General features: G+C 41.8%; 18 protein-coding genes and 1 long non-coding RNA gene across 47 annotated transcripts; 14 read left to right on the top strand and 5 right to left on the bottom strand.

Moving 5' to 3' along the window:
- Positions 1–1,686: 1,686 nt before the first annotated feature.
- Positions 1,687–7,487, bottom strand: LOC147208508 (uncharacterized). 2 transcript variants are annotated; one of them, XM_086136490.1, is made up of 6 exons: positions 6,735–7,487; positions 6,548–6,672; positions 4,610–5,027; positions 4,119–4,236; positions 3,847–4,028; positions 1,687–2,652 (listed from the first exon to the last, which is right to left on the bottom strand). In XM_086136490.1, the coding sequence occupies exons 1-6, from the start codon at positions 7,485–7,487 to the stop codon at positions 2,392–2,394; spliced, it is 1,857 nt and encodes a 618-aa protein (XP_085992616.1). In that variant the 3' UTR covers positions 1,687–2,391. The 2 variants fall into 2 exon arrangements, with proteins under 2 accessions (XP_085992616.1, XP_085992607.1); XM_086136481.1 differs by having other exon boundaries at positions 3,847–4,031.
- Positions 5,025–16,546, top strand: rad9a (RAD9 checkpoint clamp component A). Of its 7 annotated transcripts, XM_086136504.1 has the most exons (14): positions 5,025–5,374; positions 7,940–8,056; positions 8,907–8,992; positions 9,091–9,164; positions 9,250–9,323; positions 9,417–9,465; positions 10,404–10,518; positions 10,653–10,752; positions 12,173–12,279; positions 12,411–12,517; positions 12,610–12,674; positions 12,778–12,867; positions 15,531–15,747; positions 16,148–16,546. In XM_086136504.1, the coding sequence occupies exons 3-14, from the start codon at positions 8,959–8,961 to the stop codon at positions 16,262–16,264; spliced, it is 1,149 nt and encodes a 382-aa protein (XP_085992630.1). In that variant the 5' UTR covers positions 5,025–5,374; positions 7,940–8,056; positions 8,907–8,958; the 3' UTR covers positions 16,265–16,546. The 7 variants fall into 7 exon arrangements, with proteins under 7 accessions (XP_085992630.1, XP_085992672.1, XP_085992636.1 ...); XM_086136510.1 differs by lacking the exons at positions 5,025–5,374; positions 7,940–8,056 and adding an exon at positions 8,158–8,175; XM_086136546.1 differs by lacking the exons at positions 8,907–8,992; positions 9,091–9,164; positions 9,250–9,323.
- On the bottom strand, positions 16,544–25,363 carry tbc1d10c (TBC1 domain family, member 10C). 2 transcript variants are annotated; one of them, XM_086136470.1, is made up of 10 exons: positions 25,130–25,363; positions 24,817–24,998; positions 20,945–21,044; positions 20,695–20,802; positions 19,707–19,813; positions 19,512–19,626; positions 19,360–19,425; positions 18,939–19,050; positions 18,345–18,502; positions 16,544–18,051 (listed from the first exon to the last, which is right to left on the bottom strand). In XM_086136470.1, exons 2-10 carry the CDS (start codon positions 24,954–24,956, stop codon positions 16,642–16,644), a joined length of 2,316 nt encoding a protein of 771 aa, XP_085992596.1. In that variant the 5' UTR covers positions 24,957–24,998; positions 25,130–25,363; the 3' UTR covers positions 16,544–16,641. The 2 variants fall into 2 exon arrangements, with proteins under 2 accessions (XP_085992596.1, XP_085992587.1); XM_086136461.1 differs by having other exon boundaries at positions 18,939–19,128.
- On the top strand, positions 17,891–20,705 carry LOC147208511 (uncharacterized). Its single transcript, XR_015103697.1, has 5 exons — positions 17,891–18,031; positions 18,322–19,096; positions 19,244–19,382; positions 19,520–19,833; positions 20,402–20,705. It is a non-coding gene; the product is annotated as an uncharacterized LOC147208511 (long non-coding RNA).
- A 540-nt stretch (positions 25,364–25,903) lies between the features above and the next one.
- On the top strand, positions 25,904–28,823 carry LOC147208512 (NADH dehydrogenase [ubiquinone] iron-sulfur protein 8, mitochondrial-like). The gene is made up of 7 exons (XM_086136586.1): positions 25,904–25,970; positions 26,739–26,787; positions 26,871–26,930; positions 27,016–27,105; positions 27,539–27,711; positions 27,814–27,942; positions 28,423–28,823. Exons 2-7 carry the CDS (start codon positions 26,739–26,741, stop codon positions 28,552–28,554), a joined length of 633 nt encoding a protein of 210 aa, XP_085992712.1. The 5' UTR covers positions 25,904–25,970; the 3' UTR covers positions 28,555–28,823.
- Positions 28,824–29,956: 1,133 nt separating this feature from the next.
- Positions 29,957–33,561, top strand: ran (RAN, member RAS oncogene family). The gene is made up of 7 exons (XM_086136605.1): positions 29,957–30,070; positions 30,865–30,911; positions 31,000–31,084; positions 32,470–32,595; positions 32,675–32,862; positions 32,943–33,113; positions 33,181–33,561. Exons 2-7 carry the CDS (start codon positions 30,876–30,878, stop codon positions 33,223–33,225), a joined length of 651 nt encoding a protein of 216 aa, XP_085992731.1. The 5' UTR covers positions 29,957–30,070; positions 30,865–30,875; the 3' UTR covers positions 33,226–33,561.
- A 1,376-nt stretch (positions 33,562–34,937) lies between these two features.
- Positions 34,938–54,862, top strand: stx3b (syntaxin 3b). 10 transcript variants are annotated; one of them, XR_015103704.1, is made up of 11 exons: positions 34,938–35,324; positions 44,683–44,757; positions 44,832–44,931; positions 45,507–45,581; positions 45,789–45,859; positions 45,939–46,047; positions 46,137–46,210; positions 47,661–47,795; positions 48,009–48,230; positions 49,212–49,322; positions 49,541–49,651. XR_015103704.1 is itself a non-coding variant. In XM_086136635.1 (11 exons), the coding sequence occupies exons 1-10, from the start codon at positions 35,295–35,297 to the stop codon at positions 54,266–54,268; spliced, it is 858 nt and encodes a 285-aa protein (XP_085992761.1). In that variant the 5' UTR covers positions 34,938–35,294; the 3' UTR covers positions 54,269–54,272; positions 54,360–54,862. The 10 variants fall into 10 exon arrangements, 6 of the variants coding, with proteins under 6 accessions (XP_085992761.1, XP_085992801.1, XP_085992770.1 ...); XR_015103705.1 differs by having other exon boundaries at positions 49,212–49,300; XM_086136635.1 differs by lacking the exons at positions 48,009–48,230; positions 49,212–49,322 and adding exons at positions 54,191–54,272; positions 54,360–54,862.
- Positions 54,863–57,230: 2,368 nt separating this feature from the next.
- kdm2ab (lysine (K)-specific demethylase 2Ab) lies at positions 57,231–73,039 on the top strand. Of its 2 annotated transcripts, none has more exons than XM_086136697.1 (23): positions 57,231–57,448; positions 57,809–57,865; positions 60,730–60,868; positions 61,650–61,728; positions 61,815–61,861; positions 61,985–62,163; positions 62,272–62,378; positions 62,481–62,574; positions 63,698–63,851; positions 64,518–64,633; positions 64,960–65,086; positions 65,173–65,447; positions 65,567–65,644; positions 65,861–66,121; positions 66,248–66,376; positions 66,485–66,571; positions 66,646–66,882; positions 67,021–67,050; positions 67,129–68,111; positions 68,238–68,401; positions 70,877–71,023; positions 71,587–71,802; positions 71,891–73,039. In XM_086136697.1, the coding sequence occupies exons 2-23, from the start codon at positions 57,830–57,832 to the stop codon at positions 72,070–72,072; spliced, it is 3,867 nt and encodes a 1,288-aa protein (XP_085992823.1). In that variant the 5' UTR covers positions 57,231–57,448; positions 57,809–57,829; the 3' UTR covers positions 72,073–73,039. The 2 variants fall into 2 exon arrangements, with proteins under 2 accessions (XP_085992823.1, XP_085992814.1); XM_086136688.1 differs by having other exon boundaries at positions 57,825–57,865.
- A 191-nt stretch (positions 73,040–73,230) lies between these two features.
- ankrd13d (ankyrin repeat domain 13 family, member D) lies at positions 73,231–84,295 on the top strand. Of its 2 annotated transcripts, none has more exons than XM_086136710.1 (16): positions 73,231–74,059; positions 74,141–74,276; positions 74,362–74,486; positions 74,889–74,934; positions 75,350–75,493; positions 75,583–75,772; positions 77,676–77,742; positions 77,964–78,045; positions 78,165–78,226; positions 78,574–78,704; positions 78,782–78,939; positions 79,019–79,132; positions 81,943–82,115; positions 82,443–82,522; positions 82,780–83,016; positions 83,799–84,295. In XM_086136710.1, the coding sequence occupies exons 1-16, from the start codon at positions 73,976–73,978 to the stop codon at positions 83,860–83,862; spliced, it is 1,893 nt and encodes a 630-aa protein (XP_085992836.1). In that variant the 5' UTR covers positions 73,231–73,975; the 3' UTR covers positions 83,863–84,295. The 2 variants fall into 2 exon arrangements, with proteins under 2 accessions (XP_085992836.1, XP_085992843.1); XM_086136717.1 differs by having other exon boundaries at positions 74,144–74,276.
- On the bottom strand, positions 82,871–88,331 carry LOC147208517 (signal-transducing adaptor protein 1-like). Of its 6 annotated transcripts, none has more exons than XR_015103727.1 (9): positions 88,012–88,330; positions 87,856–87,927; positions 87,535–87,651; positions 87,336–87,392; positions 86,377–86,745; positions 85,996–86,065; positions 85,447–85,549; positions 84,827–84,952; positions 82,871–84,745 (listed from the first exon to the last, which is right to left on the bottom strand). XR_015103727.1 is itself a non-coding variant. In XM_086136751.1 (9 exons), exons 1-8 carry the CDS (start codon positions 88,111–88,113, stop codon positions 84,847–84,849), a joined length of 966 nt encoding a protein of 321 aa, XP_085992877.1. In that variant the 5' UTR covers positions 88,114–88,331; the 3' UTR covers positions 82,871–84,740; positions 84,827–84,846. The 6 variants fall into 6 exon arrangements, 4 of the variants coding, with proteins under 4 accessions (XP_085992877.1, XP_085992872.1, XP_085992865.1 ...); XM_086136751.1 differs by having other exon boundaries at positions 82,871–84,740; positions 84,827–84,911; positions 86,366–86,745; positions 88,012–88,331; XM_086136746.1 differs by having other exon boundaries at positions 84,827–84,911; positions 86,366–86,745; positions 88,012–88,331.
- A 1,203-nt stretch (positions 88,332–89,534) lies between these two features.
- Positions 89,535–102,067, top strand: LOC147208518 (E3 ubiquitin-protein ligase RNF38-like). Of its 2 annotated transcripts, XM_086136773.1 has the most exons (13): positions 89,558–89,625; positions 90,529–90,704; positions 95,241–95,293; positions 95,616–95,797; positions 96,288–96,714; positions 96,907–97,047; positions 97,169–97,360; positions 97,654–97,815; positions 97,891–97,994; positions 98,172–98,253; positions 98,332–98,453; positions 98,624–98,723; positions 101,189–102,067. In XM_086136773.1, the coding sequence occupies exons 2-13, from the start codon at positions 90,530–90,532 to the stop codon at positions 101,249–101,251; spliced, it is 1,803 nt and encodes a 600-aa protein (XP_085992899.1). In that variant the 5' UTR covers positions 89,558–89,625; position 90,529; the 3' UTR covers positions 101,252–102,067. The 2 variants fall into 2 exon arrangements, with proteins under 2 accessions (XP_085992890.1, XP_085992899.1); XM_086136764.1 differs by having other exon boundaries at positions 89,535–90,704.
- A 7,838-nt stretch (positions 102,068–109,905) lies between these two features.
- Positions 109,906–134,404, top strand: LOC147208519 (neuronal acetylcholine receptor subunit beta-2-like). Its single transcript, XM_086136783.1, has 6 exons — positions 109,906–110,745; positions 127,108–127,253; positions 127,384–127,428; positions 128,141–128,250; positions 130,901–131,885; positions 132,321–134,404. Exons 1-6 carry the CDS (start codon positions 110,691–110,693, stop codon positions 132,474–132,476), a joined length of 1,497 nt encoding a protein of 498 aa, XP_085992909.1. The 5' UTR covers positions 109,906–110,690; the 3' UTR covers positions 132,477–134,404.
- An 11,290-nt stretch (positions 134,405–145,694) lies between these two features.
- LOC147208520 (neuronal acetylcholine receptor subunit alpha-3-like) lies at positions 145,695–163,087 on the top strand. The gene is made up of 7 exons (XM_086136796.1): positions 145,695–145,902; positions 157,418–157,557; positions 157,642–157,686; positions 157,792–157,901; positions 158,382–158,589; positions 158,700–159,698; positions 161,462–163,087. The coding sequence occupies exons 1-7, from the start codon at positions 145,845–145,847 to the stop codon at positions 161,585–161,587; spliced, it is 1,686 nt and encodes a 561-aa protein (XP_085992922.1). The 5' UTR covers positions 145,695–145,844; the 3' UTR covers positions 161,588–163,087.
- Positions 163,088–176,353: 13,266 nt separating this feature from the next.
- Positions 176,354–185,035, top strand: LOC147208521 (neuronal acetylcholine receptor subunit non-alpha-2-like). Of its 2 annotated transcripts, XM_086136818.1 has the most exons (7): positions 176,354–176,504; positions 176,724–176,920; positions 178,435–178,586; positions 180,402–180,446; positions 180,779–180,888; positions 181,767–182,673; positions 184,107–185,035. In XM_086136818.1, the coding sequence occupies exons 2-7, from the start codon at positions 176,860–176,862 to the stop codon at positions 184,278–184,280; spliced, it is 1,449 nt and encodes a 482-aa protein (XP_085992944.1). In that variant the 5' UTR covers positions 176,354–176,504; positions 176,724–176,859; the 3' UTR covers positions 184,281–185,035. The 2 variants fall into 2 exon arrangements, with proteins under 2 accessions (XP_085992944.1, XP_085992934.1); XM_086136808.1 differs by lacking the exon at positions 176,354–176,504 and having other exon boundaries at positions 176,667–176,920.
- Positions 185,036–185,284: 249 nt separating this feature from the next.
- Positions 185,285–187,331, bottom strand: LOC147208522 (uncharacterized protein C3orf85-like). The gene is made up of 5 exons (XM_086136829.1): positions 187,243–187,331; positions 187,076–187,111; positions 186,473–186,597; positions 186,225–186,310; positions 185,285–185,515 (listed from the first exon to the last, which is right to left on the bottom strand). The coding sequence occupies exons 2-5, from the start codon at positions 187,107–187,109 to the stop codon at positions 185,437–185,439; spliced, it is 324 nt and encodes a 107-aa protein (XP_085992955.1). The 5' UTR covers positions 187,110–187,111; positions 187,243–187,331; the 3' UTR covers positions 185,285–185,436.
- A 6,012-nt stretch (positions 187,332–193,343) lies between these two features.
- On the top strand, positions 193,344–221,234 carry LOC147208523 (neuronal acetylcholine receptor subunit alpha-7-like). Its single transcript, XM_086136841.1, has 10 exons — positions 193,344–193,480; positions 203,467–203,606; positions 205,964–206,008; positions 207,327–207,436; positions 213,477–213,724; positions 215,390–215,584; positions 216,539–216,625; positions 217,735–217,840; positions 218,063–218,066; positions 219,574–221,234. The coding sequence occupies exons 1-10, from the start codon at positions 193,411–193,413 to the stop codon at positions 220,180–220,182; spliced, it is 1,614 nt and encodes a 537-aa protein (XP_085992967.1). The 5' UTR covers positions 193,344–193,410; the 3' UTR covers positions 220,183–221,234.
- Positions 221,235–227,079: 5,845 nt separating this feature from the next.
- On the bottom strand, positions 227,080–231,363 carry LOC147208524 (uncharacterized). Of its 2 annotated transcripts, XR_015103738.1 has the most exons (6): positions 231,090–231,363; positions 230,842–231,012; positions 230,679–230,778; positions 229,928–230,058; positions 228,581–229,560; positions 227,080–228,261 (listed from the first exon to the last, which is right to left on the bottom strand). XR_015103738.1 is itself a non-coding variant. In XM_086136853.1 (5 exons), the coding sequence occupies exons 1-5, from the start codon at positions 231,135–231,137 to the stop codon at positions 229,276–229,278; spliced, it is 735 nt and encodes a 244-aa protein (XP_085992979.1). In that variant the 5' UTR covers positions 231,138–231,363; the 3' UTR covers positions 227,080–229,275. The 2 variants fall into 2 exon arrangements, 1 of the variants encoding a protein (XP_085992979.1); XM_086136853.1 differs by having other exon boundaries at positions 227,080–229,560.
- A 1,665-nt stretch (positions 231,364–233,028) lies between these two features.
- Positions 233,029–241,734, top strand: polr2g (RNA polymerase II subunit G). Of its 2 annotated transcripts, XR_015103747.1 has the most exons (9): positions 233,029–233,301; positions 233,495–233,604; positions 236,657–236,816; positions 238,477–238,527; positions 238,612–238,677; positions 240,010–240,101; positions 240,982–241,053; positions 241,168–241,201; positions 241,324–241,734. XR_015103747.1 is itself a non-coding variant. In XM_086136878.1 (8 exons), exons 1-8 carry the CDS (start codon positions 233,290–233,292, stop codon positions 241,335–241,337), a joined length of 519 nt encoding a protein of 172 aa, XP_085993004.1. In that variant the 5' UTR covers positions 233,046–233,289; the 3' UTR covers positions 241,338–241,734. The 2 variants fall into 2 exon arrangements, 1 of the variants encoding a protein (XP_085993004.1); XM_086136878.1 differs by lacking the exon at positions 240,010–240,101 and having other exon boundaries at positions 233,046–233,301.
- Positions 241,735–242,774: 1,040 nt separating this feature from the next.
- Positions 242,775–254,839, top strand: eef1g (eukaryotic translation elongation factor 1 gamma). The gene is made up of 10 exons (XM_086136867.1): positions 242,775–242,888; positions 243,644–243,802; positions 243,942–244,005; positions 246,733–246,875; positions 247,796–247,939; positions 248,046–248,175; positions 250,010–250,211; positions 251,794–251,966; positions 252,929–253,053; positions 254,506–254,839. Exons 1-10 carry the CDS (start codon positions 242,877–242,879, stop codon positions 254,662–254,664), a joined length of 1,311 nt encoding a protein of 436 aa, XP_085992993.1. The 5' UTR covers positions 242,775–242,876; the 3' UTR covers positions 254,665–254,839.
- Positions 254,840–259,625: the final 4,786 nt, after the last annotated feature.

The following is a 259,625-nucleotide window of genomic DNA, read 5'->3' on the forward strand; positions in this document are numbered from 1 at the left end:
GACACTTTCAAAGCTAATTGGAGCTTTTAAACAGTGAGTCCTCATGTAAAGTAAACACTGATATAGCAAATATTATTCAGGATACTTGAGTTCTGAGATTTCAGTATAAATCCCTGTAATAATGACAAATCCCCATGTTACTGCATAAACAATATGTCACATATTCAAGTGCCATTTTCGGTTGAGGCATCCTGGTGAACAATACTATTAAAGCCAGTAATAGTGATTCCAGTATTTTGAGGAAACTTGAATAGTATATACTACTTCATTTCCTACAACTGCCTGATGTGGTTGAATACAAGACCCTTGAGATATGATTAAAGTAAATATTGGCCCCGCTTGTTTTACTAAGTATTAGAAATGTCTCTCAGTATGATGTGGTGCACCACTCTCCACCACTGCAAACTACAAATATTGTTTATTGATAATACTGGAGGGCGGCCCGGTAGTCCAGTGGTTAGCACGTCGGCTTCACAGTGCAGAGGTACCGGGTTCGATTCCATCTCCGGCCTCCCTGTGTGGAGTTTGCATGTTCTCCCCGGGCCTGCGTGGGTTTTCTCCGGGTGCTCCGGTTTTCTCCCACATTCCAAAAACATGTATGGCAGGCTGATTGGGCGCTCTAAATTGTCCCTCGGTGTGAGTGTGGGCGTGGATGGTTGTTCGTCTCTGTGTGCCCTGCGATTGGCTGGCAACTGATTCAGGGTGTCCCCCGCCTACTGCCCGAAGACGGCTGGGATAGGCTCCAGCACCCCCCGCGACCCTAGTGAGGATCAAGCGGTTCGGAAAATGGATGGATGGATGGATGATAATACTGGCATAATCAATCCAAACTGTGCAGTTTCATCAGAAAGACCATGACATTGTGAGATGTGTACATGAAGTGGTGAGAGCGTGTTTTGTGCATCAACCAATTACAACAGGAACATTATGACCACTTGCACAATATAATGACATGAAACAAAGATCTGTACCAAAAATTCTGCCTTTACAAAGACAATGTTTGGTTTTGATTGACACGGATAGAGAGGTGTCAAAGTACGGGTACCTGTAAAGTGAAAATAAATGTATTGTAAATTTGACACAGGATGGAGAGGACTATTATTAACAAAGCGACCAAATTTGAATGATTTAAAAAAAAAAGGACAAATCTATAAACTGAGGCTTTAAAATGGTGGATGTGTCCGTTGATTGAGCAAAATCATGCCTAGGTGAAAATTGGATGGTACTTTGTCTAGCAACTTTCTTATGGCTGCATATCTCTGCATATTTTAGCCACAAAAACAAATGCGATTAATATATCACTAGAATTTATCCTGCCGGCTCGTCACGGGATGCTTCACACCACGATAAGAGGCGCGAGCCACCAGCTAGCTCCAGAGCAAACAAACTTCTGCGGCTTATATTAGACAGATTTGTCCGTCCACTGCACCACCGCTCGCTTGGGGATTCATGAGTTGTTCTGTAAATCGTGGCATTTTGGGAAGATGTATTTTCAGGTTGGAGGCAAGCTAGCTAAATAGATAACTGAATCCTGTACTGTATTTGTAGAAATGGGCCTTGGAATTGTAAGTAACTCACAATTGTGCCAGATAACCACTGATGCAAAGCAAGTTTTTTATATGTTGGGGGAGTTGGGTGACGGGCTTGCCGGACTCCATGCCCCCAAAAAAATCAGGAAAACTGAAATGGTGAAAAACAATTTAATAATATATCTCTGCAGTTCAGTACTACATAGTTCTCAGTCTTTGCAAATGTTTTCAGAAATGATCTTCAAATACATGTACCGTGTATTTACTTTGTATAAACCAATCCATGATTTCAGTTTAAATGTTTGTTAACTGATCAGTGTTAATTAAGGCCATCATAGTTCGCAGTGGTGTAGAAATGTACTGTACTGCACCATTTAGCTAGCTAGCCAGCTAGATAGATAGATAGATAGATAGATATAGAGAGAGAGATAGATAGATAGATAGATAGATAGATAGATAGATAGATAGATAGATAGATAGATAGATAGATAGATAGATAGATAGATAGATAGATAGATAGATAGATAGATAGATAGATAGATAGATAGATAGATAGATAGATAGATACATTATTCACCCACAAGGGAAATTCACTAATGTAACACTTCAGTAACTGCATGAGGTAACCAAAATACTGCACAGCTCTCAATATGATGCAGTACAATTCTACACCACTGTAAACAACCATAATAATAAACATTGTTTTGCTAATACCTTTTTGTGTCTATCAAAATTGTGCATTATTATCTTTGTGAAGGCACAATTTTTGATGCATACTGTATATTGTATGGGTTCCCACAGACAAGTGTGTTTAAATAGTGTAAAAAAAGTGAGCAAAAGACAGGTTTCACTGGCATAATTACTAACTGTGCTTCCTGCCAGTGTTCTTTCTCTTCAGGGCCCGTATCCAAGCAGGAAGAGCAGGTCGGCGTGCCGGCACCTCCTTCTGTTCCCCTGTTGCCATGCGCTCCTCCTTCTCCTCCTCCTCCTCTTCCTCTGATCCAATCCCCAGTTCTGTTCCAGATTCCTCCTCAGAATCCCAAGTATCCAGAACTACTTCAATCGGTGGTATCTCCTGAACTGTCTCTGCAAAATGCACCCGCCTCTTGGGCTCCACTCGTCTCTGAAGAAAGAGGCATTTGGGTCAAAAAGTAAAGCTTCACTCACATAGATGAGCATAACAAAATGAAGCCAGAACCTTAGTAAGACTGGACCTACAGCACATAATACAGTGTACGCCTCGACACAAGCAGTCCAATCAACCATCACCATGATCCTCATTATCTTTTTAATTGTATCAGTAACCATACACTTGGTGATTGTACGCTAATGTGCTATTGTGGCATGTCAAGTCAAGTCAACAGTATTTATAGAGCACTTTCAAACAGCCATCGCTGCATACAAAGTGCTGTACATGGAGCAATTTAACATGCACAATAAACAGTAAGACAAATCGGTAATAAAGGCGGTAGAAAGCACCAAACAGTAAAACCAAGAACAAATCGAAGTCATGCTGAGTCGAATGCCAAAGAATACAAGTGAGTTTTGAGGAGGGTTTTGAAGATGGGCAGCGAGGAGGCTTGCCAAATGTTCAGTGGGAGGTCATTCTAGAGAGAGGGACCAGCAACAGAAAAGGCTCGATCCCCTCTGAGCCTCAGTTTAGTTCTTGGTACTTCTAATAATGTCTGGTCCACAGACCTGAGGCGTGTACACAGGTGTGTAGGGGCGGATGAGCTCAGAGAGGTAAGGTGGCGCGAGATTATTCAGAGATTTGAAACAAATAAGAGGATCTTGAAAATAACTCTAAAATGTATGGGGAGCCAGTAAAGGGATGCCAGAGTAGGAGTTATGTGCTCCCTCTTACGAGTACCAGTCAACAGGCGATCTATTCATGTGAAGAATAGATCAGACTGTGGGCAAACACTGGTCTACAGAGTTGAAGAAGAGTTTTTTTTTTAACAGTTACTTGTATTTTAAGACATCTTCATTGAAATGCTGCAGACATTTTGGGGATTTTTTTTCAAACCTCAAGAGATCTAAAATCCAGAACCAAGAGCTCTCATCAAAGCAGTCAGACTACATGTCCAAATATATTGTGAGAAGATATGGATCTCCTTGTTTCCTTTATGTGATCATTGACTTGGAAATTTCTTGCTTCAAGTCAGTTTTTATTGTTATTATGATTTTTTAAAATACTGTAAACACAAACTCCAAATCTGAAATTGACTCTGAGTTGTGTGACGAGTGCCTTCAGAAGTGGAATTGTCTGGAATGAGACTTGCATGGGCCACTCGCCTCACAATTCCACACTACTTACCCTTTTGCTTCCCCATAAGGAATCGAAATTCCGCGATGTGGAGTGTCTGAGGACACCCCGGGGCACAGAACCACGAGGAGAAAAATGGGAGGGAACAGGAGGTGCTGAAGATCCATTCGGGCCAAAGAAGGCTGGGGTGTTATTCTCCTCTGCGCTGTCCGTCTTATTGCTGTTTGGCAACTCTTCTGAAACCAAAGAAAGAATTAGTTGCTTGCAGCTTATACACCATATTTGTATTTGTTTTTTATTTGTGATCATTTTTTAGAGCTGACCTCCTTGTCTTTGTTGTCCCTCTCCTCCCCAGCCCGTTTGAGACGTCTCAGCTGAGTGGTGTTGTCGCTTCCTGTTGACTCTGCTGGTCGGCGGTGAGTCATCCAAAATGTCTGCTCGCTGCAAGACAAGAATAAAGGATGCAAAGTATTATTCTTGCCTTTTGGTTTGTCAATGCAGTGATTCCCAACCAATGTGCCACAAGCCATGAGCATCCTGTGAGAGATCATCAGGGGTGTGGTGAGAAATTATCTGACTTCATTGAATTTACTTGCAAAATTATGACTCATTTACTGCATAAAATCTTTTTGTTGGTGTGCCTCTGCCAGCACCGCGTAGTGAGAGGCAGAACAAATGAATGCTGGCGGTAGAAGGTACACTGTAAAGTATGTGCCGTGGCTCAGTAAAGGTTGGGAAACACGTTAATATACCTTTATGTAAACATCATTCATTCTTTTTGGGCTGTGCCATTAACACTTAAGTGGTGTCTAACCTCCACATAGGAAGTTTTTGGTTGTGTGAGTCCACTCTGCTTCAGTTGCACATATGATTGACTTTGACCTTGTTCCATTGGCTCCGATTGATCAGCCTCCCTGTGTGCTGTGCTGTTCTGTGCAGGCTCGTCCGGGAAGTTTGCATTGACAGGATCATTATGAACCGGCGGCGGCTCACTGGCCTTGAAGCTCCACTGTTTGTTCCGACCTCCTGTTTGGTGGGTAGCAAAATTGGATGGACCATTATGACTTGGTTTAGGTGTGACATCCGGCCTGCTCAGTGTCTTCTCTGGTGTTTTCTGGTTGGTTGAGGAGTCTGACGAGGCAGTGTTCAGGAACTTGGCCCATTCTTGGCCCGAGACAATCTCCTCCAACAAGCTGACTGAGCTGAAGCTAAACTGAAAGTCATCGCTTGATCTGAAAGAAAAGGAAATCAAAATGGAGGTCACCTTGGTCGCAAATAGATGACATGGCCATTTTCCCACACAGCTTAAGAGACCTAAATGATATGCCTTGTGATTCTAAGCATTAAAAACAAAGCCAAACCGGAAACCCAACTAGTTATTGAGTGATTCCATGCCCTTAGTAAGTTAGTTAATTGCCCTGCAAAATTATTATCCATCCATTCATCCATCTGTTTTCTCTGTGTTTTCCTGAGTGACTGGTGAGCTCCCAGCCGATCCTGACTTTGGGTGAGAAGCCGGGGACACTGGTGTGGTCCGAGTGTAGACAAAGCACCATTCACACTCACATTCACACCTATGGCAAGTTTACGGTTTTCATATTTTGAAACATGCATATTTTTGGAATGTAGGAGGAAGTTGGTATACCCAAATAACTGAAGAAAGACCACGCGGGAATGGAGAGAAAATGTTAACTACCCATGGAAGGGCCTTAGCCAAGAACCTCTCGAATGTGAAGTCGTCTTGCTAACCACTAAATCCACTGTAGTGCCCACGAAGGTAGTATTTAGCAGAATTATTTGTGTAGTGTCTACTTGTTTTTAATTAAAACTAAATGTAAAAGACAGTTTTTCTAAACATAAATTACATTTGTAAGTCACATCCAAAATAAAGGAAGTTAGTTTCCTTGACATATTCAGTTATTCATGTTATAATTGTAATACCCTACACTTAAAACATACATGGATTGTGAATATAATGATTGCATTTGGGGATCTCCTGCACTCACAAACTGCTGTGACTTTCTCTTTACGCCTGAATGAATATTATGGTGCAGTGCGATCCAAGTATTTTGGAGGAACGTAGTGTTAATGAAGCTACAAAACCTCTTTAGGCAGCACAGAGTCTGCACTAAGCCTTAATATTTGGGTTTTTAGCTGACACCAACTTCAAATAGTGACTGTGCTTCCAGCTTGAAAACACCAATCTCTCTGAAGCCTTCCTCCATTGCTTTTTATGGGCATGTCAGTCATGCTCTGAAAACGACAATGTCACTCCCTCTGACAGTAATGTCAATTTGAATCCTCCCACAATGCCTTTCACCATCTTCAAGCTGTAAATACCAGAGTTTTACTTTCTTACGTGTTCTATAATGTAGAGCTACGGTATTTGTTTTGTAACTTTAGTAAGCACTGTGCTATTAGGAATTCGGTGTCCTCCTGCATTTTATTATTCATTAATTCATTTTACATTCATCACTACGTATGAGTGATGAATGACAGACTTTTAAAAGCTGATTTTTGTTTGACATATGGCTGATTAAGAGACTGTAAGTGTCAAGGGTGTGGTACTCATCAAACAGTAGTGGAAGAAAATAGCCCAACTTCAGTCAAAGTGATTATTTGGAAACATCTCAGAAGCATCTTACACATTTCACATTAGAGGTTCAATATCTGTAAGAACTTTTAGCCAGTCTTCTGCATACTCCTGCAATAGTTTCAAGTCAGTGCAAGCACAATATTGCAGATTAATGACCTGATAAATGCGTCTGTCGTGTCGTCCTCGGATTGTGCTGTCGGGTTCTCACTGCTGCCTTGCGATGGGACGGTCATTTCTGCGTTTTGATATGTTGTGTTGATAAGATGGCTTTGTGCTGAACTCTGGAATCATAGAGAGGATTTTAATCTTATGGGTGGAAATGAATTCACTTTGTAAAACTCACCGTGTTTGTCTCATCCTCCTTGGACTCATCTTTTCCTTTCCTTTCCAGCCATCTCTCCTTGAGTTTGTGAGTCCATCTCTTTCCTTTGTTTTCAAATGATCGTTGCTTTCTCTTGGTCATGCTGCCTTTTTGAGAGATCATTTGCATGTCTTTCCATTTAGACAAATCTCCGAGTCCTCCATTTTCCGCCTGAAACGCTTTATTCCCTTGATTGTCCGCTGTAAAATCAGTGCTTCCCCATGACCAGTCATGGACATTGTGTTTAAAGCCATGGTCCAGGTCTTTATTTCCAGATATGTTATCCTGTTGGACCCCAGAATCAGTTCTCCCTAAGGAAGGAAGAGCTTTTGCCGAAAAGTGTTGCCCCGTTGACGCATTGGAGAGCTGAGGGGAATTGACATTCCCCGACACCATGTTAACCACCATGGGGCTGTTGTCTCTCTGGGGCGGGAAGAAAAAGTGACCTCTGTACTTTTCAAAGCCACGAACTGGCTGAAGTCTCTCTTCATCTTTCGGGCTAAAACTGTTATCCACAGAAGACCCCTCAGATCTTTTTGCAGGAACACCAAGCACATAACCATTCGTAGCATCTTCTCTTTCTTTCACTCCATCTGCCCCACATGTGGGGACAGGGGGGAGCGGTTCATCCGAATGTTCACGTGCGTGCCTCTCTCTTCCAGGCTGGAGTTTCAGTCTCTCCAACATAGACTGCAGTAACGCCTGACCGTCTGGTTGATTACTCGACTGAGACATCTAATTATAAAGTTGTAAGACTTTTAAGTCCAAGAGTTAGGATCGAGTACATTGGACAAAAGGCATTTACACAGTTCTTTAAGGAAAGTGGTTGAAAACAGAGTCCATTGTATTAAAACGGATCGCTGAAGGGTTGTCATCCACTTTGGACATGTTCCAGTTGGTTTCCATGATTTCTTTACCTTTTTCTCACCTCATGTTAAGATAGCACACGGCACATTTGACATTAAAGTTGTATCCAATCCAATTTCTTCAGCTAGAATGGCTAAGTCCGCATTTCCACAAGTGAATGCTTCTTGTCAAACTTGATCTCATCCGGTGCATATTTTTTTCCAGATTCTTAGCATTTCTTGAAGAAATATCAGCTGAGACAAGCTCCAGTTTCTCTAGATTCCTTGCTTTGTTGCCTGTTCTTCTCCTTCAAACTGTCCGTCTTTCTGCATAACGTCCAGTGGCTCCACTCCAGTCAAGCAGTCGTTTATGTCAGCAGTGATGGGTGGCGAAACAGTGCACAACGTTCCTGATGCTTGGTGGAACGCCGAAGTCGCCTGACAAGAAAGACCAGTGAGGTGAGATAATTGTGCCTTGACTGCAATTTCCAAGCTCTCTCACTTTATTTTCTTTATAGTTGTAACCATGGTTCTTTCCACTTGAATGTTGGAGAGAGCATCTGCTACCTATTTGCCTTGTGAGTTATTTATTTTACAGTATGAACAAAATGCCAAGATTGGAGTACGTATTAAAGGCACTGCTGTTTTGAGAAACCATAGTATAAATAGCCCCTTGATGGACTTTATTGTTGATTATGATGGTTAAGCCAGCCTGTATTGGCTATTTCTTCAGAGTGCACTGATGGAAACCTTACTAACTGATTCATTTTGCTACCTTATGTTTTCCATTTACAACAGAAAACAAGAAGATGCATTTAGCGTCTAAAAGTTATTTACACTTGTTACAACCGTTAGCCGTTAATATGCTTCAATTTTGTATTAGGAAAGCAGCATAGCAAGTTTTCAGTGTACTGTATTACACAAATTTGCGGATTCGTGCCTACATGTAAAACCAAAATAGAAAAGGACGAATAATGTTCATTGCATTTAGTATCATCCACTTTTTATTTTTCAGAAATATAATCCGGTTTCTGTTTTAAATGAAAGTTCTCATTATGATCGAATTTTAACGTGATTTTTAAAAATGCGCATGCGTGTAGTAAAACACGCCTCTCTTCGATATTCTCTTGTTTCGATTGGTCCACAGTGCGGAAAGGATTTGTGGCGGCGTAAACAATGATGTACAGTGTAATTCTTCCGTACGGGTCATTCTTCAATTAACAAAACTAAATATTTCCCCAAACGGACTGTGATTACGGCATATGGAATACACGCTCATGCTGTGCAAAACTCCCCTGTTCCCTATTAGCGGATAGCTGCTCGTTTAGTTGCTAGTAAAAGTACTAACTGCAGGTGCAGAAATGGACTGCGTTGTGACGGGTGGAAACGTGAAAGGTAGACTATCCCACCCCACCTCCTTTCATTCATTTCATGTCTTGCTGTTGTTGTTTTGCAAGCGATAAGTATATCCTATGTCCGTGTGTACGGTGCAGTTTTGGCCAAAGCCATCCACTCCTTGTCCCGAATCGGCGATGAGCTGTACATCGAACCTCAGAAGGATCCTGGGGTAAATTTCTCAGTGATGACACTTCCCGAAGAGGGGCACTGCCAATTTATTATGAGTGTTGTTCTTGTTGTCCCCCCTGTTGTAGCTAGCCCTGCGGTGTGTGAACTCTTCTCGGTCAGCTTATGGTTGCTTCCTGTTTTCGCCTCTCTTCTTCAGCAGGTGCTGACTGTGTGTGCAGGGTGTACTGTGGGCATATGTCCGGATTTGCGTAGGATATTTTACGTAGGGCCCATCTCTCTGTGTTTTATGCAGGTTCATTGTCCCCAATGGGTATGCCTTCCGCTGCAGGATGTCAATAAAGGTGTGTTAAGAAATGAGAATTGCATCTATCATTTGGTCCCAGCACAGTGGCCTAATGCAGTGTTTCCCAACATTTATTGAGCCCAGGTACATGTTTAACATCAGAAAAAAATCTCACTGCACACCCCTTAGCGAAGCGATGCACAAAAACGGTTTATACACAGGTTAACTGAGTCCTGAACCTTCTGTCATCCAGTGGAAGAGCATTTTATTGTTCTTCCTGTCATTATTGTTGTTGGCATATAAAAACAGGTGCTGATTTGTTTAGAGCATAAGCTGTGTTCAGAAATTAATGGGAGGGGAGCACGCTCTGCCTCTCTGAACACACACACTCTCACACACCCCATATTGATGGCAGTGAACGCGTTCCAGTTGGATAAAACTTCGGCTCCTAACCAAGGAAAAGTTTTTCTCTTTAGTTTAAAATGGCTTACCTTAACTATATTACTGCATCACATTGTGGCCAAAGATAGAATCCTGGTCAGTTATTGGGCCTTTTGGTGCTGTAAATACTTTTTGTTGCGTCAAGGAAGCCTTATACTGAACTAGTGATATGTCACACATTAGTTACCATGCCTACTGGTACTACTTCTTCTACTTTCTTTTGGCAGTTGGAAAATACTTCATTTACCTTCATACCGTTTCATAAAATACTTGAGTTTGAGATATGATTGGCCCAAAGATCTAAATGAAGGCACCGGAGAAGCTGTGCAACAGAATAGATTGTTGGAAAAAATTAATTCAAATTAAACTTTCATTGAACAAAAATTTGAATTTGTGTTGTGAAGATAAATCAGTGCTTCTGATAATGTTTAATTAAACTAGCAGGTCATTGACTGAATGACGATCCTTATGTGGCAGTCCACAGTTACTTAACCCGAATGTCCTTTTGCGTGTGTCTGGGTGCATGTGTGTGTATTTTCATATGCAAATATCCAGAATGTGCAGGCAGTGTTTAGGTCCCTGGCATCTCTGGAGAAGACGGTGGAAAAGTGTCACATTCATCTGGACAAGCAAAATGATCGCCTCATCTTCACGCTGCATTGCAAATATGGTATGGCCACGTCACCTCCTCCGACACGTCGGCTGACATTACGTTACATGAGGGATTCTAAACATGTCTAATCTCATTTCGCACGGACACAGTATTTGTTTATTGACATCCCATCACTGTTTTGTTCGCTGCAGGCCTCTTGAGGACTCATAACCTGTCTTTCCAGGACAGTGAGACCTTACAGGCCGTGTTTGATAAGAACAGCTGCAAAAACGTATTTCGAGCCAATCCAAGGTTTGTTACCGATACCACTTTATCACTTTTCTAGACCGACTACAAGAACTTACTGTACATTTGAGTACCCACCGATACATCTTGCAATTTTGATGAAAATATATTTGATATTCATCAGATTTTTTACAAAAAAACACAACCTTTAATTGAACATGGCATAGCTTTCACTCACGCTTATGCATTATTATACAAACATTGTTAAACAGACTTATTGAACATGAAATACCTTTCACTCAAAAAGAACACTTCTCATACACACGGAATAATCCTATTCCACATTGCCTTTGAGGTATATGGATGGGTGGGCATTTACACTTGTCGTCACCTGCCCGTCAGTACCGACGGGCACGTTATGAGTCCGGCAGTGACGGACTGGTGGGCTGACGACTGGCGGTAACTTTGAAACACTGACGGAATAAGTGCTGACGGAAGCGATTTTCGGCCGTCCCCCAGAACCCCATGAACCGGAAAAGCAAAGATGAGGGGCAGTTTGGGGATGAGAAGCAGGAGGAGGAGTGGTAACAGCGTAAGAGATTTTTCTGGGTGTGTAAAATGGTCCAAACTGTTTGTAAATTAGGTAATAAAATTGCGTGCTGTTACCCTTGTCCAATTTTTATTGTCAGTCCCAAAACAGCGATGACAAAATTTAATTTAGCGATGAGGGAGGCGCGTTCGAAATCACGATGATAGACTGGACCACCCTGAAATAATGACGGACTTGAATGACTGGCGAATGACGGAAGTTCACTAACACTCCCACCACTGGGTATAATGCATGTTGTTTCTTCACCTCCAAGGAGGCGGTGTTGTACACACAGCAGAAAACACACTTTTAATAAAATGATACAGAGATGTTGATCATAACTAAACTGGAGTAACATAACTTGGGAAGTCTAAATTATATACCTTTTTATTGTTGTCGCGTCTTTCTGTACAGTACTGTATGTTGCTGCATTATGTGGGTTTGATTATTCGTTATTAAAAGGTTTATATTGCAAAATCAATGCTATTTGTGAGCCCATCTATTGTGTTTTGCATTGTGATAGCATTAGGCTAGTGGATGTTTGCAAAGTTTTGTTTTTGCTTAAACGTGTTATTTTCGTAATGTTAGGTTTGTTTTTTTAACAGCTTGAAGTAAGCACACATTGACTCTTTTTAAAGAACTGTTTGATAGTAGTATAGTAATGCTAACGTAAAGGGTAGGCTGGTATTGAGGGTAGTGGTATTGGAGCTTTTTTACGACTAGGAGTACAGTAGAGCTTTGGCATCCCTATTGTATAACACCTGTTGGGTTTCCTGTGGAGCATTTTCATGTTTCAATTGTCAAGAAACGATACGTGGTACATTAACATTTTTAAAAGAATCAACAAAGCATACAAAATGAAATTCATGAACTGCTGATATGCCGTGTCTTTCTGAGGTTGCTGGTGGACACAGTGGCACATTTCCCACCATCTATGGAGGAAGTCACACTTTCAGTCAGCGATGAACGAATGTGGCTCAGGAATCATGTGGATGAGGAATTAGGTGATTCCTGAGTGCTGTTTTATTGATTGCCGTAATTGTTCTTTAAGTGAAGCTCTTGTCCAAAAAAGTATGTCAAAATGGATCTCTGTTCACTTCAATTTGATGTGATGTTTTTTTTCCCCCCATCTCAGTGCAGTCCAAGGCCATGCTGACTGAACTGTTTCTGGTCTCCGACGAGTTTGACCATTTTGCTGTCCAAGCTCACATCAGCATTACCTTTTGCCTAAAGGAGCTGCGGGTGAGAAGAGAACGAAAGAGTCTTTTTTAAAGGAGGCTCATCTGGAGGAGAACTCCCGATTGCTGAGTTGATTTCTGTCATATCTCCTCCAGGGTTTGCTATTTTTTGCTGAGAATACAGGTCTACCTATTTCAATGTACTTTGATGAGCCGGGCAGGTATGCATGCATGTTCACTCAAGAAGCAACGTTCAGTGCATGGACATCACAGCCATTCATTGACCCGCATCTGTGTGTTTATTTGTGCATGTGTATTTTTCAGCCCTCTTGTGCTCTCGGTATCAGACAGCATCCTGGAAGGCGACTTTGTGCTGGCCACACTTTCAGATAATACCAGAAACGACACACGAAGGTAACAAACCATAATCATGCATGGTAGATATGTTCTTAGGCAATCTGGTTTTTTGGTTAGGTATATTTCCAACTTTGTGGGTACTCAGTGGGGTTGTTTATTTTTTGCTCCAGCATGACTTGGCCAAGCGCACACAGCGAGGTCCTTTTCGGCATGATTAGATGGATTTTGTGAGGAAGAACTGGACCTAACAGCCCCAGCTAACATCAATTGGATGAACTAGAGCAGCATTTATGGGCCAGACCCTCTCAACACTCTTGTAGACATCCAATGACATCTGCTTCCTTCCTCTTTAAAATAATGAACTCATTTCCAAAGCTGTCAAATATTACTGATCGTATTTTGTTGCGGAGATCACCAAAGGCAAGCTCGTTAGGCCATAGATTGTTCCAGATATTTACCCCCCAAAAATATATAATAATAATAATGGGTCAAATGGCTCAAACATGTTAAAAGCGAGCAAAAATAGTTAAGAATTGCAACAGGCTATATGTTTGGTGACACGCCAAACGGACACGGAGCGTTGTTGTGAACGGCGTTCTCGCACAGTTCATTTTCATTCAGAGTTGTCACTGCTACCGTGGGGTGTAGTTGTCATTCCGCTTTGTAAAATGCTTGAATTCAGCAGTGAGTGAGGACTCTCGAGGAGAGCTTCCCCAGCTGCAGGGAGCAGAGCAGCCATCAAACCCTTCATAATGAATTAGGTCAGACAAACTCCGAAGCTGGGGGAGCCAGTCTTTGCGTAGCCAGCTGCGTGGACCTGCTTAACATCTACGGATTGATGGTCAGTGCGTCCTGTAATTCACATTAGTTCTTGCAGCTGCTAGATGCCTTTTTCATCAATGCACAAGCCCCACACTTGGGCTGTCAGACCAGCGGGCGATCTCACTTGCTCAGCTCAGGGCCGTAGCTACTCATTTGGGGGCCCGTGGCCAAGACTGCTGTAGGTTGGCAGCTCTAAACTTGGGCACTAGGCCTGGTTCACGCCTGATTGCAAAGGTCAAAATGGGCATATCGATTGAAAGGAGGAAAGAGAGAAAAAAGAATGTGAAGGTTTCTCAAAAAAGTAAGTCTTCATCACTGTTGGTAACAAATTGTTAGGTCCTGCCTAACAGCAGGGTGCTGTGCTTCTACTAACAAGCTTGTCACACCTCTTTTCCACCCCCAAAAACTTGGTGCTCGTTCGGTGCCAGGGCCAGTGCTGTGCTTAGTTGGTGCTGAACAAGTTCTTATGTAGAACGTGTTTGGTTTTCCACCGGCAAAGAGCCAAGTAGGAGCTATGTCATTACTGTACATCATTATAGAGCGTCCAAACGTCACTGCTTACGTCGATGTTTACCCAATAGTTCCTGCGCTATTAATAATGATAATAATAATGTGCTGTTGGCATCTGCTAGGCAACTTAGCATAGCATCGATTATACTTGTATGTAGTATATAACAGTCAGGGACATGCAATCAGCAAACGCTTCTATCTTTCTTAGTCATTGTAGATGATCACAAGGCTGGCTGCGAAAACGGAGATCACATGTTATCTGGGCACATCCGCGGTCGTTCTTCTGGTGGGACACAATTCACCACTCAACAGTTTGTGCAAATCTTCCGTGTGTCCGGGGAGTCATTCCTCTACATCGGCGATCGTCATGATAATCCAACCTGCCGTAGTTGGTGCCAGAGTCTGTCCCAACAAATAATTGGGGCCAGCTTAAGCACCAGTTTGAAGCACTAGAGCTAGAGCCAATTTCGGTGGTGGAAAAAGAAAGAACTGGTGCTAACCTGGGCACTGGCCCGGAACTAGCATGAGCACAAGCGCATGATTAGAAATTAGATAGAGCCAAGAGACACCTCTAAGGCAAATGAATGAATCCTGTCCCAGATATTTTCAAGACCACTACTTGAATAAGTCATAGAAGTAAAGCATTTCAGAGCAAACAGTGCGTCGCACGCAGGAATCCAAAGTCATGTCATTAGCCTTCATGTGCTGAGTCACAACATAGTAATAGAATGATTTGCCACAAAAGCCGACGTCATTCTTTGATGCTTCCACCCGCCCAGTACCGGTAGCTGACAATTACAGCTGTTAATTCAATTTTCAATACATTATAAGCGGTTCGGATAATGGATGGATAATAACTCCTCAAAGGGAAATGCTTCTCTGTCATAGTTTGTGACAACACAGTGACCCTTTTTGCATACAGTTTTGCATGCATTGTAAAGTGTACACCTTATTCTTTTTTTTTGTTGTTGTTTTTGTTTAATGCTGCACACATTCTTCCTGTGTTTGTGAACTGTACAGAAATTGACTGAAATAGCACTACAAATATATTGTTGACTTTTATACAGTATTATCAATCTTTGTTAGCTGCCTCTGAAATTTTTTGCTCACGTGCTGCATTTGTTCGCATCCTGTGCGTTCCCTGTCACACCTCTGGTCTCCTGATAAGTCCATGATACTTGTCCTCTGCAGACTTGTATATAATCACCCCTGGATTCACATATTCATGGTTTAAAAAAAAAAAAAGAAAGAAATGATAAATGTTTATTTGTTTCTTTCTTATTTTGGGGTCTTTTGGATCACTCTTTCTATCACTCTCAATATTGCCAACCAAAACCATTTTTCAAATGTACTCATTTTTATCAACTTTCCAAACGTTGCTCCTCCAGAGGGGACACCCCCCCAGCGCGGCCTCCCGACGACTTGATGAATGACGACATGGACTCTTACCTCATCGCCATGGATACCAGTATTGTGCCGGGTCCATCCACAGCGGATTCCACAAGTTCAAAGCAGCAGGTGGTGGCGAATCACAGGACGAGGCTGCACAGTGAAGAAGAGGAGGAAGCGGAAACTGCAGAAAAAGATGGGCCGCCAAATAAGAAGGTTCATTTTTTCCCCTTTCCATAAAAACAAATGCTGCCTTGAGATACGAGTTTCATTTATTCTGCGTCTTCAGTTATATTATAACCACGCCACACAGATGCTGTTCCTTAGCCTGTATACGATTAAGAATGTTTGTTAGCATTAGCAGACTTTCCTAAGGCAAAGGTTTGTTTTTGTTTTACATAAACAACGTGTAACTTGTGGTTTTTTGTTTACTTTGACAGTAAACATCAACGGGGTGTGGCATTAAACATCCTCTTTTTTTAAGAATTATTTGCTATATCTCAAGGAACCAGTTTAGTTGAAAAATAACATTGAATAGTTCGAAAATTACATTTATCTCCAACAAAGTCGACTGAAATTCTGACAGTGGCTCTTTTCCTGTTGTGTACTGTCACAGTTCTGCTCCTTGTTGTTTGGATCGGTGCTTCCGCTGTCGTCTCAGATGAGCACTCAGCCGGTGAGCAACCAGGAAGTTCTGGCCAGTGACAGTGATGACGACACACAAATAGACTGACTGACCAATGGTGGAAAAAAAGACATGTTCATTTTGCCCTTCTTGAGTGATGGACTGAGATTTTCTTCTCTTTTCTCTGAGAAGATAATGCAGAGGACACTGTCCTGCATCTGCTGTCCGACAGCACCTGCCAGTGTAAAATATCAACTTATTTTTTTATCATTAATATTATTATTGGGTTACATTGTGAACTTTGGTAATCATGTTGAAGCATGAAGCACTTGCCGTTTGTTTTGTATACAAGAAGCATATTTCTTCCCCTGAATAAACCAAACAAAATGAAGAAAACATGGTTCTGTTTATTTACAATAGATGACTCAGAGCATTTGAATGCATCAACCCCAATGGAACATAAAGCAAAGAGAGGATGTACCGTATTAAAAGTAAGCTTCAGCATAAGAAGGAGAACATTTAATTTTGTCTCTTTGCACCTGGAAACTTTTTCCTCTCGTTTGTGGTTTCCTCCTCTCTCTTTCCTTTTCCTTCTTTACCTCTTTCTCTCTCTTCTTCCTCAACTTTCCTTCCTTTTCCTCCCTCCGTTCTCGCTCACACCGCCGCCACCACCTCCTCTCCCTGGAGTTCGATTCCTCCTCCTCCTCCTTCACAACCAGTTTTTCCATCCCATCACTAAAATCCTGGATCAAGATAGTGGGCACTTGGATTTTGGCCGTGCCCCTCTCTGTGTACTTTTTCGGCTGCCTGCCGAAAAGACCGAAATGTTTAGCAGTCTCGAGAGGTTCGGTCTGATGATCGGTCTGCTTTGGAGGTTCGGCATCGCTAATGCTTTGACCGGGGTCGGTGAAGAGCTCTTCCGACAGATGTCGCGTTAACTTTGAGCCGCGGGTGGTGGAGGACTTACGGATGCAAACGTCACCAGACAAGTGGGGAGTCCCATTTACAGAGGCTTGTTTCAGGCTGGGAATTATTTTCCTACGTGCTTGTTTTTGTTCAGTTGTGTTGTTACTTTCTGTCTGACAGCAAAGAGAAGCGCTTCCCTGTGACAAGCTCCTGTCAGTCACCGTAACAGCATTCAGCTGCCTGTTGACAGCTTCAATAGACTTGTCCTGATCCAATTCTGGTTGGAGCTTAGACGTTGCAATTTCATCAACTGTGTCTATCTTAGTCACGCTTTTCACTTCTGACTCTGGCTTTGTGGCATTTATGTTTAAGGTTACCTCTTCTGGAGGTTCCGACTCCATCTGACTTTGTGTCTCATCTATTGAGTCTTCACACTCATTGTCTATGTGGTCATTGAAAAGCTCATCTTCCGGGACTTGGTGAGAGGCGTGCTCAGCAGCCGAAGGAATATTTTGAGCAACTGTACCGTGGGACATTTCTCTCATCGCACCTGTCATCTTGACAGTCTGCTTCTTTGCATCTGAGGCTGCTTTTAGTTTTTTGACACCTTTGTCCTCCGTTGTCATGTGCAAATTCACCTCATTGCAGCTTCTGCAATCATTTGCTCCTAGTGAGCGATGCCTCGAAACTCCACCTACGGCTTTCTGTACTCTGTCGTTCTCCCCTCTCCTCCACCTCTTGTGAAGCAGCGAAGGCGACAGCGACAGGCAGGATGCCGAGCGGGCTAGAGGCACAGACAAGTTTCCCGTCACTCTCTCTTCCCTGTCCAGCTCCGCCCGATTGAGTTGAACCCTCTCCCACGCCACGCGGTATCCATGGCAGCGACGTCGTGGGTCAAAGGTGGACGAGGGTCTGTCTTTTCTCCACTTTAGCAGCTCCTTCTCTGTATGTTTCTCCAGATCACTGGAGGTAAGTGGCACAGCACATACCTGCAATATAAACATATTTATATCTCATTTATAAGGGTAAAAATGTTTGTTGATGGCTAGTTCAATTGTACATTACATTAACTCCTCTCTTTAGCGGCACGCTAATGAGATGAAGAGTCAGATTTAGTTTTGACAAACACAGCCAGAGAGATATTAATTTACACCAACATTGTGCCCGAGGGCACCAGGTAGCCCTCAAGGACCATACGAGTAGCCCACAGGCCTCATCTAAAAATCATTCACCAACGATGGGACACTGTGACTTTCTAGGAATGACCGTGTATTGGCCATACCTCTGCTATGAAGGCGTCATCCTCTTTTTGGACCTCACACCTGACATCCCTCAGCCTCTGCAGAGTCTCCATCTGGCCCTGACACCGCTTCCTCTGCTCTGCCCGACCCAACACGCGACGCACCAGCACCACCGCCACCTGCAGTAGCACTCTCACCCCTTGTGGGTGTGATGGGTGGCCACAGAAAGTCATCTTAAGTGTCTTATTTCAAAAGAAAATCTAGTCATAACACAAATGAGATTATGCATTTATTTCACATTGTTAAAGAGATAACGTTTCAAAAACATATCTTTGACATTATTTTGATAAAACAACTCAAACATCAAGAATTAAGCTTTCTCTAAAGGCCAAAGCAAAAAGAGTGTTGCTTGTGGCATCCTGGTGCCATGGAACTATGTTGGAGTGAGTTGTACTTTACCGCCGGCTTGTGGCATCTATAGTCAATTATAAACCTTTTTGGCCAACGGGAGGGGTTCACTGGATTAAAATTGAGTCCAGAGACCCAATTGCTTGTATAAAAGTCAATAAAAAAATTCAGCGAGTGTTTCGGTGTTCACCTTTTTTTGTTTATGTCAGTGTGAGACAAGGATTTACCATTGCAGAAAAACAAGTCCCACACTCGGAGGAGAGCGTTGAAGGGCAGGTGTCGCGTGAACAAACACATCAACCAATCGGTGGCGAACATGAGGGGCTCCACGGCGTGGCGCTGCAGGTGTTTGTACGCAGATGGACACGTCTTTTTCAACACCCAGGTCAGCACGCTCGCGTCAAACAAGACTCCCTCCTGCATCACACTTGCAGTTCATATCAAATGTCCAAATTGGTCTGACAAGTATGATTTGTGTACTACAAATAATGTACTGTATATTTGCTCCTGTATCTTTTCCAACAACATATAGTCAGAGGCCGAACACTTGGATACACTTCCATCACCACCACACATCACCGTGATTTCAGCAGTATGTGTTTTAGCTCACGACAGATTGGGAAAGACTGCTAAACAGAGCACACTCACCAATAGAGGACTGTAGTAGCCAGGTAGGTAGTACTCGCTAATCTGGACCAGACACCAAAAGGCCTCCTGCCAAGGTTAGCTTCCATAAGATGACATCAAAAATACATTTGACCATTTTTGTGTAAATTAGATCAAATCATAATTGCGATTACTTCTGCAGGCATGTTCATCAGGAGAACAGCAGCCACTGGCCCTTGCGCCTGGCAGTAGCCTTCCTCTGGTTGGTACTGAGTGTATGCCTTGAGCACCTGGAACAGACCTTGCTGCCTAAACACACATCAGACATGATTATGGTCTAATAAAAGTGCCTTTGACAGCCTTCATGCATTAATGTCTTTCCTCCATACCCATGTCCATCCTTGGAGAGGAACATCTCGTGGAAAGGAAACTGTCGGTCCAAATCCTTGTCGATAATATCCACCCACTTCTGCAGAGCGGCCTGTGAATCCAGAGACTGACCACAAACCAAAAAAGGCAAGTAAAATCAACTGAATAATAGCATGATCAACTAACAGATAAATTAATGAGTGATTAAGTACAGTATGTGACTTGCAATGTTAAGGGAATTTAAGTGGGTTTTTAGATCTAATACATGTTCGCAGGGCCAAGCACCAGGTTTAATGTTTCCCTAAGCGTGGAATATGGTGAACTAAGGGTTAAACGACGAACGATTTTGGGGCGATCGAGTATAATCTGTTGAACACTGAGTCAAAAGTTGGTTAAGCAGTGATGTCATTGACATTTTTTCAGCACAATACAGCCCCCAAACTTTTGTGCTCCAGTCACATTTTATGTAAAGACATATTTTGAGATACATTTTTAAAAAAACGAGTCATAAGTCATTTGTAATTTAGCCAATTGACAAGATGCCAAGAAACGTGATTCACAATTAATCGATTTCAAGCTTTTAACGACAATAGGGAGTAGTAAAGTCGACTCCTACACGAATGGGTTCAACCCCCATGGGAAGCATTTTAGGGGTCCCAAACTCAGACAGCCATCTCCTGCAGGAAACTTGAAATGAAAATGTCTCTCGCAACAGGTCTCAAGGACCCATGCCCGAAATTGATCAGTAAGTCTACCATCTTGGGCTGAAGCAGCAATTTTGGGTGGAACCATGCAGGTTTCGAAGCTTGACAAACCTTCCAAGGGAAATTGAGCCCCAATCAGAGGCAGGTATCCCCGACAAATGGGCGACGCACCATCACCAAGCTAATGTGGGTGGAGCATGGCAACATGGCTAAGTTTCATCATCGTTTTTAGGATTTGCAATGAAAATTGTTCATTGCTGCATGTTGCACAAACTTTTGTCTGTTTACATTTTTTATTAAATACCTGGAAAAGTTGTTTGTTGTGGTTCATCCTATTGGTGGCACCACACAGCAGAGGCCAACACCTGGCTCGGAGAGAACTCGGGATGCCTTTTTGACACTGCACTTTGACCTGCAGAGAGGTTGTATGTGTTTTGATAGACAATAATCTTTGACGGCCACAGTATTGTTGACATTTTAACTTTCTACAAGAGCAAAGATAAGCATGACTGCTTCATCCTGATGATTTGGAGAATTTCATCACACCAACACACCATGTTAGTCTTCTTTAACAAGATGGTCTGCCATTGGTCCATGATGTTGATCCACTTGGCTTCCCTCTGCCTCACTAGTTGAGGATGTGGGCCCACCATCCTGATGAAAAACAAGCAAGTGGAAATTTCACTTCCCTCTGCAATAGCATAAAATGCCAACTTGTTAACAATCAACACATAATCAGCAAATATTACAGAAAAATGACACATTCTGGCATCTTTGGACTTTTAGGATCCAGTAATGTTTAAGTTCATTGTTGTTGCTACGAGCGCTAAATGGCCGCCACATCCCACAATGCAGTGCAGCTTTTGCATCGTGTTGCATTGTGGGATGTGGTGGCCAATTAAGACAAAAACAAAAATACAACACTTGAAGAATGGAGCCAATATATATTGTATGAGGCGCAAAAAAAGCACAAAGTTCTGAGCCTTCCAATGCCGTGCGGAAGACTGTTTGTAAACCAAAAATAGTGTGTACCAATCCTGAGATAATTTTTCTTTTAAAAAAATACTCATAAAACAGGTCATTCTTATACTGATATTCCACTGTCTATTGATTCCACTGTTTTGTGGACAATGCACTACTTTCTATATCTTGAAATCTGTATGCTGACTTAATATTGACCTATGTCACGACACCACTGTTGTGCCTGCCCTCGATGACACCAGCCTAGAAGAAGACCCCAATTTTTACCACGACCATGAATGGTTGATTTCAAATGTTTTCTGTTGTTATGGCACTTAGCACCTTCTTATATAAGCTGTGGTTGCAATATTTTTTATTATCAGAAAAAAACATTTTGCTGATTTCTACGGTTGAATATAGATAATGCCATCCCATTAAAGCAGTGATTCCCAACCTTTACTGAGCCAGGGCATGTATTTCACATGAGAAAAAAATCCTATGTACGTCACAAAAAGAAAAAAGAAAAAGTCACAAAAAGTGGATATGCTGCGGGATAATTGCCATCTGGTAGAAGAGATTTAACCGGTCTGCCTGTCACTATACGTCACTGGCATGGATAAATGAACAAGTCAAGTCAAGTCAACAGTATTTATAGAGCACTTTCAAACAGCCATCGCTGCATACAAAGTGCTGTACATGGAGCAATTTAACATGCACAATAAACAGTAAGACAAATCGGTAATAAAGGCGGTAGAAAGCACCAAACAGTAAAACCAAGAACAAATCGAAGTCATGCTGAGTCGAATGCCAAAGAATACAAGTGAGTTTTGAGGAGGGTTTTGAAGATGGGCAGCGAGGAGGCTTGCCAAATGTTCAGTGGGAGGTCATTCTAGAGAGAGGGACCAGCAACAGAAAAGGCTCGATCCCCTCTGAGCCTCAGTTTAGTTCTTGGTACTTCTAATAAAGTCTGGTCCACAGACCTGAGGCGCCGGGCAGGTGTGTAGGGGCGGATGAGCTCAGAGAGGTAAGGTGGCGCGAGATTATTCAGAGATTTGAAAACAAATAAGAGGATCTTGAAAATAACTCTAAAATGAATGGGGAGCCAGTGAAGGGATGCCAGAGGAGGAGTTATGTGCTCCCTCTTACGAGTACCAGTCAAGAGGCGAGCAGCGGCATTCTGGACCAGCTGAAGGCGCTTAATGGAGGACTGGCGGACTCCAAAGTAAAGGGCATTGCAGTAATCGAGCCGGGATGTGACAAAGGCATGAATTACTGTCTCAAAGTGTTCATGTGAGAGGAGAGGTTTTATTTTGGCCAGCTGTCTAAGGTGAAAGAAGCTGGATTTAACAACGGCACCAATTTGCCGATCGAGTTTGAAATCACTGTCCAGTTTAAGGCCCAAGTTTGAGACTGTTGACTTAAGATAAGGAGACAGGGGGCCCAAGTCTACAGGATGGAATGTACAAGGGCCACTGGGACCAAACAATATCACCTCTGTCTTCTTTTCATTGAATCTCAAGAAATGTTGTGCCATCCAGGTTTTGATTTCTTCCAGACAGGATAGGAGTGGCCTTAATGAGAAGGCGTCTTTCTTGCTCAGTGGGACATAGATCTGGCAGTCATCTGCCAGATCTGTACAAGGGTACAATATTTGCATAAAATAAATAACTTTCTGACCAATTAAGTGAGATTGGACAATTTGCCGCTGTACTTTATGATATCTTATGACCCACTAGTGTCCAAGTCACACTAGTTGAGAATCACGGTATTAAACTAAGGAAGCATGGTACACAATGTTAGTAATTAAACAGTTGTGCAGAGTTGCTGCAGGCAGTACTCGTGCGCTATCTACGCTTTCAGTATTGAGCGTTCCAAAGCAGGACAGGAAACAGGAAAACCACACGGCAGTGGTGTTTTGGCTCCATGGTAACAGGTTACGGTGTCGTCAGTGAGGAGTATGAAAACAAATACAAAATATTTCTAGTATATAGACTGCATTCAAGTTCAACTTCAGTTCCACATCTAGACCTTTAATTTTGTAGCTCACCTCCATGAAATGCATATTTTATTGTTAAACGTTTATAATGTTAATTGCCTTTTGTTGTCAATAGCGGTTTGCGTATGTAGCTAATTAAAATGTAAAGTAAAAATGATGGTAAGAGGACAACGTGAATTTCAAAGTCAATCCACCAACCTAAAAAACTGCTTGTCAGGTCAAGGGTGAACTGGAGCCTCATCCTGCTGACTTTGTGCCCTTTGATTTATTTTCAATATCCCCCAAAAAATTATTTGTGGGGCGAGAGGGGAAGGGGTGTAATCATATTTCCTCTACTACAGTTGGCCCCCAAATACTTGCGGTTCAGCACCGGCAAATTCACTTATTCGCTGTTTTAGTTTCTTGGTTTGTTTGTTTTGGGGGTTTATATATACATTGTGTATGTGTTTGTATATATACAGTATACATATACTGTATATATAATTTATACGCAGTTTTGTATTTTTTTTTCAATGCAATAAAAACGGGAGTGAATTACACCCTGGCCTGATTTCTATTCCCCGTGAATCCAGGGGTTCTATGATATAGTCTTAAGTTGTAATATCACTATCGACCACTAGATGGTAGACATAGATAGGTTGCACTTGCACAGGTCTTATTTATTTCTGTAGTCCCTGACACGACAAAGTGAGTAGGCCTAATCATTTGGCAGATTTGACATACAGGATAAATATTAACATTTTGAGTGAGGTTTTTTTTTTGTTCAAAAATGCACAAAATGAAATTTTGCATTTAACGCTGGTTTCTTGTTCATCAGTTTTTTGTGCCGTCCTCAATTGTAATTTTTTTGCAAGAAAATCTTTTGCAGTAGAGAAAAAAAAAACAAAGTGTGTAGGCACTTCTTTGTTTGCTTTAAACCCTTTGTTGTTGAATAGTGAATCTTTTATACATACATTGAGAAATGTATTGGGGAAAAAGTAAATCTATTAAGAACACATACAGTATTTTAACGTACTTTGTCCGTATTTAAAGTGGTATTTTTTTCATACATCTGTTTAGGAAGTACGTGGTCCTATGTGCCCCCCCCCCCCACACTCGCGGTACCACTGATAAAAAAAATCCCCCTACAGGATTTAAGTTGCCCATCCCTGATCTAGGCAGACAACCATTCACACTTACAGTCACACCTAAGGACAATTTAGGGTCTTCAGTGGACTGAACATACATGTTTTTGGATTGTGGACGAAAGCTCGAGTACCCAAAGAAACAAACACAAACACATGGAGAAGATAGGTGGTAAGATTTTCACCTCAAACCTCTCTACTGTGAGGGAGACGTGTTCACCACTAGATCACTGTGCTACCCTCAATTTCAATGTTTCACAATGAAAATCATAACCATCAATCAATATCTAATGAACGGTGAATCAGAGGTGAAGCTACTCACAATCACAAAGTGGAAACTGCTTACCGGGTTTCAGATCCATTTGACACTATGAAGCCAAAGCGGTCTGTCTGAAGTTCAGGACTGACCTCTGACCCCACGTTCGATCCAAAAGTGTCCTCATCATTGGACATCTTTGGATCTGCACGACTTGATGTCCTCAGCATTTTAATGGAAGGTGAGATGAGAGATGATAAAACTGATTTCAGCTGCATTTAAACAAAATAAAATAAAAATTAAGATTTAACTTTAGACATGTAACGTTAGATTACTTCTCACCTTCTAACTAAACAACATCTGGTTGAAGAGGTTTGTTTGACATACATTTAAATGGAATTACCTTCTCGCATATCCGTCCTGTTTCATCACCGCCTTCGAACTGAACATGTGTGACTTTCTGTCGTGGTGGAAAATGAACAACTTCCTCTTCTCTCTGCTGCCATCTCCCAATGTTACTGACTCATGGCGTTGCCTCAAATCTACTTCTCTGTAACTAAACCACGTAGGCTTTTATGGAAAATAAACTTGGCTGAGGCATACTTATTGCTGGAAGATGACACATTCATCATGACATCAGTGTGAGTAACAATGCCCCCCCCCCCGTCCCCTTTTAGATAATGCTAATTTTGCACACAATAATTACAGTACCTCTCAGGAAGAATCCAACCTGAACCAGGATGCCTTAAGAAAGTGTGATTCATGTACAGTATTTTTTATTAGTGCTAGTCCCAGGCGGCACGGTGGTTGACTGGTTACCACGTCCGATTCACAGTGCAGAAATCATGGGATCATGGCCCCTGTGTGGAGTTTGCATGTTCTCCCCATGTCTACCTGGGTTTTCTGTGGGTACTCCGGTTTTTTCCCAGATTCCAAAAACATTTACCGTAGGTTAATTGAACACTGTAAATGTCCCGAGGTGTGACTGTGAGCGCGACTTGTTCTCTATGTGTGTCCTGCGATTGACTGACAACCACTTCAGAGTGTACCGGCCTGCTGCCCGAAAACAGATGGGATGTGCTCGAGAACGTCCGTGACCCTCGTGAGGATCAAGCGGTTGAGAAAATGGATATTGCGAGTCTCAAATAAAGTACAAATTACCGAGGGCCATGAAATGCATCTTAGCCTGCAGTGCGCATGACAGTTAACGTTGTCTTCCGGTAGGAGCTCAACAGACAGCAGAGGTAAGCTTCTTCAAAGGTCAACATACGCAACATATGAGTTAGCGCTTGTTCATTCGGAGAAAGTCATCAGCTGTCGAGGGACTAATAACCACTCTTTTGAGCTACAAGAACAAATGAGACGTCCAGTGCTTTTTGAGCTTGTCCTCTAGTTTGCTAAATTAGCTGTTATGTTAGCTTGTCAGATAAATAGGTGAATGATGTCTGCAAGTGTTAATCAAACGTCAGATGCGCAATCGTACAAGTAAACCACTCTCCTTTTTCTGAAACGTGCCCTAATTATTATTTTTGTTCAACAAGAATGAGCTCAATGTGCGCATGATTACTTAACTTGCAAGTGCGTTCATATAATTGAGCTGATCCGACATTTTAGATTATACTTCGGTGGCTTTAGCCTTGCCATGGTGGAGCACATTTAGCGAGTTAAAGACTGGGCACAGTGATTAGTCCAATGTTGTGGCCGAGGCTCTAGAAATAATACGTGAATGCTTCCAATACGTTTACCACTATTCTTCGGACGTACCTTAAACGCGGCACCATTTTGGCGTAGAATCAGGGATTGCCTTCAGGTGGCGCTGCCACAACAGTGCGAGTTGTGTCAGGAAAGTAATTAATAAGTAATTAATAGTGCACCCGAGTAGTGTTCCAAAAGTATTTATTTACTTGGCTAATGAGTGAAGTATATACTGTATATAAATCCCAATATAATGAGGAGGGAGTGACTGAATGATTCCAAACGCAGCCAAGGTGTTATTTAAAACTGCTTTTCAGATGTCTGCTTCCCTGGGGCTACGTCTTCTCTATTGCTACTCCAAGACAGGTACTGCCTATTCAACTGTTACATTCTTAAGTACAAATAAAGACATAATTAATTTGACTCAGAAACCATTTTTTGTGTTTGAGGCACGTTGGGATGCACCAGTGTACGTCCCTTCAGCGTCGGTGTGCAACGCAGTGGCTTCAGTAAGTCCTTCAACCAGCTAACAGATTCATGTGCAGTATTGCATCTGTATCACACCATGTTTTAAATGCCTTTCACTAATTACAGAGTATGTTAATGCTGTGGAGCAGCCGACAGACCTCAAGTCCATCACTGACCGTGCTGCAACGACTCTACTATGGACTGAACTCTTCAGAGGTTTCATATCCCAATATGCTAACTTGATTCCCCCATTAAAAAATAAAACAAACCTTTTGAATTGTATTTAGAAAGATTAAAAACGGGAAAGGAAATTTTTCCTCAGTCTGTCTGTGGAGCAGGGCAGCGATAGCAGGATGTCGCTGAAGCTGCTCCTTTGGATATGGTGCTGTGCAGTGGATGTTTTCTGTTGTCCATGAACAAGCTAACAAAATATTTACCTGGTTGTTCACTTGCTGGGTGAACAGGCACTGCAGAGACCCAGCTATTTGTCTACAAGCAATTGAAAAGTAACTTTTACATAACATGGCCTATTTAATTCAAACTATTTGGGCTCAGAGACAGCATTTCTTTGCAAATTCTAAAGGACTCTCCACTCTTGATGGTATAATACCCTGACTGCTATGTTGCTGGGTGACCCTTGTTCCCTCAGGATTGGGTATGACCATGAGTTACCTCTTCCGTGAACCAGCGACCATCAACTATCCCTTTGAGAAAGGTCCGCTCTCACCTCGCTTCCGTGGGGAGCACGCCCTCCGTCGCTACCCCAGCGGGGAGGAGCGCTGCATTGCTTGCAAGCTTTGTGAGGCCATCTGCCCCGCTCAGGTGAACATGATCATACACAGTTTTGTACCCGTAGTGTTTCCTTATAATTTGAATTCAGAAATTCATGAATGACATCAACATTTTTTTTCCTTTTCTAAAAAGGCCATCACCATTGAGGCTGAGACTCGAGCTGACGGCAGCAGAAGGACTACACGCTACGACATTGATATGACCAAGTGCATCTACTGTGGTTTCTGCCAGGAAGCCTGCCCTGTGGATGCCATTGTTGAGGTGGGAACTTTACAGCTTATATGAAATATGATGAGGTACATTTGCAAAATCGAGCAAGTTTTAGTACCAAAGTCGAGTCAAACTGTAAAAATAAGAGATGCTCAGTTTGGGTAGGGAATACAGGGTCGTCGATTATGACTATTCATTTCTAGTTGTTGTGGCAGTCATATTGTAAGGTGTTTTAGATAGTTGGTCCATCTGTGTTAGAAACAGCAGTGTGATGTGTGTGATGTAGCGCTGAACTGCTGCCGTTAATCCTGAATGTCTTTGACTTTGTCAATCAAAAATGAGAGTTGTATTTTCTCAGGTAGAATTTGATGTTGCCCTTGAATTTGATCGGTCGATAGTGAAAATTGGCTATTATTAGACAAGGAAATTATGTAAACGCAGGCATTGACATTAGCATATTTGCGTGTTAAATCTTCTAGTCCATACATGGAAAGCAGTTGAAGACTTACAGCTGTTCTGTTCTTCCCCAAGGGTCCGAATTTTGAGTTTTCAACAGAAACACACGAGGAGCTGTTGTACAACAAGGAGAAGCTGCTTAACAATGGAGACAAATGGGAGGCTGAGATTGCAGCCAATATCCAAGCTGATTACCTGTACAGATAGACTGCTCGGGTGTAGCTGCCTGGCCAAGCTCTCTGTGTGTGTCCACCATGAAAATATCATTTATCCTGCAGTGCATCAGCAACTGTTGCATCACAAACATTTTCACCTAAGTCCAGCTATAGCCTGTCGTATCTGCACGTGTTTCCAGCTACAAGAATAAATAACATTTATTTTGTTTGTTTTACAGCCACGACTTGGAGGCACCATTATGTTTGTATTTTTCCCGATGCCATGAAAATCTTGAAATAAAGTAGGTTTTCAAAATTTGACTGCAGTATTTATTTTACTGTTTGTTTATTAGTGATCTGCAGTTAGCTTAATTAAAAAGAAAAATATTTATTCATATTATGCTTTATGGACAGTGACTGCCAATGGATCATATTAATTAATTTTGAAATATTGTTAAATTAAGGCTATATGATTGTTTTAGAAGTTCAGAAGAGGTTGATGGTGGAAAAAAAATTACACATTTTGAAAAATTTATACCTTGTAGTTTTATAGGGTTACATTTTTAAACAAATACTACCCTACTGAGGATAAGATGTACAGTACACTACATATAATGGATGAATAAAGATACATTGGAAAATGTACTTCAATAAAATCTAATGGCCAAACTAAATTTATGTGAAAAAGGTGCGACACAACAAGGTAATGTGTGTCATTATATATTATGAACATTTTGTAGGTTCTATGATTTACTTTATTTTTTATGGGCTCACCAGATCATATGTTATTGCATTGTCAACTTTGTTCTTAGGTGAAACAAAAATAAGTACAGGTATATTTTCTCTGATGTATTTGTAGAGACATATCATCCATTCACAATTCATTATTTTTTACCGGCCCCCAAAAGAGCATGTAACATCACATGAAACGGCAAAAAAAAGTTTGTCTTTGGAAGGATATTTTGCTTCTGTGATGTGTGAATGGTTAAGAGTACTGTATTGCCACATGTTAACTCTGCACCAGAATTATTATTTCTGATACTTTTTCGCCTTGCTTCTCCTTCCATCGTTCTTGAACAATTCAAACTTCAAAAAGATTCATAAAATTATCAAGACATCTTGGGAGCCATTTTCCACATTGCCCCCCCCCCACACACACACTATAGATAGATGGATATAAATAGATATACTGTATATATAAATACAGTACTGTATAGAGATACAGATGTGTGTGCGTGTGTATGTGCGCGTGTGTGTGATTTGAAATATTCTGAAGGGCCCTACCAACGTTGCCCTGTTTTTTTAAATTCCCTAAACACCCCCCCCCCCCAACAAAAAAAATAAAAAAATACGTCCAAGCGTCACATGCAACGGCGTCTACTTAATTTTCAAGTCATAAACGAAGTGGACGAAAGGACAATGACGTCACAACAACCTTCGTTGCTGCCTTTGGAGGGAGTTTTGCCGCTGTGTTGGTCACGTGATAAGGGCGGAAACTGACTCATAGTCCACGCTGAATCTCCCGCGTACGCAGCCATTTACTCTTTCCTTGCTTCGCAGCTCCACTGGTAAGTCTGCCTTCTCGTTCCCTAGCGGGCCTCTCCACGTTTGAGGTGTTCACAGAAATCTCTGACGTATGTTTTAACCGGCCGCTAAATATAAATGTGCGCGCTCAGGGTCTGTGTGGCGTTGTCGGTCGTTCTTCGTGCTGCTAATGGAATATTTTTCAGTTGGCCGTTTGTGTAAATGCTAGCCGGGTTAGCATGTTAGCATGGCGTTAAAATAATGGCGCCCATGCTGCGTGCTAAGGGACTAGCAACCGAATTTGAATGTTTTATCGTTGCTTTGTTCGCTTAAACATCATGAGGATAAAAAAGACGTGTGCTAAGATCCAATCATCCCCCTTCGATATTAAGGGGTGAGCCTTTTGTTGTCCTACTTCTGCTACGGCCTGAAATTTCGTAGTCTCTTCCACTTCGATTGTTCGGCAAAAGTGGACTTGCGCGTTGGAATGGCTCACAGAAAAGACACGCGCGTCAGCCGGATAACTCGATTGTGGTCGTTTTTAATTCTTCCACGTTTTCATAGCGTAATCTTTAATTGGCTAAAGTGCATAAGTCGAAAGTTGAGCTAGGCTACGATGGAACATACTAGAACCGGGCGCTGTAACGTGATCGGGCGTCATCTAGAAAATAGCTCCATAAAAGAAAATATATATATTCGTTTTTTATGGCGGGGGAGCGGGGTGTGCATTTTGTCTCGAGTCCATTGTTGTTGGCGCAACGCATTCTTTCCTGGCGATCTCAGCATGAAGCTGAGGATGGGGTACAAACGTGCAAATAATCCCGCCTTGTTTTCCTAGTTTTCGCAGACATGTCCCTGGATGAATCTGCAGCGGCCGTATTTAAGGTACGTGTATTAGCCATTTCACATCTTTATCGTACATGGGGTGTAAAGATGAATTAATTCAGTTACAACTGCTTTGTCTCTTTGATAGCTTGTTCTGGTGGGTGATGGAGGCACCGGTAAAACAACTTTTGTGAAGCGACATCTTACAGGAGAGTTTGAAAAGAAATATGTTGGTGAGTGCTTTTGAAAAGAAAACCACCCAACTACATGACGCAAACAACCCGTGTAAACAGTTATATTTTTTCCATTGTCTGTTTGCAATCTAAATACAAAATGAGGGCCACTTTAGCTTTTTTTTTTATCTAACACTGAAAAAGATAAAATCGTTATTGTGTTTAAGTGAACGCCATAGTCAACCAAAACAAACACACACAAACAGTTGTATATAACTAAAATACAATGTACACTACTCACAAAAAAGTTAGGGATATTTGGCTTTGAAATTTATGGAAAATGTAGTTATTGTCTGCTGAGGCATGGCATCCCACTCTTCTTGAAGAGCAGCTCTCAGCTCAGTTAAATTCAGGGGTGCAGAGGTTCAGGGCTCTACACGGCGACTCGGCTGATCCCGCAGATTTTCAGTAGGATGCAGGTTTGGAAAAAGTGCAGGCCGTTCCATTTGAGAAGCTCTCACATCGAGTTCACCTGCAAAAGGTTGAATGCATTTCAGGCTTGTCCTGAAATTTCACCCAAAAGTCAAATATCAGTAACCTTTTTTGAGTTTGTGTGTGTAACGTTTCAGAATTTTTTGTATTCAATTATTTAGGTATAGATTGTGTAATGTACTTTAATACAAAAATTACTTGAATACAGATTTTAATTTTTGAAATATTTAATGAGTTTTCCCTCAATTCTCAAACTGTGCATAATGTTCCAGTGGCTAACAAAGACCTCTCCCTCGTTTTGGTTTACTTGTGGTGCTACTATACTGCTGCATTGCAATGTTGGTCATAGCTTTGATAGTCAAGTCATTTTTAAGGTGGTACTTGGTGTAAACGGTTTGGACCCACTGCTTGAAACCAATGATTACCAACCAGTGTGCAGTGGTAAATGGTCCAGCTTAGTGCATTTACGCGGGGAAGTATTTGCTGGATGGTATGCATTTGTGGGCAGAATATATGAAATGGGATCAAAATGTCATTCTCCAGGGTCCACAGTCTCAAAAACATTACATAAAACAAGAATAACAACACAATCATAAGCACCATCTCCGTTCTTATTTGCATGCAGCTATAAATGGAGGTTAGAACCCTCCTTTCACTGCTGAAGATGTCAAGCATGCATGACATCACGCATTTGGCATACATGCCAAGTTTGAAAGTAGAGCAGGACTATTAAATGCTCTTCCACTAGGTGGCAGGCGGTACATCATTAACCCATGTAACCTTTGTTTTGGTGATGTGTCTAGTCTCAAAATAGGTGGGGAAACGCTTCTCCGAAAGGTCCAGAATAGTCCATGTTACAATATGGCTGCAGAATTGTGGTCGGAAATTGAAAAAACTGATTAGTGGTCATGATGACTATGTGTATATATCTGTATTCTCTCTTGTACATGTAGCTACCCTGGGGGTGGAGGTGCACCCGCTGACTTTTCACACCAATAGAGGCGCCATCAGGTTTAATGTGTGGGACACAGCTGGACAAGAGAAGTTTGGAGGCCTGAGAGATGGCTACTACATTCAAGGTGACTGGCGTTAAAATGAATTAAAAACAAAAGTAGACTTGCTTTCAAGCAAACCTAAACAAACGGTTCTCTCCCACAGCCCAGTGTGCAATCATCATGTTTGACGTCACTTCACGAGTCACCTACAAGAACGTGCCCAATTGGCATCGTGACCTGGTGCGTGTCTGTGAAAACATTCCCATTGTGCTCTGTGGCAATAAGGTTGACATCAAAGATAGGAAAGTCAAAGCCAAAAGTATTGTGTTTCACCGCAAGAAGAACCTGCAGGTAATATTTTCAAATATCTTCACGTCATATGTAAGCCATGTGGATCCTGAATTATATATATTTGACAACTATCTTTACAGTACTACGACATTTCTGCGAAGAGTAACTACAACTTTGAGAAGCCTTTCCTTTGGCTCGCAAAGAAATTAGCCGGAGATCCCAACATGGAGTTTGTGGCAATGCCTGCTCTCGCTCCCCCAGAAGTTGCAATGGACCCAGCCATGGCTGCCAAGTACGAGGAGGAGCTTCAAGTAAGTTAGATATGGATGATTTCTACTGTCAACCTCAGAAGATCGTTCATCTAATTGTTTTGTCCAGGTTGCATCAAGAACAGCGCTCCCAGATGAAGATGATGACCTCTAACATGTTCCAGAGTCTACTAGTCTCCTCTCCCTCCACTCTGTGGAAGTCAAGTTGTTGGAATTTTGCCCCCATAACTGTAAAAACCCTTAAGAATTTTTTTTATTTTTATTTTTCCTTTGCTTTATTTTAAAACTCGGTTTGGAAAAGAAAATCCTGGTGGGAATAAGTTGCTGTTCAATTTCACTGTATAGACACCAACCACCTTAGTGTTATTAGCATGACAACATGCTTCTCTTCGTTGGGCACCATCCACTGCACTTAGATAGCTTGCAATGCTGTTGTACGGTGTGTTGGAGGCACTAAGGGAGGAAAGTTTGAATAAAGATGTTCTCAAGACATGCTCAGATTTTTTTGTTTCTTTTGACCGTTGTCACCGTAGGGTTTCAATGCTTTGAAGAAGCCCAGGATTGCCACAGATGAATTTGGTGAAAATAATTTCAATACTCACTGTGGTAAATTAAAGCAGAAGAATGAAGGGTTACTGTTAACACCAGCCTGGCTCTTGCCTTTTTGCCTTCCCTCTGCTTCATTCATCTTCCGAACTGCTTGATCCTCAATAGGGTCGCGGGGGGTGCTGGAGCCTATCCCAGCCGTCTTCGGGCAGTAGGCGGGGGACACCCTGAACCGGTTGCCAGCCAATCGCAGGGCACACAGACAAACAACCATGCACGCCCACACTCACACCCAGGGACAATTTAGAGTGTCCAATTAGCCTGCCAAGCATGTTTTTGGAATGTGGGAGGAAACCCACGCAGGCCCGGGTGAGAACATGCAAACTCCACACAGGGAGGCCGGAACTGGAATCGAACCCAGTACCTCTGTACTGTGAAGCCGACGTGCTAACCACTGGACTACCCGGTTGCCCCCCTCTGCTTCCCAAAAAAATTTTTTTTCCATAGTGTATTTATTCGCAAGACCACCAGGGGTCAGTGATGTTTAGAGTCCAGCTGTCTACAATATTTCTGGATTTTGTTACGTAATAATCTTGTCCCCACTGACACCAAGATACTGCAACCCTGATCAGGATTTACGAATGCAATTTGCATGACCGCTCAAAGTACATTGAGCTATGTTATATAGTCTTTATGGGCTGCCGAATATTACTTTGCATCACGCATCACCAGCTGCACACATCTTTTACTGTAGTCTGTGAAGATCCAAAAATGCAACCCTCATAGTCCACCGTTTACAAAGAATGCAATATTTCTTTGAAGTGTCATAGCACAGAACTGCTTTATTGTCCATAAAGGGCAAAAAATCCCAAGGAATTAATATAAACTATATATGTATGGATAGCACAGATCCCGCTGAACATTTTGAGTGTTTGAAAAAAAGAAAAGAATGTTTGTATAACACAACATACATCATTTACAAAATTGTAAAACGCGTAGGTTCGGTATAAGCTTTTTTCGAAGGGCATAAGGGTTTTAATCAATCTAACAATTTGAAGCTAGTTGTGTTGCCCATTCAACATTTTTGAATTTTCATTCATTCTCTGGATACCAAAGATTGATTAAACCATTCGATAATTTGGTGGAACTGAAAAAGATTTTGTCTATCGTTTTTATTTGAATTTGTGTCATACCGGGAGCGCATTAGAATGTCCTTCATCCCACGACACCTAAATGCACCGGCGGCGCAGGTGGCTGTGGGCGTGGCTTCATCCTAGTGCTTTGGCATTTGTCTGCGCATGCCTGAGTGTGAAAACTGCGTTGAGAATGATTACCGGCGGAGGCCAGTGGAGACAGATTATACGGCTCCACGGAACTGTTGTTTTAATCCCCTGAGCGAGGAGATTTGCACAGGAGAAAACACTGGCTTCGAACCCAGCAGCCATATTGTATGGAAAAACGAAGAGAGGACTCTGGTTTTCAGAAACAAAAGTTGAGTCTTTGGTCCAACAACCCTGACAAGACTTTTGACTTTAATTTCTTCAAGGCCACTGGCGGTGGGTTTCATGTCGAACAGCTAGCTTCGACAGCTGGCTGAGGAGGAGACCGAAGCGAGCATTCTCAAATTATTTGAGCCCAATTATTTGTGTTCGAGGCGTTTATTGAACACGTTGAAATATGAAGGACCGATTGGAGCAACTAAGAGCGGTGAGTCCTAAGAATGCAGCGTTTTATCTCCTTTATCACTATAACTACACATCACTTCTGACCGACGTTATTTAAATGATCATCACTTGGGGTTCCGAACATGTTTTAAATATTAAACGAGCCTTCGGGTAACACTTGGATTTAGAAACTAACGGCTGCGGTGACTTAAAATGCTCTATAGTGCCATGTGTCAAGCAGACACGATACAATTCAAATATCGTACTGATTCGAAGTGCTGTCATCAATTTGCATGTTACGTGATCTATATGGTATATCCCTTAATCTTCTTTTGAGGTCGTGATATCAGATTACCTCGTGTCTATAGTGAGTAATCAAATTAAATAAACTTAGTTAACAACTGGCCAGATACGTAATGCTTTACAGCCATTTCGGCTCTTGGAATCAATTAAGGAGGTCACTTGGTATGCTCCTTCCGGGTAGTGACTTAATTTCAAGTCAGGAAGCAGAGACTGAGTATTATGACAGCACCTGCTAAGAGAGAATGCTAAATATATGGTTACACACCAAAGGTGGATTGAATACAGATCTATATTGCCTTTCTTTAGCATTCACATCACTAAAACTATCATTGACAGAATCATATGAGACAATATAACATGGGGTGAGGCCAAACGTTATTGTGTCATGTACCAATTCGGGATGTGTTACCATGGCTCCATTCAAGTCATGGCCAAATATTTGTTGTGTTTGAAGTTGTTCAACTGTGGTATCACCCCGGGCTTCTGTGTCTCCCACAGCTGGCCTGTTTTTCAGGGAAATGAAGAACAAATAGCAGCTGAGGCATGTTGGGAAGTTAATAGGTTTGAACCTACTGGAGCACATATATATCTCTATTCTCTTTTTCCAACCCCTGAACTCGGCTCATGGTTTTATTACCAGGGCAATGTATCTTAATATATTTACTTTCTGGCTGTGTATCTCTCATGTGATACGCTTTCTGAGGTCACCTGACATTTACCTGTTCACATCTTTTCCACGACTTGCCCATAAAGCTTTTCCAGTCTTCAAACCATGTACAACTACCTGGTTCAAGCGATAGCAGTGACATAAAACTACTTGTCACTCATTGGTAGAGCATGTTTGTCATCATTGTTGCAACGCTTCTTAGCAAAATGTTCATGGAAAGGCATGCAAGACATTGGAGATGTAACATCCTGCATATAAAGTGGACGCCAATTATTCGAGGGGCAGGATTGAGACATTACTAAAAGTTTAAGTTTGTAATTATAATTGCCTATTTAAATAGTTTAAACCATAGACATATGATAAAGTGGGGCGGTCCAGTGGATAGCACGTCGACCTCACAGTGCAGAGGTACCGGGTTCAATTCCAGATCCGGCCTCCCTGTGTGGGGTTTGCATGTTCTCCCCGGGCCTGCGTGGGTTTTCTCCGGGTACTCCGGTTTTCTCCCACATTCTGAGAACATGCATGGTAGGCTGATTGAGCATTCAAACTTGTCCCTAGGTGTGAGTGTGAGCGCGCATGGTTGTTCGCCTCTGTTTGCCCTGCGATGGGCTGGCAAACGGTTCAAGGTGTCCCCCGCCCACTGCCCGAAGACAGCTGCGGTAGGCTTCAGCACCCCCCGTGACCCATTTGAGGAAAAGCGGATTGGAAAACGGAAATATGATAAAGTATGATCCTAAAACACATCACCACCACTTCAGATGCTTATAAACGCCTTTTAAATGTTGCTTTACCTTAAAAAACAACAAAACAAAACAAAACCGTAAACAACTTAGAGCTAGGAATGGAGATACAAGATGTTAAGTATTAATCCATACATGTCAACAATTCTGATGACAGTGAAGAAAAATTGCTGTAATGGTGTAGTAGTGCGGTGTAAAACAATGAATATTGGGCTGCACAATGAAGGGCAGGAGTTAGACGAATGGCAATCTGTGCTGGTATGAAAGTTCACCGCTTCTTTGCCTGCTTGGCCAACGTAGTAATGAGAGCATCGCTGGTGACTGACCTGAAACTGCTGCATTCATCGAGCGGATAACTAGTTTGATGTTTTTGGGGAGTGGTAATGGTTGACAGTAACTATTCATTTTCGCATACTAAAGCGATGCTACAATACAATAAATATTCTACATACTGTAAAAACTATTATGAAATTGCCATGGGAAAAAATATACAAATATGACTTGGAGATGGTTGCTTGTGTCGTGTTTCTCTCTGCTGTTGAATTTGTAATTGTATTTGACCATGGAAGAAAAAAATGCAAAAAGGCTCAATTTGCAAATGCTGAACTGCAAATATAATTTCTTTTTGGTTTTTTTTCAATATAAAATGTAAAGACTATTTGCCTTGTTATACAATTGCACGACAGTTGAAAATATTAATACTGTACATTACTTGAATTGCCTGTCCAATGAATAAAAGTAACTGTGGAACTGATTCAAAGTACTGCAGAATGGCTTCTCAATTATCCGGGCATTTCAAATCCTGCTCAGATTGTGCTCCTACATTAACGCATCTCAGACTTTACGCCGTGGTGGCATTCTTGTTCCTGATGTGTCTTGTGACCTATGTGACTTCCTGTTGTGTCATTCATGTGCTTTCCACGATTTATGGAAACAAATTCTGACAGTTCAGCATTTTAAAGAGTTTTAGAGATGGTAAACGAAAGGACTGGATTGGTTAACTGGATTCCAGTGGAAGGGATGTTCTCATATCCGTTATCAGTGAAAGGCCTCAGCTCAGCTGTGGCTGTAATAAAGACAAAAAGTATAGCAAATGATGAGATGGACGACTGATAGGTGGATGGAATTTTTTTAAGGGGGCAAGAGTTGTCTCAATTGAGTCCTGACATGAGCAAGGCTTCTTAGTTGTATCTATCCACCACTAAGTTACATTTGTTGTGTACTGTACATCATCAGCTTCCTGACTTCAATTTGCTGAGTGAATGGTAGTGGAAGGAAGTTAGCGAATTCTCTTATCAAGTTCATTCACGCTTCGGACTGATATCCTTTGGGTTTCATATTCTGGGAATGAGTTGCTGAGGCATCAAGAAAAGAAAAACTTGTAACTAGTGTCTGCAGTTGGGCCAAAGTCAAATATCGAAAGCAGCAATTGTCAATCCAAATTAGAGGTCATATGCTGAATGTGAAAGGTGTAAAAATAGAAACATCTGATAAAGATAAACATTTTATGTACTTGTACATGGAATACATCTGTGTAGTGTCACCCATGTGCACAAAACACGCCTTAACATAGTGCAGCTTTGATGCATGTAAATATAAGATAAGAAAAGATAAGAAAATCTTTATTCGTCTCACAATGGAGAAATTCCCACTTCACAGCAGCAAAAATCAATGAAAGGGAGAAGTAGAAGAGCAAAAAGGTCAAGGTCATCTTTATTGTCAAATATATAAATATAAGCATATTAAAATAGGTGAGTGGGGGGTGACATCAGGTTTTCAGGTCTGTCTATTCAATAGCCTGAAAGCAGTCGGTAGGAATGAGCGGCGATGCCGCTCCTTCTTGCAGCGCGGGTGCATCAGTCTCTGGCTGAAGGAGTTGCCCAGTGCTGTCAGGGCGGCCCGGAGGGGGTGGGAGGTTCTGTCCATTATAGCTTTTAGCTTGGCTAGTATCCTCCTGTTGCCCACCTCCTCCAGAGTGTCCAGGGAGACCCCATTGTGCGTGCTCACCTCATTTCTCTATTCGCAACTTCGTAAATCCTCATTCCTTGCTCTTCCATGTCAGCGCCTCTCACTAGAAATCCTATCAAGGCGACATGGCGATTAACAGAAGAGCTAGGTGGTAGGAGGGACAAATGTTTGAGAAAATGAGATGCTTCTTCCAAGTTGACGTCATTTGCCAGAGACTGCATGCAACTTGACCGATGTCTTGAATCAGCCATCCCCGCAGCTGAAATATTCCCATCATCCTCTTTATGCCTTTAGTTTCAAGTGGGATAAAAAGTCAAATATGATCAACACTGTTATGCCTCATAACGTTGCAGATGCAAACACGATCATGTGTGGTCTGTCCTAACCCATCTCGCCCTGCCTCCCACTCGTCTTGCGCCCAGCGCATTTTTGGAGTCAGTCATAAAATGTATAAAGTGTTGAGAAATTTATGTTACATTGAATGCAAAAACAGTTTGGTCACATCAAAACCTTTCATTTTCTACATGTGGCCAAATAATGGCAGCATAATTGCAACCAACCATAGAAATAGGTGGTTGGTTAGGCATGGTAAGCATGACTCAGTGTAATTAGGTCATTTAGGAATCAAATACTGCCCAAAATAGACACTTGGCTAAAGATGTGTATTCAAACTAAAATAATTAAGGCATGACAGAAAGAGAGGATTAATTTATTTTATTTTGAAGTCCTGCGTCATTTGTGCCCCTGCTCAGAGAGTGAGCCCGCGCGGTGATGTGAGGGAGGAGAAGAGATGCATCAGTAAAACACACCAAAATCTCAGTCAGGTGGCGAGGCAAAGCAAGGAACTACAGTATTTGCATATTATCCATCCATTTTCCAATTTGCTTATCCTCATGAGTCCTAACTTAGTGCTGGAACCATTTCCTAACAAATATATTATGTTTCACTTTATATTATCACGTAAATTGTATCGACAATGCTGTACTTATATATATATATATATATATAATTACTGTTTAAATGCACTCTGATTGCACACAAGGTTGTGATCAATATATTTGACCACGGCTGTGTTGCAGCATGACAAATTAAGCCAAATGTTTGTAATTATAAAGTGTAAAACCTTTTTATACATATTGGTAAATTGCATGCACAGTCAAAACATCATTTGAATATGTATACATCATTATTTATCTGATTACTCCTTTACATTTTGTCATAGATTTTACACCCTGTTAGGTTCATGTTTCACTCTGTTATGTTTGTCTGCCTTAGGGTGGAACGTAACGGGGTGGAATTTTTGTTTTGTTTTGTTTTAACTAAATTAGCCATAGCTCTGTGATGCAGCCCATCTCTACCTAGCCCACTCTGCACACCAATTGTACTTTAATATAGGTATCAAATGTGTTTGAAATTATTTAAAACATATTTCTTACTCTCTTCACAATTCAGCATAACATGACATCACAAAGACGGAGAGGAGTTTGTTCTTTGAAATGCCTGCCAAAAGTGTGATTGCAAACACTGATTGTGGCATTATGGAAGCTGTCGGCTTTTTAGTTAGAAGGGGAAAAACACTGGTGGAACACCACTTTGAAGACACTCAATAAATTGTTCTATGCAGAATGCTTAGAGATTTTAGTAGGATTTATACAATAATGAAGTTACATTTGTATCTCTTTTTATATGAATAATTATATGCCTCATTTAAACTAAAAAATTGCTTTGGGGACACTAAAAAAGAGCACGTTCCAAAAATAGTTATTTAATAGTACAGTAAACAAGAGTTTGCATTTTGTGTTAATCCTACAAAGGTATTTGTTATAAAAGCAGTTTATCATAGACATTTAATTTATTTCAAATAAAATTTTAACATATGCAGTACATTCTGGGGACAGAAAAGTCGTCAAGAGCCAGGAATGACCCATTCACACTTGCGGGAATAGTCTTGAAATGCACGGTTTTGGAAGCCAGAATAGCTAGACAGAGCGTACGTGAATATTACACTCCAAAGTTTTTGAAAACAGTGTGTGTTTCCAGGTGTTTGGTGAATTACTCATGTGTTTAATTGATGTCATGTAGGAAATCATATTCTACTCAACAGTATCAGCATCTCATATACACCAACATAATTTTGGTACATGGGGAAGACGCGTGAGTCGACACCAACTTGCATTCATTAAACCCTCTGGCAGTGTTTGACTTTTTGTTAAAATGGGTTGAGCCTTGCCCCTTTTGCCATGCAATTCATCAACCTTGCAGAAAGCTGTGTGTGCAAGCTGCTGCACCATCTGGATTTGCTGACCTTGTGACTTTTTTGAAGCGCGCAAAACGTTGGGTGTGATCAGGGTCAGACTAGTGTATCTGCCGCAAAGCTGCTAATGAGGTGGCAACGCCTTCCGTATTGCTTCAGCAAAGTAATGTTTTGCTTTGTGTACGGCTGCAACTAAATATTATTTTAACAATCGATAAATCGTATGATTGTATTTTCAATCAATTTTGCGGCATGAAAAAATACAGGACCGATATGTCTGATATTTAAAAAAAAAATTTTTTTTTTACAATTTATAATTGCTTTTAGCGGACGTTGTATCGGTCTGTCGTGGTGAAGAAGGAGCTGAGCCAAAGGGCGAAGCTCTCAATTTACCGGTCGATCTACGTTCCAACCCTCATCTATGGTCACGAGCTATGGGTCGTGACCGAAAGAACGAGATCCCGGATACAAGCGGCAGAAATGAGTTTTCTCCGCAGGGTGTCCGGGCTCTCCCTTAGAGATAAGGTGAGAAGCTCGGTCATCCGGGAGGGGCTCAGAGTCGAGCCGCTTCTCCTCCACATCGAGAGGAGCCAGATGAGGTGGCTTGGGCATCTGATTCGGATGCCTCCTGAACGCCTCCCTGGTGAGGTGTTCCGGGCATGTCCCACCGGGAGGAGACCCCGAGGAAGACCCAGGACACGCTGGAGTGACTATGTCACCCAGCTGGCCTGGGAACGCCTCGGGATCCCCCGGGGAGAGCTGGAAGAAGTAGCTAGGGAGAGGGAAGTCTGGGCTTCCCTGCTAAAGCTGTTGCCCCCGCGACCCGGCCCCGGATAAGCGGTAGAAGATGGATGGATGGATGGATGGATGGATGGATAATTGCTTTTATACATATTTTAACATAACATTGATTTGTATCTCTATAATTACTTTAAGTGCATCAAGTAATGCAAAACATGTTGTAGAGCGCTCAAATTTGTCCCTTCCGGAATTTCATAGTGGCCCACCCTCTCACTCCCATACTATGTAGACACACATTTGTTGTACAGCATTATGTTGTTTCACGTTTCTTCAATAATAGTTATTATACCAGATTAAGTCTGAGCTGTAAGCATGGGGAAAGTTGCTGTTGCCGGTGAGGCTACTCAATTTGCCTCCTGGCTGGCATAGGGGAAGACTAAGTGTCTCGAGGTTGGTACACCAGTCTGGCTTCCCTCTCTGGTGTGCAGTTGGTGACCCATACCTGCCCTCTGGCTGTGGGGTCTTCTCCTCCAAAGGGGTCGGCAGGTATGTGCCCAGGCCCTGGTTGCCCCTTGATGACCCGTCATATGCGCCACCTCTTCTTGATCCCCAACACACCTATGTTGACATTCCTCCCCTCAAGGTGTCAGAGTCATATGGAATGCCACTGCTCACAGTGACTGTTCTTAGCCATTGGTCTTCAATGCGATGCGGCCTTGCGTCGGCAGTGGAATCACCAAGGGGGAGCGGAGCGCTGATGTGCATCCTTCCACACGGTGACCTGCTGACACGAGAAAATTCTCAATCTTAAATGTGATGCTTGCTTTTTGCTCTTTCATATGAAATGTTCCTTTAATTTGTTGCTTTGCTGTTCTATTTCTTTATCTCTGAGGACATCACGGTTACATTCTCACGGGCTGGGAGTTCAAATCGTTTAACCGCTAAGTCAACAAAAATTGGTTGACGCAACAGTCAGCACATTTAACAGCTTTGGTTGCGTATGGGGCCAATAATCAGAACACAGCTCTCCACATCAAGCAAGAATGGGGGGTGGGGGGGGGGGGATCCACCCACATAGCTTCTCCATTTAGTGTTCTCAGTTCCTCTTCATCCACATGCAGGGTTCCCACGGGTCCTTTCAGTTCATAAAAATCCATAAAAAAATAAGTTGTAAAATTATTATATATAATATATATTATATATTATAATGAAAACTGTCCTTAATTTGCAGGGAAGCTTCTAAAATCAATAAAAATCCATAAAAAATTATTTTTATTGAAAAATAAATTCTTAGTGTACTTTATTTGAGAATGAATTCAAGTTTTTTTCATTTTTCTACCTGTAGGAATATGAAAATTTGACATCCAGTGTGTCAAATACAGTAAAATGTTAGCGGATTGCCCCTAAAAATAAAGATGTGCCCTTCTTTGGCAGCAATGATTTGAACACCAGCTCAGTGATACGTGGCTTTCTGTTCAGCCCGCATATTGCTGAGCGGGCATTAAATCCACTGTGAATCCCTTGCTGAATGGAGAAAAAGTCCTTAAAAATGGCTAAATTAGCCCTCAAAGGTCCTTAAAAGGTCCATAAATAAAAAGCAAGTGGAAGACTGGGAACCCTGACATGGCACAACTTCTGCCACGTTCTCCGCTCCTTCTCTGCCATTTTATGGCGGCAGGTGACTAACGTAATAAAGACTTGACACATAACCAATTCGCAGCCCTTATTGAGCAAGTCATACAGCACAAAGGAACACCAATACTATACTTAGATGCCCGTCCATTTTTTTGTTAATCAGACTGTTAATAAAGGGAGGAAAATTGTTTTAATTGACTGACATCATTCTGTGAAGAGAGTGCGGCTAGTGGAGTCGCAAGAAAATTGTAGCATTCAAACTATATTTCAAGACTACTTGGGAATATTTTTTCCCTACAGTTTTTGTATGCCCAAACAAGAGTACTGTACACTATACATACAGTGTGAACTGGTTTAATCACCTTACATTTTTAAGAAAGGTTTGCATCTTGTATTAGATGAAATTACTTTTCAAAAACATTTTGGATTTAAAAAAAAAATAGACAGACAGAAACTATCCAAGCTGCTGTTAAACAGTAGCTAACACAGATAGCATCTGATAAATGTAACAGACAGTATTGTTAGTTTATAGTGACAAGGGGAAGAGAACATGAAATTGTAGCATTCAAACTATATTTCAAGACTACTTGGGAATATTTTTTCCCTACAGTTTTTGTATGCCCAAACAAGAGTACTGTACACTATACATACAGTGTGAACTGGTTTAATCACCTTACATTTTTAAGAAAGGTTTGCATCTTGTATTAGATGAAATTACTTTTCAAAAACATTTTGGATTTAAAAAAAAATAGACACTATCCAAGCTGCTGTTAAACAGTAGCTAACACAGATAGCATCTGATAAATGTAACGGACAGTATTGTTAGTTTATGGTGACAAGGGGAAGAGAGCATGAGTGTCACTGTGTTCATTGCACCACACAGTGTAATTTGGTGGTTTGGTGATAAAATGCCACTTCCATGAGTAAAAATACAACAAGCGCTTTTACTGGTCTCTATATGGATGGAAACTTGGGAGCTGCGATCATTTCTTGGAATAACTGCATAGAATGTCTCATTTAGTTGGTGAAGTAATGGCCACACACTTGCTTTGACTTTGAAATGCTGACACTTGTTCTGCTTTTGCGGATTCAGACATGTAATCAGGACGACGATGAAGTGGAGATTGCTATGGACAACGCAGCCTTTATGGATGAGTTCTTCTCCCAGGTGAGCTTTTGAAAATTTTAAGATCACTGGATTTCAGACATTTGCGTACAGCTAACTTGCCTTGTGTGTTTCAGATTGAGGACATCAGGAACAGCATCGATAAAATTGACGACAATGTGGCTGAGGTCAAAAAGCTTTTCTCGGTCATTCTGTCTGCTCCCACGTCAGATCAAAGTGAGACTTCTCAGTACCGCAATTTCATGTTAAGACCCTTTTTGTATTTGCCTAGCTTTCCTACTTAAGCATGGTTAAATGTTTTTTTTTTTAAATGTTTTTGCCACTACACACACACACACACACACACACACACACACAATGTGAATGATGTTAATATCGTTGAAATGTGTCTTGTATATATGTGTATTTATGTCCAACTCATTTAGCTAAATAAAAAATGGTTTCCGTACTGTATACAATAATGCAGTGTATTTCAAATGCACTAAACTGAGCTATTAAACTCATTTTAATAGCTCAGTTACAAAGGAGAGTGTTTTTCTTCAGGAAGCCTGAATTTTTGAGACAGGTTTTGTATTGGATTGTATTAGACCTTGCGGGGATAACTAATGTTATGTCTGGTGAGTGCTGTGCACTACCTTGAGAGTGCCGCAGGTTTTCCATACCCACACGGAAACACACATTTGTTAATTGAATATTACCATGATCATAAATGTAGGGTGGCTTGAAAACGGGTTGTTTTAAAGGTAAATAAATTTGAATTTATTTGTAAGAAACATGTCTGTTCCTTTCAGAAACACAGGATGACTTGGAAGCAATCACCAATGACATCAAGAAAATGGCAAACAACGCCAGAAATAAACTCAAGAGTGAGCCTCGACCCTTCAATGCACACACACACATGTTCATTGGCATTAGAGTGACTTAGTTTGAGGTTTTGTGCGTACTCTTTATATAGTCATAACTGGATTTAATTAATTTTTTGTTTGTTTTTAATTAATTGGAATTTTTAATTAATGCCACATTTGAATGCTTTTAAGTCCCAACTTGTTTGAGTAATCTGAATTTCTCTGCAGCCATCGAGAGGAATTTGGAGTCAGAAGAACAGGAGAGGGTGTCAGCTGACATGCGGATACGTAAATCACAGGTTAAAAACATGATTTGACATTGGATTATGAATCGCAACCCCCTTGCCCCCCCAATCATTTTATGTTACTGTTTCTCAGCATGCAGTGTTGTCTAGGAAGTTCGTGGAGGTCATGACAAAGTATAATGAAGCTCAGGTGGATTTCAGGGAGAGGAGTAAAGGACGTATTCAGCGACAGCTAGAGATCAGTGAGTGATGCCTCTCAACAAAGAATTCAGGCAGAAGTGTGACAGGCATATGGTTTCATCTCCAACAATTGATTTGCTGTGTATTCCAGCCGGAAAGGCGACAACGGATGAAGAACTTGAGGAGATGTTGGAGAGCGGCAATGCTGCCGTGTTTACTGCAGGGGTGAGTGTGGTACCGTTTTGTTGCATTTTGCCTTCCTCATTAACAGACTTGAATCCAGGCTGCCTGTGTCTCATTAAAACACAAAACAACTGGTTAATGTTTAGCTTTGGATTTAGTCTAGGGAGCTCAAAGGTCACTTGCCATTGTTCAGCCTCAAATCTAGCCTGGAAAAAAAAACCTTCGAGAAATGTCACTGTTAGTTTTACTGCACAAATGGCACCGGTGAGCATTATCATTGCCCTCCACTGATGATGTATTGATCTCAATATAGGAAGAAAACATTTTTAATAGTTGTCACAGCTGACTGCTGCTTTGAAATATGTTTCCTGTGTTGTCTAACACCATTTGAGGCTGACACAGAGAAGGGATCAGAATAAATCAAGCATGTCCAAGCTCAGGTTGCCCAACGGCCGCTGTCTTCCGTGACTTATAACAAATCCTGATCATTTGAATCAGGTGTGTAGGAGTAGGGAGACATAAAACACGCAGGACAGCATCCCTCGGACGCTGGTTTAGACACCTCTGCAATAAATTAATGCTTTTGGACAAATGTGTGGCTTTTCCTCCTTTTCTTCAGTTTTCTATTCAATGCAATTCTTTCGATGTACATGCTTGTACAGTTGTGTGCGTGCATTTTCTAAAAGACAAGGAGAAAAGAGAAAACAAGGGTCAGTAGGCAAGTGCACACAACATAAGATAAAAAGGTACACTTGACGAAGCAGATTTATCCAAATACTGTTAAGTTTGTAATGTTTAAGCAGCCAGCACATCACTTCCCTTTGACACACCCATCTGATGCGCTACCTGTTAGGCTGACGCTAACTTACTAATCACAACACGCGTTCACTAATGAACCTCATATCACATCACGCCAGTAAAACAGACCAGGACTAATCATGACAATAGGTTTGCATGCACGTGCACTTTAATGATACCACTGACGAGTCATCGAAGCGCACTACTGACACGATACTGTGCACCAGTTATGCTCAGACTTTACATTACCAACTTTATTAAAATGCATGCTAACTTAAAGTGGAAGCCAAAAATGTTACGTGAAAGCAGACCCCACTTTTCGACTGGCTTAAAAGTTAACTCAAATTTTCTTTACGAAAATACGTTCAATGTCCCCCCCAGTAGTCAAAACACTGGCAATCCGATTAATATTGCGTTTGTGGAATATTAATTTAGCAGTGAATTTCACCTGTACTTCTCTATCTCAGTTAGCAGGCATTGTTGCCACTTTCTGTCAAATGAAAATGACATCACAGTTGCTCAAGGCTCAGGTAGCGACCAATCGCAACTCACCTGTTTTTTCTGAGTTTGGTCTCGTGACATTTGCAAGCTGATATGTGACAGCGTTTATGACCTGAGACTTATTATTTTTCTTAGGGACGTTGGGGGGCTAAAAAGGAGAGTGTGTGTTAAAATGTTTGCACCAACTCTGCAGATTGTGGACTCTGGCATTTCCAAACAAGCCTTGAGTGAGATTGAAGCCCGACACAAAGACATTGTTCGTCTGGAAAGTAGCATCAAGGAGCTGCACGACATGTTTGTTGACATCGCCATGCTGGTGGAGAACCAGGTACGCCCATTCCCCAATCCACTTGTTCATCATGTCTCCCAATCATAAACCAGTTAGTCACTTTCATCTTTACGCTTTGGACTTCACACTTGGCATTCATTGACTTCTTTCCCTCTTATTTGTGTGCATCCTGACCGCATTCGGCTCCTTTCTGATCTTCATGTGCTGCCTGTGTTGATCTCTGACGGTCCGTCTTCCTTCTGTCTTTTCCAGCGCCATGAAAATTTCACTTTTCCCAATACTCTCCTATACCACCTCCAGCTCATCGTCACTCATCATTTATGGGTCAACATGAAAGCATTTTATAAGACTCAAAGCATCAGAATTGCTCTCATAGTTAGCTTTTGCAGCCATGATTTTTTTTGCATATAAATATCTGGTATAATAGCTTATATTTGCTTGCATCATGCTTTCTGAGTGGAAGTCTTGATTGAGGTAAGGGACACTTGTTTCTAATTGCACTGTTTCTGTTCAAACTCTTTTCTGTCTCTCTAATTTCAACTTTGATACAAGTGCATTTAACAAAACACAAACAAATACTATTTGCATTTAACCCCTCAAGTACAATACAGTGGTGCCTTGAGATGCGAATTACCCGACTTCTGGTTTTTTTGTAGTTATGAACCATTGCTATGAGAATTTTATTTATTTTTTTGTTTCCACTTCCAAGCATAAATTTGAGACATGAGCGCTGTTATGGTGGCTCAATTCACTTCAGTGGCAGATGATGAACAATACCTCAAAAATGGGGGTTCAAGGAATTTTATTGCCATACCAACACACAATTACCGGTACACGATATGGCACAAAATTCAAAACAAGAGGTCTCAATTAGACCAATAAGTCACGGCATGCGGGGCTGGGGTACAAAGGTGCGGCGGTCCTCAGCATCCAACTTTGGGAGCCATCGAAAGAAACCAGCCTCCCCGGCACCTGACCGTATTAGAAAAATACAACAAAGCTCATTGATTCAAGGTTTTAATGGTTTTTACATTGTGTGTAATGGTCCTTATATATTGTTTGACTTGGTCTCAAAAATGCAAATGAGTGATTTTCGATTATGTGGTTCAGAAATAATCTTAATAAACATCTTCCCATTATTTGTTAAACATGGGCAACAACAATTAGTATCTTCATGTATCATATTTTGAATGATTGTTGTTACGAACGTCACATGACCAAACGCAGAAAACAGCTGAGCCCTGATTGGTTGTTAGCTGAGCCCTTCGGCACTGTGATGCCATTTTCAGTTGACGGCAAGTGGCAAAATGGCCGGCCCCCTAGGGTAAGATAATTTGAAATATGAGTGTTTTAAATTAAGAACATGCTCACTAACTGAATTTAACTCATATCTTAAGTTATTTGTTTTTCTCGTGAATGGTCCTTTATTCAATTGGCCTACTTATATTTTTACAGGGTGACATAGTAGACAACATAGAGCAGAATGTTTCCAAGTCAGTGGACCACATCATGGTTGCTAAAGAGCAGACCAAAAAGGCTCTAAGGTACCAGACCAAAGCACGCAAGGTAATGTTATGCGGTCAACTGATAGTCACTTCGACCTCCTATTTTTTTTTCTCACTTATTCTGACTGCCCACTCTTTGTGGCCCTACACACACGCACACACCTAACCACACACACAGCAACTACAATTCGTTCATCTCAACATGCCCCCTCTTATGTGATGTATTTTGTTATGTATTCATTAATTCAAAACTGCTCTGGACATCATGCACCACAAAAGGGGGGAATGATTGACAGGATTGAGAGCAACATGGACCAATCGGTGGGCTTCGTTGAGCGAGCAGTTGCAGACACTAAGAAAGCCGCAAAGTTTCAGCAAGAGGCCCGACGTGTGAGTTACTACCGTGGAAATCAGTGGTTCTGTTTCCCAAAAGCATGCAAATCATTTTATTTTGTCTCCTCAAACTGCAACAATGCAAGGCCTGAGCGTTTCAGCGCTGTTTTTCTGTAGTTGGCCGATAACGATGATAAAATGAAAGCGGCCATATGCTTCAGCGTAACAATAAGACATATGTAGCAAATGTGATCAAGCATTAGCATGGTATCCAGAACACTGTGTTATTTGAGTTGAGACTAATTGAAGACTAATTATCAAGAAGGATTCAGCTCAACTCATCCCAGTGAGATCTCATACAAGAGCTGTATGACAAATTCTGACTTAACAATGAGATTGTTAAATTTTAATGGATTCCGTTTTTTTCTGGCATGTAACTCCATTACAAGCTAATATTTCGTTTCTAATATTTTTTACTGTAACTGTCAGGGGTGAAAAATGTAGGCAGGATGACCAAAAGAAGATGACTGACTCCACTAAACTCGGTCACAGGTCCAGGAACACACTGCACTTTTACAACGTGGTAACCACCAAATTTCATTTGCTTTTCTTTTCCCTAGTGGCAATGGGTCATTAATTAGATGTAATCTTTTGTAGCACTACAGTATAAAATGCATAACAGTCACTATCAAGTGGATGCCTACTATTCGTGGGGGAGAGGCACTGGGCAGGTCAGCAAATAGTGCAAATCTGTAATCATTGATAGCCATTAAAATGAAACCAAAAAAATGCTGATGAAAAAAAAAGCTGATGAACATCCAAAATGCAAAAAATAAATAAACAAAATAATTCAAAACAAATCGGTGAATATGCGACTCCGAGGCTGCCAAACAAGTATGCGTGTTTCCACTGTATCTCTGTTTCTTTCAAAAATATCCTGTAAATACAGGAAAGTGCACAGAGAACAAATTCCTCTTGAAGTATGCTTTTGGGAGATCAGTACCCATCCCCGGACCCTCACTGTAATCCTGTCTGTTCCTCTGTGATTCCACCACCCCAACCACAATAAAATTAAACCACACTCCTCTATTCCACATATATGAACGTGTACAGACAAACATACTCCTTTCTATACTTTTGATTCTCTCTGTGTTTGTCAGTTTGTGTGTTTTAAGAATATGTATTGACCTGCCAAGGTAAGTCAACATTGGTGACAATATTGATTGATTGCTTTGGTCAACATTAGTAATGTTTATTTTAATGTTGATTTTGACAGCACGTGTAATGTAACTGGTATTGATGTCACAAGCAAGCTCTGATGGGAGTTTTGATATGGACTGTGTAGTTCTGTAAGAAGGAACAGCAACAAAGTCCAAGTTCATCTTGTGGAACTGGCCCACTTCCTTCTATTGACTTCAATTTATGAGTACAGTCACTATCATTGATTCAATGAGTTTTTGTTGAATCTTTGTTGCATTTCCTCAAATTGTTGCCGTCTATTTCCTCAATGGCAGAAAAGATCAGGACATATTTTGCTTCCAAAGGATTATATAATAATGATGGGTAGGTAGATATTTGCAAAGCTGTAATATTCACACTTATACACTCTCATTAATAAGATAGACACAACCAAAAAGTAAGACAGCATTGAGAATGAATTTGAAAACTGTAATTGCACTTAAGCAAGACGAGGAAAACGGACTAAGGTGTTGGCATGTTGTAAGTAGGCATGAGCAGGTATCGGTTGCCTAAGGTTTGTTAACCGCGAGCAAAAATATTGCGCTTTCACAGTATCGCGGTATTGCAATTACCAGTACAAAGTACAACTCTTAAATGTCTTATTTGTCCATGTTTGGGTCAATAACTTTATTTCATTGAACTTCTTATGTAAATTGATAAGAGTAAAAAGGAACAAATAAATTTAATTGTGCATAATAAAATCAAAATACACTGAATTGTCCCTAGGTGTAGTGTGAGTGCACATGGTTGTTTGTCTCTGTGTGCCCTGCGATTGGCTGGCAACCAGTGCAGGGTGTCCCCCGCCTACTGCCCGAAGACGGCTGGGATTGGCTCCAGCACCCCCCGCGACCCTAGTGAGGATCAAGCGGTTCGGAAAATGGATGGATGGATTTAGTAAAACAGTAAGAGTACTTAATATGTTGAAAATGGATAAACTCCGTCTTGTTTAGTAATGCCAGAACGGAAACGAGCGTGTTAGCATGGCAATTATCTGTCTCGGTAGCGAGTCAATATTATTTATTTCAGCAATTGTAGACAGGCTGACTTTCGCAGGTGGTTGCAAGCCCTCATTTCAAGACTGCATTTTAGTAATATACTGTATTGACGTTAGCCTGAATTCTTCGAGAATGATGAGTGAATTACAACTTCCCTGTAGAATCTCCGAAAATGAGTCATGTATTTGTTTACTTGTTCAAGTGGATTACACACCCATCAATTTAATTGGGACACGCCATCTGTTATAATGGAGGCCACACTTTGAGGAAATACGGTATGTCTACTGCTGCACTGCGCAATCGCCCAAAAACTTAGATTGTGACGTACACAAATAAGAGTCATGCAGGATGGCACGGGATTGGCGGAAAGTTCTCTTGAAGGGTCCCATCTGTACTTCCCAACAGAGATGGGTGCAAGTAGTGCTGATTGTTCTGGTCTTGCTGGCCGTGCTAGCTCTCATAATCGGGTTGTCAGTGGGCCTGACGCGCAGCTGACGAGATGTTTGAGTAAGACGGTTGCTAAGGGTGAGTAACTCAGGAGCAAATAACCTCTCACAAAGGGTGGAGGTGTTCGGGCTTCTTTTAAAAAGGGTTTGCATGGCTTTGCTGTCCCACCAAGGCTTTGTGTGTAAATGACTTGCTGTATGTGTTTGTGGTGTGACGCTTGGGACGGGTGGGTGTTTTCTCTCACTTAGTCGAGCAAACGAACAAAGCGGTGCTAGTAGCAACCGTGTTTCCTCTCCAATGCAAATAGAGACTTTGATCTTGCACTAATTATTGTTCTCCCTCTTTGTAGAAGATGATCATTATCGGTGTCATCTGTGCAGTGGTCATTATCATTCTCCTCGCCATCATCCTCTCACAGACTCTATAGCAGGACCTCGGTTATCATGATCATCTTCACTCCATTCATCACCCATGTGCAAACCAAAGAACAGACTTTGACAGCACTGTCGCTTGGGTAACTCTAATTCATTATCTAGTTGAACATCTGGAGGAATGGCTTGTGACATAGACTCAGAATGAGAAGACTCAGAAGAAGAAGCAAGACTGACGATGGGCCACAATGTAGCGCCACTCCAAGTGGTGGAAAATGACTTAATCCGCAACAGGTTAAGGACCTGACTGTCTGCTCGAAGCACATCACCTCCTTCCTTATTTTTACAATTTGCCTTATATGAGCCTTGGACACATTTCACAATGAACTGGGAATTGCAAGGTTCTTGGGAGTATTGTCACGTTCACATTGTTGAGTTTTCTCTTTGTCGCCAACCTCAAGCCTTAAATATGCCAGTTTAGCTGAAAAGTGCACATGTGAAGTCCTTGCTCTTCATTGCAAGTGTATGAGCAAACAAGCATTCCATAATAAAAAAGATTTTTAATGAAAGATTTTAATGCCAAGGGCTAAAAAGCCCTCGGGTAGTACCACGAGTAACAATGATACACAAAATGTTTGTGATTTTTTTTTTTTTTTACTTAATGATGGATGTGTCTTGCTAATAAAGTTGCACCAACACAATGGACATCATACAAAACTCGCCTGGCTGGTGGGTTTTTCCCACACCCAACAGTGCTGTTTTATTCAAATGAGTTCATGAATTTACGCAAATAAAATACCATATCAAATAAACATCAAAGTGTTTGTTTTCTGAAAAGTGATTTGTTCCTCCCATATATAATGTTGTGGAAGTAATGTGAGGCAGCACACTTGGAATAAATAATTCTCGTATAGTTTTTTTTGTTTGGTTTTGTTTTGTTTTTCCGGAGGGCAGCAAAAATAATCTAATGAATTCTAATGGTTTATATTTCCGAGTCTCACAGATGGGTTTCTCTGCATTGAGCCTGCTCAGTGACTGCAATCGATGAGTAGAACAATTGCAGTGTGTTCAAGAGGCACTGCCATTCAAATACAGACACGTTTCAATGTAGACTGTGGCCTTTTAAAGGATGCCTTCATGTGTTTTTAAAAAAAAAAAAAAAAAAGCAAAACGGCAGGAAACAAGGGGACAAAATTATTTGATTGTACCGTTTTATGTTGACAAGTCAATTATTTAAATGCAAATGAAAGACATTTTCTGCGAATGGCCGGCTGAGTCCCCATTCCCTTGCAATCTGATGCCATCTGGTTCATTTGTTGATAAATATGAAGCACCTTTCAAAAGTGATAGAAATGTCCACAGAGAGGTTAATTCTTTTTTTCCTTCTTTCGATAATCCAGTACTCTTTTACACACACACACACACACACACACACACACACACACACACACTTTCCCCTGGTTTTCCTTATCCCCAGTGACTGTGCCCCCATGTTTTTGGAGTTTAAAATGCTGGAATAATTATTTTACGTCCCGTGTCTACAGAAAAAAATGATGATAACTCTGTGCTGCGCCATCATTGGAATCGTGGTGTTCTCCTATCTCTACAGCTTCTTCTCATAGAAAGGTATCATTCATCAAAACATGAAAGTATTAAAGAAAAAGAAAGTCAAGTCTAAATATACAATGTTTTTGTCTTGTGCTTGCTTCAAAGAGGATATCACGAAGTAAAACAAACGTCTCCTTACCCTGATTGTATTGAGTGAATGTAATTGAAGTGTCCCTGTTTGATTCTGTACTTCCCCCTTGACATATTGTTTGATTCTAACCGTTTTATTGCCACAAGAATCGTGTTTTTGGCACGCTGTACCACACCACCCCCTGGTGGTAATGTAAAAAGATAGTATGAAATATTTTCCAAGCGTAAAACTGTTGAGGGAGATTAAGTTATCCTCTGTAGGATTTAAAATGCAGATTACACGAGTTCAAATGACTACTCGGGTAGGAGTATTATTTTAAGACTTGATGTCACGATAGTCATGATGTGTGTGCACCCGTGTGTGTGTGCGCGCGCGCGTGTGTTTGTGATCGTGTTGTGCGTGGCGTGCTCTCAAAATGCGCGTTATTGTTTTTTCGCCTCGAGTTGTCACTCAGTCCCTGGCAGCCTGTCAACCCAGAAAAGCGTGTTATGCAATAAACGATGGCTGTGCGTTGTAACAGCTGGTGTGCGTGTCGTTTCTTCGCGAACGCTTTTTCACTGTACTCTTTATACCTCACGACAATTTCTAAACATTATTCTCTTGTTTTCCCGACTCCCAAAATATGTCGTGCTCTTTATCAATACTTGAAAATACCATCACTGTCTTTTTATCCCTCATCCTCTGAGTTGAAAGAAGAGAACAACCCTGCCCCGTCATCATAGAGGGGCGGGGTTCAGAGAATGGTGCGCTCGATTTTTTTCACCTGGTGGGAGCCGATGTACAATTTTTCAAGCACGGTGTCACTCATTTTCGTCGCTGTTGTTTCACTTGGAGGGCCTCTATGACTTTGAAAACCATCCAAATTCCTTCATCATAAAAGGCATACACAATATACCGCTTTTTTTTATTACATATATTACATATCGTTGTTGTTATGTAATTCCTAAAAATTATTTGCTTTGCTACCCTTTATTTGCTTTGCCTGATCTGGACCTCAGCCTTGAGTTTTGACACTGATTACATTAGAATCTTTCAATAATTGTTCAATTAATTGAGCCAATTATTTTTGATCAACTCAAATTATGATCTCATCTCATTAAAGAATCGGTTAGTTGAGTGTTTTTAAAGTGTAGTACCATCAGTGGTATGAGAAAGAATCACTGAAATATACAAAACTGCATGAAGAAACCCAGTATAGTACATTTGTTAAGTACAGTTCAATTGTATCTAACTTTTAGGGAGAATACACTTAATTTATTTATTGAATTTTTTTTATTAATATTGTTTTTATATGTAACCTTTATGTGCTGTGAATTTAAATTGAATAATTTAGTGCAGTTTATTTCTCGCTTTTTTGGGGGGTTTTTTTGAATGAACAGTGGGGCCTATTCCGCAACTGTATTTTAATGGTGGACATGATGGTGGTACTTGATTTTATGTCCTGTTTTTATATAATATCTCGTTTACTAATTTTTACATTGTATTTTCTTATTGTCTGTACAGTGTCCTTGGGTGGCATGAAAGGCGCTTTTAAATAAAATGCATTATTATTATTATTATTATTATTATTATTATTACTTGGGATGTGGGGCATTAAGCATTTTCTGAGGTGGTTAATCAGTGTGAAAAGTTTGAGAACCACTGGGTTCGTTGATAAAACAAAATACTGTATTTACCAAAGAATGACCCAGGATACGCTGGAGAAACAGTGTCTCCTGGCTGGCCTGCAAACATCTAGGATACCCTCGGGAGAGCGAAGACTATGTGACTGTGAAAGGCGTTGCCCACGCGACCAGACCCCAGATCAGCGGACGAAAATGGATGGATGGAAAGTAATATATTAGTAAAAATAATATTTGGATGTACATTGGATGTGTGCCTAATACTGGATTGATGTAAGGAGCGGCGATGCGGATGTGGAAGTGGGAGTCGCGGCTTGGAATTGAAGTGGATTTACATGGGACAGGAGATGTGAGCCAATCTCTTTTTCGTCAATGAACACTACAGCTTCGTGTTTGTATGTACTGTATGTACTTTTTTTATGCCATCGCTTTTTGCAAGCACATCAGGCTTTTGAGTTGTTTTTGAAATATAACCCTTCAAAGCCAGCGCAATACACACTTTACCACCCCATCCATCCATCCATTATCTGACCACGCTGGAGCCTATCCCACATGTCTTTGGGCAGTAGGCAGTATACACCCTGAACTGGTTGCCAGCCCATCGCAGGGCACACGAAGACAAAAAATATTCACACTCATAATCACACCAAGCGACAATTTAGAGCATAAACTCCACCCAGGAAGGCTGGGGCCGGAATCAAAGCCATGACCTGTGCACTGTGAGGCGGACATGCTAACCAATGCCCCCCACAGATTTTGCCATGTGGTGTAATTTGTACCAATGATGTTTCAGAAAAAAACACCTGTTCCTGAACCAAAATCTTAATTCACAAATATCATTAAATACTGTATATAGTTCTATATTATTGTTGTTGTTGTTGTTGTTAACAAAATATTCTTTTGAAAGCATGATGAGCTAGAGAGCAGATTGGAATCAGAAAATCATCTACAAAAGTTAACTTGCATCTCTCATTAAAATATTTATTAAAATGTGTTGACCAGTCCAAATAATTACACTTAGAAACGCTACTGTATGGTGCAAACCGATGTACAAATCAAACGCGGCAATATGTTAACGTATTCTAATCTTGCTACAATAGTACAGGCCACGTCCAATGGGAGGGCTTCTATGCAAATATATCCGAGTTGTGTTGTCAGTAGGGGGTGTCGTAAATGTGTTTCTCCGATCTCTCTCTCTCTCTCTCTCTCTCTCTCTCTCTCTCTCTCTCTCTCTCTCCCCCCCCCCTTCCCCCGCCCGCCCTCTCTCTTGTAGGTTCGTGAATATGTGTGTTGTTTGACCAGCTGAAAATGGCGGCTCGGATCGTCGACTCCGTCTAACTTTATGGCATAATAACAAACATAAAGATACATCAGTGCTTCGACCTCGTAACATGGGGACGAACTCATTTGAGAAGCTTCCCTCGCTCATCTTGTGAAACGTCACTTGGGCTGCTGCGACTAATCGGCATCCCTACGTAGAGGTAAATGCTTGGAAAGCTCACAACTGCCGATGCTAACATCGGCTAGCGCCAGTTATCGAAGACATTGGAACTGGGCTAGCCTACAGCGCCGTGTAATTAATTATAAACACTTAAACACCATCGCTTGTTATCATTTTAAGTACTTCCATTTAGTCGACACTCGTCGATAGTAATAGACGCGACTTAATTGTTTTTTTAAATCCTTTTTTGGGTCGAAAATCTAGCCATAGCTTCCTGTCATCACTGTTAGCTAATGCTGAGATGTTTAGCTAGCTTTACCACCGAGAAGAAATCGTGTCAAAAAAGAGCTACAACATTGGAGTGCAATGGACTTTTTTTTTCTTTTACGCTTCTCATGAGACTGCCTGTCGTTTAGAGACCATGGAGGATCCTCATACGCGATACAGCAAACGCCTGGTAAGTAAACTCCTTCCTGACTGACTTATATCGCCAAAAGCAGCCTATCGTGATTCGTGATACATTTGAACAAGTTTAGGATCGCTTACAAAGTAGGATTAATGTAATTCGTTTGATTCGTGGGCCACTTGATGCTGCGGCTCTGGTCGAGCTCTTGTTTGTTCGGGTGTGCGTTGTAAAACGGGAGCACTGAGTGTGTCTGAACGACTCCAGGTTCAAAAGAGGGTCAAGTTCATTGTCTTGACCTGACAGTGTTGGGAAGAGTTGCTTCACTATCCGCTTCTTTTCTGATGTCCGAGCTGTTATTTATTGTTTGATTGTATTAAATTATCATTTGGATAAAGGGACCCCATTTGGGAGAATTTATGTCTGGAGAAGTCATTTTTAAACCTAACAGCATTTGTTGATAACACTCTCCAATATTAGCACTGAATGCCCACTGCATTTTCTGGGGGGAAGAATGTAAATAAACACGTACCATATTATTGCGCCATTGTATAAACAATAACGCACTTTTATTTGTGTACAGCTTTGAAGCCCTCAGTTTAAATTAATAGCAGTACAGTTTACTTCCATACAGAGAGGAATGGGGGTGGGGATATCTGATCGCGTTTTTTAGAGCCTGATCCATCTGTCTACCCAACCAGTGTTGCATGTGGTGAGTGGCAAGGGGTGGTGTGGGGGGGGGGGGGGGATTCAAGGGGGACAATGTGTGGAAGATTAACCCCTGCTCTATTGTGGTGCTGTTCTTTGCTCTATTGTGGTGCTGTATTGTTTGGGACCCTCATGAACTGGAATGGTGTGCTAATTCAATTTATCCTTTCTGTTTCTGGCACTATATTATTAAGACATTGTTTTATTAGATTGTAGCAATTGTCTCAGGTATCAGTTCTGGCAGGCAGGTGTCGTTGTGAATCAAGAAGTGTTTTAAGATATTAAGATATCCTTTATTTGTCCCACACTGGGGAAATTTACAGCCTCCAGCAGCAAGAATGTAGGCAGAAAGAAGAAAGAAGAAAAAACAAACAAACACCGTTCAATTAAGTGCAATATAAATACAAAATGGATAAATCGCTTTCTTTTTCTTTGTGAAAACAGTAAAAATAAAAAAAATCTTAACTCTCAAGCACATCATCAAGACAATTTGTAGGTTTAAGGCTGCCCACGTGTCTGCCCATCTTTGTCGTAATACCAAAATATCTTCAGTAATTTAAAGTGAAGGTTAAGCGAGCTATATTACAAACAGAAATTCTGTCGTCACTCTCTAGGGATATGATAGTAATGGATTTTTAATTGTTGTGATTTTTCTTTTTTTTTTTAAGAAAATGCTACCCTTTTTTCAGTAGTTTGTTTAAATATTGGATATTTATCTGGCCCAATTTTCTTTAAACATCACGGTTTGTATTGTGTTACAACAAAACTGCTTTGGGGTACCCTTGAATGCAAATAAGCATGTGCAATGCACTGCACATTACACTCTACACAAAAACAGTTACCAGTAATTGTTTTAAAAAAAAATATATATATTAAATAGGTCTATAAAAATGTCAATATTGACTGATATGAAATACCTAATACGCACATTATGTTTAAAAAGTTGTTTATTTAATCCGTAATTTGACCAGTTTACAGTAATTACTTATTTATCGTGGGGGTTATGCTCCAAAAAGAACCAGTGATAAGTGAAATCCGTGAAATAGTCACCTTCATTTTTTACAATTTCTTCATATAAGATACAATATTGTATTAAATGAAACCAAGAATTAACCCTTTTTCAACGAGATTGGGAATGTTTTCAACGATATTGTGGGTTTTGTCATGGAGAAAATTTGGCAAGCTGTACAGCAATGAGGCGCGGTGACTATTGACATTCGTCTACAGTCCCTAAGGCAATCAGGGTGGAGAACACAACACACTGTAAAAAAAGAAAACAGAAAACTGCACGAAAAAAAAAATCATTGAATCAGCATCAGCAGCTGTGAAAGATGAACTGTGTTATAGCGAGGGATTACTGTATTAGATTTTTTTTCTTCATTGAGTTGACTTTTAAAATAAAATTACCTAAATTCAGACTTTTTTGGGGGTCATTATTTTCAATAGTTTAAAAAAAATCAATAAGTATTGATATCCACCAATATGAAATCCTTGTATTGTGATATACTTTTCAGTCATATCACATACTCCTAACTGAGTGAAAATCGGAACCTTTACACAAGTCCATTTACAATGTGCACGTGCACCCCTAAATTTTCTTCTTGCACCTCTAAAATTTCAGGACAGGAGTCACTTTGCTTCTATTTATTTAAAAAAAAACACTTAGCTTGGAACCCTGATTAAAAAATGTTTGAACTTCCAAACAGCAGATGAACAACCGTGAGCCAAGCAAAAACAGTCTGCATGCTCTGAAACCTCTTGTATGAAATTAATTGATAGATGAAAATGGACGGCATTTTCACAATAATTATATTTAGTTTTATAAACATCGAATGCACTTTTAATTTGGAAAAACACTAGTTCTTATTTTATTTTGTAGATCAGCTGAAAACAGAGCTTGGAGCCACTGAAACATCAAACTTTATGGCATAATAATAAACTCAACTGCACATTATTGCATCGACCACGTAACATGGGAAACAAACTTATCTGAAAAGCTTCCGACACTCATCTTGTGAAACGTCACTCTGGCTGCTGCGACTCAATGGCATCTCAGTCTGGCGTCAATTTTAGTTGTCGCTATTTCATTAGTTTTCGCTAACTATAATACCGTTGCTCTCTATCGTGTTTTTTATTTTTTTTATTTTTTATTTTATTTTTTTTAAATGGGGACTCAAATGCTGAGATTGATTTTCCTTCTCTGTCACCAGCGTACTGGTACGCGTCGGCGGTACCAGGATGACGGAATCTCTGATGATGAAATCGAAGGTAGACGCATGTTTGACCTAGATGAGAAATTGCAGTGCAGCAGGTTTGGATCTCAATTGGTCAAACACATGGAAGGAAAAGGTGAGCTCTCAACGTTTACATCTATGGACAAGTTAGGCTAGAAAAGATTATTTGCATTTGTGTTCTGAACTTTACATCATATTGCACAAATGCACACTCTATTAGCAGCATTCCACCAAGAACCGTTGGTCAACCTATGAGTTGTATTTTGACTCCTAACATATGTAGAAATGCTAATTGCCTCGGTCGCGCAATGTTAATATTAAAAACACAAGTTATCAAAATTAGTTTTAAAACCCCCCAGATGTACAGTATTTGGAAAGTTTCTTTGCAATGGTAGAAGAGCTAAGTGATGCTTCAACACAAACGCCGATGCCCAAGAAGAAAAAGAAAGATGCATTTCACAGACGATACAAGAAGATCTACTTGAAATAGGAATTGATTGCAACAAGATATTTTCATGACAATCAGGAACTACTCGAATAAAATTTGGGTTTTTAGTGTACGTACTTATTTGACTAGTTTTTAGCTGGGCAACTGTAGAGAAAAGTGAGCACAGTTTAATATCTGGCAGACTCTTGGCCATTTTTGGAGCTATAACTTATGAGCAAACAGGCAAGCCCTCATAAAGAGCAGTCACACCGAAAGGCTCCACAACAGATGGCATACAATGCACACACTCTTGGTTGGTGTGAGTTTACAAGCAATTCAATCATGTTTGCAAAAATCTATGATTTATTGTTGCCTATACATGTCAGACAGGACACTCCATATACACTTGCTATCTTGTTCAAAGGTGGTTAAGACTAATTTGTTGTTTTTTGTTGATATTTTTCCAAAGATTTCACATTTGAATACATCCAACGAGGAGGGTTGAGGGATCCCATCATCTTTGAGAAAGATGAAGGCCTTGGGATACAGTTAGTCTCTTCATTACATCACATTTAAGCACATGTTAATCATTTACATGTGAAATTAAAACTTCATTTTACACTTACTCTTGCAGAATGCCAGACTCTGATTTCAGCGTGAGTGATGTGAAGGTGTTTGTTGGTAAGATTCTGTTCATTCTCCATCACTAAACACCCTCTGCTGAATATTAAGCTCAAGAAATATACAGTACACATAATCTAACTTGTCTCCTTACTAACTGAACTGCTGTTTATTTTATCACAGGCAGTCGCCGCATCGTTGATGTGATGGATGTGAACACCCAGAAGGGAATCGAGATGTCAATGGCACAGTGGCGGCGCTACTATGAGACACCTCCTTCCGAAAGAGAGAAACTTTACAATGTTATCAGCTTGGAGTTTAGCCACACCAGATTGGAGAACCTGGTCCAACGACCGGCTTCAGTAAGAACACACTGACTTTTTTGCCGTATGGTTTTACATTACATACAGGAAGCACCCTTCGAGAGAAAAGTATTTTATACTGATGGTACTTGCTATTGCTTATTTCAGGTGGATCTAATTGACTGGGTGGACAACATGTGGCCTCGCCACCTCAAGGAGAGGCAGAGGGACTCTACAAATGCCATCATTGACATGCAATATCCCAAAGTACAGAAGTAAGTTGATCCAAATCGTCAGGGGAAAAAAACGTAGTTGCAACAACATTTGCAATTAACCCCCTTTTTAAAAATGTTTTATCCGGATCTCACTTGTTACAGGTACTGTCTGATGAGTGTGCAGGGCTGCTTCACAGATTTCCATATTGACTTTGGAGGCACTTCAGTCTGGTACCATATACTCCGAGGCGGAAAGGTTAGTGCCGGGCTGAAACCATGAATCGAATAACTGTATTACAAAAAAAATTTGAAGCAATCCAATAACACGATTACAAAAAAAGTTGAAGCAAAATGTCTGCCTCAAATCTTCACAGGTAATATTTGTCTACAAAAGACGAGAGACTATCCAAAGTTTGCCGATCATATCACACTTAGAAAAAAAAAAGATAAAATGTAATATGTCTACTGCCAAGCACTGCAAGCATGTCTACGATTGCCAACACAAGTCACTGTATCACTGCTAGTTAGAATGTGTTGAAATGCTCCAGCAATGATAGTCAGACAGAGCTCTCAGTGAGCTTTCAATGGCTCTGAATAAAGAGAATAAATTAAAGAAACGCTTCACATTCAGATGCAAGCTTCTGTGACCGCAACTGACACTCAGGCACTCAATGCGCAAACCAGAGCTGACTGCATGCTGACACGCATGTCACTCACCTTTCGACGCCTCGCCTTTTATAGCCCCACACATTCAAAGTCAGATAATATGCTGTAGAACGTGAAGATGGTGACCCCAAGTGCACAAAAATAATACAGAGAGTCCAACATTGAGACTTTTTGAGTAGCAGGCCATCATAAGTGATCTTGTGCTGGCCCTGCCAGAACTGGCACCGGCGCTGTTCATTTATGTTGTAAGAAAATAAGACTCAATGATTATTTCGTATTTAGCATCTTAATCCTATATTATAGAAGCATTTAAGAAAATATGTGTGTATGTGTCATTTTCTCACCTCCTTCACCCTCGGTAAGAAATCTAACAGAATATTTAACATTTGACATGTTCTGGCCTAACTTGTTCAGGCCATTCCTTTTGGAAGGATTTAACCCGACTTGCAATGTCAGTGTAGCATAAGTGAACACTGAGGCCCCGGGCCACTGAGGAACTCTGAATACCAGCACCTTATGTGTCATGTAAATATTACGTTGGTATTGTTTAATTCTGCAAAATCACCTTTTCTCTCATTCATCAGTGGAGCAAATAGTATAATACTCGATTTCTAAAAATATTCGATTTCTGCTGCCCTACTAGTGGGTGTCTTTTTGTCGTGCCGGTGTTTTATACTGTCCTGTTGTGACGCGTTTACACATGTCTTCTGCAGGTGTTCTGGTTGATTCCACCCACCCCTCAGAACCTGGAGATGTATGAGAACTGGGTTTTATCTGGAAAACAGGGAGATATCTTCCTGGGCGACAAGTGTCACGACTGCCAGAGGATAGAGCTCAAGCAGGGCAACACCTTCATGATTCCCTCAGGTCTGTCACCAATAAATACACTGACTCTGCAGTACAGTGTAAAGCAGGGGTGCCCAACCTTTTTTGATCAATGATCTACTTTTCAAGCAACCAACCTCCCACATTCGACCCCTTACCGCACACGCACACTCCACGATGACTATCGGCCATTATGGGCCCAAACATGAACGAAACTGAAAAATAGAGTCGATACAAGAGTTTGTGAAAAGAAAAGCACTGACTACCTTATTAGAGACTTGACGCGGAGGCATGAGACGCACTTTTGTAACAGCTTAAGTGCAGGAACATCACGGTCGTACTTCACGTGCACTGTTTTAATAATGCCGATTTGTAACAACGAAGTACCTTTACTTTACCTGTTACAAGAACTTAATTTGAGCCTGAGAGGGTCTCCTGGCACTCCAGATTCCCATTCTTTGCCAGTGCCATTGGTGAATTGCAGATCAAACAAGTGAAACTGACAGTGCACACTGCACCATAAGCATCCTAACACAAAAATATGTAATATTAACACACACACACACACAGATACCCCCCTCTCCCCCCAAATTTCAGTCTTTCACCCCTCGCAATCAACTCTGGTTCAGTTCGCGGGCAACTGGTCAATCGCGATCAACTGGTTGGGCGTAAAGAATGTATATTACCATCATGTATGGGTTATTGCAGGTTGGATCCATGCGGTGTACACACCTGAGGACACCCTGGTGTTTGGGGGGAATTTCCTTCACAGCTTTAATATTCCCATGCAGCTCAACATCTACAGCATTGAAGATCGCACTCGGGTGAGCAACGTGATCTATAACTCTGCAACACATCGTCACACAGCTTTATTTGGCGGCAGGAAGTTGTGAACATGTTCAAAATTGGCTCGCAACAAGAAAAACGGTTTGCTGTCATTAAAAACTTATCCAACCTTTTACATTTAATGAACCCTAGCGAAAAAAAACATTCTCTACACCCGCAAACACTTCTACATTCACTGCTCTCGGACCTTTATGCTCCTGCTGCTCCTCCATACCTGCCCCACCCCCTCCTCCAATATTGTGGTGGATCTTTTAATCCCGGAAATTTGGTATTTTTCTCATGTAGTTTGGTCTGTTCTTTTTAGGTCCCAGCCAAGTTTCGCTATCCATTTTACTATGAGATGTGCTGGTATGTTCTGGAGAGATACCTGTACTGCCTGACAAACATCTCCCACCTTACCCCTGAGTTCCAAAAATACTCCCTTGGAATAGGTTGGGACTCTTAACACAAGCCTTGAATGTTGCTCCTGCAAGATCTTGTCTATTTGATACTTAGAGTAAGCTCTGTCTCTTTAAAGGCCTGACTCGGGCGGACCTTGGAACCGATGACAACATGGGCAATGGTACCTCCAATGTCGTCAACAGAGATGTTGAAGTAAAGTCGAAGGAATCTGAAGATGAAGATGTCCAAACAGAAGAGAACAACAAAGTTATCAGACCACAGCACATATTGACACCCTTTGAGCTTGAAGGGTTGTGGAATCTTGTGGGGAAGTTGGAGGAATTGCCTGCGAACAAAAAGTGCGTCCCTTCAGGGATCGAGAATGCTGCAGCTTTATTAGAAGACATGAGGGTGGGTATTTAGCTTAGGTCACCCGATAACGACATACAAAACTGAATTTACAAGAGTTTCAATAGCTTCATCCAAGCCACATCAGAGTGACAGTTTCCTTCACTCTTGTTCGTGTGTAGGCTGTTCTGAAAGAGCATGCTACGGATATCCCTAAGCTGTCCTATACTGGAGAACCCATTGTCAAGTGGCCCAAAAGAGTAAGTAGAATGATTTCCAAGTTATACAAAAGCAATCCACAATTCTATCTTGAAAATATGATGCATAAGGTACTAAAATACAATAATCTGCCTAAAATTGTAATTGCACCAACCTCAATTCAACTCCGTATGTGTGCTTGCGTGTGTGTGTACACACACGCACATATTTGCCCCCAAAAAATTCAGTTGACGGTTCTTTCGCTTTCTTTTATTTAGCCATCATGGTACCGACCCCCATCACCTCCACCAGCGCCACTTCACCGTCCCCGCTTGGCCCCTCCCCTACACAAACCACTGGGCCAGAGATCCCACAAACGTTCACGGCTCTCTGCTTTGAGGCGTCGGCGAGTGCGGTGCAAGACTTGTGCTGGCTGCTGTAGGAAAGAGTGCGGTGACTGCCAGTTCTGTCTGGACATGAGGAAGTTTGGCGGGCCTGGAAGAATGAAGAAGGGCTGCATCATGAGACAGTGTCTCATGGTGAGTTTGTCTCTGTGAAGGGCCTGTTATATATATTTTTTATTGGAATAAAAAATGTCTTTTTTGGAGGTGTTTGGTGTGTCAAAATGCGCATGTGCTCAAACGAAACATTTCTTATCTCTGTAGCCTGCTTTGCCTAATACCGCCCGATGTGCCATCTGTGAAGAAGGGGAAGCAGAAGAATCTGATCCAAGCACTCACACACTCATGGAGTGCTCTGTTTGTTCACGAATCACCCATCGGCGTTGCATGAAGGTGAGTGCTTTAAACAAAGTAAATAATTTTCCAATGGTTAATCTTTTTTTATATATACCTTACCCTACCCCCGGTGGATGCTTGAACCTCTCAATGGCTTTTTCTAAGGATCCTGGCGAGGGGAAAATTAATACAGATTTGCCGAGCCTTTGGGAATGTCCCAGGTGTTATCACAGCAAAGGTTCGGAGTCAGAGGTATGCGTTCATATTTTTCTTCCTAACCAATAACTCTCTTTACAATACCATGATCAATCTTTTCCTGACGCAAGTCTTCCAGTGAAGGGGAAAGTGACGAGTCAGAGAGCTCAACGTCCTTCCCTCCGTCCAAATTTGGCCATCGGGAAGGTGTCGGCATAGGTGAAGGTGTGATGCGGGGCCGACGTGGCAGACCCACATTAAGACCCACAGCTCGACCCACAGCCCCACCACCCTCTCAGAAATTGCTACTGCAACATCGGCAGAACCGCAAAAGAGCGAGTCTACTGGAGCTTCGACTTAAGAAAAGGGTAAGCAATTGTTACACCTGCAAAAATATGTTGCTGCCTTTGTATGCAATTACTGCAACGTGGCAGTAATGTAATCATATATTTTATGTAATGTGTGAATAATGCTGTCTTATTTTTGTTCCTTTTTTTTAATGGTAGATAAAACTAGAACGCAGCAGAATTCTTGCAGTAAGTTCAACTCTTATGTGTGCAATAAACTTGTATGTAAAGTCATTTGTGTTGAAACGTATTTATTTTCATTTGTAGCAAAGGCAAGCAATGGAGCGCGCCAGGTTACAGTCCCGCCTGCGCTCTCCAGTGAGCACACTATCTCAGGGAAGAGGTCGGGGCACCTCCTGCCCAAGTGGCACCCTTCATGGCACCTCTTCTAGGGTCACTGGGTCACTCCAGCAACAGTCTTCTTCCAGTTTTACCTTTCAACCCAAGGGAGAGCCCCGCAGAGGGCATGGGAGAGGGGTGAGGCTGCGTGGAGGAGGTGCGGGTAGAGGAATGACAGGTAGTAGGTACCATCAGGGGTTAGAAGTCGAGTGTGAAGACAGTAGCAGTAGCAGCGCTCACAGCAGCAGCTCTGATGATGAAGAAGTGGAGAGGGCACAAAATGGCAGGCTGGTCGGCAATAAAGAGAACCGGCCAGAGTCGAGGCAAGGTGGACAAGCAGCCAAAGACAGAGGCGAGGAAGAGCGGCGAGACGCCAACCAAAATGGTGGAGAAGATGATGGCGATGAGATGGAGCGGCGCACTGATGGTTCATTTGTTAAAGTGACACTCCAAAGGCCAACCAATGACAAGCAGGAGCCTTCAGCAATTGTTCCCAAACTAGAGGCAATCACCCCTCAATTTGCTGCTCCGGCAAAACACAACCACAACAAAACCCTCATCAGACCCCCTATCAGAAATCCAAATAAACATTCCAACAGTAATGTGCCAGCAATCACCCGCAGTGGACCCACGTGCACATCCCACCACATGGAGGGACACAATGTCGCCAAAAGAAAAAAGTCAAGCGGTGGGGCAAAGCTGAGCAACGGTGCCTCCTCGTCTTGCTCCTCTGAGCTTCCACACCATCGCGTCCCTTTGTCTGCCCTGCAGGAGGAAGGCAGTGAAGCTGACAGGGAGGGCAGTGGGAGTGGGCCGGACTGCGAGAGGGAAGTGTGGGTGTCTGTCTTCCGATACTTAAGTCGAGCAGATCTCTGTGTATGTATGGTAGTCTGCAAGAACTGGTACAAATGGTAAGTGTTTGACATTTTATTTCACTGTAAGAGTAATATTCACCCTCTGCTGTTAGGTGTAGCATACAATGTTGCTTGTTGCTCATAAATAATAATACTCTCTGGTTTATGTTTGCTCATGTGCAGGTGCCTCGACAAGCGGCTTTGGGCGCAGATCGACCTGAGCATCAAACGCATCGTAACGCCTCAAGCGCTAACTGGCATCATAAAGAGACAACCTGCTTCGCTTGATCTTTCCTGGACCAACATCTCCAAAAGACAACTCAGCTGGCTTGTTGGCCGCCTCCCAGGTAATCACTTTTACATAACCAACAGGGACAGGCTCATATAGCAAGGTTTACGCTCCCCGTTCGCTATGTCACCAGTGACGAGTTGAAATGGAGAATGACGTGGTAAATATTTCCCATATTCACCACTATGGCAAAGGCCCAGTTTGTCCATCAAAATTGTCCTGGCAAAACCCATGTCAAAAGCCATTGCTGCAGTACAAAATGCAAATGTCCATATGCAAATAATCCTCAAAATTTCTTCGCTACCAGTTACACATTTCAGTAATAACTCTAAGACAACATTGCTGGTTCAACAAAGTTTCAACAAAAACACACACACACACACACACACACATGCACACACCACTTGTCAATCCGATGATGCAATGTATACATATGCCAGCGGCAGAGTGGCATTAGCAAGATATCCAGCCCGTTTGCTAGAACCCTGAATCGAAGAAAGCCCAAACCAACATCATTGCTCTCCAGTCGGGCAAACCACCTTTGAATCCCCCCGTCCTGTGTTGGGAAAAAGAAACGAAGCAGGATGAGCGACTGTGACACATTGAAACGACCATTTAGTTGGGAGACAAGGCATCAAATCAAGTTTGACTGTTTATGTAAATTCCCCTGGCTTCGACACTTTGAAGACAGTATGTTTTTCTGTTAAGTGCGTAAAAAAGAGCTTTCATGAGAGCAAAGTTGGACAGTGTCGCTGAGGGACGATGTTCCAAAACACAAAAAATACTGAACAACACAGGTTTATGTGTTTTCTACCCAGTTTACTTTTATTTCTTGTGTTGTCCTCACACATTTCCCCCATATAAAATGCCCTGATGTACATAAACTAATCTTGTAATGCACACTTATTGACGTCTTTTTGGTAGTAGATGATGTATGGCATACTGTATATTATATAATAATATTGCATGTGGCAAATGTAAGAGTTTATGATTACCTGTATAGAGATATTATATTGCACCGTTACAAAGTACAGTATGTGTGTTACAATAATAGCATACATTTGAAACATAAATAACTAATTCATAGCACACCTGCTTCACAGTGCCATGGCCATGGGCTGAATTCCAGCTCCCAGCCTTTCTGTGTGGAGTTTGCATGTTCTCACCATGCCTGGTGCCTGCGTTTGTTTTCTCTGAGTACTCCGTTTTCCTCCCACATTCCAAAAACATGCAGGGTAGGTTAATGGTACACTCTAAATTGTCCTTAGGTGTGACTGTGAGTGTGAATGGTTGTTTGTCTGTGTGTGCCCTGCGATTGGCTGGGAACCAGTTCAGAATGTACCCCGTCTACTGCCCATAGACGCCTGTCCAAAGCTGTTTTTGGCAGTAGGTGGGGTGCAATTTAGAGTATTCAATTAAACTACCATGGATGTTTTTGGAATGTGGGAGAAAACCGGAAGACTCGGAAAAAACCCACGCAGGCGCGGGAAGAACATGCAAACTCCACACAGGAAGGCCCGGAGCCCCGATTTGAAGCCTGGACCTCTGTGCTGTGCTAACCAGTTAGCCACCGTGCCGCATGACTCAAACTTTCAATAAATAAACAAAATAACGCACCGTGTACGCCTTGTAAACCAGTAGTAGATACATCGAAGTGAATAAAAGTCCATCCGACGCTATTACGCACTTTCTCTGCAGTGTTTTCTCTCTGTTCGACTCTCTCACCATCAAGTGTACTTGACCCAAACAGGGAAGTAATTGTTCACAAAATATTTTCGAAATAAATCATTTTGCCAGTCTTTAACAAAAAATTAAAAATAAAACATAACCATAAAGGTTTATATGCAAATAAATACATATACATAAAATATTAGACTCATACAAAGATTCTCGATTTCCATTAAAAAAAACAGACACATGGAATCACTAGAATGGAGTGCTTTTTTTTTTTTTTTTTTTTAATGTTGGAGGACAGGGAGCTCCTTTTCCGCTCTGCTAGAAACAGCCCGGTGTATTCACACCCCATGAATACCCACATGCAAGACACGCATCACGTGTTTCCATATGTCGTGGCGATTCCAGTGACTGATGAAAACCCATTTCAATTGATTGGTCAGTTTGTTTTTAAAATTATCCCGCCATTCACCAGCAAACCGGGTGTCCCCTCCGTCAGTACTGACTGAATGCCCACCTCTGAAAATCCTACTACCTCAAAAGGCGGCCCCAGTCATCTCATTTGAGAGCAGTGACAAACAAAAGCATTAAAACAGCCAACTTTTATGAAAACCTTACTAAAGGAAGAAACAAGCGCCATGCCTCCAGAATTGCCCATTTAATCGTTAGAATGAGGTTGTTTTACTAGTTTTCTTATCTATTTTTATGTGTTCTTTTTTATGTTTTATTGTAAATGTTGTGTAAAGCGCTTTGTTACAACTGCATCTGTTGTGAAAGCTCTATATAAATAAAGATGTATTTACATTCGGGTGTTCTTGTTAAAGTGAAATCAGCAAAGCGCTAATCTTTTGTTTTTCAGGTCTGAAGGATCTGATGTTGGCAGGTTGTTCCTGGACTTCCATTTCAGCACTCTGTTCCTCTGCTTGCCCTCTCCTCCGCACTCTGGATGTACGATATGCAGACGGGGTCAAGGATGCTCAGATCAGGGACTTGGTCACTCCTCCAGGTGCCTGTTTTTCTGCTTTAATTCAATAGTACCTTGAGTTCTGAATGGGCCAATTTATGGGTTTTTTTAAGTCATGAGCCCTTGCTTGGTCAATAATTTTGATTTATATTTATTTTATTGCTTCTTGTTGCGAGCCCAAATTTGAATTAGAGCAAGATTCAGATTTGCTGCCACTTGAGTGATTGGAAAACAAAAAGGAGAGCAACAGTTGCCGACTTTGCTGTTTATTGAACAGATACAGTTGATAACTACAAAAAGTAAACATTTGCAAGGAGCACAAACAACATGCTAACACTAAACAAACCACGTGTTCGGGTAAATGGTCAACTGGAGCTAGAGTCAAAACTCTGGAGAGCACTCACTAGGCCACACCTCCTGAAGACACATGAACATAATGTGACAGTTGTTTTTGTGTACTCATATTTTGCAATGATTTTTCTTGACTAAAAATGTAATAGAAAAACACTTCATCTCTCACTTTATGAGATAGTATATTTATTCTTAACTAGACATTTTGTGATTCTTGAAGCAACTGACGGATTTCCTTCTTGGTGGTGTTCTAGGCTGTGACAACCGCAGTCAGTTGAGGACCATGCAGTGCTTGCGACTTGCTGGCTTGGACATTAGTGACTCTACCCTGCGCCTGGTGATTCGCCACATGCCCCACTTGACAAAACTGGACCTTTCTCACTGCAACAGCCTTACAGACCACTCCATCAATCTGCTGACTGCGGTGGGTTCGTCCACCCGGAACACACTAACAGAACTCAACCTAGGAGGTGAGAGACAGATGGTTTAAAATGCAGAGCAAAGATTCTTAAACTCTTATTTGACCAGTTCTAATGATGATTTGTGTTTCTGTTTCAGGGAGCAGTAAACTCACAGACACATGTCTGATGTATCTCCGCCGCCTGTCCTGCATATCACTACTCGACCTGCGAGGCTGTAAAGGCGTCTCCCGCAAAGCGTGCGAGTCCTTTATCTCAGAGCTATCAGTCAACACGCTCTACTGCCTGTCGGACGAAAAACTGATTCAGAGAATATCCTAAAGCCGGATTCAAAAGTGATGCGGCAAAGCGAGGACATTCATGTAGACCTGTACCGCAGTGGCGCAGGAGTGAGGACCTCATCAAGAGTGCTTGCTCACTCCTCTGCTATTTACAATTTACCTAAAAAGAGACTCAGGAGTCCTTTTTTGTTGTTTTTGTCTTAACTTTTGAGCAGTGGGGAGAAAATGGTCATTAATTCACTGTTGTTAGACTACATAATCCCCAATAAATTTCAGCACCTTCAAGTTGAATCAGTCACTTTTTGCTTCCATTTTGGTGATGCCTTTTTGCTTCACTCGCAGCAGCTGTGGGTTGATATTCTTTTAAACTAAAGTCAAATTCTTACATACGATCTGAACCTCAATGTCTCCAATTGTAAATTTGTTTACTTTGCAAGTATGCACGAACATAAGAACGATGAGTCTAATCAATACGGCAACTAGATCTTGCCCATTGAGGAGGGCAGCAGTGTTCCCCAAGAGCAGAGTAACAAGCCAAGGAGCAGGTGTCATCAATGGTGCATTTTAGACCACCATTAGACATCAGGTGCTATTATTTCCAAACTCTTCTTTGGTTTTGTACAGAGAAATGTTAGGTAAACCCTTTCTCCCCAACTCTGATATATTTTTCTGGGATGACATTTTTTCACCGATATGACGCACTTCATTGTAGAAATATATAATTTGTTTATTTGAGGGAAGGGGCATAAATGGGGATAGGATGTCTGTTTCTTTGCACCCAAGTTACTTTTCCCTGATACAAACTCCTCGCAGAGACTGCTCTTGTGGCCTCATGTCTACAAATGAATATAGATATATAGATATATATATATATATATATGTATACAATACTTTTGTGTAAATGTTTTCCTCTTTTAGGTGTTCAAAAACGGGGATCCTTGTAGCATAATTATTTGTTTTTTTTTTACTTTATGTATTTTTCAACAAAAATAAAAAAAAACAATGAATCTCACTGAGTACTGATGTTTTCCCCCATGTACCTGTATTCCATTTCGTAAATAAATGCATTAACCAAAACTAATTACCCCATGCCAAAATAACTACATTAGTTGAATTTCCAATGAAAACGATACACGATCGTTATCAATAACCGAGTGACCTGTAGCCAGTCAGCTGATGAGCGGCTCCACCCTCCACAACCAGGAAGAGAAGCGACGCCTACCTCTACGGATAAATAAACTAGCATCTGCCGTCCTATTGCGTGTCAGCCACAGATGTCATCACACAAATTCCACAGACAAGTGATGGCGCTTAGATTTCAAGTGGACAAGAGTTGAGCGTGGGGGGCAGCAGCTGTAATCAACACCGGACGCCGGAGGACTCGTGGATGTCCAACTCGAGGAAAGGCCATATATTTGAACAAAGTCCTGCGAATACACCAGGGATGTGGGTGGCGAGCTTTCACATCGGTCGGATTCCACTCTCTTAAGGAACGATAATGTACGGACGTGGATGTAAGGTGTTCACCACCTTGGTGTTTTTCCTTCATAATGGAAGGGTGGAGCTAGAAACACAGTTGTTATACAGTACTGTAAGTCCAGTTATACATGTTAGCCTAGCTCACTAGCCCATAGTTCTTAACCGTTACATCAAATTAGTGGGCTGAGTTCGCCAGGCAACTCAGCCCACTAATTTAAAAAGGTACACACGACATTCAGGTTCGTTGACTTCCTCGCGTTAGCAACGCGGATATATTTGTTCCGTGACAGGTTTTTACCAGCGCAGCAACCCCCTTTCCTCCCCTTTCGTCATTGGATTATGTATTTTGCTGTTGCTTTGTCAGAGCTAGCCTGTTAGCTAACCAACTAGCTAGACACAAGAAGTCGCTAAATCCCATCGCAAAGAGCTTAGAAAAAAATTAGACTGTTAAGCGAGCGACAAACATGGCCCAAGAAGAGTTTCCTTTGCATTTCCTGGTGTGGAACAATCAGTATCAGGAGCTCGACCAGGAGATGCAAAAGGCAGAGGTAGGTTTGTTTGACATCTTTATGTCTAAAGTGTCGTACTGCATTGCGCTGAAGATGCTTGTTGCGTGTGTGCCACCGCAGCAGGACCTGGAGCGAGCGGATCCAAGGGGGCGCACCCCTTTGGAGCTCGCAGTGTCCCTGGGCCACCTGGAGTCCACCCGAGTGCTGCTCAGATACACGGCAGACCCAACACACTGCAACGCACAAGGCTGGACGAGTGGGTTCTCCGTTGTGGCCTCCTGTTTTCTCTTGCCGGGGTAAACAAAGCATCACTGATGAACAGTCGTGTGTTTGGGTTTCAGTCTTGCAGGAGGCAGTGAGCACTGGGGATCCTGAGCTGGTTCAACTGGTGCTTCAGTACAGAGACTTCAAACGGGCAACTGAGCGGCTGGCAGGCATCCCAGAGCTGCTGAGCAAACTAAGACAGGTAAAAAAAAAAGTACAAAAACAACTCAAAATGCTTCACCTCTCTGAAGCTGCATTTTCATATTTCTTTTCACAATTGACTCAAGCATGGTGTCTAACATTACACATTATTTATCTCAGTGATTCCGTGCAAAGGTCAATTATTATTTTAATTATTTTATTGACTACAAATGATGTATCTTCATTCATCTATTTATGCCAGTGAAGTATAGAGACAGGCAGAACAATTCTTTGCTCTTCCAATAAATGGCAATTAACTCGTGTGTGTGTGTGCTCTTTTTGTAACATGTTTGCATGCTTTGAGATTTTATTTTTTGATGCAAAATGTGTGCAGGAGGGTCAATTGAATGTGGTGAAACACTAAGTTGTCTGATCTTTCTGCTTTCATCTCTGTGTGTTCCAGGCGCGAGACTTCTATGTGGAGATGAAATGGGAGTTCACCAGTTGGGGTGACTGTTTTTATTAATCAGCACTGAGGCTTCAATGAAGCCAGCTAACCCTCATCATTACTGGAACCTCAAAGTTCGAACCAAATAACCTTCTGATTCAGTTGGATTGCAAAAAAATTACCCACAGGCAATAATGGAAATAGAAATAATAAATTTCAGGTGCAATCATCTAACATTTTTAATTGATGTAGAGTGAATGTTGCATTGTAAAAAAGTAAATTAAACACGGCCTTAACTCTAACAGCAAATGCTTTTAAAACATTACTCTTCTCCTCGTGTGGATTCTGTATTTTACCTCATGAGACAGTGTAGAATCTACAGTACACTGTAGATGATCGGAGTCCTATGGCTGTAATGTCAGCATCAAACCTCCTGTCTTCGTTGTTCAAAAATGCTTCTACCAATCCTCCCTCAGTGCCTTTGGTGTCCAAGGTGTGCCCAAGTGATGTGTACCGGGTGTGGAAGAGTGGCTCGTGTCTCCGCGTAGACACAACCCTCCTGGGTTTTGAACACATGACCTGGCTGAAAGGGCGGCGGAGCTACATCTTTAAGGGTGGAGGTTTGTGTGCAAAAGTCTGACCGTGACCTCTATAACTTTCCCTGCCAAGCTCGTTGTACTCCAATGTCATCCCTCCCTCCTCTTTGTAGACAATGGAGCCATGGTCATGGAGGTGGACCATGAGAAGCAGGTGGTGTACACGGAGCCACTTGTCTTGTCTCCACGTGATGCGCCGTCCCTGCTCGCCGCCATGCAGCCTTCGCAAGAGAACACTGCCCAAAGACTCACATCGCCGATCGTCTCCACACACCTCAACACACGCAACATTGCCTTTGAGCGGTAAGGCACGTGTACTGTCTTAAATAACCCCCTTTTTAGTGCTGTGAGATCCACCAGAGGATCTTATGTTAGTGAGGAAATGCTTTTGACTTTCTTTAATATTAGACCGGTGATCCTTTAGTCTCTGTCCCAAGTGAAATAATGAAAGGTTGCAAGCTTAAAGAGTGGGTCAAAGTTGCATTAAAATACAGTGGAACCTCAATTGATAACATTAATTGGTTCCGTGAACCTGTTTGTTACCTGAAACGGTCATAAATCAGGGGAATGTTTCTCATTGAAATAAATGCAAATGCAATTTACCCACTCCAGCCCCCAGACTAAGTTATACATTTTTAAATTGGTGTGCAGTTTAAAAATAAATACATAGCAATATAGAAATAAGTGAAAACACACTATTACGAAGACATGAAACAACTCTTGCTCATTAACTTAACTGAAGTAGGGGGGAAAGGGGAGGATAGCCCCATCTTCTTCCCTAATAACCTGGGGAAATTCTGATTCAAGTTTTTCTTTTTCTTCAATCCGTTTCGTTTCTAATTTATTGTTTGACTTTGTCATGCCGAACCAGGGAGACTTGTCTTTTTCTTTGTACCCCAAAAAACAATTCGGATGTCGCATTGTATTTGGTTGTTTTTATGTCCATCCATCCATTTTTCATTTTGTTTATCCACAGACCTGTAGACAAAAAATAATTCATGCTCTTAAAGGCATTCTTGGTCTCTTTATAACCACACGGGCTAAACCCCGGTGGGACGAAAGAAGACGTGGACAGGACAGCTGTTGTTGGTAGAAAAATATATATATTTGGACAGAAAGAAAAAAGGAGAGACACATACAAATGACTGGAGAGCGTGTCCGTCCGACCTCGAGCATGGTGTCGTCTCACCTCACTAGCTGAGCTGTTGTTGTGGCTAGTCGAGCTTAGCTGTTGAAAGAGATCAAAACTCTTTGATGTGTAACGTCCATTGCGTCAGCACTGATTGGTTGAAGCCAAAAGACGTGCGTGCGTACACGTCCGCGCGAATGCACGCACAGCGGAGCGCAGCGGACTATCGACTGCTGAGTCGCGCTTCACTCGAGTGGCATCGCAACACTCTCAATCACAACAAAGGACAATTTCGAGTGTCCCATTAACATTGTGCCATCCCCTGCCATGCATGTTTTTGGAATGTGGGAGGACACCGGAGTACCTCGAGAAAACCCAAGTAGGCACGGGGAGAACATGCAAACTCCACACAGTCAGTCTTGGCCCAGGAATCGACCGCTGCACCTCTGCCCTGTGAGGCGGATGTGCTAAAGAGCTGACTACAGTGCCGCCCTTGTTTTTTTTTTTTTTTTTTTAATAATATTTGTCAAATATATTTATAATTTTCAATTGTCTTGCTCACACTATCACCAGGGAGCATGTTTTATTTACAGAGGGCAGTGCTTCTTTGGAATGGACACTGCCGCTTCTGGCATCTGTAATTGTGTGAATGTGTCAAATTTAGGTGGAACTTCTGCTTTGCAACATGCGTGGACAGCTATTTTGACGTGATTACACTGACAGTCATTGCTCAATTAAAGAGACTGAAATAAAATGATTTGGGGACTTAACTTTGGCTACCACGTCAATCATTTGTGACTGGAATATTGAGGATGCAGACGGGGAACTTCTGCCTACACTGGACTTCCCTATCTACAGAGGGATACAACTGTTTCTCAGTACTTCACAACAATGCGTGATGCACATTGTCAATGAGGTTATGCAGCCCGAGAAGAAGCACAAAATAGATCCATCCGCTAGTCCATGACAAGACTGTTTGTATGTCGAAAATATGTGCCCATGTGCATAGGGCACTCGAATTGTTCATAAACTGGGATGTTCATAGGTCGAGGTTCCACGATGTACTTTTGTTTTTAGGAACAAGTCTGGGATTTGGGGCTGGCGTTCTGAGAAGAGTGAAATGGTCAGTGGATATGAAGCCAAGGTGAGACTTATGACTCCATTTTTAATCAGTAACTCAGAGAAGTAACTGGACATTCATTTACTGTCGTGTATTTTTTAATCCAAAATATGACAGACTGAAGGCATTTTGTCTTGTTGGTGTCCCAAATGTACACGATAAATGTACTATGTCAAGTTGGACTATCTAGCATCTACCGTAAATGTTTTTTTATGGAGATGAAACGCTTTGTGTCGGTGTTCAAGGTTTACAGTGCGACCAATGTGGAGCTGGTAACTCGGTCAAGAACGGAGCATCTGTCAGACCAGGATAAATCCCGGAGCAAAGGTGAGGTCACAGAGCAATTTCATGTCAGACCAAACCCCAAATAACTTTGTACATTCTTAAACCCTTAAACTCTAGAGCACATTATGTCCATTACACTTTATGCCATATGTCCCATTCAGGGTCCAAAACTCCTCTGCAGTCCTTCTTGGGAATAGCTGAACAGCACACAGCTTACAATGGGGTAAGCACCACTGAATCACATGATCCCACCTACAGCACATACCACCTCCTTGAAGAGAATAACACTTTTATTTGTCACTGAGAGGGACTGAAAAAATGCTTTTACTCTCTATTTTATTGAACATGTTGAATGTGCACACAATCCAGTATAGCCCTTGGATTCACACCTATGGACAGATTTCGAGTTTTAGATTAAGCTAAAATCCGTTTTTGACTGCAGCATAAAATCAACACTGGGACAGAGATAACATGGCACCTTGCTATGAGGAGACAGTGCTATCTACAGTGCTTCCTAGTTTTTACTGTTGCATTAATTGACATTTCAGTGTCTGTCTTACGGTCATGTAGAGTAACGTGTCCCAGTGCGCCAGTCCACACAACCCCACGGCCATCACGGCTGAAGAATACTTCAATCCAGAGTTCAACCTCAACGGCCGAGACATTGGACGTCCCATCGAGCTCACCAGCAAAGTACAGAGGTATGACTGAGCTGCGAAAACGTGACATGACCATGCAGGAGTGAACTCAACATTTGTTCTGTCTGCGTCATCTCCAGGTTCAAGGCAAATCTGTGGTTGAGTGAGACTCATCCTTTGTCGCTGGCCGAACAGGTGACACCCATCATCGATCTCATGGCCATCTCCAACGCTCACTTTGCTAAGTTGCGTGACTTCATCACCTTACGCTTGCCTCCAGGTTTTCCAGTCAAAATCGGTGAGAGCAAAGTCCTATTTGGGGGCTGATCATCACTTAACTCGTTTGCTTTTCTGATTGAATTGCCTCTGCTCCTCAGAGATTCCGCTGTTTCACGTGCTGAATGCCAGAGTGACCTTCAGTAACTTGTGCGGCTGTGACGAGCCAGTGAGCTCAGTGACGGTTCACAAACCAGAGAGCTCGGAAGAAACAGGTAACTATTAATTCACACTCCCAAAATTGGTCTGCATCACTCAACTGGGCAAGCCCATCATCATTTCCAGTTCAAGTTAATGGTAGTCAATCACTGTGTATTGATGCATATTGTTTACAAACATAAAAAGGTCTATTCCGTTATTTCAAACTTGAGGTTGATAGAAGATGGAGTGAGTTAATAAAAGAATTACACATCTCATACATTTATAGCGTAAAATACCACCTCATGAGTTATACAACTAGTGCATCGCGCTGCACACCAAGCGACGAAACCGTACGCCACTGGCCCAGTGTGCAGGGTTTAGCACCTAGTTTTTTTCCATGAGTGACTACTACTTGGCAACTAGTTTTGCGGTCATTTAGAATTTGAATCACAGGTGAACGAAAATGCATGGTTGCAGATGTAACAGGCTTTCCAAAATGTGATGTTCTATTCTATCACATGATCTTTCACAACAACAATTATATTTCCAGGTACCAAGCGAGATCCAGCCAAGCCGTACTAATTTGGTATATATCGGAGGCCACCAAGCTTTTTGAAATTCAGAGCCACTTCTTTGGCACTGATGAATGTGAAGGGCTACCACTTTGATATATACCTCTGGAATTACAAATTTGCTCAAATTTCCGTTAATCGTGTTCTGTTATCATGATATTCATTTGTGTGAAAACACTGATCACGTTCATGATTTCTGACAACAATTGAGAAACTCATACATATCACACATGCAATCTATTTATACACATATAAATTCAGCTTTTTTCCTCCAGGTCCCGATGAGTAAAAAATAAATCATGTAAAAAAATATGTCATCTTCACTTGAATGTGAACGCTTCACTCTAGGACTCTAATAATAATAATAATAATAATACATTTTATTTGAAAGCGCTTTTCATCACACTCAAAGACACTTTTCAAGAGCTTAAAACACAGGATAAAAATGTGCACTTAAAACAAGCATACATAATTTACAAAAGTACATTTAGATGAACAAAAAGCAAAAATGGGTAAAAGAGATTAAAAGGTGTTAAAAGCATTGCGGAACAGATGAGTTTTGAGAGATGATTTGAAGGATTGGAGGTCAGTACAGTTGCGGATGTGTTGTGGTAAAGCGTTCCAGAGGGTGGGGGCGGCGACAGAGAAGGCTCGGCCCCACCATGGTTTTGAGCTTGGTCACAGGGATGGCGAGGAGGTTTGTGTTTGAGGAGCGGAGATTGCGGGAAGGAGTGTATTGGTAAAGAAGGTCGGAAAGGTAGGAGGGGGCCTGATTGTGAAGGGCTTTATAGGTGAGTAGGAGCAGTTTAAATTGAATACGCTGGGGAACGGGGAGCCAGTGGAGGTTTGTAACTCATTCAGTACCAGACAATTCTGGACCAAGCCTGAAAAGACGTTTAAAAACGTCTTTGGGAGTGAATGAGTTAAGTACGGGGTGATGTGATCACAGGTGTGGGTGAGTAGGCGGGCGGCGGCATTCTGGATGTACTGTAGTTTATTGAGGAGTTTGGAGGTTGTACCGTAGCGAATGCTATTACAATAGTCAAGGCGGAGGTGATGAAGGCGTGGATGAGGGTTTGAGCAGCGTTGAAAGAAAGTGAAAGGCGGAGACGAGAAATGTTTTTGAGGTGGAAGAAAGCAGTTTTGGTGATTTGGGTGATGTGTTGGTCGAAAGAGAGGTTATTATCAAAAAGGACACAGAGGTTGCGACAGTGAGAGGAGGGGGACAGGGTGCAGTTGTCAATAGTGAGGTTAAAGTTGGAGGTTGTTTGGGTGAGGGACCAAGGACCAATTATAAGCAGTAGAGATTTAGTACAGTTAGGAGTGTGAAAGTTTGTTTGCATCCAGGATTTGATATCCTAAAGACAGTTAGACAGGGTGGAGTGGGTTGCTGGGGTAAATGGTGGATATGTACAATTGGACGTCATCAGCGTAGCAGTGGAACTGGAGACCATGATGACGAATGATTTGGCCGAGGGGTAGAAAGTAGAGAATGAAGAGAAGAGGACCAAGCACAGAACCCTGGGGGACACTTTGGGACAGTGGGGCAGTGTAGGAAGAGCAGTTGTTGATGTCTATGAATTGTTTCCTGTCTGTGAGATATGAGTGAAGCCAGGTGAGGACTTTGTCGGTGATGTTTAGGGATTGCAGGTGAGAGAGTAGGATGGAATGGTTGATGGTGTCAAAGGCAGCTGTAAGGTCAAGAAGGATGAGGATGGAGAGTAGGCCGGAGTCAGAGGCGAGGAGGAGGTCATTGGTGATTTTAAGGAGGGCTGTTTCAGTGCTGTGTTGTGTGCGGAATCCAGATTGAAATTGTCCAAAAAGTTGGTTATTGTCGAGGTAGGTTTTAATTTGAGATGCGACGGCACGTTCTATGACTTTGGACAGAAAGGGGAGGTTGGAGACCTAGGACTAGGACAGTATGTGACATAAAAATCAATCACATACTGTATATGGAAACTGTTCCAAAAAGATTCCAATTAGGCTGGGAAAAAAACAATCGCACTTTTCGCTAAAATTTCACAAAAACTTAAAACATCAAAGAAATACACACATCATACTGTCGCTACAATAGCTTGGCAAGTGAAAAAGTTGCCTACAATTCAGTCAAAGTTGAAAGTGGCTGTTGATGACATTTCAGGTGGTCAGAAAGGAATTTTCCAAAATCAGCTTCTGTGGCATTGTTCAAAGTTTTATGTGGTTCAGTCGTGTGCCTTGTTGGCCAAATCACATATATTTACGAAACCCTGAGCCATAAAACGCGCATGGAGTAGTCATCTCCATTTCCATTTTGTGGTAAACTGTCTCCTCAGGGCAGTCGGCCGCTCCCTTCCACTGCGAGGTGAACCCTTCGGTGTTTGAGCCCCCAGCAGACTACACCACGCTTGGACCAGGGCGCAGTGAGCCAATGAGAGATGAGGATGATAACCTGCTGCAGTTTGCCATCCAGCAGAGCCTTTTGGACGCTGGCACAGAGAGTGACCAGGTTAACGATGCAACCTCAGTCACCGCTTCAACTAATCGGCACTTTCATTCTCACAATGTCATTCTTCTACAGTAAACTCAGAATTTTGAAAAGTTGAAGACCATGAACAATCATTGTACCAAACCAAAATAGTTTGGGTTTGTTGTTTGTCCACTGCAAAGACTTTTAGTGGTTGGATCTAATACGAGCATATGATCACTCATACTTTTGTATGAAATCCTGGTAAATTCTTGCGGTATCTGCTGACACGGTCATTGGCCAAAGCAATGAAGCATGTTGGATTGTCACAGATACATTCTTACTTTTTATCGTCTTAATTTTTTTTAGGTGACCATCTGGGAGGCCCTGACCAACAGTCGTCCAGGACCTCAGTCGCCTCTCTATGAGGAAGATCCTCAGCTTGAGAGGTGAACCGACCCCCCCCCCCCCACCCCCCAATGTTGTCAATGTGGAAGTCAGTTCTCTAAAAACATGATGGTCCCTGCCTAATTTGTTGAAAGAAAGGAATTAAGGAATGTAATTAAGCATCTGTGAATAGAACTCTGTCATTAGGGCTTCCTTTCGACGCACTCGGGAAGCAGCTACTACTCCCAATCATCCTGTACTGAGGCCCAGCAGTGATGTCTTTCTCTCTTTCCTCACTATTTGTGCCTCTTTTAAACAGGGCCATTCAGGAGTCTTTGTGCATCTCGTTGGCTAGCAGAGGAGGGGGAGTTGACGCACAGGACCCCAGCCAGCCCCCACCAGACTCCCCGTTGAACCCCACCACCAATTATCCTCTCTCTTACGACACAGTGACCGAGCCGCCGTTATCAGGACACTTTGGTGGGGCGAGCAGCTTCGATGAGCAGCTGCGCATGGCCATGGAGCTGTCATGCCGTGAGCAGGAGGAGATCGACAGGTGAGGGTGTCCTCTCGGAAGAGTTTATTAGCTTTTAGATTTTATTTGCTTTTTAGACAGTTATCAGTACCGCCAATTTCATTAGTTTCCCTTTACCGACACAGTACACATAGTTACAGAGAGCCCATTGTTTTTTTTCTGTGAAATTTTCAACTCTCTGCTGAAAGAACTCACTTTCCCACTTTTTTGTGCTCGTTCTATCATGCTCTAAAATGCCAGAAGATGGTGCCAAAGCCCCGGCTAATCGGAAAGATGAAATACAGTGGCCTTGAGTTTAGTTTGTTCCTTCACCACACTCGGCGCTCAAAACACTTGTATCTCATATACTCTTTTCCTCTTGAAATGAATAGCAATGCCAATCATCCGTTCCGCTAAAGACACCAAAATAACTTTTTAATTAAAAAAATAATACACCTCTCTAATATTGTACTACAGTAATGACATACAGTACTTAATAGAATGTGAAGAGGCAGTACTTTTTTTTGCTTCAATTCAATGGGCATATTGTGCTGCATCTTCTGGTGTGCACATCTTGGCCACCTAGGAGCTTTATAGAACAGATGTACATGGAGACAGTCACAGCTCCTCAGTAAACTGCGATGATAGTCTTACTTTGCAGAGGATACAGTATAAGGCTGTGAACCCTGCACACAACTGGGGTTTACCGTAATCTGGTTCTAGAATTGTGATCAACACTTTAGACTGCCGCCATCGACACATCTTTGTAGATCAATATTGAGTTGACATTTTATTGAATCTGATGATTTGCTAACATTTCACAGGAAGCGTAAAGAGGAAGAGGAGGAGCTCGAGAGGATCCTGCAACTATCACTCACCGAGAAGTAATGTCACTTGAATGGACAAGTGGGTCTTCATTGGGGGACACAAACTCCTAATTTATTCTGTTTTTCTTTTTATTTTGGAACCCCCAGATGCGAAGTTATTAGAGACGTTTTATTTATTTCTTCATCTGATTAGCCTCCCTAAAAAGTATGACGAAAAAGAATGCATGACAAAATGTGCAGACTAGCACTGATTCACATGACAATGAAGGAAGAGATAAAAGGGATTTTTTAAATTATATATTTTGCTGAGTCTTGGTGTCTTTAAAGAGTGATGGACGGTCTACATTCTTTAAACCTATAACATGATCCATGGAACCGATGAAGAGACCCATAATAAAACGTATACAAATATTAGAACATTTGAAACATTTGACTTGCTTGTGTTTGTGTGAAAATTAAATTATGAAATAATATAAAAAATGATCATCTTGGAACCTTTTTTTTTTTCTCCAGTTCTTATCAGAATTAACATTAGTCATTTATTCTGGCAAACACCCAATACTAATAAACTGTATGTAACTACAGTACTGTAACGTTAAAAGAGTCCACTTTATCTTATTTCATCTTCATGAAGTGACAAATTGGTAGTAAACTGTTGTATTTAAAAGTCCATAAACCAAAAAGATCGAATATAGTTGGAATCATAGACAAATTGGATTACCGTACATTGCAGTTACCTTCTGTAGTCCTCAAACAAATAGCTCCAGGCAAGACATTCTCAAGGAAAAGATATACAGTATTCTCTCACTTACAAAATAAATGAAAAAAATGTAAATGTCACACGGACGTACTTGGCATGTGAAATGATGCTGTGCCAGTGAGGGTTTTCTGATTGTAGTTCCTACGCAGTCATACAACTTGCCACAGTTCTTCATCCAGCTGAACTATTCGAAAATATTTTAGACTGTCAGTTCATTTGAACACAGAACAGTTATGGTGATACTTCGGCACGTTTTTATTTGCACCTTTATTCAAGATGTGATCATCAGGGCGCACATATTCTCCTTCCCCAGGCTTGGTCTGTGAAGGCATCATGGGTGCCACTTGTGCCTTGGGTACATTTTTTTGTGTTGAGCGAGGAGGTGTCACCTCTGTAAGTATGACCCCTCACACTTACTGAAATGCTCTCACATTCGCAAGAAAATTAATATTTTACTCATATTCGCCAGTGAAATGCTCTCACATACGTACGATTGAACGATTGGGTTGCGCATGCATGACTCAGAAAAAGGGGTTTGGGGGGTATCACTTTGCCAACATTAAACCAATACATGAAAAAAAAAGAGTGAACATTGTTCATTCATAATTTGATGGTTGTATTTTGTCTGCAATGCATGATTTACGTTTGTCATTGTTATCCCAAAATGCCACGGGGTTGAGCATGTGGAAGTTAAAAGCCCGTGGCATTGTTGCATTTGGCCTATACGTACGTTTGAACGTATTTGCCAGTCTAAATAATTTTACTGCAAATTGACAGCTCCACACTTGCGTACTCATTTAATACATATTTTCAAATATTATATGAGCACATTTCAGTCGTTGGAACAATCGTTTTAGGCTGTCACTGAGCCCATGCTGTGCTCACCGATACGAGTGTCATAGATGTCACCCGGCATGTAAGGATGAAGGCTGTATTCTGTCTTCTCGAGAAAATATTCCAGTACCTCCTGCAGGGAGGAGACTGTCACCTGAAGTGAAACAGACTGTGAGTCAGACCTAAATCATAATTAACCACGGTGTCCTCTACAATGTCAAAGCATATTTATGACATTATTGTTCTCAAATTATTTGTTACTGTGGTTGAAGTTTGTAGTGCTGCAGAATTGCACGTCATTCGCAGAGCTGTTTGTGATACTTTTTGAGGGAAAAAATACTACTACTACTAGTGTAGTCACAAAAACAATTACAGTATCAACTTTTGTATTTGAATTTGATTATCTTTGGGTAAAGGCAAAATTTCTCATACAGCTCTTGGATGTGACTCTTGGGTTGTGCAAGTGTGTACCTAATAAAGTGCTCCCTCAGAATTTCTGCTAAATCCATTGAAGTGGATGTTTACACCATTCAAGCTGTGGTTGAATTTGTATTATTTCTAATACATTAGGCTAATAATGTGAAAGCTCTAAGAACATACTGCTGTTTCCAATTGAATGATAAATCCTGACTTGGTGCAGATCAGCCTGTAGTTCTTCATGACAGGCCCCCTAAAACACAAGTTATTATTACTGCAATGCCTATTCAAACTTGTTCACTAAAAAGATGCATACATTAAAACTCATAACATTAGAATTGTTTATATACAGTATATATTTTTTACTTGTCCCTTGTCAAGTTAGTGCCTTAAATGCTAATACTGTCGAACATTGCCTGTTTTTTTTTTGTTTTTTTCAATCTGATAATTATTATGATACTCTAAGCATGTAGGATACTCTTAGAATACTCTTAGCAATTCCGGGTCTTGTATCTGACACTAAAGTACTTGTTAATAAGACTCCGTCATCTACTTGGCTGTGACTTGTCTGAGAGTGAGGGCATAATTGTTGGCCATGGTGGATGGGCGGAGGATGATGCCTCCATATTCCGGGTTCTGCCTCAACATCTGCTCGGCTTCCTGTCGAGTCACATTGAAGAAACACCTGAAAGATTCAGAGTCAAAATTTAATGGCTGGACAAAAAAAAAAAAAAAACATAACATCTCTGGATTGCTGTGGTCAGACGTGTCCTTATGTGGAGGGACGGATGCAGCGGCTCCAAGAAGGTGGGCCGGTCGAGGAGGAAGTGGGGGTTTCTTTACTTGGGACCTTCTCATTTTCTCCTGAGCCAGAGCATCTTCAAGCAGCAACCTTTGGCCTGGCAGGAGCTGTATCTGACTGGGAATCTCTTTCTATGGGATGACATGGATTTACTTTACATCTAACGGTATAAACATGGATGATTGATGAATAGAAGGAAGGAAGGAAACTACTACTACCCATCCTTCATTATGTTTGATCCAAAGTGAGTGCTTACATGCCTTACAAGACACTATTGTCTCATTGAAACCGAAACCGTGCACAAAATAAAACAAAAACTCAAAGGAAGTTTGTGTTTAAATGGGTTAGTTAATTGTTGACCAGATGTACAAATGGTCCTTGGTTTGGGAGCACTGTGTGTTCTTCCCCTGCATACTGGCAGTGATTATGTCAATCGAAAGGAACTCCAAAATCCCCATCCATCCAATCCTGCTATCCATCTGCTCATCCACACTACTCCTGTTCCCCCAAGTGCCCATGACGTGATATTTTGAACAATGGTTTTATGACTGCATCATATGCATTCTCAAAATACAATAGAGTTACCTGTTTTTGTTGTTGGTTTTTTTTTAACAGAGTAATTTTCAAAGATGATCAAACATTGCCATACATTGCATATGGCTTGCTGAGTTCTAGACAATTTTCCAGGTATTAGAGTGTCTAAAAGTGTTAGTTTACTCACTTTGACAATGGTCATGATGTAACTCCGCCACTCTTCTCCTGTATCAGGGTTTTCTATCTGTTCAGCCCCCAAAAAATAAAGGAATAAAAGAATGTGTGTGTGTGTGTGTGTCTCTCTCTCTCGCTCCCCCCCCCCCCCCCACACACACAAATAAATTGCAGTTATCGCATGATAGCCTCGTTTTTCAACTGCATAACACCTTCAAGTGGATCTCATCTGTGTGCATCATCAGGGTGAAGATTGTGGACATCTTCCTTTGATATGCAGATGCTAACTGCATGGAGCTCAGCTGCAGCAGATTCAGCTTCTCTGTGTACTGATGGAGGGAGGACTTCATTAAAATCACTTCACTGAATCTACAAGTAGACATCATGTCAAAGTATTCATCCATCCATCCATTTTTTTAAACTATAAATCTTTTTCAGGGTCATGGGTGAGCTGGAGGCTATCGCAGCTGACTTTGAGCAGGAGGGGTACAAATCAGTAATCACTATAATGGGATTGCAAAAGTTGGCCTCACTGTATCCTGCTTTTCATCTTTGTACAGAAATAAGGTGTCTCCACGTAGCTCTGCGAAGTACTTCTTGAAATCCTGAAGATGATAGATGTCATTAGGTTAACTAAGCTGCACAGTGCATTCCTTTTTCCCAAGTCAGTTCTCATCATTTGCCCTTACCGTCTCATAGGAGTGTTTCTTGAGCAGGTGCCCTGAGTAGTAGAGAGGCAGAGCTGTGATATGGGCCCGCCGCTTGTAGACCACTCTGGGGGGCACAGACATAATTCTGAATTCTAGGCGTTCTTGGAGCTTCTGCAATCCCGGTTTAATCCAAATTGACCTTAATTCACTTCGAAGCAGTCCAGAAACTCCTCAGAGCATCTGCATAGCTGCTTTCCTTGTGGTGTTCCTGAAAATAGTGACGGATTCAAGCTTATTCACCCCCCTTTTCATTCGGTCATCATGTGGTCAGGTTGGTGAGAATGAGGAAGCACTTGGGTGATATATAAATGAGGAAGTAGTCAATATAATTTAACACCTCCCAAAAAGAAAAACCCTCTTACCTCATACACCACACTATCAGAATCCGTGTGAAGCCTTCAAATATAAGCCAGGTTAATTATTGAACAAGTGTTTGTTTTTCAATGCAGGCATGTACTTGTGAGATTTCTCACCAATACTTGCAAACGCATGAATATTAAAACACAAACCTGTGTAAACTGGATGATAAAATTTGGAACAATCAGGGGCGTACTTATACCTCAGGGAATCACAGGCAATTGCCAGAGACCCCAAGATTTCCATGGGCTCCCACTCCATTCATCCATCCATTTTCTGATCCGCTTATCCTCCCAAGGGTCGTGGGGCGTGCTGGAGCCGATCCCAGCTGTCCTGGCAGGCAATAAGTGGGGTACACCCTGAACTGGTTGCCAGCCAATCGCAGTGTACACATTGACGAACAACCACACCTCACACCTAAGCACAATTTAGAGTGTTCCATTAACCTGCCACACATGTTTTTGGAATGTGGGAATACCCCGAGAAAACCCACACAGGCACGGGGTGAACATACAAACTCCACTCAGGAAGGGCGTACACCTCTGCACTGTGAGGCCGGAGCGCTAACCAGTCAACCACCTGGCCGCACAGTATAATAAACACATCCATGGGTATAATAAACCCATGTAAAATTAAACATTCCATTGGAAACAATGTTTCCTCCAAATCAGCGAAAATAGTTATATACTGCTTGTTGGGAATTTTATGATAGAAAGAGCCTCCTAAATTGGTGCTTCAGTTTGGAATTGTAAACAGATGATGGCTCTTAGGTGCCATAATAAAATGTATGGTTAATTTTTCTTGCTACTCAAAATGACAACACGAAACCCAACGTGTTCGTATCGTTTACTTGTACGGTTAGTACTGTAGTATTTCTGGTTTGAAGCTGTTGAATTATTAACGAACTGAGGGACTGCCTGCAAGAGTCTTGCTAGGCATTACTAATCGAATCCTCAAACAACATTGCGGTTGCATTCAATCATTGTATTATTTTGTCGCATTTATTGTATTTTCGTACGGACTTGAATGATCTTAATTCTACGTAGACACTATATGTGGGGGATTTGCCCCCAAGACAAGGCAGGTAGGCGCTGTATCGTTTTTCTGTGATCTGTTGAGAGTGACTGGACATAGTATGAACTTCCCATTGAGTGATCTCCACTACACTCCCTGCTGACCGGAGAAAACATTTGATATCGAACGCAAGAAGGGGATTTAATTGACGCGAAAAAAACGGTAATATTTTCAACATATGGTTTCCGGGGAAGACGCCGCACGTCTGTGAAACACCGTTTGCCGGTCTTACGTCGCCATAACACGACGTTTTGTCCCCGCTAAACGTCGCCACGGTTTGACTTGTTTTTCCTGCCGGAGCAAGCTTCCTGCTAGCTTGTGCTAGCTCCGACATTATGCCGATGAACGTTCAATTATAGCCTGCCGTCGCCGCGGGTGGAACTTTACCACTTGCGGGTAGGTTTCTTAGTTCGTGTAATTTAAAATCGAAAAGTTAAGGCGGCAATAGTGTCACAGTCCGCACTCGTTGGTTCTCTTGTTCGTCGCTAACGCCCGGTAGCTTAGCCATGTTGCTGCTGTGAGGGCTTTAACTCGTCCAGTAAATCTCGCTGGTACATGCGCGAACAATTTAGCTTGTATCGAACAGAAGTCAATTTGTATTAAACCGAATGTGTTGACTTTTGTGTGAAAATTTCAGTGGCCATAGTCGACTTCAGTGCTCACCCTGTGAAGAAAAAAAAAGACTAGTGTCAACCTCTTTTTGTTTGGTCTTTTTTGGGTGGGTGGGGGGGATTATCACTTTTTGGTTGTAAAAGTGTCAACTGTCTTGTCAAAACCACACATTTCAAATGCATTAGATAGCACTATCGGATTAAGAACGTGTTCCGAGCTAACTCGCTTAAAGCGAGACTGGGAAGCTGTCCGACGGAGGAGGTTCCTCTCTTTTGAGTCTCGAGCCGACTTTTCCACCACCACCACCACCGCCGCCGCCGCTCTCCGCGTCCGCCGTAGTCAACCAATGGACCCCCCGAGGACACGCTCTCGGTCCCGGTCCGGCTTCTATCATTTCGCCGTGAGCAATCCTCCAGGAGGTAACAGCGGCGGTAATGTGCTCGGTAACGGAAGCATGATGAGCGCTGGCGTAGGAGGAGGAGGAGGAGGAGGAGGGATGAGCTTCCCGCAGCAGAGCAACGCCGTCTGGGCGCCGCACCGCGGCTTCCCGGAGAGCCAGTCGCAACAACCAGGCACATACCTGGCCGCAGGGACGCAGCGCCACGGAGCTCACCGCCACCCTGGAAACGGTAAGTAGCGTGCTCCTTTACATTTGTATGCGATAGCTCACGGGAAGACAACTGTCAGGCAGCCTCTGGGCAACCCATTGTGTTGTAGTGGAGGATAACGTTTGTCCAATGTTTGAACGTTCCTCCACAGCACAAATTCTGTTCTTTCAACGATAATGTTGAATTGTTTTGATTGGTTGAGGTATTTATTTGACAGGATACGCGGTTCAGATAATGGATGTTTGCTGCACCACATCAAACGTGAGGTATTTGCTCCTCTCAGCTGATTAGTTCAACATTAGAAACAGCTCTCATCATGTGTTGGTGCAAGTTTTGCAGGGTTTTTACACTGCTTGTGCACCAGTTGTTGACGATTAATGTCTTCAATCAGATCAGGTCAAAACAAATTGCGTTTGGAATGACATTGACGGTAAGAAAACAATTACAATTGAGGGAAAAAAGAGATAAACGTTTTGAGCTAGGGCTGGGCGATATGGTTGAAAAGTGTGTCACAATCTAAATATTTCATATCTGTGTGTGTGTGTGTGTGTGTGTGTGTGTGTGTGCCTATTCAAAATATGTAAACAAACCAATTAAAGATACAATCTATTAAACATATTGGCTAAATAAAACACAACTATCGAGAGGAAAAATACCATTCAAAATATCTGGGAGTCAAGCATGCTTGTGTGCTCCAAATTTTCTCTTAAGTCACGGTAATTGTGGCAGAAATCTAACGTCAGACTGTAGCTTCTGCCTACGGCATGCACCATTGATGGGATCGAGGTTTGCCTCCTGATATTTTTATTTATTTGTTTACAGTCAGTATTGAGTGCAATTTCTATCGATATTGATCATGTCTATCATGATCCATCCATTATCTGAGTTCTTATCATCACAAGGGTTGCAGGCATGCCGGAGCCTGTCACAATTGTCAACGGGCAGTAAGCGGGCTAAACCCTGAAGTGGTTGCCAGCCAATCACTCATCGACAAACAACCATTCACAACCACACTTAGGGACGAGTTAGAGTGTTTCATTAACCTCCCATGCATATTTTGGGAATGTGGGAGGAAACCGGAGTACCTGGAGAAAACCCACGCAGGCACAGGAGGACCTGCAAACTCCACACAGGAAGGCCGAGGCCGGAATCAAACTCTGGACCTCTGTACTGTGAGGTGGACGTGCTAACTACTAGATCACTATTCCGCCTGCCTTTCATGAATCAATTATTGCCCATGCCTAATTTGAGCCTGTGTTAAGCCATGCATGTGATACATTTAATACATCTCTGACAATATCAGTTTAGAAAACCCATATCTTTTTGAATGCAAATGTATGCAATTGTTGAATTGGATGTACAGTGATCCCTTGAGATACAAATACAGTAAACCTACTTATGGGGTTTATTTATTGGCAGTAGGCGGGGGGAGGGGGGGTATGCCCGGAACTGGTTGCCAGCCAATCGCAGGGCACACACACAGTTGAGGTTTTTCTGCCAAATTAAGGAAAGATTTGCGTACTATTTATTTAAAATACAGTGACCGCATCACTTTGCCATGAAGAGAATTACAAATGTAAAATGACAATGTTGTCATAGAGGCAGCTAGCTAAATGCTTCATAACAGATCAATGGAAACACCATTGACAGGCTATTGAATAGCAGTGTGTCACAGTGATATAACCCTTTTAAGCAATGGATATTTGATTACTAATGGTGGAACAGCGCATGTAGAAATATATACACATTGCTCATGTACACTAATTATGTATGCACTAAAACAAAAGGTGCAATCTCAATGCTTGGGAGTCTGCAAGGTCTCTGCACTGATTACATTTAAGCTTTAAGCTTTTGGTTTTCTGTGATTTGAATATTGCAATTTTAGATCGTGAGCCCATGTTCCACAGTCCGAGGCGTGACATGTCACTTAATAGTGTTGGTGTGCGTTATTCCAACTGTCCCTATTTCACACACATTTGCTGCTGCGGGCTTAGCTGCACCCTGTTCAGTTTTTTGTCTTTTTGTTTGCATTTCATTAACATCGCAAGACAATGTTTAAGTAGCTATCATTGTCAATTAAAACTGTTTTACCATCTCATTGCAGCTCAAAACCCTCTCAACCCTAATCCTAGGTACTGGGATCAAACAAAGGACCCTTTGTTCATGGGTTGCATTGTTCGCCAACCATGCACCGCAGAACTATTTTATTGAGACAAGCTTGTTTCCGAATGATTAAGTTGCAGAATACTTCAATTTTTGAGAGTATGAGGCATCTAATGGCAATCTCATTCTGTGTGGTTTGCCATAACAACTACATGATGTTAAATAGGTACATTCGATTCATACATCGTCGTTCTTGCATGTCAAACACACTAGATTTTGTTTTAGCAGGAGGTCAAAACTGTGCACTGGTTTAAGGCAAAGTTTAGTAATTCTAATACTAAGGAAAATAATGGTTTCAATGGTGTTATGCTTCAACAACACCACTATTCTGAGGAAATAAGATTGTTTTCTCTCCAACAGAGCGCCATCAGTCTGCCTCAATGTGCCCTCTTTTGACCCTCCAGGCTGACAAGATCTAGTTCTCAACAAAACACACGAGGGAAAAGGACCCAGTGAGGTCTCAAAGTTGACGGAGAAAGATATAAGGCAGCGTTTTGCCTCCAGTGTCAGCTGGTCAGTCAGCCGTCTTGGCATCTGTTCTTCACAGTTGCAAGCGGGGCGTCTTTGAGCCGTTACTATCGCAGACTTCACATGGCCCCAGAGTGGCTCTGCAAAGGACAACAAAGGGGTGGGATTTGCTTTCAGATCTGTTGTTTTTGAGGTGACTCACTGGATGAGGGAGACATGGAATGGAGGGCGTAGAGGCGGGGGAAAAATATACAGTTTATTATATATATATATATATATATATATATACGTATCTCTCTCTCTCTCTCTCTCTCTCTCTCTCTCTCTCTATATATATATATATATATATATATATATATACACAGTATATATATATAATTTTTTTTGTGATGACATATTTTTGTGCCCTGCAATAAGCTAAATTCTTGTCACTGAAGGACATTTTTCTTTTTGCATAAAACTATGTGTGCATATTCTGCATCCAGATTGGACATGTGCCCTGTCAGATAAGCAGCCGGCCTCCTATTGTTTTTCTCCACTGCATATTTATTACATTACTGGGCTGTTTGTTGATTATTACCCCCTCCAAAGAGGTTTCTTTGCTGTTTGTCTGATTAACAGGATTCTGCAAAATTTATATTTGATTTTGATGTGTTCTTTTCGAGAGTGGGCACGGACAAAAAAAAGAGTTGGAAATGGAAATAAATATGCTTTTGGAGTCTTAAAAAAAACTGCAAAAATATTTAAAAACAACATCACTATGGCGGAAAAATATTATGGAGGAAATGGAAAATGTGGTTGCGTGCGTGGTCAGTATGGGAAAGCCAATCAAACGTTGATAGAGAAACGAGTGTAGTTTTTGTTTCCGCGGCGCTTTTCCAGCATTGTCTAGTGGAATCACATTATTTTAATAAACGTAAATATTTGAGCTTTTTTTGAACACTTCTGTTGAGGTTTCGTGTTTTCAGAATTGCAAGGATACAATACAATACATGCTGATTTATATAGCGCTTTCACAACAGCGACAGCTGTAACAAAGCGCTTCACAAAACAGTTAACATAAAGTAAAATAATAAACACAATACATAACATAAAACACGGACAGTCGTGCAGTCCTAACCACTTTTCCGTCACACGCTTTGTTGTTTGAAGCAGTTTCAGATGAAAGAGGAGAGAATCAAATGGCCACCTCTAAAACCTGAGCGTGTGGTTGTCCTTCGAAACACCCCCAAAATAAATCGAGATCAGGAGAATTTGTGAATAATTGTTGAATCTTAATGACATAATTCGGTCATGAATCTGAGCAGTTTGGTGTCCAACCAAGTTCGATCTGTCTGCACTCTATGCCATTTTTGCGAGTAGCATTCGTATTATATAAAGATATATCTAGAACTTGTTGGGAATTAACTCCATGTACTGTATAAATGCCACAGCTGTTTGAGGGTGGGTTAAGCCTGCATGTCACTTTGTTGTGACACATTTTTCATTGGTTTGTCAATTTATACACATAACTGAGTCAAATCGATAGCATGTGACTGCCCAGTGATGAGTTGAGAGTACCTTGAACAAGGAAAAGCATGCAGTGGCAACTGTTTTTTGGTACAAATGAGGCAAAGATCCAGTGTGGCTTTTTCCACTGAGAGCCTCTTCTGCTTTGGTTTAAGCAACTATTGGAAAAGCCTGTCAGACCAAAGAAGCGCAACACTGATTGATTAGGTCAACGTCTGACGTCCATTTGTATTTAGGAAAACAGACCGATCACTGTTTCATATCCTTTGTGATCCTCTACAGGAAAATCAAATTGAGGCAACCGGTTTGTCGTGCTGGCTTAGGCGTGTATGCCTGTGTCTTGTGATGATGTTTTTCTCAGCACCGTCTTATCTAATTATGTTCCCCTATTCCCCTCCCGTTTTCTTTTGCCTGCAGGAGGAGTGCTACACTTTCACCCAGATAATATGTTCAGTGAGGATCGAGACAAAGTAAGCCATGGGATATGATCTATGCATTTGGCTTCATGTCATGTTATGTCATTTTGGACACTTCTTATCCTGTACAGCAGGGGTGCCCAATATGTCGTTTGCGATTGACCGGTACATCGAGAACTGATCCCAATTCGATTGCGAGGGGTGTAGAGGAAAATGGGGGGGGGGGGGGGGGGTGTGTCTTTGTGCACGTTAATTTATTACATTTAAAAAATAACAATTTGTCATTTAGCTTTGTAATGATTTGTTCCATGTATGTAATGTATGTTTGTCTGAACAACCACTCAAGCACTACTCCTTCTTTGTCCACGGTTTATAGATAGAAGACAGCCCAAGCCCAAAAAGGCAGCGTCTTTCCCAGCAGTCCATTTTAGATCTAAGCTCCGCCCGCCCTCCGACCCCTTCCTCTCCCATTCGTCCCTGGGAGCTTCCCCCGGGTCGCAGGCCACATGCCCACTACGCACCTGAGAGATGTCACACACCTGTCCGAAATAGAAGAAGGTACGTGCATGCACACTCGCATGCATTTTTTTGCAGTTGTAATTAACAGATAGATTGACTTTATTAACCCCTTACAAGAAATCAAGTTACGATTAAATTGTAATGATGTAAAGGACTTTTTACACTGCACTGAGTACAGTACAATGAAGTGTGCAGATCACCCCATTCATGATGTGCTGCCATCTCACAATGGCATGATGCTGTGCTGCAGAGGCTGGCGGCGCATGTGTGCACCTGCCACCACGGCACATGCAATTGCGATGATCTGGTATGCAAGATGGTGAGGGAGTGATTTTAGAGCTGCACTGACACGAGTTGATTTTGAAAAATAAAATCAAAGTTGACTCATTCGTGCATGAAAGACTCAATCAACAATGTCTAGCTCTGTCATAAAGTTAGTTAAAGAAACCTTTATTGGTTAATTTAGTGCTCCATATTTATGAAGTGCAACATACAGTAGTTCATACCGCAACCTCTTCTCCCTTCTCAGCCCTCCAATGCGACGCCCGCGTGGGCGCAGAGACCGCCTGACGCGTCATCATCACACACACAATCACCACCACCATTACAACAGCAACAGCCACCATCACCACCCCAACACTCACCCTCACCACCATCACCACCACCACCACCCTCACCACCTGCACTCCCACCACGGGTTGTCACCGGGCCACCAAGATGAGAATTACCGTCACTCAGTCCCCACTCAGGGCTACCCTCCGTATGGCCAGCAGCCCCCTCGAGGGCTGGGGCCCGGGTTGGAAGAGCGCCAAGTTTACCATCCCCCGAATCCCTCCCCAAGGCCCCTTCATCCGTCGTCAAACCTGTCTCCACGACTGCTGCACCCTGCGACACATCCGCAGCACCCACACCCATTGCAACAACAGAGCAGTGGGGTGTTGGACCTCCACGAACAGGTGAGTTTAAGTGAGGGCTTGAATTTGTATCTGTTCATGGGTTCGTTTCCAAATGATTGGTTTGTCTAAAATGGAATTGAGCTGCAATACAGAACACCTTTCATGGAAGTACAAATATATAGATCCGTTATTCCTGTCCACTTTAAAATGGCCGATTGAATATTGGTCACTATCCTTGTTCTCTGTGTTTAGGGTTCAGCTCCAGTATCGTATACGGTGTCCCCCCCGGGTGCTCCACCTGGTCTGCCGCCTCGTTCAGGCCCGCAGCAAATCCCAGCATGCTCGGTAGTCTTCAGTGGACAGCACTATCCCGTCTGCAGCGTTGCTCCTCCTGTGGGTTTTATTGTTTTGCAGCTAAGTTTATACTACCCAGTCTCCATCTAGGTGTTCTTCACGTTTTGTTTGATATTTCTGCTCAGGCATTTATATTCTGAACTCTCATCATTCTTCTCAGGTCCTGCAGACTTGTTCTGTGCAGCACCTCCCCATGCCCTACCCATTCCCGTCTCTGCTGTCCAGTGACCCAGCCTTTCTCCTCCCTCCACCCCCTCACCTCCCACATCCTCCCACACACCTTTCCCACCATCCAGCTCAGCTGCCACAGCCTGGGCAGTTTGGACCCTACACCACACAGCAGGCGCGTTCAGTAAGTAGAAAGGACACGTTATTTGGGGCCATAAGATTTTGATAGTCGTCCCCTGTTTGAACTTGAAGAAAATCAGGAAAATGTTCGTTGGTTCACTTAATTTCTAGTCTTTGGTGCTTACATGCACCTGCAAAATGGAATGCATGAGAAAATCCAGATGTCTGGCAGTAGTCTGTGACCATTCGTTTTTCTGAAAACCACATGCAATTATAATGTTGCACCAATTTAAGTAGGTAAAATAAAAAATCCGAAATGTATGAACATGCAATTTTTCTTTTTACCTCTTGCTGCAGCCTTTACAAAGGATAGAGAATGACGTAGAGCTGTTGGGAGAGCATCTATCTTTGGGTGCGGGACTCCACTACCCCCCTGCCACCCACCCAGCCCTCACCCCACACTCCACACAGCTCCACTTCCTCTCCCATGAGCCTCTACCCCAGGAGTTCTTTGGAGTGGTGAGTGCCAAGACCAGTTACACTTTGCTGATGAAATGCCGTCAAGTTGACACGCATATGTCAATTGTCTCCTAGTCCTACCCGAACTTCATCCCCCGCCGCCTTGCGAGCCGGAGGTACCGCTCGCAACAGCCTCTACCGCCTTCGCCTTATCACCCCAGCCTCCTGCCTTACTTTCTGTAAGTTAAACTCCATTTTCGTTTGGAAGAACATCATCCCATTTTGAGAAAGTACACCCATTTTCCCACTTTGTCAAGTGCCCCCTACCCCAGAATTGCAAGCTAATTTACCTCAAGGACTGTTTTTCAATTGAAACGAATTCATGACGTGAACAATTCAAGTTTTTCTGTTTGTAGGTCGATGCTGCCGGTCCAGCCGACTGGTCCTGCAATCAGTCTTGAGCTGGATGTTGATGATGGAGAAGTGGAAAATTACGAGGTTTTGTTGATTTGACAGTTTAAAAAATGCACCCCATTTAGTGAATTACACCCAGATAGTAATTCATTTCTGTTGCAGGCCCTCCTCAATCTTGCTGAACGTCTTGGGGAGGCCAAACTCAGAGGACTTACCAAGGGAGACATTGAGCAGCTTCCTTCCTATCGCTTCAACCCAAATAACCACCAGTCTGAACAAACACTGTAAGTGCAGTCGCCAGACCATCCCACCTTTTTAAAGAACTCATTGAAAGCACATTCTTTCAGTGACCACTCATTCAAAGTATTTCCATAAGCAGACATCTTCCATAGAAGCTCTTTCCAAACTCCCTTGGTCACACCAAGTTTGTTGTGCTTTTGTTGTCATCTCGCAGGTGTGTGGTGTGTATGAGTGATTTTGAGTCTCGACAACTGCTGCGAGTTTTGCCCTGCAGCCACGAATTCCACGGCAAATGTGTCGACAAGTGGCTGAAGGTAGGTACCCACCCTGTGGAGCTGGCTGACTCGCAGTGTTTGGAACTCAACACACTACTCGTTAAAATAACATCCTCCCGCCTATCTGTGGATTATATTGTACTGTACCCGAAACAATCCATTATGTATAGCAGCGAAAAGGAAAAAATGCACAGAGCCTGTTTGTATATGAATCGAATCTTATCCTCATGCATTTTTCCTCACAATTTTAAATAAGTCCCAGTGTCTGACATGACATTCTTCAGTTAAAATACACAAATGCTGAAGACACATTTACAGCACAGTATTATCTACTTATCACAAATCACGGGCCAGTTCTCTTTTATGCAAATCCGGAGGAAGGCTTCTGTTAATATGACAACTGAGGAAGTGGCAAACGACAATGCAAGTGGCTTCCCAGTCTTGCCAACTGAGCGACTTTTTAAGATAAGAAAAGATGAGAAAACCTTTATTAGTCTCGCAATGGAGAAATTCCCGATTCACAGCAGCAAAGTTATGGAAGGAAGAAGTAGAACAACAAAATATAGGAGCTGCTGGAAAGGCAGCCACTCACGCGGCGCCATTTTGAAGTCAAAATAACAAAAATAACACAACACAATACATAGGACACAGACAGTCGTGCAATCTTCACCACTTTTCTGCATACACTTTGTTGTCTGAAGCAGTTATAGATGAAAGAGGAGAGGATCAAAGTGTCCTTTCACCAGTGGATCAGAGACATCATGCTGAAAATGTGCACACGTCTGCTACAAGCTAAGTTTTGAAAGCAAACACGAAGCTGTAGCGTCCATTGACGAAAAAGAGATTGGCTCACATCTCCTGTCCCATGTAAATCCACTTCAATTCGAAGCCGCGACTCCCAGTTCCACATCCTCATTGGCGCTGCGTGCTAACGCTTCCTTCTCGTCGTCGGCTCCTCAAGCCTCACATCCATCCAGCCGCAGACCGTTCAACAGCACCGATCTCTCCGCTGAACAAAGTGGGGCTGTGAAAAATGCTGCCCATAACAGGCGCAAGACACAAGCGCCCCGGGACTGTCCAGCAACGACAGTCAAATGGCGCCGACATTCCTCCCAGGCAAAAACAGTGCTGGTATACCAGCCGCCGAGAAGGCACAACCACCAAGCACAGTTTCCTCCTTGATGAATGTCGTGGCCAAAAAATGCTGAAAAAAGTCCACATCAGGTCCACACGACGTAACAACAAACACAAAGTGACAAAACAAACCAAAAAACAACAAAAAAAGCAAGGCTCATGAGAGCACTTGCCGACGGCTGCCTACTCGGGCGCCATCTTGACTTCAAAATTGTGAAGTTTTGACCCCTCTTTCAACTATTAGAAACAAACAAACAAAAAAAAAACCAAGCAACAAAACTCGTGACTTTTTGTGGTGCTATTAGAGACTATTTGAGTCGCTGATGCCCCTTTTAGAGATGTTCACACCACTGGCGCTCGTACAACACCACGACTGGCTATTTAAACGTGTTGTAGCAATTCAAAACGGCTCACTCACGGACATATTTTCAGAATCGGGCAGTCTCTGGGTTGCTTGATTTCAAAATGGACAAGTGATCCAGAGACTCGGCTGTTTCTTTGTAAACAATAAATAGTCCGTTTTCCTTTACAGTAAGTGAACCAGCATTTATTTCAGGGCATATGTTCCAGACCCAACTGCAATAGGTGAAAATCCATGATATAAAACAGGGGTGTCAGCCGGAACCGGCCCCCAAGGAGGTTTGATCAGGCCCGTGGGATCATTTAAAAGTGGAAAAATGCATAAAAGACACGGAATGAATATTTTTAATAAGGTGCAACTCATGGAGTATCCGCTAGGGACACACTGTTTTGATCAGAGAAGAAGACAACAGCAGTATAAACCTATCACTGAGACAGACTCAACACAGCAGACGCTACATGTGAATACTTTCTTTACACATTTAATAGCACTCTCCTTAGTTTGTAAGGTGTAGGCAGGGATTACATTTCAATTTTATATGCACATGTGTAAATGGTTTAAAAATTCCTTTCTTTAGAAATCTCGTTTAATCTTAAAATGCATTCCTATATTTTTCAATACCAATTACTTGTTAAAGTTTTGTGCCTTTGTACAATCAGTGGGATCTGTTGCAATGCATATGTGAACGATAAAAGTAAATGGCACATTTGTCGAAGGATATCTGAGGAGCTTCATGTTTTGTAAAAGATATGCTCATTAAATTTCAACATTTTCCTAATGTTCTTGTTCTTCTTTAGACCAAAACAAAGGAAAGACATATTATTTTGGTTATTTATAGCAGAGTGTGGTATAATTTTAATGGTCTGGCCCACTTGACATCTACTGAGGCCATATGTGGCCCACAATGTGAAATGAGTTTGACACCCCTGATATAGAAGGACTACATACCATTTTTGAAATAGTTTTGTGCGGTTTTGTCATGAATTAAAATCGTCCTTTCTTTCCATAGGCCAATCGGACATGTCCCATTTGCAGGGCCGACGCCTCCGAGGTCCAGAGAGACTCTGAGTGATCACATGATGCGCTTCAATATAAATGTCTTAGACATTATCAGCACTGCCTGCTCTGCCTCTTTCACATCTTCTACGTACATGTACATGATTGTATACACACAGTAAAACAGGCACACAGTTTCCCTCTTTATTTCTATTTAATTGTGTGTGTCCCTGCTTTTTTTTCAAGGGCACAACCTTCCTACTTTCCATACTTAATTACTGTGTGTGTTGGTGTGCCCACCATAAGAATTAACATGGATTTTGGTCAGCTTTACTGTGCAAGCCTCGAAAAGAAAGGGTGTTGTGTGTGTGTGTGTGTGTGTGTGTGTGTGTGTGTGTGTGTGTGTGTGTGTGTGTGTGTGTGTGTGTGTGTGTGTGTGATTTTTACTATACATTTGAGCGCGTGTGTCTCAGAGTAAAGACATGGCAACTTCTCATGAGTGATTGGCGCCACTCCATTTGTACGTTCCTGCACTGTGTTCTGTACAGTCTAACAACGTGTATTACGAGATTCCATTTTCTCTAGTTTGACTTCAAGGGTCCATGGTGCCACTCTATTATTGTGTTTCTTTGTGTTAAGTTGACACTTCATCTTAAACTAGTAATTCTTTTAGCCATGAGTAACTGTCCTGCCTGGCATTTACCTTATTCCTGTCTCCACTTACATTACAAGCGCTTCACAGCACTAAAGCAAGCACATTATGCATTTTTTTCTTTGTTTGAATGATTGTGACTTTGCAGTGGCACATGTTATATAGATAGCTCACTATATCAATATGTATACTGTATAAATGTATGAATATCTGTATACCAAATAAAAGGCTTGATATGAACTTTTTAAAGTTGGACATTTTTATTAGCCCCCATCCCTGTCCTCTTTCATTTTAGGAACGTTGGCTCAGGGATGATTTAAAGAACCGACCTTTTGCATTAAGGTGGTGCAGTGTTCGAGGCTGCCTGTGCCAAAAATAATACAGCAAGGAAAATGCTTGTTAACATTTGAAGTGTATATTTTTCATCCGGTGTTCATTTTGTTTACATTGCTATTTTTCCAATGGATTTTTTTTTTTGGGGGGGGGGCACCCATAACTTGTGTAGTGCTTTTGCCTGTTTTATTTTCTAAGTGGTGCGCTTAATTGAAGCTACCTCAAGATGGTGCTGACGTTTTTTTGGACTACCATCTGTCAACAACTGCCGGATTTTGAGCTCTCTTATTTTCACTTGTCAGAAAACTATTCCTTCGAAGGTTTATCCACATTACATATTCAGCCTAGAATTACTGTACATTATGCTCCAGGGCACATTAAGTCCCTGTGAATATCATGCGCAAGTACTGAACACAGATGTTTGGCTGGCAGTCCACACCTGTAGTCCTGGCTTGACATAACACAGGACACACGCAGCATCGTACTGCACAATCCAGTAGTGTGCAGTAAGCCTATATTATTGGGTATCTTGTAGGTCAAACAGCAGATGTAAGCTTCAAGGTATTTTTCCACAAGGGGGAAATGTACAAATCCCAATGCGCCAACAAAGAAACTATTAGTCACACAAACATGGAACCTTCAGGGCTTCACATGGCTGGTTTATAACTTAATGGATTGCAGGTTAGGCAGTAGACTATCGGTAATATGTAAGGTTTTTAACATTTAGGCCAGCTAAAATCAGGTCTAAGTTGTGGTGTAGGACAGTGTTTTAAATGGAAAAAAAAAATAAGCGCTGGTACAGTGGTTCTTAATCTGGGCTCAATCGAACCCTCGGGGTTCGGTGAATCAGTCTCAGGTTCGACGGAGCCTCTGCCACGGAGGTTAAGATCACTGGACTCAACATGTCAATTACTGGTAGTTATGACACATTATCAACTATGACGTGGGTGGGCAATTAATTTTGAAAAACTGGAACGTGCTAATACAATGTATTGAGAAAAGGACATTGTCTTGTTTCAATAAAATGCTACATATATTATATATACACGGCATACTGTAGGTTAGTAAGGTTAATAAATTGCCATCACCGGGGACACAAGTCATAGCCCTTGTTTGCTACAGTGCTTGTCCCACCTATGTGCGCATAAAACAAAAACACAATATTCAAAATATAAACACTGCATAATTTACATTTTATTTTGACTTCATGGTCTCTGTGAGTGCCACTCAGAGACTGTGGGTGGGCCAGTTGTGGGCCCCGGGCTGTACTTTGCCCAGTTCTACACTCTGATTTTGTGCTTCTGTCCTGCACAGTTTAACATGCAAGACTGTGTGTGCGCGCGCGCTGTCCCAAGCTGACAGGTTACATGGAATATCCATTGTGCTCTTGTGTAGATATATAAAAAGAAAGTGAGGGCACGAAGCTCTGCCTGCTTTATTTAGGGTCACGCTGACACTTGCAAGCACTCTCTGTCTCCCTCTCTTCCATCACAATGCATACACCTGCCCTCAGCAGTGTGAGGGTTAAATATGCACGCATCAGTTAGCCAAGTTGGTTTTTTTTAATGAAAAGTGTGTGCGTGTGAGAGAGAGAGAGTGTGCCACAGAGAGAGAAACGTTTATTTGAAGGGGATTTCCCATGTCGCATGGCGAGCTGCCCTAGCTGTCAGAATCTATCACTGTCATGGCGTCACACACTTGTGTGCGAAAGCGAGCCGAGGAGGAGGAGGACACGTATGCACAATCAAAACTGACAGACAGACAGACCGTCGTGGAAAGTGAACACTAATATGGATATAGACGTTGGGAAGGTCTCAGTGGGAGAGGTACCGCCAGGTGAAGACTTTTATCCAAAGAGGAGAAGACGAGCTTGGTGGCAGAGTGCAGCGTGCTTGTTTATGACATGTACATTGTTTAACAAACACTATGAACTAAACTGGGACATGCTCGGCATGGACAACACAATCCTTCAGTCGTCTCCATAGTCTCCAGGGAGTTAAGGAAAAAAATATCACCTTAGCTTTTGTACTTTTTGTAAAATAATCCCAATCTTTTATCCATGAATCCATAGTTTGGGTTAGTTTTGATGCGGGCCATCATGATAACATCTGTATCAAATTGTGAAATATTCATGTTTTCTCATTGTAACTGATAAAAGGATGATTAATTGTAAGCCAATGTTTCAGAGAAAAGGGAATGGAAGTTTTTCATGTTTATAAAAATGGATTATCATATTTCTTTTTATGACAAAAAAAATCTAATATTTTTCCAGCAGATCTCCAGCCGTGTGTTTCACCATGTCGACAGCCTTTGCTGTCAAAAGTCCTTTTTTTTTTTTTTTGTACCATAGTTGCTAAAGCTATCACTTATGACATGAGAGTAATACAGGAGGAAAATGGTTTGTGGAAAAAAAAAACCCAAACAAGCTGCCTTCTCTGGCTCTTGTGCCTTGTACCTTGTGCCTCTAAACTTAATTTTTACAAAACCACCTGTCTCATGGAAGAACAACCAATTCGAGACTAAAAGTGTGACTGACGAAGAGCTGGAAGTTTTAACATCACAGACGCCCCCTTTCATCAACTAATTTTCTTCTTTTTCACTGTTCTGCTGTATGGAATGTTTTCTCATATTTGGATGAACTTACGCCCTTATACAAATTGGAGCATCTCACTTTTTCACTGTCAGAACTTTCATATGTGTGTGAGAAGAAGTTTGAAACCATATTTAATTTTAAAATGATCAATTGTGTACTCACTATTTACTGATGATGCATGACAGAGGTGAGGGTCTTTACATTATCATAGTTGATATCGACATCTTTGTTTTGGTCAAGTACTGAATAGCACAACATAAGAGTCGTTCATGAGGAGGTTCTTATTCATCTTATTCATGGGGAGCTTCCTTGGCGGAGGTCTGACGAGGCTTTTTCAATAACCCACACATTGGATATGAGCCTGACTGTGACATCGGAACATGGTTTATGGTGTAAATGTCACATTTATTCCCCACTACACGTGTTTGGTATCCAAGGCTGTCAGTGCTGCTATCTTTGGATTCTGCTGCAGTGTTCTGAGTGTTTCTTCTCCCTCAAGTGAAGATCACGTGAGAAGCTTTTTGTGTCAGAGGGCTGCCTTGGAGACAGCGCTGTCCCATGAATCCTTCAGGAAAATGTGTTTGTAGGTACAATTATGTATGTTACAGCCATGTTGATTTTTTTTTTCAGTTATACAGTTTTCTCTGTTGGAAACTCAGTCAGACGAAATACTTGAGAGCTAATTTTACAAACTGGAGCATGGACACATAAGTAGATGGGACACAAACTTCACCAATAGCCAAAATAAAAATCGAATCAAACATGAGGAGGAAGTCTAAGGAGTATGAAAGACAAAGAAAAATAGACTATGAGGTGCAGTTCTTGCCACGTCATTCTGATTGAGTCCACTGGATCAGAACGATGACTTGTCATGACAAGCTACCAGTCTTGCAGTCATTCCAAGAGACGCATGTCTGCATTGGTGGGCAAAAAGGGACTTTTCCTCCTCTGGATGACTGTACAGCTGGGAGCAACAGGGACGTACTTTGTACTACAGCTACAGCCCCTGCAAGTTACTATACATGTATATTGATGATTGTAGTGCTGACTTGGAGAGAGGTATTATTAGTATTTATTTAGGTAGCCTTTTCATTAGTGGCACAAAGTCTTGAAGTGTAAATACTTTGTCATTGTACTTCAGCAGGTTTTTATATTATTTGTACCTAAGAGTACTTGAGTATTTATTTTCCTGATGACGTTTTACAATTACTCCCCACATTTGAAAGTGGATGTGTACTCTTCTCCTTACATCAAATTTGGCTCGTAACATTTTTCAACCCGCTTCGCCGAAGATTTCACAGTGTAACACAGCCATAAAAAGAGAGAGGTAACGCAAATAAACTCAACTCCACTCAACTTTATTTCTGGAGCACTTTACAACCACGGCTGAAATAAAGTGCTGTCCATAAAAATAAATGTAAATAAATTGGTCTGAAGGTGTATGAGGTTGTCGACGTACTTCCCAGAGAAGTGAGACAAGAATTATGCTCTCTGCATTGGCATACAGGAGGTCCAGAGTCATATTTTCTCAGATTTCACAGTCTCCAAGTTTTGTCTGTTGAATGTTCGTAGATGAGAGGAATGTGACCGAAGTCTTCACTGACCAGGCTGGAATTGTAATCTCGCAATCATGACATCACATGCGTTGACTGCAGCATCCGAAGGCTGAATGTAAACCAACAACTGCAGTTAGTCGTGAGTCCGTCTGTTGGTGAGTAACCCACTCATGTTCTCCATAATGAGCAATGGAAGGTAAAGATTTAATTCTCATGTCCCATTCACTTCTCTCATACTTGACTTTTCATATCTCCTACGGGATTTAGAATGTGAGTACTTTTGTCACCTCTGACTAATTGGTTGATTTTATTTGCCCTCATTAGATTCAGGTGTACCCATTGTTGTGGCCAATGAGTGTAGTCGGGAATGTTTACTATCAGTAACGTTATTAAAAGAATTCACATACAAATTGACACGTTATATGAGAAAATTCCGTGACGTGGTTCGATAATGCGGAGCGCAACGGTGACCGTGCAGCTGGTCATTTTCGGGCGCGTCGCGGTTACCCTATCCCCCCCCCCCTTATACATGTTATGTCTTGTGACTTGTTGTAACTGTCTAATGCTTATTCATGTGCTAGGGTCTTTTTTATCCTGGACTTAAATTATCCTCGGAAGAGGATAGTTCGAGCGTGGTTTTTTTTTCCCTCTCCCTACCCAGCGTTTTTCCTTTCTGAATTCTGATTGTAATTTCCCCATTGCGGGACAAATAAAGGATATCTTAAAATAACCACGCTACAATTATATTATGTGTACCAAGTTCAAATAGTTTGCTCTGGAAACGGGTCTTGGTGTGAGATGGCCCCGTTCTGACAAACATGATCACGCTCGTAGCTGCTTGTTTGTCTTATGTGTTGTGTGTGCCGCGGTGCTGTTGAGACCTAACAATGAGCTTTTAGTGAGTGATTGCGTTTGGCCTCCCTCTGTTCCCCTGGGTTGCTTTTAGGCTGCATAGATGATGATCATTAGATGAAACAGGGAGGGGATTGCAGGAGAGTGTCTCTGATGGAAGGAGATGGTAGCTTAATACAATTGGCTTGCTTGTGACGGGCTTCATTTTGTGTTGTGTGCATGAATGCGTCAGCCATGAAATCACTTGGTTGCGTGGTGATGATGTGAACCTGAGTTCAGATGAGACGTGTTGTTACATATGCTCTCATGACTCCATTTGTCATCATGGGCAGTCTGCTGCGCAAGCAAACAATTAACTTGGACACTTATACAGCCTAAATCTGCATTTATAAAGATAATGACGCTCGGTGATATTCATTTAATAATATATTTATTATTGAGGGTGTACTGCTGAGAGAGGTTGGGAATATTTTACCTCGTTACTGTCAAACTAGACATTCTCTCTCCGTCTGTCTCTCTCTCTCTGTTTGATAGATAGATCAAACAACATGCATGGCAGCTTAATGGAATGCACTAAATTGTCCCTCGGTGTGAGTGTGAGTGGGAACGGTTGTTTCTCTACGTGTGCCCTACAATTGACTTGCAACCAGTTCAGGGTAGGGAAAATTGATAGCATGCATTTGGAATGTGGGAGGACACCGGAGTACCCGGAGAAATCCCATGCAGGCATGAGGAGAACATGCGAACTCCATACAGGAAGGCCGGAGCCCGGAATGGAGCCCCACACCTCTGTACTGTGAGGTAGAACTGCAAACCATCAACTTCCCTCTCCCCAGTCACTTTTTCCAGCTCTTTCGAAGGGGATCCCAAGGTGTTCCCAGGCCAGCCAGGAGACAGTCTCTCCAGTGTGTTCTGGGTCATCCCCGGGGCTTCCTGCCAGTGGGACATGCCTGGAACAACTCACCAGGGAGGCGATCAGGAGGCATCCTAATCAGATGTCTGAGTTACCTCAATTGGCAACTCTCCACGTGAGGGAGCAGCGGCTTGACACTGAGTCCCTCCCAGATCACCAAGCTTCACACTCTAGCTCCAACCGATAGCCCAGACACTCATTTCAAACTCTGGTATGCGGGATTTTTTTCGTTCGGTCACACCCCACAGCTCGTGACTATAGGTAAGGGTAGGAACGTAGATTGACTGGCAAATTGATAGATTCCCCTTTCAGATCAGCTCCTTCTTCACCACAATAGACTCATACAGAGTCAATATCTCATGTGGACGCTGCATCGATCTCATGCTCCATCCTGACCTCACTTGTAAACAAGACACCAAAATATTGAAACTTCTTCATTTGGGGCAGAATCTCATCTCTCATCCCTTACCTGTAGAGATCACCATCCTCCCACTGAGGACCATGGTCTCAGATTTGGATGTACTGACGTTCATCCCAAGCGCTTCACAATCGGATGTGAACCGCTCCAGCGCAAGTTGGAGATCACGGCTCCCCCCCACCCAGAGAACTCCCCAAGGGACATGCTCAAATGTCTTCTCCAAGTCCACAAAATATATGTAGCCAGGTAGCGCAAATTCCCATGCACCCTCGGGGACATGGCAGAGGGTGTAGACCTGGTCCACTGTTCCACGGCCGGGACGAAAACCACATTGCTCCTCCTGAATTTGAAAATTGACTTCCAAGCTTTTAAAATGACTGACTTATTATTCTCGGTTATACCGTCACCCTTGCTTTCTCTTGCACTTTCCCCCACCATCTCAAATCCCTGTTCCAACCTCAGCTGACCCTTGATTTTTATTTTTTTTACTTTTCCTCTGCTTCTGCGTGTACACTTTGAGTGACACACATTCATTTCCGTGTATAGACTCCCCTCACCACCACAGGGGCCTTCAGGGGAGGCCAAGAAATGTGCAGACTGAGGGCGCCTTGAGATTTTTCACTCATGCAAAGACTGTCACACCCCTCCAAAAAAACCCTTCAGACCTCTGACCCACCAGCTGCGACTGCATCACCATGACATGAAGGTGCAATAAAAATGATGGCCGTCATTCCTGATTCATTTACTCAGTGGCACGGTAGTTATCCATTAATTTGTTGTGTACTGTACATGTAATAATATAAGGACATGATGAAACATTTCTATGGTTCCACAGACAATGGAAACGACATGGGAACTACAACGTGGCCCGTAACAAAAAACGAGTTTCACACCCGACTCTACAGGGTCTTCAAACGTTGTTTTAAAGCTTTTTTAACAGCTCTCAAAATGTTTTCTTTTAGCAGTTTGATTTTCTTGGCCTGACCATTAAACCTATTCATTGTTCAACCAGCAGCTTCTTTCTATGTTCTTCTTCTGTTTGTGCAATGGCTCTTCATTTTCTGCATCGGAATTACTTGCACGAATAGCTTTTTGGTTTTCTCGTTGATTACTTCTCCAAATGTTAATGTTTGCTGCACTGGTAAAACCTCCTCTCTAAGAGGTGTTAACGCAATTTAGAAAACTGGATTTGATAGTTAAAACTCCACTCTGAGTCCAATTTAGGAATAATTAGATTTTGGTAAGCCATGCAGCATCACTTTTTGCAGATCTCAGCTCTCTTATGACCACATTGTTCTGACAAAGTGTTCATGCTCGCTGGATCCACCTAATCTCTGACCTCCCTGGCGTGGGGAGGTGTAATACCTCCCTATGCTTCTAGATGATCACTTTCACTTGTTCATGTTTGCCAGCCATGTTGAGACCTATATAGGATTTTATGCTTCTCATACCGGACTTCATGTCAGAGCTTCCTCACCAGAGCCAGCCTCTCTGACGGAATGTCTTGATACCAACCTTCTTGTTGCTGATAATTATGATGATGATGATTATTATTTAGTAACGCAAAGAGCGAAACTAATTTCTTCAGGCTCTATTCAAAAACATTCAATTAACTTAATGAATAATCCCAACATTCTTCTTTTCACGAAGCTGGTTAGGTGGTTTTTAAATGCTCATCTCTGAGACATTATCTAAGGTCTAGTTTCTTCTCACAGATGTCCTCTGTTCATTTGGACCGAGTTGGCGTGCAAGTGGAGGCCGGCTGGGGAGTGCACTGGGCGCGCGGCGGAGCCATGTGAAGACCGGGGAGCCTGAATCTTTTATCGGAGGAATGACCACCTTGCAGACAGCACGATTATGACACTGCTGTTTTCTCCTGCATGGCCGCACATTTCTCCACTCGGCTTCCCGTTTGCATCGGGCAAGAGGACGTAAAACTAAGGGGGACACTGTGCTCTTTCGAGCCGGGAGCCGCTGCGCACAATCGGTGCGCTCCTGCAGACTGACTGCGCCCAGAAAGCGGTCAGTGGAGCGCTCCATGCCTCCGAGCCTCAGATAGACACTTTACCCCGGCGGGATTCAACGCACCGACGCCCTTTATACTACATTATTGTTCCACTCCAAGTCTGCTGCGGAAGAAGAGCACAAAAAGAGGGGGGCATCTGCAAGTTTACGCGCGTTTGCGCAGGTTCCGGACGATGGCGTTCCTGGCGAAAGCTGCGCTGCTTCTCCTGGCTGCCACAGTGCCACAAAGTGAGTAATCTCCTTTTTGAAAATCCTTCCATATTGGGACCGAGGGACTTGTACTTTGGAGCGTCAGTCAAAGAGGATCAAACATGTTTTGGCTGTTCCATCACCAAATCGTCACTTGTCACATGCGCGGCGCCGCGTTGACGCTTTCGGGGAAGCTTCATCTTCTTTACCTGTGTGAAATCTACAATATAACGTATTTGAAAAAACACAGAAACGAATGTCACGGTGGTTGTGAGCAAAGCGTTGCACATCTCACTTCCTAAAGTACTACTTTCTACGACAGTAAATGTGTTCGTCACTTCATTAGGTTCGCTCTGCATTCGAATATCAATAAAGAGCAGGATCAAACACATGGTTACTAAATTATCGATGATCAATCTCTCTCTATCTAGTTGCAGATTAAGTCTTCGTGGAGAGAGCTTTCTCATGTTACCTTGTTTAGCTACTTTCAGGAGTACAGTGTGTCATTGTTTATTGTGGTTGTGGTCTGCAGTGGCATAGAACTGCACAGCATCATACTGAGGGGTGTTCCTAATCATTTGACCACCTCTCGAACTGAGGTAACAAGACAAAATATTTCTATATGCCCTGAAAAGTACAATCAATAATTGTGTGTGTGTGTGTGTATATATATATATATATATATATATATATATAGTAGATATATAAATATGCAGTTAAATTGTGGAAAATGTGCAATAACACAAAATGCATACATTTTACATAGTTACACAAGGTGGTCGAATTACTTCACAAAGTACAGTATGTAGTAGATCAGGTATGGCAAACACACACACACACACACACACACACGCGCACACAAACACACACACACTGACCCCAAAAAGCAGGGAGGCAGGGAGGAGCAGGTGGACTGACCAAAATGTATATAACAAAAAGGCAAACAGGAATACACTGGAGAAACTAACTCAAAAACTCACTCAAATAAAGTCCAGCAAACAATCAACGTTGCAAAAACCTAAGACAAAACATGACACGTGCAAACAGCAACAATGACCCGACAGCGAGTGGTCGTGCCGGGAGTCCTTTTAAACAAACGAAATAATGACACAATGACCAACAGGTGTGCAGCTGCAGGCGGACTCCTACAGTACCACCTGTTGGCCACAGACAGAACCATGACATCAACAAGACCAAACCAAAACTTTGTCTTAAAGGTTTAAATGCAAATTCAAAGCTTGGGTGAGTTGAATGAGTACAAAGTATATTTGTAACTGCAGAAAAACAAAACACGTTTTATAAGTTCAGGTTGTGGCAATTACAAATGCCATACAGGAAAATATCAAAACAGATAAAATGTCAATGTGATTCAGTGGCTTGATCCAGAATGCTGGATACACTCTGTCAATCAATCCATCCATCCATCCATCTGCATCCATCCATCCATTGTCTGAGCTGCTTATCCTGACAAGGGTCGCGGGCTTGCTGGAGCCCAGCTGTCAGTAGGCAGGAACATGTGTGTGTGCGTGTGTGTGTGTGTGTGTATATATATATACTGTGTATATGTAATTATATATATATATATATACAGTATATATATATATATATATATATATATATATACTGTGTAGGGGCGGCCCGGTAGTCCAGTGGTTAGCACGTCGGCTTCACAGTGCAGAGGTACCGGGTTCAATTCCAGCTCCGGCCTCCCTGTGTGGAGTTTGCATGTTCTCCCCGGGCCTGCGTGGGTTTTCTCCGGGTGCTCCGGTTTCCTCCCACATTCCAAAAACATGCATGGCAGGCTGATTGGACGCTCTAAATTGTCCCTAGGTGTGAGTGTGGGCGTGAATGGTTGTTCGTCTCTGTGTGCCCTGCGATTGGCTGGCAACTGATTCAGGGTGTCCCCGCCTACTGCCCGAAGACGGCTGGGATAGGCTCCAGCACCCCCCGCGACCCTAGTGAGGATCAAGCGGTTCGGAAAATGGATGGATGGATATACTGTGTATATGTATATATATATATAAAGTAATCCCTCATTTATCATGGTTTGGTTAATGGGGACCGAAAACCTCCCTCGATAGACGAAAATCCGCAAAGTAGTGAACCCCACCGTGTAGGTATATGTACATGTGTATGAGTATAAATAATATTTATCAGGCAAAATTTAATGGTATACATGCATGTTTGTAGTAATTAACATTACTTAATGTTATATACTAATACATTTAAACATGCATAAGTTAGGTTAGGTTAATGTATGAATAACTAAATACAGTAAACACATACTGTACATGTAGTACTGTATATGTTGCTCTATATGACTCGCTGTTGTTTTGCTGACTTTCACTGGCTTACGCGGATCTTTTGTGAACTTTTTGCAGCATTTTTACTTTTTTTTTCATGAATATGTTTGTAAAAATCCGCGATGCACCGAGGCCGCGATAAACGAACCACGAAATAGCGAGGGATCACTGTATCTATCTATCTATCTATCTATCTATCTATCTATCTATCTATCTATCTATCTATCTATCTATCTATCTATCTATCTATCTATCTATCTATCTATCTATCTATCTATCTATCTATCTATCTATCTATAAAGAGCGAGAGAGAGAAAGAGAGAGCCTTCAAATTGTTGTGTGTGGTACCCTGGTCCTACCGCATAATATGTGGATCGGCAGCAATATGGAGGTTTCATCCCAGTGTTTTTTCTCAGGCCAACAACTGTTGCTTGACATGTTGCAAATGAGCTCTCTGGCAAGAGTTGACGAAGATGAGTCACTATGTTGGCACCTATTTGTATGTTGTTGCTCTCTGAGTACCACATCTCCTCTTGCTGCTGCATGCTCAGTGTTGAAAAGTTGAAGGAGGGATGAGTAGGATGAGGCTTGCAGCTTGCTTGCAATGGAGGTTCTCAAACTTTTCAGGTCCAGGGATCCCTGACAGAACCACAATTAATCATGACTACCATGTGTACCCTTAAATGCCGTCAAATAAAATGCCCATTTTAAGGAAAGGAATTGTAATGCTACAATAACAAAATCCGATAAAAAAAAGGCAGGAGAATAAAGTTGCATTTTTTTAAGGAACAATAATAATTTTAGAACAAAGATCTATGGTGGATGTAAAACACTCCTTGTTCAAATGCCAATTCTTCATGATACAAAAAAAAAAAATCAAAAAAAAGACAAAGATAAATCATCTGCATTTGGCTGGCAACCAACTGAGATAAGCTCAGGCATACCGGCAACTCTAGTGAGGCGAAGCATTTCAGAGAAAGTCTGGATGGATGGATGGATGGATGGGCTGAATAAATCATTTCAAAACTTTTTTGGAACGTTAACGGGACCTATAACTCGGACAACTCATTTTATTTTGCTTTTAACCTTTTTGAGAGGGGAAATAAATACAAACAATGAAAAAATGTTTTTCCACGTGTTTGTTGCGGTTCACTGAAATCAAGGTTGAACTTTTCAGACATAATTCCCAAAGGTACCGTATAGCGAAAAAAAAAATCCCAAACAATACTGCTTATCACCAAAAGACCACCATCCCTCCAATGAAGCAAGATGGCGAGAACATCACACAATTAGGGTGTTTTTCTTCAGGTGGAGGGGAATTGTGTAAAAAGACTTTATTCATGATTTATGTGTAAATACGTCACAATTACTGTATATGAGGGCTTTAATTGGCCCAAAGTCAAGGTAAGGAGTTGTTTGAATTGTTTGAGTTTGTTGGTTTTACTGGCTCACCTGCATCAATATGTAGTTATGCACATTTTAAAAATAACATGATGTTTTTTTGAAAATGAAAATAGTGGCCCCCGCAAACTACGGCTCCCATACCCCCAGAAGTCCTGAGAACCATTGCTCTAAAAGCTCGGTACTTTTCAAAAGGAGAAATATCACCATACGGTTGATAAGGTGAACACAGCCCTTAAAGTAGCATTGACGTTTTTACACCAACACATATTCACATCTTTTGTCGCCACAAAAAACAAAACAAAACAAGAAAACGTGACCTATAACCCAGACTGAAAATGAAATGAATGAGTGAGGGGGCAATAACCAATGAGGGTTAGATCTTAGCTTGTTCACTACCCTAAAAAGTAACCCGACAGGAAGCAAACATTGGGAAAGCAGCAGCCTCTTTATCCATTTTCAAATATGATGAGCTTTAGTTAAGCACAAATTGATTTGGTGCGAGTGTTTTGGTGAATAACCTTTGATTGTGTTGCAGTCTTAGCGCCTGTGAGATGATGGCATTCTTATTTTTAGAGGCAATAAATTATTGAGGTGTGGGGAGTGCAGCAAGGCAGACACTCGTGGATGTGTGTGTCTGCATCCATGTGTGATGAGACCTCCCGGTATTCTCCGCAAAGTCTCCCCAACCTCGTATGTGTCCCCTCCACTCGTTTTGGCGTTATTTTGACAGCTCAAGACTTCTCTACATACGTTTCAAACTGAGCCCCACCTTCCTTCGGTAGTTAAAGTAAAGTCATTGTGACGTGTCAGAATGGAATCATTGTTGAACCGTCTCCCCTTCTGAGGAGGATTTTCTTGGGCACTGTTGTCGGCTAAGAACTGAAAGTCTCAGTCAGAAAGTGCGTTCATGTAGTGTCAGAGATTTTCTCGGACAAAGTTAAAGAAATGACTCGGCACACGGGAAAATTGTTTTCAATATCGGCGGGAGTGGATCTCTGAGAGCGAACGGTGGTTTAGTTGCTCCGCGATCACACACTCGAACTCCCTTCTCGCCAATTCAGACTTTTATTGTAACATACAAGGAAAACACTGCCCCCGATATTTGCATACCGCACCCACGGTCCGGCCCCTCGGTAGTGATTGGTTACCTGTTTTTAAACATTGAACCACCAGTACGTTGGCGCCTTTTCTGTCTGGTCTACATCGACTTTGCGAATGGCCAATGTCGCCTGGGCGCGACGGGTGTTCTCAACTCGTCTTTTGTTGTTCAACCGCTGTTCCCGAATGATTCATTCCCCTTTTGTGACCGAGTTTCGCCCTCTCCCCCGTGATCGCCCACCTGCATTGACGTGCTAATTGTGGACTTCAACAGCCCTCCGGCCAGGTGGCCGGCGCCTTTGTGCACAGGCATTTGGGGGTGCTGGATACGCACCCAAACATTTAGATGTGCCCGGATTAAATGAAACTTTAAAGATGATACAATTTCGCTCATAGATTCCTCTAACATGTAGTCAAATAATGATACCAGTCCTTGGTCAGATTTACGATTTACTGTCCAAGACGTATTAATTATCATATAAAGGATGAAAAATATCACAGGGGTATGAGAAAAAGGGAAAAATAACAGTCTCAAGAATGTAGTGTGCGCATTCCTCCTCACATCTGTGACTCCATCTCAGCACTGACCCTATTGCCGATAAACAACCCTATTGAAGGATGGTTGAACATTTTAATCCAGTCAAGGAGCACACAATGTGTGCTCAGTCTATGTAAGAATCAGAAACATTTTTGCGTTTTTTCAGTCATCGCTTTTTGAAAGTGTAGTACTTTCATAAAAAGGTCACTGTAATAAAATATACATTTAAGACATGTACCAAAAATGCACAAACTAAAGAGAGTCATTAAGTGTGTCATCAATCAGTGTGCAATTGTGCAAATGGTGCTTGACTGACAAAGCTACAGCAACGAATACCGTAGCAAAGGGTCTGCAAATTGACAAACGTGTCAACTGCTCTTGGAATGTCTAATGTTTTTGGTGAGCATGCTTCAATGGAGCATAGCAGAGGGCAGAGCTGGAAAAATGGGATTAAGTCCAAGAGAATTATGCCATCCCGGAGACCTGTACATGTGTAAAAACGTAATAGTCTGAAGACTTACATCCACACCAGTTGCTTTGAATTAAAGCTCAACAAACTCAAGCGGCTTTTATTGTAAACAAATGATTGATTTTGCGCCTGGCTCGGATCCTGGCGGGATAAAATATGACATTGTTACTGTAGTCTAATCTCTCGAAAGCAACATGGTTCAAATTAATTTTCTCGTGTGATTCTATTAACTTGACAGTGCGCTTTTACTGCGGGGACTTCTTCCTCAGAATCAGAATCAGAATCAGAATCATCTTTATTGGCCAAGTATGTAGAACACACAAGGAATTTGTCTCCGGTATAACACGCTGCATTAGTATCATCGTAAACAACAAATCATTGAACCATTTTAGAGTAACCAGTAGCAGTATTTGTAGTACAAGAAGAGTGACTACGTCAGTGACTGTTTAAGGAGTTAATGGCTAGAGGGAAGAAGCTGTTTAAGTGTCTACTGGATTTGGTGCGCATGGATCTGTAGCGTCTGCCTGAGGGGAGTAGCTGGAAAAGGTGGTGGGCAGGGTGCGGGGATCCAGGAGGATTTTCCGTGCCCTTGTCTTGATTCTTGCAGTGTGCAAGTCCTCAAGAGTGGGTAGGGCGGTGCCAACGATTTTTTCCGCCGTCCTAACTGTCCGTTGAAGTCGGATTTTGTCCTTTTTTGTGGCGGCCCCAAACCAAACCGTGATGGAAGAACACAGGATTGATTCGATGACTGCCGTGTAGAACTGTATCGTTTGAACAGACGACTTGTTGTCTCTGGAGATTTGAAAGCTTGTCATTCATTGACTGTCCAGATGCTCCAACGCCCAGCGCTCGTCCTCCTCGCTCAGATATCTGCGATAGTGGAATGTGGAGTGCTGTGTGTACAATGCACCTCTGCTTTCTGGCGGAGCACCTCTTCTTTGTGGTCATCCTCACGTCCCGTTGCGTGCGTGACAAATGTGACAGCGTGGACGCAAATACAAAACCTTGTGTTTCTGTCATCCAAAGTTGCCAACTCACACACTTTGAGATGTCAGGAGACGTGTATCTTGCTGATGTCAGATCACCAGTGTTTGCACTACTGGTTCAGTCTGAATGCTGAACCACGCGCATATTCCTCCGTTGATTTTTGGCCTGAGTGACGTCGACGTGGAATCCGGCCATGCAGCTGTCATCTTTGGGTTTGCTGCTCTGTCTAACGCGACAGCTCAAAGACGACCGAAGGCCGTCGAGCAAGCAAAACAGCGAAGCAGTGTGTTTTTTCACCTAAACATGTCAAATGGCAGCTATCATTCAACCAAATGATGTTTCATGTCTTTGCTTGAAGGGATGACAAATTGTGCAATAACTCAGATTCTGTTAAAATAACATGGCACTACCATGCAGGGAAATGATGCTGCCAAATAATTAAACGTTGATTATGAGATGATGTGGAGGGTTTTATGACTTTGAATGCGTGTCATGCACAAAACGCTTCAGAAAAAGCAGAACTCACACACTTTGAAGTGAGGATTTGTGGTTTGCGCTGATGTCGCTACACAACATGATATCAACTGGACATAAAACGTCTCCATCCCCCTGTTGACCGGTTATTGTCTCTGAAAAAAATGAGTTGGTGAACTAACCAACGTGGACTGAAATTTGCTAGTCAACTCGACACCAATCGCAGTTGAAGTTTGTCAACTAATCGGATCAGATGTAAATTGCAGTATATCGTACCAGCAAGCAGCTGTTTTATACCATCCTTAGTTTACATCCTAAATTCTTTAACATATGTACAAATGACAAAATAAAGACAATTAAGATGATAGTACATTCAAATTTGATACAATCTAGCAGCTTCTACCAGCATTACAGACATGTTTATCAACGATTGTGTAACTTATATTGAAGGCGATATTGCACCCTTGATATATTTAGCTGTAAAGGTTTAGTGTATTTTTATTGTCTTTTTATAAAAAAGAAACAAAAACTATACACGATGCACACTGGCACTAAAAACACTTTAAAAGTCTGTATAAATACAAACATATTTCACTCTATTCAGGAAACAACCTTGTTTTATTAAATGTACAAAGGAGAAAACAGTGAAATCAGATGAGTAAAATGCACTGTGCAAAAGAAAACAAAAATACATTTGGAGTTTTTATCTTTTTATGTACCCTTTATATATCCAGAATGTGTTGCTCTGCTTCACAATGTGACGAGATGCCGGCCATCCCGCCCGCTGCTCAGTGGGACTTGGGAATTCCTCAGTTCAGTTTGCCTCCGGGGCGACTTCCTGAACTGGGAAAGCAAAAATTAAGCGCCATGAGCGGCCAGTTTGACCGAGGCACGCAACCCTAGATGGAGTTCCGTGAGACTTTGTCATTTACTCACATATGCCTCCAAGGCGACTCCCCAAGCTAGATAACCGAAAAACAAGCACCTTGCCCAACCACGCAACCCCACCACCGCAATGGATACCAGGGAACCATAGGGAGCTATAACCCGCCATCTGAAGCACCGCACCCGTGGGCCTCGGGTGGACACTCCTCTGGCCAGCGGGCCGCTCTACATACGGCCCGTAACCTAAACCTATAGCATTCCAAGCCTTTGTATGACCACCAGGATCACCACTGCAGTTCTTCCCATCTCCCATCATGACAGATGCAAAAACAAGCACTCCTGGTGCTAGTTAGGGATCATCCAACCTGTCCAGCTTGCACATGTATCTCATGGTGTCCTTTTCATCAAAGTGAGATGTGGATTCACTTGGACGGAACATTGGCTGATAAACGCAAATGTTATCACTGCTCTCTATTGTCAATCCTTCAGCTGCGATTCTGTCAGCATGGCAGTGGATCAGTCACGTGATGTCCAGAGCTTTATTGGTGGCATGGAGGATGCAACAATTTCACTTTTTTTTTTGAAAGAGGTGGGGATCCATGGGGGGGGGGGGGGGGGCGTTAATTCTCAACACACTTTTTTTTACATACTCTGGTGCCCATATAAAGAACATTTATAATATTTAAAATCTAGTATTCATAGATTCATCGCCAAAGGGGGTGGCAAAGGGTTTGGTAGAGACGGCAGCTGCCATACCTTGCCACCCTGTCAAAGCGCCTCTAATATACTGTAAGAGGTGTCCGGACTGGTCCACTAATATTACAATGTAGGTGATGTGATATCCCCATGGCAATGCTTTCAGAAAAAATCCACAATGAAGCAGTTCATTTTAGGTTGAAATTACGACACATTTGCAAAGGGAATGCTTGATTGTCTCCTATTCATTTTCCCAAATGAATGCTGTCTTGAAATGTGTTAGGAGCTTCATTTAGATGAAAGAAGTGCTTTGGTGCCAAGGAACTACTGTATGTGAATGTGAGTTGAGGGGTTTAATTTAGGTGAAACAAGTAGTGCTTTGGCACCATCTTGTGGCATCTCTATGCAATTATAAACCTCGTTGAGGGGCCTTTGATTACTTGCGGACTTTTGCTTTTCACGGCAGGGACTGGGGGCAAAACTATCTAGTAAAGCCAGCTATATTGATTAATTCACTTAACTTTGGTGCAAGCAACAAAGGTTCACTTCAAAAGTTCAACGATGCTGTGAGTGTGAGCGTGAATGGTTTTCTGTCTGCATTGGTGAAAAATGTATTTATAGAGCACATTTCATACACAAGGCAACTCAATGTGCTTCATACATCCATAAACATCACGCCTGAAAGCATTTACAAACTGAAGAGCTGACGACATTTCAAGGCAAAGCAAAGAGAACAAAAGTAGCTTTTTAAAATTCCTAAAAGAAGATACATTGACATCTTTGAAATGCCTTTACAGGTAAAAAAAAAATGAAAGACTGACCGACCGATCTGAAAAGATATTGGAAGGATGACTCACAGACTTTCGTGCCCACCTCATCTTATTCCTTTTATGTGCAGCATAACAGCTAAATGGGGCTTCGCCATGTTTGCTTTGAAACCGAGGCTCCACTAATTGACCCGAGTTTGCAGACTTCAGAGCCCCAATGGGTTTGTGTTGGGTTTCTAGTGTTGTGTAGTCTGTTTTATGCCCGAAGTCAGCTGGGATTGGGTCCAGCTCACAAGCTCACATCCCTGAACAGGACGGATGGCTTCTTCTGTGCTCCCCCTACAGTTATGATTCAGAAACTACCGATAAGACACCGGCACTGAACTTGTTTCATTTCCTGTACTCATACAAAACACGCTAATTAAATACATTGAGCTTATGAATATGAAATGAATCATCTCTGAGCAGTCTTCTGAACTGCTCAGACGTTTGCATGTTTACAGAGCTCTCCAGACACATCTACAATTCTAAAGTGCAAAAGCAGAATGTGATCCTTGAGTTGACTCGGAGATACATTTGGAGTGAATACTTTTGTTTTGAATCGAAATTGTTGGGTGTTGCTGATTGTGATAGTTCTGCATTTATGGACTCGGTTGTGCTTCACTGCCTCTGTACACGTGTCCGTGTCACTGCGAAATGAAGAATTAATCAATTTCCCCTAGTGCTTGTCCTCATCGGGGTCACATGTGGGCTGGAGCGTCTTCCAACTGACTTAAGGCGAGAGGCACGGTACACGCTGGACTGCTCGGCAGTCAATGGCAAGGCACGCATTGACAAAAATACTATTCAAACTCACATTCACAACTATGGTCAATGTAGTTTGTGTTATCATGTTTTTTTGGAACATGGAAGACGGATTACCCGGAGAAAAAGCCACGCAAGTACGGAGCGAGCATATAGACTCCACACCGTATGGGCTTTGAGCTGAGATTCAAACCCAGAATATCTCGTGTGTGGCAGACACACTACGGACTGATATGAATAACTCAATTCATTTTGAACAGTATTTTAGACAAGATGTTAGAGGCAGCTGAGGTCACCAGTATTCATATTTTCACATGGACTGATTGCCTCGCAGAGCTTCAAAGTCGTGACTACTCAAATAAAAGCAAAGCTAATTCTTGCTACTACTTAAAGATCAGCAAGTAACATATCAGGCAACATATTTTGTATTATTCTAGGCATAAGCGGTTGTCCCTTTTGGCTGTAAAAACAACCATTGACATCTTGTCCCAGCTACATTTGCTTTGTTCAGTTTTTGCCCCGCGGTTTCGGCTGTCCTGTCAAGCAAACACGATTCATGAATAGCAAACCAGGCTGTCACAAAGGCCAGAAATAACACAGTAACCAATAGACGAATAGAATGGAAAAGCAACACGAGGTTAGCAAATGTTTGGACATTTTCAACATTTCTCAGGAAGTTGCAGCGCAGCTGTACATCACTGCAAACTACAACTCGAATAAGCATTGTACAATTAATACCTCTCTGTTCAAGTCGATCAAAAAGGAGCATACAGTACTATGAGTTTTGCAAAGACAGACGTGTTGCGCAGCAATAATATATTGAATCCCATTAGATTGTGCTGGTGTACCCCAAGTGTTGAGAATGACGAAAACAGGTAAATGTCTATCTTGTAAACATAAAAATTATCCACATGCATAGGAAGCAGATGATCACCACAATGGTGCTTGTGTAGAAGCAACCTACATGTGCATCTAAAGGAAAGGGGCTCAGGAGTTTTCATGGAACCCCCCCCCCCCCCCCCCCGAAAAAAAACCTTTGGCAGCGTGTTTGAAACCAGCAACTGTCACTGAAGCTCTGTGACCCAGTCAGACTGTGTGCTGTGTTGATTACATGGATGAAAACAGCCCTACGGTGACTATGTGTTCGTGTTCGTGTGTGTGTTTGTGTGTGTGTATGTGTGTCAAATCTTGCTCTTGTTGTACGAGCTGCATATCACGCGCATTGCTGACATGCAACATACCGTATGTGTAATAAATAGACATGGTATATATTGATGCTCCTTAATTTTTGCAAGAGAGGTAGTCAGTATGGACAAATACATCTGTTTATGAGCTCACGCACACACACACACACACACACACGCACACACACATGCAAGAACACTCGCAATTCTTTCATTACCCTTTCAATCGAGCAGCATGCCATTTTGCTCAAGCACCAAATTAGTCAGACCTTGCAGCACGACATTTAAACATCACTTCACCAACTATTGCCGTGGGCATGTGCGTGAGTGAATGTGCGTTTCTCATCTTATACGATCCTTTCAATCTACGCTGGTCATTGAGAAGAGATCAGCAAATACCAGGAAGAATACTTTGAATCTCTGGTTTATTTTGAATCATTGTCAAGAAATCTCTCAAATTGGGTGGCATTTTGGGCATTCACTTTGTAAGAAGATTCTAGTAGGTCAGAATGTCCTGCTTCCATGAAATTCATGTGGAGGCCAATAATATGACATGGGCGGTAAAAACTTTTCAAAATACTAATTTGCGACGACAAAAAAAAAATCCATTTATAATCACAAAAGAAGTTGTTTCCACGAAATAGGCACGACACGTGTAAGGAATAGTAATCTGTTTTCACAAATTAATTTATGGCCATACGATGCAAGTTTTTGTCCACCAAATAAGCATAACGTGAACAAAATACTAATTTGTGTCGCAAAATAAGTTTAATATGCACACCAATACCTCATTTATGGCCTCAAGATTTGAGTCCCTAAAATAGGTATAATGCAGGAAAGAAATAGTAATTTTTGGGCAAGAAGTACTCATTTGTATCCACAAAGCAGCTGTGGCTCCATATTGGACAGTCGGCTCATCAATGGAGTGCACCTTCCCGAAAACCGTCAGAGGTCGACGACAGGGATAAAGACAAGGAACAGCAACAGTATTGAATTTTATTGTCGACTGGCTATGACATTCGGAAAAACCTGCTATTGCAGGCTATTGACAAGAACAGAGTAAGAGGAAAAGGCACTTAACGAACATCGGGTATTGTAGTTTCTCTGAAAGGTGGCACACCTTTTGCCTCAGTCCAGCGTGTACACATGATATGTATTTTGTGGCAACAGCTTCGGTTATTTTGTCCGGATTCCAATGATTTCCCATCCATGCAATGTGTGGGGCTTTCTATATCCACAGAAAGACGCACCTTTTCCGACAACTGCTCGTGTTTATGATGTCACTTCAACCTGTTTCTGTTCACCCATTAAAGCCAAACAATGGCATCTTATCAGAGGAAGCGCAAACATCTACCTGTGCGCGGCGGCAGGATGAAACCAAACGCGTTTACAAGTGGCCCCGGGGAACCAGTCAGCATAGCTAATCACTTCAGACACACACATTATGCAACATGAGGCCCCCTCGACACCCCACGTTAGCCTGATTTGAATGCATCGTCCTGATAAGCACTCGGCTGAGATGATGAAATTAGGGAAGTCAAAATCAGAGAAGTGGAATGTGTATTTAGAGGCAATTGCACTCTGTGCTTTGACATTTTTGGCAAGGCGTCCAATGAAATAAGATTGCACAACAGCCAGAAGATATTTTGGTGTTAGGGAATAACATTTGTTGAGATGCTTGCATTTGTTCTTCCAAGAATTTACCAGTACAATTTCATTGTAAGCATATAAAGAAGACAGAAGCGCCTGTGTTACCTACGCAGGTAATGTGTTAAGTAACTCTTTTTAAAATTCATTTATTGATATGGTGTAAAACCAACACATTTCAAACTTGACTCTTGAGCACAATGCCTGGAGCAGGGGTGCCCATTAGGTCGATCGCGATCTACCGGTAGATCGTGAACTGGTCACAAGTCGATCGCGGGGGTGTAGAGGAGAAAAAAAACCAAACAACCATTTGTTGAACCACCAGTTCTGTGTGCTAACTTTTTACAAGACACGATTTTTCTTTTTATTTGAATGCCTAAAGTGATGATGCCTTTTGTTGTGCAATCTGAGGCCGCGCTGCGTTCGCCGCCGTTAACGTGAAGTTGTCGATCCATCTGGAAAAGGATTTTCCATGTGCATAACATTTTTTTGTGTTAATGTACACTGCACCCTCATGATCCTGTTAGTCTCATTTTCACAAAAAGTATTTAAAAAATAAAATAAAATAAAGCAGGTACAGTAAATCTTTAACTTACGGTGGCGCGTGACCTGCGTCATCGCAAGTTGTGAGCGCTCAGCAGTCTCCTAATGCAGCTTGTGATCAGAGCTGTTGCGCTATATCTTTTATCGCTGTCATTATTCTCATTCAGAGTTTGTTTTGTGTACAATTCACCGAGGGCACGGGCAAAGAATAGGAATCTAGAGGGGCGAGGGAAGCATTTTAAAACGGTACGCGTGAGCTACGATTGTTAACAGGCTGCAAAAGTGTGTCGCATGCCTCTGTGTCGGGCTGTTGCTCATTATGGCGTGCGTGTATATGTGCGTGCACGTGCTTATCTCCCTTAAATTTAATTGTGTAATTATTGACACCGGAGTTGTTACCCTATACAGTAATATTGATAATCATTGTGATTCACCCTTTGCCATGAAAGTCAATAAAGGCCAGATTACAGGAGTCTAAGAGATTGTCCTCTGGTGTGCGGTGTTTTCAAACTCTTTTTTTTTTTTTCCATCTTCTGCTTGGAAAATTTGAGGGGCTGACAGCTGTAAAGACGTTAAACCTTGTGGAGTCAATACAAGAAGACGTTGGCACATCCCTCCGTAATTGTGAGGTGAAACATAACGATAGTCAATTAGGAAGCGACCTGAAGCTCGTGCTGTTGCTGGACACAAGGAGATACTACGGTGCTCTATTCTTTCTACTTTTTTGTGTTTTCCAACAGTCTAGATCCCCTTTGGCACCATACTGCCTCTCACAGGTCAGTCCTGGTGCTACAGCAGACATTTGGTTTACAGATGGAGTTCTCGGATTGTTGATTTTTTGGGGGGTTATTTATTTATTTTTTGACTGCTGTCCCAAGTGCCAGGCTACCGAAATGTCCTCAACTCTCGATTTACAAATGCACACATATTTTACAGACATACGTGTAATGCCAAATTACACAATGCCACATAAAAAAATGTATTTATGCACGCAAACACCAATGTATTTGTCGATGGTAAACCTGCATACTTAACATTATTTTCAGTAAGGCTGTTGCATAGAAGACTGGCCATCAGTCAAACGAAAATCACATCACTGTTTTTACTTTATTTTATTTCTAAAGCCTTCGTGATAAGCAACTCAACATTAGTATTTCGCCATTCAAAAATATCTACTTTTGTTTTTAGAAATCCATGCTTCAAATGGCGTGGGCACAATCATCTTGGTGGGCGGGCACGTCCCCGAATCACCCGCCCGTGGTGATGGGTCTGATGGGCAAGTGCACCCTCGGCACCTCAGCACGAGTCAACCGAGTCGCCTGTTGGCGGCTCGCAGCTGAAATGTCTCAAAAATATGATGTTTCAGCTTCACGGGGCACTGGACTTGATTTCCCACTACAGTGTATATTCTTATGAGAACGTGTTTTGCATCTGGCTTTATTTTACGCAAATTAGGTTTTGGCCATTGAGTTACAAAAAGAAAATACGCTGACTGAAAAAGTATGTTTGGATGCACACATATTTAGCGTGTCAGTGCTATCAGATCCAATTATCTTGCCCGAATGTAACCATTGAGCCAGATTAAAGCTTTGCTTTCCTAAATTGTTTTGAAGCATTTGAACCATGTTGTCACATGTGGATAAGTGTTGCTCAACACAAAATGAGCAGTTAGAGACATTTATATGCAGCCGTGTGTAATTCCATTGCGTGCACTAATGTATGTTCATCATGGCTATTTAGGTTGATGCTCGATGTTTTAAATTCCCCCTCTGGCTGGCATTTGGATCTGCAAGTTGTTGTCGCAAACAGTTGCATTTTTGCATTAAACACAAATGATATACAGGAATCTTCTTTTTTTTTGGTTGTTTTTTTTGTGTGTAAAATCATTGTTTTGTCAAGCATGAATCTTTATCTTCGATTTGAAATTAAGCCATTTTGGGGTTTCATTTAACATTGGGACATTTTTGTTGATCTTTGTTTTTGAACACAATGCGAAAAAGAAAAGTTATACTTTGCCCACATGATGCTGATTAGATGAAAAACAAAAAATAGCCATGTATACAGTATAGATGGGCCATTACAAGGTTATTTCTAATTTGCTGCATTATACTGAAAGATGCATCCATCCATTTATTGCCATTTTCCTCATTATGATAACTTGAGCCTGACTTTGAGGAAAATGCAGAATACTGGTTTGCGAGCTAGTCTCAAACTGTCGACAACAACCAGTCACACTCACGTTCATACAATACTTGCGGCAAATTTGGACTAGTCTTCAATAAACCTAGCTACCTAATCTGAATGTTTTAGAATGCCAGTATAAACTAGAGGGCACAGCGAAAACACACGGAAATATATCGATTTCTTTTGCCATTACCTGTGTACCTCTTATTTGCTTTGTAGCTGTGAAAAATAAAATAAGATATAAACATCTTTTCCCCACCATTTCCACAATTTAAAATGACATGATCGGATCGGTGCATTCCTAATATCTTTATTTATGTGTATGCCAGTGAATGCACGGTACCTTAACCACAGTACTGAATAGCACAATTTGTTGGTGTGTGTGTGTGTGTGTGTGTGTGTTTGTGTGTGCCTGCAGCTGCGTTGTGTGCAGAGGTGGAGGAACGTCTGGTGGGTCACCTGTTGTCTGCAGATCGCTACAACAAACTGATCAGACCGGCCGTCAACAACAGCCAGCAAGTCACCATTTACATCCAAGTGTCACTGGCACAGCTCATCAATGTGGTGAGGAAGATCAGCCGTGCTACTTCTTAAAATGCGATCATGAGGATGAGTGATGAGTATGATGATGACAAAGAAGATTCCTTTTAAGAGGCATCAGGATGTGCGTCAGCCTTCAATTTGTGTTTTTCAGAACGAGAGGGAACAGATCATGACCACCAACTGTTGGCTCTCTCAGGTTTGTCTTCTCTTGGTCTCTTGTCTTACCTCACGCTGTAAGACTATAGTCAGACTAACTCACAAACAAAAAGTCACGACATGGCAGCCAGCATGCGGATAGAAGCTTCATGCTGATGTCGCGGCTTTAGCGCGCCTCGTTGTCACGGCACGGAATAATCCCTGCAATGAGGAATTTCAGCCTTTGGAGGCTTTAAGTGGATGTGCTGTTTTCGAATGGCTCTAACATGCATTGAAATAGCTAAAAATAGATTCAACAAATGCTCGACAAATCAACATCAGGTTTTTCTGGTTGTCCTAGTGATTGACATATGATTGTTGATCGTGGAGAAGGGCGTGGTTTCAGGCAATCAGCGGACACGCCCACGGCATTTGAGAGGTTATTCTGAAGCCTCATTTTTATATACTTGACCATTTTTTTAATCGTTTCAATTTCACAGGGTAGTTACCACTGTTTTCTGTGGCGTATCAAATTTCAAGACATTTTCATGAAAATGTATTCATGTTCAAATATTCCGAAAACATTTTGTAAAGACACACATTTGAAGGTATTCCAATTTATTGATCAGCTTCCAAGTCTTTCAATGAGTGTCATTACCACCCCATGACCGTACATATTTTATTGCTTGACAATCTCTGATTGTGTGTTTCAGAATGAAAATACATGAGGTTTTTGTTTTCTCACTGTCTTTATTTTTCTAAACAATCATCAGGTGTGGAACGACTACAGATTAATGTGGGACCCCGATGAGTATGATGGCATCAAGAAAATCCGCCTCCCGACACAACACATTTGGCTGCCAGACATCGTCCTTTACAACAAGTAGAGTTGCAACAAATGAAACAACAGACGCATGGGGTTACACACACCATCATCATTGTTTCAATGGCAAATCATTTTTCGATAACGTTTTTCATATCCACTTCGTTCATACACGTACCATCTTACTGTCGCACACCTCTTTTCGGATATTGCACATATGGCAACATTTCAGAATGGAAACAGTATTTCAAGGAATGAGAGATTATCAAGCCTTTGGCACAGTTTAAATCCGAACGGTCATTCAGAGTATTTTGTTAAGATACGACTCATTTCCTGACCCAAAATCTCAATCTTTTGCTTTGTGTTGGAGTTGCGTCCGCATGTCATACTTTACGGATGGCAATAACTCTTTACATTGGTTGTTGTAATCACTGCTTGTTTGTTGTATCAACATGCATTTTATTGAGAGTGTATTTGAGCTTTGGGATATTTTTGGTGGCGAAAAAGTGGTCACAATTTTATTTATTTATTTTCTGTGGTCAAAATTGAATTATTAAATAAATAATGACAATAGAATATAAATCGAATGGAAAATAAATGATAAATATGACTTATGATTATATTATACAAATTATCATTATATCAACTAATTTGAAATTGAAGAATTGATTGTGTATCATTTAACTACTTGGGACATGCCATACATCCAATGGAATAGGTGTCATATAATGAAGGGAACATTGTTTAAGAGACTTATCATTGTGCCGGTGTGCGTGCAAATGTTTGGCCACTTGACCTGAACGTCTTCTTATTCCACTACACTTTCATGATGACTGAGTGTATTTGATGAGGATACAAAAGGCACTTTATGTTGACATTGACCCCGACTGGGAAAGTAGTCCGACACTCTGTGGGAAGGGGATGCAAAGAGGAGTAGAAAAGACAGGACAGGACGGGTGTAGTGAACAAGGCAGTGTTACCATTATGTGGTGGGAGGGGCTATGCAGAGTCAAACTCCGCTGTAAAAAATCTGATCGTAAATGAGAGGACACCCCAGAAAAATAACATAAACATCAATCAAGGGTCCTGTAAAGCAATTCAAGAGTGGTCCCCCACCAAGCGACTAAATCCAATAGGGGTGTGCATCATACCTGTGAACTTGTACGTTTTCACCGTATTTTATAAGTTTTTTAAAAAATCATTTCAAATCATGTACGGCGTATTACAACTTTTATACGGGGGGGGGGGCAATTGTGAACTGAACTCACAAAGACCATTTTGGCTCAAATCCAGATCGTCTCACCTGCTGGTAGCCAACGACAATGCCGTCATCGATCGCTACTATTGTCACGGCAAACCAGCAAAAGTAATCCTCAATCGTATATATTTTTTCATCGTTGCGTACAGTCGGATTAATAAATCATGATGTGCGCATGCGCGGTCAACCCTTGTACGGGTTTTTGTTGCTTTTTAAGGGGAATCGTAATCATTTATAAGGGCAGCTATGAGCCGAGGTCGACAGGTATGGTGCATGCTCGTGAATCAACACCACCACACACGGATGTGAGAATCAGTGATGTAGGCAATTATAAAACCACTACTCTCCTACCTCTTGGGAATGTTTATAAACAATGATGAGAAATCAATCATCTCTATATGTGAGATGGTTGCAGCTCATCTGGTTGTTTGGATATGCTTCATGTGTGTTGTGGTCAGTAGTGGCGCACCGCTGTTTATACTTGCCTCGTAGCCATGACACTCATAAAGACAGATTGCCGGTCAACGTTATGACCGCGCAACCGGCAAAATGGATCCCGAGGCCAAATGATAAAAGATGATGGGGGGTAGAGGTTACAGAATGAAGAAGTAGAAAGTGCCCGGTTTTAGTGTTGTCGACATGTCCTCTCTATGCCTCTTTTCCTCGCAATAGAAAGTGAACGCATTGCCGGACTCCTGACCTACTTTATAATTGATAGTCTATGTATCTATAATGCATCGCCTGTAGCTTGGGTGAGATCAAGTCCAAAGGCACATCTCAGCACATTGGAGAAAGGTGAGGGGGCGACTGTTGACATCCTGCCGCAGTTTGTTCTGATATGGGTTTTCCCCAAGGATGATAACATGTAACACTGAACTTGCTAAAAGGAGCCATTTAACAACTTTGTAATCTTCACAGAAGCAGTCCTGAAAACTGTTAAACAGACCAAAATCCAGATGTCAGCTGGTGAGACAGGGCGAGAGGCTGTCGATGCATATTTGGTGTGATTTTGAACAAAGGCGAGAGTGTGGAAAGAAGTCCTTCGTTGAGATTTAAACATTTCGAACGAAATGCCCATTCTAATTTCCACGGGAAGGTGCATTCCAGGGTACTGGAGCCCGAATAGATAACGCAGTAGAACATGCTTTTGCTGCCTTTTAACTCCCAGAGTCACAGAAAGAACAGAATTTTGTGAGAGCAAGGCCCTGGACGAAACATCAAGCACCACTAAGTCAGAAAGACATATTTTTACGAGTACGGTCACATCTCAGTGCAAGCTGATTCCCTTTCAACTTTTATACATTGTAGAACAAGAACTTTACAAGTTTCATGAGAGAGACAATCAAAGATACCGGGTGTTGTATACACAATGATCCAGGCTGGACTGTCGTGATATTTTTTTCGATGCGTTTTTGACTCCTTCGTCTTCATCTTTCCCTGTCCGTCCCTCAGTGCTGACGGCACCTACGAAGTCTCCTTCTACTCCAACGCGGTGGTCTCCAACAACGGCGAGGTGGCTTGGCTCCCTCCCGCCATCTACAAGTCGGCCTGCAAGATCGAAGTCCGCGACTTTCCGTTCGACCAGCAGAACTGCACCCTGAAGTTTCGCTCATGGACGTACGACCACACCGAGATCGACCTCATCCTGCTGAGTGACTTTGCCAGCCGCGACGATTTTAAACCCAGCGGCGAGTGGGATATTGTTTCGCTGCCGGGACGCAAGAACGAAGACCCGGATGACATCAGGTACCTGGACATCACTTACGACTTCATCATTAAGAGAAAACCTCTCTTCTACACCATCAACCTGATCATCCCTTGCATCCTGATCACATCTTTGGCCATTCTGGTCTTCTACCTGCCATCAGACTGCGGTGAGAAGATGACGCTGTGCATCTCTGTGCTCCTGGCCCTCACTGTGTTTTTACTCCTTATCTCAAAGATTGTACCGCCCACGTCTTTAGCCGTGCCTCTCATCGGCAAGTACCTGATGTTCACCATGGTGCTGGTCACCTTTTCCATCGTCACCAGTGTTTGCGTGCTCAACGTGCACCATCGCTCCCCTAGTACGCACACCATGCCTCCTTGGGTCAAACGTGTCTTCATGTACCGACTTCCCTCCTACCTTTTCATGCGGAGACCAGGCAGATCCAACATACGTGAAAGGTTCCGCAAAAAACACCAACAGCGATCGTACTCCGAGAAGAAAGCGGGAGCAGATGCGGGGACAGCTTCTCTGGGACTGGCGGACTCCTCGTCGTCCTTCTATGTCAACGAGGAATCGGCCAAACGCTACGGCTGGACGTTCAGCGACTTTGCCGACAACACAGAGTTCAGGAGGAGGGCGACACTGAAAAGCAGCATCGATGTGGAGGATGCCGTGGACGGTGTGCGCTACATTGCGGACAAGATGAAGAGTGAGGACGACGATGAAGGGGTAGGCTTTTGGAAGGAAGTGCCTCAATGTGTGTGTGTGTGTGTGTGTGTGATGTGCAAATACGCCAAATTTTTGTCAACTCCTTCGATTTTGCCTGTTTGTCTCAAAGTCTTCAAATGAATGAATATCATCCATTTTTTATCTTAACATCATGAAAAAGATATGATTAAAGGCAATTTGAGCACATTTTCTGTTTCAAAACTGTGTATCAAACTGGTAGTCCTTTGCATGAATCAGTAGCCAAAGAGTCATTTTCACTTTCAAAAAGGTTGGTGACCCCTTGGCCGATCGTGTTTGTCTCAATTAATGGCCGCATTAGGATAGAATTTTTTTTTTCTATACTAAATTAACTCAAGAAAATGAAGCCTGACTGACATAAAGGAGCTTTGAAATTGGTAAATATATTTTTTAACACTCACCTCTGTCTTGTTACAGATCATTGAGGATTGGAAGTACGTGGCAATGGTGATCGACCGCCTCTTCCTGTGGATCTTTGTATTTGTATGTGTGGTGGGAACTGTGGGCCTCTTCATGCAGCCTCTGTTCCAGAGTTACAACACCCCCATTGTTGAAGAAATGGACCAGAACTGATGGATGACATCTGTACATTAAAAAAAAAAAAAAAAAATCAACCTTAATTCCGACTCCACTCTGCAAAGCGCCAAGCCACTCCTTTTATCACGTTACAGTTTGTCCACCTCACCTGCCACTCATTTTAGCCCTCTTCCTTAACACCTGCTCCTGAACTCACGCCCCAGCCTTTTTATCCTCCACGTGTCCTGCCTTCTGATCAAGCAGCAGAACTGAGATTTATCTGATTTCGATGACGAGACTGCTGCTCTTGTTGCTTTCATTGAATCCAAGTCACTAAGAGTGAGCCTCACTGAATAGGATATTGCTCAGATCTGGGACCATGTTTACAGTGTTGGGTCCAAATTGATCTTTCTTGTATGACCCTCCCTGATTTCAATGATACTTTATATTGACCCTGGAGTAACTACTTCTACTAGTTCACCCTAAAGTTGTTTGATGGCATTTAGGTCAAGTTCTTCGGCACTAAACTCATTCAAGCTTCCACTGATGGACCTTGATTTATGCAATGGGGCACAGCCATGCCGAAACAGAAAAGTGGTTTCCACAAACTCACTGATGCCCAGAACATTCTGTTAGGATGAATAATTAACATTTAAAGGGAATTCAAGGGAGGAAAAGTATGCTCCAAGACTTTATTCCATCTTTTGTAGTGTATTGTAGATTTTCTCGGTGTCAGCAACTATTTTGAATTTGTCATCCTGACTTGCCAATCCAGTAGTGGAGATAAATATAAATTCAAAATGCTAAGTGACGTTTCAACAACGTCTTGTTGATCTGCACAAATCAATAGTCCTGAAAAATGAGTGAGGCCTGTTCTTCAATTGCAAAAAAACCCCAAAAATGTATCTGTATGTCCTTTTGCAGCATTGCACCAGTAAGCTGAGTTATGTTTTTATTTCTTCAGAAAAGTCTTCAAAAGCAGACAAAAGCTCCCAGCAACTCCTAGCAAGCATTAATTAGGAGATAAATCGAATTGCCTTCTAGAGTGCATCATGAGTTTTCCTTGTGCACTGGATATCACATAATAAACCCTGATGGCATGTTAATGACATGTTAATCGGCTCAAACCGAACTAAGACTTTGTTCTCCTTTGACCTCTTTTGGAGGGTTTTTTTCTACTCTCCTGGCTCCACATGCATGAAGCAAAATCCTCATTTATTTTCCCAAGAGCCCAAAGACAACAACAAAAAAACAAACAAACAGAGAAAGACTTTAAAAAGCAAATTCAATGTGCCAATAAGGAAACTAACAATGATGTGGATGCACAGAAGAACATCCCCTCCATGTGTCCTCTCCCAGTAGCACACATGCTCTAATATTCCTGAGCTGCGCAAACACTGAAGAGCAGTTTGGAACATTTCACCCTCACACACACACACACACACACACACACACACACACACACACACACACACACACACACACACACACACACACACACACACACACACACACACACACACACACACACACACACACACACACACATTTTAACATGCTGGTTCGTGGACTCAGACTGGGAAACAAGACGCTGTGGGACTGCTTGTGTGACTGTAAAACCACAAAATTGATGACCTTTATCTTATAAAAGGTACTAACGAGGAATTAATTTTATATGACCATCACCAAGGAAATTACAGCAAGAACATTTTATCCTGACAGGAACAAAGAAGCCAAACAGCCGCTCCTCTTTCTAGTTTTTCCTGTTTAAAATTCTTATCTGTTTTCAGAGATGCATTCAAGTACCTATTATTTCTATCAAGTATAAGTTACTGTCATAACATCTGTCACGAAGGCCAATGTGCGTTAAAAAAAAGGTGTCCTGCATCTTTTGTTTTGAAGTCATTTATCTTGTCTTGTGGATGGATGTGAAGAAACATGAGTCACTGTCAGCTAACTGGATCAATAAAGGAGAGTGAACGCAACACGCTGATCTGATGAAACATGAATTGTTCATTCGCTTCTGCTTTGCCTGACTCAGCAATATGAAGAGAGGCATCACACCATTTAACTCGGCTAACGGCTTCGTGTCGTGGCATGACGGATTCTTGTCCACAGATTTCAATTTTCCATCAATCTTCATCAAACTACCTTGTACTATTAACTTGTATCCAGCCATCCATTTTATGTACCATTTTTTTATTAGGGTCACAGGTGAACTGGAGCCCATCTTAGCTGACTTTGGGAAAGACCCTAGCTAGTCACCCACAGTATTATCTGGTATCTCAGAAATGATTCAGCTACTTTTGAATGGCCTCTGACACAAGAGACAGGTCCGGTGTAGCTAAAGATTTTTGTCTGGTGTTCTACGCGAGACAACTACAGTACTGATTTTGAATGGAGGATAACATTAATTCCCCAAACAGCTCCAGTTGGTTCAAAATGCTTCTGCTCACCTCTATCTTGTTGCTTGAAGAAGCTTCCCACGATTAGTTTGAATGCAATTTTCTGTAAATTGCCAGCCAAGATGGTTTTGCAGACCTCAGAATTCATTCTACTGCAGCCATCATGAGTTACATCACCACTAAAGACTAGTGAGCCAGTTCCAGAAGCCGCCATGCAAGCCCAAGCCATGACATTACCTCCACCATGCCGCACTAATGAGCTTGTGTGTTCTGGATCATAAGCAGATTATTTCCACCACCATACTTAGGCCTTTCCATCACTTTCGTAGATTTTAACGGTCTCATCAGTCCAAAAAAACTGAGTTCCAAAATTTGTGGCTCATCTCAAAATTTTATCTGGCCTTCTGATTCTTTCTGCTGAAGAATCTTGTGGGATGGCCTATATGTTTCTTTTCTCAAAGTCTTCTTCGAACAGTGGCTTGTGATGCATTCACTCCTGCCCAGTGTAGGTTGGCAGTGATGTCACTGCCTGTGGTGGACCAGCTGGCTCAAGTAAAACCTCTCCTTTCTCATGAGCACTTTGAAACAGTAATTCATGCTTTCGTCACATCACGGCTGGATTACTGTAATGCACCATATTTTGGAGTCGGCCAGTTGGTCCAGAATGCCACTGCTCGCCTCTTGACTGGTACTCGTAAGAGGGAGCACATAACTCCTACTCTGGCATCCTTCACTGGCTCCCTATATAATTTAGAGTTCTTTTTAAGATCTTATTATTTGTTTTCAAATCTTTAAATGGCCACGTGCCACCTTACCTCTCTGAGCTCCTCCACCCCTACACACCTGCCTCAGGTCTGCGGACCAGACATTATTAGAGGGACCAAGAACTAAGCGCAGGCTCAGAGTGGATCGGACCTTTGCCGTTGCCTGTCCCTCTCGTTGGAGTGACTTCCGCACACACACACGCACGCCATAATGAGAAACAGCCTGAAACTGAGGCATGCGACGCACTTTTGCAGCCTGTTAACTATCGTAGCTCACACGTACCGTTTTAAAGTGCTTCCCTGGGCCCTCCTAGATGTTGTGAAAGCGCTATATAAATCAGCATGTATTGTATTGTATTGTATTCCTATTCTTTGCCCTCGGTAAATTGTACACGAAGCAAACTCTGAATGAGAATAATGACGATAAAAGATAGAGCGCAACAGTTCTGATCACAAGCTGCAATTGCAGACTGCTGAGAGCTAACAACTTCCGGTGACGTAATCACGCGCCACCGTAAATTCAAGATTTACCTGCTTTATTTTATTTTTTCAATATTTTTTGGGTGAAAATGAGACAGATAAGATGATTAGGATGCATTGTACATTAACACAAAAAATATATTACTAACATGTACAAAGACACACACATACCCGTCAACTTTTCGTAGCGCCAACCTGTATAAACTACCAAAAAAAATCCTTATAAAGAGCAAAAAATCCTTATAACATACCAAAGCATTTTATATGTCAAAATAACGGCAAAAAACCCCCCACAACATTTTCAATGATATTTATTGTAGATCTCCATAATACAATGTCTGGTTAATGTCTAATCATCATTCTACTTAGTGGCATTTCTGTGTTCAGAGTTGTATTCCTGCGTTACTTTTTTCACCGACTCCAAATATTGAAAACACAGGAAAGTTACCGGAAATGAAAGCATTCGAGTAGACTAGCACCATTCTGGGCAAATGCAAACAGAACTACCCGTTAGGGGGGGCGGAAATTTTCAGAATCCGTATGATTTGTGCGATACGGCCATATACGTAAGATTCACCACAAAATCCGTATGAACTACGGCTAAACCGTATGAGTTGACAGGTATGCACACAAATGGTTGTTTTTTTTTTTTCTCCTCGACACTCCTCGGATCTACTTGGGACCTGTCTTAGATCTACCGGTAGATCAGGATCGACCTAATGGGCACCCCTGCTCTAAATGATCTCCACATGACTTGACTCCCTGAGCTGCTCTATCCTGACTGTTCTGCCCAGTGCCTCAGGTCGGCTGATCTTTTTTTCTGTTTGTTTTTTTGCGTGTGTTTTGTTTTTTTAGTTGAACAGTTTGTTCAAGGGTAAGTACTCTTGACCTGACATTTAACAACTCCTCTCAGTCAACCCAAAAAAAAGTCCTCATGTGTATACGCTCTGTGCTTTGTGCACTTTAAATTGGTCAGCTAACAAAAGACTTCATGAGACAATTCTGCAACCGCAGGGTGTTTAACTTCACCTTCTGTTAACTTATGTAAACAAGTATGCAATGCTGACAACACACACATGCACACCATTATAAGTCAGGAAAATCTTGTGTTCTCTTGCTCTTGTTATCAGATTGAAGACGATTCCTAAAACTGTGACGGCAAACCGAAAATGGAGCCCGAAGGCACCATACAAATCTGGGTATTTGTTGGCATCACGCCACAGCTAATCACGTCACGTTTACACAGTTCCTTGAGCTGATGCTAATCCGTGTCAGTGATGGGCCCACAACATCATTAAAGTAAATGCGCACACACATGTGTGGCAAACGGCGACATAATCCCACAGACGTTGTGACAGCTGTGAAATTGGAGTCAGATTCAGCAATTATTGTGCAAAGTTGTACTTGCACATTTCCCTGTGCCACATGACTCACAAATAAGACTCTTATCTGCATTAATTTCCATGAAAGCAACAACTGAATGACGATTGAGAGGTGACAATTGCCTCAAGGCATTCATAATATTATATTTTATGGAGCATGTGTATCCGTGAGGGTTTTTTTTCATTTTACTATACTACAGTATATGTCAAGATCCACCGTGGTCGACTTGTTAGGTAGCACATCTGCCTGGCCTCCCCGAGTGCAGTTTGCATGTTCTCGCCTTGCCTGCGTGGGTTTTCTCTGGGTACTCCGGTTTCCAACACATTCCAAAAACATGCATGGCAGGCTAATGGAACACTGAACATTCTGAATAGGCGTGAATATGACGATGAATGGTTGTTCGTCTGTGTGCGCCCTGTGATTCGCTGGCACCCAGTTCAGGGTGTCCCCCCACCTACTGCCCGAAGACAGCTGGGATAGGCCCCAGCACCCCCCTGCGACCCTTGTGAGGATAGAAGCGGATCGAAAATTGGATGGGTGGATGGAAGACAGAACAAACCAGATAGATATACACTGTAGTGATATTTAATATATGTTTTACATTATATAGTGTATTGAAGTAAAAACTAATAAAGTTAGATCAGGCTACTTTAATATTACGGTGCTTGGATTACATTTCATACTAATTACTTCACAGGTAACTGTATCGGAATACATTTTTAAAGTAACCCTCCCAGCCCGGCATATTCTTTTGGTTGTGGTGCAGTGGATGGAAAAAATGACACTGGGTTAGTTGAGCTTGAGCAAAGGAGGGATGATGAAGCCCGGTCACAAATATGGAGGCCTGGATTTCTTGCAGTCAACATTAAGGACCTCTTCGTGTTCTCCTGACAAATCAATAAGCACTTACCCTCTGTGCGGGCGGCAGTGCGTACGGTACATGTACAGTATGTGTTTGCATTCTATCCTACTGCCATCTCAACTCTCATCTGTGGACCCCACTCAGCAAATACGAGGAGCATATGCACGCATACATTCACATGTGTGCATCCCCTGAGCCTGTGATGCAGTCGAGTGAGTGTCAGCAGTTAAATATAAATATGACAAGGGGGGATAAACACGCATGCAGTACATACATTCATGCCTGCGTATACTCGGACACTGTGATGCACCCTGGCGAGTGTCAGCAGTTTGAAGTCTTTCCTGTTGTCCACCCATGCCGTCCATCTTACCCATTATCTTCTGCAGGACCGTTACGATTTATCCCTGCCATTTCAGCACCCCGGTCAATATCTATGCACTATGTAACTGCATTAGAGAATGTGAGGTGGGCGCACATCTGCATCAGGGGCTCATTCATCCTGCAGGGCCAGACGTTGAGTACAGGGGGTAGACCAAGGATGGTGAAAACCTTATTGCAGTTTCAAAATGGCCCCAGAGGCAACTCCGTAATGTTTCTTATTGAGCCATATATTTTCCCTCAAGTCGTTTTCCCTCAGGGGTTTAAATTCGTGATGCTGCTCGCTAGTGGTTGTTGGAGTCATTGCATCTTTGTCTTTTATGTCAGAAGACCTGGCAAAACTATAATTGGAGGCGGCACAAGTTATCACACTGTATCGAAGTAGAAGTACAAATATAAAAGACTCTTATAAGTAATGATTTGCTGATTCAGCTCTTGTACTTCAATAAAAAGAAAAAAAGTAGGCATTATTTAATGTACTTACTGTATGTACAAAAGTAAAAATGCATTTTACCAGTTAAGGACGGCTGGGATCGGCTCCATCACACCCGCGAGCCTCGTGAATAGAAGTGGATCAGATAATGGATGGATGGATCTACAATACAGTGGGGTCTTGAGAAACGTGTTTCATTCCATGCCTTTCTTCCACTACTACTATAAGTGACTCCGTAAGATGCTCTAAATATGAGTTTCTGTAGAGCAGGGGTGTCAAACTCAGGTCCTGGAGGGCCGCTATCCTGCATGTTTTCCAAGTCTCCCTGTTGCAACACACCTGATTCAAATGATCAGATCATCAGCAAGCTCTGCGGAAGTCTGACATTGAACCTGTTCATTTGAATCATGTGTGTTGCAACAGGGAGACTTGGAAAACATGCAGGACAGCGGCCCTCCAGGACATGAGTTTGACACCTATGCTGTAGAGGATAAAGATGATATGCTTATGAGTATTTTTATATGATCTCTTTACATGTGTTGCTCCACCGTTTGTCCGTCTGCCTGTCCACTAACGACATCATAGAATTTGTATTTAGAGTATGTAAAGACTTTATTTTTTCAATGCCTATAAGGAACTAATTCTGCAACTTCTATATTGTTTCAAATGGCATAGTTGGAAGTTCAGTGTCGTATTTATTATCCAGTAAGTGTTGGTTGCTGCATTGCATTGAATATCAACAAAGCAAAGCTTTCTTTGCTCTTTTAAAGTGAAATGAGTGTTGTTCAAGAGTGTCAAACTCTGACATTAGAAACATCACCAAATGTGTGCTTCCGAAAGCCTTGTGGGAACCAACATGATTTAATTAAGAGCTTTGCCATTCAAGCAGGTGTAAGTATCCGCCACTAGTGGCTGCAGGAGGCCACCAAATGGCTGCACAGACAGCAGTTAGTCAGGACGGGATAGATGGAATAAATGAGGCAGTGGCGTTACTGCCGCAGGAATGTGATGGGAGAGGAGGAAGCGGTTAGAAGAGGGAAGGAAAGGGGGGCTTCCCTTAAGGTTGAGGGTCACAGGGTGACTGACAGAACAGGACAAGAGAAAAGATGCTGAGAGCTTTCTTTTAAATGGGTCATCAGAAAGTGGTGACAGTGGAGTGTTGGGATTAGAGCGAGTAGGCTGAAGAAAGTTTAGATTGTGGGGTTATAGGTCAAGTCCTGCACATGGATGAAAAAGGCATACCGGTACATTTTATGCTGTCACTTGTGTGTTCCAATATCCCTACTTTGCTCTTTTTGGGGGAATAATGTTGTCGTGCATGTTTTATCAAAGAAAAGTAGCACTGCATTATCAAATATAAATATACAACATAATAAATGAGAATGGCAAGAAATACTGCCCAACTCACAACATATCCAATGTCATGATTCTGTTTTTGTTTAGATTACATTTGATTTTATTTCCTTGTGTGCTTTTTGTTTTCCTCATATGGTTTGGTTTTGACCTGTTGTCAACCGGGTCCCTTGTCAAGTCAAGTCAAGTCAAGTCAACAGTATTTATAGTTAGTTAGTTAGTTAGTTCCGCCCGCTCCTATTTGGAACATTGGGCGACGAGCCTCCTCCATTTGTTCCGGTCACTGGCGACCTTTCTTGCTCCATGCCAGCTGACACCCATCTCACTGAGGTCTTCTTTGGCAGTCTGTCTCCACGTCTTCTTTGGCCTACCTCTCTTCCTCTTTCCACCCTCTGGCATCCAGTCCATGGCCACACTTGCCGGTCTCTCTCTTGGCAGCCGGAGTACGTGGCCGATCATTTTCCTTCTCCTTTCAGAGACAATGTCTGACAGTTCAGCCACTCCTGCCCTCTTCATCACCTCCTCGTTGGTGATGTGGTCTCTCCATGAGATCCTCAGGATGTTCCAACAGTATTTATAGAGCCCTTTTAAACAGCCATCGCTGCATACAAAGTGCTGTACATGGAGCAATTTAACATGCACAATAAACAGTAAGACAAATCGGTAATAAAGGCGGTAGAAAGCACCAAACAGTAAAACCAAGAACAAATCTAAGTCATGCTGAGTCCAATGCCAAAGAATACAATACCTTGTGTTAACCAATCAGCTCCCTCAAGTCTCTGTATCTTGTCAAGGTGTTCCTTGTTGTCATGTCAGTTTGTTTGGATTTAGTTCCCTGGTTTTCTTTCCCCCCTGATTTTTTGGGGTCCACGACCATCACACACAGTTGACAACCGACCTGTTTGGCCCATCCCACAGTAATGAGTCCATGCGAAGGGGGATCCACGTTGTCCTTTCGAGCTGAGCCCAGTCCGGCCCCAGACGCTGGCCTTCGAGCGCCGCCTCCAGGCCTGCTTCCAGAGGGAGACCGCGGTAACCCACATCTGGGCAAGGGAAAAGCGGATCCATTTTTCATATTCATCATCAAAGGTCTCTTGAGCCCTCCTTGGTCCGATTCCTCCTGGGTGACCCTGCTAGAGGTATAAAGAACCAGACAACTTAGCTCCTCGGATCAAACTGGGAAACTCAAACCCCTCCACTATGATGAGGTGACAGCAAGTGAGAGGATATATAAATAATAATAGACAATACATATGCTTTATGAATAATTATGAAAATAATAGTAGACGTGTGCATGAACAAGAAAGCCTCGAAGGAGGAAATGCTTAATGAGAGAAAGATATAAAAATAAAGAACGAACACCACAGTGAGTTGCACGATGAAGCAGACGGACGAGGACAGTCCTGTCCGACTCTCAGTGATGTAACTACTTGCCCTTTTCTGCTTCCTGCGGCCGCCTGCATCAGGGCCTCGAGGTCTTTCTGCTTGCTCTGAGCTGTTCCATTATTTGCCTGTTGCTCTTCATCTGTCTTGCGTGACCACACAACGACAAAGACAAGGACCAAAAAGACACGGTAGAAGGTGAAAGACTCACGGCGCACCTGACTATTTCCTGCATTGCTGAGGTTCTGCTCCTTTCAGCTCAACACATCTGATAATTGAGATGTGATTACACGTGCAGCTGCTCGCTCTCAAACTCGGCATGACTGGCCAGGACACTGGGTGCATGAAGTGGTTACTGTTGGGGGAGGGTGGGCGTTGAAGATAACCAATACTCTGGGACCTGACTTAAAATGGACAACGTTTCTTTGGAAATAGAAAAACATCCAAGTCCAATGGACAAACAGTCTGGAGTCCGAGCAGGTCTCGTCCCATCTGACACATCTGGCCACGAGGCCTTGAGTTTCACACCTGTGACTTTACTTGAATATTCTGAGTGAGCTGAATTTACTAAATATTTGCTGTCAGTGAGTTTTTTTTAAATAATAAATAACAGTAGTCTTTTGCCTAGAGTATTAATATCATGAATACTAATAGTGTTGTGCATTTTATGTAACAAAATAATATAAAATAAATGAGAAAAAAGTGCAATTAACAACAAAAATAAGACTCATCATCATCATCATTTTTGTGCCTAATCCCAACAACCCTTTATCTGCGTTATTATATTGTTTTAAAGTGACTTTTGACTTAATGGTCTGTACTGTTACGCATGAAATGTTTTCCATCCATTGACATTTGAAGGCAGTGTGGATTAAATAACAGGCGACAGCTTTACATTGAGGATGACATGCAAAATGCTTTAAAAGCCTTGGCCATTTGCATGCAATTGCACGAGATCACATCCATTATGGCCACTCTTGTACCTTGCCGCTTTTTCCCCCTTTTGGTTCAGCCGGGAGCCCTCTAATGGGAATCACCGCAGCCTCCGATCCCCAGACTCCTGCCTGACAACAACCTTGACTGGCTTGCCTTCCCAACAACAAAACTAATTGCGCTTAAAATTGAGGACAGAGCAGTTTCACTGGTCGTCACATTCGTGGTTGCTGACCTTCCAGCTGCAAACGTGCGAAGCTCCTTCTTGCTGCCAGGAATGCAGCGGAGCAGGAGCTTACATTGCATCGGAATCACTGATCTAGTTGTCACATGAGACTAGTGTGACACTAACACTTGTCTGATGTGATGGAGCAGCAAACACTGTGTCAAATTTAATACAAGTGCCCCTCGTGTGCATATCCTTACATTGTTAGTGGATGCAACATGTTGGCTTTGACCTCGGGGTTATCCAGAGCAGAGCATACTAACTGCCAGGGAATGTTACAAAAAATAAGTCCTTGTCACTTCCTGTTTTGTCCTCCAGTCTCCTTGCATGCATGGAGACTGAAGACAACTGCAGAGTTGTCACATACATTCACAGATGTACTGCATTCATTTAACAGTACGTTTATTATCGTGCTTGTAATTTGAAGTGGTATAGATGAGTTTAGCAAAAGTTATTGCATTAAATTTAGGGAGGTCACAGCACGCGCCGACATTGACTTGCAGAAACTGAAATAGTGCTAACTGCGTTCATACAGGTAAACTGCAAGATGAAAGCATGTGACGTGAGCAACTGGAGACCCCTTTGCGTCTGTGTGTGTGTAATTTAATAGCACCCCCCCCCCAACAGTGACAGGGGTGTTATAAAAACATTTTAAAGATGATAATGATTGTAATTCGTCAATGAACTGATTTCTACGATGATTCGGTGACTGTCCTACACTGCCTTCATATTTTTGAAGGAAATGCGAAGGAAACATCCACCACAAATGCCCGTAAAGTGCCGAATCTGTCTGCCTGCATGTCAATCAAACACACCAAAATCTCTTTACATCACCTGTGGCCGGAATTAGATATAGTTTATATTTTTATATTTTTATTTTTTCAGGCAGGTGCCCCTGTGCTCGGCATGAAAACGGCAGCATTTTCATTTCGATGCCGGCTTAAGTCTAGTCCACCTTGTTTGGGGCTGCGTTGCGTCTCTCTTGGCATTCCGACGCATGGAGCTGCCTCGCCCTAGATGCACATGATAATTTGATCGCAGAGTTTAGTTTAGCTTAAAAATGGATGCATCTTAATTTTCCTGCTGGGTTAAGTCTAGTATAGCATGTTTGAGAATTTGGTTGACACTCACGCTCCGGGGACCGAAGGCATTTTGTATTTACACGCCCCCCGGCGCATCTGCAAATGAGATTATAAAACGGAGACTGTTAGGGAGGGGCCTGCCAGGCAGCCTCCTCAGCCAGGGCGCTCTGCACCTCACACCTGATATTCGCCAGCTCATCACCCACCTGTAGCCCATCTGCTCGTTTAGACTGGCATAAGTTGGCTCCCAAACCATTCCTCAGTGCAAGTTTGTGCCGTCACCATCTGTAGTGAACTCTGTTGGCATCGCCTGCAGTTTTTGTTTCCTGTGTGGACGTTTCCCTGTGGATTCTTCATGCTTCTCCCTGAGTGACATTGCAAAGACTCTTGTAAACAACACCATGTGTTGGCTTCCACCATACCTGCATGTTGTCGTGCAATTGGGGTCACATACACACCTTAACAGTGACTAGATTTTAGACTCGGCCGGCACCAAAAGTAAGATGCGCATGTTTTTATGCCGAGCACATGGACGGCTGCCTACAAAAATTGTGTTTTGTCATGTGTTTTTGGATTACTTAGGACGAAACAGTATACGGGACTGCTCTTCATTATGTCCATGGTTGGCTTGGAATCTCCTTTTAAAGCTAAATGTAGAGTTAGCATATGCGATACACTTCGACATAATATATACCTATTGAAGATTTCCATGTCAGAGATTAACAAAGCAACTCCGTAATTGTTCAGTAAGGAGACACAATAGGCTAGCCATGAATCCAATGCATTTTTGCATAGTGCCCCAATGCAATTATCGCTTTCCATTATTTGATTGGGATGGATAGTGCAGCCCGCACAGCTCTATTACAGAGCTGCAAATGCTTTAAGCTGCCCAAGAATTGCAGTTTGCATAAAATCAATTAAGTGCCTAAATGGGTCATTTCCAGTTTAGCTATTGGTGTATGCAGGTCGGAGTACTCTCTAATAGTGCAGTTAAGTAATAAAAAAACAAAACAAACAAACAAAAAAACCCGTTTATGTTTGAGAGAAACACAAAAAACATTTTTATACAAGAAATGATAATAACTAAATTGTTACTCAGTCTAATAACATTCACGGATTCCAACCATTTAAATGCACATATTACAGTGGAACGTGAAACAAAACAGTCATGAAACGCTCCCAATGACACTTACTTGGAATCTGTGTGATGTGTTAGTTACTTCCTTATGGTTCTAAACTTCTCCTAAAGTTTTATGGAAATCGGGTGGACAACTAGTTTTGTCGCGCACGCAAACGCAACCATGTTGGAAGAAAAAACACCAACAGACGCACGCAACTCCAAATGCGTAACGCTTTCTTGAGCATTTTAACAGACCTCTGGGCGTCCTCGGGCATTATTTGGAAACCGTGACTGCGAACTTACCACCTCTGAGTCACGATGGCTGTGTGAGAGAGAAGAGAAGAGAAGGGAGAGAGAGAGAGAGAGAGAGAGAGAGAGAGAGAGAGAGAGAGAGAGAGAGAGAGAGAGAGAGAGAGCGACCCAAGGAGGGAGGGAGTGATCGAGAAAGGAGGGGAGGCGCCGAAGTTGCCTGGTCAAGCGCACCGCGAGTCCAAACCTCTCCTTCGCGGCGCGTAAAAGAAAAATGCTTCTTTAATCTAAAGCGTGACTGGGTTGCCCTATTCGATCACTGACAGGACATCAAATCAAATCCCGAAGAACGCCCCAGATTGCCCGATGCATCCATGAGTCTTCCCGGGAAAACAAGCGTCGTTCTCCTGCTGGTCCTCATGACAGCGCAAGGTAAGCGCACTGGGTGGTGGTGCACTCACAGAGCAAAAACAACCCCCAAAAGTAGCAATTTACACGCATGTCACTGCTTCGAGTGAATTTGTAAAGAATTGGCTCCATGGTTGGAGTCGGTTTTAGTTGTGTGGGAGCAAAGTGAAGGAATTGCGCATTTATGTCCAATCCAAATAACGCATTCTTTGTAGAGGGGGAAGATAAAGATATAGTGTAGCTGGAAACCAAACTTGAACAGGATGTTATAGATACGGGGATGAGAAAAGACAAGTCGCCCATCAGTTGATGCATCACAAATCAATTGAAGGTAAAGCATTTATATAATATTTATCATGGGGTTGGAGTGGAAATACCGTATGAGAAACAAGTCACTGTGATGCAGTGAAGAGGCTTGTAAAATTCCACGACACTGCAGTTTCACGTTTTCCATGGGAATCAATGGTCATTTATGGGAATAAAGAAGGGATTTACTCAATTGAAGGTCTGCTGTTGATGTTCCCTCGTGTTGTTGGGGAAATATAGAAACCGCAAAAAAAAAAAAAAAATTAAGGAAACACTTGGAGTTATATTGTGCTATTTAAGTTCGGCTTGGCCTCCCTGTGTGGAGTTTGCATGCTTTTCCAGTGCCTGCGTGGATTTTCTCCGGGTACTCCGGTTTCCTCCCACATTCCAAAAACATGCATGGCAGGCTGATTGAACACTCCAAATTGTCCCTAGATGTGAGTGTGGGCGTGGACGGTTGTTCGTCTCTGCGTGCCCTGCGATTGGCTGGCAACTGGTTCAGGGTGTCCCGAAGACAGCTGGGATAAGCTCAAGCACCCCCCGCGACCCTTGTGAGGATAAGCGGACAGAAAAAGAATGAATGAATGAAAGAGTAATTGAGGTACTCTAATACCCTCACATTTGGGGAGCGCTTTATTTTGCATGTATGTCTGCCGATGACAAAATGAAATGCTTGCATTTATTCTTGAATATGATGTCTTGCAATTCAATTGCACTCAATATCTAGTTAATTCCTATTTAAATTCCCATGGAAAGGTTTTGATTTGGAATATTTCCAAAATAACCCATGAAAATTTCCAGAAACATTCCATCCATTTTCAATTCTAGTTCCAATCTAGCAGGTGCAAAGCCAGAAATGTTTGAATGGGGTGGCCAGGGTGATACAAAACCTCGTTGAGTATTTGCGATATTGTGCACACACCCGTCGTTCACATTCTTGTAACAACTTCTGATTGATGGCTTGTTCATTCGAATGAGAGCGAAAGACGTAGTGACATAAAAATCTCTTAATCCTTCACAATTCTAAACAACAAGGGGTCATTCATGTGAAAATGGCAGACAAGTCACTGGTGTAAAAGTCTTCCTCTTGGTGTGGGGGTGGCCAGAGAGTGACAAGAAGTGGCCATAGCCCCCCTTGGCCACGACGTAGCTCTGCCCCTGCAATCCAGTGCAAACTGAGACTTTGTTATTTCCATTCTCTCTGGCAGTTGTACATGTTTTATGCATGCCCTCATTCAGATGCAACTATCCTCAATGTTATGGACAGTGAGTAGATATACAGTATACACATCCATACCTCAATGCCCGAAGCTACTTTGCAGCTTATCGTTTGTATAAAACACATGAATACAAACACAGCTGATGTTGATGCGATCTGCAGGGATGTGGGTCCCCGTGCAAACGCACAGGCCACAGGTCATTGTTAGGCAGAGGAAAGAGGCCCTCAATGTGAAAGCGATGTTGTGTTGCTTGACAGAACTTATTGTGTTGAACAATCTTCTGACCTTCTCTAAACTGGATGATTTATATTTCACTTTGGGATGCTTAATAGATCCTTCCACACAACATGGGATGGCCATTCATCCATTGGCTTAGTTCAGCGTTTGTGTCTGCTCCTTGCTCCCTGTGAATGCTTTCATTTGATATTCGTGTTTGGTTGTTTTTCCCTTTCATTTGATGACTGAAAGTGCATCGGCAGCTGTTACTCAAAAACGTAGGTGTATCGAATAAATATTTGATATTTTGAAGTGGACATACTCAGACCTTTGTCTGAATAATGATGACTTTGCAGAGCCAATATGTTCCTTTTATGTCTTGGCGACCCACGTTGAACAGTACATGCAGGAAAAATTTAATTTTGTCAAAACGAACATTAGTTGTAGTAGTAGGAAGTAGGTGTGTTTTATATTTATCACATTCACTATGACATGGAATGTATTCTGTTGGTTTAAATTAGTCACTAAGGTGGTCCAATAACTCATGATTTCTAATATTCGTGGTTCCACCAGATTTTTTTGTGTGCTTTTAATCTAAATAACTACTTTTGTCATGGGTTCCTCAAGTGACTCCACAGAGGGCCATTTCAGAAGTGGTAATTTAATTTCCTGAATTTCATTTAATTTAGTTAAGTGAAGCTAAGTTCCCAGGAGATGATCTTCTCTTGTGAATAGAAAGTCCACAGCATAATGAGCATATTTCCAGATGATATATACGGTACATGTATTAACATTTTTAAGTAGCAATAATGTTAATTTTGGTGTTCTGACCGCTTCAACAGCGCTTTTTCAGCCTGTCACTCAAACTCTGCAGGGTGTGACATGGCTACTGCATCTGTTGGGAATCGCTGCTCATGCTAAAAACCTCTGATTTTAAAAGTTGCAGCCAAAAGATTCAAAGTCTTCCCCAGGAAAGAAGTGCAGCACAGAGATAAGAAGTACTTTGGTTCTTATGAATGTTTTGTTATGCGCAAATATTTTTAAGCTTTTCACTTTCAAAGACCCAAGCAGAAATAAATATAACGTTACCCACACCACCCCTCGCGAGCAGTGCTGAATACTTCACCTACTTCGACACCAAGTTAGTATTCTGACAAAAGAGAGCAAAGAAGAGGACATCTACTGCGAGTCGTCGTGGTTCTCTTGGTTATTTGGGTTAAAACCTGGAACACCCTCCCCACCCCCCGACCTCCCAAAACAAAAAACAGGATTCTGCCCTCTCCTTCTTTGCCCAATCCCTCGATGGCTAGGATGATTCTGAACTGGACTGTGTGTACCTGTAATAGTCTGAAGAAACCCACACACTCCTGTCATCCATGATCGGATAATTTGTGAACAGAAGAGATGAAACGCTGAACCTGCAGTCAGTAGCATCAAGCAGTTTCCGTAGAATAATCGTACTCTGGTGGCTTGGAGGTGTGCGGCACAAAGCCCTAATATTCGATGCAGTTATGACATTCAAAAAAGTGAGTCGGGCTGTGGGTTGGTGATGGTGCACATCAGCACATTTTGAAGATGAGACAGTGTCTTAAGGTTTAGGATTTAGTGATTGAAATCAGCTGAATTGCATAATATGTTTTAGCGGCCCACAGCCGTTTGCCTGATGAAGCAGCTTAGAGGAATGTCCGGCCAAACTGGCATGAAAGTGATTTGTTGTGGGTTTTGGGCTTGACCCTTTATCTTCATGTTTGTTTTTATTGGGGGGGGGGGGCTTGTTAGTACTGTAACAAAGCCTATAAAGGAGATACATCAAGCTGGCTGATCAAATTGAAAGAAGCAGAATACAACAGAAGGCTGTATAAATTATTAATTCTTTCATTCATTTTCCGAACCGCTTCATCCTCACTAGGGTCACGAGGGGTGCTGGAGCCTATCGCAGCTGTCTTCTGGCAGCAGGCGGGGGACACCCTGAACCGGTTGCCAGCATGGCACACAGAGACAAACAACCATCCGCGCTCACACTCACACCTAGGGACAATTTAGAGTGTTCAATCAGCCTGCCATGCATGTTTTTGGAATGTGGGAGGAAACCGGAGTAGACAGGTTAGTTTTACCCTACTGATAATGTGTTGTCGCAATAGCAATCCTGCTCAGTACGAGAGGAACCGCAGGTTCAGACATTTGGTGTATGTGCTTGGCTGAGGAGCCATTGGTGCGAGGCTACCATCTGCGGGATTATGACTGAACGCCTCTAAGTCAGAATCCCGCCCAGACGCGGCGATACCGTAGCGCCGCCGCCCCCCGGTTGGTCAAGGTTAGCGGGCGGGGGGACCCCGCCCCCCGGCCGCGCGGAACGCCATTCGACACTGGGCTGGGGTGCGCCCGGATGATGGGTGCCCCTTCTCCGGTTTATCACACCGCATGTTTGTGGAGAGCATGGTGCTAAATGAACGGAGTAGAAAACCCACGTAGGCCCGGGGAGAACATGCAAACTCCACACAGGGAGGCCAGAGCTGGAATTGAACCCAGTACCTCTGCACTGTGAAGTCGACGTGCTAACCCCTGGACTACCGGGCCGCACCCATATAAATTATCCATCCATTTTCCGAACCGCTTGATCCTCACTAGGGTCGCGGGGGGTGCTGGAGCCTATCCCAGCCATCTCCGGGCAGTAGGCGGGGGACACCCTGAATCAGTTGCCAGCCAATCGCAGGGCACACAGAGACGAACAACCATCCACGCCCACACTCACACCTAGGGACAATTTAGAGCGTCCAATCAGCCTGACATGCATGTTTTTGGAATGTGGGAGGAAACCGGAGCACCCGGAGAAAACCCACGCAAGCCCGGGGAGCACATGCAAACTCCACACAGGGAGGCCAGAGCTGGAATTGAACCCGGTACCTCTGCACTGTGAAGTCGACGTGCTAACCCCTGGACTACCGGGCCGCACCCATATAAATTAAATTAATAAAAAGAATTTGAACAAATCACTTTGATACTGTTAAACATTATCGCAACAATTATTTGGTGTGAAAGCAAACTTGTGTTGAGCAACATGGCCGGAGCACTGCTTTACACACCCGGAAAGTAAAATCACCTTTGGCTTTGGTTTCTCCCTTTTGAGCAGCTTTGTTTCCACTAAGCCTGTATGGCTTGAATGTGCTTGCAAAGAGATGTCTCATAGCATCACACCGTCACCAAGTCTGACAGGCAATCAGTGAAAAGGCGTGTGGTTGCACGTGGCTTAAGGCCCATGCAGGGGGGCTGTTGGATCTCCTTATTACGATTGCCTTATGACTATTGCCACTGAGGCCCCTCATCCCGCTCCCCCCACACCCATGCCACTTCCATACACACATTCTGAATTACAACTGCATGCAGAAGCAGAGGTCTCACTCTACCACCCATGGATTGGATTACTTTCATTATGCCTCTTACAACATGAACACACACACTGCCAGTGCTGCATTTGAGACTTGTGGGATGTCTGGCAATTTGGAATTTAGAAGGTGCAGTCTCAAAGCCTTGCGGTCAAATACAAGCAAGAAACTTGGCTGACTCAGGTGTAACGTTATCTTTGCTTTGTTTGTTAAAAGTCAATTTCATTATAAACATCTTTTTTTTTTTTGCAAATATGTAACACAATGGTCAATCAACAGACTGATTTCAATGCAAAGCACATTTCTTAAATGGTCCGATTGAGTACACATTTCAGAAGCCCGGTTATTTGCTGGGAATAGGGACCGAGCTCTATTGCAAAAAGGAAAAGAATGCAAATAACGCCCACCCCGCTCCATAAAGCTTTATGAGACACCTCAGCATGGTTGCAAAGTACTACTTATGTCAAAATAAAACTCTTCAATTTACTTCACCATGGATCCTTGCCACCAAGATGTCAATAGATGCCAACAAAGCACTACTCATTGTGTCCCAAGGAAACACCTTCCACATAGTTTCTTGCTAACAAGATGCCATGAGATGTCAGTAAAGCATGACTTTTGTCAAAATGAAGCTCCTCAATCAATTTCAACATTGTTCCTTGGCACTATGATGTCCTAACATGAAGGCAAAGCAATACTTTTATTGTACAACAGCAAAATCCGTTTGGATCAACTTCTACTGTGAGTGATATTCCATTGCAATATTCCTAGACTGAGGTATGACTTTCTCCAAGGGATTAGACAACAGTCGATCAATGTCACACTGAAATTTTGTAGTCTACATCCGCAATGATGATGAAGACCGACTGTATCACAATGGCCATTCCCGGTTGTAACTTAGCACCCACTTATAGTGTCAGCTCACGCCCATGTGAACACTGATGATTCGCTAATGTTGTGTGTAATCACCTCCCCTGTTTTGACCGCACTGCAGACACCAGAAGACATTAGCAGCGCTCACTCCATTAGCTGCAGCTGCCAGTGCAACACGTTCTCTTACCAAGATGTCGATTCTCACACTTTGAATTTGTAATTCTCAAATCGTCAGGACAATTGTGTCTCAAACATCACACAGGCTTTAGTGGTTCACATCACTTTAACCCTGTGGGCCCTTTTGCATTAGGTTTCAATATTAGCAATGGCTAGTTTATTTATACATGGATGACAGTTTATAATGGTAAACAAAACGTGGTTAAAAAAATAATGCAGCAAATGAATGTGTGTGTGTGTGGGGGGGGGGGGGGGGGGGGGTCTGTGCATGTGTGTGTGTGTTTTGAAGGAGCTGCTTTTTCCAGCCGAATGGAAAATTAGAAGCCCATCATATCAGAGGCTGACCAGCGTCCCAGAATGTCTTGTCTTGTGGGGTTCCAATAACTACAATAGAAGAGTAATTACAAAATGACAGCCTGCAGTATCTCATACAAATGTAAAAGGACCAAAAGGTCTTGATAATGTGATGATTGCTAATTGCTGATGTCAACAAAAGCACCACCCCTTTCCCAAAATGTTCCTAGTTGTCTGTTTCTCATGGCAACAGTTTTGACCTTCGCTTAGTCATGTTTGGCTTTGTCCATCATAAGATGGTTCTGTGTTGTGTTTCTGACCCAAATGCCCTTCCCCTTCCCTCTCCCTCGTGCTGTGCTCCCACTTCACATTTTACCTGCAGGGCTTCTTGGCTCTCTGTCTTCCCCCCTCATCCAACACATCTCTCTGTGTTCACTGGAGATGAAACACCCAAAGAAATGTACATCTGTCTTTTTCTGTGTCAAGCGTTAGTCTCTTGCCTGATCTGACCTTGCTTATTGTTTGACTTCACCTCACTTACGCACCTTTTTTTGCCAAGTTGATATATGGAATTTAGGGAGGTAAAGTGGAGGGAACAAACAAAACACACACTTTGCTTGAAATTTCATAAATATATTTGTACATATGATACAAAAACTTTTAACTGTGTATCGAAAGTGACTTGCTGATTTTGTTTTCTTCAGAAACACAAATAAAGGGTAATTTTTCAAAGATGATGATTTTTCTGTCAATTACAGTATTTGATGGTTCAGGCTTGACAGAGTTCAAACAAACAACACCCTACATTTTCCTTCCAAACATATTTTAGCTTTGAGACATCTCGTCTTTGTACGTTAAATTAACGTTCGCAGTGAATCAGACATCAACTCCCACATCCTCAGAGATGAAAGCGCGCAAAGCAAGAGGCCACTGAATTTCATGCATCACTGAAACAAATATCGATGTTGTTTGAGGCAGAGGTGAGAGAAGGTGTGTGGCACACACCGACACACAAAAACACACACACTGTCAACCGTGTATTATTGGCGGGTAATTAGTTTCTTCAGAGTGCCCAGCACTTGCTCCAAGCCTCATCCTGTTAAGCACATGCCTGATCAAAGAGCCTCCCACAGGCTTTGGCTCTTTGGGCTCCTGGAGCCATGAGATATGGAGGCACACTGGCTAATTCTCAATCACTGTGGCTATTTGAGGCCGAACACGCGTGACTGCTCAACTGGTTTTCAGTCGCCAGAGAACAAAGACTTTGTCATGTTGTCATCGCGTTCACGTCTGTTACTCTCAGGCTCATTTTGAGGAGCAAAAATGTCTGTGGTTATTCAGTCAAGTCAACCTTGAGAAATATGAGCAGGTTTCATGAGGTGAGAAGAAACCATTTAAACTTAAGTGTGGATTAGTAAATGCACGCTTTTGCACAAACCGGTTTCATTCATGCATATGTTTTTTGTAGCACTTGCCCACATGAGAGTCATGGATGAGATTGAGCCTATCTCAGCTGACTTTGGGCAAGATAGGTCAGGTACACCCTGGACTGGTGCTCAGTCACAGTGAGCTGATATGAAATCTTGACAGAACATCTAAAGTCATGATTGTTTTACCACTGAGTGTGTTGCTGTCACACGTGCCTCCATGAACACACTTTTAGAGTTGCACAAACCAAACCTTTCTTTTTAAAAGCCTGAAACAATATACCACTGTGTTGCATGTGGTAAAAGTTGGACACAGGCTCAACAGTGGCTAAAGGTTATAATTAACTTTTTTTTTGAATCGCTACTTATGTTCTTTGCGGGAGAGGGAATAATGAGAATCAAAGTTCCAGTGTAAGAAATAAGAAACAGCCCAAACGTATTTTTCAACAGTGAACACAAGGTCGAATTAATTGACTGATGATAATTGCTCTGCTTTCCCCTCACCCAATTAGAGGCTTAGGCAAGGTTGTGGGAGTGCGCGGAGTGTAAGCAGGTACCAGGCATTGAGATTGTGAAAGTGTCTCAGGAGGGCGACTGTTTCATTACTCCAGAAGACTCAGCTCGCCTCCGCGTTGACCCCAGGAAACTTTTGGAAAGCCATTTTACCATGCGCCAACTTTCCCCAGATGCAAAAATGGAAAAAAGTGTCAAATCTTCATAACCGTAAATTCAGTATGCCTTACATATTATATTCTTTCCGGTGAAACACTGTTTCATTTGTGTCCCATTCCAATAAGCATATATATATATATATATACATATACATACATACGGACACGCACAACAAACAACAACCGTGAATTTGGGGATGGGTAAAAGGCAGTGAAGTGTGGTGACGTTCATGGCTGGTGAGGCAGTGAGTCGAATCTAGAAATGTATCAGCCAAACAAAGGGGCATCTTTGGAATTAAATTTGCAGGCGTGCAATAGATACTGGGAAACTGTTATTTTCATTGCATGATTAGGGAGGACTGGAGAGTCAAAACAAACATGATATATTCAGCATTGTGATGCGTTTAAGCATATAAATTGAGGATACAGTGTAACATTAATAATTGCTTTAAATGGAAGAAAACATAATGACCAGTCATCGTTTTTTCAATTAGATGTTTGGGGTCCCACTGGAAATCTTGGGGCCCCAGGCAATTCCCTGCCTTTGCCTAATGCTTAGTCTGGCTTTGTGTGGCAAAGTACTGTCTGCCTTATCTTATGCCTTTTTTAAAAAATATCTGTTATTTTATGCAATCAGCAAATATTGGAGATTTAAAGAGAGACAAAAACAAGCCCTTGCCAAAACAAGCCTCCTCAGTCCGGTTGTTGAGAGATTGTGCAATTCCAGGTAAGGTGATGTTGCCTACTGCCACACTTCATCTCTCTCCCATTTACTGTTTATATTTGGACTGGAAATTCAATTCAGTAGTTTCAACTATGAAATCATGGACATTTTGGGACCCCCCCTAAAAAAAGTCATTACAAAGCACAGACCAGAAACACTAAAATTGAACTAATTTCAGGGAAGGCTTTGTCGCCCCTGACCACATGTCCATAACAAAGCAGGTTTACAACCCCCCCCCCCCCCCCCCCCCCCCCCAGCTGTTACATTCTTGCACAGCGTTAAATTGTAGTGCCAATTGTCTCAGCTTTGCCACTGTCTCACACTTTGATCTTTTGTGGTACACTTCAGATTGAGGTGGCAGTAAGGTAACCTTTCCAATAAATCAGCTCCGTTATTTCCCTGGACAGGTCAGAATAGCGGAGAAACACAAGCCAAGAGCCAGATGCGCACACAACAACACAGCCTTTAATGTCGGATGTATACATTCTGTCATCATGCGTAGTCCCCAGGACATTAAAGGTAAAACTTCTTTATGACTTTTAGAGGCTAAAGTCATAAAGAAGTTGTCTAAACTTTAGACAGCATATAGGCCTCAGTAGACTCAGCTTTATGTGGTGTTTATTAATAGCTAACTATAACAACTATGTTGCTGAACACATGCAATCTATGCAGCACTTTTTCGCACTGCAAATCTACAAAAGGCTTATTTAAAGATGATCAGATAAGAATACAAAAAATGGGGTTTGAAAATGATAAAATACAATCCATCTTCATTTCACAACAGCTGCAGCTGCCAGAAAGCTCTTTCCAGAACATTTAACGCAAAATAAAAACAATTCAACAGAACACATAACATCGACAATAATACAATTGGAACAATTATTCCTCCGCACGCCTTGTAGAAGTGGTTATAGATGAAAGAGGAGAGACTCAAAGTCTCCTCTCACGAGGACCTCCCAAAGTGCTTTTGGAAGATATTCTATGAAAGGGACATGTTTTATTCATTCTATGGTGAATGTAGCTTTTTGCGCGCACGTACATGGGATTGTGCTCCAACTGCCCGATCAGTGAAGCACATTGACCTCCATATATACTGTATATATAGTGGGTAGTGCAGCACAGGATGTACAGGTTGCTGCACTTGGGGTGGAGTTGAATTGTGTGTGCATCATTTCTCAGCTTAAAAGCCTTGATGGAAGCATCACCCTTGAAGTAATGTGGCTTGATCATTTGTTATTTGCCTACAGTATGCTTGCTCTGATTGACTTCTATTGGTGACACCGAACTGAGGCATCGTCTTTTTCTGTTGCGACATGACTGTGTCTCACTGCGCAATGCAAGGTCAACGAAGGCATGCTTGGTTGAGTTTGGTGCAGAAGAAGTGATTGCTGACCTCACAAATCGTCCATATTTTCCATCATGAATCATGCTGGAGCTAATGGGTTTGGATATGGATGCTGATAATTTTGATGACTCATGTTTGTATCTAAATGAAGACGTTGGAGCTTTGTTAGGACACTGGTGCATTGTACTGGTGGTGTGAGTGTTCACTGTCCCAAGCGAGGCAACATTTTCTGCTCGGACAGGCGTGAGGCGGTCTGTATGCCATCCCACGCAGCAGTGTTACTCCTGGCACTTTTCCACAATGTGACCTTCAGTCCAGCCTTACAATGTTCATGCACATATGTACACTAGGCCTCAAAGTGTTTAACAGTAGTTTGCTGTATATTTCGGGTGCATAGCAAATATCAACAAACTGTATTTGACAATTCCTGATGGCACGAAGTCATGCAGATTCTGCAGCTGTTGGCTTCAAGGACACCGTCTTTACAATCCCTCATCGGTGTGACATCTTTTGACACCATAGTCACTCTTCATTGACTCTTGAAAATCCCGAAGTAATTTATTAAGCTCTATTTCTGTTTCACGTACACATTTAAACAAAAAGATCCCCCAACTTTTATCATTGCCAGTCAATTGTCGAAACATTTCCTCGATATTATTAAAGATCGTGTTTGCTTTAATTTTTATGTGCTATCTATAATTTCCTTTTGTTATTTTTAACAAAGATCATCATCTGCTTCGATCTTTTTCTAAAGGGGAAGCACATTTACAGAGCCAGAGTGTAGCGCCTAGTGGAAAACAACATTGACATGATTGGATTTAATGAATGTTCAACAGACCAAATACTGTATTCCCATTTAATAAATGCTGTTCAAACTGTTTGTCTTTGAATTTCTTTCATTAGGCTGTTTTGCATCCAAAGCAGAGGACCGTTTATTTCGGAGGTTATTCCGAAGGTACAACCAGTTCATCCGACCAGTGGAGAACGTGTCTGATCCGGTCACGGTGGAGTTCGAGGTGTCCATCTCTCAACTGGTCAAAGTGGTAAAGAGAACCTAAAACATCATTCTGAGAAGAAAATGCCAAAATGTGTTTTAAAAGGCTATGTAACAATTATTTTCGTTTCAGGATGAGGTGAATCAAATCATGGAAACCAATCTCTGGCTGAGACATGTGAGTCGCACTCATGGGTCACCCCTAATATTCTTCCTGATTATTGACAAGTAATGCTGTGCCAAAAAAATTATTTGGGCTATTTTTTTTTCTTCTGCTGTCTAGGTTTGGAATGACTATAAGCTAAGATGGGCACCGGTTGAGTATGATGGAATTGAGTTTATCAGAGTTCCATCCAATAAGATATGGAGGCCAGACATTGTTTTATACAATAAGTAAGTTTGATTCATCAGTTAGTCAATGTTTTTATCATCTTTGTCATGACAATGCGTCAGACTAGAATAGATTGCTAAAGGTCCACTGCATGTACTGTATTTATGTTGTTGATGCACCCACTTATAAGGGAGACGGAACTTTCAGTCTAATTTTGATGTCAGTGGCGTTATACTGAAATGGTAGGGAACACATTTTCAAGGCTGTCTCATACTCAAATTAGGCTGCAAAATGAGAGATGGGTGTTGTGGGTTACATTTTCAATATTTGACACAGAACAGATTAAACCCTGATTAAATGACATAATACTCTGTTATTGCATGTATGTACTGTCTGCTGAAGAGATTTACCTCACCACGGCACTTTAATAAGCAGGCCTCATTTTCGTATTTAGCTCACCGTGTGCTGACCTTTCCAGTTAAATGTTGTGAAGACCTTTACGTGGAATGACATTTGGGTTTCTTGGGTCTGCTTTCTTGAAGTGCCGTGGGGGATTTTCTGGTGGAGGACAAGACCAAGGCTCTGTTGAAGTTCGATGGTACCATCACTTGGGTTCCTCCGGCTATCTTTAAATCCTCCTGCCCCATGGACATCACCTACTTCCCTTTTGACTACCAGAACTGCTCCATGAAATTTGGCTCATGGACCTATGACAAAGCCAAGATCGACCTGGTGCTCATTGGCTCAAAGGTATGAATGTCTCAAAATGCCATTCTGTGAAACCAATTATCTCGTGTAACATTATATGCCCTTAAAAACAACTTGTGGCTTCCGTTGAATTCAAATTTGTAATGACCTAGGTGAACCTCAAAGACTTCTGGGAAAGCGGAGAATGGGAGATCATTGATGCGCCCGGTTACAAGCACGACATCAAGTATAACTGCTGCGAGGAGATCTACCCAGACATCACGTACTCCTTCTACATCCGCCGCCTGCCGCTCTTCTACACCATCAACCTCATCATCCCCTGCCTTCTCATCTCCTTCCTCACCGTGCTGGTCTTCTACCTCCCATCCGACTGCGGCGAGAAGGTCACCCTGTGCATCTCTGTCCTGCTCTCCCTCACTGTGTTCCTGCTGGTCATCACGGAGACCATCCCCTCCACCTCGCTTGTCATCCCGCTGATCGGGGAGTACCTCCTCTTCACCATGATTTTCGTCACGCTCAGCATTGTCATCACCGTGTTCGTGCTGAATGTTCACTACCGCACCCCCATGACTCACACGATGCCCGAGTGGGTAAGGTCCGTTTTCCTTGGGGTGCTGCCGAGAGTCATGCTGATGAGGCGACCGATTGACCAAGGCGGTTCATCTATTGCCAGCATCACGGCGGGGACGGGAGGAGGAGGGAGCAGCGGCGGGAACAAGAAGAGAAAGAGCAGCGTTGGGAGCGGGTCGGGAAGTGTGAGCGTTGGCGGTATCACAGGGGGCGTGGCGTGCCCACCGCTGGATGGAGGGGCAGGTGGAGGAGGGGCCTCCTCAGTGGGCGGCTCCATGAACTGCATCGAGTACGGTGATATGAACCGCGACAATAAGCGGGATCTAAACAGAAGATGTCCCTACAGAGGCAAGGAAGTTCCCACCCCTGTCCCTCCTTCCAAGGTCCCCCATTCATCTCAGGGCCCTCAGACACAGAGACCCACAGAGTCAGAGCTGCCCAAATTACCAAGGGCCTTGAACTCCCCCTCTCAAGTGAATGCTGTCGTGGCATTCTCTGTCATTTCGCCTGAAGTCAAGCAGGCCATTGAGAGCGTGAAGTACATCGCAGAGAACATGAGGACTCGTAACAAAGCCAAAGAGGTATGTTCAAATTCAATGCTCAGTTGGTACATCACTACTTTAACGTTGCCAATCAAAAACTGAAATGGAAAATGTGACTTCTTATTTTGACTCACACACACACACACACACACACACACACACACACACACACACACACACACACACACACACACACACACACATAAACATAAATAAATAAATATTTTTTTAATCGCATTTAAAAACAATCATCAGAAAAAAATGTCACTTTTTCATTTTCTGATTGCCAACTGAAAACGGAACGAGCGAATAATATACAAATTGTGGACCTTAAAGGCTCAACATAGTGTGATCTATTTTGTGTATTCATAGTTTTAAACAATATTACCAATGGAAGTAATAGTTATAGATCAGACTCAATTGACAATATATAAACTTGCAGGTAAATCTCTAGTATACATTTGGCTAAGCTGTTATTGGTCATTATTAAATTGATACAACTTTATTGTCAAATGTGCTGTACGTATGTGTAACATACAGCACAGATGAAATTTCTTCCCTCTCAACATAAAACAAAAGGAGCCGCTGCGGGTGTCCGCGCCGCAATCAAAAGAAAAGTTAATAAAAAATGACAATAATACAAGACAACTGTATGATTAGATTAGAGCTTCACTGGTATGGCGGCATCACAAACAAAAGAAAAGCGATGCCGTCACTGTACTGAAGTATCATTAGATTTATTGACAGCTCACATTTTTGGAGACAAAGAGCAGTGCGCAGGTCGCCGGGTCCTTTCAAGTGAATGGGTCCAATCAATTGAATGTGAGTCCCATCTTTTTGTCTGTATTGTCGACAATGTCTTCTTTCTGTCGCAACCAGTTGGTTGCTGACTGACATTTTCTCGTGTGCCGCAGCCCGAGAGAGAAAAATGAAAACATTGAAAGATGTCACATCCCAGTTACCAGAGGTCGTGCACATTTGTACAGCCACATTGTTTCTGTTGTTTCCATTTCCTGTTTTGAAAAAAAATTCATTTCTTTTATTTGAACATATAGAAACAGCAGAAAAATGTTTTTAAATGATATTGCGATCTCATGCTTTAAATATCTCAAAAACCTGGCATTTGAACAGGGATGGGGAGGCTATTTATATCCACTGTACATGTGAAGCCCATATTGTATTTCTCTCAAAGAAACACCACATTATTTTCAAGAGATTGGGAGTGACCTTTTGATAGCACCCTCTTAAAAGATTTAAGCAGCAACATCACTGAGGCAGTGGACAAACGTATTATCGACTTCTGGTCTAGACCTCCAATATTAGAGAACCAGAAAGATACACACTGAGGCAAATCCCCAGTGTCCTTTAGCTTGTGTGTGTCTCTATATTGCAGTGTTAGCATGGGGCTAAATAAAGAGAGTAAAGCTCCTTGTTGAAAGGGCTTCTCCTGTCTCGTCCTCACATTCTGGATGGGCCCGATATGTTTGTTGTTGTGAAGAATAATCATGCAGGCTCCTCTCTGGGCACGACAATAGCATTATGGCCACAACAGCCTTGATCCGTTTGTGCGCACCTCAATGATCAAAGTGTATACTGGAGCAAATACGCATGCGCGTGCATACACACACACACACACACACACACACAAACATGTGCACAAATGGTCACTGAGATGCGCTGACCTCATAGTAATACTCTGTACACCTCAGCCAAAATTAGTATTTAAAGATTTCTATTAGTGTATCTTATGAGTATATACAACAAAACTCACTACCTCTAACGTGTTTCTTTGTCGTCATTAGGTGGAAGATGACTGGAAGTACGTCGCCATGGTCATTGACCGGATCTTCCTGTGGGTGTTTGTGATGGTGTGTGTACTGGGAACTCTGGGGCTGTTCCTCCAGCCACTCATCAGCTTTTTTAAATGAATGACACTTTCAGTGGTCACCCACTGTGGGAAAAGTCTCTCCTGCAAGTCTTTCACATCACACGTTCGACTGTCTTCTTTCACCTTCTCTTGTTCCTCCCCGGCACTCATCAGTCATCACCTCTCGTAGTCAACGGCACATCCCTGCACTTGACTTACCCAGAATTCCTCAATCACCCCGGCCTCACCCCAATGATGTGCACGCAAGCCATCTAGTGTACTATGCCCAAAACTGTTAGTAACAAAATAACATCTGCTCTCTTTTTCAATGATTCTGTCCTCAAATGGCACGAATGTCACTTTGTCTTCCTTGAGACACATAGCGGTGTCTATCCTCTTTTCCTTTGATTATTATTTTTTTTTTATGTGCTCTCAGATGTATGGTCCAGTACTGTAAAAAAAAAATCACTGAGGTCAGAATTGCTGCATAAGAGTTCACCACCAGTCTGATATTTCCGCCCTAAAAATTATTCTTATAGGTTTCCCAGACCTTTGAAGTGTTTTAATCTTACACACAGTGATACTTTGACATACGAGTTGAATTCATTCGTGATTATACTGATAACTCAAAATATTTGTATCTCAAATAATCTTTCACTATTGAAATGAATGGAAGTGCCGTTTATGCATCCTAGCCTCCCAAAAAAAAAGAGATTTTTTAAATTGGGAAAAATAGCAAATGATTATATTTTACTTTAAAACATACACAGTTTGCAACATAATTAAATAGAACGGAAAGAATGAAACAATTTGCAACACTTTTTTTTTGCTGTGTTTATTCACAACAAGCCCCATTTTCATTCTCAGTGCAAGTCTTGCGCAAAGTGCAAGCTTACTGTGCACATGGGTGATGTTTTCTGTCTTTTAGCATTTTCATTGATGGGCGCAGGGAAAAATAGGCATTTGTACCGTTGTGGGAGTGAACACAACCGACTTGGTTCCCGGCTAATCAAAGCGACTCGCCTCATTCCCTTTAAATTCAGCACAGGTGAGGCACAGTCTACACGGAGATCAAAGTACGTTTAGAAGGAAATGCAAGCTCTCTAATTGCGGGTGATGTAAAGTTGACTGTTACAAAGGCTTCCACCCCCGATTGTGCATCTGTGTGTGTGCAATCGAGGGAGGAGGGTGGTCACCACATGCCCATTCACAGTGGCCATAACATCTGCAAGTGGAGATCGCCGATCTCCCGCATCTACATGCCACGCTGCATAGGGATCTGTTGAAGATCTGTGTGAAGACCGGAGCCAGCTGGTCAGCGCAGACTTTCAGGCAGGAGGGGGACACTTTTTCAGGCCCGCCGACCTTCTTGATCTTCTGCTGCTTGAAGAGCTGTCTGACATCCTGTTCGTGGATCTCCAGGGCAGGGAATTCGGTCTGGGGTGTGAATAAGGTAGTTTCTGATGGGGGTGGCCAGGTGTGGGAAGTAGAGGGGTCCTTTTCGAAGCTGCAGAAAAACATGTTTAGATCGTGAGCCAGTCCCTTATTGTCCACTGCTTGGGGGGGGGGGGGTATTTTGTAGTTTGTAACTGCTTTCAGGTCATTCCACACGGATGCAGAGTCATGAGCAGAAGTGTTTTTTCAGCCTCTCTGCATTGCGTCTCTTTGCTATATTAATTTTCTTTGTCAATTGGTTTCGGACATGCTTACACAGTGTCTTATCTCCACTTCTAAAGGCCACCAAAATACCAAAAGAAAGAAAGCCACCGATGCGCATGGTAAGACTGAAGTTTGTACTTTAGTTTCATGGGGAAAGGGAACCTGGTCTTAAGGCCAGTCTACTCTCTGTCACCAAATTGTGAGTTGTGCCGGGGATGTGTAATGAAAAATGCCCTCGGTCCGCCGGAACGTCCAGCAAGGCATAACGTGGTCTGACGAATTCTAAAACATGCTTCACTTGACTTGCCTCAGCACAAAAATTTGCATGCGCCAGTTTTTATGCCGAGGGCACCTGCACTGTCAACAAAATCAGGGTTCATAATTCTTTGTGGTTTAATGCTAGCTTGAAGCCTCTTTTTTGAAGACTTTTTCAATATGTGAACAACTGCTACTTGTGAAGTGAGTCGAGTTCACTGTCACAATGCAGTGCTCGTATTTTTGCTTCGAAGTCCAAGCACAAAATCAACCGAACAATGTTTCATATCCTGAAAAAGTCGGGTCGCTCGTATATCACGATACCACTGAATAAGAGAGCACTCAAATTTAATATACTGTATGAGTCAAGATGTGTATGTATTTTTCATGTGCGGTAAGTGCTCTACCAGCCATGGTGATGTCTTTATGGGATAATTGTTCAAATCAAGTAAATACTGTACTGTATTTCAAATGTTTTTTGAGTGTCATTTTCTCATATATTCACACATATAAGGTCAAAATGACAATGTATATCAAATAAACACTGAATAGAGCACAAATGACTTTGTTTACATGCAGTCAATAACCTGTCAAAAACTGAATATTAGCAATATTCCTCTTGTGCAAGTCATGTAAACACACACGAACCACCAAATATGCTCATATTCAAATTTTTGGAAATCTGAATAATTCCTTTCATTACTCCTTATCTAACCCAAATATTTGGTCATAAAGATGTGTATTGGAACACTTGGTTTGTATATTACGCATGGTCTGCTTGCAAGCAATCCTGGTCTTTTGAGTACAGGAACTAGTTATATGTGTGATGTCTGGCGAGCAACCCACTGGAAATACATAAGCAGAGATAAACAAACGTGTTAGAGCTCAGACGCAGCACATAACCACACTTTTGGGGTGAGGAGGAAACTGCTCTCTTAGTGTATTGAAAGTCATGAATATGATGCCCTTTATTGACTGGAGAAATTAATGACGTCCAAGCGTCCTGGTTTAGATGGGGATATTCCAATTGATCACAATTACCTTGTATACGGGAGTAACTTTGTCTACTTATGTATGTGCACGGGGTATTCTGAATGTTTCAGAACCTGGAATTTTGACTTTAACCTGAATATTGATGGCATGTAAACATAGTCGATGTCTTCATAATACCAAAATAGAGGACAGAATGGTGTTCTAATATAAAATTAGCATTATATAGCGACTACTACTACTACTTTTCGAAATTGACGGCATGATCTTTCAAATGATTTGCTGTACTTATTGTACAAATGTTTGTGGAATACAGGTGAGGAATGCATGGATTGTGAACAGGAGACACAGCTGTGGCTTTACACGGGTGTGCTTCATTGTCACAATGTGCAGAATGATTATCACGGTGGACACAGAGCACAACACCCATGGATGGAAACATTATGGATTACATAATGGAAATTAAACTTGGGGTGGGTGTGACGTCTTATCAGTTTAATGGAGTTTTGTGTTAGAAGAGAGTAAAGGGGAGAAAAGCAAAGTCCACAGCAATATCAGGAATGTCTTCCCGAAAACATTTTTTCAACCCATTAACTTTTTCATGCATCACACAGCATTGGCTGCAGTGACTAAGTAATGAGAGAAAATTATACCAAGCTGCACTCAAGTGAAAGCGTATGAGATCGGTCTTGCTTCGCTGTTAAGTCAGTGTTAGGAAGCTTTCATTTATGCACACATTACACTTTTGTATTATGCGCAAAGTATTTTCTCAATTTTAATAATGAATGTTGGTTTATAATACCTAAAGTGATGGAACTCGTGTAGCCTAAATTAAGTGCGAACTGAAAGCCGCAGTCCAAGTGAAAAAGTTGCTCATTGAAAACTTCAAATCAGGAATTTGTTTAACATAAATTCTTTCAACGTAATTGCTTGGTGTTACGCATCAAATAGGTCCACTTACATTCGTGCAATTTTGGCCAATAAATAACGATATATTTCTATGCATCTTATTCACACCATTGTGAATTTTAAACACACTTAACAGCATGAAGTAGCAGGTGACAATAATGATCCAATAATGATTCGGTCGGTCCAACTGTGACGAGTGACTGTCGTGTTAGGTTTCTTCAGTTTGTTTTCTACATAGGAATTTAAAATTAATTGCTATATTTACCTAACTTGCTGTTGATAGCTCTTGCTTCAAATTCTGCCTGATGACGTTGCATCACTTAGTGAAACTGTAGTTCACACACTTTAAAACAAGTTGATGCCTTTTGGGAGAAGTGAACTCCTTGCGTCCTCTCCATAGCAAAGGCACAGCACAGCACTTGCTGCAAACTTCTTCCCTGCCTCTGTCAATTGGTGGTCACAGCACAGTCTGAATGTGCCTGTCAGCACTGGCGCGTGCGCGCGCTCACTCACACACACACACACGCGCGCACACACACGCACGCACAGAAGCTCAACTGATGGTTCTTGGTGGTTAGAGACACAAATTCTCCCTCTGTCTGATCGCAGGCTAACTTCAAATGGGCCCACCCGGTGGCTCTCAGCAACTCGACCAGTCACACTTAATCCCCCCTTGCGTGCAGCATGTTTCAATGCTTCAGTGCTTGTGTGTGTGTGTGTGTGTGTGTGTGTGTGTGTGTGTGCGCGCGCGCGTGTTTGTGTGTGTGTGTGTGTGTGTGTGTGTATAGTCGGAGTGTTCTCGACAGAGGTGGGGGAAGACTGCATGACACCTGCAAAGTGAGAAATGGAAAGTGTGCGCTTCACCGTATGTTTGTGTGGGTGGGGGGCAAGACCTTGGTGCTTGGGGATTACTTCTGGAGAAAGTTTGGAGTCAAGTTAAAAATACAGAGATGAAGCAGTATCCCATCAGTGTTGGTCTGGCTCATTGAGGGCTTGGTCACATGAGCATCGGGCTGCCACACTGTGATGTGATTCCGGCTATAGTGGGGCACAGTGTATTTTACTGAGATGCCCTTCAGAAACATGGGCAATTAGATTGGAACTTGTAAATGGGAGCCTTCTGCCATGGCGAGATAATCACAGTATGGATCAGCACCTTGGTGTAAACCTTCAAGGATTAAAAAAAAAAAAAACGTCCCATCATCAGTCATGTAATCTTGGATCCACACTTGTCATACTCATACAAGATATCTCTGAGCTCACGCACCCTGCCACAAAAAAAAAAAAGTGTTTGCATAATCCTGCTCATAAACAACCAGCAATAAGTACCTAACCTAAAATAGTAAACTAGACAAGCTGTCTGAATATTCTAAGCACCTGAACAAATCTGTAATGCATTTTCCACCTTCCCGCAAAGATGTGAAGGACACAGACAAGCTGCGGGTTGGAGAAGGGGCGCCTCCTACAAGCTGCTCCATCGCATTAATCGGAATTTGTAAGTGTGAAAATTTGATATTTTCAAAGCTCGAATAACTGGACTTCTTGTGCTTGGTGGCAGTTGGAGCAAAGCTGAGCACAGCAAAGCTCTTGGTGCTAAATTGAGGGATAATACATTATTAAGCCAGCCATATGGATGAATATTTTACATGGTTCTTCTCCGCGGACACATAGTGCGGCTTCAAGATAGCGGACATACGCAATGTTTGCTTTAAATCCAATGTATCGGAAAATATGACATTGTGATATGTTATTTTATTTTGATTTAGGACGCATTATATGCATCGCCTCAAATGCCAAAAGACTTGATCTCTCTGGTGGAGAAGTTGCGCAAAGGGACATCAGCTGTGGACCAGAGCATGCGGGGAAGTGTGTGTGGCGCTGTTGGGTAAGACAGCGGCAAACGTTGCCGAATTAGGGTCTCTTGTGCCACTGTGAGCGGAGCAGTACGTGCCGGAGGCCGCTCGACCGTGTATAAGTCGAGGAGACTCTCCTCTAAATAATTCATTCCGAGGGGGTAGGGGGGGTGCACTCACACACACACACATACACAAATGCAGAAAGACTGGATGCGTATTTATAGATGAATACCGGAACATTGTCGAAGAAATTAAGAGTATTTTGGTGTACCGATGCAAAATGCTTCTGGCACTTTCTTGGGTTTCAGACTCAAAGGTCACTCACCAGTGAGATTATCAGCATTACAAATACAGCAAGCACATTCGACAATAAAGTTGTATTCAATTCAGTTAACCACTGTGTTTTACTAGTCTGGCTACTTTGCTTTGTTACACTAATTAAATCTTTTTTAAATGCAGGTAACACTAATATCAGATATGGACTAGCACTCTGAGATGCGTTGTACGACTGGTTAACACGTCTGCCTCAGAGTACAGACATCCAGGGTTCGAATCCGGGCTTCGGCCTTCCTGTGTGAAGTTTGCATGTTCTCCCCGTGTTTGCGTGGGTTGTCTCCACGACTCTGGTTTCCTTCCACATTCCAAAAACATGCACGGTAGTTCAACTGAACACTCTAAATTGTCCCTGGTTGTGATTGTGAGTGCAAGTGGGCGTTGTTTATCTTGGTGGTGCCGTGCGATTGGCTGCCCACCTGTTCAGGCTCCAGCACGAAATATTCGGATAAAGGAAACTGCTCCTGTCCAGCTCCAAAAATTGAAATTAGTATTGTGGTTTGTCCATAGCATTTCATGCAAATGTAAATATAAACTTCATCTCAATAGTGTTTGCGGTGAAAACATCCCGTGTCTACTGATACTGTGAAGAGACATTCTTCCTTTTATTTTTGTGTTCACAAAGGAGAAGTTTAAAAGACATTGAACTGAAGGTTAAGTGTGAAAATGATGTTTACACCGCGGATATAAAGAACATCTAAATACCTGTTCAAATGACGGGTTCTAGTAATGTAGAAAAAAGGGGAACAACATTCATCATTTAAAAGCAGATTTTCACCCCTACCATGACCTATAATTTATATAACTCAATTGATTTTCAAAAAAATTATTTTCGAGAGTGAAAGTAAAAATAAAACAACTACAAACATGTATTTGCACAAGTGTACACGCTCTCTTATTAGTGGGATGTGTTCAGAATTAACTTTTTTTATTTGCTTTCTCTCAGAAGCCTGAATGTTTTGTGCAACAATTGGCTGCTATTTCAAACGATTTATGATTCCTTTCATGTTGATGAAGGCCCCCACTTCCAGCTGAAGAAGAACAGCCCCTCTTCATGAGCTGCCACTACGCTGCTTCACTTGTGAAGTTCTTTTGGTGATGAGCAGTGTTGTGATTCCGCCAAACATACCTTCTGGAATTACGGCCAAAATGTTCAAGCTTGGTTTCATTGGGCCGTAACAAAAGCTTCCAAATGCATGTGGGAAAATGTGTCCAGTAGCAGATCCCACCCTGCGAGGCTCAAAGCAATTGAGCCACGTTGCTTCCTTGTGTAGGACATTGATCCTCTGGTGGAAGAAACACAACAACTCAAGAAACAATTGTGGCTGGCCGCTTTTTGAGATGCCTCCACTGCTATAGACTGACAGTTATACAGACCTCCGACTTACATTTCAAAGGAATCATCAAACGTTCGCCCAAAACATGGACAAGAATCGCAATCTGAAAACTGAAAGCGAATGCAAAGGAGACGAAATATGGAGGGTTTCATCACCGCCAGCATCCTGCTCAATACCAACTGTCAAGCAGAAACAAAAGGCTATTTGAGTTTGTTGAGGAGAGTCAGCTTTTTGTTTGTTTCTTGCTCTCCTTGGACGCAAGTCCTTTTATACCTCTGTAAGGCGGAATAAAGACCCAACACCACGTCGTACTTTTTCAGTTTATCACAGCACAACACAAATCGATTTGGGCTTCTGAGAGTTTCAGTTTTCTTTCGGAAGCCCCGAACAACTACAGTCATACGTATATATAGGCATAATATGTAAATGAGGGGCGGGCAGTCCTTCCCCTTATGTAAAAAGCAGAGACAAAGAAGGTCAAGCAAGGTTAGATGTTGACATGATGACAAAGTACAGACCATATCTGCTGGCCACAGACCGGTGACTGGGGTTCCCCTTCGAGGGCACATGACACCCCTCAGAGACAATCACGAGGTGGTGGAGGCGACAAAACCCTCGGGGGGCTGTCAATCATTCAAGGGGAGATATGACCCCGACTTCACCCTACATCCTTTGTTTAAGTACTTTAGCTGATGTTCAGGAAAGGTACTGATAACAATAGCAAGGGGAAATTCCTCAACAATGTTCCACTACTACTTCTAGCGGAATAATTCCTTAACAAGTTCAAATTGCAGAAACGAGACATCAGAGGATCAAGGGAAGAAATTGTTCACTCACTTGGATGCACATTTACAGTCTTTGCAACCGCATTTGTTCCTTGATTTGCCTGTGGAAGATGGGAGCGTGTCACTGACAAACCAGTGGACACGAGTGATGGTTAGAAATTACGGTCAGGATCCAAGGTTAATGTTTAGTCGAAAGCTGTCAACAAATGTGGGTGATAACTGATAAAACAGAGGAGACAAGTGCAATATTGTGCTGTTATTTTTATTTTCAAAACAGTCATCAAAATTGAATGTAAAAGTACAACTAACCTTACGACCGAGACAGAGCTTTGAGTCTGGTAACTCCATTTTTGTCATCTTGCAGGAGTGATTGATTGTGAAATAATCCAGGGGATTGATTTCTTGGTCATTTATATTGTAACGATTACTTATTGTAGACACTTGCTTTGACAAAAGTGTGGTTTTCCTGAAATTTAGGCAGTTTATAATGATATTGAGGTTCACATTGATATCTTAACTAAGTGAGGAATGTGGTTCTCGACATGTGTGAATACAATTCTGGTGTGATTTGGGGAAATAGCAACAACAAAATTAAATCAAATTGAATAAAAGTGAATTTTTGTTTTGCATCATGTTACTTTTTGCACTTTTATCCATTCCTGGAGTACTGTCATCCACCTCAGGTTAATAAATTGGATACAACTCAATATCACCTTGCTTACCTGAAAGAAAATGAAACAAACCGGGATCAGGAAAAAAAAAAAGTTTTTGTGCATTTGACAGATTTCATGTACACATGCATCCATCTATTTTCTAATCAGTTTATCCTCACGAGGGTCGCGGGCATGCTGGAGCCTATTCCAGCTGTCTTCGGGCTGTAGGCAGGATACACCCTGAACTGGTTGACAGCCAGTCGCAGAGGACACACAGACAAACAAACCTTCGCGCTCACAATCACAAATAGAGACAATTTAGAGTGTTCAGTCAGCCTGCCATGCATGTCTTTGGAATGTGCGTGGAAACTGGAGTACCCGGTGAAAACCCACACAGGCACGGGAAGAACATGCAAACTCCAAACAGGAAGACCGAAGCCTGGAATCGAAGCACCGCACTGTGTGAGGCGGACGTGCTAACCAGCCAACCACGGTGCTGTCCTAATGTGTCAATATTTCATGAAATATGATAACAAGCATGAAGATGTGCTTGGACCTAAGTGAAAGCATGGTTTTCTGAGCATTTTCATAGTAGTAAGTTATTCATTGTTGTAAGTAAATAGGTTTAGTTGTAAATAAACATATCATGATTCTATAGTTATAAGTTGTGTATGTACGTACAGTATGTATGGATACTCACCAAGTCAAAAGTTCCTGCTCTATTAGAAGTAAAATTTTCTCAATTTGCTGGATTCCCGATTTAATTTCTTCTTTTCATTTTTGTTTCGGGGGCCTCAGTTTTGCAGTGTGTGATTGGCGACCGGTTCAAGATGTCGTCCCCGTTTTTTCCAACGTCAGCTGGAGTAAGCCTCAACTCTAAATATCATTTGTGGTATAGAATACGAATGGATTGATCATTTTGTGTTATTTCGGACACTTTAAGACAGCATCCACTGAGTGCATTGTTTTAGTGGTGTCCTCATGTACTACTGTGCTGTTCTTTTCTTTTTTTAAGCATCAATACGTTTAAGCTTCCTTCAGTGTATGATGAATAATGAATGTTGAAAGGTGCATTATCCTCTGCCGTTTGCAGTACACCATATCCGTTAAAGGTTGAAGATGCAATGCAATGTCAGCCAAAAGTCGAGGTCCTCGTGAAACTGTCACTGCAGCTCTGAGCGCATGTGATGTGTTGCATATGTGACGTGACAGAAGGCGCCTCATTATCTGTCGCTCTTGTCCAGAGGCGGTTGATGGTTATACAACATCTCTTTGACTAAATGGGAAAGAGAGACAAATTTCACTGTGAACATCAACGTCAAGTCGCACTGAGACACACTACCCACACTCACGCACAGCCGACGGTGCCCTGCGGTGTTGAGTAGCTACAGTACATGCTTTGTATGTTAGATACAATATGGGAGACATCAAACCCACACTCGCACAATGTCATTAGATTCAGTACAAGCGCTACTGTACATGTACTGTAGATCCAATATTCGGCCTTTGGTTCACTAAAAACCACAGTGCATCCCAAGAGACCCACTTTACACACATACTCACCAATTATTGACCGGTGTTTAAAATGGCTTGTTCTCTTTGATGATGCAATGTTAATGGTTGAAGAAACATTCTCTTTCTGGGGTGATTTTGGAGGATTGGGCCCAACGCCGGCGAAATTCACATGCACGGCATTACATCTGACACCATCCGAAAATGGACCAGATGGCAAGCGGATCCCACAAATGTACACTCAGACTAACGACGGTACCAGAAAAAAAAAAAAAGACAGACAAACGAAGGACTGACAAAGTATAAACAGAAAGCGCTGGCGAAAAAAAACACCAGGAAAAGCCAATGTGAACAAAAAAAAAACGCTTGCAAACGGCAAAGAATTTTTCATAGATGAAAATACACAATCGAATATGGCAAAAATTCAATTACACGAGATTTAAATAATCCCACGCTCGGGGAGCTATAGAAATCTGCCTAGCCCCACTTCAGAAAATTACGCATTGTGTTTTTTAAAGTAAACCTGTAAACTGTCTGTATGTCTGCTACCTTAATGCTAACACATAATAGGAACAGCCAAAGATGAGCGAAAGAATATCATCTGTTTAATGGCATCACACTGCTTTAAGGATCGGATATTTGAACACATATGGTGCAACAACACTTGTCGACAGACAATAAATTAAAACTCGGGCATATGTTCTTTTTCTATTTGAACATTGGTCGCTTGTATGTCAAGGCGCCACTTATTGCCTACCTACCTACCTATACACGCACACAACCACAAACACTAAACAGACATTCATGCATGATGCACAAATACAGATGAGACACAAGAAGCACAGCTGACTCACATCTGATGACATGTTTGATGTGCCAGAGTTCATTCTACCAACTGGCTTGCGGCGTGTGTATACACACGCACACACACACACACGCACACACCCACACACACACACACACACACACACACACACACACACACACACACACACACACACACACACACACACACACTCTCTCTCTCTCTGAACACACAAAAACATTAACAAACAAATACAATGCATTTTTTATGCCCAGCATGGCAAACTTCATTATCGGTCTACTTCCTGGATGATTCTGATTAAAACTGAAAAAAAAATTTGGAATTGAAATACGAGGTTCACGAATATTGCATGATGATTCATTTTATTATCTTTCAATTTGGGATTTGTGACAAAAGAGGATTCATCTCATAAATTTACCAATACGTTTTTGGCTCAGCACTTGATGTATTTGGTCCAGTTTATTGCTTTCCAAGAGTTGTAAAGTGTCCACTACACACTATTTTAAGAGCCAGTGACTAAAATTAAAGCTTCAATTTCTAATTTAAAGGGGCAAATTAACTAACAAAAGACAGTGTGTGGGACCAGTGACTTTATAGTTTTACACTGCCGTGCGCTGTTTCTAGTTGTTTCTATCAAACAGATAATTTAAAAAAAAAAACATTTGGCATGAAGGTTATTTCCTCCGCTTTGTCAAATATTTTTGCACCCAGACAAATTATTCACAATGTCATAATTTGACAACAGAGGACACAATTAACCAGTCCACAGCAATACACACCCAACCAAAGTAGATCCTTTGGTTTCTATTGTCTCTCTTGCGTCTACAAACACAGCTATCCAGAGTCGTCATGGAAGGAAGTGGCGGGTTTCCAGACCACAAGAAATTTTGTTTCCAAATGATTAGAGGGTGGGCAGACAGGACGCCCTGGGAGGCAGCAGCTGCTCGGCCCCCTGGCTCCAAGTGGAGCAGAAAATCAGGATAATTTCATTGTGATGATCAGCCTCCCGTTCCTCCAACCCGACCCGTCACTGTAACCCATGATGAGGACAGAGGGTGGAGAGGAAGATGCAAAATAGCAAACATGAGCTTTGTGCTTGATGCGTTGCACTTTGTGAGTATAAGATAAGATAAGATAAGATATCCTTTATTTGTCCCACACTGGGGAAATTTAGAGCCTCCAGCAGCAAGAATGTAGGCAGAAAGAAGAAGAAAAAACAAACACCGTTCAATTAAGTGCAATATAAATACAAAATGGATAAATCGCAGTGCTATTTACAGTTGTTTTCCACATCATTTAATTATTATTAATATTATTGTTGCTATTTTTTATTCAGCAGCCTGACAGCAGTCGGTAGGAACGAGCGTCGGTATCTCTCCTTCTTGCAGCGCGGGTGTAACAGTCTCTGGCTGAAGGAGCTACCTAGTGCTGTCAGGGCGGGCTGGAGAGGGTGGGAGGGACTGTCCATCATAGCTTTTAGCTTAGTTAGCATCCTTCTGTTGCCCACCTCCTCCAGAGTGTGTCAAGGGAGCAACCCAGGACAGAACTGGCCTTCCTGACCAGTCGCTCCAGTCTCTTTCTGTCCCGGGCTGAGATGCTGCCTGACCAGCAGACAATGCCATAATGGATGGCCGAGGCCACCACCGAGTTATAGAAAGTCTTAAGGAGCGACCCCTGAACCCCAAAAGACCTCAGTTTCCTGAGTAGGAAGAGTCGGCTCTGTCCTTTCCTAATCAGGGTGTCCGTGTTTGTAGACCAGTCCAGTTTGTTGTTCAGAAGAACACCTAGGTACTTGTAGGAGGTCACCCTCTCTATGTCCATACCCTGGATGTTCATCGGTGCTGGTGAGGACTGTTTCCTGCAGAAATCCACAATATGTGCACCAAAATACTCTTTGGGTCGTTTCACCCGCAGGGGTTGTACAGTTTTATCTTTTTATCGTATCTGATGGTGCTGTGTGCTATAATTAAAAGAAAAACAAAAACGGCAGCTTGTTTTTTCCAAACAACCATGGCTTTTGAACTTTTTAACTGGCTCAAAAGTAAAAGGGACATCCACTTTGCTCTATAAATACCCTACATTACCCCATTTAGAAGAAAATACTTTTCCTTATGTTCCGAATTGTTCTACTCGGTCATGTCTGTATTTATGCTAAATGCTGAGGTAGAATTTATATATTACTATGGCAAAGATAATCCAGTATGCTTTGTGTCTAATTTACAACTGTACGTTGATCTACCTAAAGAGCTGTGCAATGGAATAACAAATGAGGTGCATTTCCCCAGCTGTGGATGAGTCCATTATGATGAATCAAAAGCAGGTTTGTTAGGCATGTCAAATGGAAAGGACATTTTGTTTTTAAATATACAACCAGTCTTAATAAACATACCTTTGACTGATTTCAAAAGTTCTTTGTGGGCCTTTGATATTTTTATTTGAGTTCCCATCATCAATATGATTGTGACACAAGCACAGCAAGCAGAATTGGTCTCAATGTCCATCCCTGATTTTTGTGTGTGTGTGTGTGTGTGTGTGCATGCACCGATCTGAGTGCACGTATGTGCCTTCTCAGTAATTGCAGTGTTAAATGTGTGTGTATCTCTTTCTCATTTTTCACATCAGTCATTCCTAATGGGCAGTTTTATATTGTCAATCTGTTATTTGGAGCTTGTGAACATTTGACTGCGCACATACTGCACTTGTTCCGGTGATGTTCCCATGAGTATTTTCACGCTTCAATGGTGCATCCACACCAACGCGCATCCTGTGAAAGACACTACAGGAATTGAATGACTCCAACACATATAGAAACATGAGTTTCTCAATGTGTATGTTTTTAGGAGTCCATCTTAAACCATCTCATTGGATCACGGTGGACGTTCTGCTGCATATTCGTGTCTCACACACTTGGGCTGTTCAAAGTCATTCTCTATCCTCTTTATGTTGCTGTATATAGTGATTTTTCTGTTCTGTTCCGAACAGCGCCTATATTTTGTTGTTATACTTCGTCCTTTCATAACTTTGCTGCTGTGAATTGGGAATTTCTCCATTGTGAGACTAATAAAGCTTTTCTTATCTTATCTTATGTAGTGAATATCGTTTATCCCCTATATAGTACTTTCAATAAAGCATTTGAAAAATATTGAACAATTGCCACTTTAGAAAATCGGATTTACTGTATCTGCTTTGTAACTTAACCTGAACCGACAATTGGTAACATGAGGCACTAGATGACCTGTAAAGACTCATGTTTTGGAACTGGAGGGGCAGATACAAGTTCCACTGCAAACAACAACAACAAAAGGTTAAATGAAAATTAGTTGTTGGAGAAATGATAGTCTGCTCCCTAATGACTGACAAGGTACCCTTGAGCAAGCCTGTGATTCCCATAATTCAAGAGGGGCAATGTAGTGTGCGATACAAATATACAGCAGAGTATGACTTTATTTTTTCCTTGAACTGATGTAATAAATAAAATAAAAAAGAACTGAAAGAACATACAATATGCACTTAGACCTGAGCCATGTCAGCAATACTGTTGTAAGATATATCAAATTTGGAACTGTAATCTAAGTTCTGAAGCTGGCAACATCAGTATGTGTTCAAAGGATGCTCTTGGTTGGACTGCAGCCCTGACTCATCCCCGCCCCCACCCCTCTTTTTTTAATTAGCGTCCTCTATTGGATGTCTAGGGAAGTCCATCCTAAAATGAAGCATCTGTCAACTTTAACTACAGGAACATTGGAGTTGCACTCGAATCTTTGGCATTACATCAGTCATTTAAAATGTTAGGATATTAATTTAAAAACCCAAAGCTTTGCAAGGTTTGCTCTTGAGCGACAGTCCGTTTTATACCCTAAAATGTAAGTACTGCATTTTTGGTCCCCGTCCAAAAATAGATAACTCATCTCAAAGGATGATTCCATAATGATATACATTTATATGTCAGCTACATAGCTAATCTATGACCATGCTGTGCTGTGAAAAAATATTCCGAAAATGTGTTGTACATCCTTTGTTGTGACTCCACCCCTCATCCTTTTCCTCCATCGCACCTCGTCTTTCACCGTGTGACGCTTCAGCCCGGAGTCAGCGTGTGCACCCCGTCTCTTTGCCGGGTTTAGGATCGTATGCTGCCCACTTCGACTCGATGGGAACCTCGCCTTGTCCCCGGAACGTCAGACGTTAGTGAAAAGAGGCCGCAGGAGCGCACAGAACATGATGAAGTTGGTGCTCCTCTTCGTGCTCTCGGCTGCATCTTGCCTCGCCACCATCAGTGGTAAGGACTGATGCAAATGCACGCGTGTATGGAAAGTCGGTCGAGCATTTATTCGATATCCTTGATATCCAGTTCAAGGTCCATGTGCTAGTACCGCTACGCTCTTTGTTTTCGCCAGTAAATCAGGGCACTAGTCGAAGAAATATATCTTACTAGTAACGTATTTCCCCCCCTCCCTCCGCACATCTGTGTGATATTTGTGCACACCGGACAAGTTCTGTCTGTAGGCCAACTATATATTGCTAGGAGTGACGCAAAAGTGTGCACAAGCTGACATCCAAAACGAAACACTTCACTGTACCTGTACATATACAGCTATAGGCAACTTTTAGTGAAGTGCCAGATGTTAACTAGTGTATTTGTATGTCACATTGTATATTACTTTGTAGTTCTTTTTAGAATGTATCCATACTCTGTCATTTGCTGAAAACCTCACGTATTTGCTGTTTTTGCATTCACACCAAATAAATAACACTATTGCTTTGTGCCAGATGGTGGCATCATGGTGTCATGGAAATATGTTGAAGGTGATGTGTTTTTCTTAGACAGACGTAGAGCTTTGCTGCCTTTTGTGACATCTATCAGCAATTACAAACCTTTTATGTGGTGCATCTGTTACTTGCATATTTTCGCTATACATGGCTGGACTCGGGCCTGATATTGAATAGTAGGAGTTCGATGTCGTAATGACAAGTTGCAGGTCAAGCAAATTTTGGTGGAGTTTGCAATCCATCAACCCCCCCCCCCCCCCCTTGCCAAAAAAATCACTTTTGTCTTATTTTTTATAACAAGCAATATGACCATGTACAGCACTTTGTATGCAGCGATGGCTGTTTGAAAGTGCTCTATAAATACTGTTGACTTGACTTGACTTGACTTGACAGTAGGATATTATAAATTTCATCTGTGGAATTAAAAAAAAAACAACCTCTGGCTCCATCTTGTGCTTCTAATTTGAGATGCAAGAAACCACCTCACTGGATGAAAAAACAACCAGTTTAATGTAAACCTTTTATGGTCCATCTACAAGTATGCTCCTCACTCGTCAGAACAAGTGGATGCTACTAATGAGGCAAAACTACGAGAGAGGAATTTTCATGCGGCCATTAGTGTCAAGAGACCAATTGTGCTAGCACATGCTTACTAGTTTGGCCGAGTAGTATTACTCGTTCAGGACTTTTTTGAGAGGTTCAATTGCAGACTCGGATGCCCAAGGTGGTGCTACTACTTTAAATAAGCCTTGCTAGACAAGTAAATCGTATTACTCGTGAATTGTCTTCCTGATGAAGAGCAAGCTGGGAATGAATTTTTACCTTAAAACTAACAAATTTATTCAGATAATAGCTTTATTTTCTTCATAGTCCGTGGTCATTTCATTCGGTACATTAGCTCACTTTGATGAACACAATCCAAGAACAGCTTCAAATTCAGGACCAGACTTTCACATTCATACTTCATTTGATTTACGATTGTTAGATTTTTATGTTTCACTGCCACTGACGTTTTCATTCTAGCACCAAATGAGTTTGTATCCTTGGCGGAAATGGAGGACGCCCTGTTGAAGAATCTCTTCCAAGGCTACCAGCGTTGGGTGAGGCCCATTCAGCATGCCAACGACACCATCAGAGTCCGCTTCGGTCTCAAGATCTCCCAGCTTGTCGACGTGGTGAGAGGAAACACACCACTGCTTTAAATTCTGTTTCATAACTTAGACTTCACAATGTAAACTTGCTTCCCAGTTACACTTCATTAGGTACACTTGCACAATGTCATGACACGCAAGAGTTGTTTTAAAAAGTTGTCATCTTTGTCAAGTTAGAATTTTGTGGCAGTGGGTGGGTACAGCGGAAGATTCACTCTCACCCTGACGCACTGAAGTGACTTTCTTTCTTCCAGGCTAATTGTGTTCTGGTTTGCCACCATCTCCGCTGTGTCATCCATGTTTACGGGGAATAGCCCTGTCGTAGTGGTAAAAATCCAGAAGTACATGTCCGTAAATACCACAAGATGGCGGCCAAGCGCTACGTGCAACTTGTCAACTCACTCCTACATAGTTCCTTCTCAACAAGATGCCACACGATGGCGCCAAAGCCATACTTTAATATTTATAAGACAGCTCACTGACCTGAGCCACAACTAAAAGCAAAAGAACACTCAACCTTAACTTCGCATATGAAGATGGTTGTTTTGACACTTGAGTCTGTTGCTTTCATTGTGGGCCAGATTGGTTATGTCTGGTCTTTCATCTTGTCATGCACTTCCTGTCCCAACATCTATTGTCAAGGCCGAGTTTAGAATTTTCTCAGTTCCTGAATTCCTGAAAATAGATCCAGAACACTTCCTTCATATATCCACAAGCCTCCCATCTCTGACCGGAGTGCTCTTTTAATATTTCAGGGGCTGCCGCTGATAGGATGAAATGCTTTGGCTTGTTCAAAGGGAAGAAAATGGAGAATGCTAATGGATGAACCACGCTCCACAGCGTGAAATATTCATCCCAACCATTTTAGCCTCCACCTGCTCCATGAGCTGAATACAAAGCCCCCTTCTTGGGTGAGAGAAAGAACCGCTTCAGTCAGGTGGTCCTTTTGAATTTTGGACGAAAGAGGGTGAGAGGGTGGTGACCATGTGGTCTGCGCTGTCCCCCTGAGCCTACCTAATTGGCTGCTGCAAAGCTCACTATTTGATTATGCTTCATCCCTGCTCAGTGTGATGGCCACAGGGCTCATCGGAAACACATCCTCACCTGCAGACGTTGGAAGTCAAGTCTTTTTTAAAAAAATTATTGTGATTTTAAATCTCTGTTTTTGTCTTGTCACTGCATCTCAGTGTAAAAAGGCCCAACGTTTAGTGTTCTTGTTCTTGTCCCCCTTCATTTAGTTCCTCAGGTTTTCATGCCCTTTTGTTGGTCTATGGGGGAAAACAAATGAGGTTCTTAAATTGTTGCTGCAAGTCCAGTTCAATGATGTGTGATGTCATAGTACTACCCAAACATGCCTAATATGAGACTGCATACTTGACATCCATTTCATCAGGTGCATTAAAGAGATTTAATTCACAGATGTATCCAAACTGTGTCCCTAAAAAGAAAAAAAAAATCCTCCTCGCATTATGATGCACTTGAAACACAGTAATAGATTTGATGTTCCATTTTTGGGACATCTCTGACGGTGTCAATACAAACCGAACAAAGTGCAATCTATGCAAAGGCAGATTTTTATTTTGATTTTTTTTGCGGCTCTATTGAATCCAATACACTTGTGCAAGTGAACCCAATGAAGTGAATGATCGGTATAATTGTCTAAATGACAATTAAACGCACCATGACTCCAAATGTGTTGCCATTTTCAAATAGCCTATGCTAAATGAATTTCTCGCCATACAAATATAAACAAACTAATTTGGTCTTTTTGTTTTGGTTAATTTTAAAACATGTGCTTATCTTCTCATAAACACACGACGTATTTTTCATGGTGTTCAGGATGAGAAGAACCAGTTGATGACGACTAATGTTTGGCTTTGGCAGGTAAGCAGGAGTCAATATTTTTCGTAGTTTATCTGTTTATTGGTGTTCAAATAAAAGTCTAATACACACGTTTCACCATATATCTGGTAAAAGTTGAAAAGCTCAACACTAATGCGGACATGTGGGATAGAAAATGGATGGATGGATTTATCTTCCTTTACATAATCAGCAAAAACACACCAATCAAACTTTGTCTATGACAGTAAAAATCTGCATTAAGCCACCATAAGTAACTACCAGTAAACACGACCTAAGCTGCATTTTGATGCCTGCGATGAATGAATAAAAGCGGTGTGTGTTTATTTATTTTTATTTATTTTTCTGTTGAGCAGCAGTGGATTGATTACAAGCTGCGTTGGAATCCAGACAAATACGGAGGCATTACTTCCATTCGAGTTCCATCTGAAAACATTTGGCTCCCAGACATTGTCCTGTACGAAAAGTAAGATCCAACATTTTCATAACTTTTCCACAAAGATGCAAGAGGGCAAATAAAGCATGTGCAAAAAAGAAAATATGAAGGAATACTTTGTTGTTAATACGGTGATTGTCAAAGTGCAGTACCACGAGTTGCACTCGGGCTCCCTCTAATGGTATGCAAAATAATCACAAAACTAAATGTTCAAAAACTGTGCAGCATGTGGTTCAAACTTTTTATTTAGTTCAATACAGTTGGTCAAGAATAGTTCAGCTGTATTTAACATTTAAGTACAATGCATTCTGTTTATCCTAAACTATCAAGGCAATTGTTTTGCAAGACACTGTATTTCAATGGAATCATTATTTCGATACACTTTTATTATTTTGCTTTATTTAATAAGCACAGTGATAATGCTCCAAATGTGTCTAATGTTAAATGAACTTAAGAGCATATGAGAAATACGTTTTAGGAAGACAACCTCTAGTTCGATCTTGACGAACACTTGGACCCCCTACACTACCGCATTTTAAATTTGGTTGTTATGGTCGTACTGTACTTGGAGAACAAAGTCTTTTTTTGAGGTGGTTACCGGTGTAAGTTTGAGAACCACCGCTGTGACTGGTGACAATAGTTCACTCCATTCACGGAATAGCAAAACTACAATATCAACAATAACAAAAAATAAATAAACTAGTGAAAAAAAGTTTTGCTCTGCAGACATTCAGATTCAGAAAACTTTATTTATCCCTGTGGGGCAATTAGACTAATATGGCATATGGAGTCCAACATTCTAAAATGCATGGACTATTCTACGTTACCGTGTTTAATTTTTTTTTACTGGTTTCCACAAGCCCAAAAATCAACCAGATGGACATTGTGTGACTATGATTTTTCTTCAGCGCTGATGGCCGGTTTGAGGGCTCCCTGATGACCAAAGCTATTGTCAAGTACAGCGGGGTCATCACTTGGACACCGCCTGCCAGTTACAAATCGGCCTGCACCATGGACGTCACCTTTTTCCCCTTTGACCGCCAGAACTGCACCATGAAGTTCGGCTCTTGGACCTACGACGGCAACATGGTAGACCTTGTTTTGATTGACGACCAAGTGGACCGGAAGGACTTTTTCGACAATGGCGAGTGGGAGATCCTCAACGCCACGGGCGCAAAGGGAAACAGGAAGGACGGCCTGTATTCCTACCCCTTCCTCACGTACTCCTTCATCCTGAAGAGGTTGCCGTTATTCTACACGCTCTTCCTCATCATCCCTTGTCTGGGGTTGTCTTTCCTGACTGTGCTGGTCTTCTACCTTCCGTCTGACGAAGGCGAGAAGCTGTCGCTCTCCACCTCTGTCCTCGTATCACTCACTGTTTTCCTCCTCGTCATCGAGGAGATCATCCCCTCGTCTTCCAAAGTCATCCCGCTCATCGGCGAGTATCTGCTCTTCATCATGATCTTTGTCACACTCTCCATCATCGTGACCGTGTTCGTCATCAACGTTCACCACCGCTCGTCGGCCACCTACCACCCCATGTCGCCGTGGGTTCGCAACCTTTTTCTGCAGAAGCTGCCGAGGTTGCTGTGCATGCGAGGTCACATTGACCGGTACCACTACCCGGAGCTGGCTCCTGAAAGTCCCGAGGTGAAGCCGCGATCTGGAGGTCGGAGAGGTGGCCAGAGGGCCAGCGCTGGACAGACCACTTCCGATGGAAAGGAGGACGAGGCCTGGGCCACCATGCTGGAGAAGGCCATCTACTCAGTGCGATACATAAGCAGACACATCCGCAAGGAACACTTCATTCGAGAGGTAAGATGGCCTCATATTGGTCGTGAGAGATCATCAGGGGTGCCGCTGAAAATGATCAAAATTCAACTAATTGCGGCCCCAAGAATGTATTTGTTAATTTACACTTATATAGTTGTTCGCCTTTACCAGCGATCCATACCGAAAAGCAGACCAATAAAATGTTCTTCCACTTGGTGGTGGGTACAAGAAACCTGTGTATCTACCTGTTCCCATTCAGGCAAGAGAACAAGCCAGGGCTTCCTTCAGTTTAAAAAGGCCCAGACTGGTTGTTTTGTAAAACAGCCACTTTTTCCCCCCTGCGTAATCAGGCGTGAAGATACATTGGACCAGCATTTCTCAATCTTTACTGCTTCAAAGTACTCACGCTACGTGAGAAAAATCTCACGGCACACTACCAAACAAATATATCACATTAAACTGAAATCATGACGAGATCGTCTCAATTTGCTCAGAAATTCTGTTACTCCGTGTGAAATCTGGGCCAGTTTAGTTGAACACAAAGTATCACGCAACACGCAAGAATCTTGACATATTCTCTTGTATGAATGGCAAACGGTGGATACACCAGCGTATTGTACCTTCTGCCATCAAATGGAAGGTCATTTAATGGTTCCGCCTTTTGCTATATGTCACTCGCATGGTTAGGTAAAAATCCACTGTGTTTTAATTCACATATGAGTTTCAGACAAATGAAGTTAAATTGGATCATTTCCCAAAGCACCATGGTTGGGAATCACTGGCCGACCTCAGCGCTGTTAATGCATTTCTATAGTTCAAGGAGTAAAACAGTATCACCCGTGTATTCACTGAGTTGCAGATTGTATTTGGGGATCCTAAAGTATGTTATTTGCTGGAAAAAAAAATCACAGTTTTCGTTCTCAGCCCTAATTCCTTTGAGGTATAAAAGCCTTACTCCTGCGCCATCTTGAGGCGCCAGTCAAGGAATCAAGTCAAGGAACTATGTTAGAGTGAATTGAGCAATTTTAAATTGGGTCTGGGAGCAATTACCCACAGGTTTTTGCCACTGTGCCTCACGAATAGCGGGGCAACTTCTGTCATGAGTTTTCGAGTGTGCATTTACTGAAAGCTTCTGCAAACAGTGGAGTATAACAACAGCATAGCCATACGCCTATAAAATGTTAAAGACACATTTATGCAGAAGGTAATCAAAGGACATTGTGAATCTTCTTATCCAAGCAGTTGGAGCAGATCCGCTTAATGTTTCCACACAAAGGAGAATTGCTAACTACTTGCCTGACATGCATATATTACGACATTTGCCATTTTATTATTTTTTTCCCCCCCTCTGTGTGAATGGGGATTGTTTTTAGAAATGCTATATGTACTGTATGTTTAAAATCCTTTTTCTAATAGGCTCTTATATCTTCAATGTACCCTGGACTTTTTTTCTTCACATTCCTTTTCTCTCTCAGGTGGTTCAAGACTGGAAGTTTGTGGCCCAGGTGCTAGACAGAATCTTCTTGTGGGCATTCCTGACTGTCTCCATACTTGGCACAATCCTTATCTTCACTCCAGCTCTGCATATGTTCCTCAAAATACCACCACCAATTACAAGTGAGGATCCTACTGCCAGCTCACAGCTTTAGCACATATCACGTCTAATTTCGGTCTATAAATCAGTAACAATAATTTCATTGTAGGATGTCTGTTATCTGTGTAATAACTGTGCTTATATTTATCTCATACTGGTCTTCCACACAGTTTCTGTCTGAAACTCCCGTCCCTTCAATGTGTTCCCTTACCTAGAGAGATTTCAATTGTTTTTTTCTTTGGTTTTTACATATATAAACCTCACTTGAACCTTTTTGAATTACATTGATAAGTCAGTATCACTTAACTTGAATAATTCATGTAATAAACGCAACATATTGAAAATAATTTTCCTCTTCCAATATGTGCTACAAGAAGCAGCAAACCTAGATCAAAATAAGTAGTGTGTAGGCAAATATTCACTGCTGTCTTTGCTTGAAATGTTGATTTTCTGCATTTGCACACAGTGATTACAAATATATTGCAGCTATGACTGAGTATAGTAAGGGTTTGAGGTCTTCTAATGAATTGTTTTAATCAGTCCAGCAAAATTGCAACGGGATGCATGCATGGTGGTTATTTGCAAACAATACATCAAAGTATACCAGATGCAAGAATGTCAGTATGTGACAGTACCATCTACTGGTCACTAAAAGATGAAGACAGCTGTATTTCTTGCCGATAGGAAAGTATTATTTTGATTCCTGGTATGTATGCAGTATATGATTAGTTTTTGCTCAGAACAGAATCACCACTATTTCTGTAGTCCATAATAATCACAATAATAAAAACAATATGACGTGGCAATGTATTATTATTCTTTTTCCTCATATTTATTGCAACTGCAACAGTCTTCTCCATCCATTTCACTAAATGTACACGATTCCACTTCTACGCAATGAGAACATTCTAAGATGAGTCAGCATGTTTCAAAACAAATCTAAGCAGCTTTTCTACTACTCTTCTACTATATCTTCTCTTGCTCATATGATTTGTTTCCTTTGATATTACTGGATAGACGGTGTATCTAATTACCATGAACAAAATCGATTAAATTGCCTCTTTTTTTAAAACTCTCATTCGCATCTTAAACATATCTACAGAGCAGATTTATATTATAGCTCAAACATGATACATTCGGCTGGAATTAGCGACTATATAATCATGTTTGTTGATCATGTCAACCCTCATATCATTTTTTCTTCTTGTGCACTATTTGCGTCCTCCCGTCTGGCTGTCCAAGTGAGCTCTAGCATTGCGCAACATCTCCATGTACAGCCTGTTGTTCTCACTGCAACATCAATGGAAAAAAAAATGTTATTTATGATATTACTAGGATAAAGCAGTTCAGATAGTGGATGGATGGATATTATAACGACATCATTATTGTTGCAAATGATCTCAGTTCAGCCCCAAGTATTATAATCAATTTAAAAATTTGGTATGCTTTTACAACTTATACATTCAGTGTTGTTTTCATGTGTTAGATAATTGTAGTCCAACACCCACTTACGGAGGAAACCGAGTAGGAAAACTGAACAGTAGTAATCTTTCTTAACATACACAGTGATGTGCTTGTTTTTGGTCATTTCCCTTCCACTGGTAATGTACAGAAAGTCAAAGATGGCATGCATATTCATTTAAACAGAAATACAATTGATGTACGGTAATCCATCTAGCTATGGCGCACAAATGTATCAACATTACTCATTTATATAGCTGCATGTTGCTAGGTAGAATGTGTCGGGCGCAATAATTAAGCATTTGTCAAAGCCCAATAAAACTAAAAAATGGCACACTTCATGCTCCCAATGTTGGTTTCTTGCCAACTAATGGTAACGGACCTTCCTCAAGAGGAAGTGAGAGTCGGCGGGAAAATTAAGCTTTTTACAGGGCACCGTTGGCTGTGTGCGTGATATGATGGGGCACTGTATCAGTTGCCCTTAAAAATAGAAAATGGCCATTGGGCACCACATCAGCGATAACATTGTGTCACTTACTCCGCCACAGAGCGGTCAAACATCAGGCTGCCGATATCCATGTAGAACTGGGCATCTGTTCGGAGGGCTGTCCAATACTCGTTAGCCTGAGGGACAGAATCAATGTCAGAGAGATTCCTATAAAAAAAGGCCTTTTTCAGCTTTTTTTTTTTTTTTGCCAGTGACTTCACTGTACAGTCACGCCGCTGCAAGTGAAAAGCGAAGTCATTGACATTACAATGAAAAGGTTTACAATTGCCTGTTAATACCTGCTCTTGGATGGTGAAACCCCACTGATTCTGAGAATTGTGGGGGTCCCAGTATCCTGACTGTCTTTTCAGACGGATGAAGCGATTTGCTTCCTCTTCTTTCAAGAATGGGGCCGCCAGAACCCCTAAACACAAAAATCATGACAGAAGGTAACAGCAACAGTCTAACACACCATCTACAAAAACACACCCTGTGCTATTGAATGATGAATTGTGCAGTGGGGGAAAAAAGTCAATCAACAAACCACTTTTTCGTGTTTAGAGATATTCAAAGGATACATCCAATCCGAGATTAATTTTTCTCATATTCCCCCCCCCCCCCCCCACACACATTTTTACATTATATTAACCACAATGTCAGGCATGCCTAACCAATCCAACACAAGAGCTTTATGATAATGCATCAAAGTTTATCGTGAAATATTCAAAAATACACATTCATTTTAAATTCAACAATTGTGTTTATTACTGTGAGTGCGTTGTGTATAGTATACTTATTTTTGCTAAGACAGGGACGCTATGGCCGGACAATGCAAGGATACACATTTGGGAGGATTATGACAAGATGATTATGATGATGTTTAAGTTAATCATTGTACTTACCAGTCAAAAGAGCAAGCAGCATTAGAAACTTCATGTCTATAAAACGAAAAATTCGTGTTTTAGGGGTGTTACAAAAATTGTTACAAAAAATTGTTACAAAAAAAAACCTCCTGAGTGAGGAAAATAAAATACAGTACATCATATTTCCAGAGAAGTTCAAAATTTACCTGCAGAGTGAGCGCTGATCTCCGCTTCAACCTGAGAATCTCACAAATGAATGTGGAAGAGAACAAGAGTTTCTTTCACGAAGAAGCAGAGAGGAATGAGTTTAGTCAAACAAACAAGACTGAGAAGGTAACCATCCAACACGCACACACACACACACATTCTTTGCTGCTTCACTCTGAGATTTATGATCAACATCCTGCATAGTCGTGGTCGTCAATGCGTCAATGGGGTTTCAGAATTAATAAAATAACAACTAAGAAAATCAATAGTTTTATTTTAAAATAAAAAAACACGAAAAACATGCGTATACAGTGGAAATAAAAAAGTCCACTGTTTAATGAGGTGACGTTCTTGATGTTACAGTTAAAGTTAGATAATATGAAACCTGAATAACTTGAAGGATGATTTAAGACTTAAGAAGAAACTACAACCGTGCAAGCAAAAATAAATAAATAAATCGTACACAGTGGTTGTCAAAAATACTTCTCGGAACTTCTTTTTAATACGTGTGAGGGTCCCGCCCGGTTATCTTGACAACGCTGTCTCTGATGACCATTGTTTTCTCTTATCTCAGGTCCGACATCGTTATCCTCCGATATAATCAAACATGAACTACCCCCAGCCCCCGCCGTCCCCAACCAAAAACATATTTAATCAACGCCAAAGTATGCTTGGCCTTAACTCATTGACACATATACTACTGCTCAGATTTACGATCACAATTGGTTTCAAATGATACATTCGCTGTCTCTTTTTGTGCGTGTAGGATCCGTGTGAGTGCGCATTTGTTTGTGTGCGTCAGTACAACAACGTTTCCACCGCTGGGTGGGGTTCTGACTTCGTTCATGACTGCAGCAGCCCTTGAACCAATGAACCGTTCTTGGAGAACTGCACTGCACCGTATTGAGATCTGTTTCTAATACTTTATACAATACAATACAACGCATGCTGATTTATATAGCGCTTTCACAACAGCGGCAGCTGAAACAAAGCGCTTAACAAAACAGTTAACATAAAGTAAAATAATACAAACACAACACATAACATAAAACACGGACAGTCGTTGATGACCTTATTGAGCTATCGGATCAGTGTGCAGCTCTAACCAAGGTGGTCGTGTCCTCTCGGTCCTTTAATTTGTATGCTACTTATTTGACTTGACAGGGTGATGGTTATACTGCGCGAGAAGCAGGTTTTAGACACCTTCGTTTAACTTTACTTAGTGAGTTTAAAAAAAAAACGGAAACATTTAAATGGAAGTGACTTGGTTTTCTGTCTGTTTTCTCCACTACTCCCAGATTCCACAAACATGCATGTTCTCCAAGACTTTTTGTGTTTTTCCCCCCCCCACACGTGAAATTTCAGCATGTTCAAAATTGTCTTGCGACAAGAAAGGACAACATTTGCGACCTCGAACGAACACTCATGAGAACGCAACATTCGTTACCTTCCAAACACTAGTAGTAGTTCGCAGGTCAGTGGGATTGGGGTTGAAGCAGTATCCATCCATCCATTTTCCGAACCGCTTAATCCTCACTAGGGCCGCGGGGGGTGCTGGAGCCTATCCCAGCCGTCTTCGGGCAGTAGGCGGGGGACACCCTGAACCAGTTGCCAGCCAATCGCAGGGCACACAGAGACGAACAACCATCCACGCCCACACTCACACCTAGGGACAATTTAGAGCGTCCAATCAGCCTGCCATGCATGTTTTTGGAACGTGGGAGGAAACCGGAGCACCCGGAGAAAACCCACGCAGGCCCGGGGAGAACATGCAAACTCCACACAGGGAGGCCGGAGCTGGAATCGAACCCGGTACCTCTGCACTGTGAAGCCGACGTGCTAACCACTGGACTACCGGGCCGCCCTGAAGCAGTATCGTGATTGTCAAAGTGTAAAAGGCATACCTTGTACTTGTGGTATGTGCCCCCCCTCCCCTCCATCGAATACGAAATAATCCGTGTGTAAAATAAGTGTATTTGGCTTTTTAGTACAATACATTTGCAATAATTGTTTGCACACTCTTTGTTTCTCATCATTTGTTTTGGCAACATTGGTATTTACTTTTATTTATTGATTAGCTAAATGAATATATATTTTAATTGACTCACTATTTAGGTACAGTTTTTTCTGTTAAGTAAGTAGGGTGTTAATGATCAAACTATGCATGTTACAGTGGTTTACAATAATATTGACTAATCTTTTTTAGGAATAAAACCAATTTTCTTAGTCATGATGGTCTGCTTGGAGATCTTTTTTAAGATTGAATTTGTGGTAAAGGGTTTGAGAACCACCGTTTTAAAAGTGGAAGGAAGGATCGATGCACCTGAATTCAAGAAACAGCAAGACAAAAGGATCATCATGAGCCGAATCACTTCTTCAAATCAAAAAAAAAAAGAAAAAAGAAACATATTGCTGTGACAGGTTCCATTTCATGCTTTTGTATCCAGACAGTCCCAATTCTCCATCATGGTCTTTGTTGTGAGCACAGATTAGAAAAGACAACAAATGAGGGAAACTAAAAAAGAAAATTGCACACAACTGGGGAGATACGGAGCCAAGATAAAAGGGTGAAAACGCAATGCCACAACATTTAAATCCATTAGTGGAGCACTGCTCATGTATTAAAGATAAGAGAATTAACATCTCCTTCCTCCCTCTGCAGCATTTTCTTCACTTCACCTCTCTACTGTCTCTCTTCTGGCACCCAGCCACCGGCAGATTATAGTTCTCTTGTAAAAGTAACACACCATTATGCAGGTTCAATGGTCTTTCTGTCATCCATTGCCATGCATGTTTCATTTTTGTCGTAACTTTTTATTCATTCTGTCGAGATTATTGCCTTGCTGTATTCGTTAACATTTCTCAACTGTCGGACCTTAAACTGGGAAACTTTTCAGAAACATTTTGTTCCATGTGCACAGTTGTGTCTGCAACCCTCAAGGCACAAGATGAGGGTGAAAATATTTCGTGGAACCAATCCGTTTTCACACTTGGGAAGGAGAGACTGATATAGACCATAATACAAATCTGAGAATAAGTCGAATGCATGAAATCATCACGATGATGCTACCCCATTGCACTGTTGATTTTAATGCATGGAACACATTTATATTAATTAAAACTTTAAATTGTGAATCCTGTGTGTTGGTGTTTGCAATGACAGTGCCAGTTGGGAGTAAAACTAACTGAGATTTTTCTACAGCGCAGTTTAGATTAGGTTCAGGACACAGACCATATGTTGTGTACTTTTCTTTCTCATATGTCATTTTAATACCAAATTGTCAGTTTGACCCAGTTTGTCAACTTTGCTTTTTTTCCACTTGGCAACTCATATCATGAGCTCATCCTCTATTCTGCCCCAGTGTGCTACCTAAATGTCATTTGTACTGAAAAATGTGGAGAACATCGCAACTCGCAGTCATCGATTGTCAAGCAAAAAACGAGATATCTGTCGCTGGTAAGCTTGCGAGAACAAGAACATACAGAACTGTGCACATGCAGCTATGGCACTCTTGGTTACTTTTGACCAATAATGAGCCAACCTTCGTTCTTCCACCACATACAGACACCTTCATACAATGAAGACATCATACGTCCTTGACTTCAGGCACCTCTCACTGCAGCGTTTATGAGCAAAATCCTTGAAGACCCATTTTGTCTTTACGAGGGGGTGCATATTCCCCCTATAACATCAACTGCAACGGTGACATTTTGTTTCACAGAAATTGCCACGGGATGAAGTTGGTTTTAGTTTTCGTTCACAGTCGCTGAACTTTAGATTGTAATTACACAAGTTATTATTTTCAAGCAATTTTTCAGTCTTTACGGCTATATTTTTAATCACTGTACATCAATTTTACCTTGACGAGAATAGGATGGGCTCATACAGTTTGAGGATGCACACATTATGTCACATGATCCATTTTTGCTCTTGGAAAATGACTTATTAGTCCAGTAGTGATCCCGTGTGGCTGTCTGAGCACCTTCAAGCAGGGCTTAAATTCTCCAGGAATTCAAATCTAATAGTATGAGATATAATTGAGAGATGAATGTGTCTGCAGCACTGCTTTTTGAATGACATAAAAATGGCAAAAGAGTGAGTCAGTGAGTAAGAACATTTTAGTATTTTTTTTTCCACCTCATTGCTTCTTGGATTCTATTTCTGCCAGGAATTATCTGATGATCCCATCTGGTTCTGAGGCATGCTGGCCTAGAATAACGACAAAGACAGCCAACATTGCAAATGATGGAAATGAAACTTGACTTAATAAGATATGTCATGTTACACATAATATTTATATTCAATCAACTGCAACACCATTGAGTATACTTGCACAGTCCTGTATTAGAAGTGGTGCTGTTCAAAACCATTGCAAAATATTACCGCAATAACAAAGATACCTCTCTGACAATGACTATTAAACTGAGTATTATTAGCAATGGAAAAGGTGGAATTTCTAATACAATTTTTGGGGGGTATCTCATGAGATGAAGATTGTACACCCAACTCTAGTGAGTCCAATCACTTCAGACAGAGATGACAGCCATGGGAAACACACAACCAATTGGATTGCTGTTGTTCGACCCCTTCTTAAGCGATTAAAACTCGACCCAGAAGAACCTCTGTAGCCATAGGCCTATTTCAAATCTCGAAATTGCAAAAAGTCTTGGAAAAAGTGGTAGCGCGACAGCTTCATGATTACGTGGCTGCAAACAATCGATTTGAACCTTTTTAATCAGGGTTTAAGGCCCACCATTCTACTGAAACGGCCCGTGCAAAAGTGACCAATGATCTTCTCCTAGCTATGGACTCCAACACCTTGTCAATATTAGTATTACTCATTCTTAGTGCTGCTTTTGACACCGTTGATGCTAACATATTATTGGAACGTCTCAGAATGTGCGTTGGTATTTCAGGCTCAGCACTTTCCTGGTTTAGTTATTACCTCTCAGAGAAGACGCCCCATGTAATTTATGGTAATTCAACTTCTGAGTTTTGTAATGTTACATGTGGAGTCCCAAAGCGATCGGTATTTTGGCCTCCTGCTCAGCCTCTACAAGCTTCTGCTTGGTGACATCATATGTAAATATAACATTAGTTTTCACTGTTATGCTGATGATAACTAACTGGTTCTGCCATTAGAAATAAGTAACTAACCCATGCAGTTGTGTGCCTTGCTCAGATTAAACAATGGATGACTTTTAATGTTTCTGCTTCTTAACCCTGATAAAACTGAAATGTTGATTAGTGCCCCTGCTCAGCATCGGCACCTCCTCAAGGACATGACTTTCAGCCTCAATAAATGAACCGTTACCCAAAGTGATTCAGCAAAAAATCCCAGTGTTATATTTGATTGTACACTCTTTTTTCCAAATATATAACTAGAACTGTGGGTTTTTTTCATCTTCGCAATATCGCTAAGATATGTCCCATTTTAACTCCCAGTCATGCAGAAATCCTAATTCGCACGCTTGTTATGTCTCGCCTCGATTGTTGCAACGTTTTGCTCTCTGGTCTCCCCATAACTTCTGTTTTTAGAGGTTGAAGTGGGCACAAGTAGAGATGTCCTCATGAACTTTGCTGCTGATTCATTGCTGTTGTTTGGACATTATAAGTATGTGCAATGATTTTGAATGCACAAATTCCTCTGCTTACTCCCACCGTGGGAAGACATGGAAAGAGGGAGGGGGTGGAGCCATATTGCTCTGTAGAAAGGGGTCTTTTAAGAGTAGTTCCGCCAAAACAAATTGATTAAATTGAAAATGCAAGATAATATTATTTTCCTGATCAAAAAATACAAAAAGTTTTTGAGTGAAAAATGGACCATGCTCACTGGACTGTTCCTTTAATAAGCAGCCTATAGCCTATTCGATTAAAAGCTGTATCATGTCCAAATGTACATTTTCTGGCTAAATACATTTAAATCCTGCCTCGACCTCCACAGGCGCAGTCTCGTAAAAGTCTCGTGAACGCGCTAATCTTCACTTGTTCTGGATTGTCATCGCGGGCACGTTGGCCCCTCCCTCACTCACCTTCCTCTCTCCCTCCCTCTCCTCCTTGTCTCTTTACCCCACCTCTCTCCTGCCTCTTGTTCCCGCCACCCTCCAAAGACGAAAGAGCATCAGCAGCCGAGAGCCCGCAGCCACGGGCGCTGCCACCCGCCAGGATGCGGTGCCACAAGTTTTGGGCCGCGTGCTCGCTTGGATTTTACGTGTGGACTGCCTTTCTCTTCAAAGGTATGACACAAACAAATTATTTACAGCACACACTCAAGGTCTGTTCAGTAAGGGCACAGTTTGGAACTAAGAGGGGGGCTAAACGTGAATGCAATAATGACGTCTGTGTTGGTTTTGTATTTCAGCCAGGACTTGTTTTGAAATTTGAACAATGATGACTGCACTTGCAGGACAAATTATACAAATGTATGAATACTTTTTAAGATACTTTACACTTCAAATAAATTCAGTAAATATTTCTAAATATTTAGATCAACTTTTATACTCCTCATTATTCACATGTACAGCAACTCTGCAATGATAAACAATTCTGGACACGGTGCGTTTGCAATTATGTGTTGTATATATTAGATATAGATGACAAACATTATGCGTATTAACTTACACATTATTCACCGCTTATTGTCTATCAATGTGCAATATTTTGCCTACATATAATGCATAAAGATATGTTTCGTAGAGTTCTCATACAGGGTGCGTTATAATACAACTCTTTGTTTGGTTTCTTAATGTTTACAACAAGAGAGATATGAATTTGATTGTTTTACAACAATTTGTCCTGTAGTTGTCATGATTCGGTTTGGGACCAACAGGTGGCACTGTAGGGCTCCCTCTGCAGCTGCACACCTATTGGTCATTAGGTAATTAGTGCTTTAAAAGGACTCCCAGCCCAACCACTCATGGTTGGGTCATTGTTGCTTTTTGCTGCTGTCATGTTTGTTTGTGGCTGTTCATATGCTACTGTCATGTTTGTTTCAGTCAGGTTTTGGTCATTGTTATGTTTTATCTTCAGTCATGTGTTTTGTTTGAAACTTTGGATTTAGTTTTCTCTATTTTTAATACAATCTTTTAAGTATACCATGCTCCTCCCCCCTGCCTGCTTTTTGGGGTCCACCACCACCTTGCTACGTGACAGTAGTATCTGGTTAACCTTCCAACGGAGAGGAATTTTCAAGTACAAAAACATGCAAAGAAGCATGAACTGACAAATTTATCGTTGGGTTTACGCCTTAGATATATGCATTATCTAAGCAACATAATGCGTGAAGTTACTGGCAAAACATGATTTATGCATGATGCCCTTTCATGTTAAACAATGTTTCTTCGACTCCATTATTTTCTTTGCCATGACGTGATGACTCTTGGAGCAAAACCACAGACACCTTTCTCAGATATCAAAACATGTCATCGTTGACAGAGGTGCATTTTAAATATATGATGGACAGAGAGAGTTAAACTGTTTCCCGTCAAGAAATGTTTGTGCGGACAGTCACGCCAATGATGAAACTCACCCAAAACTTCCCCTGGTTGCACTTCTGGTTGTTACATGTGGCGGATTTAGGAACGTGGGTTCTGTGGTGTTTTCCATCTTCACTTCATGCTGGAGGTGACATATAGAGGAGCAGAAGATTTTTCATAATGTCCCCAGAACATAGATGTCCAGTCTGTTATTCGACAGGCCAACGACATCCTTGGTGCAGTCCCAAGTTGAGCTCCTAAACTCAGGAAGGAGGTACAGGACCCTTTTTTGTGCACTAAACTGCTCTAAAAAACTCATTTTATCCCACATGCTACCAGCCGAATTAACTAGCAATCAGGGGGACACTGACAGACAAGCTGGACGACATGAGGGCAGTGTGGGGTGTGCGTATGCCTGTCAGTTTTTATGGATTTTGGATGAGAGCTGTGTTAGTCTGCACTGTATTTTGTCTGCACTGTATTGTCCAAGGGCGGCCCGGTAGTCCAGTGGTTAGCACGTCGACTTCACAGTGCAGAGGTACCGGGTTCAATTCCAGCTCCGGCCTCTCTGTGTGGAGTTTGCATGTTCTCCCCGGGCCTGCGTGGGTTTTCTCCGGGTACTCCGGTTTCCTCCCACATTCCAAAAACATGCATGGCAGGCTGATTGAACACTCTAAATTGTCCCTAGGTGTGAATGTGAGCGTGGATGGTTGTTCGTCTCTGTGTGCCCTGCGATTGGCTGGCAACCGATTCAGGGTGTCCCCCGCCTACTGCCCGAAGACAGCTGGGATAGGCTCCAGCACCCCCCGCGACCCTAGTGAGGATCAAGCGGTTTGGAAAATGGATGGATGGATGTATTGTCCAATGTATGTAGCAGCATGGTGGGGAGGAGGGGCGGGATTTGTTCTCCTGCAGTAGACCCAATAAAGTCAAATTCAATTCAAATACTGTACTGTAAATTCAATTGAAGACCCTAATTTGACCAAAGCTGTGAATTTGCCTACATGTGCCCTGCGTTTGGCTGGCGACCAGTCCAGGGTGTGCCCCGCCAAAGTGGGCTGGAGTAGGCTCCATTTTAGTCACAACTCTTGTGAGGACCAGCAGTATAGCTAATGGATGAATGCATAATGGTGAAATGATTTATGATCTGTGTGCATATGTGCATGATAAGTATACATGTTCACACACCCTGACCCATCTTGAGCATCTCGGTTAATTACCAGTGTGGTTGTGTGTGTGTGTGTGTGCATATATATATATATATATATATATATATACTGTATATACATAGTTCTGGGGTTCGGTTTTCAGATCTTCAAAATGCAAACTCTACACAGGAAGTTCAGAGCCAGAAACGAACCCTGCACCGCTGCACTGTGAGGTAGATTTGTTAACCAATTGCTCACCGGGCTGCACTATTGGTTCACTAAAGACGTACATATGCCAACTAGTAAAAATGTGAGTTTGAAGGGTTTTCTACAAATGATTGGCATTTGGTTGGTGGTGATTCCAAGACCTTCCCCCAATTCTGGCCTAAGGTAAAACAGATGAAAAAGGTTCCATATCCCCCACAACGCTCAATAGATTAAGCACAATAGAAAATGAATAGATGGATACAGTTTGGAAATTGTACTTATGTTCTGTACCATTTTAACTGTAATGACGGGCAATACGCGCTCCGCTTATTGTAGAAATACATATTGTGTAAAGAACAGCAAATAAATGGATAAGGGACAAATATAGAATAAAACACAAATATTCCATGGAACAACGTATTTTAAAATATCTAGTAGGAGACCCGGTTATTAAGGAATGTGCAGTGTTGCTTTTGTCGGTGCTCCTCTGGCAGTTGTGAAAACAAATATTTGCAGACTGCACAGACCCCATTTATTGAACTCTGCTCACAAATCAACCCACGCTTAATCATACAGCTGTAGTCATGTTGGAGTTGAATTGATCGTAAATTGAGTGGTCCTACCTGGAGTGTGAGGCACAAGGATGATGCAATAGAAAAATGACTGTTGAAATAATGCACACATCACTGCAACAATATAAACTGCAGAATGTTATATCGTGCAGTAGACGTTTAATAAATCGGACAGCTCTATTTCCGCACACTGAACGAATCCCCACGCCTTTGACGAAATTAAAGATTTGCAAGTGCTCCAAGCATCCGCGGTATCATCTTTTCAGATGAAATATAGCCAAACATTACAGTTCTTCTGCCTTGACACCATGTAGGAAAAGTTCAGGAGCAGAATACACGTCTTGCTTGTGACACTGCGATGGGCTGGCAACCAGCTCAGAGTGACCTTCGCCTGCGGCACTTGTGAGGTTACGCCGATTTGAAAATGGATGGATGGATGCGTGCGACACCACCACTTAATTGCCACATAAGTGGAATCAACAGAAGGAATCATCAGACAAGCAAAGACACCCTAAAACCGAGTTGGAGTTCGATTCTTATCCCTATTCACCACCGAGCTCTGAGTTTTTGCAAACTTTGAACACCAGCTGTACATAGAAGTTGAAGTCACTTTCAAAGTCAGACTCATCAAAACAACATTCGTATTCAGTTTGGGAATATGATTCAAACAGCCACTAGCCTTGTGTTATGTATCAATCTAACAGCCTACAACTGTATGGATTTTATTCTTGACCTTCACAAAGGTTCAGATGCCTCAAAGCCCGAGTCTGCCTGGCTCAGATGCTGTCATATGATCTCATTATTTCCATTCAACACCTCAGGTCTCTCTCTCTCGGTGTCTTTCACTGTCTTTTATTCTATTCTATAGACTGATGCTTTCCCCCCATCAGCAATAAGTGCCTCTTTAATTGTGGCCTATACGTCGATTAGACAATTTAATGCCTTGTACAGAGTTTTAACCATTGTATAAGGTGGTTTACGTGACACTTGTCACATTTTCTCGTTCTCGAGTAATCTCAAAGCAATGAAAATTTCTTGTGATCTTCATCTTTCAAAGTGTGAAAGGTCAAACATTTCAATCTGTTGATGGTTTTGTTGAGTCAATACCACGGCAACACGAAAGCACCTAATGTGCTGTGATACTGGCGGACCAGGCTGGACACCTATCATGTTAGGCTAGCGCTAGCATCGGTTTTAACATCGCAGTTCAGTACTTATATCAACTATGCTACAGTTAAAAAGTCACCTAATCACACATTTATTAAACTTCGCAAGAGTAATAACCTCTTGTGAGTGTAGAATACTCAACAAAACACGTTTTATTAATTGTGACTTTTTTTGTACAGTTTCAGTTCCAGAAGGATTTGCGCTGATCATGAGAAGGTTCAATGAGCATGAAAGTTGAAGACACATGGGAGGTCTTTGCTCCCGGATTAGGATTAAACATGATGTGGTTTTAGGGCTGTGATCCCTTACCATAGATTATAAAACTCTCCTATATGATTCGATCTAGCTCGGGACCCATTAAGACACTTGTCCATATGTTCTGCTCAGCACGTGTTGCTCTTTCCACTTTTGAATGCACGTTCTCAGTGATTTAAAACACCCTCAAGTGAAAATAGAACACTAATAAAAATAGCTTCACAATTCTAACTCCTAAAAATAATTGTCGTATTATGCGTTGCTGAAGTAACTTGAACACATATTTGTAATCAGGATTTACACATGCTGTTGTAACGGTAAATCGAGGCAACTTTACCTTTTTAGCAGACACCACAAGGGTTTCATCTGCATACATCTTTCTAGAATGTTGTTCCCTGATACTTTGTCAAAAATTACTCTGGCAACTCTGACTTATTTTGAAAAGAAGTTTGGTTCAGCTTTTGCCCAGCTATCACATCCCCTCATACAAAAGTTGTTACGATTACAGCTGCAGCTATTGTGAAAGCTAAATAAAGATGTATTGTGTTGTATTATCTAACAGGATGACCTGGGTTTAAGATCACAACTTCTGGAGACCAGGGAGCACCCCCCTCCCCTATCCCACCCCATCTTCTTCTCTTGACCTAATTAATTAGTGGAGGTATGCAACTCCAAGTGAGGTGTGTTTTAGGCTCCTCTGTTTCTGAAACAAAAGTGTGTCACCATTATTTATTAAACAACAAAGGGTGCTTGGGGAGTTTATTTTTCAGCCCTTTTCCACACAGGATTGCAATATTTGCATTACTTTTTAAACATATTTACACACAAGCCAACACATATTTGTAGCTGGAGATGTGCAGAGTTGTCTTTTGGCTGACTCACCAGTAGCCCCTGAGGGAGAGGTGCGCTGTCAACGCTTTGTCTGTGAAGAACCCCCCCGCTCCGGGTCTAGCATACCGCCCCCAAAACGCTGAGGGATCGAAGCTCTTTGATCTTTCTCAAATGTGCCATCATGTTTTGTGTTGATCTGATCAAATCCGTAGAGTGTTTATATAATTGTTTTTTTTTCTCCAAAGAGCATCGGTCTTTGTGTGTTTAATCAAAGTTTATTTAATCGAATGCAACTAATTGGATGACCCTTTTTTAGTCTGTTTCGTGCAGATTGGTCACCAAATTGTTGATTCTTCATTACTCATTTGACCCTCATGAGTTCCAAGCGTTGTTTTACTGATGCAGTGGCATCATTCTGCAGATATACCCAATTTAGATGCATCAAATCCTAAATGGGCTTTATGTAGTAGTACAGAGAAGAAGATCAACATTTTTGCAACTGCATAATACATTTGACCCTCATGCTTTTGCACTTGGTAGAGGTAACTAAAAAGCTGGTGTATTTCAATAACGGCGTTGGATCAGTAATGCTACTTTTAGAGCGTAATTCTGAGTATATTTTTCTCCACACAATGTTGCATCGATTTCCTGAACAATACACTTAAATTATACAGCGATAATTTATGTCAGCTAATTCACAATCAGCAAATAAATGTGTGGGAGTCAGACGCTGAAGCCTGAGCCGGTTTAGCGCTACTAAGCGCAGACACAAAAACATCAGACATGACAGTGTCTTTGAGTGTGTGTGCTCATGAGATACGAGTGTGTGAGAGCCTGTGAAAAGAAGAACGGGTCCCTGTGGCAGTCTGTTTTTGAATAGACCGGCTCTGATGACTGTGTCTCAAAGTCAGACGCAACGTTATCGGCGAGCTGTTTGACAGCAGTGGAGAATAATGGACTGATTAAACCCAAACAAATGCATTTACATTCAGGAAGGCATACACCCCACCCACATGGAGATCCTACTAAATTCCTTCCATCCATTTCTAGGTGACGCAGACTAATTGGAAACGGTGCCAATCATGTTTTTCTTGGCTCGTTTATTTCAATACAGAACCCAGTTGGCTGTGGAATGTGTTCATTTATTACACCAAAAAGCAAGTGGATTCAGGACAGCCAGGAAGATGAGGAGAGGAGGGCGCGGGGGGAGATCAAAAGAGAGGATGCTCGTACAAAATATACTCAAAATGAGGTTGCATAAATTAGAGCTTCGTGAGCAACACTGATGTACTCGTGGGTTGGGACAAAAACATATGGAGAGATTAAGATCAAGCTTCTGATTTTTCCAATTTGAATTTTTCATATGACATTTAACACCCATAAGATTCCAACGATGCTTATCATGTGCAATACGGGTGGTCTGTTATCTGCTGCATTCAAGACAATTGGGAAGCCCATTGGAATGCTACTTGAAGTCATAGTCAAGAGTCTATTTGTGTGCATTGATGAAATGATAAGTACAAGGGGGGTCAGGTGTATGTATGAATTACTTATTCTATTTTGGAGTAAAAGTGGGTCGTGTCATTCAGACCAGTGCTTCTCAAACTTTATACATTGAGTAGTAGCAGAAAAATTCTACATAGCACCATCGTGACCAATGTTAAAACGCAATATCGCAGGCGACCTAAAAACAAGACAAAAGGAAGTAAAAAGTAGATTACATATTATTGTAGCCCACTGTGGCATTAACTTTCAAACCGTGGAATCAAGGTTTGCTCTCCCCAGAATCAGTTTCGCTCGCTGCGGGATCAACGCTTTTTCTCTGCAGATTCCTGAAGGGGACTAATTTCAACACACACACAGTACACAATGCAGTTTTATGCGGTGAACATTTATTCTCGACATCGACATAGGAACTGGGAGAAATGCATCAGAAGAAATGTAACTACGGTGGAAAGATTAACAAAGAATGAAAGTATAAAATGATAAAAGAAAAATAAAACAAACCAAAAAAAAAACTAAATTTGGATGATTTTGGCACAAGATAGTGTTAACAGGGTGTACCCCTCATACTGCCTGAAGACAGCTGGGATCGGCTACAGCAGGCCTGCGACTCTCATGAGGGTAAGCGGCTCGGATCATGGATGGATGGAACGTTCAGCCCATATTTCTACATTGGAAGAAGTGATTCCGATTAAGTTCAAAGTTCTCGCATCTGCAACTGCGAGTTAAGAGTTTCTTGTTTCCTTTCAAACTGAACTAATTGCAACGGCATTATGAGCATTTGCTGAAATGAACTCTATCTTGTACTGCATCACATCATGTGAATAATACGACCCACTTAGCATCCATTGCAGCCTGGTCATCACAGAAAAGGAGATTCCCTCCATCTGTGATCTTGTTTTGTCATTCATGTATTGTTTTAACGCTTACTTGTTTTCATATGGATGCTTTTTACTTAATGAACAGCCCTTTGTGTGCAGGTGTAGTTGTTTTTTTAAGTGCTCTATAAATCAAGTTGAGTTGACTTGTCAAACCACTTGAAACTCAGTGATGCCTTGAGATACGAGTGACCCAACCTAAGTTGGGCAGCTGGAAAAGGATAAAGCTTCTCCTGCTACACTGAACAGGAAGGGCAATAAAACCGAAGGGATGGGTAGACCTTATTCATGTGTATAGTTTTATCTTTCGGACCAAGAAGTGTTTCAGTATATAATATATAAACTATATAAAGTATTTTAATACATTGCTATGTCATATAATTTGTGTAGGGTCCCTCTGTATCACTCCAATTGACGGGAGGCCATTGTTTTCTGCTCTTTTCGTCAGGGTTTGTGATTGAGACAATTAAATACAGCCAAAACAAGAAATCCTGCTGTGCATCGCCAATATTCTTCAACAGTCGGACACTATCGGTTACACATATCTTGTCTTACCTGCCCCAATTTTGAATGGATGCTTTTCATAAATTTCTGGCCAAAGATATTTTTTCTTTCAATTTGCCACATTGATGTAGGGCAAATAAATCCTGCTCATTTGCGACACCAAAGCCAATCCTGTCTGATCTTAAGTTAACGTACTGGTGTAATCAATTTTCTCTTGTGCTGATAATTGACCATGCTGCTCATCAGTGACTTTCTGAAAGCCGTAAAAAAAGCAGACTGCTGAACCTTGACATTTCCAGTAATGATACGCACGGTGATGGAGTACTGATCATACTCATGCTTCATTCATAAAAAGAGGTACTAATAAAAATGAGCTGTGGTGAATCAAAGTGTACCGTGACCAAATAAATAAATACATACATACATAAATAAAGTCGGCCGTTCCAATATCAGGGTGATAAACAGTGCAAAGGATGAAATAAGGACAAATCACCATGCTTCCTTCTGCTCCAAGAATTTCTGTGATGAGACTCCCCTCTCTGCTTTTCATATCAGCTTCATTACTGAGATGATTAATAAACAAACAAAAAGAATGAACTGGGAGGCCTCCTTTCCTGCCTGGTTTGAGCCCTACACGATTTGTTTGGGCATTGAAGATTGCGATTATTTTCTTTCACATAAGGAACAATTTCATGAGGCAGGCAGCAGCAGTGGCACCAATATTCCCCAGTCCCCACTACTAACTGCATTATTTTTTTCATGTTTGTGTGGACCTCACTTCACACTGTGACAAAACACACGGGCTCGTTATTTAGTGTAAGTATACACTTTCCAAAAGTACACAGATTTATGGCTTTTCTTGCACTGTTTGTTTCTTCAGGGTCTTTTTACTGCCCATTAAATAACCTGCAGTTTAGTATTTTATCCACAATGTCACAGGATGACAGAAAATGTTGGTGCAAAAAATGTATTTGCAGCTTACGAGCTCATTCTCAGTAGGATCCTGGATACGAAAGCAGAATGTCGGGGCGTTATATGTTTTGAGGCATAGTGGCCTTGTTGCTCAGCAACAGATTCCTGAGAAGATGCGATGATTGACATGGCAAATTGATTCATTCGTTTTTTTGTAAAGTTATTGTTTGTGTGTCTGCCTCACAGCCAAGAGATTCTTGGATTGAATCTTGGCACAGGTGCGGAGTTCTCCTCATGCTTTCATCCTTCTCGCTCATTGTCCTAATTGTTGTAAAAATATAAATAACATTTCTACCTCAAGTCAGGATTCAAATCTCCTTTTCAATCATTTCTGCCCCCCAAAAACTAACATTCAATCTATATTTTTCTTTGACCAGTAATTTACAGTAAAAGCTGCTGTAGCTTGCTTTCTTTTTGCCTGACCTCAAACGCTAACCTGCCATAATGCTCTCCATTTTGGCCTTAATGGTCCGATCAACACACTGCCAGGCTGAAGGAGTGCTCCTTTACTCTTCACAGAGTTGAGATTGACCTGATCTCTTTATGATCCAGCTGAGGATATATTCGATGTGGATGATGGCCGAATGGAAGAATTGATGGATGGGCGAGATGAACTGTACTATGCTACTCTCCAAGTGTCGCTGAAAAAAAAAAATTGCTGTGTTATGGAAATCTGCCACGTTATGTAACTTTGCTACTTTGGTCCCCAGGATCTCTGCAAGGAGAGTACCAGAGGAGACTTTACAAGGAGCTGCTTGCTAACTACAACCGACTAGAAAGGCCAGTGGTCAATGACTCGGCTGCCATCCTGGTGGAGCTGGGCTTCACTCTTCTGCAGATTATCGATGTGGTGAGGAGGTTGCACTGTACATGTCAGTACCTAGTGCAGGGATGGGCAATTTAAATGATGGGAGTAGGGGGGGGGGGGCACAATTTTTCACCAGCACTACTGGAGGGCCGCGTTGGACTGTACACTTCCTAACCGGATGTATGACCAAAATGACAAAATAAGTGTCTGTTTTTATTGAACCAATGTACAGAAGAGTATCTCTAAGTATTTACATTTTAAAATGCATCGAGAACAGATACTCTGCTCATCTACAATACAATACAATACAATGCATCCTTATTTATATAGCGCTTTCACAAGAGCTGCAGCTGTAACAAATAAACTACAAATAAATAACAAATTACTGCGACTCCTCTCCCCACCCCTTGGTAAATGGCTTTCTTGTATAAAATTCAAAGATGGCACAAAACTACTGAACAGCAAACCAACATAATCTGCCAGAACTCATATTGTGCATGTTAAAAAAAAAAAAATCTACCATAAGATTTTAATATTATACCCCAACATGTTTTTCTAGTCTGTCATTCCAGTCCCCAAATTAATAGCTCACTCGCCCGTGTGAACCGTGCAGTGTAGACACTTCCCACTGACGCCAGTTTACCCACAACGTTTAGTTTATGGGCAGCATATTTGAGGAAAACCCAAAAGAGAAGCGTGGTTTGCGTTATCGGTCATCAGTCTACATATGTCTAGTTTAGTGAAAAAGGTCCCTATTTGGACACTAGGTGCTCACTCATACCTCAAATCAAAAAATCCACTCAGTGTCAGCTCAGAATTTGGAAAACTCAGAAGTAACGGCTCCTTTAAGCTTCCACTGTAAATCATACCCTACAGATTTTTTTTTCTCTGTGGGCAATAGGAATGATTTTATTTTCTGTGGCCATTTTTTAGTCTAATGTGTATATGACTTAGGCTGTATGAGTGCATATGAGTGATGTGATAATGTGTTGTCCCTTGGTGCTCATAAAGCACCAAGGGGCAGAACATTGCACTGGCGGAAGTAATGTACTTCTGCTGTTTGACTTCACACAGTTGCTGATACGGGCGCTCGCACACACACACACACACACACACACACACACACACACACACACACACACACACACACACACACACACACATGCGCACGCACATACGCACACACACAAAGTACAGTATGTTTATACATTGTTCATTAGTGGTCTCTAGAATCCTCAGTTTAAAGTCTTGCTTGAATTCAAGTTTTTAAAAGTAATTTGAATGGTTATTTAACTAAGAAAGAAAAAATACCTCCCTTCAATCAGTGTTCTTCCTCATAATTGTTTTTTCCCCCCCGTCATGTGCTCCCGGGTCTAACACTTCAGGAACTCAACCCACTTTGCAGATGAACTCTCTCATCATGCAACTTTTTTTTGTGTTTTTATGAGTTTTGAGCTCTCCAATTGGCACCTTTATTTGACATTGAAACATGTATGTGTGAGCTTTGCACATACATCGAATCATAGTCAGGGGCAAACTGACTGCAAGTGTAGTTGGCTTGTTCCACCGGAAAACGTAACGCAGCTGTCGGTCCAGTAACTTCATGCATAGTTGTGAAACACAGACCAAAGAACTGGATGTCGTATTGCTTGCTTATTCAGATGTGGCTTCATTCCATCCCGTTTCAGCAGCAAACAGTTGCGACTCGCGCTTGTAACTGAATGCACCTGCGCCACACACTTGTGCTTACGGCTGCTGCTTGCGTTCTCTGTCGGTTTCTCCCCACCCTGCCAGTGTCCACGTCAAGCAAGCCAGCAACGATGCACTCAGCCCCTCAAGAAATAAACTAACGAACTAACTAACTAACTAACTAACTAACTAACTAACTAACTGACTATCTATCTATCTATCTATCTATCTAACTAACTAACTAACTAACTAATTAATTAATTAAATTACATTTTACATTAAAATGCTTCTCGACACACTCTGATTTCTATTCTTCATGCAAGTGGGCTGAAATCTTTGTGTTGAATCAAACTAAAACATTTGTTGTGACCATAAAAAAAACATAATCAACATTTTTCCCCGTTTTCTGAAGTGATTAATTTTTGTGCAGTTTCTGCCTTGTCTATTTAAATAGTGTCATGCCTTGAATAATAGGATGGAAATGGAAATGTTTTTAATCCGATTCATCGATTAAATGCAAAACAACAAAATAATCAAGTGATTAATCGATCATGAACGTAATCTTGAAGCAACCTGCGCCTATTTGGTAGTTTAAGCATGAATAAAACAACATATAATAAACACAATTTGAATGTGCTACATGTCACAGAATGATGCATCATCTTTTGTGTAGAAATGTATTTTTATTTATGATATCTTTCTGGTGTCAGGATGAGAAGAACCAAGTGTTGATGACCAATGCCTGGCTGCAGCTGGTGAGTCACTGGGAGGATTTTGGACAAGATATCTGCGTGGGATTTGCTTTGTCTATTCATCCAGAAGAACATCACAAATACCTCCATATGCCCATATGGTGTATAGCGTCACGCATTTGCAAGGGCTTCACTGCTTATGGTGTAAATGAGCCTTTGGGAGTTACACAGTTCTTAACCCCAACTAGGCTTAGGGTTTGTCTGTTCAAAGCCAGTAGTACAGAAAGTTGCAGTATCAAGCTATATAATAAAAGCTATACAATACAATACAATACATGCTGATTTATATAGCGCTTTCACAACAGCAACAGCTGTAACAAAGCGCTTCACAAAACAGTTAACGTTAAAGTAAAATAATAAACACAACACATAACATAAAACACGGACAGTCGTGCAGTCCTAACCACTTTTCCGTCACACGCTTTGTTGTTTGAAGCAGTTTGAGATGAAAGAGGAGAGAATCAAAGTGTCCTTTAACCAGTGGATCAGAGACGTCATGCTCAAAATGTGCACACGTCGGCTACAAGCTAAGTTTCAAAGTCAACAAGAAGCTGTAGCATCCATTGACGAAAAAAGAGATTGGTTCACTTCTCCTGTCCCATGGAAATCCATTTCAATTCCAAGCGGCGACTCTCAGTTCCAAATACGCATCGGCGCTCTGCGCCAACGCTTCTCTCTCCTCATCCTCAACTTCAGCAGCCATCCATCCAGCCGCACTAACGCCGACTGTCCAACAGCGTCGACATAGCCACTGAACAAAACGGGGTTGTGAAAAATGCTGCCCATTACAGGCGCAAAAAACACAAGCACCCCAGGTCTGTCCAGCACCGACAGTCAATGGCGCCGACATTCCTCCCAATCAACATCTGTGCTGGTACAGGCGTGCTGCCGAGAAGGCGCAACCACCAAGCACAGATACTTCTCCTTTGACGAATGTCGTGGCCAAAAAGCGCTGAAAACAGTCCATATCAGGTCCACACGATGAAACAACAAACAACATGTGACAAAACAATAGACAAAAATACCAAAAAAGCAAGGCTCTTGAAGAGCACTTGCCAAAGGCTGCCTACTCGGGCGCCATCTTGGAAAAAAAAAATAGAGCATAACATCACAGCTGTAAGAAAAGCATGTGTGCATGAAAATGGTACTTTGAATTTTTATCAGCTCTCCCAAGATTGTGAACTGTCAGCATCGTTTTTAGAACGAAAGCTGAAAACACTCCCTCAGAAAGATGATGACCCTTCTCATTGGCCTATGTAAGCATGACCACAATAGTGCAAATCAAAGTCGTACAGTCGTAGGATATCCCTCTGTCTCTCAGTACTGGACTGATGTCTACCTGAGCTGGAACCCAGAAAACTACCCTGGTGTCCAAAACCTTCGATTCCCTTCAGACCAGATCTGGACTCCTGACATCCTTCTCTACAACAGGTTAGAGTTCTTCCTTCTTCCTGCAGGCTCATTTACATATTTACATGCTGCAGCAGCATGTATGCATCTCTTCAAAGTTCTGCATTAAAGCAGGTTAATTTAATTTAATTTATTTGCTGTGCTGCTGTGTGTTCTTTCTTTTCATGGGTGTTTGTCAGAGATGTTCGCTCGGACAGTTGAACAAACAGACTCAGGAAGAGATTGTCTTTGCTGCCGGCAGGAGGTGCAATTTTCTATGAAGCCACTCTGTGTGCGCTTCTCAACTGACACCAAACCTCTGCAGCCTCTACCGGCTTTTTATTGATCGTGTATGCAAATTACAAGTGATATATCAGAAAAACACTCCCTTCTTCATTTACATATCACGCCTCTCAGGCCAGTCCACCGACACGCCCCTCAGAAGACATTTTTAGACCAAGACACCTCCTTGTACAAACAATGGATACCTTGTTAATTCAATGGGTATATTTCACATGAATTGAGACACTGATGATGGCTCAAGATGCCTTTTGAACCTTTGCTTGGACACAACCAGGGAACTGAAGATGAATGTGTGGACATGTTTGCCCAAATCCCTCTGAGACGTTCCTTAAATCCTCTAATCCTAAATGGATTTTTCAAGCGATAATAGGCTGACGTCGCAATTATCCTAATGTATTGTTCAAATTCTCTTCAATTGTTCTTCCTTGTTCTCCCACACAGCAGCTTTATCGTGTTTAAAATCGAGGTGATTGAAGCAAAACAAATATCTGATGCAAATCTTTCCCAAGTGGTTTCTAATCTCAAGGGATTTTTTTTAAATTGATGTGAACGTGAACATCTTTTGTTTTCGCTGTCATAAAAAAAAAAAAGGTTTTAAATATTCTTCTTTTTTCAATCGCAGTGTAATCCTTCTTATCCAGCACCATTTTACTAGGTGCTCTGCTTAATCCCGATATAGAAATATCTGCAAAATAATCTCACTCATTAGGAGCATGTTTATTATTCGGCTCATTCTGGATTAGGATATTAATCAAAATTGATGGACAAAATTTTAATTCCTCGTTGGAGAGCAAACAGGGCAAAAATATGGTATTTTAATAATGCGGCTGTCTCAGATGACAGCGTATCAACACTTATCATACCTGAAAACTCAATTACACAGCCCAGATACTACCTCAAGCGACTCACATTGTATATTATTAAAACATCGAGCAATTATTGCTTAACATTAAATGTTGACACTGAATATTTTTCACACACACAATGAAAAAGTACCCATAACTCTGAAATCCATCATTCTAATAAACCAAGACTGTTACTACTGCCTAATTAAATAATAGGTCTGTTTCACACTTGCATGTCAGAGGGAGCATGAGGACAAAGCAAAGGTTTGTGTGTATTAACCCAAATATTCAAAGCCCAGCTTTTAGACCTGATGGATTACTCATTCTAATCCTACTGCTCTCAACCCTTTACCCTCAACCTCCCTTTCCTGCCCCATTCCCTCTATCATCCAACCTACCTCACCACTTGTCGTCGCAGTCACCATTTGTCTTTCTCCTTCTTGCTATTATTCACTCTGTTCATTTATATCTTCCGAACTCTCCCGGATACAGTTTATAAAACCTCCACAGAACATGATTTTGTCAAGCATTCGCGATGTTCCTCATCTTTTGTTGTCTTGCAGGGCTATCAATGCTTTTCTTGTATTTTGGTCTCTTCTGCTTGTAAATTTGTGAAAATATTTTTAAATTCTTGTACTTATTCCCCTTAGTTGAGATAGTTGTAATCATTTTACGGTAGGTTTGTTGAAATAGCCTTTTTTTTGTCAAGAAATGTATTACTTCAGATTTTTGTTGTTTTCTTTAATTTGACAATTAATCATCAGTCATGATTATAGGCTGAGATAATTATTTTTTTTATTTTGTTTGCCCTCTACAGAGGAAATAAAAAGTATGGGGTTCCGCCATAAAATGGAATGCGAATGCAGAGATCTTCTACAGTGCTGTAATTGGTGATATGGTCATTGAGTAAAATTCAGGTGTGCAGTGTGGCGAGGCAAAGAGATGCACAAAACGTCAGGCAGACAATTGAGCAGACAGCATCCAGTAACACTGTAATCTCACTGTTTCGAATAGTGGAAGAAGTGCGCAATGCACACTTTTAGTCATGTAACTAAATAATAAATGTCATTGTCATCTAGTCAATACATAATATAAAAGTATACTATAGAGGTGAAAATACAGTTGCTAAAATTATTTAGTCTGACAACTAAGAAACAGTTAACTAACACATGCAAGCATGTGTGAAATGATATACTTATCATTTGGCATATTCATCACAAAATAACTAACTTGCTGCAACAGCTATGTAATGCAACATTATTTCACAAAAATGATCCCATGCTGTATGTTTCCACATTTCTTACGGTTGTTGACTTGAGGGAGATGCATGAAATAATCTATTCGGTGCGCTTCATTTGCTGTATACGCTCTCTGCTTACAATAAATATGTCACACTTGAAACTAGACGACTGTACCGTACTTTTTGCCTGTGGGCTTATTGGCCCGTCTCATTAAACACAGAGCCCAGACGCAATGGTTGATGTCAGAATTTCCTGACTGACGACTTTATTTCTGAACTGTGAAATCACAAATTTGGACAAACTTCCCCTGGGTTCAGTCATTTCAAAAGCATTGAATAAATGCAAACAAAATTACCAAATTCAAGCACTACATTGAAATAAGCAACGGTAACATTGGTATCCACGCTATTCCACCAGTATCAAAGGCCATTAAAGGGTTGCCTTGGTGATGAATGCTCCTTTTTATAAGTTGACTGTTATGCTGCGAAACAGCAGGCCAGGTGAAAAAAGAATAAAAAGACAATTCAGCCAGGATTCAGGAAGGAGATTTCCCAGTTTTCTTTATTTTCAGGAGTGACAGCAAAAAAAACTGAATTTTTAATACATGTCTTTCGTCATCATGACATTGACAATGAGTTCTCAGAAAGATGTTCATTCATTCATTCAGTTTCTACCGCTTGTCCGGTCCAGGATCACGAGTGAGTTGCAGCGAATCCCAGATGACTTTATGGGGTACCTCTTGGACGGTTTAGCAGTCAAGGACAGGGCACATATCCGTTAAGATAAGAAAAGAAAACCTTTATTAGTCTCGCAATGGAGAAATTCCCGATTCACAGCAGCAAAGTTATGAAAGGAAGAAGTAGAACAACAAAATATAGGAGCTGCTGGAAAGGCAGCCACTCTTGCGGCGCCATTTTGAAGTCAAAATAACAAAAATAACACAACACAACACATAGGACACAGACAGTCGTGCAATCTTCAGCACTTTTCTGCATACACTTTGTTGTCTGAAGCAGTTATAGATGAAAGAGGAGAGGATCAAAGTGTCCTTTCACCCATGGATCAGAGACGTCATGCTGAAAATGTGCACACGTCTGCTACAAGCTAAGTTTTGAAAGCAAACACGAAGCTGTAGCGTCCATTGACGAAAAGAGATTAGTTCACTTCTCCTGTCCCACGTAATCCGCTTCAAACTCCAAGCCGCGACTCCCAATTCCAAATCCGCATCGGCGCTCCGCACGAACGCTCCTTTCTTCTCACCTTTAAACCTAAGGGCAATTCAGAGTCCTAAATTCAGTTGCATGTTTAGGATTTCGCTGGGAGACCGTTGTGCTAACCACATGCTACATCACGCTGCGTCAAAATCGGATTTACAGTAGTCCATTTATTTTTTTTTTTAATATAGGTAGATGGCTGCTTGTTACTTTTGTGCAGACGAAAGTGTCCTGCTGCTTTCAGGAAATCAATCTCCCCATCATGGTGGAAGATTTTCTTTGCTACTCGTTTGAATGCACTCTCGACTAACTAATCGTTATTCACTCGACTCTACACTACTCCGCAACTACGCCCATGCATCCCTCCCCCTCTATTTCTACTCGTTCTGCAGGATGATCCTGGCTGTTCCCTAAACATTCGCTGCCACCTGCTGGACAGATTTTAAATGATTTACAATGCAGACAAGCCCGATCCTCAGTCAGAGGTTGCGTTGGACCGTTCTGCACTGTACAACGCAAACAAACAAACAAACAAGCAAATTACGAATAAATATGTCATGGGTAGATGGTCGTAGTGGCTTTTCTTGATGTATTCATACGTCATGGAGAATAAAAGAGTTAATATTAATTAGTTATACTGTATACTCTATATCGTCCTGTGAAGAACACATATAGCCACTTCCATTGTCCAGGAAGTACCGTATTTTCCGGACTATAAGTCACAGTTTTTTTCATAGTTTGGCCAGGGGTGCGACTTATACTCTGGAGCGACTTATGTGTGAAATTATTAACACATGATTGTCATTTCACATGTTATTTTCACATTTAACCACAAGAGGGCATACTCGGTTTGTATTGATAAATTGATGATGAGTCTGACGTAAGCGACGTAGAAGAGGAAGCGGCATATCGTCTACCTCCCGAGTTGGGGGAGTTGTTGAAAAGTGACACAGAGGATGAAGATTTCATTGGATTTAGTGATTTGGAGTGAAACTTGTTAGCATGTTCTTTATGCTAGAGTTGTCTGAATAACTCTTATGTTACGTCGGTACTGACATTACCAGGCATGTCAGTCATGTAACGTTAGTATACTGTACACTTATTCAGCCTGTTGTTCTCTATTTAATTTTTATTTTGAATTGCCTTTCAAGATGACATGTATGTTTTTGGTGTTGGATTTTATCAAATAAATTTCCCCCAAAAATGCGACTTATACTCCAGTGCGACTTATATATGTTTTTTCCTTCTTAATTATGCATTTTTTTTGGCTGGTGTGATTTAAAATCCGGAGCGACGTATAATCCGAAAAATACGGTAAATTGGCTGTGTGAAAACCCATGTTGTGATTATACAGTTTCACTGTGCAAAAAGTCACAGCTTTTGGGTCAAAAAGGAGCAGAAAGTACTTGTCTGACTTTTTATCAAAAAATTTCTCCTCTTTGACTTTCAAACTGGTGATTTTCGAACTACCGGTGGTTGATTTATGTACTTTTTCTATCATAGGCACTGTGTACCATCCAATTCGAAGCTGTTATTTTCGGTTTAAGACAACATAAATCTTTAAAGTTGTTTGTACTGTGTGCGTTCTTACACACCACATTGCCTGAATTACTTGAGAATTACTGAACCGTCAGTTTAAATAAGTCTTTGAATAATAAAAGCTTGACTAATTCATGACTTTGCCTCTGCCCGCCCCTCTCCACACACACACACACACACAAACACACACACGGACACACACGCACACACATACACACGGACACACACGCACACACATGATGATCAGAGGCAGGATCAAATAAAAGGGTACTGTATACATCCAGATATTTTCCCAAGGTGCAGGTCATGCTTTCTTTTGTCTGGGTTTTGAATGAAATTCAAGCCGGGTCCACACAAATCTCTCACGTTAACCACTAATCGTGGGTGGGAGTCTTTATGGTTTGGATAGGTATGGGAAAGGTTTGTCAGTTGTGCGTTGTACGACTCATGTCAAAGGTTTTCATCGTTGACGAGCCCGTATAGCTATTGCTGCCCAAGGCAACCTACACTACACACACTGTTTGTTTCAAATCAAACAACATGGTAAAACATTCAAGCACATATCTTTAAATGGTTAAACAACACAACTTGATTTGCCAAACAGCTGCCTCACGGCAAACAAACAAAAAAATACAATCACTTTAATCTAAAGTCTGAGAAAGCACAATAGTGTCACTCAGTCATTTATTGCATGAGTCTTCTCTATTAATTCTATTAATCAAAAAACATCTCAACCCCAGTGGCACTCCAGCAGGCACAATGGCTTTCTCATCCCAACATTTCTTTTTTTCTGGTAATTATGTGTGTTTTCGCTTGGGAACACAACTTCATGTTGGGCAAAGCCTATACAGTCATCAGGATAGTTTGATTTTGGCATTCCCCTGTGAAAAGACTTTGATGGCAAGTGAATCCACTGCAACCATTGTAACTCTCTTTCTAGTGCGGATGATCGTTTTGATGCCACCTTCCACACCAACGTTCTGGTGAATGCGTCGGGTTACTGCCAGTACATCCCGCCCGGCATTCTGAAGAGCACTTGCTACATTGACGTGCGTTGGTTCCCCTTCGATGTCCAGAAGTGTGACTTGAAGTTTGGCTCCTGGACACACAATGGCTGGCTGCTGGACCTCCAGATGCTTGACGTGGACACGTCCACCTACATACCCAATGGCGAGTGGGATCTTGTGGGTAAGTTGCTTTTTATTTTGCTGGAGGAAGAGGATAAATTCATCACGATTCACGATACATTTAATTAATAATTTTACATTCATTTGGTGGTTAAAGTGGTGGAGACTGACCTATTTAAACGAAAAAAATGTGCTTTAGGTATCCGTGATGATTTACACCAGGGGTGTCCAAAGTCGGTCCTCAAGGGCCACTGTCCTACCTGTTTTCCAGCTCTCCCAGGAGCAACACACCTGATTCAAATAATCAGGATTGTTCTAATGCTGCTTCAGAGCTGGCTGATGAGCTGATCATCTGAATCAGGTGTGTTGCAGCACAGAGAGAGGGAAATCAAGCAGGACAGTGGCCCTCCAGGACCGGAGCTGGACATGCCTGATTTACACCATTGAAAATTAGCGTCGAGCATTGCAAGCACAAATTCAAGTTTAGAGTGATGGAATTAGAAGTGTTAGTGGAAGACATAGACAAATATTTATGAGGTTTCATAAATAAATGGATCTCGCCAATAATTTTGTGGAAGCCAAAGAAGCACCTAAAATGCTTTGTTTAAACTTGCCTTGTGCGGTTTGATAAATTACACTGCATGTGCTAAATTAATCTGTGCAATTTTGCACGTGGAATTAACAGATCGGCTCTCACATCTGTTTGTGTGCACAATCAAGTTTGTGTCCACTTTTGATTTTGCATCTAAAATGCATGTTTTGGGACTGTGAAAGGAAACCAGATTATATGGAGTGAAATGAGGCTCTAGTGTCCCCCTGTCCAGCAAGTGAAAGCTCCTGCCTTGAAGGTACCGAAAATACGGACATGTGGATGTATTGTATCTGCTGTGTTTACATACAGTATTTAAAAAATAACAAGCGTTATGTGGGAACTGTTTTAGGCAGCAAATTAGCTTGTCTGAATTGTTAAAATAAAAGAATACATTTTTCATGCCCATCCCTCGAGGTGCCAGTGTCCAGCAGTAAGACATCAAGACAATCCTGAAAAAACAACATAGATAAAGTTGATCTCAGATAAACTATGACGGTAGCATCTTTGTACCGGTACATTTATCTGAATAGCTGTCTTTCACTTGACTCCTTAAACCAGTAATTTGGAACCTGTACATTGATGTTGGTTATTTAGCAAGCATAGGGAATGAACCATAGGCCATCATTTGGATTTTAAATTGAAAATGTTTGGGGGAAAGTCCTGACTCAAACAGAGCCAAAGAGAAAACAACCATTGAGTGTAGTAGTCAGTATTTGGAATACCACCCAAGCGAAGCCTTTCAGCTGAGAGGGTGGCTTCTCATGTTGGAGCCCTGAGGAGGTGTTGGCAGATTGCAACTCAGGGCTGGACGGGAACAGGTGTCAAGGAATACAATTGTTTGACAAATTGACAGGCATGTATTATGTAAGAGCAGCCAGAAGTATCTCAAAATATCTTCGATGAGGATGAATCCCAAAATGTTTCATTTCATTCCAGTGTTTCACAAGTCATGCCATTGCTACTAACATACAAAACGAAGGCTGTTGCAATGCAGGCAATGTGCTATATTTCCTAAATTGTGTGACCCATCTCTCCATTCATCCTTCTTCTGCCCATATGGCTGTTTACGGAGACAGATGGGATGATTGTGTTCATGGTTTTTTTTTTGTAATTGCATTGCCCTGTGTCCCTCAGGTGTCCCAGTCAAGCGCAATGAGCTCTACTACGACTGTTGCAAGGAGCCCTACCCTGACGTGACCTTCACAGTCACCATGCGCCGCAGAACGCTTTATTACGGCCTCAATTTGCTCATTCCCTGCGTGCTGATTTCTGGCTTGGCCCTGTTGGTCTTCCTGCTGCCTGCTGACTCAGGAGAAAAGATCTCTCTAGGTGAGATGGCGCACAAGTGTGATCAATGAAGAATCAAACTTTTAAATGTTTTTGGAGCGGTAATATTCACTCTTGGGTTTGATGCCTGGAACACATTTACCACTGATTAATCGCATCTCTTCTTTTAAAAAGCATTCAATAAGTGTTTGGCAACTGAGAACACTAATTGTGAAGCTTTGTAGGTGGAATTCTTTCCCGCTCTTGCTTAATGTATAACTTGAGCTGCTCAACAGTCCGGAGTCTCTGTTGTGGTATTTTGTGCGTCATAATGTGTAACACAAACTTATATGTTCGTTTCAGCATCAATGGAGCATTCACAGATGTACAAGTTCCCCATGCCACGGGCACTAGCACCGCCCCATACCGTCACAGTTTTCCGACTTGGGAACTTTACACTGATTGACAATTCAGATGGGCCTTTGCATGTACGGCACTGAAAAGCCAGAATTATTAAAGAATCCTACACATTTACGACATTGAAATTAGGTTTTACTTCAATCTTTGCCCAAATCAACATGGGAATGTGGGTCTAATTTTTCCCCTTTTTATTTAAGAAGGAATGCTGACAGCATTGAATCTTTCCAGCCTACCTTTTTACCACATAGTATGCAATACTGTGGCGTGCATATGTGCATGGAAGCATTCTCATAAATCATGTAGTGAGTCATGAATACATGCATGTAAAACTGCGCGGAATAATTGAATTGCTGAGTGGAGTTGGTTTTTGATGGATATCCACGTGTGAATGAGCAGTCAACATGCAGTTAACGTGAATTTGACAGATTTCTGGAGGGCTAAGAAGCTTCCTTGTCTGTTCCACCTGACAAATGACTGTGATTTGGAGATGATAACTGATTACATCCAGAAGTAATTACAGGAATAATTACACACACCAATGATTCCACTCAGACAAATTATTTTCCTAACGTTCTGCCTGTCACTGTTTTTCGTAAGGAATTACCGTACTGCTTTCGCTGACTGTCTTCATGCTTCTGGTTGCTGAGATCATGCCGGCCACCTCTGACTCGGTTCCTCTCATCGGTGGGTTCTATTTTTGTGTGCCTCTATGTGTCACATATCTATACAAAATATATCTACACAGAATAACCAACAGGAAGAGAACCTGCCACATCCTAAAGTGGAAATATGTTGGTCAGTGTGGACACTGTTGTGATATAGCAAAGCAAAGTGACTGTAATATTGATTTTGTCAGCCAACACACCGACATTAATGTCCGCGTCGTTTGGATTGGTTCTGCCACTAGTATTAACAACCGCATTAATGCGTTATTCGATGCTTCTTGACCTCTAGATATGGTAACCGAGAGAACAATTAATTTCAAGGACAATTCACTTGGCATAGCCTTCCCACTCTTTGCAGCATATTAGTTAAAAAAAACAAATTTGATGGAAATTTAGTGTCTGGCCCACCAATGTACAAGCCACAGATTTCATGGTATTACTGGAATCAATATTTTTTTCTCCACTGTATTTGACACTGTCTGAGAGTTATAAAGTTAACAATCTACTGCTCAAAGAAAGCTGGGATAGGCTTCAGCACACTCTTGTGAGGATAAGCGGTTTGGATAATGGAATGGATGTATTTATACAGGATAGATGAATGGCTACCCACCCGAATAAAACATTTATTTTTAATGACTCAAGGACAAGCCCTCCTGTCCTCATAATTAAAATGATTCATTCATCTTTACCGGATTGTGAGCGAATGTGGCTGTTAATTATTTTCAGCTGCCCGACATTGAGAATATGTCTCTTATCATTAGCCTTGAATCACCAGAAAGTATATTCTTTTCACATTTAGTTCTTGTGAGAAGGAACCACTGCCCCTTCCCTCATTTGTTTTCCGAATGTTTTGACCTCTGTGCAGTTTATGGTCTTAAATTTACCGAACATACATGTTTTGTGAATATGAGAGGAAGCCAGAGTCCTCTGACAAAACCCACACAGGCACAGAAAGAACATGGAAACTCAACACAAGAAGTCCAGAGCCAAGATTTGAACCTCGGACCTCAAAACTGTGAGACAGTGGTAGCCACTAGTCCACCGAGCCGCCTCTTTATGTAACTGATAAACCAAAAATATTCATAAGAAGCAATTTGAGGCTGATTATGTTTGATGTGTGTCTTCCAGCTCAGTACTTTGCCAGCACCATGATGATAGTAGGAATGTCGGTGGTGGTGACTGTGATAGTCCTGCAGTTTCATCACCATGACCCTCAGGGAGGCAAGATGCCTAAGTCAAGTCAAGTCAAGTCAACAGTATTTATAGAGCACTTTCAAACAGCCATCGCTGCATACAAAGTGCTGTACATGGAGCAATTTAACATGCACAATAAACAGTAAGACAAATCGGTAATAAAGGCGGTAGAAAGCACCAAACAGTAAAACCAAGAACAAATCTAAGTCATGCTGAGTCGAATGCCAAAGAATACAAGTGAGTTTTGACGAGGGTTTTGAAGATGGGCAGCGAGGAGGCTTGCCGAATGTTTAGTGGGAGGTCATTCCAGAGAGAGGGACCAGCAACAGAAAAGGCTCGATCCCCTCTGAGCCTCAGTTTAGTTCTTGGTACTTCTAATAAAGTCTGGTCCACAGACCTGAGGCGCCGGGCAGGTGTGTAGGGGCGGATGAGCTCAGAGAGGTAAGGTGGCGCGAGATTATTCAGAGATTTGAAAACAAATAAGAGGATCTTGAAAATAACTCTAAAATGAATGGGGAGCCAGTGAAGGGATGCCAGAGTAGGAGTTATGTGCTCCCTCTTACGAGTACCAGTCAAGAGGCGAGCGGCGGCATTCTGGACCAGCTGAAGGCGCTTAATGGAGGACTGGCTGACTCCAAAGTAAAGGGCATTGCAGTAATCGAGCCGGGATGTGACAAAGGCATGAATTACTGTCTCAAAGTGTTCATGTGAGAGGAGAGGTTTTATTTTGGCCAGCTGTCTAAGGTGAAAGAAGCTGGATTTAACAACGGCACCAATTTGCCGATCGAGTTTGAAATCACTGTCCAGTTTAAGGCCCAAGTTTGAGACTGTTGACTTAAGATAAGGAGACAGGGGGCCCAAGTCTACAGGATGGAATGTACAAGGGCCACTGGGACCAAACAATATCACCTCTGTCTTCTTTTCATTGAATCTCAATCTCAATCTCAAGAAATTTTCAAGAAATAAGTGGGTAAGTGGTACAACTCTTCTTTTTTTTGTTGACCTAAGGTCCTTGTGAGCAGATATAGCAATTGACAAGATCCTTCTTGCTTTTCAGTATGTATTTTGTATTTTATGCAGAATAGCGATACATTTTGGAAATAGTTGTTTTCACACCGAATTAAGTACAGCATTTTCAATTCAATTTTTAAAAAAAATAAGCACCAAATCACAATAGTTGTTATCTCAGGGGACTTTACATATGGAGCAGGTCAGAGAACACACTAGTCATTTATGAAGAGATTAACTGGACCCCAACTGAAGCCCAAATGAACCCCGCATAAACTAGCACGGGGCGACAGAGGCAAGGAACTAATCACTCATGGGAAGAAAAGCCGAGCAAGCCAGAACAAGACTTTCCACTGGTGGAAAGAAAAGAAAAGAAAAGACAGAGAGACAAAGTGAGAGGATACCTGACGAAGACCGAAAGGGCGATATACTGTAGTTGACCATCAATTCATATCATGTTTTTAAATGTTCAAGTGGACGTGTCCCTGGGAAGAGTAAATGCAATGATGGCTCATTTTTGTCACCTTTTTCCTTCTAAGTCATCTATTGATATTTTACATTAAAATCCTTGTCAATGATGAATTGATCTAATTTTCATTTCGCCATTCGGATGCTGCTCAGTGAAAATGGACTGAAATTGTAACAACACTTTGATCATTAAAGTACGATAATAATGACAGGTTGTTGTGTGAACAAAATAAATGTGTCAATCTGCTGAGTGAAAATGTAAGCTCAATTATTTATGAGTGCCTCATATACGTTCAGGTTCGGGTGGTCCTGTTGAACTGGTGTGCTTGGTTTCTGCGCATGAAGCAACCTGGCGATGAGCGCAGGCGTCCCGGCTACAAGCTCCGGCATCCAACCCAACATCACTCCAGCACCAACTCGATTGAAATGGGCGCCATTCCGGGCCTCTCTATTCCACCCTCCCAAACTTCCTGTCCACCATGCACCTCGGACACCTCCAATGGTTCAATGAGCCTCTATTTTGGCAGCTATCACCCAATGGAGACTCCACAGTGCCCTCCTTCCAGTGACTCTGGTGTAGCACTGGGGGGCCGCGTTCATGGCTCCCCTGGTGAAGAGATTGAGCCCCCCGGTGTTTGCAGTAATGTTTTGGGAATGGGTGCAGGTATGGGAGTCAGGATCCCGCCACCAGAGATTCAGCGCATCTTGGAGGAGGTGACCTACATTGCCCAGCGCTTCCGGGATCAGGATGAGGCTGAGGCCGTTAGCAGTGAGTGGAAGTTTGCAGCAGCGGTGGTGGACCGTCTATGCCTGGTGGCCTTCTCGCTCTTTTCCATCATTTGTACCTTCACCATCCTCATGTCAGCACCCAACTTCATAGAGGCTGTCTCCAAGGACTTCACATAGCTGGATTCAGAACTATATATATATATATATATATATATATATATATATAGTTATATAGATTTATCGCCCTCAATGGGCCATTAATGTGATTAATGCTTATTGTGGTCTTCTTGTGTAAATATAATTATTTTATGTCTCAGCTATTGCTAAATTCTGTGTGCAAGCACACATTCAGTTTTACAAACATGATGTCCGCCAGAGGTCACTTGCCAAATCATGATTTACAGACAGTGGATACAAAATGTCGACACCCACACACACGTGCACCTCTGTTCAAATGGCAGATATTTTGTGAGATTAAAAAAAAAAAAAGGAGACCAAGATATATCATTTTAAAACTAACCTGCACAACACGCTCACTCTGAAATAATGTGCTTGTCCAAGTGTGCACACCCTCTTGCTTTTGTAATCACTCAGAGATGTTCATGTTGAAATTGAATACTACTGTGATTAAGAATCACATTTCACTTCTCTCTCTTTATTTTGAGTGATCACATGCGTGCTGTATTACAGTCTTGTGAGTGTATTGTGCAATAATGCTTTGTGCTGACTGGTTTGAGTGGACCAATAACACAGATGCAAAGGTGTAATTCAAACATAGCTGATTGTAGTTTATGTTTAACATCCTCGACCATTTGCTTGGAAACGATATAGGCTACTATAAAAAGAGTTCAGAGTTGCTTGTGTTAAAATGTTCATTGAAGAAAAAGGCTTATGTGACTTGTGATACTCTGGACAATCCGTTCTCACAATAATTTATTGTTATTTGTCAGAAATGGAATCCCAATGTAATGAATACAAAACAAAACACAGAAAATATTTGGAGGGATTTAATATACCCCAAGCCTAGCCGCTCAATGCTAACTACTTTGAATTAGGAACAATAAAAGCATGTTAGCCGTGTGTGCAGGATACCTGTAGGATGTAGCAAAATTGTTTTGGGGATGCGTTGCTTTATACTGTGCATATGCATAGAGTCCTCAGGCAGTTGAAATGATTGTTAAAATTAGCCAGGGTCAAACCTAATAAAGAACTTTGGTACAATATTCCAACGCAAATCTCGTGATGTGCCAGCCTCAGATATCAAGGATGATTATAAAAGGCTTGAGAATATGATAAGAAATCAAAATCACATCACAGCAAAATACTGAACTTTTATAGAATCTGTGTATCAATTATGATAAGTTGAGTGACTAATGTACATAATAGTTTATTTTAGGTTTCATCTTTTTCATGCTTATCGTCGTTTTACCGTACCTGTACTCTGTGTCCTTTCAATTGTAAACGTTGTCCCATGGCCATAGTAAAAGTATATTTATTCTCTGTATAACTGTCGCTTTTTATATCTTTGCAGAGATAATCAATCAAGAGTGGAACAGAGTAAATTTCCATCTGTAGGTTTCTAATTTTACCACAACTCAGCTTTATTTCTGTCAGCAACCTGATGGCAAAGTGTGAGAATTTGCAATGCTTCCCTAAATGCAGACATCACTATCCTGAAATAACGAAAATAAATAAGCATGAAGCATGTTTCAACACATGAATATGACGAACCACATTAACTCTAGTGAGCCTGGCTATATTTGAAATGCCAGGAAAAAGAACCTCTCAACAAATTCAACATGCTACATTATATATGAGCAAAAGTGGTGTGCCAACTTATTTGCACACAGTTAGCTTCTTTTGGATGGTATTAAAAACATCTCTAATTTGAATTCTGTCAGATTGTACAAAACCAAAATGGGAACAACAGAGAAAATAAAACAGACCGCAAAGAATATCAGACAAATAATGTGCAGCATGGATTTTTTTTTTAAATTTGAACTCAGATCGGGTTTCTGATAGCATACCAAAAATGTACTTTTTATCTCAGCTTTTATATTGTTAGAGAAGATAAGAATACTCGACCTGTGTTTTAAATGGAATAGATTATTTGCTACAGTTCTAATTGGTGATTTTTGTGTATGTATAGTGTCACGATCAAAATAAAATAAACAGTTTTAATTTAACACAGACATTGTATGAGGCTTTAATCAAACAGCAAATAACACACTTATATTACAGATTAGTAATCAATGATCACTAACAATAACATTTGTGTCAACATGCGATATCTGTTTTGTTAAATTGTCAGTTAAACGAGAGAACGATTGGATTGGAGGATCAACCATTACATCAGGCTAAAGCTTATCAGACAACAGCAAATACCAGACAGACTGAAGGTTGTGTTAAGAGGCTCAGAGTAAAATTTCATATTGAGGCAGATTCCGATTCTGATTCTGATTCAGAAAACTTTATTTATCCCCGTGGGCAGTCACTTTTAGTCACAGTAAATGAATGCTGACGTGAGTGAATCCAACAATTCACATCACAAATAAGCACAGCGCAAATGTTTATAATGATTCGTAATGTACTTTGTCATCGACCCCATCCTTGTTTTTGCCTCAGGTCACCTAATTGTCCATTGACTTTGTCAACCCCTCCCCCAACTGGAACTGGGGCGTGGAGTTCCACTGATAACTTGGAAGCAAATGCAAACTGGATGCAATTTCCACCTGATTTAATGTCCCTTTGGTTTTATACACAGATGTGGAACATAAGAACAGGAATACATTAAGTCACTGTGCAGTCCTGCTCTGGAACACTGCGTTCTGTGAGTTCAGGCCTGTGACCTATATGGACAAGTGTCAGAACCCATCAGGTTTTTATGCCTTTCTTCCCAGTACATTTAAATTATTCATCTTTTCATGACATTTTGGAGAACTCCATGCTTCCAACTTGTGGTGGTGGGGGGGGGACAAAGACAACGAAGTCTGACTTTTTTAGTGCATGTGGAAAAACGTTCAGATGAGAGATGTTGAGTCTCTCACATCAGTGACCTCTGACTTCCCACATCCATCCATTATCTGAGTCGTTTGTCCACACAAGGGTCACAGGCGTGCTGGAGCCTATCCCAACCGTCTTCGGGCAGCAGGCTGGGTACACCTTGAACTGGTTGCCAGCCAATCACAAGACACACAGAGACAAACAACCATTCACACTAACAATCACACCTCAGGGCAATCTCGAGCTTTCAGTCACCAAGCATGTTTTTGGAATGTGGGAGGAAACCGGAGTACCCGGAGATAACCCACACAGGCATGGGGAGGACATGCAAATTCCACACAGGAAGGCCAGAGCCGGAATAGAATCCTGCGCCTCTGCACTGTGAGGAAGATGTGTAAACCAGTCAACTGACGTGCTGCCCAACCTCACACGTACTCTTTTTAAATAAGATAAAACTTTCACACAGGCACTCTGCAATCTCTTTTTGAAAATCTTCCCAGAAGAGGGAAAGCCAGGCTCCCAATTTGGAAAAGTTATTACCCGCCCATTCCAACAACTTCTTCAAAAGTTGCTAATACACCACAGGGGGTAGACTGTGATTTGTTGGGATATTTTTTAATTATCTGGAAATGAACATTTCTCATATACTGGCCTACTGTCCCCGGGGGAGGACTGCCCTCTCTTTCAGAGCAACCTGGGTTCATTTTAGGTCGGCAAGACAGACAGACAGTCTTGCCAAATAATTATTCCTTCAGATAAAGCTTTTCATTTGGGCCAGCTCGGAATCAGCATTACACATTCATATGCCATATTCAGTGCAGTTTGTCTCCTTATATGAACCATATTTAAAGTTGCCTAGTATATGTAGAATTCAGTGTTGCACATACTGTAACACAGCCAAAGAATTGTTTGACATAGTTATTCCTGAAATCAACTAGTTATGAATACAGTTGTAGCATATCAATAATACGTCAATTTTTTCCCTACCCCATTATTTTAGAACAGATTGCAGTCACGTGGAAAGTTTGACTTTAGGATTACATATTTACAAGACTTCACAGTCGATTAACGGTGATGCAGAGGTTTGTTCTGGTTGTTCCAACAATTTCTGTATCCTATTGAATGAATAGGACTGTGGATCATTGATATAATTACAATACATAGTGTAGGCCTTACACGACGCATTATGCAGCATATGAACTATTCACTAGATTTTGTTTGGAATGCTTTTGAACATGTGCAAATGCACCATTATCTCTCCTTGTAATGTAAAGTGCTGATTTTACATTTACAACAATTTGGCCGCTCGTTGGGCCATTCGATAGTGGCACCATGCACCATGCACACCATTAACTTTATGAAATATTAACAAAGCACCAGCGAATGCCGCAAGTGAGACACTATTATTTGTGAAGATGAATCATTTCAGAAATTGTAAAAATATGCAAATAAAACCCATATGCATCACATGTAAGTGAGTACTTTCTGATAATCTGCAGTTTAATCAATTATTGCTGGGAAGCTGAGCTCATTTGTCATAAGAAACATGGCCTTCTAATAACTCAAAAACTTTGAATTAAATACAAGCCTCAAGGGCCATTGCACGAGACCTGATAATAGATTGTCACTGAGAAAATGGATGAAGCTTAAAAACCGTGCACACATCTCTTGGAAGAACGATTCTAACAGATGGGTATCCCTCAATGTCATGAACATTGCAAGCTCCCTGAGAGGAGGCGTTTTCTCTGCTCCTCACACCTTGAAGTGACTGACCTGCATATGTTGTTGACTTGTGTTCTTGTTTGTTTTGCGTGCCAGTCGTGAAACAGGGCGTTGTGTGGTGTGACAGCATGGTAGGGTGCAATGGCGGGAAAGGGAGGCTGCAGCCTTGAGACCCCCCCCCCCCCCCCCCCGCAACTGTTTCGGTGGATAAAAACACTGTCGTGCAGACTGCGCACAGCGTGGGGGGTGCGTGATAGCAGATTGTGTGTCAAATGGTCAGACTGCTGAGCTCAGTGTGAAGCTGGTGTCAACGTCATGGGGTTAAAAGCTTACAAAACAAAGCAGGCACTTTAGGAGGCATTGAAGATTCAATCATAATTCTTGAGCAACACAACTATAGTATAAAAGAATAGACCCGCCACACACACTGTTCGGTATAGGATTGTTTTGATTTTCTAAGAAACTTGCTGAAGAACATTACAGTTTTTGTTTGTTGGGTTGCTTGCTTGTTCGTTTGCATTCAAAATCTCAGCCATGGATTGAGGAGCAACGGGGCAAAGTCAAAACCACGACCTTCCATTATGGCATTGATCTCTGATATAATTACTTCGAACAAGATAATGCTCTTGAAACATAAAGGAGAGCAGTGTATGGTCCAATATAATCTTGCTAACAACCCCCTCTTCCTCCAACTCTTCAAACACCTGGATCTCCTCAAATACATTTAAAACGTTGCTTTCCGAATCGATTTCTGGCTGGTTTTGTACACTTTCCATTGAGAGCCCCGTTAATGGTGTCTTCAAGTGACATCATACTTCGGGTTTGTCGCTCATCAAGATCTCACTTTGAGGAAATTATTACTTTGTCGACTATAAGAAATATAAATGATTTTTTCATGCTTTATTCAATGTATTTTGTTGAATTACTTTACTTGTGACATAAAAATATTTCATCTTGGATTTTCTAAAATTACTTCACAGTTGACCTTTAAAGATTTGAAAACATAAAATAGAAAATACTAAGATCTTAAAAAGAACACTAAAATTTATAGAGAGCCAGTGAAGAGATGCCAGAGTAGGGATTATATGCTTCCTCTTATCAGTACCAGTCAAGAGGTGAGCAGCAGCATTCTGGACCAACTGGAGATGATTCATGGAGGATTGTCTGACTCCAAAGTAAAGTGCATTACAGTAATCTAGCCGAGATGTGACAAAGGCATGAATTACTGTTTCAAAGTACTCTTGAGAAAACGCACTTTGCCAGTCCCATGCAATCTTCCGCTTATTCCACTCACTTCAGGAGGGGAGCGTTTGGAGTTGAGAAGCAAAACTGCTGGAAGCTGCACCTCGCCTCTCCTTACCCTGCATGTTTCCAAGACACCTATCAGGTCCTCAAGGTTAAACAGTCTCTCATCTTAGTAGTTGTCCTCTGTTGATTATTGCCCTACCGTTTTGTTGTTGCTGTTGTTGCTGTTTTATGGGGTGGGTCTGTTAATTTGCTTGCTAAACTTTGAATTTAGTTCGTTGTATTTGTTGCGTCATCATTTATAACTCTAAGATTTCCAGACTTTGTTGCATTGAGGTTCGGTCTCATGGCTTGCGTGGGATACACAAATGGAAGGTCATAAAATGATATGTCATGCACCCCTCTTAAAGAACAGTATGTGCTTTGAAGAGCCATTAACTTGAATTATAGATAAGTATATAATAGCCTTGTAATTAGGAGTCCTCACATTTTGCACTTCATGTGCTATCATGTGCTGCATATATATTTTTTATGCATTCAGAATGTGTCGTTTTAGAGGCCCCTTTATTTGATGATGTCACTACATGTACATGAAAGCAAGAACAATGTTGAATGAACACAGGTTGTTTAACCAGTTTAGGGGTTGGCCAGTTATTCAGGGCACATTAACTCATTCAGTACCAGCCAATTCTAGACCAGGTCTGAAAAGACGTTTAAAAACGTCTTTGGGAGTGAATGAGTTAATAGGAACTTATTTTGGGACTCCAGTGTAAAGTGAAACTATTACTTTCTACACCGTAGTGAATTTCTGTAAATACAGCAGTATGTTGCGTTTTTTTCCCTTTTTTTTTTATGTTTAAATTTTAATGTACCATTAATTAATTGTAAGATGCTGTAAATATTCATCCAGTGTAAGCTCACTATCTACGGTCACTTCAAATCATCAACCACGCCACTTGGCACCGTTTCAGGAGAAATTTGTGGATGTGCTATAACCAGCACAATCTTTCAAAATCGTTGAGATGTAATTGGGCTTTCTTGTGTCCTACATTGCAATATGTCAATAAGCTGAAAGGCCTATTTGATTAATATCATCATGGCACATTGACTGCTGTCAGAATTTATTGGTCCTTTCAGTATAGCAGGACAACTTGAATGCTAATATGATGCATCACCAAATGAAAGAACACCGGTGAGGTTGGTGAGACTTTTTCACTGCATAGTATTGCCTTGGCTGAGCACAGCTCTGTTTGCATCAGTTTTATACCTCAAAATTATATACAGTGGTAAACTGCTAAAACCATACACTGAATACTTCAGTCAAATCAAGACAACAAACAGCAACAATAAGAATGGGGGGCGTGGGGTGGGGGTCGACTGACAAGGAGACAAACATCATCCAAGAGGGCAGAAATACATTTGTTTTAAATAGTACCCGATAGTACCTGAAAGTATCTGCTTTTTCCAGTGGAAAAGTACCAACAAAGCGTATCGAGCCATATCAAAATGAGTAAACATCATGAAGTGCAAAAGAGGCAATACAATATCCACCTGTCATGAATTTGCTGGGCTCAGATATAAGATGGAACAAGTATTTTCAGAGACACAAGCAGCAAGAGGGAGTGAAATGGTATTCATATTCATGGCACACCCAAGCAAAATGAGCAAAACATCTGAGTCTGCCAAAAAGTGATCTTGCCAGTCTTCAAGGGCAAAGAAACTTTTGAGAGTGTCTTGAGTCATCCACTCAATTTCCATATCAAACTAATGTGATGTGACTGTGTCAAGATTGTCTGCAATGATGCCAAGTCTTGAACAATATCACAGTGTAAAAACAACCTTGTCTAATGTCAATGCCATCTGCCCCAGTGTGCTGAGAGACACTGCAAATCAGGCCGCAGGAAATCATTATGAAGGGTGTGTGTGGAGGGGGGGGGGGGGCGCATACAAAACAAGACACAAATAGAACACACCCATGGACAAACAAGGAAAAAAATCGTAAAACCGTAAATCGTTCTCTCTGAGCAAATATGAGAAGGCACATGACCCGTAATCCACAGGGATTAAGTAATCTGAGTGAATGTGCATTTGGATTATCAATCCGGAACGCTCTAATCTGAAACAAGTGCTTGTGGAAGAGTCACCGTGTTTCTGTGGAGGGGTACAGCAGTAATCCATCGATGATCATGAGTACGAATTGTAGTTTTCCCAGTCTTTGAATTCAAAATATCAGTTGTAATGTAACCCAACATGTTTCTGCAAGCCACTGAGTCATTTCTGATCCTTCTGGAAAACAATTTGACAAGAAAATTAGATGAAATAATGATGTTTGAAAGAATCTTTTTCAAATACAGGAAATTTTGTCACAGAGGTGGAGTGGGATTTCATATCATGTCTTTTTATATACATTTTTTTAATTGCCATTTTGAATAGAAAACAAAAGTACGTAAGAGTTGCCACTGTGCATTTTTAGTGGAAATAGAATGTCTTTTTTGCGCTTTTAAATTGGTTATCACTCCAATAATGTGGCGTTCTGGTGCCATCTAGTGTTGATGAAAAATAAACGAAATATTGTACTGTACAGAACAGTGACAAGGAAAAACACCTGTAGTTTATGAACAGCACATTCATTCATTTTCCGAACCACTTTATCCTCACTAGGATCGCGGGGGATGCTGGAGCCCATTCCAGCTGTCTTCGGGCTGGGCGGGGGACACCCTGAACCGGTTGCCAGCGAATCGCAGGGCACACAGAAACAAACAACCATTAGCGCTCACACTCACACCGAGAGACAATTTGGAGTGTTCAATCAGCCCGCCATGCATGTTTTTGGAATGTGGGAGGAAACCGGAGGACCCGGAGAAAACCCACGCGAGCACGGGGAGAACATGCAAACTCCACACAGGAAGGCCGCAGCTGGAATTGAACCCGTTACCTCTGCACTGTGAAATCGACGAGCGAACCACTCGACTACTGGGCCGCCCATGAACAGCACAGTTCCCTAGAAAGATCTTTCTGTTTAAAATAAATGCATATCTACACATTTCAAATGTTTTTTTAGGCAGAGCTCATACCTTTGTTATCAATGTGACACATCATACCAAACAAGAAAGAGAACTACAGACCGTCTGCATAACTACATAAATAATACACAAAACATTTAAAATGTTTTCATCCCAAACAATGACAGCCAAGAGTGATAATTTCATGACTGTATGACGAGTATGTATCATAGCCTTGACTGATTTACATTTAAGTCAGTAAATCATATTTTATCCTAAATTAAACTTGTCTGGTAAATCAATTGCTGCCCTCTTTATCTTTGCTCTTTTCCCGCGGTATGCGGCCCAGGTTGTAAAACTCCTTGTTTGGCCGCATGTCAGTGAGGTGGGCGAGTCGGTTAGACATGGCGAAGAAGGCTGCGATGGCAGCGATATCCCAGGCGTCCTCGCTGTCAAAGCCCTCTTCCTCTAAGGACTTGAAGTGCTGCTCAGTGATGGTGTCTGCGCGGCACACAGCCATGGCAAAGTCCAACATGGCTCGTTCTCGTGGTTGGAGCTCTGCATTCTCATAGTTGACCACCACCTGGGGGAGAAGTCAGAAGGAGCTCATGAGGATATTCTCATGTGAGCTCACACCAGCAGCAAACTAATTTTTGAGTGAAACATGCCATATACAGTAATAATGTAAAATAAAACGCGTAAATATGTACAATGACAGTGACAATGAAATGGATAATTATATTCCTGTTTCTTACACGTCCTAAAAGAAACAAATTTTGACAGGGCTGAAAAGAGAAGAGAAGTATGCACCGTCTCTGACTCTGCTCCGTAGATAGTACAGTTTATTCAATTGTCTGTTTTTGTGTACCATAATATAAAAATGGATGCAACTTAAAAACTTACGTCAATTAGCATAAACAATAGAAAAGTTGGTTTGTTACATGTGCTACCTGGTCTGAGAGGGTAGCGTTCTTTGAGTAGATGCGGTGAAGTGCACTGTGGGAAACCACACAGTAAAGACACTTATTATGGATGCTGGTGGCCACCACGATTAGCTCACGATCTGCCTTGGTTAGTCCACCTGGAAGCCAAAAGAATCTCATTTTAATACTGATCAATACTAAATGTCATTACATAAGAATCATCAGGTTGTAATTCAGAGATATAGAAGGTCAGAATACTTTACCTTCCCCTTTCTGATTGTGTACATTGTAATCAGTATTGAGTTTTGGGTATATATTTGGGACAGCATGATGGACGACTGGTTAGCACGTCTGTCTTACAGTGCAGAGGTCATGGTTTCGATGGTATAGCATGGTAGGTTCATTGAACACTGTAAATTGTCCCTAGGTGCGATTGTGAGTGCAAATATTTGTTTGTCTAAGTGTGCCCTGCGATTGGCTGGCAACCACTTCAGAGTCTGCCAAGACTACTTCCCAAGGACAACTGTGATAGGCTTTAGCACCCCCGCGACCCTCGTAAGGACGAAGTGGTTCCGATCATGGATGAATGGTTCATATATATTTGTTGCCCCAGAAAAGTTTGTACAGTATCTAAGTTTATTAAGTTAGTAAACTATTTGTGTACAAGAAAAAAAATAACATTTTCCGTGTGTCCACAAAGCATGCCATACCGCCATATATTGTACTATATATTCAGTATAATGCATGCTCTTTAATAAAGAAAGAGAAGTAAACACACCTGTCTCCTTGCTCATGAGTTCATTGTAGTAAGAGAAGAAGGCTCGAAACTCTGCGGGTCTGTGAGAGAGGACTTTGAAGACGTTTGGTAAGAAACCTCCCTATAAACAAATGCGTTATAGTCATGATATTGCAATTATATCGCGAGGCGCTTTTTTATCTACCTTGGACTCTACTTCCTCCATAAGTTCCACTATGTCGTATGGCAAGTCTTTCTTGTAAGGAATTGGATAGCGGCTGATTCTTTCCGGAGGATCACTGGAGAAAGGTCTTGCCCCGGCGGCAGTCTCCTGCACTCGTTTGCTCTTAATCAGACAGGCCAACCGCGGAGATTTCTGGACGCAATCAAGTACGGTTACAAGATAACACGGAAATATTAAACTTAGAGCGAATCATTTGACTCACAACTTACAATGTGAGTGGCAACCAGAAAGAACCTCCGGACAAACATACTAGCCATTAGATCCCGTTTTTATTTCTACGTAGCAAATAGAAGAAGGAGGGTTGACAAAGACAGCTATGTTTTCGAAAGCACCTTTCCAGTCTATCGCTACTCGATAATTTCAGTTGATAAATATAGATATATCGATGCAGATCGATGCAATATCCTTGTCATTCCATAACTTGTTTTCAATTTTTTTTCAAGAGTCAATCTACCCAATCGCAGTACCGCGTTATGGGTACGCCTGCCGTTTCACACTTCCTTGTCACACACAGGGGCGGTCTATTAAAAAATAAGGGCGGTCTAAACGTTTACTTTATTTAAATGTACGTGAAACATATAGTTTTTTTTCTTCTCTGTGTTGTACACAATTTTCCAGTATGTTAACTTCATGTAAACGGTTTACTGTTCTGTACTTCCCTTCAATAAGGATTTTTTTTTGGTAGTGGGTGGAGGGGTCGGTCTAGCCGTGCGTCATTTTCATGTTTTGCAATGTGTTTATTTATTTGAGGTACAATGTGCAGAATCTGTGCCATCCAATGGTGAACTTAGTGGTATCTACTGTGCACGAATAAAATGCAACAGCCTAAATTCGAAGCGCGTGTATTTTGAAGCACGCGCACGACGGTGCCTGGAGTGCCCATACATAGCAAGACGATGATTTATTCCTCAGCAAAGCTGAAACAAAATGTCATCCCAAAAAACCCTCGACAAACATGGTGTCCCATAAGTCTGCATACATTGGAAAAATAAACGTTTCTTGACATTTTATTTATATAATATGCTCTTTACGGATGATTTCAATTGGTTGCTCTTCATTCAAATACATTCTCCGAGTTATCTGAATTACAGGTATTAGTCCTGATATTGAGCCTTTAATTGTATGGTGTAATCATCTGAAAATAATGCAAATAGTGAATGATATAATATTTCTCAAGAGAGCAGAAAATATTCCATTGGCAATTAATAAAATAGGTGCGTTTTCTGAAGAATCTGGATTATACTGAGTTGATGTTGAAATATGATCATCATCTAATAAATTTTTATGGAACACCAATACAAGATGAGGTGAAATATTTCGGGGTGACCATAACAAAGGATTATAAAATAAGAGTAATTCGAGCAATACCCCAAGCTATGTTAAGCATGGTAAAAGGAATGTTGCTTTACCATACAAGAATATATACGATTCTTTCAATTGTTATAGATGACGTTAATTTGGTAGATTAGAAATGTATTAAGAAATCCTTAGCCTCGCATCAAAAATGTTTTTATTGCCTATGAAAAGGAACAATCTGTTAAATTAATCAAAAAAAAATGGGTTGCGCTCTCGAACGTGCTGCGGGTGCAGACGTCTTTTTTCTTAATAAAACTGCATTCAAAGGATTCCATCTCTCCTTTTGCCGTTCGTAAAATAGAGCTATCCACGAAAAACAACGAACCCCTCAACTAACAAAAGTATCAGGGACATCGATGATACTTCAAACAAAACAGGACGTTGTAATATATGTTTGATTTTCTGAATAGACTTTTCTAAACCTCTTTTTTTCTCATTCTCTTTCTTTCCTTGTCTTTTTTGTTTTGTTTTATATTAGACAGCATAGTTGTTTGTTCGTTATTTTGCTTGTGTGCCCAATTTGTAATTCTAATGTTTTATGGGAAAAAGGTACTGTGTTGATCAATGGAAAAAACGTAGTCTGAATTTACGTCTTTCTCTGTTGCTTTACGGCATCATTGATATTTTACGACAGCTGACTGTTTGCATTTCAGAACAATCTATTTCCGGGTCATGTTGGTCTTCCGACCGCTAGAGGTCGATCAAATCTAGACTTTCAGTTTTAACATAGTACAATTGATCAAAAATATCATATTTGTGGCCCTAAACGCACTGCAGAAAAATGTATTTTTCTTGTTTTGGTCGGACACAAAATTGTTATTTGTTATTTTTTGCTTGATCTGTTGTTACAGTAAACGAGTTTATTGTGAGACATTTTGCCACCTGAAAGGCAAAATGCGGGGGGAAGGACTTTACATCGCTTCATCGTCGTCGGTTGTTAAAACATAGTGAGGGGTATTGCATACTTTTCCAAGCGACAGTGTAAACCATCTTAGGCAATTTCTGCAACAAAAATACGTTAATCAAGAACAGATTGAACACAAAAAGGAAGAAATGTTTTACCATGTAAGTGTGGGTCTTATTCTCTTCACGGTATTTTGGCAGTTTTAATGACTCATAATGGATGCCCTTTGTGCTCCATAGCTCCGAGTACGAAAAGCAAGTGAATCCGCATTATTTTGAATTTTAGTGGCAAAATGCTTTACAGCAAGCCAAAGTCATATTTGACTTTATTCATGCTGCCCTTTTATGTTTACAGATATCTTTGGAACATGAAATTTTACTTCACCCCAGGTATTTTGGTCCCAATCTCTTAAATACCGTGAAGCAGAAGCTTTTTACCGAAGTGGAGGGCACTTGTACCGGAAAGTAAGTATTTTTTGTGTATTGAACATGTAAAAAGGGACTGACCACGTTGGGACGCTGGAACCTAATATGGGTCCTGCGCGTTTGAACTTTGCGGTGCAAAAAGGTTAACAGAGCCCCACACACCCCCTCATGTGTCCCTCATATCATTTAGACGCTGTGCAGTTCTTCACGACAGAAAACTGCACAACGTTCTTAAACAAAATTTTACCTTTACCAACTCAGCAGTCATGTTTTGAGTGCAATTTGATAAGTCAGTGGTAGCTACAAACAGTAAGAAAACTATACATTTTGAATAGGGATGGGTATTTGATTAATTTCCTTTGCTATTTGTGGGTAAATTAGTTTTATATGTATATATATTATATACACACAAGATTTGGTCGGGTGCTACGCCGGGGCTACCCCAGTAGAGCGTTCACACGTGCAAATTAGCTCCGGCGTATCCCCGGAAAACAGCTTACACCGGACCAAATTTGATCCACCTCAAATGCTTGTTTGCGAAGCAGCACCGGTGTAAATTTGCATGTGTGAACGCAACTGGGTTAAATTTGCTCCAGAGCAAATGCTTGTGAAGAGTTTACGTACGGCGAGAATGCGTTGCTTTCACGCTCTGTCGGACTTCCGTCATGTGTTTGTTTAATAACGACACAAGACTTGGCTGGTAACATCTTTCCTTTTGTAGGAGACTGGACTGTCGACAGTTTTTTGTGTAGTTTGTTTCTTTGTTGTGTGTTCACAACCCTCCGCCCCCCATATCATTTATTTAGTGATTTCCTCTCTTGATTTTCTGTTTGGCGCATTACGTGTTTGCTTTTCTGAGTGTCATTGAAGTCATCGTTGATTTACGTTTTCGGGGGCGGTCACTCTCGAGCAGAAGGCACGGAGACCGAGAAGGAGAAGGACGTGCCTGTCCAGTAGTCGCTTGAGTTGTCTATACGTTTTAAAAAGAACCAACACGACAGCTCATTGTTTTTCTCTCGTTTTGCTCCGTTGCAAAAACTGCTGTGTGAACGCAAGTGGGGCTGCACCGACGCTGTGCCGGTGCAGACACGCTCAGCGGCTTTGTACGTGTGAACGCTCCACACAATTTGGTGCGGTGCAAAATATATCGCAACAAAATACATCGGTGCAGCGCCGGAGCAAATGTGTGCCGTGTGAACACCCCTAAATTTGGTCCGGTGTAAGCCTTTTTCCGGGGCTACGCCGGAGCTAATTTGCACGTGTGAACGCTCTACTGGGGCAGCCCCGGCGTAGCACCGGACCAAATCTTGCCGTGTGAACACCCCTATAGAAAAAAACATTAATCACGCCAATTATTACGGGGAAGCCAGAAACAAAATAAAAGCCGTATTTTGAATTGAATTGAATACAACTTTATTGTCAAATGTGCTGTATTTTTAAAATACAATATTTTAAAATACACACAAATTTCTTCCCTCTCAACATAAAACAAGAGGAGCCGCTGCGGGTGTCCGCGCCGCCATCAAAAGAAAAGTTAACAAAAAATGACAAAATAATATAAGACAACACATGAGACACAGACAATCGCGCAATCTTAACCACTTTCCTGCATACACTTGTTGTCTAAAGCAGTTATAGATGAAAGAGGAGCGAATCAAAGTGTCCTTTTCACCAGTGGATCAAAGACGTCATGCTGCAATGTGCACACGTCTGCTTCAAGTTAAGTTGAACGCAACAAGAAGCTGTAACATCCATAAACAAAAAAGAGAGATTGGCTCTCTTCTCCTGTCCCATGTAAATCCGCTTCAATTCCAAGCCACAACTCCCAGTTCCACATACGCTCCTTTCTTCTCATCATCCGCTCCTCAATCCATGCATCCATCCAGCTGCAGACTATCCATCAGCACCGACCTTTTCGCTGAACAAAGCGCGGCTGTGAAAATGCTGCCTACTTCAGGCGCAAGACTCAAGCGCCTCGGGGATGTCCAGCAACGACGGTCAAATGGCGCCGACATTCCTCCCAATCAAAAAATCAGCGCTGGTACGCGTGTGCTGCCGAGAAGGCGCAACCACCAAGCACAGATTCTTCTTTTTTGATGAATGTCGTGGCCAAAAATGCTGAAAACAGCCCACACGACGTAACAACAACACCATGTGACAAAACAAAGACAAAAACAACAAAAAACGCAAGGCTCTTGAAGAGCACTGCCTATTCGGGCACCATCTTGGGGAAAAAAAATAAAATCTGTTTGCTGTAACTCATCACGGGTGCGTAGCAATTGTCAAGTGTGTGCCCACCTTGCAAAGTATCGTTTAAAACTCGGAGCAGCATACAGGAAAAAAAGATTCAAGGACCAATTGTCACCATTCGCTAGAATGACCCAGACTTGCAGAAAGTCTGAGTTGAGTGGAGTTTTCATTGTTGATATGGCAACAACATGACATGACTGGCTAGAAGGAAGTTCCAAAATTGCATTGCTTACTAGTCAATGTCACATAACCTTTTGTTAGAATTTCCAAAATGTTTACATGAGCTAAAAATAACAAAAAAAAATCCTCCCTGTTGCTTATCGCTTGGCTTGCACTCCGCAAGCATCACTTTGCTCCTGGTTTGCACCTGCCCTTCAGATGTGCTATTTTAAGACACAAACTCATCCAGCGCAATTCGTCTCAAGTTTGATGAATCACATTGCGCACCGTATACCTCTCCCAATATTCGAAAAAGTAACCTTTTGAAATGTGGCCGATTTTGCAGATGACAGATAAATATCTAGTTAGCCTCTGTACTAGTTTTCATGCACAATCGACTTTCTGCCCATTTTTGCACACGTAACCCTTCAGTTGATCACATGCAACACGTCCATCAACAGCACGGTCATTCTGTAAGCACAAACACGCAATTTAGCACCTTTTATTTGAAATCTTTGTCACTCTTATTTTGCATTCATTGCTTCACAATCAGTGCTTTGCACAACATACTTGGACGTACTTGTCTCCAGTCAGACGCAAGACAATTGAATATGAACTGTTTCAGCTCCATAATAATGCTTCTACACTACTAAAGGACCCTTTACTTTTACTTTTCTTTCAGGTATGGTTTTGTCATCGCAGTCACTACCATAGACAACATTGGGGCAGGAGTGATCCAGCCCGGCAGAGGTTTTGTTCTGTATCCAGTCAAGTACAAGGCAATTGTGTTCCGGCCATTTAAAGGGGAGGTTGTGGATGCTGTTGTGACTCAGGTTAACAAGGTAAGATTCAAGATGTTTGTCGGGCATGTGCACAGTAAAAACACAATGGTAACAGCCGGCTATGAAAATCTTAATTTGCTAGTCTCCTTCCACCGATGCAAAAAATATAAAAGACAAACACAATTACAACTAATGCAAGATGAATAACAAAATTTAAAAAAGACCATTTAAAAAGGGCAGTGTATGTGAGTTCAGCGGTAGTCGGTCGTGCAAAAATGTGAATATAAGAGTGCAAAGGTGTTGCACAGTGTTAACATCCAAAAGTGAACCACATACAAAAAATATTACAGTGTGGTTGACAGCTCTAGATTGTGATGTCATTTGTTCAGGAATTTGATGGCATGAGGGTAGAAGCTGTTTTTTAGTCTTGTTGTTTTGTTGCGACTCCTGTAGCAGCTGCCAGATGGAAGAAGTGTGAAAGTGGGAATATTTAACGGATACAAAAGTTCACCGGCATCATACATTGAAGTGTAACATTTGTTGGTGCCATCGTCCTGGCCGTAGAACAGTGGACCATCTTCACACCCTTGGAGAAGGCGTTCAACCTTGTGCCTTGCCTAGTACGGTGTATCGAACCCTCTGATACGGGCCGTTCATGCACCTTACGACCGGTGTCATTTTGGTCCATGTTGCTGGCAGTAAGTCGGATTTGTTTCCAGTGAAGGTTGGCCCTTTTGTCACTGATTTTCAAGGCGCACCCAAAGCAGAGAGGAAGGGAGAGGGAGAGAGCCCTATTTGGTGGCCTCAGTATTGCACATTCAAAGCAGAGCGTAAAGTGGCTTGGGTGAAAATCAGCACCTCCAAATCGGAGACCATGGTCCTCAGTCGGAAAGGGGTGCAATGCCCTCTCCAGGGCATGAGATCCTGCCCCAAGTCGAGGAGTTCAAGTATCTTGGGTTCTTGTCCACAAGTGAGGGGAGGATATTGATTGGCAGGCAGTGTAGCATCTGCTGTGATGCAGACTCTGTCGGTTTGTTGTGGTCAAGAAGAAGCTGAGCTGAGAGGTGAAGCGCTGAATTTACTTGTAGATCTACCTTCCCACCCTCAACTACAGTCAGAAGCTGTGAGTTGTGACCAAAAGAACAAGATCCTGGACAAAAGCGGCTTTTTGTTTGACATAGCGTGAGAAGCTCAGTCATTTGGGAGGAGCTCTGAGTACAGTCCCTGCTCTTCCACATTGAGAGAGCCTGATGAGGTGGCTCATGCATCTGATCAGAATGTCTCCTGAATGCCCTCCCTGAGGCGTGAGGTGTTCAGGGCACATCTCACTGGGAGGAGGCCCGGGGATGACTCGGGACAAGCTGTAGACACTATGTCTCCCTGATGGCCTGAAAACGCCTTTGGATCCCTCCGGAAGACCTGGACAAAATGGCTCCGCAGAAGAATGTCTGGGCATTTCTGTCGAAGCCGCTACTCCCGCAACCCTACCCCTGATAAGCGCAAGAAAATGGATGGATGTTGTCACAACATATCCCTCTGCAACTCACCGTGCTTCATGCTCATTATACAAAGCTGGGTATGTAGTGTTCGGGGTTTATGCTTTGTAATGAATTGGTTTGTTGAAAAAATGTTGACATGGTGTTTTGCATATGTACACGTCACCTTCTCGGGTTTAGCTTCTCTTAGTCATGTGTAATGTGGTTTTTTTCTGGTTTTGCAGGTTGGTTTGTTCACAGAAATTGGGCCCATGTCATGTTTCATCTCCCGTCATGTGAGTCAGCTTTCACTTTTACTTGCAGCCTTCCGCCCACCAAACATTGTCCCATCCACTCTTAACAGATGTTTCTTTTTGCAGTCCATCCCCTCAGAAATGGAGTTTGATCCAAACTCTAACCCACCTTGCTATAAGACAGTTGATGAGGTAAAATATGTGTTGTATGTTTTGTGAAGTCAAAACACAGGTATATGGCCAAACTTTGTTCACAATCCCAGTGGTGTGAGGAGACAGCGACATTTTTTTAACAGTTCGTATGTATGTAATTTTGAGGGGGGAGGGGGGATTAAAAAAAACAAAACAAACAAAAAAACAACAACAACAACCAAAGTACTGGGGTTGCTTGCCAAAGTGTGCTCACACTCACACCTGGATGTGGCTGTATTCCGAATTAACCTATCACATTCAAATGCATGCTAAATGGGAATTAGCACACACGGCGAAACCAAGTTTGAACTTTTGGGGCCTAATTCCAAAAACTAGTTTGTCGCAAACACAACAATGCTCATCACCAAAAGAACACCATACTTACAGAAAAGCATGGTGGTGGCAGCATCATTCCGTGGTGCTCCTTTTTTCAGGGGGAACTGGGACCATCAATAAAGTAGATGGAAGTATGAAGAGATTGAAATGGCAGTCAGTGTTAGTGCAGAACCTTCAGGGTTGTACTAGAAAGCAAAAAAAACCTATATGTCAGGAATAGCCTACTAGAACAACTGAACTTTTAGTGGTTAACCATAGGCGCTTATAATGGTGGCAGGTGTGTGCTGACTACCATTTAACATGAGTTTGCATGTGATCGGTCAATTCTGAACTCCAGAAATGTCAACAATCTGCCCTGATGACCTCAGTATTTTCTTGGGCCTCCGTTTGTCATGTCCTCCCCATGCCTGTGTGGGTTTTCCCCAGGTACTCCTGTTTCCTTTCACATTCCAAATACATGCATGGCAGATGAATGAAACACTAAATTGTACCTTGTTGTGACTGACTGACTGACTGTGTCTGAATGGTTGTTTGCCTGTCTGTGCCCTGTGGTTGGCTTGCAACCAGTTCAGGGTGTACCCCGCATACTTGACTGGTACTTGTAAGAGGAAGCACATAACTCCAACTCTGGCATCCTGTCATTGGCTCCCTATACATTTTAAATTTCTTTTTAAGATACTATTATTAATTTTCAAATCTTGAAATGGCCTCACCCCACCTTACGTCTCTGAGCTCCTCCGCCCCTGCACACCTGCCCGATGCTGCCCCTGCCACGCTGCCTCAGGTCTGCAGACCAGACACTATTAGAGGTACCGAGAACTAAGCGAAGGCTCAGGGGTGATCAAGCCTTTTCCGTTGCTGGTCCCTCTCTTTGGAATGATCTCCCACTGAACGTTCGTCAAGCTCCCTCACTGTCCATTTTTAAAACTCGTCTTAAAACAAATTTTTATTCTTTGACTTTTGACACAGCATGAGTTTTACTTTTGTTTCTGTCAGAGATTTTCTCGGACAAAGTTAAAGAAATGACTCGGCACACAGGAAAATTGTCTTCAATATCGGCGGGAGCGGATCTCTGAGAGCGAACGACGGTTAGTTGCTCCGCGATCACACTCTCCGTCCCGCCACCGCGAGTTCGACATTTTATTGTAACATATGCAAAATACAAGAAAAACACTGCCCCCGATGTTTGCATGCCGCACCCCGGTCCGGCTCCTCGGTAGTGATTGGTTACCTGTTTTTCCAACTTGAACCACCAGTACATTGGCGCCTTTTCTGGCTGGTCTACATCGAATTAGCATGTTGTAGACTTTGCGGATGGTCAATGTCGTCTGGGCGCGACGGGTGTTCTCAACTCGTCTTTTGTTGCTCAACCGCTGTTCCCGAATTATTCATTCCCCTTTTGTGACCGAGTGTCGCCTTCTCCCCTGTGGTTGTCCACCTGTATTGACGTGCTAATTGTGGACTTCAACAGTCCCCCGGCCAGATGGCCGGCGCCTTTGTGTGCAGGCATTTGGGGGTGCTGGATACGCACCCAAACGCTTCGATGTGCCCAAATTAAATGAAACTTTAAACATGATACAATTTTGCTCATAGATTCCTCTAACAGTTGTGCTTTCTACTGTGTTTGTTAATTTATTGTTTTATTGTTTGTTGTTGTATGAATTATTTTTGCTCCATGTACAGCACGCCGTGGTTGTTTTAAAGTGCTCTATAAACACAGTTGAGTTGAGAAGTTGTCTTTATTTGTTTTTTAATGCTTTTTATTTTGTGTTTGCATGTGAAGTTTTTCTCTAATTTTCATGTTGGGCATACCATTTGTCAAGGAAAAATAAATTCAGGAGTCAAAGAAAACCACTTGTTTTGGTATAACCACTCCCAAGCTTTACCATGTCTATTTTCAATTTTGGAATCTCTCAGTCAAGTATCCAAGCTGTTTGTATTTATATCCATTTTTTGTTTGTTTTCAAGGACATTGTGATCCAGCAAGATGATGAGATCAGGTTAAAGATTGTAGGAACACGAGTCGACAAAAATGATATTGTACGTATTATTATAATTCCTATTTATTTATTTATGAAAGATTGAAATGTATACCATGCCATGCTTTATCTGGAAGTTTGTACAAAATCACTCAGAAAAATGTCTGTTTTTCAGTTTGCTATTGGATCTCTGATGGATGACTATCTAGGTGAGTCTTTCCACATTGTCAGGCGGTGTCAGATTTTAATAGAATCCATAAATTACAGTGAATATGGACTACATATATTTCAATTATTGGCCGTGAACAAGTTTCTTGTTTCTTTTTTTTAGGTCTTGTGAGCTGATCTGTTGGAGGAGGCAACATTTATGTAGTCTCTGTGCACTCTCTGACTCTGTTTTATAAGGGGTGATTAAGGCTTTTCCCCCCCTTTTTTTGTAGAAATGTGATAACTATGGTCTTATGTTATTGGCAATTCATGTCTATTCCCGTCATCACTGTGATGAGTCACTTTATTTTTAGTTTTCAGTGTTTTTTAAGTGGTCATTTGAACCGCTCATTGAAATTATTTTTAGATTTTATTTTGTATTAGTTTTATATAATTAACAAGGTTTACTCATGTTCTTGGCAACCTCTATTTCTGTCATCACTGTTATGTCATTTCGTTTTTAGTTTTCAGGTATATCTGTCCACAGTCAGTTTGTAAAATGACCCATAGGCCATAATAAAAAAAAATTGCTTTATGTGTGGATCTTGTTTTCACTGTAATGCCCTGAGCACATTCCACTTTGTTTTTTTTTAAAAAATATGATATACCGGTACTCTATGAATTATTGTATGTTACACTTTAATACTTAAATGGTGAGTTTGACTGGGCATCGTTTAGCCACAACTCAACGTTATAAAACGTGATTCTGACTTCTGATGTTGGAGTGCCTGAGGATTTCTTATTATTTATTAGGCCCGTGGATATAAGATAAGAAAACCTTTATTAGTCTCGCAATGGAGAAATTCCCGATTCACAGCAGCAAAGTTATGAAAGGAAGAAGTAGAACAACAAAATATAGGAGCTGCTGGAAAGGCAGCCACTCACGCGGCGCCATTTTGAAGTCAAAATAACACAACACAACACAACACATAGGACACAGACAGTCGTGTAATCTTCACCACGTTTCTGCATACACTTTGTTGTCTGAAGCAGTTAGAGATGAAAGAGGAGAGGATCAAAGTGTCCTTTCACCAGTGGATCAGAGACGTCATGCTGAAAATGTGCACACGTCTGCTACAAGCTAAGGTTTGAAAGCAAACACGAAGCTGTAGCATCCATTGATGACAGACTTGAGAGTCTTTAACTCTGTTAAAGTTTGTCCAAAAAGTGCCTCATAATCCCACCGTGTGTGAATTCGTCCATACCAAAATCATCTCAGAATTCGTCTGGAGGGATGGTTTTGGACTGCGGCACAGCATTATGGAACAGAAACAGTCCATCCTCAAACATATTAATTTAAAATGTCTTCAAATGGAAAAATGAAGACTAATTCTGGTTACGTTTGTCAATATGTGTTTGTGTGTATGTATGTGTGTGTGTGTGTGTGTGTGTGTATATATATATATATATATATATATATATATATATAGGGCTATTTGCATTATACTCGTAAACTAAGCAAAAAAATCGTGAATGTAGGGTAATTCCAATCAGAACTTTACCCTCGTAAATTTATATCGGTCAAGTATTTAAAATTCCATCTTCATTTTGTTGCTAAATTGTTCGCGTCAACAAGTTACAGCTCTCGAAAGTGAAACATCTCGTTGACGCGGACGTCTTGTAGCGTAAATACGTCATCAGGGTGCGCCGTCGTTCTTTCTTTCTCTCGTCCTGAAGATGGCGGCAGGGGTGAGTGAAATGGAGAGTGGCTTCGGAGCTTTCATTCATGTGGAATTCATCTTCACAATCTGCCCTAAATCTTGGCAATCATTGTTGTCTCACAGCACCATTGATCGCCGGCTACCTTCTCTGCTACTCACGTCATGATACCAAAGTGTATTTGCCATGGAAAATTAATTGAGCGATCATTGAACGACTGAAGCGAATCTTCGCTCCGAGCTACACTGACGTTGCAGTCAGCTACTGACGTCTAACTCCCGGCCCACTCTTGTGCCACGTTAGATGTGGGGAAAACAAGTTCTATCCATTTCTCCGCTAAATGCTCATGTTGTTTGTTTGAAATCCAACTTTTAAACGCCCACCCGTCGTTTATCATAGGGTTTTTAAGGGCGCTAACCACTTCGTGTGATACTTAGCTAGAACCGATCTCACCCTACGACACGAGAATGCCAGGCTTTCTTCATGCGTTTTCCTTTGATTTCACGCTAATATAGCTGTAAAAAATGTCATTGAGTACCCGCCCTACCTGATCGGTAAAATGGTTTGACGCAAGTGATGGTGGGGCTTGATTTCATGTGTGGATAGACGTGGAATCTCCCTCGCAACGTTACACTGCTTAATTGGGACACAATATAGATCAGATACAAATAGGTTCAAACTGGTTCGCCAATCAAAAATGAATAAAATGAGACCTGCAGTTGAGATTTCAGCTGTGTTTACTTGTAAACGGTCAATTATGTGTCTCTCATGTCGCATCTTGCCAGACTCTGTACACGTATCCAGACAACTGGAGGGCCTTCAAGGCTCAGATTGCTGCCCAGTACAGCGGTGCTGCCCTCAAAGTGGCCAGCAGTGCCCCTGCCTTTACCTTCGGGCAGACAAACCGCACTCCTGCCTTCCTCAACAACTTCCCCCAGGGCAAGGTTGGTTGTGATCCTCTGGAACCTGTTAGATTCCATGTGGTGCTGGTCAAAACCCGTTTTGACGAATCACATGGCCATTTTGCATGTAACCAAAGTGGTTATGTTTTCTTCAGATATTCTTTTAACCAATTGCTCGTAGGTACCTGCCTACCAGGGAGATGACGGTTTCTGTTTGTTTGAGAGTAACGCCATTGCTCATTACTGTGAGTATCTTGATGTTCTTTTCTTTGAACTAAAGCTGCTGTTTGAATGGCCCACACTCCTTTCAAAAATAAAAACTATAACCACTTCAAAAGTGAACATACTTGAAGATTTATATAACATTCTAATGAAAAGATAATGAAAGTACTAAATCGTGAAACGTTGTCTGGACAACCCCATGACTTCATTATCAAGGTAGTCTCATAGTTGATATTAAACAGGCTCTGTTTTTTTTTTTTTTTTTGTGCTGTTAAGGTCGAGAATGGGCATATACACCTGTCTTCTACTCTACTCTTGGCAACTGAAGGAGATATGGCTTGTCACCGTTTCCATTATTGTTTTGTAATTATAAATGTTCCTGCTCCATCTTAACAGTATAGACATTTTCTGAGAGTTTTAAGACTGCTAATGGGCGTAACTAGTTGGGCTGCCAGGACAAGTCCCATCGTTGATGGTCTAAATTGTCAATTCTTTTAATAGTTGTTGAGTTGTTTATGTATTTATTTGGCATTTTGGTTTTCTTGCTTAACTGCCTCATTTTCCAGTTTTCCCCCGATACGTCATTTAAATTACCGTATTTTCACGACCATTCGGCGCACCGTATTGTTGGGCGCAGTCTCATTAACGGGTGCTATTTCTGTATTTGACACATAGACAAAACACACTATAATTGGGCGCAGTTTTACAGTGGTAAAACATACGGCATGCATGCGCGCACGCTAAAAACACGTTAGCTTGAAGCATACGGTAGCATACCAAGACATACGGATACACGCTAAAAACACGTTTTTAAAAAGGCAACGGAAGCAAAACTGAGTTTGCTTGTATTTTATTTAGCCATTGTACAATGTACTCACGTTTTTAGATCAATCATCACCCAGAAATTCATCAAAGTCCTCATCTTCTGTATCAATTGAACAATTGCGCAAGTACCGGTAATCCATCAAAAACGCCGGGTTCCCTCTCATTGCCATGTGGCTCCACAGAAATGATGCCGGCTTTGCCAAAAACTCGAACAACAGTGCAAGCAGACACGTTCGTCCAAGCAGCCACAATCCATTCGCAAATTGTGGCGTAACTCGCCCGGCGCTGCCTCTCACTCTTTGTAAAGTTGTTTGCCATCGATCATCCATTGTTCCCATGCCGCTCGCAACTTTACTTTGAACGCCCGGTTGATGCCGATGTCCAGCGGTTGGAGTTCTTTAGTCAAGCCTCCGGGAATGACGGCAAGCTCAGAGTTCATTTGCTTGACTTGGTTTTTCACCGCTGCTGTGAGATGGGCACGCATGCCAAAAGCATAACCGATGGCTTGAAGTTTAAACTGAGCTTCGTAGGCGTGTCTCTTTGTAGAATTTATTTTCGGGGGTTCTTAGAAACCAAAACCGAAGTGGTTTTGCAATAATGCACATAGCCACACTTTGTACAGGTGTTGGTACCTGCTAGGGGCGTCCCTTTAGCGTCCACTTACACGCCCACCCTTCACGCATTGGCGGACTTCTTCGCCGCATGCCTGTCCTCACTCGCGTCCGCCTTTTCGCTCTCTCTCTCCATATATGTATATATATACACGCCCACCCTTCACTGATTGTCCGACTTCTTTGCCGCATGCCTGTCCACACTCACTTCTGCCTTTTCTCTATATAAACAGCGTGTCGGCTGTCAGTCAGGTTTTGGAACTCGGCGCATACACAAGACGCTCCACATTATAAGGCGTCCTGTCCATTTTGGAGAAAATTTAAGACTTAATGGCGCCTTATAGTCGTGAAAATACGGTATTACATGGGGACAGGCTTGTCCAAAAGCTAGCTGGCATTAGCATGCACAGGTGTGTTTGATCCAAAGACACAATGTCCTACTGCGGTACGCTTACAATGTTTTGTCTATTTGGAATAGATGATGGAGGCATTAGTCAGTGAACTCAAGTTTTTTAAACTATTTTTAGATGCCCCCGATTGACATCAAACAGCAGAGCTTACACGCTGCCGAACGGTCTTTCTCGACCGTGTATGATTGTTGCATTAATGAACTGGGACAAAGCCCTCAATGGCAATCCTAACGCAAAATCTATCGTGACAGGGCTATTAAACTGTTGGTCATTAGAAATGATAGTTTGTGGCAGCCCTAATACCTCCCCAGACTCGCACTTATTTTTGAAAGTACATGCGATTACTAAGATAAAACTATCAGAAGACCTTCAACAAATGTCATCCTGTCCACATCCATATTTACATAGCTGCATTTGTAGACTCATGGCACAACTTTGTACAGGCGCTTTATTGGCGCTCCACAAGTGTTTCCCCCCATGCCCTGTCTGTTGAGTGTCATTGAACATGCACAACAACATATCATGTTCACCCAAGTTAAATGTGCTTGTGTTTCCGTAAAACTAAACTATCAAGGCATTTCATCAACACAGCTCTCCCTTCAGATTGCACTGTCAATTATGGTGTACACATTCAATCATAGACTTGCAGTACAATTAGACATAGTATGTGCAATTTCTTCATGGCTCTTCACAAGTATCATCCCCTGTCTTTGAGCAAGGTGGTGCCCAGCCATAGCATGTTGTCTTTATCTGACAGGGGAACAACATTCCTTCCAGTTATCTCTGGCTCAGCGAGTTAAAAAGACTGGCTCTCTCTGTGCTCACATTTGAATGCAACAATTGGCTGAAGAATGGGAAAATAAGTGGTGTCATGTCCTTTTCACTTTTGCCCCCTCAAATACAGTGGGCAATGATGTCCTTCGTGGTGCCACACCCCAAGCTTCGGCTCAGGTCCTTCAATGGGTGAGCTTTGCTGACTCTGAGATTGTCCCTCCAGCCAGCACATGGGTGTTCCCCACTCTGGGAATCATGCAGTTCAACAAGCAGGTGTGCAGCATGTTCAATTAGTACCACTAACTAGTGTGCCTCCATGAAACTGTTGACATGTTCCTGCAATGTTTTGTGTGTGAACTAGCATAATGTTGTTCCTGCCCATTCTCAATCGGCAACTCATTTTAACTAATCTATTCGTAAAATTGATGAGGACAAAGTTAAAACACTGTCAGCATCTATTCCTTACAGTGGGTGGTGCATTTTAATTGAAAATTAAATAAGGCTGTCCCAATTGACATGATTGGAAATCATTGCTGATCATATGATTTTTGGCTGATCGGTATTGGCTGAACAATATCACATTTTGAGATTTTCTCAATTTCTAAAGTCAAGAATGAAATATTTTTAGTTCTTAACATGATTTTGAATGACTGCCGATTTACAGCCATGTTCAAAGGTATATTAGGATATCTATTTAAAACAAAAATCCACATAATTGAGATAATTTGTATCTGGCCTTCCTTTTCTCCCTCATTGCTTTGCAGAAGTATTGGTTTGGGACACGGTATTGACAAATACTCAAAGTCCATTGACTTGGACTTGGATTCACACAAAAAAAATGTGATCAGGACAGCCCTGCTTAAAATAATCTAAAAATTATTTGGTCTGAAATAGCTTCCCCATTTTGGGCAGTCCCTTATCATTGGGCAAGGCTGTGCCCTTTCCGTGGCACAAAGTCTTAATCTGATAGGGGAAGAGAATTGTTTTGTCCACATTCATCCCAGCCATCTCTTGGCTCAGTGAGTTAAAGGCTGGTTCATGCTGTGGTTACAACTGACTCGATGGCAAGTCATGTTGACAAAGACGTTCTCCATCGCCGATTTTAATGAATGGTTTTTTTTTTGTCTGTTTTTTTTTTTTTTTGTTTAAACAAATTTTCCTGCATAATCATTCTTCTGTCTGCATGTGCCCAGGCCACAGAGCAGGCAAAGGAGGATGTGAAAAAGGTCCTCGGAGTGCTCAACCAACACCTGAATACTCGTACCTTCCTGGTTGGAGAGAGGGTTAGCCTTGCGGACATCACTGTGGCCTGCTCCATGCTGTGGCTGTATAAACAGGTTAGCCACATAGAGTGTTCATGCGACATGAGCCCCCCCCCCCCCCCCCACACACACACACACACACAATTCGGAGAATCTTATCACCCCCTTTATCCCTGTCTAGGTTCTTGAACCATCTTTCCGTCAGCCTTATCCCAATGTGACACGTTGGTTCGTCACATGTGTTAACCAGCCCCAGTTCAAGACTGTCCTCGGAGAGGTCAAGCTGTGTGAAAAAATGGCTCAGTTTGATGGTTGGTCACTTCCTTGCTTCTACTTCATCGACACACGTTAATTTCAGAAGAAAGCTCAATAAGTGCGCAATCATTTCAATGAGTCAGATGTTTGAATTGGCTCAAACTGGAAAAGAGATGCAAAAGCTTTATTACTTAAGTGTGCTGCATTTTCACAACTATGTGGCACACAGAATTAGAAGGTCTAGTGTAAGTTACAGGTGCTATTTTGTATTCAACACATACACAAGACGCATTGTAATATTGGACGCACGCATGGTAAAATGCACGCCAGCTTAAACAATACTGTAGCATGCATGCACGCTAGCGTATGTTTTTAAAAAGGCAGCGGGAGCAACTGTGTTTGGTTATACTTTATTGAAGTATCTAACAATATGCTCGCATTCTTTTTTTGATCAACCCTCATTATCAAATCCATCAACGTCCTCATCTTCTGTCTCTGAAATGAACAGCTGGGCAAGTTCACAATCAAACATGCCAGGTTCCCTATCGTCATTGTCAGTCAGTCTCGCTGCCATGCCGCTCCTCAGAAATGATGCTTGCTTTTGCATAAGCTGGAACAACAGTTGCAAGCAGTCACGTCAACCCAAGCATCCAAATCCATTCATAAATTGTGCCCTAACTCGCACGGCGCTGCATCCCAGTCTTAGTAAAGCTATGTTCGCCATCGCTCCCAAGCCGCTTGCAACTTCACTTTGGCCATTTCTTTCTATTACCAAGGCAACCAAGCACAACAGCAAAAGCTGCCCATTGAGCGTATCGTGACCGTGCTGGTCCCCAAGCCTAAGCGGGTATGGAGGAGTCTGGGGATTGGGTGAGAGAACAGTCGGTAAAGGAGGCCATCTGAGGCCGGCAGAGCAGCGGAGTAAAGGATTAAAATCTCCAAGAAAATGTCTTTATTTCATGTAACGCAGAACATTACACGTGTTCGCTACAGTAGGTGTGGAAAATGCCCATCTTTTCCCCTGTAATTCGCTGGATGTTCCTGCGCCATGGTCGTCCTTACCCGGATGGATAGGTGGTGCCGTTTCAGAAAACAAATGCAATAAGGACCTTGGATTAGTTGATGTTGACTTCTCTCGGGGCTGCTCGATTCCCAAGGTCCTCCGCGTAACTGCTTACAGTTTAAACCATGCTTTGAAAGGGCGCCTCTTTGTAGGTGCCATTTTTGGGATGTTGTTTTGCACAAAGCATGTATTATGGGGGCGTGCCTTCAGCGTCCTCTTTCACACCCACCCACCTCACTTCTAATGTCTACAGGCTGTCCTCAGTTACGTATGCCTTTCCTCGTGTCTGTACAACATTCGTCTGTCGAGCCGACCCGTCATCAAAAGTCACACAGCATTCGCAGATATTGGAACTCATCATAAAATTATGCTCAGGTGTCTACCGCTCAAATTGGAAATGTGAACAGATGTGACTTTTTTTTTTTTTTAAATAGGCGGACATTTTGCCTTAATGTGGTGATTGGGTGACCTGATGAACGTCGCTACGCCTCTGAAGAATCATTTTAATTTACTAGGCTTAAAATTCTCATTGCATTAATTGCATGGGAGCAATGACGTACACAATGTGTTTTGGTGTTTTCCTCATCTAAGATGGCAAGAAGTTAGTTATTGTATTTGTTAAATGCAAGTATGATTAATATTCCCTCCTCCAGGAAGGGCAGATAACACTTCCCGTGGCCGAATAAATGGCCTCTGTGTCGAGACTGAACACTTAATTTGGCTTGACTTTTTAACATTAATTTCATTATGGCTTGTGAATTAGGCCAATGTGTTGCGTTAGCAAAGTGTAAAACCAAAAAACAAAAAAAAATGTTTTTTTCCTGTAGCTAAGAAGTTTGCTGAGATGCAGCCGAAGAAAGATGCACCACCCAAGAAAGAGAAGGTTCCAAAAGAGGCAGCCAAACCTCAGGAGAAGAAAGAGAAGAAAAAGGAGGAGAAGAAGCCTGAACCAGAAGAGATGGATGACTGTGATGCTGCTTTGGCTGCAGAGCCCAAAACCAAGGACCCCTTTGCGGAGCTACCCAAGAGGTAGAAGTGTAACTTTGCTTCGGTCAAACTGGAGTATTGAAATGGTGGTAAACTGCAGAGTTTTTCAAACCATGGTGTGCCGTGGGACAGTATCCAATATGTATGCCTGTGCGGTCCATCGCCTGGCAGAGTAATCGTGTAGTACTCTTCCATACCGGTAGGGAGCGGCAGCAGCTAGCAAGTTGCCTTGTGCTTCAAGACAAGCGAAGTTTCCGGCGCTAGCCAATACAACGAAAGCTCTCTTTCATTTGGATTTACTTTTACCGGAGATGCAACGGCACCGACGCCGTTGTGCTTGCTATGTGGTGAAAAGCAACTCTCCCAACAGCACAATTGTCCCAAGTAAGCTTAAACTCCACCTCCAAACAAAACACCCTTGACTTGGAAACAACAATGTGAAATATTTTGCTCGCCTGCATGAACACACGGAGAAACAAGCAACGTGCATGAGAAACACTGCAAAGATAAACAAGAGAGCCTTGAAAGCAAGTTACCATGTCGCTGAACTTGTGGCTAAATTAAAAAAGTTGCAGAGCAATTAATACTTGCCACCTGCAAAGCCATTGTAGATTAGATGTTTGGACCCAAAGCGGCTAAAGAAATAGCCTGACTGCTGTAAAAACTAAAAACAGAGAAATAATGAGAGCTGTGAACTAAGAGCTTTGTCTCTTGAATCAATTGCTGCCAGGGTATCAGATCTGTGTTCATCCAAACCATTTATCACACTGAGTGAGAATCAATATGAAAGATTATAAAATATTGGATTGATGTTGATTTGACTCCTATTCAAGGTGTTATAGCATTATATTTCAATGTTAAAAAAACGCTTATAAGAACAATATAGCAATTGTTATGGGATTTTTTCAATGGAAGAAATGTGCCTTGGCTCGAAAAAGATTGAAAAACACTGGTGTACTGTGTTGAAATTTCGAAATGTGCTTGTCCCCTGTCTTTGGTCAAGATGGTGTCTGGTTGTGACACAAAATCTTAATCTGATGGGGGGGGAAGAGAAAACATTAGTCCATATTCATCCCAGTCGCCTCTGGTTCAGTGAGTTAAAGGCTGGTTCATGCTGTGGTCACATTCAAAATCACAATTTTAATTATTAGTATGCACACTAGACATGCAGAATACTTGTACAGAAAAAAAACTGTTCTTAACAGGCATCAACCCAAACATTTTCTTTTCAAGAATGTTCTATGCACCTCAACATGACAACATGATAAATACTGCATTTGTGAAATTAAGTTAAGCGGCAAAATCTGTGTTTTTAAATCATCTCATTGGTGTGCCCATTTTGCCACTTTCATTAGACCGCAAACTACATCACGATTGCTCAGGGCTCAGCTATTGACCAATCATGGCTGACCTGTTTTCTAAACCTGCGCCATGATTGGTCATTACCTTTGATGAGTGGATTTTAATGCTTAACTCGTATTCCACCACCGTAATATTAATCACAATGCCATGTTTCGGCTAGTAGGGCTGCATCGAAAATACTATAAAGAAAATTGTGGGGTTGACTTCCCCTTGAATAATCTAAGTTTAAATATTACTAACCTTTCTCATTTGTTTGTGTCAGTACGTTTATCATGGACGATTTCAAGAAAAAGTACTCCAACGAGGACACCTTGACAGTAGCCGTTCCCCATTTCTGGGAAAACTTTGACCCAGAGGGATACTCAATCTGGTATGCAGAGTACAAATATCCACAAGAGCTTTCAGAGGTCTTCAAAAGCTGCAACCTTATCTCAGGTGAGCTAAAATGAGCTAAATTGTAAAGGTATTTTTCTGCTCTCACATGACGATCACTTGAGATTTTTTTTTAATGTTTTTTTGCGCTTTGGCTTTGTACTTTTTTCGATCACTAAAATAACATTCTCAGTTTAGAAACACATTTAGTAGGGTACCTTATTTTATACTTGGACCGTACATAAAATTTCAAAGTCCCCTTTAAGGCACATTCTATTTATGAGTGAATTCAAATTCAAAATGAGTGAATTCAAAGCTAGCCTCTGGATAATTGGAAAAGAGGGCAAAGCAAAAGTAACTAGCTGCTGCCAGCTAGGCCCCCCGTTGCTAGCAGCCGCCTGCGAATGCAGAAGACGTGCAGTATCGTACAATAAGTGTAATTAACTAGCCATTTCTTAGTGTCCTAAATTAGCGATTGAATAACATTTTAGGGTGCTATTGTGTAGATATTGGAAGCAACCATGTAATGGCAAGACGAAATGTGGAAAAGAGAAGTCAAGCTAGCCGTCTTAACTTCTAATTAAAAGGCTTTTGCATTGAAGTTAGCCTTTGCATTGGCGGTGTCTTACATTAGGAATATGTCTGGAGCTTCCTTGAAAAAAAAATCTGTTTTTGTGTGTATCTTTTTTTTTAATGTATTTGAGGTACCCCAATCAAGGAGTTCTTTTCACCCATAGTTGCCAAAATGCTCCCGTACATGTGATTTACATGATCCACAATGGTGTTAAGGTCCTCTGCTGCTGGTGAATGTGGACTGATCATATTGCCGTCACATGAATGCACACTGTTTGCATCACGGATCAAAGATGATCCATCCGTTTGCACCACGAGTGGTTACCATCTTAAGACAAATTTTCACAAAAAGACCTCCATCACTGTTGCGCACATTGGCTTTCCGCAATTTGTGGGTAGTTTGTGGGTTCTTATCACATGGTTAAATAATGCTATCCCCGTTGTCCCCGCAGGGATGTTCCAGCGCCTTGACAAACTCCGAAAGAATGCCTTTGCTAGTGTTCTTTTGTTTGGCACCAGCAACAACAGCTGCATCTCTGGGATCTGGATCTTCAGAGGCCAAAACCTGGCTTTCACTGTGAGTGCTTTTAGAACTGCAGAAACTGTGGCTTGTCGTCATACTGTCATGTTTTGTTATTTTAAAACACTTCACCTACACCTCAACGGTAAAGAAGTTTCTGGGAGTGTTGAAAATCTCATCAAACCTGCAGAGCTACATGGAGTCACTTTTCCCGTTTAAAAGTGAATGCAATTCAGTGAAATAAAACTATCACAAGGCCTTGAATAAATAGAATTCTGTTAATCACATTAAATTGCCCCATTCATTAACTCAAAGCAGGAGTCGGTATGTGAACAGAGATGAAAGTCCTCCAGATTTTCCCGGAATTCCGGGTTTTTCTAATTTTTATGAAAATCTCTCTGGAGAATTGAGGAAAAATTGCCTCAAATTAATCCGGATATTAGTTGACAACATTGAACGAAGAGGCGTTTGAGTTCGTTGTTTTGCTTCCACGAGCGTAGCCATGTTGAGACACTAGCACTAGTAACAGGAAAGAGATTTTTGTCTCTTTAAAAACACTTGCTAAACCCCAGTGGAACGAATAAAAGACACCGTGGACAAGACAGTTGTCGTAAAAAATATGTTTGGACAAAAAGGGAAACACACAGCGTGGCAGAAAAACGTGTCCGTCCGACTTGGAGTGTCGTCTCGCCTAGCTTAGCTGTTGTCGTGTGTGACGTCGTTGCGTCGGCGCTGATTGGTTGAAATCAAAAGACGCGCTTGCGTACATGTTCGCGCTGAAGCACGCACAGCAGAGAGCAGCGGACTATCTACTGCTGAGGCTCGCTTAGCTTGAGTGGCATCGCCACAACAATAATACCTTCGCCTCGCATTCTCATGGCCTCGCCATATCTCTGAGATTTCGAAATCTCAGCAACGGAAGCCACAAAGGGTGCACGTGTGCACACAAAAGGAAGATTGAATGTTGAGTATTTGAATAGCGTTTTGTGTAAACTAATTCATGCGTGATCGGCCAGGTGTGTGTGTGTGTGTGTGTGTGTGTACATATATATATATATATATACACGGAATTTTCAGAAAAGTCAACTTTCATCTCTGTGTGAGCCTGGTTGACACGCACACGCGTCATCCCCCGTCTTTGGGCAAGGCCGTGCCCAGCCATGGCATGTTGTCTTAATCTGACAGGGGGAGATCAAATTGAGATCATGTTCATCCCAGTCTTCTCTGATTCAGTGAGTTAAAAAGGCTGGTTCATGCGGTGGTCACATTTATATTTAAGTCAAATAAGTTGTTTGAGTGAATGTGAGGCTTAGTTTACCTTTTCAGAAATTTCATGCAGTGCCTTCCTTGCGTTTCTATTCTGTAGCTCTCTCCAATCACCCAGTTGTGCAAAGTTATACTGTCGGATCAACCAGCTCGTCTAACACTGGTGCAAAACAAGCTTAGCAAAACCCGAGGCTAGATCACTGATATTCAAATGGTTGCTTTGTTTTTCTTTCCATTCTCCAGCTTTGTCCAGACTGGCAAATCGACTATGAGTCATATGACTGGCGCAAGCTGGATCCAAACAGTGAAGAGTGCAAGATCATGGTCAAGGAATACTTCTCATGGGAGGGAGAATTCAAGCATGTGGGCAAAGCCTTCAACCAAGGCAAAATCTTTAAATGAGTGGACAGTGGAACAATTTGAATGAAAGCACTTTGCGCTTCTGCTTGTGACGCTTCCCACCCTACAGACTTCGAACTTCCAGGTTCTAACACAAGTGAAATTGTGGATTTGTCTGTGGCCCCAAACCTGTTTTGTTGTCACCTACAAAATAAAGTGTTTTCCACAGTGCTATTGATTTGTGGTCTGACTCATGGTTTCATTCTTGCTCGTGCTGTCCCTACTGAGCCTGTTTGTTTGATCTTATAAAGCTTGCTTCAATAAGAGGTAAGACATCTTCCAAGAGAACCAGAACAGCCCAGTTGCGATTGATGCAAAGGTCCTGAGAATCAATGCCATCCATTAAATTCCCATATACGGATTGCAGATGTCAATATCGATGAGTATTTTCAATTTTCCCACTCATTCTGCAACCATTCTACCATGCATATGCAGGCCTCCAGACTGGCCCTAAATGGTCATCTACAAGCCAACCACTATTTTCATCCACTCCCACCAGTATATTCAACCAATAAATTTGCACATTTGAAAAAAAACACTACTTGTTGCTGACAAACATGCTGCACACATGAGCCCATTTATCAGTTTTAAAGTTTAAACGAGTGAGCGGAATATTTACATTGCAAGTCAATGGGCAGTGTGTGTCCCTAAATCTTCCACTTGTGCCACCGAAAAATTCAGGTTAAGGGGCACTACAAAAAAAAGTTGGTGTGGACCCCTGGTCTGGGCGAGACATTTGCTGCAATGCTCGCTTATTCCTGCAGGGGGCGACTAATACTTCTGAAAAGCCGTGTTGCTGGCTGCTCGTGATCAAAAAACAAGTTTTGCAATTTGCATAAAAGTGCTTTGACTACTGTAGGTTGCTTTGGTGTTGCCATCGGTTTACAGTTGACCAAGAGAAAAACTTGAGTGTCGGGTATGGTATGTTTTGCTGCCATTTGTCCAAAGTGAGCTTCTCAGGTGAGGATACGGTGTGAAAATGGATTAATTTGAAACAGCAACGTATCTCAGACATAAATTCTTATAATTAGTGGTAAATCCCATGATGAGACAGTAACTTGTTCTATTGACAGGAACAAACCTGAGCTCGAATCACACCCAGTTATAGTCTTGTGAGACTGGGTACAACTCAAGAGAAGGGAATACAGAAATACTTTGCCTATACAAATGAGCAACTCATGATAAAAGCAAACTTCAGGAATGTTTAAGTAACCAATGAAACCCGTCCGATTGAGTCCCCACCCTCCACACACACACACGTGCACACACTGACACGCACACACGCAAATACACGTACACGCACTGACACGCACACTCACACACACACACACGTGCACGCACTGACACGCAAACACGCGCAAATGCACGCTCTCCAACTCACGCAACCCAAAATGACAGATGTATGAAAAAGCATCCCACAATGACTCAGATGTATAATTTTTTCCGACGAGCTAAGAGCAAATCCACTCCAGTGTTGAACCAGGGAGGCCATTTTGGTTTGCTCTGCTCGCTCATGGAACTCGAGAAAATGGAAATGTTCCCACAGCAGTGAACACATGACTCACTCATCCTGTGGATCACAGTGGACAAGAGAGGAGGGCCGCTGTAATTTGAGCAACTAACTTCATCCGTAGCATTGTAGTCACGGCGACAATACTGGTGGCAAATAGCGCCTTCCAACACAAAGCGTGCAGTTTTTATGGGTTTTGGCAGGTTTGCTACACAATAACAGCAAATAGCCTCACACCATATCCTGGTTCCCATGTTTTGTCACTTCAGACTTTATAAAGTGTGCCACGAACAAACTATTGTTTTGGGCCAACAGCAACATTTTCCCTTCCATCTTTGCCAGCCTTTCCCCCTTACTCTTTATAGCTCCTGGGGTTTTTTTCCTCTCTTTCCTCTCCCTGCACATTTTGTCCACACGAGTGACTTATGACATGCGGTGTGTTTTCCTCGCTAAAATTAGTTGCAGTGTGGAGCTTCTGGGGAAGGAGGCGCAAAGACGCCGCCTGGGTTGTCTCGCAACTTCAGGGTCCTTTCAAAGCTGTCGCCCCCCTCCCCCGTGAGAACTTCACAAATGGTCATGGTCATGTGCTGAGCATCTGCTTTTACATGATATACCGTCCCATGAAATCTCCCCAGGTCGAATACTCTCCAGTCTGGCGCACTGGTTGGCCTGATGTTTTTTGTACCAATAGCACCTAATAAGAGCAGAAAAATACCATAGAGCAGTAGTCCCCAACCACCAGTTCCTGGATCGTTACTGGACCGCGGCCCATTTGGTACCGGGCCGCACAGAGTTTGACCAAGGTCTTATTTTGAATGGTTTGGTTTTTGCTGAGCGGTAGTAGTCTTCCAAAGAGCAATATAAATAGCGCTGGGTGATTACAGTATATGACTGACAATCATGATATTATGTGACCAGCATCGCACTTTGAGCATAAATACGCCATCAGACATGGCGGGAATGTGCGCGACTCTAGTTAAACGGAGTTCCCATTCTCACATTGGTTTGCAAGTTTAAATAAACAGACTCCGCCAGTAAATGAAAGAAGAAGCAATGCAGTACCCAGAAAGTAATAGTCACAAAGTGACGAACATAAATCTAAATGCGCAACTGATGGGCAGGCATGACTTCTGAAGATTACGCTCTTTTGACAAGACAAATTCCTCCCCTGGTGGTATCTCTCGAGCGACGTGGAGCAGGAACAAAACAAGACAATACAAGAAACCGGTTGAAATATTTGACGAAGGAGAACACAAGTGATCAAGTAGAAAGCAGGAAAATGCGACCAGAGTTGGCACAGCCTGCCCATGTAAACATTAGCAATTTAGTCGCAAGTACCGGTAACTAATTGCCAGCTACCAGACGAAAGCAGCAATCAATCATTTGATCAGTCACGTTTGCAAGTATCAATGATGCTAACTCTGTATGTCGGTTCATTACTTAAAAATTATTATAGTTACTGTACATTATAAGGCGTATGCAGTATTCCCAATTGGTCCATTTCATAACTGTATTTTTTGTACTATTGACTGAAACTGTTTGAAAGGAATGAAAAAAAATGTTAATGAAACGTTCATTCAATAGATCTCTTTGTTGTCAGTACCAGTGCTTTAAAACTGACAATTTAAAAACAATGACCAACAACTGGTCTGTGACACAAAAAATGTTGGGGACTACTGCCAGTGAGTCTTCAAATCTATATCAGCATCCTGTAAAACACAGAAATTATTCACAGCATTTTTTTATCGCCACCGTTTGATTGTTTCAGCCTTACTCAAAATGTAATACATTTGTTCAGCACCCTTTAAAGACATTTTTGATTTTTTTTCTCCCAAATTTATTAAAGGTCAAAATTGGGAGATTTTGATCGAAAAAAAATGGATTCCATTGTGGAATCCATTTGTGGCTACAACATAGAGGTCACCAAACTTTGTTAAAGTGAGATCTATTTATAAAATTCGAATTAAAGTGAAGGGCTACCATTTAGAAACACTGAAAATAAATTTTTCTTCAAATATCTTTAATCATTATCATATCCACCTATGCAAAGAGTCAGCTGATCTTGTTTTCTATCAATAATGATCAACTATGATTTAACAACTACCGGTAACCTATATTATATTCAATGCCTCATTTCTATAAATCTCTTTTCAAACATCAATTCAAAAATCACAATGACCCATCAAGGTGAGCTGTTTTAAGAAAAGTGCCGCTGTCCTTGGCAGTGACCTGTTACATTTTTCTGTAATATTTGAATGTTTGAGGGATTGTCAACATTTTCTTTACAATATGTTATGAGCCCCCACTCGTCTAAACACAGGATTCTATCAATATTGTGGTTTTGGAATATGAATTAAGCATTAAAATGCATATTCTTTTTCTGATTTATGTATGAGGTCAAATCACCATTGCAGCAGGAGAAGTCTGATGCTTTTCCAAATTTTTACTGATTTATTTTTATGGAGCAGCACTGTGGGCAACTGGTTAGCACGTGTACCTCACAGTGCAGAGGTGCAGGGTTCGATTCTGGCTCCGGCCTTCCTGTGTGTAGTTTGCATGTTCTCCCTGTGCCTGGGTGGGTTTTCTCCGGGTACTCCGGTTTCCTCCTAAAATCACATATGGCAGGTTAATGGAACATTCTAAATTGTCCCAAAGTGTGAGTACGGATGGTTGTTTGTCTGTGTGCCCTGCAATTGGCTGTCGACGAGTTCTGGGCCTACTTCGCCTCCTGCCCAAAGACAGCTGCGATAGGCTCCAGCACACCCACAAACCACCTGAGAATAACCGGATTAGAAAGTGGATGGATTTTTACGGGTGCAAAAAAAGTAAGAAATACTTTCTAGAAAAGGAAATTACTGTAGATCCACCAATATATGTAAATTACACACACTAATCCCAAATATGTTCATAAACTCATTTTCATCTGTACATTTGCACATGAAATTATTAAAACAACATATGCAATGAAACAGTTACACAAAGACATGGATTGGAAGTAATATTTTTCCTCTTAGGTAGGCCAAATAGGACTCCCCCACACCTTACCCCATTGGGATGGTTGTGGTCTGACTCCAGCGATAAAACCCCTAAAACCACATCAAGTCGAGCTCTTGAGCTGGCCTGCAGGTCTAGCTTGATACCTGTGCTCTATATCTTCACGATGCTCAGTCATGTCTCCAATAGGCATCCGCTGGTTCATTGCCACTTCATCTCCAATCTATTGGTACTGCAATAAGATGCCATTGGCACAAACTGCTTACTGCTTTCAATGGAAGTCCATTTTGAGCCAATTACTTTCACTCTACTCTGAGGTTGTTTTTTTATCAACACCCAAAACTAAAACAAACCCCCCCCCCCCCCCCCCAAAAAAAGAAAATAAGAAATTGACAGCAGCAGATCAATGAGTGACGAGCTTGCATGGCTTCCTCAGTTCTAAGTTTGGTGCTTGAATCAC

Source organism: Hippocampus guttulatus, chromosome 2 (genome assembly GCF_054856545.1).
Source record: "Hippocampus guttulatus isolate MCC_2025c chromosome 2, RoL_Hgut_1.0, whole genome shotgun sequence".
Classification (NCBI taxonomy): domain Eukaryota; kingdom Metazoa; phylum Chordata; class Actinopteri; order Syngnathiformes; family Syngnathidae; genus Hippocampus; species Hippocampus guttulatus.

Bases quoted from the DNA above. Each gene is read 5' to 3' on its own strand.
- LOC147208508 (XM_086136481.1), bottom strand. From the start codon at position 7,487: ATGTCTCAGTCGAGTAATCAACCAGACGGTCAGGCGTTACTGCAGTCT. The intron at 4,237-4,609 runs GTTAGACACCAC...CTTGTCTTGCAG, and splicing joins CAAAAACTTCCTATGTGGAG to CGAGCAGACATTTTGGATGA. The intron at 4,032-4,118 runs GTCAGCTCTAAA...CTTTGGTTTCAG, and splicing joins GGGACAACAAAGACAAGGAG to AAGAGTTGCCAAACAGCAAT.
- rad9a (XM_086136504.1), top strand. From the start codon at position 8,959: ATGGACTGCGTTGTGACGGGTGGAAACGTGAAAG. The intron at 8,993-9,090 runs GTAGACTATCCC...TGTACGGTGCAG, and splicing joins GACGGGTGGAAACGTGAAAG to TTTTGGCCAAAGCCATCCAC. The intron at 10,753-12,172 runs GTTTGTTACCGA...TGTCTTTCTGAG, and splicing joins GTATTTCGAGCCAATCCAAG to GTTGCTGGTGGACACAGTGG.
- tbc1d10c (XM_086136461.1), bottom strand. From the start codon at position 24,956: ATGCTGAGGACATCAAGTCGTGCAGATCCAAAGATGTCCAATGATGAG. The intron at 19,814-20,694 runs GTATTTAATAAA...GTTTGTGGTCAG, and splicing joins ACAACAAACAACTTTTCCAG to TCTCTGGATTCACAGGCCGC. The intron at 18,503-18,938 runs GTAAATCCTTGT...CACACCCACAAG, and splicing joins GGACTTGTTTTTCTGCAATG to GGGTGAGAGTGCTACTGCAG.
- LOC147208512 (XM_086136586.1), top strand. From the start codon at position 26,739: ATGTCTGCTTCCCTGGGGCTACGTCTTCTCTATTGCTACTCCAAGACA. The intron at 26,788-26,870 runs GTACTGCCTATT...TTTGTGTTTGAG, and splicing joins CTATTGCTACTCCAAGACAG to GCACGTTGGGATGCACCAGT. The intron at 27,712-27,813 runs GTGAACATGATC...TTTTCTAAAAAG, and splicing joins AGGCCATCTGCCCCGCTCAG to GCCATCACCATTGAGGCTGA.
- ran (XM_086136605.1), top strand. From the start codon at position 30,876: ATGTCCCTGGATGAATCTGCAGCGGCCGTATTTAAG. The intron at 32,596-32,674 runs GTGACTGGCGTT...TCTCTCCCACAG, and splicing joins AGATGGCTACTACATTCAAG to CCCAGTGTGCAATCATCATG. The intron at 32,863-32,942 runs GTAATATTTTCA...CTATCTTTACAG, and splicing joins ACCGCAAGAAGAACCTGCAG to TACTACGACATTTCTGCGAA.
- stx3b (XM_086136616.1), top strand. From the start codon at position 35,295: ATGAAGGACCGATTGGAGCAACTAAGAGCG. The intron at 46,048-46,136 runs GTGAGTGATGCC...TGTGTATTCCAG, and splicing joins TCAGCGACAGCTAGAGATCA to CCGGAAAGGCGACAACGGAT. The intron at 47,796-49,211 runs GTACGCCCATTC...ATATTTTTACAG, and splicing joins CCATGCTGGTGGAGAACCAG to GGTGACATAGTAGACAACAT.
- kdm2ab (XM_086136697.1), top strand. From the start codon at position 57,830: ATGGAGGATCCTCATACGCGATACAGCAAACGCCTG. The intron at 65,448-65,566 runs GTGGGTATTTAG...GTTCGTGTGTAG, and splicing joins CTTTATTAGAAGACATGAGG to GCTGTTCTGAAAGAGCATGC. The intron at 66,883-67,020 runs GTAAGCAATTGT...TTTTAATGGTAG, and splicing joins AGCTTCGACTTAAGAAAAGG to ATAAAACTAGAACGCAGCAG.
- ankrd13d (XM_086136710.1), top strand. From the start codon at position 73,976: ATGGCCCAAGAAGAGTTTCCTTTGCATTTCCTGGTGTGGAACAATCAG. The intron at 78,705-78,781 runs GTATGACTGAGC...CGTCATCTCCAG, and splicing joins CTCACCAGCAAAGTACAGAG to GTTCAAGGCAAATCTGTGGT. The intron at 78,940-79,018 runs GTGAGAGCAAAG...TCTGCTCCTCAG, and splicing joins AGGTTTTCCAGTCAAAATCG to AGATTCCGCTGTTTCACGTG.
- LOC147208517 (XM_086136730.1), bottom strand. From the start codon at position 87,726: ATGGATGAATACTTTGACATGATGTCTACTTGTAGATTCAGTGAAGTG. The intron at 86,746-87,335 runs GTGAGTAAACTA...GTCATCCCATAG, and splicing joins ACATCATGACCATTGTCAAA to AAAGAGATTCCCAGTCAGAT. The intron at 84,953-85,446 runs GTGAGCACAGCA...TCATACTTACAG, and splicing joins CATCTATGACACTCGTATCG to AGGTGACACCTCCTCGCTCA.
- LOC147208518 (XM_086136764.1), top strand. From the start codon at position 90,422: ATGGACCCCCCGAGGACACGCTCTCGGTCCCGGTCCGGCTTCTATCAT. The intron at 90,705-95,240 runs GTAAGTAGCGTG...TTTTGCCTGCAG, and splicing joins TCACCGCCACCCTGGAAACG to GAGGAGTGCTACACTTTCAC. The intron at 97,048-97,168 runs GTGGGTTTTATT...CATTCTTCTCAG, and splicing joins TCTGCAGCGTTGCTCCTCCT to GTCCTGCAGACTTGTTCTGT.
- LOC147208519 (XM_086136783.1), top strand. From the start codon at position 110,691: ATGGCGTTCCTGGCGAAAGCTGCGCTGCTTCTCCTGGCTGCCACAGTG. The intron at 127,254-127,383 runs GTGAGGAAGATC...TGTGTTTTTCAG, and splicing joins TGGCACAGCTCATCAATGTG to AACGAGAGGGAACAGATCAT. The intron at 127,429-128,140 runs GTTTGTCTTCTC...AACAATCATCAG, and splicing joins CCAACTGTTGGCTCTCTCAG to GTGTGGAACGACTACAGATT.
- LOC147208520 (XM_086136796.1), top strand. From the start codon at position 145,845: ATGAGTCTTCCCGGGAAAACAAGCGTCGTTCTCCTGCTGGTCCTCATG. The intron at 157,558-157,641 runs GTAAAGAGAACC...TTTTCGTTTCAG, and splicing joins TCTCTCAACTGGTCAAAGTG to GATGAGGTGAATCAAATCAT. The intron at 158,590-158,699 runs GTATGAATGTCT...GTAATGACCTAG, and splicing joins TGGTGCTCATTGGCTCAAAG to GTGAACCTCAAAGACTTCTG.
- LOC147208521 (XM_086136818.1), top strand. From the start codon at position 176,860: ATGATGAAGTTGGTGCTCCTCTTCGTGCTCTCGGCTGCATCTTGCCTC. The intron at 180,447-180,778 runs GTAAGCAGGAGT...TCTGTTGAGCAG, and splicing joins CTAATGTTTGGCTTTGGCAG to CAGTGGATTGATTACAAGCT. The intron at 180,889-181,766 runs GTAAGATCCAAC...ATTTTTCTTCAG, and splicing joins GACATTGTCCTGTACGAAAA to CGCTGATGGCCGGTTTGAGG.
- LOC147208522 (XM_086136829.1), bottom strand. From the start codon at position 187,109: ATGAAGTTTCTAATGCTGCTTGCTCTTTTGACTG. The intron at 186,311-186,472 runs GTATTAACAGGC...TCTGTCCCTCAG, and splicing joins GTTTCACCATCCAAGAGCAG to GCTAACGAGTATTGGACAGC. The intron at 185,516-186,224 runs GTAAGTGACACA...TTGATGTTGCAG, and splicing joins TTTGACCGCTCTGTGGCGGA to TGAGAACAACAGGCTGTACA.
- LOC147208523 (XM_086136841.1), top strand. From the start codon at position 193,411: ATGCGGTGCCACAAGTTTTGGGCCGCGTGCTCGCTTGGATTTTACGTG. The intron at 193,481-203,466 runs GTATGACACAAA...TTTGGTCCCCAG, and splicing joins GACTGCCTTTCTCTTCAAAG to GATCTCTGCAAGGAGAGTAC. The intron at 215,585-216,538 runs GTGAGATGGCGC...GTTTTTCGTAAG, and splicing joins AGGAGAAAAGATCTCTCTAG to GAATTACCGTACTGCTTTCG.
- LOC147208524 (XM_086136853.1), bottom strand. From the start codon at position 231,137: ATGGCTAGTATGTTTGTCCGGAGGTTCTTTCTGGTTGCCACTCACATT. The intron at 231,013-231,089 runs GTAAGTTGTGAG...GATTGCGTCCAG, and splicing joins TTCTGGTTGCCACTCACATT to AAATCTCCGCGGTTGGCCTG. The intron at 229,561-229,927 runs GTAGCACATGTA...CTTCTCCCCCAG, and splicing joins ACGCTACCCTCTCAGACCAG to GTGGTGGTCAACTATGAGAA.
- polr2g (XM_086136878.1), top strand. The intron at 233,605-236,656 runs GTAAGTATTTTT...CTTTTCTTTCAG, and splicing joins GAGGGCACTTGTACCGGAAA to GTATGGTTTTGTCATCGCAG. The intron at 241,054-241,167 runs GTACGTATTATT...TCTGTTTTTCAG, and splicing joins GAGTCGACAAAAATGATATT to TTTGCTATTGGATCTCTGAT.
- eef1g (XM_086136867.1), top strand. The intron at 251,967-252,928 runs GTGAGCTAAAAT...TTGTCCCCGCAG, and splicing joins AAGCTGCAACCTTATCTCAG to GGATGTTCCAGCGCCTTGAC. The intron at 253,054-254,505 runs GTGAGTGCTTTT...TCCATTCTCCAG, and splicing joins GCCAAAACCTGGCTTTCACT to CTTTGTCCAGACTGGCAAAT.